The sequence below is a fragment of the Microtus pennsylvanicus genome, chromosome 12 (genome assembly GCF_037038515.1).
Source record: "Microtus pennsylvanicus isolate mMicPen1 chromosome 12, mMicPen1.hap1, whole genome shotgun sequence".
NCBI classification, from domain to species: domain Eukaryota; kingdom Metazoa; phylum Chordata; class Mammalia; order Rodentia; family Cricetidae; genus Microtus; species Microtus pennsylvanicus.
Window position 1 is genome coordinate 27,629,475 of NC_134590.1, and position 243,793 is coordinate 27,873,267.

Below are 243,793 nucleotides of genomic sequence, written 5' to 3' on the forward strand. Positions count from 1 at the left end.
AAGAGACACACGCCATGGCTGGTACCCCAAAGATGCTCAGTCGCGGCAGCCTAGAGTTCCTCAGCTGAAGAAAAGGACTTCTCTGAGATGGAGGGGGAAAGATGAACCAAGGTCAGGTTCCCACACTCCAGGACTGACAAATGGAACGTTTATATTTGATGTTGCAAATCCTCAAAATGCTTAGCAAAGACACTGCCATCCATTTTAAGAGCACTCTCAACAGTCAGGGGGCGCGGGGCGGGGGGGGGGTCTGCCTGTATCTCTAACAGGCAGACTGGTTAATATAAACTGGAAGGGAAGGGGCTGTGCCAGAGGCAGAGAAATAGCGACTGTCACGGGAAATAAACAAAGACAGAGGTAACCCGGGGCCTAAAGAGGCTTCTGAGAGGTGGAAGACAGAGCGAGCACGGAGTGCATGGGTGCACTGCTCATACGCACATGTGCATTGTATAAAGAGCACACAATCTGCCAAGGGGGGTGGGAAGGTTTCCATACACTTAAACGTAACTGATTTCAGCATATCCCTTCTATCAACTTCAAAAAGTTATTTCAAAAGTAAGAGCTTTGTTGCTTTTAGGAAAGTTTAATGAAAAATTGTAACATCTGTTTCTATCATCTACGTGAAGAGAGAAAGACACTCAAACCCGAGTTCTTGATCAAAGACATCAACAAATATAATGAATTTAAGCACCATATAGATGCCTTTCGGGTTCATTTTTCCCTCTTTCTGGGGCTTTCAGTAAGAGTTGTCATCATCATTTCACCCCTCAGCTTACTTCTGTAAGGGGGTTTGAGGTATCAAGTCTGAAGCACAGCGCTATGGCCTAGACGTCTGTGTTAGCTTTTCGGACACAGTGATAAGCTACCTGAGGCAGGCACCCTGAAGCTGGGGAGGGGGGTTATCAGAACTTTTATTCTGAGGTCACTTGGGTAAGGCAACCTGTGACAAAGCTGAATGTCATCCGGAGAGGACGTGGTGGGAGACAGGTGCTTGCCTCACTGTGTTCAAGAAGCAGAGAGAGAGAGACAGAGAGAGACAGAGAGAGAGAGAGGGAGAGAGAGAGAGAGAGAACAGAGAGAGAGAGAACAGAGAGAGACAGACACACACACACACACACAGAGAGAGACAGAGAGAGAGAGAGAGAGAGAACAGAGAGAGAGAGAACAGAGAGAGAGAACACAGAGAGAGAGAACACAGAGAGAGAGAACAGAGAGAGAGAGAGAGAGAGAGAGGTGGGAGACTTGGGCTTCAATATCCCCATCAAAGTCACCCCAATGATCTCACTTCCCTCTGATAGGCCCAACCTTTTAAAGGTTCCACTACCTTCCAATGGAGCCACAGACTGACTACCAGACCTCCAGCACATGGGGCTTAGCTCCAGGTAGACGTTCTGAATCCACAGTACAACCTTCCTCTCTAGCCAGTGGACGGTGATGAAATCGGTAACTGCAGCAAAAGTACCGGAGCATCGTTGGTGGGTGCTCCAGCTCAGACAGTGTGGATTTCCTGGGGAAAATCTTGGTTCAGATTAGTATTTATGCAACCGATACCCAGTTAGGGATTTTAGTTAGGCTACTTGGATAAAAAGGATTTATTTAAAAATCGCTCACTTCACCATGATTGAGTTACTAGCTAACACAATACAGTTCAATTAAACAGCGTCGTTATATTAGCTACTTTTCTCATTGCTGTGACAAAATATCCAGCAAAAGCCACCTAAGAAAGAGGGATTTGCTTTGGCTCATGGCTTATGGAGGATCCTGTTCATCATGACAGAAAGGCCCAGGGACAGATGCAAGTGGAAGCCCATCACACTGTGGCCACCGTCAGGAAGGAGAGAGAGAGAGAGAGAGAGAGAGAGAGAGAGAGAGAGAGAGAGAGAGAGAGAGGCAGAGAGACAGAGAGACAGAGACAGAGAGAATTGCTGGTGCTCGCTTCACTTTCTCTTTTTTTTTTTCCTTTTAATTCAGTCTATGACAGCAGCCCCTTCAGGGTGGGCTTTCTCTCTTTAGTTAAACTTCCCTTATAAGAACCACTGTAGATAAACCCCAAGTGTACCTCACAAACGCACTCGGTCTCGGTCTTTCTTAATAGGTCAAGTTGACAAATACTTATATACTTGCATGAAAATGACCTTATGTAACTGAATCTAATATATTAAAAATAAATAAAAACTTTATAGAAGGAAAGAAAAACTACCCAGCTTCAGCGAAGACTCCAAAATAACAAAGATTATTAGAAGTTTGTATACTCTCACATAGATGTTGGAGGCAGGCAATCTCCCATGCACCATGAACCCAGACTTTTTGTTTTATAATCCTTTCACTTGATGCCTGACTCTGGTTCATGCCTGTCTCCGGCTGCTGCACTGACTTGGATTAAACATCTGATGTTTATTCTCTTGTGGTTCTGGCTGGAACAAGGTGCCCAGAGTCAATTTCCGGTGAGGTCTCTTTTCCTGCCTTGCAGGCCATCATCTTACCATGGCCCGACATGGGGTTTGCTCTGTGCACATTACTGGTTTGCTCCTCTCCTTCAAAAGTTCCCTGGAAACTGAGCCTGGTGACACATGGCTTTAAACCCAGCACTCTCTTGGGAAGCAGAGGCAGGTAGAACTCCGGGAGTTTGAGGACAGACCCGTTTACATAGTGAATTCTATGCCAATAGAGCTACATAGTGAAATCCTACCTTTAAAAAGAAAATCACCGAACCTACTGGGTGATACTCCTACCCTCACAACCTCACTTAACCGTAAACACCTCACTGGCACCATCTCTCAAGACAGTCACAGTGGGAGTTAGGACTTCCCTATATGAATTTGGGGAGAGAATTCAGTATACAATATGTCTCAGAGCTACTCTGCCATCTGACACCCACAGTTCCAGCTTTAAACTGAAGACAAATCCGTTCTCCTCAGAGTCAACAAGAACTTCAACTACCACTCAGTTTCCACCCGCTTATAGTTACATTTTGTGGCAAAGCAGGCTGGGAGACAGGTTCCATGGCTACGCTTCCATAGGCCTGACTTGGGTTCCTATTCAGAAGTTGGGGGAGCGGAGATAGGACCAGCATCAGAGCGGCAATGTTCTGTTTTCCGGTGCACTCGGGTCCACATCTCAGTTGTGGTCCTTCTCCCACTCGCTTGCTTCCTTTGTTCGGTGTCGCTCTCCGTGCAGTGCGGCTCCACGCTGCACCCTGGGAGGAGCAGGATGCTTGCACTCAGAAGTTATTGTGTGGCATCAGTGGGAGACTCGGAGGCGTCATCTCAACCAGAGACCCCTTCCTTTTCGCTTCAGGAATGAAGGAGTTTAGGAGGCAGTATTGCAAGCCATCCGAAGATAATTAGAGGACAAAGCAAGGCCAAATAGAGAACGTGGAGATGGAGACACAGCACATTCTGCCTGCGCTGGGAGTGATAACCTTCTACCCTCGTCTAAAATCTCCCAGCGAGGCAGACCTTTTGCGGAGAAAGGATGTTTAGAACTGTCTGTTTCCGATGCAATTTCTCGAGAGCCACAACTGGGCCTGGCTTCCTGCTTCATCTCTTGAAAGTGGAATGTCTCATTCCATTAGTGTTTTTAATCTCATTCCTATAAATTGTGCAATTTCCTGATAGTCCTCCTATGATAATCTGGTCAGTTTCTGTCTGGGGGGAGGGGGGGGCTTTCCCTGTTGCTTAGGCTTCCTGCTAGGTTTCTATTCGTGTCTCCTTCTCCTCCGCTCTTTCATGGGAAACGCTGTGTTCCGGTACTAACCGACCAGCTATTTAAAATTGCATCTTGTCACCTTGGCCCCATTTCAATCAACAAGGATTCGTGGGATGCTTTCTCTGCTCGAATGCCTTTCTGAGTCTGGCAGAGTGTAGACACTAAGACTCCTGAGTCTGAAGGAGCCCACAGTGATAACCACTACCTTCTGAATGAACAAATGGAGGTCCAAAGAGCCCACAACTTGCCTCAAGGTCATGAGCTTGTTTACAAGAGCCTACTGACTTTCCCACTTCCCATCCTCGTGAGGGCTTATGCTTTATGGGAGAGATGAAAAAGGGTTTGTGAAACCATGGGGTGGGGGAGTCTCTGAGCCATGCATTGGTGTTCAGCACGTTTTATAATCTCTAATATCCCCCTAAGAACTTAATAACAGGATCCCACAGTCAAGATTTGCCTGAAAGAAAACCACAAAATGTATCTAGACAAAGTCTATAATGAGACATGCACTATCATATTGTATAAAATTTATTTATAATACCGAAGATTCACAACAGACGCCCAAGAAAAGAATAGTTAACCATATTGTGTTCTGTCTACAGTGGAAACAGTCTGACACAGCAGATTGAACAAGTGACATTATAAACAGGCACGGAAGTTAAAAATACCAGTTTGCTAATGATAACAATAAGCACAACACAAGGTATGTGCCAGGTACTGTTCACAGAACTGTACGTGCATTACCTCACCCGTTCCCTGTAACCACCCCAGGAGGCCGAGATTGTTAGGAGAACCTGAGCAGAGGGAAGGCAGCGGCTTGCCCTGTGCTCTAAGCACAGAGATTTGGAGACAGCTTCTTTGAAAGGGGCTGAGATAGGATTCTGTGTGCATGAACACACATGTGTGTTTGTGTGTGTGTATGCACGCATCCCTGTGCATTCAAGTGGAAGCCAGAGGTTGCTGTCAGTTATCTTTTTCAAGCCTTTCTCCCACCCAGATACTAAACAGGCTGGACCCTGCTTAGTTTCTGAGATGAGACAAAGCAAGGTTCAGTATATTCAGTGTGGTATAGCAGTAGACCTTCAGTCCTTTCTCCATTTTATATTTTAAGACAGGGGCTTTCACTGCATGTTCTCTGATTTAGCCAGACTAACTGACCTGCAAGATCTAGGGAATCTTCTGCTTCTTTCTTCCTAATGCTGAGATTAAAGGCATGTACTGCCTGCCTTATAATGGATACTAAAGAGCCAAGCGTGGGGCCGTGCGCTTGTCTGTCAAGCCCTTTACCAATTGAGCCATCTCCTCAGCTCCATCTCATTAAAAAAAACCCTGTTTAACTCAGTCTTTTCTTGACTTCTGTGTTGCAAACTGCAGCGTGCTGCCTTATATCAATACCTGTTCCCTTTCAATGCCACACACTTCTACCTGAGATGCTGTCAATTGAAGCATGGCTGCCCTTTCAGGAGAAATGTTCATAGTCTCAGATGAGCCACCATGGTAGCCAGAGGGGGAACATCGAAGAGATAAAAGCTGCAGCGACCCAATGCTTCTAGACTGCTCTCGATACAGCAACGCTGTCCCTACAATGGTGGTAGCTGTGACCTGTCAATGTCGTTCACCACCATCAACAAAATGGCGCCAATGTGAGACAACTGCATCCACATAAACTCTGAGGGGGCTTGGAAAGGAATTCCAGACACAAAAGAACAGAGTTTAGCGCAGCTTCTTGGTAGGGGCAATGTTTTTTTCTGATGGGCTCTGTTTGCTGGCGGCTTTAAGAGAGGTCTTCCTGACTCAGCACTGGTAGCAAAGGCTGCAAAGCTTCTTTAGGGGAGGGCTTCCTGGTTTACGATAGTTGCATGAACAGCTCTGGCTCTTTCAGGATGCTGAGCACTTAAATGGGGTCTGTGAGCAGCGTGTTACAAACTGCCATGACCTTGGAGCTGGGGTGGTATGCATGGCTCTCAGAGGCAGTGAACATGCCTCTGCCATGGTGCACTTGGTGGAGCCAACAGGCAGGGCCATGGAGTTGGTCCTAGCCACGCCCACTTAGCATTTTAAAAAAAGAACTCCTGAGCCGGGAGATGGTGGCGCACGCCTTTAATCCCAGCACTCGGGAGACAGAGGCAGGCGGATCTCTGTGAGTTCGAGACCAGCCTGGTCTACAGAGCTAGTTCCAGGACAGGTTCCAAAGCCACAGAGAAACCCTGTCTCGAAACCCCCCCCCCAAAAAAAGAGCTCCTGGTCAAAAAAAAATTACTAATACACAATAAAGACAGATTCAGATGAAAAAGGCCTCTAAATGGGTCACGGTGTTAGATAAATGTACATAGATAGACTTAGGAGAATAAAAATAATTATAAAAAGAAGGAAATGGTTTTTTTTTAAAAAAAGTAAAAGTCTTTAAAGAGACAGAGTACAGTCATAGATTAAAGAAGAAAATACACTAAGAGTCTGGATTATGTATATTATTGTGTTTTCTTTGAATTCTTTGACTATGAATGTGCTAAGTATAGAGACATTTCATTGTATGGGCTGCTAGGCTAAACCAACATATTTTAAAGGTATCTTGAATTCAAAATTTGGCTCTAAGAATATGTTGCTTTGGAAAAGAGGTTCTGCTTTTGTTTCCTCAGAGAATGAGAACCTGTGGATTCCTTTTATACTAGTGTGGTTTGATTGACCAAAACCCCCTGAAAGGTCTCCATAATCCTCCAAAATACTTTGCCCAACAAAAAGCAGGAATCAGTTTGGAGAGAACAACTCCAAAATTCCCAAATATTGTTTATAAATGTTGTTTTCACTTAAAGGGGGATGTGATATAGAGATGAATACTTTGCATTGGTATGAATCTTGGTCCATTGATATATATTTAAGGTTGATTTTGTTATATTATATATATATATATATATATATATATATATATATATTGCTCTTGTTTAAGGTATTGTGTTTATACAGCTCATTTAAAAATGTAATGTATAAGTAAAAATTACAGATTACTAAGTCATTTATAATAGTCAAATTTGTCATGTTAGCTAGGTTTTCTAGATATACAAAGGTATAGTTCAGTTAGATAGATAATTGTCAGCACTTCAAAGACCTACAGAATATTGCATTTAAAAGGTTTTAAGAACTTAGACTTCTCAACAGTGAGACATGTTTACTTCTGGCAGCACCAATTACTTCAGAGAGGGTGATGGGCATTGAAGAGGCTCCTTATAGAGATTGCTAACCATTTGGGCAAAAAACTTCTCTTGCCTGGACTGCTTGATGGTATGTTGTATAAACTAGACTTGCAGGACCCACAGAAAAATGATTGCTGAACTTCCCTAAAAGAGGTGAGTCGGACCTTTAGGGTTCCTGTTTCATGAGTCTGCCAGACATTCTGCAGGATACAGAAGAAAGTTACTGATAAGCTGCCAATATTGGCTAAACAGTCTTTCAAATTTCCTGATTCATGGAAAAGTCTGTCAGATACTATGGACCTGTAGGCTGAATATAATGCCCTAATGTTATAGCAGAATTTTGGGTGACTGTCCAGGCAGCAAGATGTCTCTGTCAATCATTGAAGGCAAATAGTTATAGTTAAAGTTTTCCATAGTTATGATAAAAGATAAACTAGATATAAAATTTAGATACATGAAGATAGACTAGATGATAGAGTATTTTCCTTAATTTGCCAAACATAAATGGACTAAATATTATAGCCATAATTCTTGCTTGATAACTATTTTTTATGTAATTTTACTATGTTAAAGTTAAAACTTTCCTTTTCATTTAGACAGAAAAGCAAAGATGATGTGGGATTCCCCTCTGTATGCTGTGAATATGTTTTATTACCATTGATTAGTAAAGAAGCTAGTTTGGCCAATGGCTTAGCAGAGTAAAACCAGGTGGGAAATCCTAACAGAGTAATAGAGAGAAAATAGGCAGAGTGAGAGAAACGCCATGTAGCTGACAAAGGAGGACACACCAGAACCTTAGGAACTTTACCAGTAGGCCACAGCCTCATGGCAAGACACAGATTGATATAAATGGGTTAATTCTAGATGTAAGAACTAGCTAGGAATATGCTAGAGTCATTGAACAAAGAGTGTTGTAATTAGTACAGTTTCTGTGTGATCATTTGGGTCTGAGCAGTCGGGAAACTAAAGAGCAATCTCGTACTACAAGATCCCATCAAATTCCTGCCTTGGCAGTTCACCCAGGAACCATCTCACTTTAACTTATTTTCCCTGCAGACTTGGCAATTGCGTGTCACGTGTAATGTTCATAAACTACTTTGTTGGCTTGTATTTTAGTCTCTAATGAGTTGTGGCAATGAGCTAAATGAACTATCTAAAGGCTAGACTTTGAAAACTAAGTATGAGGTCCAGGAACCCCACTAGACTGATGCCCTTAGAGTCCTCTTGGGGACTTGCAGACAGTAGCCAGGGCATCTAATGTTTGGTCTTTTTCACACTGCTATATGAAATTATGTATGCTATATGTGTTTCTCTTTATCATCCCTACAACCCTGTGAAAAGGATAAAAATTATTCCTAGTTTAAAGATGAAAAAGACAAGGCTTAAAGGAAATACCTCAGGAATGATTCTGGCCTGATGGGGAACAAAGTGATGAAAATCAGTTTTATTGATGTCTTCCCTTATCCTCAGAGTACTAGAATGAGTCACTCCTGTGACTGTACAGCTTCCCAGTGTTGAATGGTAGAAGGATGAGAGAAGAGGCACTGGTGTAATATAGACCCCAAATGTCTCTCAAAGATTCATATGCAGCTTGGTCCTCAGCCTGTACCACTATCAGGAGGTGGTGGAACTTAAAAGAAGTGAGCCTGAGAGATGGCTCAGTGGTTAAGAGTACTGGGTGCTCTTCCACAGAACCTAGGTTAGATTCCCAGCACTCACAAGGTGGCTAATAGCCATCTATGATGCCAGTTCCAGGGGATCTAAAGCCCTTTTCTGGCCTCTTTGGGCATCAGACATGCACATGTTGCATAGAGAAACATGCAAGCAAAATATCCATACACATAAAATAACTTTTCTTAAAGTAGGGCCTATTGGGGGGGGTTAGCATTTCCAGTGGTTCAAAGGCATTGCTGGAACCCCACACTCAACGTTTTTACCCCTCCTTAGTCCCAAGGACAGAGAGCCATTCCAGAGGGTGGGGGTTTCTCCCAGCTCTTTCAAGAAGACCTTTTCTCCTCACAGAATCGAGAAGTAGACATCTGGGATCTCACAGATGCCAGCTGGGAGGAAAAGCACGCACAACCTGAAGGGGGTAGGGCCAGAAGCCCACAGGGATGGGGTTCCACAAGCAAGGCCATGCTCTGGAGCATACCCCAGACCTATACATTGGTGATCCTTCATCTCTTCTTCCTAGAATATGGACTTGCCTTCATAGCTTTCCAGATGTTGCACTCCTAAAGACAAAATTACACATTTGTATATCCACACACTGAAAAGTATATGAAATAGTAGTCACACAAATATCAACAGTTGTGATCATTGCATGAAGGTTTTGGTCAGTTTTAAAAATTTCCCTTCTCCCATCTATTTTATTTATAAATAATGAGCTAGAATTCCTTTTTTAATTAAAAATAGGATTTTTTCATTTTGTAAACAATAAAAGGCTGTTGTGCACATCTACGACCTTCAAATACGATTGCTATCTGAAAGATGCTTAGAGGTTTCAGCATGACTCTGGTCAACATCACATCCTTGACCTCACAGGCAATTTGAGAAGAGATAGAAGAAACCAAGATGCATATCCAGTTTGGAGTGTGGAGGGCTGGTTACTAACCAAATACTTTCTGGAAAGTTCGAAAAACAGGTTCACATTCCCCTTGTCTCCATGCAGTATCATCTTGGACTTTTCTAAATACTGGATTGCAGCCACTTTGGGCAAAGGAAGCTATTATAGATGATTATTGTTACCTACAAACCTGGTTTGAGAAATTCGTGAAGCAAATATGGAGATTTAGTGACTCTATTTTTATGTTTTTAAGTGTGACTCAGTGATGCAGAACATGCTTAACATGGGTTTAATTCTCCTACTATAAAAACAACAGCAACAAACCACAAGTTAACAACAAAAACACAGGTGGGAACAGGCCAAGGGAAATCAGTAAAACGACGGCCATTTGGCCTTAGAAGGTGCCAGGAAGAGGACAGAAACAAAACATTCTTAAATGACTTAGAGGGATACAATTTAATATTTGCCTGGGAGAAATTAGATGGACTTCTGTGGTGATATTTTGTTTGCGCTATAACAAATAAATCTTGACTGAAGGTCAGAGTGTGGAGTGAGCCACAGAGGCCAGGCGGTGGTGGTGCACACCTTGAATCCCAGAACTTGGGAGATAGAGGCAGACAGATCTCTGTGTGCACAAGGCCAACCTGGGCTACACTCAGTTGATCCAGTCTCAAACAGAAACAGCCAGACAGTGGTGGCTCACACCTTTAATCCCAACAGTAGGGAGGTGGAAACAGAAAGGGTGAGCGGGGAGAAAAATATAAGGCGGGAGGAGACAGGAGTTCAAGACTTTGCATTCAGTCTGAGGATTCATAGAAACAGGATCTTGCCCCCTTGGTTTTGAGGATTTTTGTAGGGGTAAGAATTAGGGGCTGGCTGCTCTGCTTCTCTGATCTTTCAGCTTTCATGCCCTAATATCTGACTCTGATTCCGTAACGACAGGGTGGGCATGCTGGCAGAAGCAGAAGACTGGCTGGTCACAGGTCATGCTCAGGACACTGACGGTCCTAAGGAAGCCTTAAGGCTGGCCCCCAGTGACCACATCCTTCATTGATGCTCCACCTCCTCAGGATCCAACAGCCTTCCCAACAAGGAACAAACATCCAAACACATGGGCCTGCGGGGGACATTTCACATTCAAACCACAGCCGTGTCCTCCTTTGGGGCCTCTTTGCAATCAACATGCAACTGAGTTCAGATAGGACTGAGTTGTGTGATTGTCCTCATAAACACAAAGAAGTAGACTCAGTTCATTTTCCCAGCCTACGATTAGACAGACCCACATTCTCTTTTATTCCCAAAATAAAATAGCAACTGAAGATCAATACAGTTCTCCCTCTCTACCTGGACCTCCCATGACTGCGGACATTTTTAACAACTTCTCCATAGTACTTTTTTTTTCATCTGCAGTGTCTCAAGTTCTCCCCTGGACCAGGGCTGGAGCACAGAAAGGGCCACTCACTGGGGGAAATGTGGAGACACATGGCTTCCACCAGGTGTCGTATGAAGAAATACTTCCTTCCCTGAGCCACCCTATCCGGCAAAGTAGCCACTGCCCATGAGCAGTACATACATTTTAATTAATTCAAATTAGTTATGGAGGTCTCTGGAGAACCCAGAAATGCAACCCAAAGTAGACAGACTCCTACCTTGCTTCTTTCTGGCATGTTCTAGAACAGTGACAATCAGTGTCAATTAGGGCCATTGAAAAGGCTCAGTGGCTAAAGGGGCATGAGACCAAGCGTGACGGTCCATGTTGCATCCCAGGATCCACATGATGGAAGGAGAGAAACGGCTCCTGCAAGTTGTCCTCTGACCCCAGCCTCTCATGCCTGCATATATAAAGTGAGTAGATGAGCAAATAAATATAAATGCCATTAAAATTCATCAGTACTAATCTCTAGAACATGGGAATGGTTTTCTTGTCTTTAAAATTGTATATGTGTGTGTGTGTGTGTGTGTGTATGTGCGTGCGCGCGCATGCGCGTGCAGAAAGGTGTTCAGAAGGTTCCACACCCAGTGACTCCCAGTGGCACAGTGGTTATTTCTGCAGCAGGACAACACAGGCATGGAGTGGCGGAGAGATGAGGAGCAGAGAGCCCAGGGACTCTCACTTTTCCTATACTGCTTCTAGATGGTTAATCATTGTCTTGAGGATTCTCTCCCTAATTTCTCATGTTTTAATCATGTGAACGTGCAGTGCCCCTGGAGGCCGGAGTCATCAGCTCTCCGTGGGGCTGGAGTATTGGGCAGTTGCGAGCTGCTGACCCGTTGAGGTGCTGGGAACTGAACTGAACCATCTGAAAGAGCATATGCATTCTCAACAGCGGGGCCATTTCTCCAGCCTGAATGTTTTCATTTTTAAAGTGAGAAAGGAATACAAAGACAAATCTAAATAAGCAGTCACACAACCATGCTGATCCAAAATCCTGGCCAGTATCATTCTTTTCCTCTAAGACCCAAGACTGGGGGATCAGAAACACATGTTTGGGCAGAAGCCATCTAGCCTGCCTCACCTGCCCTGCGCTGGGCCCCACCACTGGAACTGGCCTGGCATCCAGCATCCACTGCCCACAGGGCTTGCCTCACGCTATTAGCAGCTGCCTTGCCATTCTAAAATTGCCACATGGCTGGCCTTGAACTTGCTCTGCCCTTATCCTCAAAGCTGCAGCCTGGAGATCTGAGGTCAATGCTTACTGTGGCAACCTTGTCAGCATGGCATTCAAGGACGGACTCTGTCTCATTGAGGAGTTAGATTCTCAGAGATGCTGAAATTGGTTTGCATAGCTGTGGGCAGGTATGTGCTGAAACGGTCTGTCTGCATCTCTAAAGCCACAGGGCCTTCCTGGGGACAGGGGACCAGCCAAGTGAAGCTGCTTAAAATAACTGACTGGCAAATCGGCTCTAAGGCCTCTGTGAGCACCGTTAACCAGGACGCTAGTTAAAAACTCCATGAGCACCAGTTAACCAGGGCGCTAGTTAAAACTTAATGCTGGGCTTTTCTCCTGTTTCCTAAGTGAATAAATTACCTTTATTTCGTTTGTTTAGCAAATCTGAATATGTCCATATGTCCATTTGCACAAAGTAGCTTCAACTCCACTCTGAAGCCCCCAAAACAGTAAAATATGAATTACAATTAGCATGCAATTTTAAAGCCAATTTTCAGTTACCATTCAAAGTAAGACTGTGTTGTCAATTTCATATATATATATATTTTATTTTCCTCCTCCTCGTTTCCCTTATTGCTGGCCCCCTTACTGCCCCCAAACAGTTCTTTCTATTTTTCTGTCATGGATATCCCATTTTCCTTCTCTTAGGGTTTCTCTTGCTGCAATGAGACACCACAACCAAAAAGCCATTGGGGAGGAAAGGGCTTATTCAGCTTACACTTTCACAATGCTGCTCATCAGCAAAGGGAATCAGGACAGGAGCTCAAGCAGGGCAGTAACCTGGAGGCAGGAGCTGACGCAGAGACCATGGAAGGGAGCTGCTTACTGGCTTGCTTCTCATGGCTTGCTCAGTCTACTTTCTTATAGAACCCAGGACCACCAGCCCAGGGATGGTACCCCTACCAGGGGCTGGGCCCTCCCCCACTGCTCACTGAGACGATACCTTACAGCTACATCTTATGGAGGCATTTCCTCAGCCGAGGCTCCTTCCTCTCTGATGACTCCAGCTTGTCTCAAGTTGGCACACAAAACCAGCCAGTACAGACTCTCTTGTTGACCGTCCTTTCAGACCTCTTCCTCCTCTCTCATGTTGCGTTTGTACATATTCACATCATATATCTCTCATATCATATATCATAGACATATATAAACATAGATTTTATATACAAGAGGAAACATTTGTCTCCTTGAGTCTGGCTTTTTTCGTCTAACATGGGCATCTCCATTCCATACATTTTCCTGTAAATGTCATATCGTCAGTCTTTACACTTGAATACAGTTCTGTCGTGCAAAGGTACCATACTTTCTTCAGCTATTTGCCTGTTTGAGACCCTTTAAGCCATCCTGGTTCCTGTGGATAGTGCAGAATGACCATGGATAAGTAAGCATCTCAGTGGCGTGTTGACTCAGGCTCCTTTGGACATACGTCTGAAGACTATATAGTGGTAGTTCAGAGTGGATGATGCGGTATTTCATTCTTTCAGGAACCCTCGTTCTGATTTCCCCTCTGGGAGCATCTATTTACTCCCCACCAGCGGGAAGGAGGACTCTTCTTTCCCCGCATCTTTGCTGGCAGTCACTGGCAGCTGTGTTCTTGCTGACAGCCATTCTGGCTGGGATGAGCTGGAATCTCCAAGCAGTTTAGTCTGCATTTCCTGCTGGCTGAAGATGCTAAACACCTTTTCAAACCTTTACAGACCATTTGTGTTTCTCCCTTTGAGAGCTGTCTCTTCAGTCCATTCACCCACCTGTTTGTTGGATGATGGTTCTGGTGTTGAATTTTTGGAGTTCTTTGCTGGTTGTAGATATTAACCCCATGGGCTGTATAATTGTCAAAGATGTCCTGCCATTCTGTAAGCCTTCCCTTTCCTCTGTTAATTGTGTTCTTTGTGCACAGTGCCTTGTTAGCTTCCTGCGTTCCCAGGCTGTCACTTCTGTCCTTTGGGGACTTACTTCAGACAGTCCTGCCTGGCCTGCAATCTGAGGTGTTTCCCCTGCTTTCCTGTAATGCTCCCAGAGTTTCAGGTTTTACATGAGGATTGTTGACGTATTTTGAATTGATTTTGTACAGGGTGAGGGATATAGATCTAGCTCCCCCCCCCCTTTTGCATTCGGTCCCTGGAGGAACGATGTCACCTTCCTCATTGAAGTTTCTCGTGCACTTCTGTGTGATGATTTAAGCATCTGTTGGTGTGAGTTCCTCTTCTGGTTTCATCTTGAGATCCTCTTATTGAGAATGGCTCCATTCCCAATATCACTCCAGGAGGAAAAGACATTGCTGGATCAGCGGTGACATCAAATCGTGCAAGATGTGGCTATTATGACAGCAGGTGGCCAGAGCAAGAAGATGGTGGATCACATCCCAGCTGCACACAGGAAGCAGAGAGCAAGCAGGATGTGGGGCCAGGCTGTAAACCCTCAAAACCCATCACCAGGGATGTACTTCCTCCAGTAAGTCTCCATATCCTAAGGGTCCCGTAACCTCCCCAAGCAGCACCACCAGCCGAGGACCACGTGTTTAAATACATGAGTCTATCGGGGGCGGTTCTCCTACAACCACAACACATAAAATGAAGCAATGAAGCTTGCTTTGTGGAAAAGAGCACAGAGAAGACACACTGTGAAATTATTAGGGCATTCTTAAGAATCATTTAAGGTATATGTGTAAACAGCCAATGAGTAAGGTAAAAGAAAGAGTCTGAGAAAGGGGAAACTGAAGAGAAACAAATCCTGGTGAGAGGCTAAGGAAGGAGTGGAGAAGAATGCGGGGGGGGGGGGGGTGACAAGAGCATGAGAGTAGAAAAAGCTAAGTATTGAATGGGGAGAAAGTTTGAGAAACTAGATAAATGTAAGAAGGAAAGGGTTTTAATATGATTATTTTCCTTTTGGCTTTCAGCTTAGAGGAGACTAAGGCGCAATTTCCTTTGAAAGTACCGAACCCAAACTGATCTGACACCAGTCGCTTCCACCGCACCTCCAAAATTCATCCCCAAAAGATTGAAGTTGTGTGCCTGAGGTGTACTGGAGGCAAGATGCTGGCGACACATCTGCCTTGGCCCCCAGTCAGTCCTCTAGGTTTGCTTCCAAGAAAAGTCGGTGACATTTCTGTTGCTAAGGCAATGGAGATTAGAAAGGTCTGAGGATGGTGAAACTGACCACTCAGGAAAGAACCCCCTCTGCCTCTGCCGTGATCATCAAAGCTATCAAGGAGCCACCTAGAGCCAGAAAGAAACCCAAAAACACGAAACACAGTGGGAATATTACATGTCATCGTCAATGTGAGCGTTGAAGCTCGGATGGGAAAGGTATCCTGATGGTATGGACCCAAGAAATACCATCAAGCCACACCACACAGCAAACTCACTCAAGATTTATTGGGAAGCAAAAGCCCAGGAAGATGGCTGCCTCTGCTAGGGTGAGAAGCAGCAGAGAACTGAGCAGAAGACAGGGTTTAAATCACTTTTCTTGGGAATGGAGTTTTCCAGGGTGACCTGGGATTGGAGGGGTAACGGGGCCTGATCTTGGGGCAAGCTAACAGATTGGTAGGATTTTTTTTCCTGTAGGATAGGGCTTGGCCAATCTCTTGCCTGGGAATGGGGGTTGGGAACTGTCTTTGCAGCCCCTGGAGTAGGTGTGAATAGCCAGCCCATAGTCAACACTGCCAGGCAGACACAACACTTAGAGAGAGAACTTCCTGGATACTGCAGTCTGTGGGCAGTAATGAAGATGACCGCCACCCTCATGACATCAACAGCAATGCCCTGGTGTGCCCAGCTAGTTGCTAAGCAACAAGAGAAAATAATTTAATAGAATATCATCTCACTCCCTAAGTATGATTTTATTTTAGAAATTAAGGTTCATTCAAAATGCTACTAAAAGTATAGCTAAGGGGAAAACAAACGGAGAAGAAAGTAGAGTAAGAAAAAATAAAGATTGCCCAAGGATGGCAAAAACTGTATAAAAAGGAATTAAATGAATATACAAAGGTGGATAAGAAACAAAACTATATGGGACTGGAGAGACAGCTAAACAGTAAGAGTATTGGCTGCTCTTGCAGAGAACTCAGATTCAATCCCCAGCACCCTCACGGTGACTCACAACTGTCTGTAACTCCAGCTGGACAGGATCCAACGCCCTCTTCTGGTCAATGGGCACCAGGAACCCTTGTGCACAGACACACAAGCAGGAAAAGCATCTATACACATAAAACAGAATGTAGGGAAGAATTACACAATTTCAGTATTTAATTGTGCATCTGTGGGTGCCAAGACGACTGCTCCCTTGTTAAACAGACCGCATCCGGGTTCTACAGCAGTGAACGCCAGGCACACAGTTCCAGTGATTGGCCCACCTACTGACCTTAGCTACCAAACCCCAGCATTATTCTCAGCCAACAAGGTCTGCTTCCACCACTAGCAGTGAAGCTACCTTACTCTACACCCACCTGCCTGAGCATGACCTCCTGCTGCGTGAGCTCCCTGACTTGTCTGTATCTGGCCCACCAGCTCTCCACACCTGCCTTCCAGAACTCTCTCCCATCTGAGCAGGTTAAATTCGAACCTTCCACTTTGAGGTTACTCCCTATTCTCGGGTCTGAGGGCACTCCAGTTTTTAACAATAGGTTCCCCTCTCAAGATGGCATCTGGTCCTGCCTCTGAAATCATACCAAGAGAACCAATAGGATTCCTCTCCTTCGCTGACAGCTCCAGAGGAGCTGGGGACTCATGAGGACTAGGGTTTATCCTCAGGGTGGGACTGTTCCTCTTTACACTGGGAGGACTGGCTCATGGGTTGGGGCTTCTGCCTCCCTTCCGCTCACCAGTGAACCTCAGGGCCGGAGCTGTGTTCCATCTCCTTCTTTGCAGCTGGATACAATCGTGGTCCCACAGTTCACAGATGTCCTGTCACGCACCACCCCTATGAATTCTCAAAGCCCTTCCTCTCTTTCCTTCCTTTGCTAGCATCTTTAATTTCTTGTTCAGCCTTTTCTCAGGGACACACAGAGGCAGAGGCTAGCTGGGCCTTCTTACTGGAAAGCCCCCCCTTGGGTATTTTCATACTGTTTTAATAATTGCATTCATCAGTTTTGTCCACTAAATTTATGACTAGAAAGGCTTCCAGATATGGAGAAAGTTCTCCAGGTTCTATGGCGGCAGCAGCCTCCTCCAAGCTTTAACTGCCTATCACAGACTCACCCGGGTCTCACATCCAGTTTCTCATGCGGGTATCATGAAAGCTCTCCTTTATCGAGTCTCAGCTGTCTTAATTGCCAGGCTTCCAATTGAGGCAAACCTTAAAAGAGGTCATAAATGAGCTAATCGAATTTGCCTTTAAAATTAGATACTTAGAATTAGTGAGCTGGTCCAGTGGGCACACCTGCCACCATGCCTAACAATCTGAGTTCGATGTCCAGAACCCACATGGTGGAAGGAAAGAACTATCTCCAATAAAGTGTCCTCTGATCACCATGCGTGTGCTCTGACATAAATGTGCCTGTGCGCGCACACACACACTTAAAATCTCTAATTCCTTCGACTAGTCTATTCCACCCTCATAAATGAGAGAAATGGATGGAAAAATTCATAAAGCATTGCATGCATTAGCATTAATTTCAGACAGAATTTAAACGTCAAGTAAGAGCAAATATGCTAAGTACTCACAGCATTTGCCCACTATGAAATTTCCATCTTGGAACATTTTTTTTTTCGAATTCGAAGGAGAGATGTACATACTTACATAAAGGATAGCCGGTGGTGCATTAAGATTAAAAACAGCAAAACCGACCCTGCTTGTCATAGCGCATTAGCTCTCTACCGCCGCGTAAGAATCTGCCAGCACTCACGCATTTTAACAGCGATCCTTCATTGCTTCATGGTTTTGCACGCAGTTCGAATTGGGCTCATCTTTGAGGTTTTTAATCTCTGCTCAGTGTGGTTGGCTGAGCTCACTGACATGTTTCTGGGCAGTGACAATGGGGATAGCCTTTTCCTCCCTGTCCTTGGCCATTTGCTGGGTTCCTCCCAGCAACCAGGACCCACAACTTCTCATCTTCAGCTCTTCCCAGCCCTGGCTGTCTCCGTTATCTCTGCTCCTATGGTTTCTATTTCATCCACCCTTAGAACTCTCAGCTGCCCTCTCCCCTCTCTGCTGCTGCCATTTTTGCCGTCCTGTTTTCGTGTTACCAGCTGAGCCTATGGAGGAGAGAGAGACCACTGATGAGAACCCTTTTATTCCTTTACTTTCGTTACACAAGGGGCGGTGCAGGAGGATGTGTCCTAGTAAGAGAAGGTGTGTAGTGAGGATCCTTGCACTGATCATGGCAGACTTTATGCAAATAAAATATTGCTTTTGTGGGTACGAACAACGATGTCACAGCTCCTCATGCAAATGAAGGACCGCCTTCGCACCAGTCCCAGGTCTTCTGTGGGAAGAAGGTGCTGCCCCCGGGTGGTGGGAAGGAACAATAACAGGTGCATGAAGGGTTCGTTGAGGTTTGTGGTGGCTAAAAGTCTGCAACAAATGGTTTGAAACAGTCATGGCTGAGCCAGTGTTTTCTGGAAGCACAGTTGTGCCTTCGCAGCTAGTAGGCCGTAGCTGCTGTGTAGTTTTCTCAAAGAAGCAGGGCGTCCTGGCTGGCTGGCTGACTGTCCTCGGCTCCAGGAAGCCAAAACACTAAGGCAAGGTCTACTGGCTGTTGATTAGGGACTCAAACTTCTCCAGTCCCCAGCACGTTAGTTTATTTAAAGGGAAGAAGAACCATTACAAGAAGTGCTTTTAAAGAATCATTACTAACGTCAACGGTGATTTTTACAGACCTGGACTGTGTTCTAACAGACACGAGTCTCTCTAGTTTGATTTGCATCCGCCAGGCAGCTACTCCAGACTTGTGCACGTGGCAGCTGTGTTCCAACAGGATGACCCCAGAAAGGGCAAATCTCCCCAAGGTCTCGGTTTAGGATCTCCATAATATCTTTCCCACCAATTTCTATTGTCAAAGCAAGTTGTAAGGCTGGCTTAGATGCAGGGAGTCAGGAAGTAGACCCCAAAATGTAGCTCCAAGTGGCAGACAAATCATGCTCGTTTTCTCGGATTTGTGTTTTTCCCTCAGACGCTGAACCCTACTTAGCCCGAGCAACCAATAGAACACGGGGAAAGAAACAGCACGTGATTCCTAAGACTACATCAAAAGGAACATTGCACCTTCCCCCTAGTTCTCTTGACTCAACTCCTTCTGGGGAGGTTGGACTCCCTGCAGAGATGACATTGGAATGACCTAATGAAGAAGAACCAAGACTTCCAGCAAATCTGCCCTGGGTGTGGGCCACCTGGATACTGGAGGCTCTTAATCTAGACAGTCCTTGAAGTGGCAGCAGCTCCCTCCTGCCTGGCTACAACTTCATGAGGTTCCCCAAGTTGGAACTGCTCAGTAAGGTCAGGCACCCATCCTGAGGCTCCCAACACTTGAGAGACAGGCAGTAAGTCATGCTTCTAGGTCACTTCATTTTAGAGCAATTTATTAGTCAATGCTTGATGAATGCAAGCTTTAATAATTGTGGCATAGAGAGCCATTGATAGAAGCACAGATAAACGCAGAGAATAAATGTGGGTTTTCTCGTTCTCTCTTTCTGTGTATGTCTGTCTGTCTGTTCTCTCTCTTTGTGTGTGTGCGTGTGTGTGTGTGTGTGTGTGTGTGTGTGTGTGTGTGTGTTATTGGGACCTAAAGGATTAAGTACAATCATTTCTTTTTGCTTTTTTAGAACCTTCTTACATAGTAATCTGAGGCTTCTCATGGAAAGCATTTTACTTTCATGTGTGTGCTTACACACACACACACACACACACACACACACACACACACTCACTCTGCTTCAATCTACCAAGCACTATAATCTCGACAATTGATATTACGGTGTCAGCATGCCCAGCATTGCTTCTGTAATTTTTTAAAAAACAAAACAATACTCTCCCAGTATTAAGGGACATTTGTGTAGTTCCTGCCGTACACAAGTGGTGTTGGGAGAGAGGCTGGCCCCTCTGAGAGTCGTTTGGGGGATGCCAGCGTGCCTGTCCTAGTCACGACAGCACAGTGTGACAGGGCACAGCTCAGTTGTGGTCCATCCAAGGTGAACCCTCAGGTAAAGAATAGCATGGATGCACAACTTAAATACATAAACACAACAAAACAAAAGAGGGAGATTTCAGCATTCATTCTCCAAAAGTGTCCCCACCCCCACCCCCAAAGACACAGGTTCTGAAGGACAATTGGGACAAGCAGCTGGAGCTGCTTTGGAACACTGAGAACCTGTTTGAACAAACAAACACAAAATGGGCCCCAGCTGCCTGGACCAGTTTAGAAAACATCTAAAAGGAAACTCCCCTCTGTTTTCCAATTGCTTTTCACTGCAATGTGGTTTTGAACTGATCTGATCAACTAAGGGGTACGATTGACCAGGACTTCTCAAATTCAGAGTTTAAAGGGTTTTGTGCACTAAAAATAGAGATAATTGTCATTATGGTGTCTTGGTTTTTGTTTTTGTTACATCTTGTTGCTGTCCAAAGTCTGATAGAACACCATGAATTTCTTCTTCTAAGACGTTCATGGCACCCCTCACATTGTTCCTTTCACTTGGGATGTTTATCGTTGCCGTTTTTATTGCTTTTAGGAAATGCCAATCATGTTGCCAGGGTTGGAAACAAAACCATTGAAGCTGTAGCCCCTGCCTAATGGAGCCCAGGGTGAGTTTCGTCACCGTGCCTGTCCAGGGATGGGCCAGATTTAGTCTCATGGCCTTGCACAGAGCCCAGAAAGAGATCAGTTCACTTCAAAGAAAAATGCCTTTAACTTAAAGGAAAAAAAGGACAAAAATGTGAAGGGACAATGGCATCACCAGCATCCCTAGACCTGCTCGAATTCTCTACAATGTGGAGTTTAATGGGAAAACTTAAATTTACTTGTTGCTTCTACTCTGATTTAAAGTTGAGTACAGACAAAACTGTTTTTTCTTAATGCAATAACTCAATTTATTTTATCTCCCCTCCCTCTGCTTTTAGACCAGTCTCTGCACCTGAATCCTATACAGGAGAGAATCAGGTGGGACCCTGTAAGTGCAGAAATAATGGAAAAGGCTGTTTGGCCGGAAGCTGTAATGTGTACTTGAACTTCCCAGGAGGAACCTCTGGGCTCTGCAAGCAATTTGGAAAGGAGAGGGAGGGATGGGAGCAGTGTGTTTGCTTCCTCTGTCAGCTTCAAGACTCCCTGAGATTCTTAGAAAGGACCCAACCCTTCCAGACCTGTTTTTCTTCAGTGGCAAGAATGAAATAGAATTTGGAGAACAAAATACCATGAAGCCATTAGAGTGATTACCAAGAAAAGAACAAAAGAGCCCAGACACCGAGACAGGACGCATGGCTCTACTTTTGACAGAGTTGTCTTATGGTGAAACTGTTGAATAAAATTCCTCGGGGAGTCTGCCCAAGTCTCCCTGAAAAATCTAAAATGTGGAAAACACTAATCTTTCTTTTTTACAGATATGGCAAACACTGACCTACATCTTTGTGATTCCAGTGTGAGATTTGTTTTACAAACATATTATACACAAGCAAATGCAAAGTTGGTTATGAAAGAAACACTTTAAGCAGAGCCTGGTCACAGAGACCTGCCGTCCCAGCTTTGGTTGACTGAGGCAGGGAAAACACCAGTCTAATAGTGAGTTCCAGCCTGTGGCTCAATTAAAAAAAAAGAAAGGGGGGGGGAGAAGGAGAGAAAGAGAGAGAGAGAAAGAGAGAGAGAGACAGAGAGAGAGAGAGAGAGAGAGAGAGAGAGAGATTGATTTTCAAACTACAATATTAATTCCTGAAACGTAAAGAGGGAGTTCTGTTAGGAACCAAATAAAGAACTGGCCTGGAACCTTAAGTGATACACTGACTTTCTGAGAAGCCAAACAGGCATCTGACTAAGGTTCCCATCAATGAGGGATAGGAAAAAAAGGAAGCAAGGTGAGACAGGGCTGCTGTCTTATCAGTTTGGTCAGTGACTCCTGACCTGACCAGTCAGGTTGCTGTTACTGTTCCCATCCAGGGGAACAACGCAGGAGGCTGGGGAAAGCCAAAAAAAGGGGTTCCATACAATTTGCATAGTTCTTTCCCAGTAGAAAGGAAGTCTCTTCCAAATATAGACAGGAAATTGTTTCCTGGTTCTGCGTCAACGCAAATAAATACAATCCCCGTGTGGATAAATTATCTAGCCGCCGTTGCAGCCTTGTCTAACACATGCTAACCAGGATTCAGGGGGCGAGGAAGAAAGGGTGTGGCTGGGGTGGTGAGTCACCAAATTCATATAAAATGGAAAACAGATGAACTCTCAGCTTAGCATTTCGTCCTGAGCAACTTTAGGTGAATATGTTGGTTATTAGAACTTGGAACACACACGCACCCTTAAATTGATGTTCTAAAGTTAAATGGTGTTTTGTTTTCCAAAGCGGGTCACCAAAATTTTTTACACCAGTACAATATTCTCTCTTCCCTGCTGTCTCCACGAGGAACGAATTACAAAATCTAACCTGGAAAGTGAGACATGCATGAGAATGGCATCCCTGGAGCTCACCATTACCCTTCCCTGGGCTGGGAAACAGAGACACAGAGCAAATGGGTACTTGGGGAATGGGGCGCTTGTGGATTCCAAGACCACAGTGGCTTGCCAGCTCTCTGGTCTGCCTGGGAAGTCTACATCTGTCTGCATCTGAATGAGAACATTAAGCTCTGTTCTCCACACGTTTAAGAAACTCAGGCTGGAAGATAGTTGAGCGGGTAAAGGATGCTTGTCCTTCAAGCCCTGGAGCTCACAGAGAGGCAGCAGAGAACCAACTGTGCAAAATAACCTAAAAGCCACCTCATACTGTGACGTGAGTGGCACCCCCACCTTTAACCACAGTAACAATAACAATAATAATAATTTTAAAATTAAGAAATAAACCCCAATTCCTTACGTGTCCTAAATTCAGACGAAACACCATCTTTCTTGTTCAGTGGCTCTTTTCTGCATTAAAATATCAGGACTTGTTTTTATGTGCCTGGACACAATAGACTCTCCTCATGCCTTCATGAATGTAACCTAGCTGTGCTGTACACATGAGTATGGGAAGGTAAACAGAGATCCAATATTAAGCAAATAGATGCAGATTATACACGGACCGGGAGATTACCCAACCAGAAAAGTGCCCGCCATGCAGGCATGCAGACCTGCATTCCATCACCAGGATCCCACAAAATCGCTGAGCATGGTGGCACACCCCTGTAATGCCAGTTCTGGGAAGGTGAACATGGGTAGATCTCAGGACTCCTTGGCCAGCCAGTCTAGAACAACACCTGAGTGTGACCTCTGGTCTGTATAACTGTGAACCACACACATGAGTACCTGTCTACACACGGAAAGAATACACACACCCAAATCACATTAAATATTATAGGGGAAATGAGAGAGGAGATGGGGTGGGGCACAAATGTCCCTGGGCTCAAGTGAAAGGCCACATAACTTACCCCGATGCCTGTGGAGAGCCTTGTGGCGTATTCTGAATTTCACTGTAGAATGTCTTTGGAGATGCAGGAGTGGTCCAGAGGCAGAAAGACCCCATCAGCAAACTCTGTACAGACCTCCAGCAAGGTGGGCGGCAGCACAGCCAGTTGCATGGTAGTGTTATGCCCAAATCTGCAAAGTCCCCCAAAAACCAACAAGGAGACCGAGTCCCGTATGTAAAAGCAAAGAGCCTTTATTCTATGCAAGTTTGCAAACTCAGTCTCTCCGCATGTCCTATGTATTGGAATGAACAGAGCCCTGAGCTCAGTTAGACTTGGGTTTTATAGTAGTAAAGGTGGGGGTGAGGGGTTTCTGAGGTTAAGGACCCCTGAATGGCTGACATTTGTCTTGGGGTGTCCTGGTGAGTGTGTGCTGGCAGGTGATCCTATCTACAGCAGTTGGAACATTAGGCATTTCCTTTGGATGGTCTGTTCTTGGGTGGTGCTCAGGTAATCTTAGTTTGTGGTTCTTCCTACAACCAGGTATTGCTTCAGGGTAAACTACTGAGACTCAGGCCTCCATTAAACTTATCGATGGCTGAGTCCTACACTGGCAGGAGATAATGGTTGGAAGTAAAGAACTTCCTTTGGGTGATCTGTCCATATTTAGCTTATCATGGCTGACTCCTACAGTAGGAATAAGGCAGAGCCTGGGGATACAATACTTCTTGGATATGAAAATAAAAGTGGGGGTCAGAGAATGAGGATGAGTAAGGGTGGCTTCCAGGACGGAACATGAAATGGACGGAAGAGCCATAGACTGTGATAGGAGTACAGGAAGAAGGTGGGGGGGGGGGGAGGCAAGAGTTGGCTTGAGTGTAGCTCAAAGTGGCTGTGAGACCTGAAAACCTAGCTGAAATTCACCAAAGAGCAGCAGACTCTGGGGCAGAGACTCAAAGGTGGAAGTCGTTGGTGTAGAGACAGTATGGAAACCACGGGAGGAGCCCTGAACTCCCCACGGCCTCCGCCATTTGTACTAACTGTGGGTGAATCAAGATAGACACAGCAGAGAAGGTGAAAGACATTAGGCTGTGGCCTTCAAAGAAGCCATTTTCTACTTCCTACCACAACTGGAACATTTCTTGAGAGGAAAACAGCCCAAGAAAAGGCTGGCTCAGCTCCAACCTCATCTCAGCTAGAAGACAGAAATGGTTTCCCTGTACTTTTACACTTCCCAGCTTAACCCTCTCCCCCAACATGTACCAAATATAAGATTCCTCCATGTTTATCTGGGCATGCTCTTTGCTGAGACCATCAAGAATACACCACTTCTCCTACGGTGAAGCTGTTTACTTTCCTGTGACTGTTAGGATTGGGGTTACATCTGGACATCTCTGCAGAGCTGGAGCATGTCACTAGCTGGAAAGCCCTCCCCTAATGGAAAGGACAGTTCAGAGCCATGGTGTTTGAGCAGACTCAGGCCTCATGCGGTCAACGCCAAGAGTGAGTAATGCTGGCGTTCGAAAGGGCACATTTGTAAGGCTAAATTAACATGTCCTGTTTCTCATCCATGGCTTCTCTCTGTTCCCACTTGAAAGCAGTCAGCTGCTTTGGTTACATGACCATGCAAGAAAGCTTTGTTTTGGTGGGTTTGTGTACGTGTGTGTGTGTGTGTGTGTGTGTGTGTGTGTGTGTGTGTGGTCAATCCCAGAGTGGACTCAACTCTTGGAACCAAATCAGTCAGAACTCATCAGGAAAATCACAAGAGTGGAATGAGAAAGAAAACCATTTACCTTACCTTTCTGGGAAAACCCCAAAGCTTCGAATGGTCTTCAAAATTATTATCATGTTCTCCTGGCAGTGAAAAGCTGAGAGGCAGATGAGGAACTTGAAAGCCTCCATGGCGATGTGAGTTCCTGCCCAATATGTTGGTTTTATTATTTTATCCCATAAGTAAGGTTGGGCACACCTGGCTCCTGCATCAAACTCTAAGTCACTAGGAAAGAAGAGCACAACGCCATCTGAACTGAATGCCAGCCTCTTTCCAACCAACCCCTGGCGCGAGTGAGAAGGAAATATGGAACACGCTTAGAAGTTTATTGGGGGGGTAGAGCTGGTAAAGGTCAGCGTGGGGGGGCTGAAGATGGCACATCCAGCTTTTAAGGACAGCCTAGCACATATGCACAGGGTGATGGCTACGACGGAGCTCACGCATGCGCGCAAGGGCTCACGCAGTTGCATCGGGCGTACGTCATGCAACGATGCCACACAGGGGTCAAGCAGGGTCTTTTAATATCCCCGGGGCCATAAGGCACTTCTGCCTGAGGGCGTGTCCCCACATGTGCATGGCCCTAGAACCCGGAAGTGTGCCCGTGCTGTGGCTGAATCAGCCATGCTGTGGCTGAATCATAACACCCCCTAAGTCACAGAAGTTCTAGTAAATCTGTCTTCAGTCTCCATGAGAACATAAGACTGAGCAGGCTCAGGCTTAAATTTAAGGCTGATGTGTCTTCAGGAGAAAATGCCAAAGGCTGCATCAACAGAATCCAAGGTGACAGGAGGAGCGATTGCCCTGACGTCTCATGTCTCATCTTTACGCAGACAATTTGGATCCTGTGGGAAGACCTTATTTGTCCCTTAATTAATTGACTTACTTTTCTTTCGCCAGCAGCCAGTTGGCCTGGATAAAGGCCATGGCACAGAAGGGCTCACAATTAGAAGTAAAGATGAGGACATATATAGAAAAATAAAGATTAGACCTTGGGCTGTGAACACATGTGCTATTTTTTCCTTCTCAGAATTGGAACTTAGTGTCAGTCATTCCATGAGCTACATACCAAAAGAAGCTGCTAACAGATAGGTTCCCGTAGTCAAAAGGACAAAGCAGCCATTAGCCGTGGCTTTCTTGGATATAAGCAGAAGTCACAGCAGTGTCCCCTGGGAGTAAGGAGAGTGCAGATGGTTCTTATGTGCCATATTGTTTACTGCTCTAGCGGGCAGTGGGACCTGGGAGAGTGGGGCCGTTAAATGAGGCAGACGAAAGTTTCATGCGCTAGCCAACTTTATTCAGAACAGCAGGCACTTATACTCGGGGTTAGGAGGAGTCACACGAGTAGAGTGTCCACTCACAAGAACAAGCCATGGGTTGCACACAAGCTGCATGTGGCAAAAACATGTTTTTCCATAAAAGCATATAAACAAATAACCATAACCAGCTGTAATGAACAATCCGAAGTGAACTCACTTTATCCGCAGCACCTGGGAGGAACACGAAAGCGCATTGCAAGATCAATTCTGTGTTTTGAAGAAACGGAGATCGCAAGACTCTTGTCTTGTTCCCTCGGAGTTTTCACACAAACACTCAGAATTCTCCTCTCAAAGCTCCATTCTTGGACTGAATCTGAGGTCACTTCAGCCTCGAGCCACCTTGAGTTGCTGATGAAGGGCTGGAGTCCCTCTTCTTTTCCCAAAGCATTCGCTGAAGCACTTTGACCCAGTAAAGCTATCAGCAGCTCACAGAAGAGCTCAAGACAGCTGATAGGAAAAGCCGGATTTGGAATAACACACTCCTAGACGGGCCGTATTTTAGTGTTTAACTGGGTGTGTTGGTTAAGGTTTTTTGGCTCTAGACTCAAGCTAGAGAGTCGTTTGGAAAGAGGAAACTTCAGAGAGAAAATGTCTCCACCAGAATGGCCTGTAAGAAAGTCTACGGTCCATGTTCTTGATTAACGATCCAGCGAGAAGACACAGCTATGGTACCACCTCTGGGAAGATGGTCCTAAATTGTGTTTTCAAAAAGCAATCTGAGAAAGCCATGGAGATCAAGCCAGTAAGCCTTGTTCCTCTACAGCTTCTGCTTCAGTTCCTGCCTTGAGTTGTGTGCCTTAGAGTCCCTCAATGGACTTTATACCTCCAGATGTGTGTAAGCCAAATAAACTCTGTCCTCTAACTGGGTCACTGTACAGGAGTGACTTCATTTCTAATGCTGAGCTCCTTATCCTGCACGACGGGAGTGGTCCTCTTAAGATTACGGTGAGAGCTGAATGAAATATTACATTCAGGTCAGGTAATTTACATAAGAACTGGCAGACAGTTGAGCACTCGGTAAATGCCAGCCAAGAGGCTGCTGCTCCTGGTCATACTGCCAAAGAGAGAGCAGGAGAAATCCTTGCTTAAACAATTGTACAGTTTTCGGATTAAAGGTTTTATCTAGTGTCAGCTGATAATTTGTTCATGCCATGGCCCTTCCATTAGCCGACATTCAGTTACGAGCAATACTGTGCACACAGAATCTTTGAAAGGTTTGGCAAGTTCTGTTGGGAAAAGTCAGACTCACCGATGTTTCTGCTGCAGATTTTATTGCATGCCTCTTTGCTGCCTTAAAAATAAGAAAATGAGCAGGGGTCTCAGCTGCTGTGGACATGCTCTGCCTGTTCAGGAACTCGGCCCAGCATGGTGACATCCTAGAACTTCCCAAGACCGTGGATTTATAAGGTTACCACCTTATAATGTATCAAGGGAAGACATGACTGCTCCAGGGTATGTTTGAGTGGGAGGTTTTTATTGCCTACATGAGAGAGAGAGCAGACAGAGGCATCTGGAAGAGCCCTGAGCAGAGAGAAAAGGTAGTAAATTGAACGTGGTCAGCAGACTGAATGGGGCCATGAAGGAGTTACGGAGCAAGAGAGGAAGAGAAAGAGAAAACCAAGAGAGAAGGGGCCATGAGAGGGAGACAGAAAGGGAGGACCAAGAGCACGCATGGCTGAAATAGCAGAGCTGTTTGGGGAGACAGACATGATGATAGAGAAGCAACTGGGAGCTTTACATCCTGATCCACAGGCAGCAGGCACAGAGAGTGAGAAACTGGGCTCGGACCCTCAAAGTCCACCCCAGCACCCCTGCTCCAACAAGGCCATACCTCCTAATCCTTCTAGACGGGGACTAGACATACAAATATATGACTCCGTGGGGACATTCTCATTCATATCATCACAATGGTATGGCCAGATCACATGATAAGGTCTATTTTTAGCCTTTTAAGGAACCTCCACACTGATTTCCACACCCCTAGCAGGGAAGAGTTGCTTCTCTTTCTCCACATCCTGCCAGCATTTCTTGCCATTTTAAAAACCTTAGCCATTTTGGCTGGGGCAAAATGAAATCTCAGATAGTTTTAATTTGCATTTCCTTGATGGCTAAGAATGCTGAGCATTAAAAAAAATTGTTTCTCATCCATTTGCATTTCATCTTTTGAGAACTCTCTAGTTCCATGTTCCAACCTTTAATTGGGTCCTTCCTGTCTTTCTTTTTTTTTTGTTGTTTTTGTTTTGTTTTGTTATTGTTGTTGTTTTTGGAGGCCTTGGCTATCCTGGAACTCGCTCTGTAGACCAGGCTGGCCTCGAACTCCTAGAGATAGATCTTCCTGCCTCTGCCTCCCAAGTGCTGGAATTAAAGGCTTATGCCACCACCACCCAGTTGTCTGTTTTCTTGATGGTTAGCTTTTTGGGGTTCTTTGTATATTCAAGGTACTAATCCTCTGTCAGATGTACATCTAGTAAAGATTCTTATCCAGCTGCAAACTCTAGGAGCTACAATAACAGCTGGCCTGGCAGGATATACCCACTGGTGCAATAGTGGCATTACAGGATGTTACAGAGATAATCAAACACTTCCTGATTTAAGTCCACTCCACAGGATGTAATCCAAACCTGTTTGTAGTAATAAGGGCGGCAGGGCTGCGTCCCCAGCACCCCGGCTGCCTGGCTAGCTTATGCCGGAAATAACAACACACAAACTGTATTCATTTAATCACTGCTTGGCCCATTTCTATCTAGCCTCTTCTAGGCTAATTCTCACATATTAATTTAGCCCATTTCTAATCATCTGTGTAGCACCCCTAGGTGTGCTTACCGGGAAGATTCTAGCCTATGTCCATCCTGAGTCAGAGCTTCATAGCTTGCGTCTGCCTGGGAGCTGGGAGCATGGCGTCTCTCTGAGGCATCTGCTCCCGAGAAGAGAGCTGTGGAGTCTGAGCTCACTTCCTCTTCCTCCCAGCATTCTGTTCTGTTTACTCCTCCCACCTATCTTCTAACCAATGAGGGCCAAGCAGTTTCTTTTTATTTAACCAATGACCTTACTCCATAAGTACTGTTATTGGGTCCAAGGACCTGTGGCTAGATAGGTCATGGGCTTTAGGGGAGAGCCTAGTGCTATTATTCTACCAAATGGACATAGTATTAAATCCAACTCCCAATGACTCATTACTACCCATAGAGTAGTTAAATTCTCCACCTTCCTCAGAGAAACTCCATGTGAACGACTACAGCAAAACAGTGTTTTCTGGATACGACAAGGAGTTTGCACATATAAATCCACAGAGGTTATGACAGCATACACAAGAATTTTGAAAGTTCAAGCCAGTCAAGCTTCAAGCATGGAGTAGGGAGCTGGGCACTAGGGGGGAGCTGGGCACTAGGGGGGAGCTGGGTACCAGTTTGCTTTTGTCTAAGGGTGTGACCTCTGGTAGGCCCCCACACCCAACAGTATTTCTGTGGCACAAATTAGACTCAATGGCTTTAAAATACCTGATACTACTAAAATGGCCAAGAATCTGAAACTAGCTAGGTCATGTGCCTAGGAGAAAACTGACTACTATTATTCTGCTAAAGGAAGACAGCAATACACCTTACTAGACCTGGATGGAGGTGGGTGGTCCTTGGACTTCCCACAGGGCAGAGAACCCTGATTGCTCTTTGGGCTGACGAGGGAGAGGGACTTGATTGGGGGAGGGGGAGGAAAATGGGAGGCAGTGGCGGGGAAGAGACAGAAATCTTTAATAAATAAATAAATAAGGAAGACAGCAATAAAAATGACTCCTGTGTCTGTGTATAGATCAGTGCTCAACTTAACCCTCACCAAAGAAGCATCGACTTACAGTAGACGGGAATTAACAGAGAGACCCACAACTGGGCATTGTATGGAGAGTGAGAGACTTGGGAGCACTCACTCCTAAATGGTGTGTCTTCATCAAACCCCTCCCCTCGGGCCTCAAGGATCTTTAAAGAAGAGGAGACAGAAAGCTTGTGAGAGCTGGAGGTGATGGAGAACTTCAAGGAAACCGTGTCCCCAAGAAACAGCAGGGTTGATGCACATATAAACTCACAGAGATGGTGGGAGTGTGCCCAGGGCGTGCGCAGCTCACGCTAGAAGGAAGTCCCAGCAATGAGAGGGAAGCCCACCCCTATACAAGAGGATAAGTTCAACTGATTCCTCTTGGCAAAGGGAAAATCTACTTTCTGTAATGGAGAGTCACTGAGTATATCAAGCACATTCTGGGGCAGGCCCCATGTCCAGGCCAACAGGAAACAAACTCTGTAGTTCTTCTGGTGAGGTTTGTGTTACATTTTGGCATTTTTTTTGTCTTCTTGGGGTTTTGTTTGTTTGTGTGTTTTATTTTCCATTGTTGTGTTTTTATGTTTTGTTTTGAAAGAGAGAGGGGAAGAAAGAGAGAGACAACATGAAGTTGGATGAATAGAGAGGTGGGAAGAACCTGGGAGTTGGGGGAAAGGAAACATGCTCAAAATCTATAGTATAAAAAAAAAACAAATTTTAAATTAAAAAGATAAAATAAATAAAAATTCCCTGACTCAAACAAAAAAGCCAATAGAGACAAACCACAAAAGAGAGAAACGTGTGCAAATTAAGCAATGATAAATTCTAGACTATATAAAGAACTCCTATAACTCAACACAAGCAAACCGATTCAAAACGAGTAGAGCACATGATTAAATACTCCTGCAGAGAAGATATATGAATGGCCAAGAAGCACATGAAATAATATGAATGTCACAAATTATGAGGGAAATGCAAATAGAACCACAGTGGACTAGCACCCCGTGTCCCTCAAACTAAAATCAAACAAACAAGCAATAATTAAACCCCACATTCACTGTTGATGGGAATGAAGAATAGTACTGCTATTTCAGAAAACGGAATAGTTGATCAAATGTTTAAAAACCCACTAACCCTCTACGTCGGCGGTTCTCAATCTGTGGGTTGTGAACCCTGTGGCAAACCTCTATCTCAAAAATATTTACATTATGACTACTCATGACCACAGCAAAATTACAGTTATGATGCAGCAATTCAATAATTTTATGATTGGGGGTCACCACAACATGAAAAACTGTTATCAAAAGGGTCGCAGCATCGGGAAGGTTGAGAACCACTGCTCTAGGTGGTTCCACATCTGGTCTAGCTGACAGTGTGAATTAACTATCACATGCTTGCCACTGAAAGCAAGAACTCGAGCTGATGTTTGTAAATCTACATCCGTAACAGCATTGCTCACGATTGGCAGGATGTGAAGGAACCCAGCCATCCAGTGGGAGGTGAACGAATAAGCAGAATGTGGGACGTCCTGTGGGATGCAAGTCAAGGGAAGGAAGTTCTGACACAGGCTACAGGAGTGAAACAGATCACCATGTTCATAAAGCAGTTACAAAGGGGGCATAGAGATGCTCCACTGGGATGAAGTGCTAGAGAGGTCGTAAAGAGACAGGGACAGAAAGTAGATGATGGTTGCCAGAGTTGGCAGGGGGGGGGGGGTAGTAGGAACTAGTTTTCAATAGGTCCAGAATTTCATGCATGATAAAGAGTCGTGGAGACAGTAGTGATGGTGCACAGCAATGTGTGTGTGCATTTAATAATGCCTAAGATGGGTGGGGTTGGGACTAATATGCATAATGTTGCATACTGTTAGTTAAACATTGGGTTCAGTTCCCAGCAGTGCAAAACAAAAGGGGCTAAGATATCAAATGTCATTTGATGCCCATTTATCATAATTTTAAAATGTAGGTTCATGCTTTATTTCCCTAAAAATATGAACTAATATTTTGAGGACAAAAATGACAAAAACCATTATGGAAGAAATGTGGGAAAGAAAGGTCCTAGCCACAGGTGGTATGCACATCTGTGGGCAGGAGTTCAAGGTCATCACCAAGTCCATCTTGCGTTAGGAGGTTGAGGGCATCCTGGACTCCATAAAAACCCTGCCTGAAAAAGAGAAAGAGGGAGATGAAGAGAGATGGGGGCTGGGGAAGCCCCAGAATTTGTTGAGAAATTTTCCACAAGACTGATAAAGCCATAAATTCTTGTACTTTGGTTAAGGCTCTTCTCTGCTCATATAAAAATACACAGGGAAAGAAGTCTTAGCTGGGGCTTGGTAACGCTCTCAATAGTTAGTAATATAGAGTTTGCTATGTCAAAAAGAGCTCACAAACTTGACAATGAGTCATGTGAGGTCACCTCCTCAAGTAAGTAGGATCGCCATTATATTGAAGAAAGCAAAACAAAGAGACACACACACCAGTGTTAGTCAGGGCAGGCGTGAAGGCACAAGCATGCGTGCTACAGAAACGTTTTAGGTTTTCAGTTCTTAACAGGGAGCTGGTGAGCCAGACGGTGGCAGAGAGGAGGATTTAAAAAACCCACACCCTGGCAGGTTAGCTCTCCACCAGAAATCATAGACATAGACCCAGCATGAGGCTGAGTCTAAATTTAAGGGCACAGCACGTGACAGGGGAAATGTCTGCCTAACATCTGGCCCTGGAACAGAAGGAAGGTGGCAATGGAGCCTGAAGAACCTTCTGTCCCTCCTTTCTGAATGCCTGGCCAGGAGACAAACGTGGGCACACACTTGTCATCTCAGCACCTGGGAGGCAGAGACAGGATTCCCAGTGCTTGCAGGCCAACCAGCCTTGCCTAATAGGCCAGTGAGAAGCCCTGCCTCACAAACACCACTCAAGGCTGACCTCTGCATACCTCTGCACGTGCACCCCGCATACAAACAAACACACATGTACATACACATACCTTCCCATTTATCCATCGCTGGTACTATGACGAACAAGGCAAATGATGCCAGAACAAAACCAGTTCTTTCCCATGGAGAAGCAGAGGGAGACACAAGCATGTCATTCCACATAAGACAGTGTAGAATCTATTGGAGAGGATCATTCATGTTCATACATACTGCACCCCATGTGCACCTGCGGGAGCACACACACACACACACACACATACTTCCATCAGGAGTGAGGGACAGAGACTGGCATGGGTAGGGAGACCATGTGATTTTACTAGCAGACTCAGGGAAGACTTAGCCTCAGTTTGCCTCCAGTTTCACCAAGCCCTATCCAGATCCACTCTGGTAGTTTACTGCTATGTGCCTGGTGGAACCCGGAACTGTGAATTCCTCCGTGAAATGATGGCAAACACAAACCAGACTTTGGATGGGGAACAGGCTCCGTAAGAAGAGAGATGACAAGGGCAGAGGAAATAAGAAGTGAGCACAAACGTAAGGGTCCCCCTGATCATCGTGTCGGGTATCCGATTTCATTGAGCTTCCTGGCAACCAGAGCAAAGGGAAAATATTTCCAGTGACATCATGCTCATTTTCAGAGAAGAAGGGATAAAGTCAGCCTTTTATAGAAGGCTTTCTTTCCCCGAACTTGGAGTAGACGTCGACTCTGTCGGTCTCAGTAGGGAACTGGGTGAAACAGTGCTGAACCACCTCAGCAGAAGTAGCCAGGAGTGTGATACGCTCATCATACAAACGCCCCTTTTAGAACACCTCTACTGAAGTACTCCTATAAGCACCAGAGATACAAAAATGATACGCTCTGTCTCAGCCATAGCCCAGCGGTCACTGTGCACAAGACAAAAATAGAGCAGGGCAGCCCAGCACCTCCCACTGACGCCAGTTCTCAGAGAAAGGCCAATGGAGTAGCTGTCACTCGGTCTTTGTCCTTCCCCAAATCTTTCTTTTTAGTTTGCCTATACAGAAAGACGGTAAAGGCTCCTTGTGATGGGCCTCAGTGCAGGTCAGTCCTGCTACTAAAAGGCACCGACCGTCTATAGCCCTTGAGTATTTGATGGCAATAGGAAATGCTTCCTTCACTTTCTGGAATAGCTCCATGGGGAAACACCAAAGTTTGTGTCTGCTGATGTAGTTGGTTTCCTTACTTCAGCTCCATAAATCACATTGAGTCTCTTGGCTTGTGTCTAGCCAGCTTTTCTTAACTGAAATTTATCCCATCTTCCCTTTGCCTCTGGGCTTTTACCTTTCTCTATTTCTGTATATCTTTTCTTCCCTTCTTACTCTATAGCTGTTTGTGTGCTGGGTGGCTGGTCCCCAGCAGCCTCCTCCCTCTCCTTCCCAGACTTCTCCTCCTATTTATTCTCTCTGCCTGCCAGCCCTGCCTATCTTTTCTCCTGCCTAGCTATTGGCCATTCAGCCCTTGATTCGGCCAATCAGGTGTTTCAGACAGGCAAAGTAGCACAGCTTCACAGAGTTAAACAAATGCAACACATCTTTGCATCATTAAACAATGGTCCATAGCATAAACGAATGTAATACATCTTAAAATAATATTCCACAAGGAGCTGACACCTTGATGCCAAGACTAGTCCACCTGACTGGAGAAATTACTAAATCTCCTCAGTCACTCTCTGTACAAGAGGGATCTACCCACACTGCTAGTCTGGTAACCACAGGCCAGGAAAATGTTGCTTGCCTTCTAGATTGTTCCCTAGATATATCTTGGTGGTCTAATTGCCTAGCCTCTCAAGAATTCCCCTGCTGAAAATCATCTCCCCTGGGCATTCTCAGTGTGTTACTGCCATCCTGTACCCCAGTTGTGTGTGGGCTTCCAAAAGCGCTTATACCCGCGGCGAGAGGGAGGAACATAGCAAGCAAATCAGAATTAATCCAAAAGTCCATCCTTCTGGTTTTTATGGATGCTGCCTGGCCAAGCTCTTCTGGCCTGGCTTATCCTTCAGCTTCCTGGGGCTCTGTGGACACAGTCACCTCCCTTGCCAAGAGTGGAGCAGCTGTCTGCGAGCCATGCCCAGGCATTATCTGCCCCTCCCTCTCCTGAAAACTGAGAGGAGCCCTCAGTGTGGCTTCCTCCACCTGGTCACCACACCTCTCTGTCCCTTTGACCCAGTGAGCCTTAGGAGCCAATCTCGCAGAACTGGTTCTCTGAGCTTGTAGCAAGGTCTTTCCAGAAGAGCCCAGAGCTCCCTCTAGCAGGAGTCTCACAGACTCTGCTTGGTCCTCCAGCACTGGGCCCTCAGGGTGTCCAATTAACCCATTGCAGAGAGGCTCCCATGTCACCTGATGTGGAATCCAGCTCCATCCTGGAGTGAGGCAGCCAAGAACATTTGAGCATTTGCTGCGAGTCCCAGCTAACACTGGGTCTTTGTTTTTGGTTTTTGAAGACAGGGTCTCATGTAGCCCAAGCAGATCTTGAACTCACAAGCCAGCTGCATGCAAACAACCTTGAACTCATTCTCCTGCCTCCACCTGGTTTTTTAATGTACCAGCATACCAAGCAGATGCAGTGCTGGGGTTGAAACCCAGGGTTTCGTGCTTGCTGGGCAAACTGGACCAGGCGAAGGAAGACGAAGCGACAGTGAAGCCATGAGTTCTCAAAACCTGTCCCTTGTGGCACACTTCCTCAAACAAGACTCCGGGGACTAAAGGTTCTATAATCACCCCCCAAATAGCGCTGCCAGCCGAGGACCAAGATTCAAATGCATGAGCCTAAAGGTCCATTTCTTATTCAAACCACCAGACAGACAGGGATGAGAGGGAAAGGGACGAGAAGAGGGAGAGAGGACTTGGATGACCAGTTCTCTGGTGATACCAAGCCTTGGGACCCATAATCTATGGCTCTACCTTGGTTATAGTCTGAGTAAGGATATGGACCCTTCCAGCTCCGGTATCAGTCCCATTCTGTCCATTGTGGGTGACTGCTGGCTACATCATCAAGGTTTCTGCCTTTGCCATCCTGGGGTTTAAAGCTGAGCTATTCCCAGCCATGAGTTTGTTGCGAGACATCCAGCCACACCCTCAGTCACAACACTCCAGGCTCACGAACATCTCCGAAGTTGTGATGAGCAATAATGTCTCCAGCAATGCCAGTCCCTTCTGAAGGACAAAGTCACACCACATGAAGGAACATATATCCCTAGATACACGGGCAGAGGTGATGGTAAGAGCTCCCAGGGGCAGGGAGGGAGAGATGTGGGAATTCCTCCAGTAGAGGAGCCCTCTCATAGCCAGGATGTCTTTTTTTACCCCACGCTCAGCAGAAAAGAGGCAATGGGTCCCCAGCTTGCAGGCTTATGGAGCACAGTGGTCCGCCAAAAGGCACAAGGCCTTTCCATTCTTGTCATTTGGACAAGGAGTCTGTACACATACAGGAAGTCGTGACTCTCTCGGCCATCGTTATCCTTGTAGCATTCAGCTGATTCCCCCAAGCCAAAGTGTTAATGGGACTCAGGCTAGACCTAAATTTAGGGTTCTATGGGCTACGTGAGAAAGGCACCTAGCTGGCACTGCCTATCACAAGGTGGCCAGTGGCCAAGAGGAACTTTTGTTCCAAACTCTACCACGGACTTGAGCTTGAGATGATAACATCATCTCCAATGTCACATGCCAGATTTTTAATGTGTATTTGAAATCCCTGATTTCTTCCACATATATATTAAAAAACATAACATAAAACACATATAAATATGTTGATTGTGAAATGGCTTTCATTTTTAATATTCCAAAAGCTCCAAAAACTGGAAGTGGCTTGGCTCTGTCTTGACTTTGATGCCTGTCTTTATCATATAAGACACAAAAGGGTACGGAGAACATGATCTCCAAGACCAGAAAGTCCTGAACCCCTAAACTGAATAAACCTCATGTTCTGGTTGGTGTTGAAAAGCATTGTGAAAATTTTTCAGGTAATTACCATTCAGGGTAATTCTTTAAATACTGTATATATAACAGCAGGACGTGTAAAGGTCTCCCAGATTCGGAGCAGGCTGGCTAATCCTTATCTGAGATCTTCAGGACCAGAAGTACTAAGTTTATGAAGGTGAGAGCCATGTCTAAACACAAAATGCATTTAAATTGCATGCATACTTTATATACATTGCCTGGAGGTAATTTTATGGCATGTTTTTCAGCATGCTTCTGTTTTGACTGTGACCTATCACACAAGGGCAGGTATGGAATTTCTCTGGCCACCGTGATGTAAACACGTCTACTGCTCCCTGCTTCTCATACCGTGATGAGCTGAAGTCTCTGAATCTGTGAGCCTAAATAAATAAGCCTTTCCTCCCTGACGGGTGTTTAATCTTACTGAGACATGTGTGACTAGACAGCCATTAAGAGGTGAATGATGAGCTGGAGATGAACCACACATGTCAATAGTTCAAACACACGGGAGACTGAGGCAGAGGAGGTCAGCCTGATTACATAGCAAGAATCTGTCTCAAAAACATCAAAGCCATAGTGCCACCAGGAACAAACAAACAGCAAAAAAGAGGTGAACAGGGCTGAGGAGAAGGCTTCATCAGTGAAGGGCTTCTATATAAGTATAAGGACCTGAATTCAACCCACAGAATCCATGTATAAAGTAGCCTGCATGGCCGTGTGCTTAGTGATGGGGAGGCAAAGTCTGATGGGCTCCTGTGGTACTCAGCATAGTAGTGCCTGCGTAGTGTTGGGGATGCAGGTTGATTTAGCCAGTCAGCCTAGCTAAACGGGGTATTTCCAAGCCAGCGAAAGACCCCGTCTCTAAAAACAAGGTGGTTATCACCTGAGAAACCACACCCAAGATTGAGCTTGGCTTCCCCACCGCCAGAAGTAAGTAAATAAACAATCTGAGCTATGTTCTTATAATGTAGTACTGGTTATAAAAAGAAAGAACAGTTGACACACAATTAGAATGAATCCCAAAATTATCATGTTAAGGGGTAAAACCCACATGGAATTTCCACTTACGTAAAATTGCAGAGGGTGTATAGTCACAGAATCTATAGTTACAGAAAGCAGATGGGTGGTTGCTAGGGAACCAAGGAGAGATGACAAGGACAGGAGGAACCGAAGCATTTTAACAGTAAATTTAGATCCTTGGGTGTTAGGTCAAGGGCAGGGCATCATCATTTGGCTCCTGTGAGAGTTTTCCTCCCTCTCTCTCTTCCAGGGCTGGATGCAGAGGTTGTGGGCATTGGTCCTCACCACTGCCTGGATAATGTTACTAAAGGCAAGCTCAAATAAAAAATAAATAAAACATTCATCAGCTTATTGGTGGGAGAAAGCCACCTGGCTGTGGTGTCTGCTCACTCTCTGAGGGGCACCATTTATCTGCTAAGTCCCCTCTTGGGACTAGGAGTCATTTGACCCAAATACACTGGGTATGTTTTCATGGCTTTAAAAAACAAATCCTCCTTCTAAGAGAGTAAAGGGGGTGGACCCCACTTTCTCAGAATAGAGAAAGTGCCTGAACAACTTGGATCCCTTCCAGCATATTCATGCCCCAAACAAACTGTGCAGTATCTCTGGGTTCACTGAGGAAATAAAATGCACACCCATAAACACACGCACCCAGAGCAGCGGGCGCTGCAGGTGCAGGCCCCAATTACAGCAGTCATGCTTCTAATACCTTTTTATTCTGCACGACTGTCACAGCCGGAGTGGAAGCAGGGCCCGGAAGGAGAGCCGACCAGAGTGGGGAGAACAAAGCCTGCCCAAAGGCCACTTGTGTGCGTCAAACCTGAAACCCCACTTCGTTTTCCAAACCTCTTGTGAGAACTGCCCAATGCATAGCTTTGTGGGAAATCAGTGAGGGCCCCCCCCCCCGGCCCAGGAAGCCAAACACCTTGCAAAACAGAGGCAGGTGTTTTTCCAACAGTGCAGTCTCGATAGCTGCTTGAAAAATTGACAACAGCTCCCCTTGCCCTGATGTGTTTTCCAGGGTGATGCTAACTGCTGGCTCTTTATTGCTAACATCACATCCAGGCTGGCAATAGAGCACCTGTGACCCTGTGCTGTAGGGAGGGATGTGTGTGGGCTGCTGGGCTCGCCAATGCTTCAGCTTCTGCGGGAGAACAATGAGGCCCTGGACTCAATCTGTGCTGCTTCTCTCGTTTTTTTCCCACTGTCTTCTCAGCAGGCTCTGTGACCCACGGGGTGCCCCTTACTTCTGTAACCAAGCTAGCTTGCCTCACAGCCACAAAGGTACGGCAGAAGAAAGGCTTCCATTGCCACCCATCCGGCTCTCCGGGTTGGGTTGTTTCTCTGCCCCTGCTGTGTTTCGGGTAATTTTCGTCCTTCTTGTCCATCTGCTTTTAGCCGTATAAATCTCGGAAGAAGTGCTTACAACAAGAAATGGTGACGTAAGGATGTCACAAGCACACATTCCTGCAATGTCATCACACCACTGCGCTGTGTCTTCTTCAAGATCTAGTCAATTGGCATGGTTTTGTCTATTGGATAGGCTCATATGCTTATGGCTTTAAATTTGCTATCTTTCTGGCTCAGCCTCCAGAGTCCTAGGATTATAGGTATGCACTACCCAACCTTGCTACTTTCTGTCCTCGGTGTATATATGGGGGGGGGGGGGAGGAGAGAGAGGTATTTGCACGTGTGAGTTCCCATGCAGAGGGAGCAAGAAGTCCTACTGCATTACCTCTGACTTCCCTTTTAAAAACACACTGCACATTCACCAAGCTCCAGCCATCCCTACAGCCCAGACATTAGTGGGTCCTGGGGATTTGACCATGTCCCTGTTCTTACGCAGCAGACTCCCTTACCCGCTGAGCCCAAAATCTTTTGCTTGTTCTTCTGACTTGACTTCTCCACAGGCTTTGCAGTCACAAGACAGGAAAGGCAGACAGGCTGACAATAGAAGAAATAGCCCTTTCAATGTGCTTACACCTCAAGGCAGTCGGTTCCTACTAGCGAGAATTAAGTTAGATTCCTCTGGAAGCCTGTGACCACATTTTCACCAAGTAATCATCTACAGCTTTGTCTCCTGTGTGTTTCTTTTAAAGAGACCTAATTTAATACATATTGCTGATCCTTTAACACTAAATTCATGCCCAGCTCAGGCCTGAATGAGGCTTTACCTAACACAAGCATTTTCTTCCATAACACGCATCCTTCTCAGGCTTAGGCCACTGGCCAGCTCTTTAAAGCTGTGCTTAAGGGAAATACAGCACTTGACAACAGTGAAGGGCACTTGTTTGCAGTATGAGAGCTGGAACAAAAACGCAAACAAGGCACCATTCAGCCTTAGCTGGGAACAGGCGCATCGGCCCCCGTTCACTGTGCAGTGTGTGTCTACAAACACACACAAAAGCACCAGCGGGTGTTGACTTGCGATTATAATAAAATTTTATCTAGCAGGAAAATTCCCAACGATGGAGTCCACAAATAATAATGATCGGTGGTACCTCCGTTGTATTCTTGCAACGCACCAGGAAGACATGATAGATGCTTAGATTTCCCTTGGAAAACAGGTGGTTGTATCTTTGTTAAAGATACTACCAGGGCGTTGCCGTTATCCGTGATGAAGCATCTCTTCTTCGGTGCCTGCTTCCGGGCCACATGGTGGAAGTTTCTGTCTCGCTTCCATTGCTAGTTCTGCTTGAATGGAGTCCATCTGGGCTACAGTCAGAAGGTCCCACAGTGGCCCAGACTGCATCAACAACCAGTCCTTAAACATTCTCATCTGCAAAAGAGAAAGTCCGTGTTTCAATACTTCCAAGATAGTCATTATGTCACAACTTAGCATCTCTGAAACGGAGTGTTTTGTTTGCTTTTATAATTGTTGGCGTGCTGCAATTTAATTGGCGGCGTTCTGTTTTCTTTCTGGGTGGCACAAGAATCAGGGTGTGCATTGTGCCCATTGGCCTCTGAGAAGTGACGAAACAGAGTAATGGTAATGCCTACCGCACGGTGTTGTAAGGACAGAGACGCTGCACTGCAACTTCACTGGGTTGTGAAAATGTAAATGACGTGTAGAAAGATGTGCGTAGTGCAAGCCCTGTGGCTAAGAAACTATCGTCATGACTATGATCTTGCTTCTGAGGCAGATCTCTTTTCTTCTCCTCAACCTGAGACACTCAGTGAAAGTTGTACCATGATCACTAAGACGCAAACGAAATGCTTCCAAATAATGACCCCCACAAATTGTCTCAATGGATCAGAGCATTGTTAGACGTTGGAAAGAGATTACCAAAGCAATGTAAAAACCTAAGTTTTTTTTTTTTTTGAGCTGTGGCAGTCCTGTCTCCATGCCTAGCATGTACGACCACAAGGTTGCGTGTGACTCCTTGACTGGGAGTCCCCTCTCTGTATTCTAAGATCCCGTCGGTGTGAGCTGTTCTCTTCTAGTGAGTGTGCTGTTCTGTGTGGGAGAGAAGACCCCCGCATCTTCACTCTGAACAGACTGGGGACGGAGACCTTGTATATGGTGGTTTCTTGGTGGAAAGAGCCAGAACTGCAAGAAATGTCAGTAGAGTATCCGTGTGCTTATGTCATCTTGGGAGGGCTAAACGCAGTGAGTGTTGGCCCTGGATAGTAAGATGTGGAGGTGACCTTCCTTTCTGTCTTCTTGTACAATTACTGTCCAAGTAGATAAGCCGAAGGGCAAAAAAAAACTCACATCTGTCAGGCTGCCTCTGTATGACCATTTTGTGTAACTCTTTTGGACACCCCTAAATGTGGTTGTTACTATTCCTACTTAAAGCCGTAGCAGTGGACACTTGAAGGTGGAAAGACTTAAAGCACCCCTCGATCTAATTTCTAACAGACAGGAAGATCTTACCAGGGCCAGAGATAGCATTCCATTTCCTGACCATCAAGGGGCTGCTATGATGTTTTCTGCTCTGTTTGGGCCATGTTCTCCTACCATAAGGGCATGTACAAACACTTACGTGCTTAACTTTCTGCGACATTTAAACCACAGTCTCCCCAAACCAAGCAAAGACAGAGCCCCTCACCTCCAACCCTCCTCCATTTAAAAAGTAAAAAAGGTATAGATTACAGCCACTGTGAGACCCGTCCGTGGCTTCCGCTCTGAGTAGCAGCCAATGTTCTCAGCGGTTATGGCTTTGGGCATGAAGAACAAAACAACAAAGGCAACCATCTCCCAGCACTAGAACACAGAGCTGTTGACCTGCCCAAGGTTACACAGGAATCAGCCACGAACCCAATTGGACTCAAGGCTTCTCAGCACCCCCCTTCCCATCACCGGTGGAATAAGCCCACACTGTTATTTTATGCACACGCAATAAATATTTACATCTTTCAATGTCTTCCCAGCTGCATGCAGGACAAGAAGTACTCTCATGTAGATGCACGTACATGTAAAACAGATGGGGAAAATATAAACTCAACCCAGAGCGAACCCAGCACAGGCAAAGCTTGGCGCTAGGACTTGTTCCTTTCAATCTTCTCAGTGATTTTTGATGTTTTGTACCAAGGAGGCTTTCCAAGTTGGGTAAATAGTGACCGAATCATGTTCTTAGTTCCTAGTCGACCATTACATAAAGTAAATAATACTTATCAGATGTGAGTTATTTCCCTTTGTAATAACGTTGAGCTATTAATATATCAGTACTTAGTAGACCTCTAATAGCAAGTTTAAGTTCATGTAAGATAGTTGACAAAAAGAATATCCATATAAATGGAAATTTATATTTTTCATAACAATGTATCCTTTTAAACTTTGTGGTGAATTGAGCTAAGTTAATGTAAACTTAAGAAAGAGGGACTTTGCAGACTCACAAAATCAGGGACATCAAGAGAGGTAGTTCTGGTTCCCATGATGCTGCTGTCTCCCCCACACCTGGTCACTGCTCTGCTCTGCTCTGTAATGTCCCGGAGGCTTTCTTCCCCATTCTTACCTCCCGTGACTGGAAACACCGTAATTGCTGGCTCTCAAAAAAGCAGAGGAGCCCTCCCCACCGCCCTGGACACCCTGGGGGAAGGGAGTTGACTGTCTTAGTGAAATGAGCAGCCCTCCAGGCTGATCTTCATGACTGGGCTGTGGACCTCCGCAACTGAGTCCCTGGGCCCAACTCCTTATACCTGGAAGGTGGCAGGCTGAGAGGCCAAGGCTGCCTTGTGACTGAAGTCACAGGAGGATCAGATGACGGAGAAGGAACAGTCAACAGAGACAATGTTAGAGGAGGGATGGAACACTGAGCTAGCAAACAAATCAGTGTGGATTTACCTCAGTCGGCTCCACTGAGGGTGTAGTAAGAGTGACTGTAATACAGATCCAGCTGGGCTGGAGAGGCGGCTCAGCAGTTAAGAGCACTACCTGTTCTTCCAAAGGTCTTGAGTTCAATCCCCAGCCACAACCATCTATAATGAGATCTGGTACCCTCTTGAGGAAGAGACTTGGTCAGTTGTCCTCATCAACTTAGACCATGACACCCAAAATGGACAAGTTCAACAGAAGCGCCACATGCAGGCTGCCCGTGCATGCTTCAGCATGGCCAGGGCATAAATGTCATTCGTTTTGAGTTGTTGAGAAGTGTGTTCAAGGCTGATGCTTGTCTAATTCCTACTTTCTTCTGGTTGCCACAGCAGATGTGGGTTACAGGCCCCGGGACTTGATTTGCAGTGGTGCCACGGAGTTAGTAATAACAATAACAAAGCATATTGTTCAGTTTCTGACAGAGTTCTGGTGCTTCCCAAATACTATGCTATGAATTCTCTCCAGTCCCTTGCGAAGTCGCTAGCATATATGTCAGTGCAGAACCTTTCTGATCATGGAGAAACTGCACCGTGAGGAGATTATGCAATTTCCCCAAAGTCCCCAAACTACCTTGTGGCCAAGCCTGTAAACTCCTCTCCCCTCCTAACTGTGGGGATCTGCTCCCACAGGGGCCCCATTTGGCTCCAATGGGGGAAGATGGATGAGGGCTCTTATGTGAAGTCCTCCTCTGATTGGTTTTTAATGACCTTCATTTCAGAGTGAGGAAAAGAACTGAGCTTTCCTTGGCTAAATACTATTTCAGGAAAAGCCGCAAATCCGTCTCCTGAGTCCTGTTTACAGAAAGAAACAACCTACTTCGGCCGGACTGACAAACACCAATGACCTCCACGCAGCTTCCCTGGTGCAGCCCACAGAACGATGACCTGTATTTTGGGCATTGGAGTGCCTGCTCAAGAAAACTATGGCCAGTGTAAAACCTGAGCCGAGGAGGGGCGCTCCTACCTCCCCTCCAGGCAAGATCGCGATTGATCAATAAGGACCCCAAGACCCAGGATCTTTGGTTTCTTCCTCAGTACAGGCACACACTCATAACAGCTCCTTCTTAGCTCTGCCATCTCTGGTATTCTTTGGCAGACTTTATTTAAACATTTTAAATATGTAGTGACTATGGGTTTCATGGTGTCAAGGATCAAGGCCTTCAAACAACAATAGTGACCCTGAGGAAAGAACTGATTAGCCTGGCATCCAGATTTAAATAAAGAGGACGCGTATTTTCTAAATCATATATGTCTAGTTTAAAAATCAAACTGTTGGGCTGGGGGCTCTACCCCAAGCCCCTCCCCTGGAGTTGCCTCAGTCCAGACTCTACCCGCCCCCAGAAAGCCCGTCAGGCTCCACCCCTGAGGCATTAAAAGCTGTTGCTACCACTTGGAGTCCTGGCTTCCAGCTGCTCTTCCCTGCTAGAGATCTTTACTTTCCTTCTGATTTGAGTTATTAAAGGCTGTGTCAAAGTTGTTTACCAGCTCTGCTTCACGAGCACGTGATCCTTGAGGATCAGAGGATAAGGTTTTCACCTGTTGGCCCACCTGACTGTTGGGTATATAAGTGCTATTGAATAAAGGGCTTCTTACCAGTGACTAGAGGTCCGTGTCTCTGTCTGCGTGTGTGTTTGTGTGTTTCAACCTCCAGCCCCTTGCCCGAAGCTAGGGAACTGTATGGTAGCGCATAGAGCACAGACAGGTGTTGTGCACTGCAAAAAGCTCCCACCTTGTTCCTCAACTTCCCCTTGGGGCCACCTAGGAATTGTGCTCAGAATAAACTTGGATTTATTAATTCGGTTTAATTGGCTTATTACATCAGTGGCAGCTGATTCCCGTTAACCAGGAAATTAAACTTAACACAAACCAAGGTGTACCTATGATGCATAAGAACGGCTACATGCAAATCAAAGTTTAGCCTACTGTTTTATAGATGGCATCTGCTGAGAAGAGGTACAGGCTAACCATGCCACTGTCCCTTTTCCAAACACTGAGCAAAGCCTGAGATGGGTGTCTTTTTCCCATGCTCCGGCTCTGAGCCTCTCCCTTCCCTCAGTTCAATGCTATTGCTTCACCCACGAGACAAATGGCTTGGCTGTTGGTTTAGAGCACTTTGGGCAAGGCAGTGGCTTGTGGTGCAGACAAGCCGTTTGCAAACCATTTGGAAGACAGACTGCATCTGCCATAACTCACCTTCTCTCAAGATATTGGAGCAAAGCCAAGTTTTGACATTGCCTGGGACATTTGAGAAAGACAAGCTCCGGAGGAGGCAGAGAAAACCACAGGGAGCTCTCCGTGTGGAAGTTCTGTCCTTTTAGAGTGAGTCCAGATTCAGTCTGCTTCTTGGTTATGAGGACACCACACCCATGATTCCAAGGACAGTTCCTTGCTGTTTCCAGTTCCTGGGGGCAGGAAGTGATGGCTGGGGACAGAAAGAAGAGGGCTTAGGGCCCTGATGTCATTTCAAGTAGCTTCTTCATTGGTTAGGTAAGCAATACCTCCCTTGTTCTTGGCATGAAGGGAGAGGCTGGAGGCTGATGTTACCCCCAACCTTCCACCCTAAAGGCTGCTTATTTCGTTTTTAGTGAATCTCACGTTCACTGCCCCTTGGAAGCTTGAAGAAATGCTGACGAAACACATTGTCAGGCTGGAGGTTTGTAAGGGGATACCAAGGGTTTTCTCTTGTGGTTGCATCTTAAAGACAGTTTACTCAGGGAGGGGGATGTCACTATTTAAGTCCTGGGTCCACTTGACCCAAAGCTGAGGGCTCCCACTGAACATGGCTTCCCAGTTGTAGAAGAAGAAGAGGAGGAGGAGGAGGGGGCATTGCTAAGAAGGAACATATGGAGGCCTGACCCAGTCACTTCGAGGCCGTTCTAAAGGAACCACCATGGCTGTGGAGGCTCATATCCTAAAGTCTGCTGTGAACAGACATGGCTCCCTACTTCAGAGTTCTGACTCAAAACTAACCAAACAGCCACGTGAAGAAGAAGATGGCTTCACACCTGCATGTTCATTTAACAATGCTTTGGTCCCACCCCACACCCTCCTGTTTTCTTTTCCTCTCATTCAGAGTTATATTTTGGATTATTTTCCTCTTCTAGAGGAGAGGATCCATTCAAAACAATGGCTTACTTTTAGACTCAGAGGTCAGTGGGAATTCTGGAAATAATTCGAGAGTCTAAGTACCAAACATAGTCACTTAATTCTGTTAGAATTGGGCTGCCAACATGTGATTGGGCCTTGATCATAATGATGAGTAGCCACTTATTTGGGAAATATGACAAGTGCATTCTGGGGGACTCAGAACCCTCAAGTGTATGGCAAGATGATTAAGAGTATGGGAAAACTCCTTAGTAACCAAAAACCCACACTGGTCCTCCATACCTTTGAGACAAGTCTACCCTACTCACTAATCTTTTGTTGTTGTTGCTCTTGTTTCTCTGAAACACCATAGTCTGTGAAACAAAGACCAGGGCAGCTTAAAATGTCTAGCCCTGTTGGAAGCCATGTCCCTGAAGCTGAAGGGGACAGGAGTTCCCATAGGCTGTGCTGGCCTCAGATCTCATCCCCAGCCACTCTCTCTCAAAGACACCTGAGGAGCGAAGGCTCAACTCCTTCCCATGCTTTCAGCTTTCATTCCACTACACTGCAGCCCGTGGAGAGGATGGGCACGTGGGAAGGTCTTCATCGGATGTCAAAAGTAAACATCATACTTAAGTCTTTGCTTTCTGCCATCATAAACCTCCTTCTGAGGCCCCTGAGAAATCGGGCGCTGTTTTTGGACAGAAGACAGACCCCCACCCGCTTTCTTGCCTGCTTATGGCAAGAAGAATGTTAAGAATTGATGTTTAACTGAATGGGGATTCTGTCTTGGCCAGCTCCGGACTTAGCCAGCTGTCCACATGGCTTCAGGTGTCCTTCCTTCTCCTGTCCCTGCTGAGGCCACACAATCTTTTTGAAGCACAGTTATGCTCAACACCTCCTGTTCAGTAGTTCCTAGCTCGGCATGTTCACCAAAAATTTAGCAAATTGATGACTGATAAAATAAATTCTAGCCTCACTTTTCAGTTAACTGGTTCGTGGGTGTCCTGGACCTTGTTGAATTTATTTCCCATACTGTGTGGCAGCCCCTTTAGATCATACATCTCAGTGTGCGTGTAGGAGCTGCTTAGCCATCAACACTGTGAGAACATGGCACCACCCTCACGGGAAAACTTAGAGCCATCTTCCTCCATGGTCTCCCAATTCTATTAATAAAAATAACTAACATGCTTTATATCTTTTTAGAAATATATTTCTGGATGTGTATTTAAAGGAAATCACATGACATATACCATTTAGGATAGTCTTCTTTCATATCGCATACACAGTGTTTTAAAAGTATATCTGTGGTGTAAAATATGTCCATTCATTCATTGTTATCGGTGAATAATATTCCACCGTATGGATACATTTTATATATGTTGATAAGCTTCCAGTTGGTGAAAGAAAGCATCCAGACTTCTCTGCTGCTAGGAAGCAACGGAATAAAAACGTTACTGCTAAGGTCATGGGCCAGAGTCCATCTCAAGATGGATGCCAAGCTTGGCAGTGTCCCTCACATTGTGCTGACTTTAAATGCATGAATGATGCAAGAGAGAAGGCTCTGGATTCTTCTTTCAGAGCTTCAGAGAACTGCTTTGGCCAGGCAACATGGGGTTGGCGACCCTCTGCAAAGCTGTGAGAGACCATTTCATGAATCTTTGAGGGTTATACAGTGAAAGCCCTAAGATGTTGGAAATGCCAGAACTGTGAGACATCAGCCACGGAGAGTTTCATACAGGCAGTGGAGCCAGACTAAGAGAGAGAGATATATGTTGCAGGCAGTTAGGCTGGAGGGGTAGAGCATCTATGCCCTTTGACAGAGGACATGAAGCTACAGGATTTGGAATTTGCCCTGACGGGTTCCTGTCTTGTTTTGATTCGGTATTTCCTCACCACAAACCCATCCACATGTGTCATTGTACGGGGATAGCATACAATTTGCATTTTGATTTTTTTTTTTTTTTGGATTTTTCGAGGCAGGGTTTCTCCGTAGCTTTTGGTTCCTGTCCTGGAACTACCTCTTGTAGACCAGACTGGCCTCGAACTCACAGAGATCCACCTGCCTCTGCCTCCCGAGTGCTGGGATTAAAGGTGTGCGCCACCACCGCCTGGCTAGCATTTTGATTTTTTACAGGGACTTACAGTCTAGATATTACCTTAACCATCAGGACACTTGGACTCGTAAACAGTGTTGAGTCTGTGAAAGGCTATGGGGACTTTCTGAAGTTGGACTAAGTTGGACATTGAGGGGTTTTTTTATATTTGTGTGTGCGTTGTGTGATTGTGTGTGTGTGTGTGTGTGTGTGTGCATGAGTGTGTGTCACTGTGTGCATGTGTATAGGAACTTATTATTTTCTTCATCAGGAATTAAACTTAGGTCATCCATTTTGGTAGCAACCTTTACCAAACGAGTCATCTCGCTGTCTTGTTGGCCTTTTTTTTTCTGACATAAGATATTTATTTTGCAAAAAGAAAAGTAAGTGATAATGAGTTTCTGTATGCTATTTAAATGCTATAGGGCTCAGTCCTGTGACCTTGTTATACAGTATGGCAGCTAACATTTTTTGCCTTTAGTTATTGTCCAAAAATACAAACTAGTGAGCAAGAAGTGGATCTGACAGGAAATTCGGCCTCTTCAGTGAGAAATCAGAACAATGCATATTAAGTTAAATATTTTAAGGAAGCATTTAAAAAGTTCAAATGTATTTCCCTAACATAATAATTTCTTTAGGGTCATGCTTAGGTAATATGCTATTTAAAAATACCATTAACATTGGTCACAGATGTTAAGCTGTCAAAAGTTACTGAAGTTAATTTTGACCTTTAATAAAAATAAAAATTTAAAAATGGGTTAGAAAAATAAAGAAAATTTTTTAGCTAGAGTTGGGGTGTGGCTCAGTGCTTGCCGTGCAAACACAGAGAACTGAGTTCAATCCCCCCAGAAATACACCTCTCTCTCTCTCTCTCTCTCTCTCTCTCTCTCTCTCTCTCTCTCTCTCTCTCTCTCTGACACATGCTCTCGCTCTCTCTCACTCTCTCTCTCCCTGACACATGCTCTCTCTCTCTCTCTCTCTCTCTCTCTCTCTCTCTCTCTCTCTCTCTCTCACACACACACACACACACACACACACACACACACACACACAGAAAGAATGCCAAACTTGTAAACATTATAACAAAATTAAGTAGGCAACATTAAAGAAAGATTATATCTATACTGAAATGTAGCATTTGATGTTCAGAGATGTTTGGTATTGACTAGAAATCACAGAAAAGTTCCACAGGGAAGAAAGTTAAGACAGAATTTAAACCAACCTGAAAAACAAGGCTTGGTGATGGTACCTGAAGCTTCCTGGGTACTTTTTATTTTCTTGGTGGTGTCCTCAGGAGCACATTTTTAAAATAAAGACAAATTTATTTTATGTGCGTGTGTCTCCTTTGTGTCCTAGCTAAGAAACCATTGCCTATTTCATTATCATAAAGATTTCCTCTTATATTTTTCTCCCAAGAGTTCCACATCTTTTTCTCTTACATGTAGACCAATGATTCCACTTTGGATGGATTTTTACATACAGATTGCCTAAAATCTTTAAAAGTACATACCTTAAAGATATATATATATGTATATATACACATATATAAAAAATTAAACTAAATTTATTCCTTACTCTGAGAAAAAAGGGGGAATGGATGCTACAATGTTTAGCAGTTTCATTAATTTGAGTCAGTTTTTCCTATAAATATTTAAAATATAGGATGTTGGAACTGTAAAGATGGTTCAGCAGTTACGGGTGTGTGCTGCTTTTGCAGATGGCCTTTGTTCAGTTTCCAGCACTCCCATCAGGCGGCTCACAACCACCTGTAAATCCAGCTCTGGGAATCTGGTGCCCCCTTCTGGCCTCCAAGGGTACCTGCACTCACATATACATATCCAGACACAGACAAACATCTATCGACAATTAAAAAATAAAAGTCTTTTATTTTATTTTTATTTATTTACTTATTTTTTTTTTTTTTTGGTTTTTTGAGACAGGGTTTCTCTGTAGCTTTGGTGCCTGTCCCGGAACTAGCTCTTGTAGATCAGGCTGGCCTTGAACTCACAGAGATCCGCCTGCCTCCGCCTCCCGAGTGCTGGGATTAAAGGCGTGTGCCACCACCGCCCGGCAAAAGTCTTTTAAAAATATATAAAAGGTTGTCTATATATACTTTCTGGTTTTAGTCATATTTACTTTATATCAATTCAGAAAATGCTGAAATATTTAACCTAACTGATTATGTACTAGTTTGTGCCTCGTGTACACTTACAGTCTTCCAGAGAGTGGGTGATCTGCAAGGTCAAATGCCACAAGAGGTCAAGGTAGGGACACATTGGGGAAAAACTACACCTTGCGGTTTGGAGCAAGAGTGTTCTGCCACGTGCAGACAGCCAGGGATGCTGAGGAGTTGCCAGTACCCAGACTATTGTGGAAATGAGAGGAATCGGAGAGTGACTCTGGGGCACAAATGGGTCACAGAACCACGCCACACAAGGAGACCTGAGCGTGTGTGAGGAGAGCAGGAGCAAGCATGAAGCAGCTCAAGGAAGAGCAGCAGGCCTGGTTCTCGGGAGCGAGCAGAACAACGGCAGTGGGAACTTAGCTTACACAGAACTCAGGCATCGGAAATCCCATTCCTCTGAGGAGTGGCAACCTCCACAAGGACCGCGCAGCACCAAGTCACAAGTCCTTGATAACTGTGACTCCCTAGTAGCTGTAACAAAAACCAAACACCCAAGTAGCTTCAATTGAGAGTTGGCAAAAATCATATTTCATCCTATGATAGCCTTCTTCCTACTCTGAAGCCCCATAATCTTGACCAAAAATATGAGAAACACGTGTGTTTTTCTAGGGATTGTTCTCATCCCCTCTTCATCCATGCTGTTTCATACTATGTGGAGTCAAAGCTCTATTGCGTGGAGCCAAGCATTGTGCCATCTGGGGCAGAAAGAGTTCGCGCACACCCCTTCTAGCCACATAAAGGCATCTAAGTGACCCATCTAGGACCCTGAAGCCTGAATGATGTGATCAGTCCCCTATTTTGCAACATTCTCAGCCTCCAGCCATCTCTGCGTAATGAAAGGGCACTCTGTCTCCATCTATCTTGTGCAATTCTGCACAACACCAAGTTAAAAACTCCCTTCCCAAAGAATAATATTTTGCTTATGAGAGAAATGAAATTATGAAAGAAAATGCTAGCATCTCCCAGTTACCCGGGGCAGATGCTAAAGCCCTGTGACACGGAGGACAGTGAACAGTTTCTGACGTGTGGGTCAGCCTCCCCCCACACCCTTGCCCCTCCAGCATTTTCTCAGTAAACACACGTAGCTGCACTGCATTCTGTGGGTGTTTTGCTTTTCTCCGAAGTATTTTTCTGTTTATGCTTTTCATCCTCTCAGCTCTCATGAATTTCCCCCTTGTTTTCTTTACTGTATCCTGTTGTAATAAGAGGATTTGGTTCCTTAAACCTATTTGAAAAACTTCCTTCCTGGCATTGAGAGTTCATCTTCAAATGCCAGAATAGGAGATAATGGTCCTTTGCAGGCTGGGAGGAGGACCCTGCTGGCTGGGGGTAGGGACGCTGAGGAACAACGGGAACTGTGGTCTCCCTGTGTGGGGCAGCTCACATATACTTCATGAGTGCTGAGTGGTCCAGTGAATGACAACAGTGACTATAGTGTTCACTCCTCCACACCCGGGCATTAACATGCAAGGTTAGCGGTTTCAAAACTGTCAGCATTTTCTCGTCCACGCACTCCTTCTGACCAGTTAGTGGCTTTTCTAGAGGGCTTAATTGCTCAAGCAGAATTGGATTGCGAGCAAACGCCAACTTTCTTGATCAAAATCCACTTCTCTTGGTTTACTGCACACCCGCATCTTTCCAAGTCAGGTTTGGTTCAATTGCTTCTTTGTCTCGAGACACTAAGTATGTAATAAATGATGTTTATAAACATCTCTAGGGGAACAGGAGAACCATGCATCTTAGTGTAACTTGCCTGTAAAACAGATTATGAGAAAGTATTATTAACCTCCAGAGGCCTGTTAAAATAAAACCTTAATTTCCAATGTAGTCTGCATGCCAATAAAAATTAGAATTTTTATCCTTAAGAAGACTTATAGTGGGCTAGGGAGATAGCTCAACTGGTAAAATGCTTGCCACATAAGCGTGAGGACCTGATTTCAGATCCCCAGAACCCACATAAAAAAGCCAGGTGCAGGGCTTTAGAGCACTTGTTGCTCTTGCAGAGGATCAGAGTTCAATTCCCAGCACCTATGTGGTGGCTCACAACCATCCATAATTTTAGTCTTGGAGAATCTGGCATGTTCTTCTGACCTCCATGGGTACCAAACATCTATGGTACGCACACACACATGCAGGTCAAACACCTGTACACACACAGTAAATCTGTCAAAAGACATAAAGCTGGAGGTGCTGTGGCTCATGCCTGCGTTTATAAAGCTGGGAAGGCAGAGACAGGAGGATTCCTGGGGTTGTTGGCCATTTAGTCCAGCCAAATGGGGAGCTAAGAAGCCGTGTCTCAAAAAATTAGAGTGAGGTAGGTATCCAGCATTGGTGTCTGGCCTACATACACACACACACACACACACACACACACACACACACACACACACACGGAGACTATGGGATACGGGGGTTTCTTACTCCGACATCCTCACTCAAGAATCAGGACTCAGGAGACTGGGACCTGGAGCCCAAATGCCAAGACCCAAAGACCGCATTCCTTAGATCAGTGTCAGACTGGAGGCTAAGCCAGCAACCCAGTGTTCATTCCAGGCAGTATCTCTGCCTTTTGAGGTAGTACCCATAAACAGAAATGTAATGAGAACTCAGAATGCCATCAGAATGCTTCCAAAGTGGAATCTGTATGCCTTCCTTTGCCCCTGCCCCTTCCAGTCTCTTTAACCCTCTGTGGGCTTGAAGGGATTGGAGAACTGACTAGACAAGTCAGTGGGTAAAGTGGGATGCGAGTCCTTAGGTAAAGGGACCACAGATTGTCTACACGGGGAGCGCATTCATCCACCCCTGCTCTGTCACGTGTACATTGGCTGACCTGTTATCTGAAAGGCAGCAAGTAGGACCAGATCCCTGCAAACTCTAGAGAATCTCGCAGTGCAGTGTTGGGAGCAAACAGATAAAGAAACAAACTGCATTCTGGGTGATGTCCAACTTTTCTGCAGCCAGAGAAGGCAGAGGGAAGGGCTTGAGGGGGTCACACAGGTTCGGCGAGCTGAGTCATTCTCCGTACCTCGAGCAGAACTTGTGGGATTTTCACACACACATCCAAGTCATCTGGGGACCTTTTTAAAATGGGGATCCCAATGCAGGAAGTGAGAGGGGAGGCTGGAGGACCACCTGGCCCCTCTGTGATGTCAAAGTGCTCTGTGGGACACTGCTGACCAACAAGGAACTGCAGAGAAACAGAAATGGGACTGGTGACCAGCCATGTTTGGAAAGCCATGTTGTGGGGACATCTTGGAAGCAACAGGAATAATGAATGAACTTGCTATCTGGGGGTTGCTGTGGGGAGTCTGTATGCTTCGGAAACTTGTTAAACCTAAGAATTGCTGGGGTTGCCAGGAAATGGCGACAAGGCACATTTTACAGAGGCTTGAAAAGGCAAAACCATAAGGCCATATTTCTTATGGGGTCCAATGAGGGGCAAGCATTTATCCTAACGTATTTCCTGCCTACCTACCTTCCACCTACATCCAATCAAACACAGCTGGTGTGGTGTGGTCTAACTTGTTTGGAGGAGTAAAAACCGAAACAACAGCCTCCGGCATTTAACTTTGGTTGGCACAAGCTCCCAAAGCACTCCGGGGGTGGGGGTGGGGGAATGTTTTCTCAGCCTTAAACAACCTGGCTGCCCTGCACTGCAAGCTACCATCAATTTGCCCTTCTGCTAACTTCACTTGGAATCTAAGGCAGGGAACAACTTCATCTTTCTCTGCTTTGAATTCTCAAACTGAGTGTTCCTATTGCCTTGTACTGGGTCTGGCCCACAATTTTTCTGAGAACTTAGGTCTTGGTTGTGTTTGCTCTAGGGCAGAGGTTCTTAGACATTAGCCTGTGCCTGAGTCACCTGGACACAGATGGCCAGATTCCACCCCAGGTGAGTACTGGGAGGGGGAGGGATGCTCATGGATTTGCTTTTCTACTCTGCTCACAAACGATGTGTCTGCTGGTCTGGGACCCTCACTTTGATAATCACTGGTCTAGAAGAAAAAGTCAGTGACCGCTTACCAAGTCCTAACAAAAGGACAACGTAGTTTACCAGCTAAGAGCAGAGGCTCTAAGTGACTGCTTCCTCTCTCCAGGCCCCACAGCACACAGCCTCCAGCTGCAGATGCAGTCACTGAACCTTTCCCCCAGATCCAATGGGAGTTTCGCTTGTGTCAGTGTGGATGGGGGACTCAGTGACAGCAGGTCAGGACCATCGTTGCCCAAGAATTCAACTCGGCTGCTGACGGCACTAAATAAAACAGCTTCTAAAAGCGAATGAAGTCTCTGCATGTTTATTTGCAAATAGACTGAGCAAATACGAACTTAACTTTTTGTATGTGTGTACGTGTGTGTGTGTGTACCCATGCAGAAGATCAGAAGCAATCATTGCCTGTCTTATTCTATCATTCTCTGCCTTATTTTCTTGAAACAGGGTCTTTCTGAACCCAAAGCTCACAGCTTAGCTGGAATGGCTGACTGGTATTCAAGTTCCTGGGCCCTGCCCATCTCTCTTGGCCCCTCCCCTTAGTGCTAGGGTTACAAGCTTGCATGGTCTTGCGCACCTTTTACATGAGTGCTGGGAATTCAAATTCAGGTCTTCATCCTAACACAGAAAGTAGTCTTTCCCATTGAACTATGCACCCACCCCTAACGAAGAAACAGCCCACCTCCATTTTCAGCTTCAAAACCATCTTGTAGTAAAGACAAACTCAGTTCATTGCTGTTTATGATTAAACCTCTGTTTCCAAAGATTGTGCTATGCCCCACCTGTAACCTTAACTACAAATGGTTCTGTACTGACTATTCTAGAAATATCAATCATGTCTTTGGTTCAAAAAGTTAATAACTATCTTGCACCCCCTATCTTGTTATGACTACCTTGTTACAACCACCTTGCAATCAGGCCTTTGTTTCAGGAGGTTGTTATGACTAACTTGTTGTACTTACACACTGGTCCTGTAACCCTGCCTGTTTTGTCCACCAAATACCCCCATTTGGAAGCCCCCACCCCTGAGGTATCTTGTCCTCCTCACACCCAATGCTTACCTTTCAAACCCTGCCTCAGGGGGAGGCAGCCCACGTCCATAAATAAAGCTTGCTTAAATTAATTTGGCCAGGATAATTTTGGTCAGTGGTCTTTCTCCTCCCATCTTTGGAATTGGCACTAGTCCTTAATCTATTTTTTTAACATTTATTTATTTTTAATTCTGTGAGTGTTTTGCCAGCTTGTATGTAAGTGCACCATGTGCATGCCTAGTGTTGGACGAAACCAGAAAAGGATGCTACATCTCCTGGAACTAGCGTTACAGGCAATTGTAAGCCGCCATGTCACCCACCAGAGGAACCCAGGTCCTCTGGAAGAGCAGAAAGTGTTCTTAACTGTTGAGCCATCTCTCCAGCACTCTCTTTTTCCCCCTTTAAAGGCAAAGTCTCACTGTGCAGCCCTGGTTGTCCTAGAGCTCACCAGGTAGATCAGAGAGCAAGTGACTCTGTGTTTATGCCAGTATAGTTTTTGTATTGATTATTGCATAACTTGAGATCTGGGATGGTGATACCTTCAGCAGACTTTTTTTTTAAAGAAAAAATTGTTTTGATGATGCATAATATTTAGTTTTGTTCTGTCATTTGTATTTCTACATGAAATTCAAGAATAATGTTTAATTTCTGTGAAGCATTGTATTGGGATTTTTAAGGCAAACACATTGAGTCATAGAATGCCGCTTGAGGCACAGCCATTTTCGGAACACGAAGCCTGTTATTCCACGAGCATGGGAGGTCTTTCCACATTCTGCTATAGAGACAGCCACTCCCTCTGCCTCCCAAGTGCTGGGATTAAGGGTGTGTGCTACCACATCTCCCTTGATCTTTTTAGGACAGTAAGAATACCATAGCTCCTATTGCATTCTGTGACCATGATTTTAAGTGTCCTTTTTTAATTCATGAGAGCACCAGCTGACTCTGGTTTTGTTACAGTCTTTGTATAGCTATATGAGCTAGCCCAGGCAATAACAGAAGTTAGAAAGAACATAGATAAATTAGAGCCTTCATGCATAGTTGGTGGGCTTATAAAAAGGCTCCACTACTTTGAAAACTAGCCTGGTCTTCATCAAAAGTTAAATAGAGAATTGCCATATGACTCAACTATTCCACTCCTAGATTTATGCTCAACAGAATCGAAAAATACGTTCTTTCAAAATTTATATGGATATCTGTGGGATCATTGTTCATAGTATACAAAATGCGGGGTAAGGGAGGCCCATCCGTTGGTAAGAAGCTAAACAATGTGCCATGTGTCTTTATAGAGATGCAGGATGCTATGTGCATCTGGGGCTAGCAAAGTCGGGCAGGCTTCCCTTTGCATAAAAGGGTACATTGGGCACTCAATGGCTCGCACGTGTAAACAGGCTAATTCAATGGTTGCTTCTGTCTTTGTTTTCTGAGGAGAAGACCACCTGCAATAACAGAGCCTTGTTAGCGCGAAGAATGAAGAACGAGGTTCTGAGCTGTTATTATTTCAGAAAGTGCTTTGTGTGTTTCTTACTAATGAGCAACCCAGGGAGACAGCTGAGAAATACGTTCTTAAGACTTGACTTCTTTCCTCTTCAGATGGGCCATTTTCCAAAGCTCAAATCCTGCATCAAAATGCCGTTACTCTTGATGAATATTCCTTTGTAGATACAAAGGAATAAAAATTAATTATAAGACTACCCCAGAAGGGAAGGTTGTTTTAAAATGAGTTAAACACAATGATTCACTTGACGGACAGAGTAATCCAGGAAAATGTATTTAAATGATATTTAAATGAATGTCTTTCAAGAAGAAAATTAAGCGGGCCAATTGCTTCTGAGAAGGAGCAGGAGCTTTTGATTAGAAAAACAACAAATGTTATTTTGAAAATGTTCAAAACACCAACAAACAATGAGAAGTAAATATTAACATTTCTGATCTTTTTATCTGATAATATGTAGTAATATGAGCAGCGGAGCTGCGTCCCCATCACCTCGGCCACCTGGCTAGATTATGCCCCGAAATAACAACACACAAACTGTATTCTTTTAAAGACTGCTTGGCCCATTAACTCTAGCCCTTACAGGCTAATTCCCACATCCTGATCAACCCATCTCTAATAGTCTGAGTAGCATCAGTCTTACCGGGAAGATTCTAGCCTATGTCCATGCTGGGTCGGAGTTCATTGCATCTGCCTCAGAGAGCAGAGCTCTCGCATCTGCCCAGGAGAGGGGAGCATGGCGTCTCTGCTCCAGAGAGCAGAACTGTCGAGTCTGAGCTCACTTCCTCTTCCTCCCAGCATTCTGTTCTGTTTACTCCACCCACCTATGTTCTAAGCTATGAGGCCAGGCAGTTTGTTTATTACTTAACCAATGAAATCAACAGATTGATATATGACACTCCCACATCAATAATATTGTTAACGTATAGAATCTATACAATGGATGGTATTCTCCTGGGAGAATAGGAGGCTTGCTTACTGAAGAGTGTCTCCTAGTAAAGGAAATCCATTTAGCTTCTGTCGTTGGCTCTTCGTCAGCAAATCAGTTTTCTTTTCAGACAATCGAAACTAATTCTAGGGGCTGGAGAGATGGCTCAGAGGTTAACTCTCGTTGCTTTTGCAGGGGCACCGGGTCCAGTTCTCAACATCCATGTGGTTCACAATCATCCATAACCCCCGTTCAAAGTAATCCAGTGCCCTCTTCTGACCTCCATAGGAACCAGGCACACATGTGGTACACATACATGCAAGCAAAGCACCCACACACATAAAATAAACAAGTCTAAAACAAATTAAAAATAATTCTATTAGCCCCCTAACTTTTGAGAAGACTTCAATCTTTATAGGTTTGTTTGTATAACATCCCTGAGTCACAGCTCAGCAGCTTACGTGAGAATAATCCTTTCGCCTTTACCCCAACAAAACAGGCGAGTTATTTACAGTGCACTCCCGGAGGAGGTGGGTGAGCATGTCTCTTTATAGTCTTTTTTTCTCCCATCAACAAACTTGCCTAAAAATATCTGCTGCCTTCCTATGAACTCCTGCACAGAGTGTAGTACCCTGCCAGGAGAAAGGGTTGATCCTTTGCTGGGTTTTTATGAACTCACATCCAAGTGTTTCCCCAGCTGTGTTTACAGCGCTGGCTTTCTAAGCCTCTTGAGAAGTAATCAGTTTTGATCATCCTAAACCCCAAAGTAAATTTTCTTTTCTGGGGACTCCTCTGGTTGCCAACACAGGTTATCCTGGCCTAGTGAACTCTCTTTGAGTACAGTGACATCTAAAAGAGAAAGCTGGGATTTCACTCTAAGAGAGAGGCCTGAAATACAACACACAAGCCTCCCTACAGGGATGAGAGTTCTGAATTTCTCTACTCTTAAAAAAATTATTACAGCCTGTCTTGTTTCATGGTTATTTCACCGTGAAAGTATCTTCAAAACAGTGTAAGCCTCCTTACAGCCAAGATTTTCAAATGCTATTTTTATTAAACCTTTTTTTATATTATAACTTTTATTATAACTATATAAGTTTTATCACTTTCTACAATAACTGATGCAACCAAGAATATATTATACTCTCAGTCGTGTTTGCTTTTTGATTCATAATAAATGCAAATTGTATGTAAATTTTTGGTGATTGTAACTTATGGACTATTTCTCGTTGTATAATTTTTATAGGTAGTTATATTTACTATTCCTTGGTGCAAATTCTAACTACACAACAAGCCACACCTGGAGCCAAGTGCTTGCTAAGAAATGAGGCTTTGCCGGTTTACTACATAAGCTTGGAACAGTCAGCAAATCCAAGTGTGCCTCAGTTTCCTTGTGGAAATAATAAAGAACTAACAGAATCAGTCAAAGTACTCCCACCATGGTCAACATATTGGTAAGTTTTCCAAAAAATGCTAATTGCTGTTACCATCAGGGATACAGTCACAACCACTGTGCCCTTGGCCAAGGAGCCCTGTCCTCCATTCTCTGGGAAGATGCTCTCCTCTTTGCAGAACTGTCTCTGAGGGGAAATAAGGGATATCTGCAAAGGTGACTAGCTAAATTTAAAGTACCACAGTGCTCATCTGTGACACATGCAAGTTCCAAGAAAATGAGACAACAGCCCATCAGGCTGTTTTGTCGAGACATGCTCAACTCCCAGTGGCCAAGCCCTGTCGTCCCCGGAAGAGGATACTGAAGAGTTGGAAGAAGATGCTGTGTCTCTGGTTGACATCATTGGAATCATGAGCTTCACCGTATGGAGCGCACAGGGACCGTTCATGACCGTGTCAGAAATATGTTTTCCTGGGTTTCTAAAAAAGAAGTAGAAGACAAGCCTCATTGTACACAGAAAACTAGAAAAGTATAGATTGAATTCAAATCACCGAGCTCTTATAATAATAACACACTGCTGCTTTATAACTAACTTTAGTGGTTGAAAACAACCACTAAATATTATTTGCCACAATTGTGGGTTGGCTAAGGCACCCTTCTGTGAGTTTTGGCTGTGGTTACTCAAGAGGCTGCCTAGAGGAAACCTAGTATGGCTTTCCTCATGCCTGAGAGTCTGTTCTGGCCGGTAACTAGAGCCTCAGTTCTCTTGGTGAGGTCTCTCCTGCACCCCTCAATGGGGCTGGTATTTTTATAGCGTGGTTGCCGAAGGGTAAATTCCATAATGGCAAGAATACAAAAGCCTCTAGCAGTCCCACAGTGTTCCAAAGATCACTCAGGGAGCTTGCCAGATCGGGAGCACATCCGGCTTTGCTTGGAGGGAGGTGGCATCCTTGGTCAGTCAATCATAGCTGTGTAGCAAAGCATCTCAGGATTATATTAAATTTCCCTCGTCTATTTATTATGCCTTCAACTGTGACATTTTTCCGCGACATCTGTAAATAGCTTTCTGGTTTCTTTCCGCAGTTATTTAGTTTGAAGTGTCAGTGATTTGAAGAAACAGTGTCTGTCTTTCTCAGTCTGAGAGGTCAGAAGTTGACAGATGAAGGGAGGAACAGCTCTGAAAGTCGACTGGGAAAGAAGGAGGTAGAATGTAGCAAGAGCAAGACCACACCCTTGGAGTCTCCACTGAGGGTTCCCAGTGCTGCACAATGAGATGTGGGGGGCAGGGCATGAACAAATGTGAGCGGCCCTCGAAACTAGAAAGCGCTTTGTGGGCCTCAAGGAGGCAGGAGCACGAGCCTCACACCACATGGACTCACTAGAGGCAGCTCAAGTCCGTGCCCCTGGCCTCTGTTTGACTTCGGAAAATTTCACAATATAGACAGCTCTAAATGTCTAAGGCCCATGACCCAGCAAGCAACTGTTACATCTCCCTGTGTTTCTAGGGTGTAATTCTTTCCCTCTGGATTCTTGGATGAGGATGGAGAGCTTACCTGACTCCAAGGAAATCTAGCTAACGTCACTTGGCTTGCTTTGCCTAGAAAGATAGATAGGAGGATCACTTCAGAGAAGGAAGTGTGGACAAGAAGGGGTGGATGCAGAAACCCCACAGGGAGATTCACTTCTCTGTGTGTGTTGAAGCCTCTTCAATGCTGTTTCCGAGATAACCCCGGGGTCAAGGGAAAGAAAATGTTAAAGGCTGGAAATCCCACAATCAGAAGACAAGCAGGACAGCATATGCCTATAACCCCAGCCTGCCTCTGTACACAGTGATCTGAGGCCAGGCTGGCCTACAAGGGACCTATTCTCAATAAACAAACAAACAAAATATTTTTTTAAAAATCTCCGATTAAGAACTGGTTATATTTAGAAATATATCTGCATATCCATATCTAATATGCAGGCGATCATTAGTGAAAAAAGAGGCCATGTATTTGAAGGAGAGTAGGAAGGGATTTATGGGAGGATTTATGAAGGAAGAAAGGGGAAAGGAGAGATGTTATAATCTCAAAAATAAAAATAAATTTAAAAATTAATAACAACAAAAATAAGAAATTCTTTCCTGAGGAATGTATAGGAACAGCAAGTTTTCCTGTATGTCAAGAAGTCTCAAGTGGACCAAGTGATCGCAGGTATTTTCCTAAATGTATGTGCCTGATAAACCAGGTAACCCGATAAACATGGGTGCACTCACACGTCTGAGCCTCTCGTTTGCTTTTCATTGAACACTTGCTTTTGGGTCAGCATTTTCTTTCTCCGTCATACATGCCAACTCCCAAACTACCCTCATTATGATCTCTCTAGTTTCTTTCCTATTTTCTCATGGCTCTATAATTATGTGTATGCACACAGACACACAGACACACAAGGTGCTTTTTGATCATCATTTATTTTATAAAAATCAGCCATGTGATACATCACCCTTGTATTCTGCTGGACTTGTTAACAGTGCTTTCCGAAGTCCTTCCTGCTGGCCAGCACAGCCTAATCCAGTCTTCTGGGTGACTTCGTTGTCCCATCTCTGGGATGGGCCATAACTGATGTAGCCATTCCCCTATTCCTAGAAATACCTTTTACACAACAATATGCACAGAAACAAACATGAAAACAGATAATGAAAAACACAATATGTTCTGGTGATTTTATTTCCCATTGGAGAGTTTCTGGGAAGGGACTGCTGGCTGGAAGAGCATTTTTTTTTGCTTGTTTGTTTTCTTTCTTAGTTTGGTTTTATCTTTGTATTTTGTTGTTTTGTGTGTTGGTGGTTGACTGGATAGTGAACCTAGAGCCCTGTGTAAGCCACCACTGGGTTGTGTCTCTAGCCCCTCTTTTATTTCTGAGCCTTGAATTCTCCATCCAGTCCAGATAGTCTTCTTCTCTGAAAATTAAAATAGGAATTTTAAAAATGCCCTCAAAATTGTGACAAACATGATTCCCTGCTAACGACACGGAGACGCAATGGGAAGATGAGCGCAGTGGGGGTCAGAAGACACTGTGCAAGCTACAGAGTTTCTTATTTGTATGTGATTTTACCAGTGATGACGAAATGGACTCTCTCTTTCTCTTTTTTTTTGGGGGGGGCATTTTGGATAAATGATCTAAAACTTTTGGAGGAAAATCTAAACTCCAAGAGACAGGCATATCATTTTGTAAAAATGCCTAGAGACAGGGCAGGTGACTTTCTCAGTGGTCACCGGAACCTGGGCAGTCAGGTTACCCACCCTGGCTTCCGACTACACTGCACATTCAGTGACATGGTTCAGATGTGTGGGTGAATAATAAAGGAAGTAAAGCCGAGCTCTTGCAAGGAAACCCATGGTGCCATGCAGGAGCCGGAACCTTCCTAATCTACCTTCTTTCTTAGTCAAAACCTCCAGGAGGGAAGATAAACACAACGGACCACAAATTATAACGTCTTAAGACGAAGGAAGCATAAAAGTACCATGGGGCAGACAGACTGTAGTGCTGTTTGCTTGAAACACACTGAGAGTGTATTTTAGGTACCCAACACACACAACCCGACAGCCACCAGGGCTGGATTGGCTCACTTGTGTTGGAAACACTGCGACATTGTGATGCTCCTCACTATAGAGGCTTCGTCAATCATTAGCAGCCTTGTGCCTCAGAGCATCATCTCATTTATAATTTAATCCTGGAAAGTCTCCTGACAGAAAAGAAATGGGGACTTGAGAGCAGATGGATGCTCCACCCGACTCAGGACCAAGCTTCTTTTCATGGCCTTCTCTAGCTTTTAAGGCTACTTTTAAGGTACTCTGAGTTCCGCACTTTCTTTGCCAGCTTCCTTGGATTTCACGTTTGTTTATTTTGTCTTAAAATAGAGAAATATGACCTGTCACAGAAAGATATGACAGCCCTTTGTCCCAACTTTCACTAGCCTTTCCTGTTTCTCTTTTACTGGCACTGGCTTTGGATAGCAGTCTGACGGCTCTCCTAGCCTTCCGAGCCCCTATCCCATGTCACCCTTCCGAATCAAGCCCCTGCCCCTATCCCATGTCACCCTTCCTAATCAAGCCCCTGCATATTTAATCTCTTTAGGCACCTGTTATTCATAGGACTAATGTTAGAGCCAACATTTCCAGTTCAGGACCCGCTGGTTGATTCCGAGAGTGTCAAATCACAGGTGGCAGTGTGCTTTTGCTACCTTTGGCTCCGAGACCCTCACCATAGAATGTAGCTTCAGCTTTGGGTGTGCACCAATGGGTCCTCTTCTTACCATCATACTGTAGATTCCTAAGACTTCTTACGGAGCAACTATGTTGCTTTTCTATGGAATCTCGTGTGATCGTTTCCAAGGGAAGACAGTCCAGGTGCAGCCCAACCCTATGGGCTCATAGCTACTCTGCCTACAGCACAGTCCTGCTAACTGGCATCAATTTGTATCCAAATGCACAGCAACGACTGTACCCACCCCACTCCTGGGGCACACTGCTGCTATCACCTAGCTCAGCACTTTCTCGGGCGTTATTCTGTATCCTGAATGTCACTTTGGATATTATCCCTTTTGTGAACTGTTTTCAGTGACCCGGCTTGCCTACGGCACTTGTTTCTTGTCTATAGATGTGCACAAACTTTTTCTGATGATTTTCCCATTCCGCAGAGGATGTCAGCGATGCTGACAGAAGAGGAGATGTCAGTCATCTGAGATTTGAGGATAGGTGGCTATTGGTTCTACAAAGTGGATAATTTGCACAGGAGGTGCAGGGGCAAGTAGAAATCATGATAACCAGTTGGGAGAGTGTGACTTCAGGGTGACTGGCAGCTTGGGACTGACATGTTGGTGACCCCAGACATGTGGGACCCTAGAAAAGACATCCTTTTCCAGGTAGGCAACAGTACACTAGGCCCTCGGGGCAGAGACAAGGATGAGGCATCCTTTTGCACAACTGCTGTCTACTCTGTTCCCAATCCCGCACCCAAACAGCACCAAGGTTATACTTCTAGTCCATCTCCTTGAACAACTAAGAGAAAGTGAGTGAGAAGGAGACCTGGTTATCTTAGGGGGACTCAGTTACTAGAAAAACCAGTCTGACCAGCCTGGGCTGATGGCGGATACTGATACTGTTAAAGCCTCAAATTAAGACACCATGAACAGGGAACGTTGAGATCTGGGGCCTCTAAGCTCCCAGACTGGTTAATAACATAGTCCCAGCTCTTAACCTTCCATGCAACTCACAGGATGAGCTACGCAGATTTGAATACAGCACACACTCCAACATTCCTGTATCCCACGAGGAAGGAGGTCCTGCTCTCACCTGTCATTTGGCTCCTGGATGACAGCTGAAGTCAACATTTCCAACCGAGGATTAATTGGACTACGTGGGAATGGGAGGCTTCCAAGCAGTTTCACAATGGCACCCCGGACTCTTATAATGGACAAAGGACAGCAGCGGGAAAGTGCTCATTCCTCAGCTGAACTCTGGAGGGAGGCTCAGTCTTCATATGGAGAGCAGGTGGCTGCACCAAGGGCCAGAGTCACCAGAACTGGACATGGACAGGTCCTCCCTCCACATCACCCAATTCCATACCTGACACTCCAAGGCACTGTGGCTTGTGGTTTACCAGGAAGCCCAGTCTTGTTGGCTCCTGCTGCCTCTTCCAGCTGCCTCACTGTGGATTAGTGACAAGGTGCCCACAGGGAATTCAGCTCCAAGAAGGCCCTAGGAGGTCAGATGCTTGGCCCAAATTCCCTGAGCAAATTAAAAGGGAGTGTCTTCACACTCAGGATTCGAGAGAAGTCAAGTGAGTTTCCCTGTTTTGGAGACCCTGTTTCTTGGGATCTGACCAAGCCTCCTCTCCAGTGATGGTGAGTGGTTGTCGTGGTGACTTTCTCTCTTAGTCTGACTTGGAAGGTGCAGGGAACAGCTGCTGGGCTGCATTCCCTGCTCTAGAGGACCTGCCCTTTGTGGGAAGAAGTGAAAGTTCACTTGGAAGGAAAAAGCTTCTCCACCTAGGAATTTGGCTCCTCTGGGACTTTACAAACCCCACCTGATGGTTAGGACGAGTCCTCTAGCTCTTACCCGTTCTACTATATTCCCCCAGCAGAACATTTGTGTGTGTGTCCTTACGTCATTTGGTGGCACTAACAATTATGAATTTTAAGCTTGGGAAAAAGCTTAAAGAATTTGGTCTCATAAGTCTAGAAAGAGTCATTCCCTTGGGAGCACCAAGCCAGCAAGTCCACAGAGGGCTGAAGTAAGGTGAACGACAATTTGGTCTTTTTCACTGAAGACTGAGCATACACAAACACATTCAGGAGACTTGCGAGTTATACAACACTTTAAAAGCTGATGTTTGAAGTAGGATCTTTTTTTAAAAAAGGCCTACTAAGCTGCCAACACTAGCTTAAAGGAACTGAAGTTCATCTCAGTGTCTACAGATGTTACTATCATTGGCAGAACCCAGATTTTCCCCAAATTCTTGCGTGGGTGCCAACCAGCCCTGACTGTGGCCATAAGGCAGAGGCTATAATTAAAACACAACTGATCTTTCTATGTGCTCAGAGCACCCACTTCTCACATCAGGCGGTTTAGGTCATCTGGTAACACACGCGATCTGAGCCAAGGTAAGATTGCTGGGGTCTGAGGTTGCGACAGGTACGATATTGACTGCACTCTGAGGCTAGCTCGGCTATAATGGTATAGAACTTGGAGCCTTTAAATTAGCACAAGATCGCCTCTTTCTCTTGGGTAACTAACCACATTTATAGTATTCTTCTTCAGGACAATTTCTACCTTGCATTTTGTTTTAACTCTGATTCCCCTTTGATTGTAAAGACCTAACAGTTGGGAACCCTTCTCTTACACACTAACCACCATATTGAAAGCTGTTGTCTGTTGTCATGGAAATTAAATGCGATAAGTAACTCCCCACAGTTTATGGGGAAAGGAAAAATTGACACGAGATTCAGCTTAGCAATGTGCACTCCTTTCGTCTCTTTCCTGGTCTCTTTCAGTCTTTCAAGTGTAATGTACTGAAGGTTCCCGATGCCCCTTTCAGGACGTGGGTCAAGCCCTGGACTTATCAGAAAGGTCTCATTACATACCTTGTCAGCTTTGGGGGGGACACTCTAAGCACTACAAGCATAACGTACTGAAGTAGAACTTGCAGAGAGCACACACGAGTATCTGCTTTGAGAAGTCAAAGACAGGTTCCATGGAAAGAGAACCGCCCCAGGGTTCCCCACAATGATACTCCGGGTAGCCTGCAGTGGAGCCGTGACTCTGCCTGCAACCAGCTGGACGTGTTGGACAAGTTACTTTCCGCTCACGCTTGGTTTGATCAACTACAGTTAGTATGTGGAATTCTTCCAGGGCTCCGCACAATGATATAGGTGCATTATGTCAGTGCAGACAGAGGCAAGTGAACAGTCAGGATGGCAAGCACTGACAAGAGCCTAAATAAAAGAGAGATGTGTTGTTATGGAAACCACAATCAGGTTTGGGCATGTATTAGGGACACCTCATTGAACAATGGCCCTCTTGTCCACGAGTGTTCAGAAAAATAAGAAAAAAATAAGTCATTATGGAAACTAATGTGCCACTTTTGAAATAATAAAGATGAAATCAGAGGATACATCTAGACCTGGGAAGGCAATACTAGAAGGCACCCAGCTGGGCAGACTTGGGTATGGCAGATTCACAAACAGGAAAAACTTGGGGTATAGGGCAACCCAGGAGAACAAGGGATCCCTCCAAGATCAAGGGAGAACAGAAGAGAGCCTACCTACCGCTCTTTCCAGGGGACCAGGTCAAGTCTCTCAGGGGGCAAAGTGAGAAAAAGACGGAATATAGTGGATTGGCGTGTGCTTTAGGAAATTCTCCCCTGTGGTAGAAGGCCACGAGGGAGCATGTTCTTCTGGAACATGGGGTAGGGCGGCTGTTGTTCTGGGCATAGAAAGAACTAAGATATGGTACAGGCTTGACGGACAGGCTGATAAGGACATCCAAGGGGTAAGCCTGAGAATGGGTGATTCTAATGGGAGGATGGGGGCCAAGTGCCACTGTCATTATAGGCCAGTCAAGGATACCAAATGGGTCCTCAGCAAAGAAAGTCAAAGCTGGAGGGAGAAATCTTTTGCTACTTTTGACACATGGAGTCGGGCCAGTTGAAGAATAAAGAAGCGTAGTGGTCCATGCCTATAATCCCAGCAGGTGGGTGGCTGAACCTGAAGGAATGGGAGTTCCAGACCAATACAGACTCAATATGTCTCACTCAAAGTAAGAACAACAACAAAGGGTGAAGTAACCAAGAAAGAAACAGCCGTGACCAACTTCCAAACAGCAAGCACCACTAAAAGTTGCTCGAAGAGAGGTTAATGCAAGGAAGGGATCTTGTAAACATGGAGATATAGTTATTATAAGCTTTATGCCTGTGACAGTGACAGAGAAAGCAATATCATGGTTGTTGTCTTCCTTTTGCTAAATAAGAGTGTACTAGCCACAGTTTGCATAGTGAACCTTTATAAAATATGTGTCCTCATGATTAATCGATATTTCTCTGAGACCTTCCATCTCCCTGCAAAACCAAGTGAACTGCAAGAAGAGTATTTCCTGTGATGTGGACGGGGTACCTCGTGCAAAACAGACAGCACATGGCTGAGCGGGAGTGAGATGGGATGTCATCCGAGGGCCTCAATTTCTACTGCTGTTCCCCAGAATTGCCCTGTGAAGATCTGCTTACCCACATCATGCTAAGCACTGGGACTTAGCTAACAAAAGAGTTGGAGCTGAGCTAGCTTTAAAAATCTTCCGAGGCCAATGTGACGTAATGTATATATAGCAATTTCGTCTCATAACACAGAATACCTTTAGATGATTTTATTAAAATCAGATGAAATCTGTTCCCTATTGTGGCATTCTGCCATCTCAGAAAACCCCACAAAAGTGCTGGAGGGGGGAATAAGGGTGCAAACAGGGACAGAATAATTCCTCTAAATCAGAAGGAATGCTTTAGCCCTAGGTTCATTGCCATGAGGAAGCCTTGAGGACGCCAACCTTCATTGTGGGGATCAAGAAGTAAAGTGTTTGGAGAACAGACCCCCCCCCCCCGTATACATTGCTGTCAAGACAGATAAGAGTTCAACTGAATCACAAAGCCCCCGTGAGCTGGCCAAAGAACAAGCATAGGCCCAGCCTCAAGTTCTGTGAGCTTCCTAATGCTTCCCACCTGCCTTTGCGGAAAATAAACCTTCCAGGATCTGGTCACAGCAGAAGAGGTCAGCTCCCAGAGAGAAGGAAGCCATAAAGTAGTAGCCCAACACTTGAGCCCACGGCCATTCTTGAAGAGCCGCCTTCTACCCGCCAGCCAGCCTTCCTTCCTGATCTGGCCTCATCGCATCCATCCGGTGGGTCCTCAGTGACCATCTCTTTGTACCCCTGTCCTTCCACACATGTTCTCACCACACATGGCCCGTGTCCTGCTTCCAGCCCCGTGAGCTGTCCTTGCCACCATCTCTCCTTCCAGGTCCAATTCGTGTGCCTTTTGACATGAAGCTTTTCCCAATAGAGGCAGCAACACCAGCCAGCTCTTCCTCTTGTTTGCTAGAAATGATTTGTTCTTGAGGCAAGAGGGTTAACATCAACTGCCAGTGTACCTGGAGGTAGGGTTGATATATTCCAAGCCATTGTTATAGTTTCTTCCCTTAGGGATTTGTAAACAAAGCCTGCCCCTCCTCCTGAGGTCCCAACGGCAAAATGAGTCCACCAAACTTGTGAGTTCATCAAACTTGACTCTGTTACACTAGAAGGTGTGCAGCATGAATGAGGACTTCCCAATGGACCGACAGATGGGGGTCTCTCTCCCTAGACCTTCCCAGCCTATGGACTTCTAGTTCCTCCCTGATGTCACATGCAATTCTGGCAGAACTGCATACAACTGGCTAGGAGGAGCGGCTGGGTTTTCCCACGTCCCTCCTCCAATGAGGGAACGCCACAGTCAAGAAGCCCATCTGAGCCTCAGCGAACTCTTGAACATGGTGGCAGTTTGTTGTTATGGAATGTTAACTAGGCAAAGATGCGCCACATTTGTTTATCCTGCAGACTATTGCTTTAACTGTGTAGAGGTGCGTTGCTTTTGTTTATGCTGCAGACTATTGCTTTAACTGTGTAGAGGTGTGTTGCTTTTGTTTATGCTGCGGACTATTGCTTTAACTGTGTAGAGGTGCGTTACTTTTGTTTATGCTGCATTTGTTTGATTTCGTAGATAAGTTGCATCTGTTTCACCTCACTTGTCTACGGCACCGGACTAGTCAAATAAAAAGCTGAACAGCCAGTAGCTAGACAAAAGAAAAGATAGGTGGGGATCTCGGGTAGAGAGAATAAACAGAAGAATTCTAGGCTCAAAAAAAAGAAAAGAAAGAAAGATAATAGAAAAGGAGGAATGAGAGGAGGAGGAGGAGGGAGAACAAGGCAGCTAGACTCGAGAAGCAGTGAAAGTCAGATACACAGAAGAAAGAAAGGTAATAAGCCCCGAGGCAAAAGGTATATAACCAGGTTAATTTAAGTTAAAAGATCTAGCCAGAAAAAAGCTAAGCTAGACCAAGCATTCAAAACTAATAAGAAGTCTCTGCATCATGATTTGGGAGCTAGTTGGTGGTCCTTAAGAAAAATCCTGGTACAGTCTGACAGCCTATATGATCCAGGACAGCCTTCGAGTTCCAGCGCACTTTAGCCTTTCAGCAAAGCCAGTGAGAAGGGCTGGGAAGGGGGAGAAGCAGTGTGTGTCTATTTGGTGACTCTAAACCACTCACCTTGGCAGCAGTGCAATGTGCAGCTTACTTGGACATTAGCTCATTTCATTCAACTCTGCGTGGATCTTATTAGGTTTTCAAAGAGATTGTTGCTGGACATGACCATGGAAGATACCATGGGGAATCGTTTGTCATTCTCAAGGGGCCCTTCAAGCTCTCCTTCATTCTTGGGTTTGACTTGATAGGTCTCCAAAAGATCAAGAGCACCCCCAGCAGTATGGTTTCCTGGTGCCTTTCATAAATGTATATATCCATCTCTATATACACACATAAGAATATCCATCTTACACTTGTATGCTTTGTGTCTCCGCGAGGTTGTTAAGTTGCAGCTGAAGCTCTTAGTCCACGCTCTTGCTTCTCCAGTCTCTTCCTTCAGAATAATGCATAGGGAAGAAGCTGAGGTCAGCCTGGCGTGGTGGCGCATGGCTGGAAATCCCAGCACTTTCGAAGTGAAGGCAGGAGGGTGTCAGCCAGGGCTACGTGAGGTCCTGTCTCAGAATGTGTGGGTGTGGGCAGGCCTGGGGATATACCTCAGTTGTATAATGCTTGTTCCACATTCAGGAAGCTCTGGGTTCAAACCCCAGCACTACATAAAGCCAAGTGTAGAGGGTCACACCCACAGCCCCAGCACTCAGGAGATGGAGGCAGAAGGGTCCAAGGTCAATGCCTCCTCATGTATATATGGAATTTGAGATCAGCCTGGGCTGGAGACCCTGTCTAGAGGAAGACGGGGAGGGAGAGGGAAAGAGAGATAACTGAGCTGACGTTTAGGACCTCACCCAGTGAACATACAATGAAGAATCTTTCTAATTCCTTTTCATGGCGTAGAAAAGGCCCTGGTTACAAAGGGCTCTGATTTTGTCCCTTGCTGCATGAACTAAGTTCCCTGATTCTCTGATCTCTGGCTCCCGGACCTGTTCTGTGTAAACAGCACTGGGAGCTAATTTGAGTGTTTGGGATGGTAGGTAGCTCTGGCAAGTGCTCACTCATTCAGTGTTTGCTTCGGTGGTATCTGTTCCCCTTTTTCTCTGGTCCCTTAGACCCTAAGGCTTGGCTCAAACACTACAGCAGCCTGGATGGGACAATGGCATTTCTACTGAGTTTGCTTTCAGCCTTTAAAGGATGTGCTACATGCAGCCACGGAGAAAAAGCCCCTCATTTGGCTTGGCTGACCGTATGAAAGAGCCAGGAGTTTCTCTTCTTAAGCCAGCACCTGGGCCTTAGCGCCACCCCCAGTTTAATTTTTCTTCTTTTTTTTTCTTTCTTTTCTTTCTTTCTTTTGTCTTTTTGTTTTTTGAGACTGAGTCTCTATGTGTACCCTCAGCTGTCCTGAAAAAAAAAATCACTCTGTAGAGCAGGCTGGTCTTGAACTCACAGAGATCCACCTGCCTCTTGAATGCTGGAATTAAAGGCGTGCGCCACCACTGCCCAGTTTATTCACTTTTCCTATGTCCCCTCTCTCCTTTCTTCTTTCTTTCACCAGGCCATATATTTGTGGGGTGGGGGTGGGGGGGCTGTGTGTCTGTGACTACAGCAAGAAAAATTCCCACAGTCTAGAGGCCTTCAGCGAAGTTCTAGGTGTGTAAGTTTTATTGCACATTTTATGCAAATATATTTCACCTCGACCCAGGGGCCCAGTGCCAAGAACTCTAACTGCCTCACCAACTCGGAGCCAGTCCCCTTGGGCAAGGTGAGGCCTGACTGACAGCACACAGAGGGCGGGACTCAGCGAGGGGCGTGGCCTTCCGTCTGATTCCACCCAGCTAGTCCTGTCTCCTCACGTCCCCGGGGACACCCTGTCTCCAGGAAAGAGAAGTCTTTGTCTTGGGTGGGATGATACTCCTCCCTCCGCCCCCACTCCCCCCTCCCCGTTCCTCTAGGGGAAAAAATCTGCAGGTGAAAGGTTCGGCTGTCTTCCTCTATTCCCCGTTTCTATTGTTTTGCTTTAACTTGTACAGGGGAGCCACACTCCACTTAGCTTCTATTGGATAAAGTCGTAAAGGGTTGCTTTGTGGGGTTTTTTTTTTGTTTTTGTTTTTGTTTGTTTTTTTAAAGCTTTCCACCCTGCTGAAAAGTTACTTGGGTCCCAGGTGGGAGAGGCCTGTCTGGGGTGAACCAGTCTTTTCAAGTTGCCTCCTGATCTAGATTTTGTCTTCCTTCTCCTCCCCTTTGCTTTCCAGGGTACTAAGTGACGGAGGAACTACCAATGCGGACACTGGGGGGGGGGGGGGGGATGGGGTGTGCGCTTTCTTTTTCTTCCTCCAACCTTGTCCCCCACCCCCACCCCACCCCCCAGCCCAGCCCAGCCCAGCCCCGCTAAGCAGTGTGGTATTAGAACAGGGGAAGCCCACGGTTATGATCAGAAGTGGGAAGGATTTTTCAGCGGGTGTTTTATTGACGGGACAAAAGTGTGCCTGGACCAGCCCAGGAGAGAGAACTCCCCAGTGTTCCCAGGTAGCACATTCCGGAGAGTGAATACCTAGGGGAGGGAGGCTGGCCGCGAGCCACAGGCACACACAGCAATTCAGCAGGCTGATGGGGGTTGTTCACCGCGCTGGGCACAGATGCCACAGGCCTTAACCGGCAGGCAGGATTCCTCATAGTTGCCACTCAGGTGCCAGCTGAGTCGTACCATTAGCTTCTCTTTCCTGCTGGAAAGGCTGAAGCAGCCATGACTTGTCCAGGGTCACACACCAAGCTTGGGACCAAAATAAACCTGACTCCTCCTCCGCGGCTCTCCCAGCGGACAACATCCCCTTAGTAAGGCACTATCATTTTAACCTGAATCATTTAAAGCGCTCCTAATTGCAGGCCTACGGTGGTGAACTATAACCACCATGTGACAAGCAGACTGAGGAGGGAATGACTGAAGTTTTACCAACGCCTAGAACATGCGATGACAGTGCTGGGGGCGGTGAGGGGGGACGGAAAAGGACAGCGACGGGCATCAGGTTTAGATTTTTTTTTAAGAAGCACACTTGTAATGTCACCTTCAGTTTGTTATGATAGTGCAACAGGAAAACACTAGGCACTCAAAAGGATGCGATTCAGAAAGGCATTTGGGGGACAAATCCCAGATACGGCAAATCTTCACAACCTTTCCCCCTTTTTGCACCCACAAAAACAAAAACTTCCCTTTTAATTCTGATGTTGGCAGCTGTGTGGGCTTGGGAGGGCCCTGGAAACAATCAGGCGTACGAGGTCTGCCTGGGAAACGATCCGGCATATGCCTTCAGATTTGTACACGGGGCTGGGCACGTGCTATGCGCTCAGAAAGGAAAGTAAATTCCATCCAGCAAATTGCTCTAACTGATTCATTTGTCCTCCGAGAGACGCCACCTACCTGCTCCCAGGTATTCAGGTAATTGACGGGTGGGGGCGGGGCCTCCTGGGATGTTTTAGTCCCTCAGGTCTTCGCCAGACTTCCGTGATGTCACACATTTCCTGCTCTGAGCCAACCAATGACCTCCTCCTTCCTCCAGCCACCTGTACACCGAAGTTGAGACTGGTCACAGCTCAGGCGGCCCTAGAAGCTTTTACCACAAGGGATGAAAACTGGCTGGCTGCTGCAGCTTTGAAAGCCCCAAACACCTCTGAACAGGTGAGAAGGAACTCCATTCTCCTCTCTTGGCCCTTAGACCGCTGACCCTTACGGGGTCTGAACAAGGAATTTGAATGAAAAACCCTCCCTGAACGGGCTCAGTCAGAGTAACACTCTCAAGAGTAGAGGATGTCTGTGTGTACCTACCTCTGGCTTGTAGCATTGTCCTGGACAGATAATTTAGTCATTTTTATTTTCTGATTATTGATCTAGCCTCTGCTTGTCGGTGAAGTTATCTGATTCTTTTTGAAACCCCAGAGAAAAGAGAAGTGAGGCCGTTTTTGAAACTTAGTACAAATGTGAAGACCAGTTCAGCCTGTTTTGGGGGGGGGGGGCTGGGGACACAAAATTCAGACTGTATTTTTCCCCCTTGTATTCCAAACCCATGCTTCTGTAATACTTTTCTAGTTGTGTGTGTGTGTGTGTGTCGCTTACAAGTCCTGAAGCCAGTAAATTCTAGTTCCCTATTTATAAGCACGTTTTTATTTTCTTAAGTTTAAAAAAAAAGCCTTCAGTTTCCTTTGCTTGTGGAAAACAGCCGTCTGGATTAGAACTGTTTACCTTCAGGCCAGATAGGCTGCCTACTGACCTTTGGTTAAAGTAAAGATTACTCCTCCAAGGCCACAAGAATGTTAACGCCAGGTCTGGGTTTTAAGTTGTTGAAACTCTTTTGTTGTTAGCATCTTGCTTTTAATAGAGTATGGAGAGGTGGTTGCTCTGCTAGGACATAACTTTTAAAGTGGTTTTACCTCAAAGATCCATTTTTGACTTTTAATTCAGATCACCTAACTGACTCGGGACAGCCCCAGGGGCCCCTCTCCACCAGATACTGTTATTAACTAGAGCAGAGGGACCACTTCCTGATCCCGCTTGTTACAGAATTAGCCAGGAAACTCCAGGAGAAGACTGAGTGGGACCTTCATTTTGTAGTCCTCTGTTAGTTGCTTTCCTGGGAGTTAAGTTAGCAGATGTGTTTGTAAGGGAATAATCTGAGGAAATATGCTCTCTAGAAATTAAGAGAGTATGTCTATTCTCCAAGAGTAGAAACTGAAACAAGTAGCTTCTTACTGCTAAGCATCGGCTTGTTCTCGCTGCCAGCTTCCCTCTGGCTGGTGGGGAGCTCACGTTTTCTTCTCTCTCTGACCTTTGTGTCTGTGGTTGTCCTCTAAGCTCACGTGTTTGCAAAGTGACTGCTGCTTACGCCTTAAAGGTTCTCAGTGGATTCAGGTTTGTGAGCCGCGTGAGGACAGATTGCCCTCCTGGATTTTCTAGGTATAAATTCATCTTTGATGTCTCAAACCTCTACACGTTTTCACCCCTGCTGGTTCACCTGGTTGATCGGTTATTTTTACAATTATGGACTTAAGATTAATCAAATCATTTCATGATGGTTTGACTGTTTAGAAAAATAATGCTGTATATATTATTGCCCCTAATACAAGGGGGAAAAAAAAGACATGAACCAGAGTCAGAACGTCCAGTATGGGGGCAGCTTGTCGGATAATTTACATGTGTGTTCCCCAAGAAGTCCCCGTGACAACTCCATTGGTCCAGGTGTTTACAAGGTGTGATGGGAAATTGTACATCCTTGAACAACTTACTGAATTTCTCTGGACCTCCGTGTCTTCCTCAGGAGGATGAGAGATAAGCACCATGTGCTAGAATATGGTTCTGAGCAGAGGCAGAACTTGGAGTAAGCCACGCCTGATTCTGAGCCACGGGCTAATCTAAGCCACGTCTGCCTCCGCTGGAGGAATTCCCCAGGAGCTTACAGGACTTGTGTGAGCCTCCGTAGCTCTCCTGTGGCTGCAATTGTTGGGAATCCTGCTCTTATTACTGTAATTAATTGTCAGTAATTAACCCCATCTTAACAGTTTGGAGAAACACAACAGTCCGGAGGGAAGAGAGTGAATGAGCTGTCATTCACAGGGCCAAACAGTGTGTATCCACCATCCCCCTTGGCAAAGCCAATTCTGGGGTGGTCACTATTTCTTCCTTTCCCCAGTTCAAGGCTCTCTGAGACATCCACAAAGTGCAAGTTCCTTGTAGGCTCTTGGGAGAGATCTCATTGTCATTTGCTGGAATCTGACTCGGCAAGGAACTTGGTCTGCTCCATCACCACCACCCTAAGGGGTGACCTGGGGTACTTGGTCCCCTCTAATCTTGTAGATAAGCGTCCTCCACCTGGAACCCCATAAGCACTTGGCCAGGCCAGTGTGAGAGGGGACAGATAATTTGCAACGTGTACCATTCTGGGCAGGGGAGACTCAGGAGTTCTTTGAATAGGATCACCTCCTTAAGTAGAATATGCTGTGCCCTTCTATGACCTTGAATCATTGTGTCAGAGTATATGTGTGCCCAACTCCCCTGGGAGCTTCTGGCCTTACCCTCTTCCTAAAGCATAGCATACATTTCTGCCATTCAAGAGCAAGGGTCCAGTGAGCCGAGGACTATGGAGTCTAACCTTGAACCTACTACAACTTGCTGAAGGGGACTTTAAGAAAGAACCTCACGCTCTTTGCCCATCACTTTCTTTGCCCCCTGCATCCAACTCTAGAAGTTCGAGAGGCTCTTAGCCTAAACTCACGGGTCAGAGTAATGGAGGGCAGGGGTGGGCATCATACCCTCATGGGGGTATGATGATCTTATTTAGGGGAAGTGGTGCTGCCATTCTACAACAGGAAGCTGGTCTTTGGCATCAGACTGTCTGGGCCCAAAGCCCAGTTCTACCGTGGGCTTTTTTATTTAAATGCCCTGGGAAGGTTTTATTGAGCCTGTTGGGAATGGCCCTGGCACCAAGTTAACTAGTACCCTGTGATTTTCTTGAAAAGAAGGCATGGTAGTAGGGACTAGACAGACCCGGTTGTCAACACAACACTAGCCTACGGGAGGCACCTAATATCTTTGCCTCAGTCTGATCACCTGGAAAATAGGGTCTGTAGCTACCCAGGATGCCTGTGGTGAACAGTAGCAGTGGTCATGTGTGAAGTCCCTGACCCATGCTAGGTGCTCAGTTAAAGTGCTGTAGAATTCCAGGACGCATGTGTTGCATGAACTACTGTCGGAAGTCTTAGCTCATGCTTCCGTCTGAACATAATAATGGAAACAGCCACCGACTGGACAGAACATTTTCCTGGAAAAACCCCTATATAGGCTTAGAAGAAAGTCTGTTAAACCAACACCATGCTGTTGTCTTGGCCTTCTGGGGTAGAGTAGCTGCCAGGGTGATTCCTGGTCTTTTACAGACCAGCAGGTGTAGAAATCTGGTGGACAAGATAAGAGCCAAGCATCTTCCTGCAGCGTGGACCCACGGCTGCAGCCCTCAGCATTTTCTCTCCTGCAATTAGAATCCTGCACACCTAAGGTGGAGTCAAGAAGATCTGCTTGGCTTGGAGCTACGGAGGCTCTCAGCAGGCTCCTCCCGACCTTGGTATCTCTGGACTTCCTGGTAGCGTGGAACTATTCTTGATATTTATATGCCAGCATGCCAGACTCACTTTTATGTGGGTGGTAAGTTGACTGTCCTCTGACAGTATCTCCAAACAATCAGGAGCTTTCCAAAACTCTTTGAAGGAGTCATTCTTCCTGGGTGAATTAGATTCCAGCCAGGTACCGTCTCCAAAGAATAAGGATTGATATAAAAACCATAAAAGTTGCTATATACAGAGCCTTACAGGGGGCTGAGATCAGGGTCATAGAATGTTGGCTGTCTCCTCTAACTTCCCACCTCTGTCATTCCCTCCTTACTCTGTGTCCTATGGCACAAGAATATTGTTCACCACAGTGGTCTATGGCTTACCAGCACAGACACATACTTCAAGGGGGAGAAAGCAGTTCTATGAACTGGTGTTTCCAAAACCGCAACAGGTATCCTAGTGGGATGCTGAGTGTATTCTCACTGAAAGTGATCACTGTTTGGTATATTTAACATCTGGAACTCTTGATGGTTGGGTTGATGGATGGGTGGAAAGCAAATAGATGTGTGGATGGATAATGGATAAATAGATTTATTGATGGATGATGAATAGATAGAGTGTGTGGATGGGTAGACAGACAGATAGATGATTGATGATGGATGGATAGGTGGCCAAAGTTTGTGTTTCTTCAGCTGAGACATATTCACATGTAGCATGAAAATACACAGTGGACAATCGTTTTAAAGATTGCATGAGAGAAACACATGTCTAGTACCAGCATCTCCCCTAACCTGTAGAAAATTGCTTATTGAAAGTAATAACAGCAGGTTAAAATTTTATGTCAAACAGAAAGGAGCAAAGGCGTTCCCACTTCAGAAAGGGTGGGTGAGATGACTTCCAAACTGGAGATATGCAGGTTTTAGAATAGTTTTTTTTCTTATCCCTCTTTGCTTCTTCTACTACCCCTCTCAAAGAATCAATCCCTCCTCCCTTCCCAGGGAACCTTGTTCCCTGTCACTGTTTGTGGGTTGACTAGTACTCTTCAAAGTTCCATCCCAAGCAACCAGGAAGGTTTTCTTGTCATTTTTTTTTTGACATCAAGGATTTTAGTTTGGAACATGTCCACTTAAATACCACCATTGTTTCCTAGTGACTCGGATTTGCTTCTTGTGTTTGGTGCGTTTGTCACAGGGACATGAGACTTAGCCAGCAGCGGAGTGGAAGCTCTCTAGGAATCCCTTTAATAGCTTCCTGGCACACAGCATGGCAACAGCATCTGCATGATGGGAGGTTTAAATATGCCATTGCTATCTGTTGAGATGATTTGTATAACTTGCTGGTGACTAAAGTCTGTTAGTCACGTGGCCTCTTCTGAATAGAGCGCTGCCTGCTTAGGCTCATGCGTCCTCCCATTAACACATGAGTCACCGTGTGTTTTCAAGCTCCTCGTTAAGTAGTGTGGTCATACTTGTATGACATCTTCCACGGGGTGCACGCACTCAGCCATTCCGTCTGTGGCCCCTGGAGGCCCGTGTAAAGTGGTTTCACAGTCACCTCTAAAGACATCTGCATTTTAACTTATTAGTGAGCTAAAGAAATCATTAGATTTTTTACACTGGGGAAGGATTGTTATCCCTAAGTATACAGGAATCTCAGTGGTCACCGTCTCAAAATGTTTGCCCTGTCACTCGGTCATGTGGAGAAGGGTTGGAGTGGGTCACTGGGAATATTTACCCCGTTCCTGTGGGATCCACCTTTAGGAGCGCACATTCTCCTGGGTTAGTGTCGTAGGCCTGGCATAGCTGACAACCGTAAGCTCAGAGGCTTCACACAACTCTCTCTATTCTTTCAATTCTGGAGTGTGTAGAAGTTTGAAATCAAGGCATCAGCAGGGCCACAGTCTGTCTGTGAAGGATCTAGGTGAGAGAGAACCTTCCTCTGCCTCTTCCAGCTTCTGTGGGACCAGAGGTCACTTGGCATGTGGCTAAGTCCTCACGCTGCCTCCTCTTCAGAGTCTTGTCTTATAAGGACTAGATTTATAGATTACTCAGGTAATCAATATGATCTCATCTAAAGGTCCAACACTTCATGACATCTTCAAAGGCAATAATTTCCCAAATATGTCAGCTTCCAAGTTCTGGGGATAAACACGGACATGCCTTCGTAGTGGGTAGGAGTATCATTTTAGCCACTGCACTCACTCGGCAGCTGATGTTCATATTCTCCACCATCTCCATCTATTTCTGGAGAGATCTTTGTATAGAGCAGTGGTTTCCAACCTTCCTAATGCTATGACCCTTTAATACAGTTCCTCATGTTGTGGTGACCCCCCCCCAACCATAAAATTATTTCATTGCTACTTCACAACTAGAATTCTGCCACTGTTATGAATCATAACGTAAATATCTGATATGCGACCCCCTGAAAGAGTTGTTCTACCACCGAAGGGGTCGTGACCAACAGGTTGAGAACCCCTGATGTAGACACACTGGTGAAGTTTAGGCAAGGAGGAGTTAGTGTTGGCAGCATTTGCTACTGCCCTCCTTTATTCCTACGTTCAAGGCAGGGTGGGGAGGGGTTTGTGTTCCAATGCATTCTTTCATCAACACTGCGACATAGCTACAGAAAGAACGCAGTAGAAGCCAGCATAGATTGCAACAGAAGACGGGTCAGGTCATACTCCGGGAGATTATCATCCCACTGAATCTTGATCCCCCTACCCAGGATAAGCAGATCAATGTCTGCTTCTAAGTACTATTGCTTGACGGGACCTTAACAAGTTAGAAACTGTCCTAGAAGATGCTACGCACGAAGACAGTTGGAAGGACTAGAAACAAGACAAGGGAGGGCCATTGTTGTCTTAAATTTGGGGGACAAGTGTCATGTTTTGAAGGAGTGCTGTAACATATGCTGAACGCGGAAAGACCGAGCAAGAGCCAACGGCCAAAGTAACAAGAAAGAACTTGGATCTTTGGAAACTACCCAGGTCTCTATCACTGGAAGTATTTGGAAAAGTAACTGGCACATCACCCATGGGTATGTTGAAGCACTTCCTCACTAAGATCCTTGCCCAACCCAAAATCTTGTCATTTCTCGTCCGTGTTCACACCAGCATTCAACACCTGGGAGGCTGAGGGAGGGTCCTGGGTGTCAGGATAGCCTGGGTCACTCTGTAAGTGTGAAGCCAGCTGGACTACATATAATGAGACCTTGACTCAAAAAAGAAAATCTGTGACTTCTAAAAACATTTAAAAAATGTTTTAAAACCACAGAGTCACCAAGCCCTGTGTACATTCTTGTCCTTGATGGATGTGTTTGGCCAGGCTCTCCCCTCTCGGAATTTCCTCTCATTTGTCAAAATCCTATTCACTTTGGGTTATGGGTTTTACTCATTAATTTTTTTTTAAAGACAGGGCCTCATGTCACTCAGATGGCTTTGACCTCCCTGTATAGCTGAGGGTAACCTTGAACTTCTCTCCCCATTTCCTGAGGACTGAGATTAAGGCATGTACCACCGATGCCCAGTGTGTGGTGCTGAAGATGGGACCCAAGGACTTGTGTATGTTCCATAAGCACTCTGTCATCTGAGCTACAGCCCTTAGCCCCCAGTCACCTTTTGTTAGCCTTCCTAGCAACCGTTCATTTCCTGGGCCTCCCTCTGTGGTTCTCTTGTTCCTTCTGCAATGCTTCAGTGCAACTTCTTTTCTGCCATTTATCTACCACTATCTAACCCCTATTCTCCTAACTAAACTTGAAATCCGTGAAGATGGCATTGGAGTTTCTCTGGGAGTCCCCTCAGACTTCAAGACAAATCCCAATCATGGGCTGGAGGCAGTCAGCATACATCTGTAGAATGGAAATAGTTGGAAAATGTTTAGAATTCAAATATATTTCCTCATGTACTTCTTTATATTTTTGGTTGTGAGCTTAGCCTTTAATGGCTGAGCCATCTCTCCAGCCCACCATGCACTTCCTAAAACTTGGATAACTGGTTTTTCTGTTTGTTTGTTTGTTTGTTTGTTTTAAGGCCCCTTCCTGACATGGTCAACTTTGAGGAGTCGGTCACCAGCTTGCAGGCTGTTTCTTTCCCATTCTTCCCTAATGTCAGCTCTTTCCAGGAGTCAGGGATGTTTCTCAGCAATAGAGCCCTTGCTCATATGAACGCCTCTGCTTTAATTGGCTGTTCTTTGCAGGAGTTGGTGTTTCTAGACTAGGAGTGGGAGGGCACCTTTTCTGAGACAGAGCACTTACAGACAGACCCAAACATGGCAGGTGCACCGTGACATCCAGGGCAAGAGTGATGAGGTCTCCCGTCAAGGGAGATAAAGCTCGTTTCTGGAAGGCTGTGAAAAGCCATCCCCCTGGCCTCATTTGTAATTGGCTAACCACGGGGGACTCCCTTCACTCAACCACTTCCCTCGTCTTTCCCACTCTCTGAAGATCTGTGTTCCCCGTTATTGACTCCAGATGTGTTCGGCCGTCTCTTATTTGGGTCTGTAATTTCCTGGCAGATTCTGACCTTGGTGGAGACCCTCTATAGCTTCCTTCTGTTCTTCCTCGTATTTGAAACAGTGTGCAGGTGAATGCCATTTGCAGATTTCTTTAACGAGCCTCTTGCTCCCTCTTTGAGACCTTGAGGAATTCATGCAGAGGCAGAGCTAACCACAATCCTTGCAGCATAGCAGGCTGCCAGTACCTGCCTCAGTCTCCTAAGGTGAAGTGCATGTCCCTTCCCAGATTCCTCCTCCAACCCTAGTTCATCATTTGAAGATTTTTTTTTATCCCATATGTGACTCTGTATTTAGGTCACTGAGGCATCAGATTTGTCCTGCTTATATATAAGTCTGTAAGTCAAGGAAAAATGTATCTTAGTACATAATTACTAATTAATAAGATCACACATTATCAGAACCTTTGGTGCTCACTGAATGTATTGGAAATTCAAGGCATAAGTAAGATTGATAAAGAGAGAGAGGGCTTATCTCGACTTTGGGAATTGCTTTGCCCAAATAATCCACTTTAAGAGGGTCAGCCAGGACCAGGGCACTATTGAGACAAATGCGCCTGCTGGGCAAATTCCTTTAGAAAGGGAGCAGGTGGCCAGGGCCACTGTGGGAAGCAGTTATTGGCACTGGTCCACTGGGCTTCTCCATGGCTAAGCTTCTGCTTCAGAATGAGTGTCCTGGCTTTGGCGGGGGTGTGGACCCTGCAGCCAGTTTGGAATACTAAGTCCCCGTGTTGCCTGACAGTGATCCACCCAAAGGTTTATAGTATCGCCAACGAAACCTCTACACCTCAGGTGTCTTACAGTTTTTGTTTTTTGTTTTTTCCTCCTGTTGTGTTGTGATGGTGAACACTGAACCTAGGGTCCCCCACATCCCAGGAAAGCACATCATCAGAGTCCAGAGCCTACACCTCCAGAGCAGGCTCAGCTTCTAGTCCATGTGTGTTGGAGTTCATGGGAGATGTGCACGCATGTGTGGCTGTACACATATGTGGAGGACAAAGGACACCCTTTGTGTGCAGGGTGCACATATGTGTCTCTGGAGGACACAGGGGAACCTTGGGTGTATGTGTGGGTGTCTGTATGCATATGTGGAGGACAAAGGACACCCTTTGTGTGCAGGGTGCACATATGTGTCTATGGAGGACACAGGGGAACCTTGGGTGTGGGTGTCTGTATGCATATGTGGAGGACAAAGGACACCCTTTGTGTGCAGGGTGCACATATGTGTCTATGGAGGACACAGGGGAACCTTGGGTGTGGGTGTCTGTATGCATATGTGGAGGACAAAGGACACCCTTTGTGTGCAGGGTGCACATATGTATCTATGGAGGACACAGGGGAACCTTGGGTGTGGGTGTCTGTATGCATATGTGGAGGACAAATGACACCCTTTGTGTGCAGGGTGCACATATGTGTCTATGGAGGACACAGGGGAACCTTGGGTGTGGGTGTCTGTATGCATATGTGGAGGACAAAGGACACCCTTTGGTGTGCAGGGTGCACATATGTGTCTATGGAGGACACACGGGAACCTTGGGGTATGTGTGGGTGTCTGTCTGCATATGTGGAGGACAGAGGACACCCTTTGGTGTGCAGGGTGCACATATGTGTCTCTGGAGGACACAGAGGAACCTTGGGGTATGTGTGGGTGTCTGTCTGCATATGTGGAGGACAGAGGACACCCTTTGGTGTGCAGGGTGCACATATGTATCTCTGGAGGACACAGGAACCTTGGGGGTGTGTGTAGGTGTCTGTATGCATATGTGGAGGACAGAGGACAACCTTGGGAATGTCATTCCTTAGGCACCATCTGGTGTGGGAAGTGCTTCTGTATATGTTGTGTTTGTGTTGCTTTTATTGGTTAATGAATAAAGAAGCTGGCTTGGCCTGTGATAGGGGCTGAGCCAAGCACTGGCATTCATCTCTCACTGCTTCCTGACTGTGGGTGCAGTGTGGCCAGTGCCGCACACTTTGGCCTTCCCCGCCATGATGGTCTAGATCCCTTCAAACTGTGGATGGGATGTGTGTGTGTGTGTGTGTGTGTGTGTGTGTGTGTGTGTGTGTGTGTGTCTTTCCTTGATTTGCCTTTCTTAGGCACTTTGTCACAACAAAGACTAATATGAAGACTATTAAAGTCACATTACTGAACGTCTTTTGGTTTTGCTTTTTTATTTTGGCTCCTTACATTTTGCACTCCAAGGCCTTACATGCTTCACCTATAATCAAGGCCTTATCACTAATTTTCTTAGAAGTCTGAGTAGGGAAAGTGGGGTGTCACCACTGTGGCTTAGACCCAGCCCTGGGATTTTGAGTCTTCATATTTTCCTTGCATCAGTACTGGTAGCCAGCCAGGTGCAATGAGGAAACGATGGCCTTGGCCAATGCCTCAGAGGTGCGCCACTAAGCTGTAAGCTCTACATGAGTTACGGCTCCACCTCACTTTGTGCTTGGTAGAGACTCCAGGTGTGCGACTTGCTGAAGGGTTCACAAGAGGGGCACCTTGTTTCAGCAAAGGGAAAGGCAGTGCAGAGCTGGCCGAGAGGAGAGGACAAGGCATCTGGGTCCTGCAGAAGCTTTGCTGCCTGAGTTCATGAGGCCCCAGCCAAGCAATGAGCCCTTCTTGTCATCGAGGACATTGCCCAGATGTGGCAAACAGCAGGAGGCTCTGCCCTCCTGGAAGGGTGTTCATGCCATGATGTGGGGGAAGGACAGTGGGAGGGATCTTACTATTTAGTGCTCTTTGGAAAATTGAAAGGAAGGCAACAGCCTCTGCTGGATAAAGGGTCAGAACTAATTTAAAGACAGCTTGGGAAGCTATGCTAATTTAGGAATTAATATCGCAGTTCCTTCCTTTCCTCTCAAGCTGTGGCATGGCTCAGCACAGCACCAGCAGGATAAGTGTGTTTTGTAGGGCTAGATTCGACGGGCTTTCTCAACACACTATGATAGTGAGGAGCTTTCTGTAGGCGAGGCTTCCAGCCATTGCCTCTTCCCCAACTTTGGAACAACGGTGGCGATCTAGGACGACAAGGAGGCCTCCCAGGACGCTTTCCTTTCCAAGTACTCTTGTTTTGGGTGGAGGAGGTGGCTGGAGCAGAAGGGTTCTACTTCTTCCTGTCGCTCGCTCTTCCATGGGCTTCTCTCTGCTCATCACTTCAACCTTTTCACATGCTGGGGAATTTCAGTGGATATTAACATTTGTGATTTGGGCGGGAAAAATATCACTGATTGTGTGTTTAATTGGTTTCTACTTTTGCTTTCTTGCATTGTGTGTGGTTCATATCGTTAAAAATGAAATTAATGAAACAGGAGTCCAAAATGTCCCAAATTCCATCTGTTCTAGGAACCAGCAGAATACTGTGGGCTCTAATACCAGACTATCTAGCCACTGAAAGACTTCTTCTGTTTATATAAAGACACTAAGTAGCTTTCCATCTTCTCAGTCATGTTCACAGACCTTGTTTATGCTTCTAAAAGCTTCATGCATCTCCTTAAAGCCCCAGATCTTATCTCTCAATCCATCTGTCTACCTGTGAGTGCTGTCCCTCTGCAGACTGGAAGCTTCCAGAACTCCCTTCCTGCCCACAGACATCGAGTTCCTTCTATAAAAAGGTGCATTATATTCATTTAATAATCATATACCCTCCTGTGTGCCCTAAATCTTTCCTAAATTACTCACGTTATCTAATACAGTGTAAGGGTGTTGTTCTGCTGAAGTTTTAAGGGATAATAACAGGGAAAGGTTACATATTTAGTATAGATGCCTTCCCCGACCCCAGCCTGTGGTTGATTGAAGCCAGAATTTAGAACCCTCACACAAGGAGGGCTCTCTCCCTCTCTCCCACTATCCGTCTCTTCTTTTCTCTATCTTTCTCCCCCTTCTCTTTCTTTCTTTTCTCCCCTCCATAGCCAGTGATTCCCCCCAGTGCTCAGGGCAGCATCTCCTGGGCGTCCACCCACCAGCATGGAGGAAGCATCCTAGACTGGCTGAGAATCAACAGCCTAGAATACTCAGCAGTCCAGATACTCAATAGCCCAGATACTCAACAGCCCAGCTACTTGCTTCCCTCCCTCCTGGGGTTTTGGAACTTACCCTTTCTAGTGTAGGAGACACACTAACAGATTGGAGTGCTTGCTGAGAAGAGTTGGTCAGCCTCATAGAGACTAGAAACTGGATGGATCCAGTTCAGTCCAGAGACGGTCATATCTTCAAATACTAAAGCACTAAGAATCTGTTCATACTCTGTTAAGTTCTCCAGGGCAATTCTATGTACCCCAGAGGGGGCAGAACTATTGGGAGACAAATTCTCACTCAGTATATAAACATTTCCCCTGACATAAAGGTCTACCCGAGAGTGGGATTATCTGTTTTATAGAAGGACCACTCTCAAAAGTTCCTTTCAATGCAGTATCCGTGCGTCACTTTTGAGAGGACACTGATGCAAGACATAGCTGCCATTCCGACAATGGAGGGACCATCTTAATTCTCTCACTGATTTCCTTATTTGTTTAGTTTTATAGTGCTGGGCCTTGTGCCTGATGAGCAAGAACTCCACACCTGAGCTCTCTGTACCCGCTGGGATTCCTTTGAAGATATGGAATCTCCTCCTGTTAGAAATTGGGACTCGGGAAACAATTTCAGAGGCGATTTAGGGTGAAATTGGTTCTTTCAGTAGCATACAAACATTCAGTGAAGCCTAGTGACGCATTTATCCATTCGCTTTCTGTGAGCTTTCAGGGTGCCGGAGCCCACCAGGGCCGTCTTGCTCTAGTGGCCTCCCGTTCTAGTTTCATCTCTGCTGCTCTGATAAAAATACCCCGACAGAAAGCTAAGTGGAGGAGGAAGACGTTTGTTGTAAGCTGACAATTCCAAGTTATGGTCCATTATTCAAGAGAAGTCACCATGGCAGGAACTTGAGAGAAACAGTCACATCACATCCACCTTCAAGACCAGAGAAAAATGAATGCATGCTTGCTGGCTGGCTTGCTTACACTCTGCTCGGTTTTTTTCACCCTTATACAGTCCAGGACTCCCTTGCCTAGGGAGTGGTGTCACCCGCGGTCGCCTGGGTTTTTCCATATCTATTATGAAAATCCCCCACAGACAAGTTCCAAGGATGACCCAAAGTAGACGATCAGTCCCTCGTTGAGACTCTTTTTTTCCCCGGTAGATCCCAGATGTCTGAAAGTCGTGAATTCTTCTGTCCTGCTCTAAATGAAAAAAGAAGGGGGGAGACCAACGGGGAAAAGAAAGTGTGGGAGACCAAGAAAGTATGACTTCTGCTTTGTGTTTTCTTTCTCACTCTGAAGCGTAGGAAAGCCACATCCCACATCTCCCTGCCATCTCCCCACCCCGGCCAGGACCAGAAGGACTGACCTACCATACTGAGCTTATTTAAACAAATACTCTCTACCATCCTGGGCCCTGAACCTTACTTTTTAGAAGAGAAAAGCATGTATCTGTTAGGATAATGCTTCTTGATCCTGTTTTCTCACTTCGGCAGCCAGGCGCACACACATCTAAAAGCAGGATATAGTATATGCTCATAAAATAGAATAAGAAAAGAACTTCCAGGTAAATTGAAGGAATCTTATTTTCCAAAGTCCACCTGGTCCGTTGCTGTAGAGCACAAACGGCTTGTTCAGCCAACCCTCTCCCAGGCCCGTTTTTATTTATGTGGACTTTATTTAGTCTAACGTAAATTCACAAAAATATATGTAAGTGGTGTTTACATTAACATTACATTAAGAAATTGGTTTACTATCTGGCCAGGAGCCAGTGGATTCATTACTCTGAGGGGGGAGGAGATGGGGGTGGGGGTGGGAGAAAGGGGAGAGAGGTTGGAGGTAAGAGAGGGGAGGGAGGAAGCAGGGGAGGTGAAGATCAGGGAGGCATTGGAGTTTGAGCTGAGGCCTGAGAGGCTCGCTAACCTTCTTGAGCTAATTCTGTCCCCGGGGCACTCCAGGTCTCCTTAGAGGCGAGGACTCTGTCTCCTCCGAACTTTGGCAGCTCTACCTATCATGAGACGTAAAGAGATTTGAATTCTTCTGATTTCCTAGGTCTTTTATATTGAAGTGCTACAGTATTGGAGTCCTGGCTGTTTTACTGTGGAGAAAGATGCCCTGGAACAAAGGGCTGGGAAGTTAGGGCAAGGGTAGACACTGGCAGCCCTGCCTGCCTAGTTTCCTCTCGGATGCGGCTGAGTGGCCAGCTACTTACGTGCCATACTCCAGTTTCCTGGTCTGTTTAATTAAAAGATGTCATGAGGTGTTGTGAGGATGAAAATGACGCAATCTAATAATGTCCTCAGCGCAGTGCCTAGCACGTGGGGAATTCTCAGTAAATAGTTAAGAAGCAAAGTTATAAAAACATCCATCCGGATAGAGATGGTGGTGCATGGCTTTAATCCCAGCACGCAGGAGGCAGAGGCAGGCAGTCTCTGAGTTTGAAAGCACCCTGGTCTCATATATAGTGAGACTCTGTCACACAGACACACACACACACACACACACACACACACACAAACCATTTCCTCTTAACACAGAATCTTAGGAATCTAGTTGTGAATGGGGTTTTCTCTAGTCTACTGACCTACAGGGTCTTCTTGTTTGTTTTTTGACGCAGGATTCTTAGCGCAGAATGCATATAAAGAATGTGATGTGCCAGCCCAATCCAGGCAAGGGAGGGCAAAGGTCACGCATTCATCAACTTCACGTTATGATAATGAAAGGCCTCAGTCAGCATCCTTCCTTTGCTCCTGCTGTGCAGACACGTGAGCGAGTCAACATAGAGAACTGGGCACAAGGGGACTCGTGGGAGGGAAGGAAGTCTAAAGAGAGCGAGCAGTGGGGATGTTCTGTGGACTGTGTTTAAAGTACATTATACACTTGCTTAAAACTTCCTTATGTGTAATATTTTATAATAAAAAATGTTAAAGGCTCATCGCAATGGCCATATGATCTGCCCTATGCCCTGCCTCTCAAGGCTCCACACCCTCACCTCCCAGCAGCAGCACAATGGAGGCCAAGCCTGTACCATATGAACTTTTGGGAGGCATTTGCCTGGACCATAGCAAATGAGCCAGGATCTCTTCTGGTCTTCTCCCACCTTCAGTCCCTGGAAGATCCTGAGTGAGGCACATGACTCCTCCCAGAACACACTTTCCAAACCCTGCATCAGGTCTACACCACCATGTCTGTGAAGGAGGACGGTGCACCAATGAGAAACTGCTTTTTCAATGGTACCCGAGCTGGAGCCTGATCTCCGGTTAGACTGTCTCGTACAGCAGAACGAGAAAGGATAGAACCCAGAGCAAGCGGGAGTGTATGACAGAACTCTAGGAGAATCTCCAAAGATTAGAGCCTCAGTTTACCCTTTGGAACCCCTCTCCCTTCAGTAATAACCTCTCTCCCTTCAAAACCGTTCAGGTAACCCATTTCCATTCTCAGATTTCTTTTTAATTGTTTCTGGTGTCCCTGCAAGCATTTCCTATGAACTTCCAGTGTCTTCACTTAGCACCTTGGGAAGACACAGCAGCCATACATGCCTCCTTGTGCTCTGACAGGAACTCGCCCCCTCCTGAATCGGCTCCCTTTTGCCTTCTGTGGGCTCAGAGAGAGAGAAGTAAACTGCTGGGCTTCCCAAGGGCTCTGGCAATACAGGCATTTCACTTCAGCCCCTTGTCCTGACTGTTCGACTGTTCGTTCAGGCATCCGAGATGAGTTCGGAAATGTAAACACCAAAGCTGACTTGGAGAAAGTTGGAAGGCATGTATTTTCTTTCCGAGATAAGGCTGTGTTTGGACAAACAAGATCAATGTTTGGAAAAGAAGAACAACGCCGAGTAGTGCGTGACCGCCATGCTCCTTCCACAGCCTCCTCCCGCCAACCCCCTGTCTAGATCACGTGTCTTCATGGCCCCGTGGGAAGCTGCAAGTCTGTGCTTGTTTCTGAAGGGTTGTGTTGGAGGTGAGCGGAAGCCAGATGCTCCCTTGGCATAAACCGTGGCAGAGTCCTGGCCGGCAATGGTTACCTGGTCTCTGCCATGTTCTGTGAATGCCCACCTCCTTCTCTCTGGACTGGGGACTCCCCAAAATTGCCTTCTTCATGTGTGTTTTGAGGTCTCCCCCTCAACTCACAGCCTGGTCTAGAGTTGGTAATTGAAAGTATTTATTGATTGTCTAAGAAACATCCAAATAGTAAAACCAAATATCAAAACCAAACCATTCTTTGAGGACCCTTTCTGTGTTGAAAGAAAAGACATTCTGCCATGGTGTTCTGCTGGGGAAATACTTTAAAGTAGAATTGGAGCAAAGGCTTCTGCTATGACAAAGCAGGAAGACTTCCTGGTAAGACTGAAGCTTCAGTTTCTAGGCCACCAGAGCTAAAGACAAAGTCCGAACCACCCGAGAACCCACTAGTGGTTAATTCGTACTCCACGTATGCCCAGTAAAAATCCAAGATCTTTACTGACCTTCTGTAATCCCCACAGCAGCCCTATAAGATAGGCTATTGTTAACCCTTTCCTAGCTGAAGCCATCCACACACAGGCCTGGTAGGTTGAACCCAGAGGCCACTTCACTAGTGACAACTCCCAACTGAGGATGGTAATGAAGCCAGAAAACAATCCAGGTCATAACCATCGTGAAAATGCAGAAGGCACGATAGTTTAGCTGACTCATTGAAGGCTCTGGTGTTCTGCTCTGTCTGAACTTTGAAGAAAGATGGCAAAGAGTCTTCAGTCTTTGTTCTTTAATTAATATTTATTGCTCTGGTCTGACAAAGAATCTGATAAGAGGTCTATTTGATTTTATTAGCAAATTATATTTCTTCTTGTGATTTACACATTTCACCAGCAGACAGGACCCAAGTGTTATTAATCTCTCAACATGAGGGTCTTGTAGGTCTGCATTATCCCTGCAAAATGAAATGGAGGTCCGATGAGGCAAAGAGAATTGTCCAAGCGTTTAGAGTAGATCTCGGGCCTGGCCTTCTGAGTTCCCGCTTAGCACTGTCCCCTGCTCACAAAATCCCTGGTCCTCTCAGGCTGTACTGTGAACATGAACTGCCTTCTTCTCTTGTAGGTTTCTCTCTTGGGTGGCTCTTAGACTCTCTTGACCTGCTCCTGAGAAAACACTACGTTCCTGGTCCTTGCTCAGCCATGAACCAACCAGACCTAGCTGATGACCCCGATCCCAGCCCTGAACCTCTGTGCGCCGTGTGTGGCCAGCACCACTCTGCCGAGGAAAACCACTTCTACACCTACACAGAAGACGTTGATGATGACCTCATCTGCCACATCTGCCTGCAAGCATTGCTGGACCCTCTGGACACGCCGTGTGGACACACCTACTGCACCCTGTGTCTCACCAACTTCCTGGTGGAGAAAGACTTTTGCCCTGTGGATCGCAAGCCCGTGGTTCTGCAGCACTGCAAGAAGTCCAGCATCCTGGTCAACAAGCTTCTTAACAAGCTGCTGGTCACCTGCCCATTCCCAGAGCATTGCACCGAGGTGCTGCAGCGTTGCGATCTCCAGCATCATTTCCAGACAAGGTAGGGACCCTTCCTTCTCCTTTCTCCTTAGTGCCCGGCACTCCCAATGCCCTGGCACCCCTAGCACGCTACAGAATGCCCATTTTCTCTCTTTGTGTCTTGCCAATAAGACCCAGTCGAGGTGTTGATGGCTGTGAACCACTGTGGGCAAATATCACTAAGTCGGATTGTGTTGTGTGCGTGCCCTTATTTATTTATGGTGTTGAAAAATGGTGGTGTGAATGTTAGGGTTTGGATATCGGTTATTACCACTGGATCATGTTTTCAGATACTTGGTTCTTGGGTAGATGGTGCTATCTGGGGGCATGGCAGAAGCTTCATGAGATGGAACTTAACTGGAAGAAATAGCTTATCAAGCAAAGGCATACCTTTGAGGGTATACCTCTCTCTTTTTCCTGGCTGCCTCTCTCACCAGGATGGACAGAAACTTCTGAAACTGAGCCCAAATAAATACATCTGTAAGCAAGTCATTTCTTTAATTCATGTAGGATCTACATTTATTCATTTACTTATTTTAAATTTTATTGGCTTATGTTAATCATATATAGCATTGGATTTTACAATGACAAGTTATTTCAAATAAGTAAATGACGTCCTTAAATGAGAAATTCAGAATGCTATTCCCCTTCATTCTAGTTTTCTTTCTATTGTTGTGATAAACACCATGACCAAAAGCAACTCTGGGAGAAAAGTTTATTTGATTGACACATCCCAATCACTGCCGAGCAATCACTAAAGGAAGCCGAGGCAGGAATTCAAGGCAAGAACTGAAGCAGAGGCCATTGAGGAACACTGTTTACTGGCATATTCCCTGGCTTGCTCAGTTTTCTTTCTTAGACATTTAGGAACAAGGTGACACTACCCACAGTGGGCTGGGCCCTCCTGCATCAGTCAATAATCCAGAAAATGCCCCCCAGACTTGCTTACTGGCCAACTTATGGAGGCATTTTTCCCGACTGAGGTTCTTTCCCCAGATGACTGTAGCTTGTGTCAAGCTGACATAAAGTTGACCAGAACACCCTCTGAGTGACTGTTTCTATTTCTTCTCTTTTGGCCGAGGTACACACAAGGATGGCAGAAATGAGATGTGCTTCTTGCTGGTGACTGGCAACCCCTGTTCCCCACCTCCTTCTCAGTTTGTCCCTTTTCACTGTTGCGTGTCTGGACATTCCTGTGTGGGTGGCCTCATTGGTGGCTCGGGGCTTGTTCCCCACAAGGAACTCTTCTCAGCACACTTAAGGTGTTTAATCAAGGGTGAACAATAATACCACAATTATTCTGTAAGAGGAAATTTGCAGGCTTGTATTTATCTTGGTTCCTGTCATAGTCAGGGCAAGAGGCAGGTGCATGTAATTTTTTCAAAGGGCACACACCTTAGGTCATGAGACATAAGTAGATTCTCTAACATGAACGTTTTTATCGTACAAGGGCCTGAGCCCTTGCATTCTTAGCACATGCTTGCCATGCTAATTATACCAGTGGACTCGAGATGCCCACGCAGGTGTTTCTAATGTAGGTTTGTAGTAAACTATAGTTTCAGACATGGAGACCAACCTCTATAGCTTCCAAAAAGAAGGTGTGGCCAAAGGAGACAGTGGGGAGCCTGTTGGTGACCTTTGCTGATAATTTTGGCCAGGTGTCAGAGGCATTGTGGAGAGGAACATAAACCCAAGTGTAGTGATGAGGCCAGCAGGCCTGCTTTTCGTCCCGCCTGGCTACCTCATGGCCAGCTTAGCCCTGGAAATAATAACACAGAAACTGTATCCATTTAAACACTGCCTGACCCATTAGTTCTAACCTCTTATTGGCTAGCTCTTACATATTGATTCAACCCATTTCTATAATCTGTATCACCACTTGACTGTGGCTTACCGGGATGAATCTAACCGGCGTCCGTCTCAGGAAGGGGAATCACGGCGGCTGCCACACTGCCTTCTACCCAGCATTCTGTTCTGTCTGCTCCACCTACCTAATTTTCTGCCCTATCAAAAAGCCAAGGTAGTTTCTTTATTTAACCAATGAAATCAACACAAAACAGAAGACCTTCCTACATAACCCAAAGTCAAAGGTAAGGCAGGTTCTGTTCCAACTGTGCCAAGACCAGAGGACACAGTGGGTAGGATATACAGGAGACCTAAAGAGAAAGGGTCCTGGTGGAAATTTCTCTGCACATGTACCAACATCCTATTACTGCCATATTGCCATCTTTTCTTCTCCTTGGGATGTATTAGTTCCCTGTTGCTGCCCTGACAGTGATGACAAGCTTTCTGACTTTGTTATCTCAGAGTTCTTTTGAGGGTTAGAAATCACACGGCCAACACCATGGGGCTTCTGGGATGAATTCCTTTGGGCTATAGGGGAGGCTACCACACCTTGCCCTTTTCAGCTTCTAGATGCTTCCTTCCTGAGGATTGGCCAAGCAGTGAGGAGGGATAGCATCACTGGAGCAGGCTGTGGCAACCTGGGGGGCTACAGGGACAAGAATCCATACTTAGCTGCCCCAACAGAACTTTCATTCATCTCCTGCCAATGCTACCCCATGACCAGAACACCTCAAGGAAGCTGAGGGAAAGTGTTGGCAATCACACAATTGGTAATAATTTGCACTTGGGAAAGAACTGTGAGGGAGGAACCCCAGACTGACAGAAATCCAGTCACCTCTTCAGGATGAGGCTCTCTGGGGAGGAAACCCCCACCTCAAGGAAGTATGGGCGTCAACACCTGCCCTTGCACCTCCTCCCCCACATCAGTGCTGCCTAAGTAGGTTGACACCAGCCTTTCCGAAAATACACATTAGTCATCAGAAGCTTAATATATACACGGATGCCCTTCATTATCAGCCCTAGCGTTTGCTGGCAAAGACTAAGAATTTGGAGCTAACCTTAGACTTGCCTTTTGACCCTTCAAAGGCCTTCACCATTACTGGTCAGTAGACCACCTTTTCCTCCCCTTAGAAGGGACAGTAAGAGGACCCGGGAGCTATTTCTTCAGGTGGCTATTGAACTGGGAAGACTCAGGCAACCAGGAGATCAGGGTCTCCTTGCATAGGGCCTCGAGGGTTGTGGCTGACAGTGGGGAACATTGTCCTGTGGATGTTTGCTGGGGAGAGACATTTTGCTCTTTTGATCTCATTATTTTGAGATAAGGCTTCAGGAGGAATAAACTGGCCTGGACCTTTATATGTAGCTGAGGATGACTTTGAATTCTTGATCCTCCTGCCTCCATCTTCTGATGGAGGGATTGCAGGCATACAACTCCACCTGCTACAATTTAGTTTTGATTCTGTTTTTTTTTTTAAGACAGGGTTTCTCTGTATACCCCTGGCAGTCCAGGAACTCACTCTGTAGCCCAGGCTGACCTCAAACTCAGAGGTCCTCCTGTTTTCCTCCCGAGTGCTGGGATAAAAGGCGTGCATCACCACTGCCTGGCTACAATTTAGCATTTTTGACCATTCTGTGCTGTTACTTTATTCAATAGATATACATATAAATATTTTTTTAACTTGACAAAAATGACTGAGCTGGGGACGTAACTCAGTTGGTAGAGCACTTAACTACCATGCACAAAGCCTTGGGTTTGATCCCCAGCACCATGTAAACCAAGGGTAGTGGAGTACACCTGTTATCCCAGAAACTGAGGGGCAGAGACAGGAGGATTAGGAGTTCAAGGTTGTCCTTAACAATATAGGGAATTCAAGGCTAGCATGGGCTACCTGATACCCTGTCTCCAAGAACACACTTATGGTGTACACTTCATGCCTTAAATATTGATGCATTGTGGCATGGGCTAATGAAGGTATTTAACATGCAGTTCTCATACCAAAGTTTTGGTGCTGCAAACTCTTAAATCGACCTTGTACAAGATCTGTTGCAAACTGATGTATCAGAGAGTAGAGCTCATGGACTTAGTCCTTCTGTTTCACTGAATTTCACATCTTTAACACATGATAGCCATGCATCTTGGATACAGCTGCATTGTATCTGTTAACAGATGTTGTGATCTCTGGGATCCTGGCCATGTACATATAGTGACCTTCAGAGCCTGAGCCTGGAGGAAGCTTTGGTAAAACATGCAGGATGAACTGTGGCTCCAAGCTAGTGGCCCATCACTGACGCTTGCCTCAGATTAGAGTACCCGGGGAGTGTTGGGAGCCAGGGACCCAGTGTGTGGGATCTGATGGGTGTTGTTGACTTCTGCCCTCTTGTATGCTTTTAGATTATGTCACATGTATGTACTCAGAGAGTCTGGTAGGGGGACCAGGCTGGTTGAGTTGGATGGCAGCCTTCCCAATCAAAGTATAATGCTAAGAGGTGTCATGGGACTGTCTCCCTCCTCATCGCCTGTCATTGTGAGTGTGAGTAGACACCAGCTCGTACCCCTGACTTCTGAGCAAGTCAACACCTCATCTTCACTGTGCGACAACCTCTTCTGCATGAATGACATTTATAAAGGGCCATAATGACCTAAGTCCTAGTGAAAGAGGCCAATTTCTGCTTCTGAGGAAATAACCTCAGAAGGGTGAAGGAGAGAAATGGAAAATACCAACACTGAGTTGCTTCCTAGGCAAGTTCTCTGCCTTCTGTGTCTCTTATTCTCTTGATATTTTGGTTGTGAGCCTTAGCCTATAGTAGATGAATCGTCTCTCCAAACTGGTTTCTCTTACTCTTTAAAAGTGGTAGGTTAGAACTGGCTTTCTCAAAGGACCTAGTGGCAAGGAAAAAAGAGATCATTGTTCAGTGTTTTGAAAGAAGCTGGAATGAAAACGTGATTGAATTGGCTCCAGCCCCACCTGACTGCAGGTTCTCAGGGAGGAGTATCTTGATTAAGTCTGGCCAGTGTCCTAGGAGTACCTTCTTCAAGGCTCTGCCCTGGGCCCTCTGTTGACCTTGACTTCTGTCAGAGGTCCTTTTCTGTTGCTTTCAGTACAATCCAGGCTTCGCTGGTTGTTAACAGTCTAGGCAGGGATTTCACTGTAGGGAGAAGGAACCCTGGGTATCACTAGGAACCTGTGAACATACTAGTTGTCCTTGCTTTTTTTAACTGGTCACTTCAGCTCGGTTGGACATATACACGGGCACACATTCTTACAGTGACTTAACTTGATTTGATTTGATTGGGTTCTATTCTAACGAGGCAGGATCTTGCCTCGTAACTCTGGCTGTCCTGGAACTTGCTTATCTAGGCAGGCTGGCCTTGAACTCACAGAGATCTACCTGCCTCTGCTTCTCTGGGTCTAGGATTAAAGTTCTACACCACCATGCCAGGTCTTATGGTGACTTTCTAATCCTGAATCTAATTTGGCCCTCACCTCACCTCTGTTTAGCAAAGAGAAAAGCAATAAGAAACTGAGAAACGGTGGTGGATAGCTGAGGTGGCCTTCCTGGGATAAAGAGGACAGCCAGCAAAACCCCAGGGCAAGGCTTAGGGTTAGGGCTGTTTACCATCAAGGAAGCAGAGGAACAATGCATGGTTATTCCAGGTTGAGGGCTTTTAGACCCAAGGGAATTATACTAATTAGGATTACATCTGGTAAGCAAGAGAACATTAAGTGGTATAGGATTAAGAGCCTGGAAGTTTTCTTTTTCTCATGGAACACAAAGTCTCAGGTAGCAAGACTAGGACTGAGATGTCGTCACGCTGATGCCATCAGGAACCCAGACTTCCTTCTGTTTTTCAGTTTAGTGTCCACCCTCAAGCCTGTCACTCCGTGCTCTCCAAATGGCCACTCACCACGGTATCACGCCGAAGTTTCAGGCAGGAAGGGAGCCGAGAGTGTTTCCTTTAAAGAACATTCTGGAATGTCTCTGCCAGTGAGTTTTGTTCATACCTTATTGACTTGAGTTGTGATCCGAGACCAGCCATCCGCTGGAGGGGTGAGGAGCATGACGGCCATGACGGATCTCTGGTGGGCAGGCAGGCAGCAGTGGCTGGGATAGTGGCCTCCTTAACGTGCAACAGGACGAACGCCTGCGTTTTTATGCTGCAGTCTCGTTCATTTAATCATTCATTTTATCATCCTGAAAATGCAAGGAGACAAATGCATGGGTGCTGTTCATCGTTCCTAGCACACAACATTAAGTGTCAGTAGCACGCTGCCTGTCCGTTCACAACTCTGTGAAGTCCATGGCAGATACAGCATGCTGTTCATTTGAGGGTCTATACTCAGGGTCTGTGCCTCTCAGAAGAACTTGTTCCCAGAACTTGCTAAAACCACATTCAGGAAAAGATGACAGCATATTATTTTCCTCAATATAGGAAGGAAAAAAAAAAACCCACCAGCTAGGCTCAGTCACTATTGCTAAGAGTCATTAGTAACTACTCAGTGATGTACGATAATTTTGCTTTGGCTTCATAACAACAATCCGAGTTAAATGCTGTTATTGCTGATGTTTTCTTACAGAGGAGGAAACGGAAATTCAGAGAGGGTAAGCCACATACCTGGGATACCCAGCGTGAGGCAGAGCTAGGATGCAAATTTCAGGCTTGTTTCCTCAGCACTCATACCAAACCCAGCTTCCTCTTTACTGCTGTTCACTAGCTCTGACTCACTCCTGCATACCAGCCTTCACTGCCAGGGAATTCAAGTTTGGGCCTCAACAAAATTAGCAATGACTGTGTCAGGCTTTATCAGGATTGCACGTGTCTGATCTCGGCTATGCAAGTTCAGTGTGCACTAAATGCTCCCGGCCCTACCTTGTCTCCGTGCCCAGCTCTGATGTCAAACTCTCGGTCACTATGCAGCTGATTGCAGTTCCTGTCCCTCTCTAGACACTCCTGAACTCCTCTTCCTCACAGGTGTGCAGCCTGTGAATTCTAAATGGAACTGTCCGTTTGAGCCATCTCTCTGAAGACTTAGAGTTGGTGAGACGAGCTAACTCTTTTTGAATATGGAGTCTTGGGAGCATCTTGACTATCCAGAGCTCAGGCACCTGATTCTTATTCAACTTTAAGCTGAAAGAAGTCATGGAATCAAATCCTATGAGAAACCATGGATATTAACTTTATTTCCGTAACGGAGGCTCAGACACCGCAACTAAATGCCAGCGCTTAGTTCGGGGAGGAAGGAGGGTGACTCTCTCCCCCGCAGCCCAAGACCCTGCTTACACAGCACTCCTGTCTATTAGGGGCTCATTAGTATTTTCAAAGAAAAAGCCTGGTCTCCTGGCGACCAGCACGGCATCCCTGTGGTCCCCTGTGTCAGGAGAGTGAAGGGTAAAGTGTCGCAAATTCGTGTTCTGAATGTGCATCCATGCTCAGGAGGGCGGCTCTGCTTTCAGCACCTCCTTGAGGTGGCATCAGGAAGCCGAGAGGCTCCAGAGATGCTAATTTCTGAGTGTCTCTCCGCAGCAGGCTGCAGGATGGCTTTTGATTATTCGCTCATTCACACGTGGAGTTGAATGTGCCATGCCCCTGCCCTCTCCTAACGCGGCTTCACTCGCAGCCTGGCTGCTCCTCGCCAGTGATGTAAATGTACCAGCTGCTTCCCAGGAGCCAGTCCGAATCCTGCAGGAGGGGCCCATCCCTCTCCCAGGCATCAGCCTGCTGCCTTCAGCCTAAGCCCTCTTGCCAACCATGGTGGGTCTCTCCGATCTCCCATCACCTTATTGGAGATGCCCAGAGCTAATCCTCTTACTGGTTCATGATTTATAGTGTGCCTTAATCTCCAGACTCCAAGGCAGATGCACTATCATCTTCTGACTGTGGGGACATGAACAGACTTGTTTAAAGGGGCTGCGCTGGGCTGACTGAGGTGGTCAGGAGGAAGGCGGCAGGCTGCTCAGAAAATGAAGGCGCTTCTGCTGCTGGTCCTGCCCTGGCTGAGCCCTGCTAACTACATTGACAATGTGGGCAACCTGCACTTCCTGTACTCGGAACTGTGAGTCCCCTCTCGGTGCCTGCATCTGTGTGTGTGTGTGTGTGTGTGTGTGTGTGTGTGTGTGTGTGTGTGTGTTGGGTGGATTGGAGGTGGCTTCTGAGTCACTTTCCCAGCTGGTCTATTCTGTTTCCGGCAGTAATTCTGCGTATACAGCCTGTGTTTGAATACAGTGCCCTGTGGCAGTTAAGGCAGCATGCTTAGTGCTCTGTGACTTAACAGAAAACACCATCTTAATGGGTGTGCTGCTTCCCCAGCAAGGCAGCCCCCATTCCTGTGCTAAAACTCTGTGTGTGTGTGTGTGTGTGTGTGTGTGTGTGTGTGTGTGTGTGTGAGAGTGCACGCGCGCGCTCAGTCTTTTCTTGATAGATGAGATTTCTTTCCCTTTCCATAAATAGAACTGAGAGCAATTAAGATCAGAGCTTGCATGCAGGAATGTGCACTCGCATAGGGGACTTCTGGGGACTACTAGTCCTTTTATTGAGATCGTCACAGCCAATGCCTGGAGACAGGTGGGGTGTCAGTAAGGAGGAACGATAACCTATGCATTAAAAGTGTAAATTTTTATTTTGATTTTTGATCATTTTTAAGCATGGAAATAAATGCCATTGATGCCCATACTCCCATACATAATCTCAAGATTAATAGTTTAGCTCCAGGATATCCAAGGCTGTGTAACTATGTAGCAAGACCCTGCCTCAAAAAATATATACATACATATATACATACATACACACATATAAAGATATATACACACACATATATATGTGCACACATGTTTAAAATTGTCTTGAGTAAATGTAGTTGTCATAAGATTTCACCCTAAATATTTTGCAGTATACTTCTAAAACATAGCTGTATTTCTCTACATGCCTAGTGCCTATTTCATAGGGGGAAATGACCCTCTAACTTTAAGTATGTTCCTGGCTCCTTTGTTGGAAGGATTGCAGGCTAGAGCGGGTGGTTTCTGCCCATCACAGAAAATGTGTTGCTCAGCCCCCAGTATTTACAAACTCCTCCTTACTAACCAGGCAAGAAGCTACAGCAGGAATGTTTTTTCTTTCAGGGATGGGATCTTTCTGTGCCCTAGGCTAACCCAGAACTTTCATTCTCCTGCCTCAGTGTCCTGAGCACTGGTGTGACAGGTGTGTTCTTCTGGGACCAGGACAGAGAACAAGAAATCTAAGTTGGGTTTCATAGAGTTCTGGTTGGAAAAGCTGACCTGGTCTGACTTCAGTCATGACTCCATTCACGGATGTGTGGAAACAACCCGTGTTGCTTTTGTTCTTCGTCGGATTAACCAGTTTGTCAGACAGTAGCTATGTAGTAAATGTTGACAACTAGAACAAGACACTTGAAGGCAAGGCATTCATTCTATAAGAGGCTGTATGTCGGGAGGGTCTGGGCTACTTAACTGACATGTAACGCTAGTGCACCTGAGACCAGAAAACTCAGAGAAAAGTGTTTGATTTAACTTCAACTATGGGAGCCCCAGGGGAGACTATGACATTGCAAAAGCCTTTCTTGAAAAATATACAGTGGTAGCGCTCATTGGAGTTGTGCGAAGTCTCCTTGCCCTCTCCCAGTGGTGCCTGAGGTTGGGGTCTCTGGAATGCAGGGCCACAGCATCCTTTCTGCCTACCCCACCCACCTGTATCCCTGCCAGCCACTGTGTTAGTTTTCTACGACAGCAGTAACAAATGTCCACCAACTGGGTATTTTGATGCCTATTCTTTCAATGTTTTGGAGTCCAGATACTTGAAATCAGAGGATAAGGCATGTCCACTTTGACATAGTGGGGAAACCCTTTACATACTCCTTCCTCAGTCCACTGGCTCTAAGCATCCTTTTGCTATGACCTTGTGACTCCAGTTTCTCTCTGTCTACATATGACCTTCTCTTCTGTGTCCTTTCCAATTCTGTTTATGTCTCTTTCCCTCCTCCTCATATCATTTTCCTACAGTGCTGGGTACCAAACCTAGGACCTTGAACATGCTAGGAAGCCACAGAATGACATCCCAGCACCTCCTCCTCTCGTAAGGGTATTGTCACCATGTTTAGGCCCAGTTGGATAGTCCAGCATGATCTTATCTTGAGACCTTTAGCCTAATTTAATTTCAGTCCTAAGGCATGTTATCCAAATGAGATCACCTTCACACACAATGCTGAGTGGAGTTACTTTGGGGGCCTACCCTTTGGCCTCCTTTAGAAGTTGTAGAAGAGCCTCTCCAGTTACTTTCATTCCTGTAGCCTTGATGAAGGAAGGATTTTCATTTTAGTTCAACAGTTTTCCTCCTGTAAGTATAGGGCTCAGAGGCACAGTCTCTTTTGGATGATCCGAGTGGACACATGCAGGTCACTCTGAAGCGCTTCAGAAAGCGAGATGCTAACGAGTGTCTAGAACAGCATTTCTAAACTCATTGGTCAGAACTTCTTAGTAGTCTCCAGTTACAGAGGAGGTGAAACTTGTCCACTTCTGGTTACCAAAGAACTTTGGGGAGGGAGCTAGACCTTGAAGTATAGGTAGGAATTAGGCACAGTGAGGGGTGGAGAGAGCTTTCCCAAATACCAAATAGCACTGGTTATTACGCAAACTTTAACAATTTCATTCTGAACCGTGTGTGAGACTTCTCAGCTAGTTTAATGCCCTGAGCAGAGGTGGCAGGAGGTGAGTGTATGTCCTTAAGGTGAAGAACTCCATCTCCTGTCTACCATGGCCCCCAGGACCTCAGAGAGAGAACCATGGGGATTTGCCGGTTTCCCTCCCCTCTCATCTGGACTCTGTTACATGGATAAAGCTTGCTCAGCGTCCCCAGCACTTCCAGATGCAGAGTGTCCCTTGAGTTCCCTACCCACTAGCACCAAGTTCTGCCCACTGGGGACCTATCTGAGACACTGGAGCTAATTAGTAAACGATTCAAAATTCAGTCCAGGACTGTCCCAACTCCCATGCTTCCAGGAACCTGGTTGGAAATGTTTAAAATAGAAGTCACTTAAGTAAAAAAGCAAAAGTCCTCGGTGAGTTCCACGGCCAACCAACCATAGAATGTGTGTTAAGTAGAATTGTGCCTGGAGGCAGAAGTCAAACTGAAAGGTTGCTTCTCATTGTGGTCCATTTGTGACTGAGGGAAACTGTGCTAACAAATTAATTCTGATCTTGCTCACAGATAATCCCAGCTAAGTTCCAGAACACAGCTCTGTATTTGAAGAACTGAGGTGTAGTCGCTACCTGCTTAGTGGCCTACTGTGGTATTTGTGACGTTTCTTCCATTTAAACTCAGTATTTAGTTCAGCAAAAAATTCCAGGGAAAAACATTGGTGTTTGGAGTCTAGCGTGCATCTCATTGCCTGCAGCAAACCTTCAAGAACATGTACTAAGAACTGAAAGACTTTGTGCTTTCTCCACCTTCAAAGTTCCTTTGGGGAATGCGACTTGCTGCCACTTTTTGGTGGCTCTTGTGACCTGCTCATGCCAAAGGGGCAGGCTGAGCGGGCTTCAAGCAAGTGTGCGGGACAGGCTGAGACTTTGCTTTTTAGAGCCCACCTTCTGTCTACTGTAAGGTGTTCTCAACAGGGCTGTTCAGCATGGTCACTAGAAGAACCCATGTTCATGAAATTAATGCTATGGCTTAGCTCTGTGACTTCTCAGGAAGCCAGGACGTACCACCTCTCTCGAACTTAGACAAAGAGTTTTGAATTGTGAGTGGAGTCATGCATAGTAGCCATTCCTGGAGAGAGAAATCACACTCTAGTCCCTGGTCCCTGTGAGATAGTTGTCTGCACGGATGTGGTCTGTTTCCATCAGAGCTGTGTACTAGAGAAGTTAGGATAAGAGATTCTAAATTTGCAACTTGAATTATTTAGGGCTACGGAGGGCCAAGGCCTTCTGAAGAAACTGCCAAGAACAGCAGGAGGGGTGGAAGTCTTGTGTGTATCTTTCTTGCATACTGGGTCCAGACCACAAGCCAAGGGCACGGGGACACAGATCACCCACCAAGTATCTTAGGACCCAGAAGACTAAACACCCAGCACCTCCCTAGAAGAACTTTCTCTGAGCAGTCTGCCAAGCACACCACTGACAAATCACACTGACTGTCTGCACCAGAGGTATTGCGCGCTGGGGCAGTCAGTCAAATACAGTTGGGCATCTGGGGCTTGGAAGTGAGAGGTCAGCTTGCCTTCCTTTTGTCTGTCACTCTAGGTGGTCTATACTTGCTCTTCCTTTTCTGTGTCAAGGTCCTAGGACAGTAACCACAGTGTTTCTTTTTCCTCCCTCATTGACCTCAGCTGTTGGCTAGAAAGTGGGGAGGGGGGAATCGTCTGTGGGTCTTCGTGTGACTAGAGAGCTGCATCGGTGTGGATCACTGCTCTTGGATTCTTCCAGAAGGAAGAGAAGGGACGAGGGACAAGAGCGATGACTTTCAGTACCCTTTCTCCCTCATTCTCACCGTGTTAACGACCCCACCCCCCACGTCTGAGGTCCACACGAACTGACTCAGCTCTATGGACTTGCCAGCAAATGTTGTCCAAACTGACTCTCAAAGAATTTGTTTGTTTTTCAATAATCTTGAAAGAAAATAAGAATGTCTCCAGATTTTTCTTGCTGTATGTTTTGAGCAGCTGAGGTCAAGCTTTGATGGGATAAAATGACCTGAGGTGGAGAAGTCCTGTCCCAGCAAAGGTGAAGATCAATTTCAAGGACTTCTTTGGGCTCATGAATATCTTCAAAGGCTTTCAGTTGGGGGGGGTGGGGGGGAGAACCATGGCCTCCCACTGTACCCTGTACCCAGCCTTCAGTACAAGTTTCCACATTTTCCCTTAAATTTTAGGCTTGTTTGTTTGGAACGAAATGGAAGCTGTGGTTCCTGACCCATTTTATGCTAGGCTCACCGAATGCTTCTTTGTAGTGGAATGATGATTCTTTGATGTTCACAGAGCATGGCAACCTTGTTCCATGGCTTTAAGTTATTTATTTATTTTTTTCTTTTGCTCCTTGATAATCCACAAGTTCTCTTTTGGCAGCCGCGGAACAATTCTGTTTCCTAACTCTTCGCTGGTTTCAAATGCTCTTCCTTGAAAAACCTCTACTCCATGCAAACCCAGGAGTTTCAAGACGCTGCTCAAGGGCTGGCCAGTCGTGTCTATCTTTCTAGTTGCATGACTATGTCAGGTGAAGTTAGGATTTCTTTAATAGCCCTATTGGTTCAGGTTTGTTTCATTTTCTTTCATCTTCATTCTAACTCGCTACAGTGGGAAATTTTAAACAACGAAAGGGGAGAAGGGAATAAAGAACGTCGGGTCTCTTACATCCGTCGTTGGCAGTTATCAGCCCATGGTCGTGTTTCTTTCATCTTTATGCCCTTGAATTATTTGGAGTCAAATCGTAGACATGATTATCATTTTTATCTGTCAACATCTTGGCAGTTCATCTCTAAAAAGTGGTTTTGTTTAGTTTGACTTTTTCCTTTTTTGTTGCTGATTTTATTTTTTTAAGGAAGTATATCATTTACATAACCCAGGCTAGCCTTGGATTTGTGGTCCTCCTGCCTCAACTACCTGAGTTCTTGGATTGTGGCCATGTGCCACCACTCCCAAGAAAAGGGTAAATTCTTAAGAAATGTGACCACAACATTAACATCACAACAAGACAAATAACTAATTCTTTAAGAGCGAATAACCATCAGCTCCAACTGTCTCTATAACCATCAGCTCCAACTGTCTCTATAACCATCAGCTCCAACTGTCTCTCTCTATAACCATCAGCTCCAACTGTCTCTATAACCATCAGCTCCAACTGTCTCTCTCTATAACCATCAGCTCCAACTGTCTCTATAACCATCAGCTCCAACTGTCTCTCTCTATAACCATCAGCTCCAACTGTCTCTCTCTATAACCATCAGCTCCAACTGTCTCTACCATTTCGTTGTTTTCCTTCTGACGGGTTGGTTGCAGCTTGTTGCCATAGTTGTCTTCCTCCTCTTCCTCACTCATGCTGCCTCGACAGAACGTGTTGATAAAGTGAATTTGGAGGAATATAGCTTTGTCAAAGTACAAGTGCTAGACTAATGTAGATTGTAATTTATTACCCAAGTAGAAGAAATCTTGAGACCCAAAGCATTGCATGCTAAAGTCCCTGTGAATTTATTTACCATTTTATCTGAATCCAGTTTTTTGGTGACAAGACATTTGGAGGGACCTTAAGGAGCACAAAAAGAGAAATACCTTTTCCCCAGAATAATATTTACCAAGTTTTAAATCATTGACTTACATCAATAAAGATATATTCATATGCCTGTCATATATAGTTATTTCTATACAGAATTAAATATAGCTCCATGGACATATGCATACATATCCATATATACTATTATAGATATATATTTATATAACTAGTAATATATATCATCTGTGCATAGTTTATATGTATTGTCATACCATAGGTATCTATAAATTTTGCACATGTCTACTACATTAATATATACATGGAACGTGGACAAAATCATTTTAAAAGACAAAGAAGTTGCCTTTAGAGTTTTAGTGCCTCCCCCTCCCTCCACCCCCAGTTCTGCACACTTTGGCGACTGATGTTTGAGAAATAAGCTTTTTGGACTCCTTGGCATAAGAACACAACATTCTCAAAGCTAACAGAGGACAGTTTCTCCCTCACAATCTGGGGTGGGTCTTGGAAGGAACGGGCAGGAAATGGCCCGATTTTGCAGGCCAAATAAAACTTCAGGCCAGAGCAGCAGGCATCCTTTTTTCTTAGTCATCGTCCCCTTTTGTAGAAAGGACAGGGGCTGTCTTTCTCAGTGGCCTCTCTCCCCTGGAGCTCTCCATGGCCCACACTGCTCTGTGTCCTCCAGAGTGGCCCAGCAGGGCCAGGCATGCTGAGACTGAGCTGTGTTTAACAAAGAAGGCCATCAGACTGCTAAGGCTGGCTAGAGTTCTTTCAGGAATGCACGTGTCCCCGGAACCCTGGGTCATGCTCAAGCCTTTAGTGACTTTCCTCCTGCCTCTGGGTTTCTTGTTCTCTTGCATCCCTCCAGCAAAGCGGGCTTGGTGCTCCCTTCAAGCCCATTTCTCTTGTTCCAGCCTTACACACTCTTGCACACTCTTCTGAGATCCTGGACACCCTTCTCGAGCCTCTCCCTTCTCTAAGTTATTCTACCCAAAACAATGAGAAAGGAAGAAACCGGGACTTCGTGACAGGGAGGGACCCTCTTGTCACCCCTGCACTATAAGTGGTACTCACAAGAAGAGGACCTGGTGAGAGGCTACCAGGCCTTCTCTGGAGTCAGCCTGGCTGACTCCCTTACAAAGGGCAATAGAAGGGCAAGTTACTCGGTCCTGCTGAGCTTTCCTCATAAACAACAAAAAAGAAGGTAACAACACCTACCTCACAGGTGGTTGTGAGCGCTGAATAAAATATGAAATATTTAATACAATGCCTGATATGGAGGAAGCCCATATGTTGTGGATTTTGCTAGTCTTGCAAGAATATATAACCCTGAAACCATTTTATTATCTCTGAAACGACTGCATATAAAGAAATGTGGCCCTGCTTTTCTTGGTGATTTGTAACATAACAGAATATTTCCCAATAGATGGAGTCTGATTTAATTCGGAACACAGCTCTGTCCCCAGGGAGCATGGGTAAACAGATCAGAGAAGAGGGATTGGTGACATGGCCCCTCTTTCTCTGCTTCACTGCAGCTGAGACAGGGTTACTGCCATCCCGAGTGAAGTCTCAGCAGACAAGGGCCACACTTGCCTAGCTACTGACTCAGCAATGGGTCTTGGACCACACCTGCTCCCTTCCTCCTTAGGAGTCACTCCTCAGCTATTCAGTTCCCTTCTTGTTACTACGACACCACAGCACCTACTTCCTCTTTCCTGTCCATCTTCCCCTCCCTCAGGAGATGAGGACACAGCTCGGCACATTCCTAGGCTGGTGGAGCCTGGTGACACCTGTGGTCCAGCAGTGTAACTGTTTAGAGCCTCAGGAGATCTTGAAGGTGATCTAACAACTTGTTTTATAAATGGAGAAACTGAGGCATCACAGTTCACCCTATGGGACCCTAAATAAGTCATGACATTTTGCTACAATCAATATATTCGCTATTTTTAGTATGACATGCCCTCAGGAGCAATAAAACCAGTTGTTGGCATTTTTGGCTAACAACATTGGGTGACAAAATACCATAGCTGTGACACACATGACCTTGCATATTACCCATGAGGAACTGAGTATCCTCTGATGGAGTCAGACCTCTTGGGCATGCTCAGAAAATGACATCATGGGATTTCCCTGTTCAATTTTGTACAACTGTGACCTGGGGACATTTGATGGTAATAAAGCTATGGATTTGAATGAAGCATTCTAAGATCTTTATGGGATTCTAAGGATTTCATATACAAAGGTCCGCGAACTACAAGCTATAATTTATCCTTAAAAATGTGGCCCTCTTTGGTAATAAAGCCATTGCTGAGGGACCCATGTACCTCCATGCCCCTGTAAACACCCCTGATGAAATTCAGTAGGTCTCACAGATGCACACACACAGACACATGCAGACACACACACACACACACACACACACACACACACAGGCACACATATACACAGGAACACACAAAGAGACATACAGATGCACAGACAGACAACGACACAGAGAGAGAGAGAGATGAAAGAAGTGGGCTACTTTGGAAGAGGAAGGAGATTAGCAAGACGGGGGGGGGGGGCACCAAGAGAGGTAACAAATGAGGGTCGCGTTATGATGTGTATGAAAATGTCCTAGTGAAACCCACTTTTTAAATATAATTACCACAAGCTAATAAAAAGCATTTTGAAAAAGCAAAGAAGGAACTGTGGTCTCCAAAGTCACTTAGACATGAGTTAAAACACTGAACACTTAATAGCTATGTGATCTGCAGCAGATTATTGAGCCTCGATCGGTTCCCTCTTAAAGACGGTGGGGTCAAGACTCCAACACAGTGTACATGAAGCACTCGGGCACCTGCAGCCGGTGAGCGTGCTGCAAGCATTAGTGGCCTTGGTTGACCTTTGCAGCAAAAGCAGAAAACTCTCTTTTCAGCACCAAACCACAGAGATGGAGTGAGGTCTAAGAAGCATCTGCAGACAGCCCAGCAGGGACTAGAGTGGTTGATCTACTTTTTCCCTGCCCCTTCCATTGTCTCCAGGACAATAGCATTGCTGACACGTGTCTTCAAGTTACCCCGGGCCTGTAAGTCACACCAGTTTCAGGCCAGGTGGAAAGATGACGATGGATTCTGAAGGAGGGATTTCTAGATTACTTTTTTCTGGGTGGAATGTTCAGGTAGTTTCTCTGGCCTATTAAAGTGATGCTGAAGATGGAGCTTTTAAAGCTGAAGTAGTCAAGAGAGCAACGTCAATATGCTCTCCCAGTGGGGGCAGGGGCAGGGGCATGGCTCCATGCTGCCATTTGCCACGGCCTACGGAGTTTTCCTCCCATTAAGGAATGTACACTCGGGTCAAGCCAGATCCTTGACTTTACAGCAAGAGGAGATTTCACAATTAGGCATTAATGAAGCCAAGCTGAAGTTTGCTAAATAATTTTTTAGCATGGGTTTAAGCAGCAGGGGGTTACTAGGCTCTCAGGGAGAAACTAAGATATACAGATGTGTGGGTACGTGCTTCTCATGAGGGTCACACTGCATTGCTTTTACGATAGTCATAGAGGTGGTATTTTGGGTTCTGGAGTTATTATCTTCAAAGGGTCACTGTGAAATTTAAACAAAATCACAAAAGGGCTTCAGGATATATGGTACAGGTTTATCGTGTGAGCGTGTGTGCACATGTGTGTCTCCTGACCACAGGGACACCACGGACTAGGGTATATGGGACAGGTTTATTGTGTGTGTGAGCGTGTGTGCACGTGTGTGTCTTCTGACCACAGGAACACCACGGACTAGGGTATATGGGACAGGTTTATTGTGTGTGTGAGCGTGTGCACGTGTGTGTCTCCTGACCACAGGGACACCACGGACTAGGGTATATGGGACAGGTTTATTGTGTGTGTGAGCGTGTGTGCACGTGTGTGTCTCCTGACCACAGGGACACCACGGACTAGGGTATATGGGACAGGTTTATTGTGTGTGTGAGCGTGTGTGCACATGTGTGTCTCCTGACCACAGGGACACCACGGACTAGGGTATATGGGACAGGTTTATTGTGTGTGTGAGCGTGTGTGCACATGTGTGTCTCCTGACCACAGGGACACTATGGACTAGGGGACCTTTGCTAATGAGCAGTCTTCTGATGCTGGCTGTTTTCACTCTCCTGGCCTTTTGCTGTTTGGGGGCCCACCACCCAGCTTCCAAATAAATCACACATGGAGGCTTAATTTTTACTTATGAATGTCCGATCTTAGTTTGGCTTATTTCTTGACTTTTTTTTTTCAAATTAACCCATTTTTCTTTTGCCTCTAGATTTTTATCTTTCCCTATTTCTGTATACCTTTATTTCTTACTCTGTGGTTTGCTGTGCAGCTGGCCCTTGACATCTTCCTCCTGCTCCTCCTCTCGCTCCTTGATCTTTTTCTCCCAGATTCCTCCTCCTATTTATAGTCTCTGCCTGCCAGCTCTGCCTATCCTTTCTCCTCCTTTGATATTGGTCATTCAGCTCTTTATTAGAACAATCAGGAGTTTTAGGCAGTCACAGGAACACAGCTTCACAGAGTTAAACAAATATAGCAAAAAAAGAATACAGGACATCTTTGCATCATTAAACAAGTGTCCAAAGCATAAACAAATGCAACACATCTTAAATTAATATTTCAAAACAGTCTTATTTTTGAGATTCCCTGAAAACTTGAAGAAGGAAAACAACATGCTCAAGGCGTACGCCTGGTTTTATTTCCACTTTAATATTACTATCTGAAAATATCTCTATAAAAAATTATTATTGTCTCTATGTGCTAGAATTCTTGATTCTCAGCTAGCAAAGGATTTCAACCGGACTATAAAGTAAGAGGCTCCTTCCCCATCCCAGGTTCCCCCATGATTTCCCACATCTTTATCTTGCCTTAGTCCCAACGACATTGGTTAAAGTGGCCAGGCACAAATAATTTGGTTTTATGAGTTAAATTGATGATAAATTAAAGGCGTTCTGCCTCTATTGAACGTGTTTTGGAATAGTCCTTCACTCTTAGAAGATGTCAGCACAGTTTTTGTGGCAAGAGCATCTGGTGGGACCAAGTGTGAGGACCTGAAGTTCAAGCCCTAGTGCCCAGGTGAGAAGGCAGGCATCCTGGCATTTATTTTTATAATCTGGTTCTGGGGAGGTAGAGGGCAGGAGAATCCCCGGGACTTTTGAAGGCAGCTGGTTTTACCTAATTGATTAGTGTCAGGTCCTAGTGAGAAACCCTGTCTCAAAAAACAAGACATATGGCTCCTGGGGAATGACACTTGAAGTCTCCATACACGTGTGCGTTTGCACACGCGTGCACACACACAGATACACACACACAAGTAAGTCAATAAATGAATGAAATAAAATTTTCTGGTCACCACCAGCAGGGTGTAGAAGTCTGTCTTCCCTGTGCCACAAACCTTGATAGTAGATTTGCAGTGACTTTGGGGAATTCTAGAATGATCACTCATAAACTAAAGTCAGGCAGACCAAGGTCTGCCATGTTTTAGGCATATGTCCTTGAACAATGACCACAAGTTCTATGAGTTGTCATGGCTGGTGTACTGATGAGGTTGTGAGGATTGAGGCCATGATGTGCTGCCCCACTGCCTGCACACGGGCATCTCCATTGATGCTGTTTGTGCTCCCTCCTTTACAAATTTACAAGCCAACTTCCTTCTTTCACTCCCTGAGAGCTATTTTCTTTTAGAGAGGGAAAGCCGTCAGTGTTGTCTTTCTTTCTGAGTTGAGGGTCTTCTTCCCTGAGAGTCCCCGTTGGTCTCCCGGGGTTCTAGTGATCAAGAAATCAGAATTCCTCTAGACATCACAAAAGGATTCTGAACTCTGCGAGAGATGCTGACTCCCCATGAAAAGCCCCTGGACATTCACCATCTGCTGGGGAGCCTTGAGAAATGGTGTCTGGGGCTTAAAATAGGACTGGAGAAGTGAAGAGAGCTAGGGAGAACAGCGTGTTCTCTTCCATCACAAGATAACTGACTTTGTTGTTTGTTTAAGTCTCGCAGTTGCTAACTGTCATGTAAAGAAAGTTCAAGGGTGACTGTCCACTTTCCAGGTGGCTTGTTGACAATCTCTGTCACACTTCTTTCTTCCCAGAGAGGCTGTCAGACCAGGGCTGGGGGCCAATAGGACCCCTACTTCATTTTCCTTCATACTTTGTAGCATTTGTAGGCATTTTCTTTCCTTCCATCCTTCCTTTCTTCCTTCCTTCCTTCCTTCCTTCCTTCCTTCCTTCCTTCCTTCCTTCCTTCCTTCCTTCCTTTGGGTTTTTAAGACAGGGTTTCTCTGCATAATAGACCTGGCTGTCTTGGAACTCACTTTGTTGTCCAGACTGGCCTGAAACTCACTGAGATCCACCTGCCTCTGCCTCCTGAGTGCTGGGACTAAAGGCGTGCACCACCATCCACCATGCCCGACATGATCACTTTCTTTAACATTTGCTAGTCATTCAACAAAGGCAAGGAATGTCAATTGATATCAGTTTAAAAAATGGACTTTTCCTTAGTGAGTGGATGCCAATGAATGTTGTAGAGAATAAGTCCAGCAAGATGCTTCCTATTGCTTTTCTTGTGAGTTCTGACCCTCTCTTTGGTGGTGTTTTCTAAGCATGGTTTCCCAACTTAGGTACCCTCCTTGTAGATGAATGAAGAGGTTCCACTTGGTAAAAAAGAAAACACTCACTCCTAGGAAGAGTACAATTTAACCAAAAGTATTATTAAGTACTTGTGAAATGTCAAGCATGCCCTGGGCTCCAGGGATTATGCAGCAGTAAAGAACAAGCACACAGCCTCAGGAGAAAGAAACAGGACAAGGAGAGGGGCCTTCCTTAAGAAAGCCTTGAAGAAAAGGAAGTATTTGAGCGCCTGCCAGAAGGAAGAATGGGAGGGGTCAGAAACAGCTAATGTCAAGATGAATGGACGCACAGGCCTTTTGGCCAATTAGATTCCTAAGTCCACATCTGTGAAGTATGTAGGCGTGATGATTCCTGCGTCCCACCTTTCCATGGTAACAAGTTAGAGCTGACACTGGTGGGTCCCAAATGTTAGCTCCTGCTACTTCCGCTTGTTTTCACCTTTGTAGATTATTCTAGAAGGGAGGAGGATCTTTTTCTGCTGGTTAAACATCACTCCAGATCATGTACTCTAAACATAGATTTTAATAGAGGCATGGATACTAAAGGCCGCCTCCCACCTCATCCCTGATTGGTGGGAATTCATAGCTAGTTTGCTAGTCCCGTACCTCCACCCCAATGCTCGTTCATTATCTGTTTCTTTTGAATCACACCGTGTCCATATGTAGCCAGGTTTGTTCCTTTCTCCCTCTTCCTGTCTCATGTCTTTGGGGACATTCCCCCACCTGATTGCCATCCATAAATTTTGACACTCCAGGTCAGCCTTTTGGTTCAGATCAGCATGACGGCAGGTTGTGGAGTCCACTCTGAGAAACCTTAGAACAACTAGGCTCAATACCATGTTTCATCAGTTTTTCCGCCAGCTTTGAATCTGTGGGCTCATAATGGCAGTAAAATCCTTCCTGAGATGCTGCAGAGCTAGCCCAGTTTCCTCCCCACCCCGTACAATCCTAACAATGCCAGGCATAGTGTTGTGATCACTGTGTCCAAGACAGTCTCCTAGGTGTTTGGGGATGTGAGCCCACTGAAGTGCAGCGTCTTTTGTTAGTTCGCCCTTCCTTGAGAATTTTCCTTCCCTAGTATTCATCGCTCAGTTTTTAAACTGACCATCACATACATCAGTCTCTGCGTTTTTTTTTCCTATCTACTCTTTCATTTTGTTTGCTTTCTGTATCAATATCACATGTTGTTGGGCTTTCTCCAATTTTCGGACGTCCCCCTGGGTACAAGGTAATTTTTCAGAAATAATTATTCATTTTTATTGCACCGTTGTTCAGTAAGCGTATTAGTCAAATTCCTTCATTCCCTGAGGCCCTGTGTCATCTGGTCCAGCTGATTTATATGTCCTCATATTTGCCAAATATTCCTTTACCTAGATTTTAGTCCAAACTTATCTACATAAGTTCATAAATCTCCTGACTCCCCTTGCAAATACTTTTAAAGAGTGTATCTTTTGGGAGGGGGGTAATTTTTTTTTAAGTATTTGTCCCTTCTACTTGTAAATCGTTCTTTCAAGCTGCCTGGCCTATTACGTTTATGACTCAGAGAGCGTTTACTATGTCTCGAGCTGTTCCTAAAGCAGTGTTTTGTCTCAACCCCTGTGTTTCCTCTGCAGAACTTCATTGCTATAGGCTATTGTCCTGGCTTCTTGCTCTTCTCGCCTCTAGTTTGCCAAACCATTCGTTGATCTTGAGGGCTTCTGACACATGTCTGGAGAGGTGCCTGCTCTTTGCACTTGATTATAAACACTTCAAAACTGCAATGAAATGAGGAACATGAACTATACATTTCTTTTGCAAAGAAAGAGCAATGGAATGTGCTGATCAGATCGGCTTCAGAGAAGCTACTAAGTCTCTCGAAGCAGAACTTTCCACCATGCACATAGTTTGGCTATGATTTTTACCCTTGCTCGGAGAAATAATTTTATCCAAAGCAGCCTTGCCAAGTCAGTATGATTTTGAGAGCACTTTTCTGAGCTTGACCCAGTTGTTAATGGTACACTAACTTGTTAGATGCCTCCACCTGCCCACTAGGGAATCCTGAAGTCCCAGACTATGGTCTTGCCATTTATCTTTAGAACTCAATGCTCTTACTCCAGACAAATGTTTGACCCTACCACATGAGAACACTCCAGTCTGTACCAGCGACCCCTCCCATGGACAGCTTTGTAACTCCAGTGCCTAACAGGCTGCTTTCCCAAGGTGGTGTGGCCCTCGGCTTTGCCGTGCTCAGATGAGAGCTTGCTGTCGTTTGTCGTCAGCAAGAGCAGCATTTGGTGTATCATTTTATTTTATTCAAATAGCTTTGATTTGGTATTAACACTCTGAATAAAGGAAAGTACTAGATGTCTGCCAAAGTAACTTGTGCAATAGATGTCCCCTGCAGGGACAGTGGCAACTGAATAGTAATCACAGTCACTCATGAAAAAGAGTAGCCGTGCTCTGCTGGGCATCCTAGCCGATTGCAAGAAGCCATGGGCCCTGTCTGGAAGCGCCAGTAAAGGTCCATAATAGGCAATGGCTTCAACTGGGAAGGCTTGGATGCCAACAGTTCTGGTATAGAGACTGTGGTGTGTGTGTGTGTGTGTGTGTGTGTGTGTGTGTGTGTGTGTGTGTGTGTGTGATGGATGAGAACAGGGATGAAACTCCAGCTAGAACGGAATTACTTTCTGCACATGGAAGATTACTCTTAGGATTGTGTTCATGTAACTAAAGAAGAAATTCCAGAGTTTTAAAGTCTTAATTTTCAAAGTCTTAAAAACCGTATGCGTAAACCAATCACTTAAAAGGAAGACTTTTAGGGAAGATTTGAGCCATTCATCAGCCCATGGGTAATTTAATAAGCAATACCTCTACTATTAACTTGATTCTTTTTATTGAAAGAGGAAAGAACAACTTCCATTCAGGCTCATTGAAGACTGTACAGGACTAGGTCTTCTGGGAAGGGATGCACGGACTTTTGCCTAGTTCAGATCACATGACCTCGGGCATCTGGTCATGTGGGCTTCACTTGGCAGGAACCTGTGTGGGGTTGGTTGGTACCCAGTGGAACCTGTGATCGCTGTGTTTGCTGTAAAGTATGCTTCCTTTGATGCAGCATGTGACTGCACGCTGATCAGATTGTAATGGGGAGGGGACACCTCTACCTTACTAAAAGAAAAAACAAAAAGCAAATCTTAAAACTTCCTATGCCCTTGGACTTCACTCTACTTTCAATGGGATCAGGTCGATTTAGTCTCCTTTCTGGACCTGCTTCAACTGGTCAGCTCTCCTGGACTTGGCCTTGTAAGACTATTCTTGGGCGTTTATCAGCTGTTTGGCTCACTCCTGATAGCTTCTGGAAGTTATAGAACCATTGCCCCTGTTTGATGGTCTTCAGTTACCTTTTCTCCTCCTCCCCCACCCCCATCCCAACTCCAAAGGGCTCTTGTTCCAAAGGGTTCTTGTTGAGCCTTTCCTGGCCATGGAAAGATGAGACTGGACATGAATGGCCACTGCATTTTGAATCTTTGTGGGGTGTCCCCAGTGAGTTGGACACCTGTGCATCTGAAGTCTCTTTCAGTCATAGCTTTTGGGTCACAGAGGCATCAAGGGAGACCTGGGCTGCATGGGGGAAAGGTCTTAACCAGATCACATACCATGTCACTAGTCTGGAGCCTCTGACAGAACAGCCTGACTGACTTGTAGAGCTAACCCAGATTAATTGGACCCTAATTCGTTCAGAAGAGTCAGGGGGTTGTGGTTGTTGACCCCACTTGGGTTGTTTTTGCCTCCTCCCTACCTCCTTCTAGAGTCTGTGGAGCCTGAAAGGGGCGGGAATGAGTGAGGAAACCTATAACAAAAGACTGGGCCAGGGCAGTTGTTAAGAGCCTGAAAACCTGGCCTTGAGACTTACCAAAGAGGTCCCACTGAGCAGAGGGCTCTTTTGGCCAGTCTACAAGATAAAGGCACTGCCCATGCCCAGAAGCTGCCCCTATGCCTAGTTTGGAATTCTATGCTTGGAAGTAATTTTTAGTGATCTATTTAAAATATGATGTAAGAATTCAGCAAGTGGAAGATTGGCTTGTTAAACAAATTTCTTTATATATGTTGGCTCTTCTCTTTCATATTTAAAATGCAAATGATTAAGAAAAGCCCCCACTGTCAGGAGGTAAACTGCCCAGCTTTAGGACACTGGGTCCTGGTCTGGGTTGCCCAGGTCTAGTTTACCCCAGTCCCAGCCTCCCTACACCACCTGCTAGGAAGGAGAAGCTGGTGGGGCAGACCTGGTATTTACAAAGGCGGAGTGATAGTCACTGGAAGTTATTTTCTCTGCTGCCAATCACGCACATTCCCTTCCTTGGCTGGATTACAGGGTATGGTAGGTTGACTCTGGTGGAATTTGGAATGGAGACCAGAAACAGCCCAGGGGAAACATGCCCGGTGCTGCCCACCTGAGTGGACACCAGGGGCACCAAGGGCACAGTGATTCATACACAATTAGGCTAGCATGGAAGTAGATGATGCTAAAGGAACAAAAGCAGTGAGCCTGCTCTTTGCAAGGCTTTCTCTTTGCTTAGGATAAGAGGACTAATAACACCAGCGTTTTCCAAGTTGAGGGGAGCACAGTAGCGCCTTTCTCCCTTGCCCTCAGATGGCAGAACCCAGCCAGTTAAGAACCAATGAACCTGAGGCAATCTCATATTTAGACATCAAGGGTGCTGTCTGCCATTTCAAATCATAGGAATGCTAGTAATTGGTTCATAATTCATTCGAGTTCTTATTCCATGTCTTGGTCAGTGTTCTGTTGCTGTGAAGAGACACCATGATCCTAGAAAATCTTTTTTTTTAAGTGAATGTTTTCATTTATTTTACATACCAACCATAGTTTCCCCGCCGTCCTCTCTTCCTGCTCCCTCCCCCACCTCCTGTCTATCTCTCCCCATCCACTCCTCTTCCATTCAAAAAGACATAGGCTTACCATGGGAATCAACAAAGCATGGCATATCAAGTTGAGGCAGGACCAATTCCTCCCCCTGCATCAAAGCTGAGCAAGACATCCCAGCCTGGGGAAAAGGTTCCAAAAAGCCATCTCATGCACCAGGGACAAGTCCAGGTCCCACTGCTAACAGACCAAGCTACACAACTGTTGCCCACATGCAGAGTACCTAGGTTGGTCCTATGCAGGTCCCCACTAGCTCAGGTCAGCTCTCTCTGTCGGTTCCCCATTGTGATTTTGGCACCCCCCCCCCCTGCTCATTCAGTCCCTCCTCACTCTCTTCAACTAGACTCCTGGAACTCAGCCCTCCCCCCCCCCGCCTGGCACAGCAATTTTTATAAGGAAAGTATTTAATTGGTCTGGCTGACAGTTTCAGAGGTTTAGTCCATTGTCATCATGGTGGGAAGCATGGCAGTGTACAGGCAGACAGGGTGCAGGAGAAGGAACTGAGAGTTCTACGTCCAGATCACAAGCAACAGGAGAGAGCCTCTGGGCCTGATCTGGGCTACTACAAACCTTCTCAAAGCCCAGCCCCAGTGACACCCTTCCTCCAACAAAGCCATGCCTCTCGATCTTTTCAAGCAATGCTATTCCCTGGTGACCAGGTATTCAAATCTGAGCGGGGACAGGGGAACAGGAGGTGCATTCTCCTTCAAACTAGTGCACTCCATAAAAACTAACAGAGGGTCTGTCTTAAAAAAAAAAAAACAACCTACCTTTAGCATCTGTTTTAAAGACAAATCAACCTTGGCATGAGCCTCAGTTTACCTTCTCCACTCATCACACTGGAGTCAAGGTGAGAGGAACGTCTTCACCTACTTGCATGTCTTGTGTTCAGTAAAGTCATGAACTAAAAGGTGAATTGCCTGAGTGGTTAGAAAATGATGACTATTAACTGCATGTTAATAAATAAACATATCATTTCATATCTTCTCCATACTAAGATCCTGTAGCTGGAATGGAAACTCCACATGGATGCTGGTGTCTGTCTCATCGTGTAATGAATGTAGTCCATCCCAGCTTCCCTGTTGTTGTTCAGCCAAGGCAATGAATGCCTCATTAGGTGCAGAATGAAGAGGATTAGGGCCGACTGATGACAGAGACCCGAAGGAATGGTTCTTCGTGGGCAGGCACATCCTCTCTCATGTGGCTCTGGAGAGGCACTGAGAACACTCGCTTAAGGAAGCCAGTCGCTAAAGCGTTTGTAAATCTCTTTATAAAACATATGCGTGGGACCGAGAGTCTCAGACTAGGAATAGAACAGCCTTGAGATCTGATCCAGAGCTGGTACATCTGGATTGCCAAACACATTTTTATAATTTGCCTCTATACAGAACATTGTGTTCTAGGATAAAGGTCGGGGAGCACGATGCAAGCTTTGTTGTAGGAATTGCGTGCGGCTTGGGTACTGCTCTATTCAGTACCTTTAGATTCTCTGCTGTTCTTTGGGGGATATGCGCTATGGCCTTTGTATCAGAGTCCTCTTTGGAATGAGATGTGGCATCTGTGTGGATGGTAAGTGGCTTCGGTCACAGGGAGATGTTCTGGGATTGTCCTTTCCTGTGGGATTTTCAGTGGATGCCTGTTTGACTTGTGCTTGACCACGGGCAGCCAATTCTTCATGACCGTGTGAGGAAAACCATGACACTCTGTTCTATGGCACAACTGCTCAAGCCAACAGTGGCAAGGTGTCAGCAGAGCACAGAAAATGCTTGTTAAAGACAAGGATGAAGGCAAAGTAACCCACGAGGCTTGCAGGCTCTAAAAACCTCAGGCGCGTCAACCCTCATCAAGTACAACGCTCTAGTGTTGGCGCTCTCCTGTCTGTAGAATGAAGCGATGGTGCCCTTGGCAACAGTTATCAGGTGCTGTGACACCGAAGGCTGAACCCAGGTAGTCCCCGCCCTACGGTACATGAGACTTGTCCCATGAGCTGAGGCAGCCAAAAAGTGATTGCTAGACTACTAGGGAAGAGGGTCAGAGAGAGACTGCAAAGTGACAGAGAGGATTGGATGGGAAGGACTGGGGTTGTAGGTAACTCTGGCCTTGGGGAGCTGATTCAAGGATCCAAAACCAACCATCTAAAGAAATTCAACTCCTGTACCTGGAGTTTACATCCCCTCACATCTCATTCCAACCAATAGCAAAACTGTAATAGTTCTCACAAGTGATACTAACACTCATCTCTGGGAACACAGCAGGGTATTACAAAGTATTCATTAGTATAACACAAGGATAAAATATAAAGTAATTTTCGAGTTCAAGACAGTAAGCCTATTTGGCTAGCTCAGTGCCTGCTGTATCCCTGTAAATAAAAAGACTGAAATAGTTTGCTCAGTATTTATCACTGTGGCAACCCTAGCATGTAGGTTTAGTCTTAGAAATATAGCATTTCAGGAGGAAGACTGCGATTACAGTAGAATTTGCAAAAATAGCAAGAGGAGTCAGCAAAAAGCAACCCAAAATTTGTGTACAAAAAAAAAAGGCAAACAAAACCCTCTAAATCTTACATTCCAGTGCATGAAAAGAAGTTTACTCTTCATCTTTTTCTCTTTCTTCTAGCTGTGAGGATTTCTAGCTATTTCAAGAAAATGACAAGCATCCTCCACCAGCCTCATAACAACAGGGAAACAATCTCATTTTCTCAGGTTCCTGATTCCGGTCCCCCTCCCCCCCGCACCACCACCACCGCAGGAATTGGTTCTTTCCATGGCAATCCTTTCAAAGGCCTTTCTCAGACATTCCCTCAACAGTGTTGAGTTAGACAGGTGCTGTGCGGGGACAAGTAAGGACACCGAGGCCGCCAAACATCCAGCCTCATAAAGAAATAAGGCTGGTGAGAGGGAGAGAGAACGGGGCTATAGAAGCTTTGGCTTTGCTGTTTCTGAGCCCCTAGCAGATATGGAGCTGTTTCTGCTAACCCTGTCACACCATGGAGTGGAAATTTGTGCCTGCGACTCCCCCCCACTTCCTATGTGTTATCAGCTTATGATACTCACCGTTGAAGACAAAGCCCTGTGTAGAAACGTGGTCCCCTTGGGAGGAGGCCCTAAATTCTTCCAGGTCATAACAACAAGGCTGCCCTGGTTATGGCAGCATTTATTGGCAGAGGGTGATGTTTCTGACTTCTGGCCTTTCTGCTCTGGGAGGCTCACGCATCTGCAGTCTCGTTCTGAAAGACCTCTATGGCATCTTTGGGAAGGAGGCTGGGACTGTCTTTAGTAATGGCGCTTTGGTACATCTGCCCGCCTATCCACATCTTCCCACCCTCACTGGTGACCTTTCCGCCTGATCTGTCTCCCGGATGCCAAGACATGCGCAGGGTTCTAAACCCAGTGTCCGTGGAACTTGTTAAAAGCACAAATACTAGGGAGATGGCTCAGTGGACAAAGCACTGCAGCACAATTATGAGTACCAGAGTTCGAATCCCAAGGACCTGTGTAGAAGCTAGACAGGCATGGCAGCCTCGGTACCCAGTGCTTGGGAGGTAGAGACAGGATTGCCAGGGTAAGTTGGCTAGTTATGACTCGTCTAATTTGTGTGCTCTGGGTTCACTTGTGAGAGGGTCCTGCCTCAATAAATCAGTAGAAATTGATCAAGCCCCTCATGTCAACTTTGGGTCTCCATATGCACACACAGGAATGTACATACACACTCACAAATAGCCCCACAGATTCCAGACTCCTCCTCTCACAGAGAAGTCAGTCCCAGTACTATTGACATTTTGGTCCCAGTTCTCTTCTGTACCTGTTCATTGTGGATGACAAATAGCACCGCTGGCCCCTATCCATTACCTGTCCAAGTTGTGACACTGTCCTTTCGGGGGGGTGACCATTGCCTTGGTTGAGAACCACTGCCTTTGGGATTCTAACTCCTAAGAGGGAAGTAGGGCCTAGGCTTCTATTTTAGCAAGCATTCCAGCAAATCCGATTCCTCTCCTCACTTCCTACAAGGCTTTTTCTTCCCTTTCAACAGCATTTGCACTCTAGCCCTGTTTCCATGGCCACCGAGAGGGCCAACGGCCATCCTGAGAGGTCCCCAGCCCAGGCCCCCTGTGCTGGCTAAAAGGCCATTAGCCTGCCAGTAAACATCACCACACTGTCTGTTCAAGAGTCTTGAACAGTCTCTTGTAGTTAGAAAGCGCAGGTGCTTAATGGCATGGGCTTAATCAAGGGTTCCTTTTGGAGGTAATGTTCCAGGTGACATTGTGTGGCCTCAGGAAAACAGCAGGTCCTAGCTCCCCTGCTGGGACTTTTGGCTCCGAAGTGAGGAGGAGGAAGTATCTGGCAGAGGGATAACCAGGCCGCCAGTTCTGTTCACCAGCACCCTGAGGTCCCTCGGAACTCAGACACCAGGAAAGTGGGATGTGACGTGCACACACGTGTGAGTCAAACGCTTTCGGGAATTCTGTTGTTTAGTCTGTCTCCTGTGGTTGGAACTTCCTCTCCAAGTGTTCCTACTGGGAACATTCTTTTCCAGCTGGCATGAGTAGAATTTCCTACGGGCTTCGCAAAGTGTGGGACCTGGAAGGACCGCTCCATCAGGGAAAAGCTTCCTCTGCTTCTCTTCGTGGAATGTGACTATTTTGTTTAAAAGTAGCTCGGCTGCAAGTCTTCCACTCTGGAGGTGTCCTTTGGCCCTTATAGCTTTTGGAGCTAGAGATCTCAGTGTCAACAGGTGCTTTGCTGACAGAGACTGGATATATCGATGCTCGCTGTGTCTTCAGCCCACCCCTTCATTTAGCACACAAGCCATTGAATTACAGTTATGTTAAGAAGTAGTGCCATCTTTATTTGACTCTCACTGGATTAGTAAATAGGCCCCTTAGGATGGCAGCTTCTGACTTATACTGACCCCTTCCCATCAAAAAGAGAAACTGAGGCAGTCACATTGTGTCTTGTCCCCTAAAAGCCCCTGGAGAGAAATAGAACAGTAGGGTATTGTGCTAAGGACCAAGAGCAACAACACCCTAAGATCTCAGGGCCCTAAGATTTCTCAGAACTCTGAGTGATAATTGTGGCCTAACGTCAAGAAAAATGAAGTGCAGAAGTCGGGGCTTAGTCCAGACGTACGGCCAATGTGGGGTTTCTCAGTCACACGCTGGATCCTGTTCAGTTTACAGGACTGTATGTGTTCACAGCCCTCCCCTTCCCTTCTCCCTGTGCTGAGATGTTTACAGGGTACAGAAGCATCAGGGCAGTCAGAACCTAACAGCTAGTTGTCAGCTAAAATAATTTATACTGAAAACTAAATATTGTCCTAACCACTGTCTTAGTGTGCCTCCTCCGGGGAGCTGCGGTGACAAGGACGAGCGTGGCTGAACCAGGCTGGGTCGCAGGACCTTGACACTATTAGGAACAGTAAAGATTGTCTAAAAACAATTTTTACACTTTAAGACCCGTGCTCCTGAAGAATTAGGTGGTTTACTTAAGGGAAACGGGATAGGCAGAACAGGGGCAGGTAGCATATCTTCTCAATATGTTTAATTTTATTCTTTATTTTGGGGGATTTTGAGAGAGACTCATGGAGTCCAGGATGGCCTTGAACTTGCTATGTAGCTGAGGGTGTCTTTAAACCCCTGACCTTCTAACTCTATCTGCCAAGTGTTAAGATGAGAGGCACATGCCACTGTGTCATGCTTTTCTGTAGAATTTTTTAAATAGCAACAATATTTGTGAATATAAAGGCATGTGTGACACTTTGTGTCCTTACAGTCCTTACTACTATGCATTGTGATATCATTTTATGCTGTTTGTAACCATGACTTTAACTTCTTAGTATTGATTTTTAAAACACAAGAGTGTAGAGAATCTTATAAAGAACCCCAGTGGATACATTTTCCAATTCTAATAACTATTATCACTTTATAATTTTTGTTGCACCTCTCAACCTGCCTTTCGGCTAGAGCATTTTAAAACATATTCCAGATTCTATATAACTTTACTCCAAAACACTTTAACAAAAGATGGACCTTAATCCCAGCACATGGGAGGCAGAAGCGGGCAAGTCTCTGAGTTCCAGGCTAGCCTACAAAGCAAGTTCCAGAACAACCAAAGCTATACAGAGAAACTCCGTTGTGCAAATAAAGCAGGAAAATATGTGCCTGGTTTTAGCCGGGTGCAGTAGTACTCGTCTTTCAGGGCACATAATTGATTGGGCTATTCCCTGGATACAGCAGCATTTGTTTAGATACGTGACTGTATAATTGATGGGGCTATTCTTTAGATATGGCAGCATTCAGTTAGAGGCATGGCTGCAACTTTTAGGTTTACACTATCCTTGGTATTTTTGATAATGGACCTCTCTACAAATATCCATTTTTTAAAGTAGAATTGCTGATTCAAATAGAAAATTTTAAAATTTTTATCAAATAAACATGCTAAGTTTCTTCCCAAACTCCGTGCCACTATTGTGAGTTTTATAAGAAGTGTCTCAGTGGAGCCTGCACTAGTGATAAATGGATATGACCATTGCCAACTCCATACGTGAACGGTATCATTAATTCCAGTGTCACACTGCTTTGGTTACAAGTGAGCTTTGGTCTCATTTTCCGTGTCCTTTTTGTCAGTGTTTGTCATTCTTATTGGCTCTTTTGGGGTGACTTCATATACTCTTTATAATATGTCAACGATATCAATTCTTTAATTATACATTACAATTATGTTCTTTTAATAAATCACTAATGATTCTGTAATTTTTAAAAGTTCTTTTAGATTTATTTATTTTATGTCTCTGTTTTGCATACATGTATCTGTGTGTGTTGTGTGCCTCCCTAGTGTCCAAGGGGGATCAGAAGAAGGTGTCAGAAACCCTGGAACTGGAGTTAGATATGGCTGTAAGGCACCATGTGTGTGCTAGGAACCAAAGCCAGGTCCTCTGCAAGCACAAGAAGCGCTGCTAACGGCCAAGCCATTTCTCCAGCCCTTCCTTCTGTATACTTAGCCCCTTATTTAAAGACAATCTCCAGGAATATTTTTACCCAGATATCTACAACAACAACAACTGTTAGTTGCTAGTTTGTTTGTGGGTGAAGACAAACGTTTTTACATAATTGTAGCCAGCGTAGGCCCTGTTTGGATGGTAACAGTCTGTTCTGTGAAACACGGCAAGCTTTACTCCTCGCCTTCCTTTGAAGCATGCATATGAAAGTCTGAAAAGTATATGCTGTCTGTGTCCACGGGTCTCAGGCCAACTACACTCTCTTTATCCCTGCATGGATGAGAAGAAGCCAGTCTGAGACTTGTCCTTTGGATGATGTGTGTTTCTTTCCTTAGCTGGACATCACACCCTTGTGTCTGAGCCGCAGCTCCTGAGCCCCTCTGCAGGGGAAGTTCTCTCTGGTGAGGTTGTGCCATAGGAGCTGGCTTCTCTCATGCTACCATCCCTCTACATGTGATGCTACTGGTTAGTGTCCTGTTTGCTTTGTCCCCAGTCTCCCTGCGTCTGCCCTTGCCAACAGGGACAAGCCCTTCCCAGGATGCAGCGCTGTTGGCACTTCCTTCGCTCTTGATTTTTGGTCTCATCTCCTGGACATCATGACTCTTGTCTGTGTGTGTATCTGTGTCCGGGGGACTTAGTCAGTACTTAAATTTTTACCATCAAGGTGATACCATGTTCCACACACTCATCCCTGTCTTCATTCAGGTTAGATCAGCTTTGATCAATTATCTGCTCTTACCAGTTGTAGTCCAGGCTACTCCTGCTTTCTAAGTATTTTGGAAGGACCAAAAATGATTCCTCAATTCTGTGTTCTGTTGCCATTTTCTGAACTTCTTTCCAACCCTTTATACCCCTCTGCCTTTCCAAGCTCTAATGATATTATTTCATTCCCTTCTTCCACGGGGCTAACTTATTAACCGTGACCATGTGCGTTTGTTGTTTGTTTGTTTCTGTTTGGCTTGTTTCGCTTAACATAATTTCTTGGTTCTATCCATGTTGCTACCAATGACAAACTCCCTTTTTATGGCTGATGTTCTACTTATATGTTCTACTCATGTAAATATACTACATCCTCTTAATCCATTCCTCAGGAAGAATCTGTAGTTACCAGTTAATGAGCCCCACCGCAAGCTGGAAGAGCACATGTAAGTCGGCATATCTCTAGCACAGACGAGCATAATTAAAGAATAGCTGACTTAGCAAACGCAACATAATTATAACTTTACAACCTGCGAATTAGCAAGTTCTCTGAACATATAGATATATATAAAGCCTTCCACCAAAAATTCTTATATTTGGAATTATAGGCTGTCTTGATGGGATTCACAGATCTGGAAAGTTAGTGCTGACCATACAGAGCTCAGTGTTTTAATCCTCAGTGATGGGTTTGACAGCTGTAAACACAGATTGGGTTGAGCCGTTCGTTGGTTGAGTGGTTTCATTGGTTTGGTCTTAATTGCTGGTATTGTTTTGTTTTCATTTTTCTTATTTTTAAGTTAGGATATCACCACGTGACTTTGGTTGGCTTGGAACTATGTAGCGCAAGCTGGCCTTGAACTCACAGAGATCTACCTGGCTCTGACTACCCAGTACTAGGATCAAAGCCATATCTTCTCGAGATTGGTTCTAGCACACACACACACACACACACACAGAGAGAGAGAGAGAGAGAGAGAGAGAGAGAGAAGAGAGAGAGAGAGAGAGAGAGAGAGAGAGAGAGAGATATGTATACACACAGAGACATACACATACACAAATATACCCAGACACATATATGCACAAACAGACACACACAGACATATTGCTATATATACACAGAGATATACGCATACACACACAAATATACTCAGATACACACATATATACACAAACAGACACACAGAGAGAGGCATAGATAGATATATGCACAGAGAGATATACATATGCACACACACAAATATACTCAGGCACACATATATACACAGACACACACAGAGACATATAGATATATACACACAGAGACATAACACATGAACACACACACAAATATACTCAATATACTTAGACACACATATATACACACACAGATGGACGGGAACATACACACACATACATACAGAGGATAAGAAAGCCTGAGCATGCCCAGGACACTTCTATGAAATGGCATAGAGTTTCCACACCTCCTATACACATCTTCCCCCATACTACTATAAAAAACCATTTCTAGATTGCTGGTCTTATCTAATGCAATGTAAATACTGTGGGAATGACTACGGAGCAGGGAGAAAAAGCCTCCACAATTCAGTCCAGATACAGCTACTTCCTGAGTAGTTTCTGAATCTGCTTAGCTCAACCACAGATAAAGAAGGTCCACTATACTTTTGCCTTGGGGCTTAGAATAAAAACCCCTTGGAAGATGGTCTTTGACCTGGGTTTTGAAGCTGGAAAGGCAGTAAAAATTTTGTTGCGCGATAAACAGGGGAAAGGCATTTCCCACAGTCCCTGTGCATCGAGGTAGTAGTTTGGATGCCTGGAGCAGGACAGGCATCCTGTGGAGCAAGAGGACTGTGCTTCTCACCACAGCAGCTTCAACATGGGGCTAATCCATGCTATCTTTACCAGCTTCTTGACCAAACAGTTCTTGCTGGACTTTAACATCTCTTCCCAGAGCCGTCGCCCTGATGTTCTACTGCACAGCTGTTGGCTTCTTTATTTCACACCAGGGGTTGATGGCTTAATTGGTTGGTAATTCAGATGCAAGAGTCCGGGATTATAGAAATAGTTCCTAAGTAAATGTTATGCTCGCTGATGGAGTAACTATGATTCATTTTATATCACCACTTACAAGTTCCCTAAACACAATTCCTGACATAAACATGAGAATTAATACTCAGAGTCATGTCCAGCGAGCAGTGCATCATTCCATGACTGAGATTCTGGTTTGTTCATCATACCAGTGAGTAGAAGAAATTTTGATGTGCGTTATTCAGATTTTTTTTCTTTCTTAAAAATACTTCAAAACATAGCATTCCCATAGCCTGGGGATACAGCTCACTTGGTAGAGGGCTTGTGTAGCATGTAGCTCCCTGGCTTCGGCACTAGCACTCCATAATCCAAGTGTGGAGGCACACATTTGTAATCGCAGTACTTGAAAGGCAGAGAGATCAGAAATTCAAAGGTGTCCTTGGTTACATCACAAGCTTGCATTCAGCCTGGGCTATATCGGAGTTTGTCTCTCTTTCCCCACTCTGAAAATAGCATGTTACAACTTATGCTGGGTTTCTATCCTCATGACCCCGTTGAGTGTGCATGCATTCTAGGTGGGCGGCACTCACTGCGGCTGATTGCTGAGGTTGGTTGTTCCCCTTCGAGGTCATACGGATGCTTGGGATCTGGGGGCCATTGCTGCTTCCTTGCATCATGAGACAGGATGGCACCACAGTGAGGGGCTGGGAAAGGATCAAAGTTCAAAGTCTGGCAAAGGCAGATTGCCTTCCTGCCATCAAAAGCCCAGAAACGTTGCCCCGTCTAACAGGAATCAACTGTTATCATGCCCCTTGAGGTGCCTTCCAGTCAGCTTGCCTTTTGCAAAATGGAATGCCAATTGCCGAGTGATTATTTTGATTAAACACGAATTAGATGGGTACTGGCAATTTGCAGCATGCAATTTGGAAATTGCTTCGTCTATCAAATGACAGGGCACGCAGACTGGCGCTGCTCAGGTGGTATTTCCAGAATGTGGATGTGAGCTCACAAAGACTGCATTCTCAGATCTTGTGGTACCACTGCCTCCCCCACACTACAGCATCTCTCAGCCCTCTCCCCAACAGCATCTCAGGCAGCTCGGCCGCACAGCCTGCCACGATTCCATCCAAGAACCTTCCATGGCCCAGTCCGCGGGTAGGACAAGCAGTTTTGAGCCCCTAAAGTAGCAGTTTGGGGCTCTGACTGTCTGTCAGCCTGGCTGATAGTTCTCACCACATGGTGGACGATGGCCGGTGAACTTTGTGGACAAGACAAAAACCTTTGTGGGATCTTCTGAAGTCACAATAGAGCTGATATTGCAGCCAGAACGCCAGCATCTTTGATCTGTGTGGGCAGATAAGCTGAGATAGGCTGAAACATAAAAGGACAAAAGGAAAAATTCACAAAGTGGTGTGTCTTAGACTCGGGTCCTCTAGTTTGTCAGCTTTTTAAGTCTGGATAATGACAAGACTTTTATGGAGCTGGGAAAATCTGCTGGAAGAGGGATCATAGGGTACGCTGGGTGGCTTTGGGAGGTCTGAGGCCAAGAAAGCAGAGTGAGATTGTGTGAGTTATGTGAAGGGCTGGGGCTTCAAAGAAAAGATGGATAAACTGTTTTCTCAGTATACAAAAGCCTCCTGGAAGCTTCCAGTCATGCAGAAGCCCCATGTGTATGCCCTGTGACTCCTTCCTTGTGAGTCTGCCTTCAGATCCTGTGCTCATTAGAAACCAGCCTCCTTTGGCAGGGGTGGAACTGATTTGCAAATAAAGGACCCCTTCCTCTTGGCCTGTATTTGGAGAAAAACCCTGGCTGGATGACAGTCCCCACGGCATCTCTGCTTGGCCCATGTGTGCAGAACCCAATGGCTCACCTGTGTACTTGGACTCGATCTTAATGACTCCTTAGAAGTGCTGTTAGCTTTCTAAGAGTTGACTTAGTCCTGGAAGTAACATCGACTCGTAGAGTGTAGGTTTAAAGTGATAGAGAACTGTTTCTTATCTGTCATTTGCTAATGGTGTTAGAAATGAACCTCCCAGGAAAAATCCTTCCAGCTACGTGACCTTGATCTCTAAAATGGAGACCAGCACCAGCCTGGTCTTCAGATTTGGAAATGATTATAGACTTGGGAGATACCATGTACTGCTTCCCTAGGAGCCAGTGCCACTTCAGAGCGTGGCTCTGTAATTATGTCCAGGACAGAAAGTCTCCACTCTCTATCAACAGTTCTTCAAGTGCCAATAAGATGATGACTATATTAGTTACGTCTGTGCTGTTGTGCCCAAAATACCTATGAGAACACTTGGAAAGAAGAACATTTCATTTTGCTCCACCGCAGTTCAGCCCTTGGCTGTTTGGCCCCACGCACTTGAGCAGAATGTCGTGTCCCTGGATGTGCATGATAGAAGGTTCTGGTGGACAGGAACCAAAGAGCGAGGGAGGGACTAGAAACAAGTAAAAACTTCAAAGGTATGCCAATGTCTCACTTCTTTCAACAAAGTCCCATACCCTCAAGTGTCTGCCACCTCCCAAAATAATGCCTTAACATATCAGCCTATGGGGACCTTTCGTATTCAAACCCTAACAATGGCCACAGAGATGGCAAGGTCTATTGAATGTTATTTTAGAACATACACAGACACACACACACATACACACTTTAAGCCACAGGACTATTTATTAAACTGTATCTTTTTCAGGAGGCTAGTCACAAAAGATCAGTGGTGAGTCACAACCTCTTGGTTTTCTGATGGAACAAAGACCCTTATCCAAAATGTCAGTTTTATGTAATCCAATTGATGGTCAATTTAAGAGTAAGGCCGACCAGCCAGATTGTAATTAAGTCCACGGAAAAGAAGGCTGTCTTCTGGATGTCAGTTCTCAACGCTGTAATTAGCCAAATCCTCTCCTGTAATTATCTAGATCCTCTATCACTGACAGGCGAGCAGGAGGATGGGGAGGATTTGAGTGGAGTCCTCATTGAGTACTTTAAGATGATCAGCAAAGTCAAAAGGGTTGCTGATTGCTTTACGTGTCTGGGAGCTCCTGGATGCTGCTTTTTCCGTAAGGACCTAGGTCAGTCTTAAAGCCGCAATCTGATCTACTGCCGTACCGTCTGACTTTATAGAAGGTGTGTGCATTTGGAACACATGCAGCTTAGCACAGCCACATTCAGAATAACCAATGTGACATGCCGTGTCTGCCATAATCCTTCCCTTAATCTTTGTCAAAAGTCTGATTCTTTAGTTGGAAATCTCCACAGTTAATCTTCTGCCTCTATGTTATAATGAACAATTCACAATATATGAAATGACTAACACCTTCATAAAAACTTACAGTATCTAAAGGATGCTAGCACCAAGTTTCCTCACAGGAAGCCATGCTTCTCTCTGGCTGTACTAAGCCATTCAGCTTCACTGTAGTGCTGCAAAGAGACACCATGACCACAGCAGCTCTTATAAAGAAAACATTTAATTGGGGTGGCTCACAGTTTCAGAGGTTCCGTCCATTGCCTTGTGGTGGGGAGTATGGTGGTATGCAGGTAAATAGGGTGCTGGAGTAGTAGCTGAGAGTCTTACCCCCTTCTGGCAACAGAAAGTCGACTGTGATACTAAGCAAAGCTTAAGCAAAAAAAGACCTCAACCCCACCCCCAGAGTGCCACAGTTCTTCCAACAAGGCCATATCTCCTTCCGCAATGCCAACCTCCAAATACTGCCACTCCCTATGAGATTATGGGGGCCAGTTTTATTCAAATTACCACATTCTGCTCCCTGGCCCCCACAAGCTTGCCACAATATCATAATGCAAAATGCATTTACTACAACTCCAAAAGTCCCTATAGTATACCATAATCTCAACGATGTTTTAAAGTTCAAAGTCTCTTCTGAGATTCATGCAATCTCTTAACTGTAATCACCTGTAAAAAAAAAAAAATCAAAATCGAAAAGCAGATCTTACCGGGCACAAGCGAGAACGGATCACGAAACACACAACAAAACCCACTTAAGAGTTTATTAAGAGAGAGAGAGAGAGACATGTGCTCAGGCCAGAGGAAGTTGGTGTAGGGAGAGATAGAGAGAGAGAGATAGAGGGGTGAAGCGTAGTTACCTCTTCAGGAGAGGGCTGGAAAGAGAGTGTGGAGCAGGCTTGTTCAGCTTTTAAAGGCTGCCTAGTTGAAGTGCTATAGCATGTGTAGATCACTAGATCACATGACCATGCTGCATGTACATCACTTAGGGCTTGAGGGCCCCGGGTGGCTATGTAAATTGCCTGAGCACTTGATGGTGCATGCCCCTGGAACCCGGAAGCGCCAGTGTTTGGGGCAGCTAGACATTTTGCCAAAGCACTGGGTGATGGGAACCATAGCAAGATCATGGGGCTAGAGGGATAGCTCAGCAGTTAAGAGCACTGATTATTCTTCCAGAGGTCCTGAGTTCAATTTCCAGCAACCACATGGTGGCTTACACCACCTGTAATAAAATCTGGTGCCAACATCTGGTCTGGAGAGACACATTGAGGCAGAGCATTGTAAACATAATATTTTTTTTTAAAAAAAGCAGATCCCATACTATTCAAAATGAAGGATAGGGAGGATAGTGAGGAAATACTGGACCAAGGCAAGACTGGGCAAACTCCTAACTGCATCTCCATGTCTGATGTCAAAAACAGTCTTCAGATCTCTAACTCCTTCCAGCTTTATTGACTACAACAAATCTTAATCTCTCTCTCTATCTCTCCTTCTCCCTCTCTCTCCCTCTCCTTCTCTCGCTGGTTTCATTTTTTGTTGGCAGTTTTCCTTAGCAGGTATTCCATGATTCTAGCATCTTGAACATCTTGAGTTCTCCAAGGCTTCACACAATGGCCTCTGTAGGCCTCCATTCAGGGACACCCCTGAAACATGCCTGGCCTCAGTAGCCTTTTTTAGTCTTTGGGGAAATTCCATAGCCCCTTTCTTCCATCCTTAACTCCAGAACCATGTCGCCAAAGCTGCCAAGTTTTTGCTGCTTACTAGAACTGGAGCATAACCCCCTTGTTCAATTAAATCTTCACCACCTTTCTGCCCTTCACTGGGTAAACTTGGCTGTAGTGAAACTGGATCCCTAAACCAGGCTGGCCTCAAACTCGGAGATCCGCCAGTTTCTGCCTTCCCAATGCTGGGATTAAAGGTGTCCCCCACCACACCTAGCTCTAAGCTTTACTTTCCTTCCTTTCATCAGTTGGAAATTCAGCTGGGTGGTGACCCTGAGGTCACCATTCCCTTTATTCCATTTCTTAATCCCTTTATTACCTGAACACACAATTTAGCACCATTCCACTTCCTGGTGCTTTTTTTCTCCTCAAAATTTACATTTTGTGATTTACCCTGCTCAGTTTGCTCCTTTTCATTATAAATCTTCATTAGAGTTACCACTAATAACCATACAACAGAGGCTGTTTTGAGTTTTCTTCTGCCAATAGAATTAACAAAACAGTCTTCAATCTAGCCTCGGCAGACTCTTCAGACAAAGGCAAAAAGGCAGCTATTTTCTTCACCATGATATCACAAGAATAATCTCTCAGTAACATACTAAAATGTTCTATCGAAACTCTTGAGTGAGCCCCCCAATAGTTCAAATAACCCTTAGCAACTCTGTCTTCCGTGTTCCTATTGGCATACCCATTAAGCAGTGCTTAAAGCACTGCTTTCATAACCCAAAGTACCAAAGTCCAAATTCCTCCAAACAAAAATATATGGTCCAGCCTATCACAGCAATACCCCTCTTCCAGTACCAACTTCTGATTTAGTTAGGATTTCTATTGCTGTGAAGAGACACCATAACCACAGCAACTCTTTGGGTTTTTTTGGTTTTATTTTTTTTATTTTTGGTTTTTTGGGTTTCTCTGTAGCTTTGGGGCTGTCTTGGAACTAGCTCTTACAAGATCCACCTGATCCACAGAGATCCACCTGCTTCTGCCTCCCTAGTGCTGGGATTAAAAGGGTGCTACACCACTGCCCGGCTACACAGCAACTCCTATAAAGAAAACATTTCATTGGAGTTGCTCACAATTTCAGAGGTGCAGTCCATTATCGCGGAAGGGAGCATGGAGGCGAGCAAGCAGACATAGTATTGGAGTAGTAACTGAGAGCCCTACTTCTTGCAAACAACAGAAGTCGACTGTGACACTAACCAAAACGTAAGTAAAAAAGACCTCAGAGCCTGCCCCCACAGTGACACACTTCCTCCAATAAGGACACACCTACTTCCACAATGCCACACCTCCTAATAGTGCCACTCCCATTGGAATTATAAGGGCCAATCACATTCAAACTACCACATTATGCTAATGTTATGCAGCTCCACTGTGGCTATGCACCTTAGGGTTTTATTGCTATGAGGAAACACGGTCACCATGGCAATTCTTATGCAGCTTCATAGCCTGGTCTCCGTTTCATTCTAGCAAATGGGTAAAAGCTTTGCTTGAACAACTTGTAAGCCCGATCAATCTAGAGACTATTTCCTCCGTCAGGAATTGTTGGACAGATTTAAAATATTTGACTCCATTGATTTCAGTGACAGATTCTGGTGACAGATTTTGGCCATAAACAAGGCTAGTAAGTAATTGGGTGGTTGGCAGAAGGCCACTTGTGTGTTTTTCTATGTCCTTTGCTGTCTCCTCTCCTGGGCTTGTGGAATCCTTCAAAAGTTTTTTTTTAAAAAAGAAAGGAAGACATCAAGTAGATTAAAGCATAAAAGACAACCACAATAAAAATAGGAGCCAGTTGGGGGAGCCTAGGCAGTTTGGATACTCACCTTAGGAGACCTGGATAGAGGTGGGCGGTCCTTGGGCTTCCCACAGGTCAGGGAACCCTGATTGCTCTTCGAGCAGATGAGGGAGGGTGACTTGATCGGGGGGAGGGGGAGGGAAATGGGAGGCGGTTGCGGGGAGGAGGCAGAAATCCTTAATAAATAAATAAATTTAAAAAAAATAAATTAAAAATGGGAGCCAGGGCCAGGTCTAGCATTCAACCAGGGTAACAGTTAAAGCTGGGCACTGGGTGTCTTCTCAACACAGCATGACCACTGCACATATGAACAGTTCACAGCATTTGAGATAGCATGCATGAGACCTGCGCAGGCTCAGGCCAGACAAAAATCACAGAATGGAGAGAAGGGGGAGGCACCAAGTCCTGCCCCCAGCTAAGGCAGCTGATGGCTGTGGGGGAAAGGAGAGTATGCTTTCTTTAAAAGTGTGCCCCTCGGTTGGCGGATCCCCTCCAGTGAAGGCCGCATAGCCAAGAGTATGGGCAGTGTCTGCTGCACTTGATGGGCTTAAAGAAACATAAAGGACACGAAGTTGGGTAGATAGGGGTTGAATGTGGGAGAAATGGGGGAGGAGGTAAAGAGGACCAAAAATGTAAATGTGTGAAATTCAAGACTAGCAAATAAACATGGAGGGAGGAGCTAAGCCCTGGAATAGTAATAAAGTACCAGTAGTAAAGGCAAAGATTTTAACACACAAAACTTCTGGTCCTCAAAAATTATCTTTGAGAACTTGTGCTGGACATGTAAGGGATTTATGGCATTTACTCCTTCAAGGATTTCAGCTGTGTGTGCACTGGGAAATAAATGAAGACATTAAGATAATGAAAAAGTAGAAGCTATTTTGAATTATAAGTTATTTCAATTTTACGTGCAGTTTTTGAACAGGATTAGGGCAAATAGTTTTTACATAGGTAATTACAATTAAGATTCTAACTACCGCCAATTGCTGCAATATTCCCAAGACACACTTCACCATATGCTCACAGAGAGTTGAGAGCCCACTGCCTCCCATGCTGGCTGTCACTCCCTCACAGATGTCAGGCTTCCCTCTCGGGCTGCAGATTCCATGGATTCCAAAAGCTTAGTCATTCAAGATAATCAAAAACCCTTTAATGTGATTCAAGTCCAGAAATACCATTATATTTGTTAAGATGACTTTTTCAACTTAGCCCTTGAGATACAGAGTTCAAGTTCAAGAAATAGGGGCTGGAAATGACTCGGGGGTTAAGAGTACTTGTTGCTCTTGCTGTGGACCCCAGTTTGGTTCCCAGCACCCATATTAGGTGACTTACAAGCACTTTTAACTCCAGTTCCAAGGGATCAGCTGCCTCTGGTGTCGGAGAGCATCTGCACTCAACTTGCACACACACGCACACACACACTAAAAATAACGAAAGTAAATCTCTTCTTAAATGTTGCACGAATAGTTGATCAGAATGGCCACCCCTTTGGCGGGCTGTTTGCCTGGTTATGTTTTAACTATATCGTCTAAGTGAATAAACCTTTAAGAAGTAACTGTTATGTTAGACAAAATAGCGCAGCCTGATTCAGCAGAAAGGCGGGGAAAGTAGACACACTCCTTCGTCAAATTGAAATGATTCCATAGCCAAGTGGGGGGGAAAACTTATTTTCTTTCCTGTATGGATCAGCGCACGCAGGTTCCCCTAGACTTCAACCTTATTCTGGGGTGAATAAGGGAACTGAGTATCCTCCCCAGCCACCATCAAAGAAAAATCCCATGCTGGAATTCCAGGGCACTTGCCACACCTACCTGGCACTTGCCTGCCCTCTGGCAATCATAGACACTTTATGCTTGCGTGACACGTGTTTAAGCTACTGAGCCATGTTCCCAGCCCCTGTCAGTTACTTTTGAGGTTACATCAAAAAACTGATTCTATTTTGTTCTAATAAAACTGAGGAGGTCTTTGGTGACTGTATACTATAACCACGGTTTTATATATAAACTGAAAGACGCAAAAGCCCTGTGAGGCATGGACACGGTGCCAGGGAGCTGCTGTCTCTGAAATGGTAGGAGAATACATCACGGCATGCTGTTCTTCCGTACAGTGGGTGCATCATAGTACTCCACATGAGGCAAAGGCAAGCTCAAGTGTTAGCATTTCCATTGCAGTTAGAATGTTCTGGAGTTAAAAACAAATGTATCCTATTCATGGTTGGTTGAGTGCACAGCTACGTTGGCCTTGTTGGCATGCCTGTTTTCTTTCTGTGTGAAGTTGCCAGCTACAACCAGGGCTGTATGAGGAGGGCCCAACCTTCTGACTGACAGTTAGTTGACTATAGTTGCCACCTAAATGTCTATGAAACGATTGGATGAATGAGCGAGGGTGCAGACTCCATAGTCCCCTATTTGTGGTAAGAGAATAGTACAGTGAAATGCTTTGGGAATCGTTGTCACCTAGCTTTCATTACACTGTCTTGTAGTCTGTTACTGCACCAGCTTTGTATATTAAACTCACTCTCTCTCTCTCTCTCTCTCTCTCTCTCTCTCTCTCTCTCTCTCTTTCACACACACACTCACACACACATGTGCACGCATGTGCCTTTGTGTTTGTGATAATACAGGCTTTGGTTCTCTCTGTGGTTTCAGGCATCCTCTGAAAGTCTTGAGTGTTACCCACAATCCTATACTATACCATGAAGCTTCCAAGTGAGATTAGAGGCGAGCTTTGACTTAAACAGTATTTGTTTGAGCGGTAGCCACAGGGGGAAGAGGCCAGTTTGGGCACAATCATGCAGCCAAAATGGGTGACATGAGGAGAGACAGTTGCTAATGCATCGGACAGCAAGTGGCCTGGTCTAGTGTAGCAACTGTGCCCAGTGAATGCGCTCAAGCAGAGCCATAGCTAGGAAATGACTCTGACAAGAGAGAACGGGGGCTCAACACAGAGTTCGCAGTCCCGCGACTGGGAGACGCATCTACACTCTGCTCCACATTTGCGAAACGTAATTTTGAGGTCACGAAATGTGATTTGCAAAAAGCTGATTGTTGCCCAAAAGAAGAGGAAGTTCGTTGAGCAAACATAGAAACTGGTTGGAAAAATGGGATTCTTTTTTATGATTCGTGCAAGAAAGATGTTAACACCAAAGAGCCAAGTGGTTTCCTGTGACACACTGACAAACAGGGAGGAAGAACACAATTTCTCAATACCCATGTGTCGAGTCGTGTGCTTTGGAGAGTCTGTGATGTCCAGCCTGGAAAGGGCTTAGACGGAGGAGCATTGTAGCATTGTCATAGTTACCCAAGAAATGCCACATGATGGATGTGGAGGAGTAGAAGGACAGTTTTGAAATGTCATCTGGAAATAATTCCCACTTGAGTGCCACGCCACCTTCTCCCATGTTCCTCTCCACATGGAGCTGTGACCCTCTGCACAGCCCCTGGGGTTGAATGAACTTCACAAAAAACACCAAGACCAAAAAAAAGACACTTGCCGGCATCTGGGTGCCCAGGCAATGTGGAAAGTCAGTCAGAAAACCACAGTGGTCAGGCTGCCTTGATTCCTGTTACCCCAAAAGCCATTTCCCACCAACTCCAAAGTAAAAAGCAGCTGCTCTATAGCCCAGTTTTCTGAAATGTGCTATTCATGCATCTCTGTGTGTGCATGCATGTGTGTGTGTGCACATGCGTGCATTAATGCATGCAACAGTGTGCAAAGTTAACCCAGGCGCCTGTGCATGCTATGTGCTCGCTTTCCACTGAGTCGCATCTCCAGCCCTCTGTGTGTTTTTTTTATTACTTTTTCTTTGAGACAGAGTTTCACTCTGTTGATCAAGCCGGTGTGAACTCACTCTAGATAAGTAGAACCTGTGATCCTCCTGAGTAGCTGCTATCATAGACCAACACCACCAGGCTGAGCTCATTGCCAAGTGATTTCAAGTAAGAATAATTCTCAATGGCATCAAAAATGGCGGGGACCAAAAGTTGGGCCTAAAGCTGGCCTCCTCCACCACCCCGTCATGTACACTGGAATCCCTACACAGTTGACAAAAGTTCCTGTTGTCTGTAGCTTGAGAATCACCAGCTCCCCTCCCCCAAAATGTCCAGGAAGAGAAGTTGATGACCTCACAGGGGCCAGAGAGCCGTAGGATGGATAAACTACCCTGACGTCTCTATGAAGAATTGACCTGGCATGTGGACTGTGCCCAAACCCTCCACCATCGCTCATCAGCTTCTGTCAATCGCACATCTGGTTTGGGCTTTGGAATTCTTCCGAGGCACCCAGGGAGCAGCGCTCGTATTTATCAGACACTCCTGGCTATCAGCTAGGCTTTGTCTAACCTAAACAGTGAGGCGATTCTTCAAGGATCTGGGATCTGGGAGGCCCTGGGATTGCATACAATTGAACCTGCAGGGTTGCTAAGAAGGAGCAGCTGCTGGGAGGAGGGGCATCCTTGACAACACTCGAGCGAGGATACCCCCGGAGGCATCTGAAACTATGAAATCCCCACCCCATTCCCCCATCCCCCAAGAAGCTTTCATTAACTAATTGGGCCAAAACATAGAAAATGGGGTGAGATGCACTAGTGTCCTATTGGGAACCCACACCTCTGATGTCACACTGTCTGCCACCAATGAGGTGACCAGTTTATCAGGTATGCCTGGGACTGAGCAGTTTTAATATGGGAATTCTGCATCTCAGAGCCAGGTTAGTCCCAGGCAAACAGGGACTGCTGGTCACTAGAGGTTAACCATGACCATGGGAGAGTTAAGCTATGCATTGTTTCCAAATCTGCATAACCTGCTAGGTTATAATGGGAACTAAATAGGTTGAGCAGAAAGTGTGCTCAGAACTGGTAAGCCACCTCCAGAACAGTGACATTGTTGACATTGTCATAAGACAGATATGAAGAGGATTTAAACTAACATCAGAATCCCAAAGCTGTGTCTGACTTTCAGCTCTTGCTGCCAAGTTGAACTTCATTGTCTATACCTGTAAAGTGGGGGTAACATCACCTGGTCAGGACAATGTTGAATAAGCTAAGCCCCAATTCTATGCCTGCTAATAAAGAAACACACAATCTAATGACTGTCATAACCACTGGCATGAACAGGAACAAACGGGGAACGCCAGCAGTGTGGGCTTCTTTACTCTCTTAGTAAAGCCCGATTTTAACAGCAAACGCTAAAGTCCAGAACTCACGAGCTCCCTCTACAGGCAGAATAAATAATCCTCCCAAAAGTGCCAAGAAGCCCAGAAAGGATGCTTTTAAACTTCTGCTTCTAGGAGGCAGAAGCCAAAACTATTCCCAGAGATAATTGGGTTATTTCTGGGGATGAAGAATGACAGTGAAGCGGGAAGCCCAAGGGCATTCTGGGACCTAGGATGTGCACTCTGCTGGCAAAAGGCCCAGATGACAGGGCAGAGACAAGGACACGGGCAGTGTGATGTTTGTGGCTCACATCTCTCAGCTCCAGGCCTGAAGGCACAGGCTTGATGAGAACAGGCCACGCTTGGCAGGTCACACTGCCTGAGTTCTTCGCGAGAGCCATGCAGTAGCTGCAGAGGATGATACAGTCGTGAAGAATCGCCTGCTTCTAATTTTCCTTGTATTTCCTCTGCTTCTGCTTCCCGTATCCCAAGCACCTCTCAATTACCAGTCAACAGCCATGAAGGCATCTTACAACCCTAATGGGCACAGCTCAAAGAGAATTCCGCCATCCCCTCCAGTTCCTAGCTGTGTGTGCCTGGGAGGGTTATTAGGGTCTCCGTACTTTCATTTCTCACTGGCAAGCTGGGTATAGCGATATTTTGCTCTTAGGGTTGGTGTGAGGATTGGATGGGTCAGTGCACATGGAAGTGTTCCACAACATGCCTGGTCCACAGTACATAGCAAGTGAACTGTCTGCATGCACGGCTCTAACTGATGATCCTGCATTGTGAATTGAGATTTGAAGGATCAAAACACAGAACCAGATTCCTATAGATGCTAACTCTGTAAATTAATAGGAAAAAAATAGAAGCAGAGGAGCGCCATTAATCTGAAGGGAAAAGAGACGCATTTCCTCTCTAGGATTTCTCCCCATCTCACCCCACCCTCAGATAGAAGCTGACCCTGTTCAGAGTCTGGCCAGTTGTATCTCAGGCGTGCACAGCATCTTGGGTAAACTGAGTCATGCGTGCCTACTGGCATTGGACCTATCCATTGCCTGTGCAAAATCTATCCTGAGGTCTGAATGCCTCCCCTGACATCACCCATCTACCCCAGAGCCTCAGGCAGCTGGAACCCAACCTCCCATCTCACTTGGTTTCTCTGCTTGTTTGGAATTTTTCCTCTCTGGTGTTGATTAACAAGTGGAGACCTCGGGACATTTCCCCTGGAGGTTTGCAGGCAGAAGAGAGGAAGTAATGAGGATGGGGGTAGCAATGTGTGGCCAACGGGGAGATAGGAAGTCTGTTGTCTCTTTAGGATGAGATCCACCTTAGTTCAAATTCACACTCTGGCTCTATCCTGACTACCAGAGGGTGCACTTGCTCCCTGGGTGACCTCTTTGACTTATTAACTTATGCCGCCTTCACCCAAGACTACACAGAAACACTCATGTTTATTACTGGTATCTTTTCTGGTACTTTGTTACTGGCTACTTACTTCTAGGTAAATGACCCTGTGGTTCCACCCCAGGGAGTATGGGTTTTAACCTAGAAGGGAAATCAAAAGAATGTTAAGACTAATTTTACCTAACGTCCTTAGGTCAAAGAGGAATTGTTTGAGAAGGTACAGGTATAGGAAATAAAATATAGCCAATAACTATCCAATCAGAGCTCAGAAAGTTTCTAGGTAGGAACCTTGTGTTCGGGATCAGGAAGTCTGGGTGCTAGAGCAGTTCCCTTAATAGAAACTACGCCACAGCTATTGAGTCTCTTCCAAGCAGCATGATGAGAACGAACTGGCAGGGCTGGGTCCAACTCCAGGGTGGGCTCGGGAGTCTCAGTGGGAGCGCTTTGGAGATCACGCACGATCCATTTATTTTTATCTCAAACACAATGGAGATTTCTAGTGCTTTACATTAAAGACACAAAATATTGTCATTTATTTAAAATATATAGCCTGTCTTCTCCATACGCCCAAAAGAGGATTAAGGCAGCTTGCAAGTATTAAAACCATGTCTCCGCCAGCACAATCAGAAGCATAAATAGAAAACATCTAATAAGAGGAGGGAAGAAAAAATAGCTACTCTCAGGCCTAAGCTGTGTTAGCCCAGCCTGTGGCACTATGATGCGCTGTCTGCCTGCATTTTGTGCACTGTGCCGAGGGCTTGGTGTGCTCAAGATGAGCGTGAGTGTGCTCTCTTGCAAGCTATACTCTCTGGGAGAGAAGGAATGGTCTTTTAAAGGGGAAGCACTAAAGACAGCGGCTCGACCGTGTAAGCCTAGCATGTAGGATGCTGAGGGTTACAAGTTCCAGAGGAACCTGCCCTACATGGTGAGGATCTAGCTCAAAAAACAAAAAGAAAGAAAGAAAAGAAAGTGAGGGAGGGGGGAGGAAAAGAGGGAGAGATAGAGAGAGAGAGAGAAGAAAGAGAAAGAATCATAGAATAGATCAAGGACGAGAAAGAAGTGGAGGGAGGGAAGGAAGGGGGGAGGAAATTTTGCATGCTCACTCTAATACATGAAGTGGCTGGCTGGCTGGTGTTGGCAGCGGCAACCCTGTTTAGGCTGATGGTCCTGAAGAGGAGACTTGGAGCTGGGCACTGTCGGCTTCATTTCTCCTGCCTCCTCCCTCTTCAGTCACACATCAGACTTCTCTGTGCTACTGTCCCAGCCCCAAGAGGATGAGAGCCTTGCCAGAGCCCAGGAGTGGGGCCGGTAGTCATGTGTCCCAGGTTTTACCTACTTGTCTGGATCTCACTTTCACCCTTCTTTCCCCTTCAGCATGTAACAGGACACGTGTATGGTGTATGGAATCCACCCTTCCTAACTAACACTCACCATGCGCTTGTCCTTGGGGCCTTTGAATGTAGTGTCTCCATCTTGGCTGTTAGCTGATATCACTCATTTCTCTGGACTCCCCTCTTCTGATAGTTAACATGTCTTCATGTATGTCTGTGTGAGGGTGTCGGATCCCCTGGAACTGTAATCACAGACGGTTGAAAGCTGCCATGTGGGTGCTGGGTCCTCTGGAAGAAGAGCCGGTACTCTTAACCGCTGAGCCATTCTCCAACCCCAACTCGCCTCTTCTGAAAAGCCTTCCCTGATGCCCCTAAGCAGAGTGCGCTCTTTCTCTGTGCTCTCCCAAAGCTAGTCTCTACCTGCATCTCTCCAATAACAAGGCATGACGGTTTTCCTGTTTCCACGTCAGCCCCTAGTTACACGTTGTACAATATTTTTCTCTGCATCCAGTGTCTAACCACGCACATTGAGGTATATTTACACTAGTTACTGCTCGTCACCTTGCTACTGAATTCCAGGCAGTGCTGGGCACTGCACACGAATATTTAAACCTCACAGTAAATAAATATCATTTGACTTACGGGAAATGAGTCAGGGGGATTGACTGGGGAACTTGTTTAGATTTGCAGAGTGGTAAGGTTGCGGAGATGATTCCCACCTAGGTGTTTTTAACCTGAAAATCTAGTTTTTTCCACCTCCTCATGTTTCTTGCATGGCCCTCGGTGAATTCATTGAATAAGAAGAAGTATTTTAGTACTATTCTATAAAGCCTTCACTGTACCAGCATCAAAAGAAGGTATGTAATCAGAAGCCTTCATTGGTGTTAAGTACAGGCATGATTTAAAATGCATTCTAAGCTGAGTGTGAGACATGGGTGTATAGCCCCAGATCGCAAGGGCAGGAGGATTATAAAGTCAAGCCTTGCTTGTCAAAGCTGGGTTACACTGTAGCGAGACCCTTCCACCCCCACCCCCAAACAAAACAAAGCAATAAAACTGTCAAAGTTGTATAGTGAAGTTGCGAGGGAAATAAAGGCCGGTTGAAAATCTATTCCTCCTTTTCTCCTTTCCTCGACATTTTGATTTTAAAATATGTGGGACTGAAGAGGGACGTGATGAGCTTGCTGAGGGAGAGGGGTCCCAGACCCATATCACAGCCAACCATGGGTAACTAAATATTGCCAGGACCATGTGGGCACATCCTGCAGTTCCCAACCTGGGGTTTCTGTAGTGCAATGCGGAAAGGATGACTGTTACTCGGTTGGGTTCAACAGAGGTTTACTTACAGCCCTGTGGTTGTCCAGAGCAAACCAGTTAGCGGAAGTCCAACTGGTGTCTCTGCCACCAGCCATGAAAGGCATGGGAATCCGTGAGCTGGCTCTTTCCAGGTCCCAAGAGAAGAAAGGAAGGCATCTCCATCCTATAGAGAACGCGGCATCTCCATCCTAGAGAGGGACGCTGCATCTCCATCTGAGAGGGGGATACTGCATCTCCATCCTAGAGAGGGACATTGCATCTCCATCCTGGAGAGAGATGCTGCGTCTCCATCCTGGAGAGAGATGCTGTGTCTCCATCCTAAAGAAGGGCACTATCTCTATCCAAGAGAGGGATGCTGCATGGCTACTGGTTCATCTTATTGGATTCATTGTAATTCTCAACTAGTTAATTCCATATTACTGTGAAATACTCTCATTTCTGTGTGTTCTTTTTGCTGTTGTTTTTATGAGACAGTCTTCCTATGTAGCCCGGGTCGACTTTGACTCAAGGCCTCCTGCACCATCCTACGTGCTGGAATTGCAAGCATGTGCTACCACACCTGGTCATATCAGAGGTGTGCCACCACACCTGGTCATATCAGAGGTGTGCCACCACACCTGGTCATAATGTGCTATCACATATGTGCATCCGTCCTTACCATAGTTGTCTAGTATAGAAACTATCACTGCATCTGGAACTTAAATTCCTTAGTTAATTATTTGGATATTGTATTTAGGTCTTAAAGTATTGTTCCATGTCCTGGCCAGACAGCTCAGCAGGTAAAGGCACTTGCCACCAAGCCTGATGACCTGAGCTTGGCTCCCAGGACCCGCATAGGGACGGAGAGAGACAATTTCTACAAGTTGTCCTCGGCCCTCCACACACCTGTGCTGGAATGTCCTCTCCCACAGGTGAAGAATTGTAATAAATTTTTAAAGTATTTACCTTAACCGAATAACTATTCAGGTAAATGTTTCTGTGTAAAGGTCACCGTCTCAACAGTCATTATATAAAACTATTTTTCATGATGTTAGGGATTTAGAATCCTAATATGAAGGTGGTGAGGTCCAGCCCCTGTGCTGGGACTGCATGGTGCCATGGGAAGCACAGGGCATCATGTGGCAAGGATAGGAGAGACTGTTGTCTTTCTGCTAAGGCCAGCAGCATCCCGTCACAGGGATCCCATCCTGATGGCCTTGTTTAATCCTAATCGCTTCCCAGAGATCCCCAATCTCCAAACACCATGCTTAGATTAACATTCCATAATCCTAACGGCACAGGAAAATTAAATTTCAACATACAAACCCTTGGGGGATATATCCAAACCATATTAGAACCATAGCAGATGTTCGTGTTGAGAATAATTGGGGAAGAGCAAGGATGGAGCATAGAACAGGAGGTTAGGGCAGTAAGCCACTGATAAGGTGGGGCACGGTGGCTGCGGCGATGAGCACCTGCTGGTTTCTGGATGATTTGTTGTTGTTGTTGTCGTTGTTGTTGTTGTTGTTAGATTGTACCTGGGATGCCAAAGGAAAAAGAGGAATGGAGGCTGAGGCTGAGGTTTTTGGCCTGAACAGATGTGATGGATATAGGAGCTCTTTAACACAATGGGAAAGATGTAAGAACCGGCTTGGCAGGGGGATCAGGATGTGTGGATGTTGTGTTGAGGATGTGTATTAGATGTCAAAGTGAGGATGTGGAGCGTCTGATAGCTGAGTCCAGAGCTCAGGGAAGCTCTGGGCTGGAGGCCAGGCTGTGTGAGGGAAGAACATGAGGAACTCACAGTCTGGTTCAGACGCCATCAAAGGCGTCAGAGCCAACTGTTGGCAGGAAACTCACTTCTCGCTGGAGTCTCCGCCGTTGGCTCCCTTGGCATGGGAGAAAGAACAGGTATATCTCATAGGACTAGATGTCGCCTTTCTGGTTAAGTTCCGGTTTCAAGCAAACTATCAGTTCTTTTGAAAGAAAAGGAACAGTTGAGAATTCACTCTCAACCTCCAACTTGGTCAGAAAAGTGGCCTGGGACAGGTGAGTGAAAGGGAAGCCCTCTTGAGCCCCCATCTTGCCGCTGTGTTCACGTGCACCTCACACTTCATACAAGTAGCAGAAAGCAGAACGCCAGAGTCAATTTGCTTCTTCTTTGTTTTTGGTTTTTCAAGAGACAGGGTTTCTCTGTGTAGCCCTGGCTGTCCTGTAGACCAGATTGGCCTCTAATTCAGAGATTCACTGTCTCTGCCTCCCGAGTGCTGGGATTAAAGGTGTGCACCCCACCACTCCGGCTTCATATTGCTTCCTAGAGAACTGAGAAGAGAGAAACGGGCCCAATTCTCCCACACTGGCAGGTTTTCTTATTACCGGTGGTTGGAATGTGCTTTTCTTTGAGGTAGATGTGTGCTACATGTGTGTTTGTGTTTTGTTTGGACCGCACAGTGTTTTAAAACACATATGTAAAAAAAAATTCACATTAAAATGTGGGTTTTAGTGTCCAGATTGCTTGCTCCTGACAACACTGGGCTAGCCTTCTCATGAGCTAGCTTTCTCAGCTAAAAGCCCGTACTAGAATCAACACCGCTTGCCATGGTTCCTGCCTGGCTTACCTGACTCATTTCCCTGTTCCCTTGCTTCACTAACCTGTGAGTTCAGTCCCCGGGTTACAGTGAGAGGAGACTGGACAATTAATGGATTCTGAGTGAGGAGTTGAGTCCGGTTTGTATCAGAAGCCACTGAGAGAAGGAGGGAGATCGCCTCAGGGAGGGTTGTGTTGTTCCGATAATGTTGTGAGGGTAGGGGCTTACTTTCTTGTGGGCAGCTTGCAAGCTATCCTAAGTGGGCCAGTTCACAGACAGCAGGAAGCCCCTCCCTGCAAATGAGCTAGGACCACCCCCACCCGGCAGGCTGCGCTCTGTGGAGGTCCCCCTTAGGACCTTTGTGGACCATGTCTGGGCTCCATCCGGATCCTAGTTCCAGCTCCCATTAGCGGCTCATACCACAGACTCGAGACTATTTGTAGAAAGAGGGTTCATTTCCTCTTCACACATTCAACCCCTCAACCCCAAATTCCAGGGCACCTGGTGCTGGTGCCCTCAGAAGCAGACTGATCTGTCACTGGCTGCTGGTTTCAACGGAGGAGCTCAGGACCCAGACTTCATCAGTACCAAGAAAGATGATTCCAGGATGCTTGTTTTGGCAGACAGCATATCCAGAGTTTGTGGCTTGAGTTGAAGTAATGGTGTTCTGTGTTCTTATGCTCATCCTTCAAGCCCACGGCCATCAGCACCTGAGAGTACTTAGGGCTCAGGTAACTGAAGGGAGCATAAATCCTGCTGGCTTTGAACGCAGCCAGGGTGCAGCCTATCTTCCTGTCCTGGCTACCATCAATCAGCTCTTCCCCTTCTCCTTCACTCGACTGTGCCCGTAAATCAAGAGCCCCCAGTATCAGTCACCACAGAAGCTATAATTAGTAAGTACAGCCACTACTTTCGTCTATCCCTCGGCCGCAGATTCAGGCTAAGCCGAGAAGACGGAGAAAGCCGACATGACAGAAGGGTGAGTTGTGACCCTGGTTTTTATCCAGAGCTCATGAGTCTGAATGTCTCCATGTAGGTTCTGCACACTCCCCAGCTATTGTAACTACAGCTGAGAATCGAGTGCCAAGGAGGAGTCTCGTCATCCATTGAACGCTGTTTCCTCTTCTGGATTCAAAAAAAAAAATATGTCCTTAGAGCCCCAGAAATCTGAGACAGCAGTGGTGTCTTAATGGTCGTGGTCTTGGAATTTCTCCTCTCCAGTTCTCTCAAGGCACAGGGATGAGATTCAGCTTTCTCAATGGGACAGGTTATGTCCCTCGAAGAAAGCCATAGCTTGTGCCAGTCCACACAGCCGTGTTCTAGGGAAATACTTTCCCTGCTCTGGCTGAGCGCATGGTCAAGGGCACTGCTTGGTCAAGCACCGCAAAGAGATGCTGTCTCCAAATCTTCCATCCTGTGCACTGCTGACCAAATGCTGCTGGCCTCCAGAGAAGCGTTCTGCTCTCAGATTACAGCTTTGGCGCTCTCCAACGTGTGCTGGCTAGGATTTTTTCCATCACACAGTATTTCTTCCAATTTTTAAATTCCCCATATCAACCACTTCACTCTTCTGAAGCAGAATAATTTCAAGCCAAAGTAACTAATGAGGATGAAAAAAAAAAGCACCTCACCAATTCAAAAGGGATGCTAAGGCTTCCCAGGAGGAGTTCTGGGGTCAGCTCAAAAGTATAAGCTCCAGCTTGTACCGGCCTGTCTGTCTTCTAGCAAATGAGGGTGTGAAGTTGTGTAATCACAGGCCCCTTCGACTGAGAGTAACACCGCATGTCATCACATTTAAAATGCCACTGGTTATTAAAAGCATTGTATTGTATTTACTAACAAGAAAAGGGAATCTTAAAATGTGTCTCCAGTTAAATTACCCAAACACCCCTATGCATGACTAGGTTACTCACAGCAGGCTCCATTGGCTGTAAAATGCACTTATGTTAACCCAGCTACTCCCTCTGGCCTGGGCTGCATTGCTTGGTGTGAGACGGGCGATCCTTTTCCATGACAAATGCAGTACGGCTTTTCTTCTCTTTGGGAGTGTCTTTCTACCGAAAGAAAACATTCGCTTAAACATTTCCTTTATTTCTAAAGTGTGTGTGCGCGCGCGCATCGGGGTATGTGCACACGAGTACAGAAGGAGTACTCATGGAGGCAGAGGAGTCAGATCCCTCCAGACCTTGAGTTACAAGAGGTTGTACGAGCCACTTGACATGGGTGTTGGGAGCTGAATGAGGACCCTCTGCAAGAACAGGATGGGCTCTTAACCACCAAACCATCTTTCCAGCCCTGGGATGGAGCCTTTTGGGGCTAGAAAGAGGGTTTAGCAGTTAAAAACACTGGCAGCAACTGGACAGTGGTGGTGCTTGGCGTTAAACCCAGCACTTGGGAGGCAGAGGCAGGCAGATCTCTTTGAGTTTGAGGCCAGCCTGGTCTACAGAGCTAGTTCCAGAACAGCTGGGGCTGTTACACAGAGAAACCCTGTCTCAAGACACACATAAACACACACACACACACACACACATAAACACACACACACACACACACACACTGGCTGCTCTTCCAGAGGACTTGGGTTCGGTTCCCAGCACCAACATGGTGGTTCACAACCATCTGTAACTCCAGTTACAGGGATTTGATGCCTTCTCTGGCCTCTGCCAGCACCAGGCATCCACATAATTCATGTCATACATGTAAGCAAAACACTCATACACATGAAATAAATCAAAATAAACCATTTGCTTTTTCCCTTGAAAGAAAATAACAACATTGTAGACATTCTTCTAGGGATGGATGTCTGCTTCATTAAAACAAAACTGGCAAATCCTCCGCTTTTTTTTTTATATTCAGTAACTTTTCATTCCGATGCTGAAGTATAATGGCCTCTTCATAAATATATTTAATCGTATTCTTTCCCTAACTCCTCCCAGATTGTCCCCACTTCGGTCCCAATACAACTTTGCGTTCTCTCTCTTTCCCTCAAAAAAAGAAAGAAAAAGGAAAAGAAAATTAAAACAAAAAAAAAACCCAATAAGAGAAAAAAATAACAAAATTAAAAGCACACAAAATCATAGGGTTTGTTTGTGATGGGTAACTACTCTGGGACATGGGGACTGTTTGGAAGAATAATTGATATACCTAGTGGCACTCGGTTGGAGAAAACTAATTTCCCCCTTTCCAGCAGGTATAATTGAGGTACCTTCTGGGTTAATAGTGGGACTCTGCTCCCACTTCCCTTCTTGGTGCTGGGATTTATCTGGTTTGAACCTGTGCAGGTCATGTGTGTGTTGTCTGTCTCTCTGAGAGCGCATGCATTTGAGTCCTGTTGTGTCTGGAAGACACTGTTTCCTTGGAGCATCCACCACCTCTGGCTCTTAACACTCTTCCCACCTGCTCGTCTGCATAGATCCCTCCTCCCTGAGAGGGGAGATTTGACGAAGACATCTCATCTAGGACTGAGTGTTCCAAAGTTTCTCACTGCACATCGTCCACTTGGGGGTCTCTGTGTTAATCCCACCTACTGCAGGAAAATGCTCCTCTGCTGGGAACTGAGGAGTGGGAAGGATGGGTATAGCAGTATGTCCGTGGTGGATTCTGTTGTAAGACGTTTGCGTGGCAACCACACTCAGTGGAGTAAAGAAAAGCGTGGACCCAGCACAGTGGGAGGGACGCGACAATGGTGGCAGCCATGCCCAGGCAGTGGTTCCTACACCACAGCTGCTGCCTGGCAGCGGATACTGCTCGGAATCCTCGGTACATCCTGATCGCAGACATGGGAAAGTAAGGAGTGAAGCCTGCTAACTGCAGATGCGCAGTGGCATCTGTGTCCTTTCAAGGACACAAAGCATCATTCAAGTAAGGTTGCAAATGTTATAAGAGAAAAATAAGCAAATAAACAGAAAATAAAAGACTTGAATCGTATACTGCAGTGGTTCTCAGTCTTCCTAATGTCGCAGCCCTTTAACTCAGCTCCTCACGTTGTCCTCCAACCAATGGAGTTATTGTCATTGCTACTTCATAATTGTAATTTTGCTACATGAATCTCAATGTAAATTATGAGTCATAATGTAAATATCTGTGTTTTCTGAGGGTCTCAGAAGACCCCTGTGAGAGTCATTCAACCCCCAAAGGGGTTGCGAGCCATAAGCTGAGAACCGCAGATATGGGGTTTGTGTAATAAACCGGGAAGAATAATAGAATCAGCACACCCATGGCCGCTTGAAGGAGCTCATTAGTGCGATTTCTGTTAGGACAGCAGCTGTGTCGTCTGGCTGCCCTCTCCAGCAGTTCGTCGGTGAACGGACCTGACTAGCCTACTGGCAATGAAATGTGTTCACGAAGAATAAGGCTCTAAACTGGCTCACACATTGGTCTTCTGAGCCCTGGCATTCCTCCCTTCCCCTATTGTACCAATGCGTGGTCTACTTTCAAAGTTTGGTTCTTGGTGAGATGAAATAATGAATAAGATGGATAGAAACAAGAAAACAGTCAGAAGGAGTTTCTGTTGTTAATGATAAAAATCAAAGATATTTTTATTTCCTGATGTGTGGCATGTGACATTTTCCAGTGTGTGAGAACCCCTGGTGTTGGTCCCTCTGAAGAGCAGGGGAGGCATTAACAGACCTAGGAATGGGACAGGAATGGAAGCCACCACGCCCACCCCTAGAGAATAGCAGTTTTGAATAAGCCTTGTGGCTTTACGGCAAGGGCGGTTCTGTTTCTCTGGTCAGCTAAATACGGGCTCTGGGAGTGACCTCGTATATTTATGTCCTACACCGTGGGATCAAAACCGAAAGAAAGGAGTAGGAATGTGACGAAGGGCGTTCCTAGTCAAAATAGACGCCAGTAAGAAGCCATTGCCAAGTCCAAACGTTAGAGCTCTCCATCCCCGCACCACAGTCAGGTCGATTCGATGTCCTACTGCTCAGTCGCCAGTGTGGAGACAGTGCTAGGAGAACGCAACAGGCAATTTTAATTACTATCTCAAGTCATCAAGTTCATACTGAATTCGTATGTGTGAAAGGGGAAGGCTGGGCTATCCACGGGCAGATTGTGTATTTGGAGTCCTAACCAAACTGCCCCATTTGCGTTTGCTCCAGCTGCAAAGGTGCCTCCCACTATGGCCTGACCAAGGACCGGAAAAGGCGCTCACAAGATGGCTGCACCGACGGCTCTGCCAGTCTCACAGTAGTGCCCCTCTCCTCAGAGGTTTCGGCCGCTGCCACCATCTCCTTAATGACCGACGAGCCTGGCCTAGACAACCCTGCCTACGTGTCCCCAGTGGAGGAGGGGGAGGCGGTAGCCAACCTCTCGGACTCTGGCCGGAGCAACCGAACCAGGGGTGAGTCAGACGGGTGGGTGTCCGGGAACAGGCTCTTGGTTTTCCCTGGGATTGCCCTCTGTAGAATACTCGTGGTGGAAAGTTCTGGAAATGTTTTTTTTTAAGGGGAAATGGTTCTGGTAGTTTTGGCAGCCACTCCATGTCCAGTTCTCCAAAGTGAGAGGAACTGTGAGTGCTCAGATTTTTATGGCCGTGTAATCTGACTTGGTGAAGGCAGTTGATGGCTTACGGTTCCTCCCTGGGAGAAAAGATTTTACACCAGTGAGATACGCTTTCTTATTACAAGAGAATCTAGAAGTATGGGTAAATAAACTCTTATCACTAAGAGGCAATCACTGTTTTAATAACGTATTATCCCATTTCATCTCTTTAATATATAAGAGATTTCTTTCTTTCTTTCTTTCTTTCTTTTTTTTTACCGTAGTCACTTTTCTGTTTGTATTGAGGCAGAGTCTCACTCCGTGCTGACTTTGACCTCCTGGGCTTCCTGTCTGACCTCCTGAGTGCTGGGATTCCAGGCCCAGAGCAGCGCACTTGGCTAAGGGATGATGGCCGTAAACCTGTGACTCCCTTTTCCGTTACATCTCTCCTTAGCACGGCCCTTTGAGCGCTCCACCATGAGAAGCCGCTCTTTTAAAAAGATCAACAGAGCTCTGAGTGTTCTTCGAAGGACCAAGAGCGGAAGTACCGTTGACAACCACACCGACCAGGGCAGGGAGAACTCTGAGAACGCCACTGTCCCTGAAGGTAAAGGAATCCCCATCCCTCCCCCAGGCTAGCCACAGGCTGGGTTTCCAGAGTCACTTCAGGGATGCTAACAGCCTGACCACCAGCCAGCCTCTGTGACCCCTCTCTTCCCAAGCCTTGGTTTTTAACCTTGATCAGCCTCTCCATCTGTGTAAGGGCTGAAACCCTCATCTTCTTTGTCATCTTTCTACGAAGATGAGGGAAAATGCATCTGCTCCCTGGACTTCAGGTGCCAGCTTAACGCATATGAAGATAATTACCATAGTTAGAGAGGGAAATTTTCTTTTAAATCATTCTCACCGCACGGCAGGACACACAGTCTGCGGCTGAAATGGAAAAGGCCGTGGATACCGCGAGTTCTGTACAAACCAATAAGCAACAAGTTGGCTCCTTTGTTTTGATTTATGGCCTTAATTTTCTTTATTCTCTTATTTATTGTGTGCGGGTGGAGGTGGCTGCGCAGGCCCACGTACACATGTGCTCATGTGTCACAGTGCATGCGGAGGTCAGAAGACTGAGGCTGGAACTCAGGTCAGCAAGGGCCTTGAGCCACTGACCACTCTTGTGGGTCCTTGAAAAGCACCTTTACCTACAGAGTGGTACAGACTGATAGACAAGCGTTCTTACCACGCCTGCACATGAGACACTCCAGATGTGCTATATGCCTTTTCTCATTGAGAAGTCATCACAAGGAGCCTGTAACCAGGCACATCTCCAGGTCACTGGTGGATTCCAGGAAGGTTCACTGTCCTCAGCCCTGTTTATAACCAAGTATACTGAGGCACACAGAGAGTTTACTCAGCTTGTTCCAAACGCCCTTGTTGACCTGTGAAGCCATACTTAGTTCATGAATCTTAGTTCATGTATGACTTACGTTTTCCCCAGAGTAAGTAGAGCTGAGGAGATATTGATTTCCACCTTTCTTTTCATTTCATATTGAAGCTTTTAGGTTAAATTAACATTTTTTGAGACAAGGTCTGTCTCAGAAAATAATTTTTTTGAAGTCTTGGTTAGTCTAGAACTTCCTGTGACGATCAGGCTGATCCCAAACTCACAGCAAGCCTCCTGACACTACTGGGCTTGCAGACATACACCGCATCTGCTTCTTATTAACTGCACAGTAAATAACAGCATTAAAAATCAAGAGCAGTAACAGTCAGAGCTCTGAGTCATACAGAATGCTGAGATAAGGGGCTGGAGAGATGGCTCAGAGGTTAAGAGCACTGACTGCTCTTCCAGAGGCCCTGAGTTCAATTCCTGGCAACCACATGGTGGCTCACAACCTTCTACAGTGAGGTCTGATGCCCTCTTCTGGAGTGCAGGCATACATGCAGACAGAACACTGTATTCATATAAATAGATAGATAAATAAATAAATCTTAAAAGAAAAGAATACTGAGATAAGGATTGTCATTCCTAGTTTACAGGATAAGGAAAATGATCCAGAGAGGTTAGGTAAGAAGCCCAAAGTCACACAGCTAAACAACCAACACAACACACACACACACACACACATCAGGATAATCGGGATTTTAACTTCAAGTTCTGGCTCTTTTGAAACCTTCCAAAACACTTTTTGGAGTTGAAAGTTAAAGCCCCAGGCACTTTATTTACTCCGCCCTTGGAAAATTCATAAGCAGTGTCTATGACTCCTATGCTGTCCTCTCCTCACACGCCCTCCATGCCTCCCCACGTGTCCTCCATGTTCTCCCAACCTGCCCGCCCTCCGTGCTCTCCCCACGTGCCCTCTGTGCCTCCCCATGCGCCCCCCATGCTCTCCCCGCATGCCCCCGTGCTCTCCCCACGCGCCCCCGTGCTCTCCCCACGTGCCCCCGTGCTCTCCCCACGTGCCCCCGTGCTCTCCCCACGTGCCCCCCATGCTCTCCCCACGCGCCCCCGTGCTCTCCCCACGCGCCCCCGTGCTCTCCCCACGCGCCCCCCCCATGCTCTCCCCACACGCCCCGTGCTCTCCCCACGCGCCCCCATGCTCTCCCCACGCGCCCCCGTGTTCTCCCCACGCGTCCCCGTGCTCTCCCCACACGCCCCGTGCTCTCCCCACGCGCCCCCATGCTCTCCCCACGCGCCCCCGTGCTCTCCCCACGCGCCCCCGTGCTCTCCCCACGCGCCCTCGTGTTCTCCCCACGCGTCCCCGTGCTCTCCCCACGCGCCCCCCCATGCTCTCCCCACGCTCCCTCTGTGCTCTCCCCACGCGCCCCAGTGCTCCCCCCATGCTCTCCCCATCAGCCCCGTGCTCCCCCCATGCGCCCCCCCCCCCCCCCCGTGCTCTCCTCGCGCGCCCTCCGTGCTCTACCCTCATATGCCTGTGTGGCTTCTCATGCCTCTCAGCTGCTGACCAACCTGGACACTCCATCTCCTTCCTATTGCCAACCTAATTCTTCACCTGGAAACAGGGATAAGACGCCACCTTCACAGGGTCAGTAGGAAGACTGAAAATATGCGTTCCCATTTCTTAGTTCAGTGCACAGAAAAGACTGTTTTTAAATCCTTTAATCTTCAGACAAAAACAGAACTTTGATCAAATTCTTTTGTCTATACTAGGACATTTTTGACAGTTTAAAAAATCCTTTTAACCCTGCAAGGTCATGAGGATCTCATTGGCCTGGCTCTAAGGAAACAACACTTAAGAGGGTGGTGTCGGGCATGTCCTTTCTACATGGAATCAGATATCTCCAGTTGTTTAAGAGAACAATGTTTGTGGGAGAATCGGGAGCTTTGATGGTTATTTCCAAAACTTCCTTTGTTTACAATGATTTTTCAAAAACTTTCCATTCCGTTGATACCAGACATGTTCTGACAGAAGCTTAAAGCCCACTTAATACGTCAGAGCAATGTAAACACGCACCAAACCCAGTAACTCACGTACTGTTAGCGCTCGGGGCGGACAGGCTGAGACTGCTACTCACAGTCTCGCAGAAGACATTCACTGCCATTAAATTAAATCTGGAGTTCAGAACCCACATTCACAGTACCCGGACTTCCTCTAGCCACTGCATTACCTCGTTGATTATGCTGTATAATAACTGTAAGTAACTTCTTTCCCTGTTTAATTTTCACAAAGAGTTGAGTTCATTTAAGGAAATGAACTATGGTTCTAGGCTTTGAAAATACTCCCGAAAGGTAGCTTTATACAGAACCAGGCTCATAGTCTCTCTGTCCAGGTGACAAGCTAAAGGGTGAAGACAGCCATCAGCAGGCACTGGACACTGACTCTCCCTGCCTTCTGCATGCTAACTGAGCTTCAAGCTACACAAAGGAGCCATTTCCCAGCCAGGTTAGGTGTGACGTATTCTCAGCAGTCCGTGTCCCCTCTAGACACTTACATTCCAACAGAAGTGAAAAACAGTGCCAGTCAGTGCTTCTGGGTTCTTGGTCCAGAGGGCCTGGGCCTGTGAACCTTGACCTGCTGTAAACACCTGGTTCCTGAGAAACTAATGAGGCCATGAGTGTTCCTGACATATCACCTTGTTTCACAGCTTCCTCTCTGTGCATTCCAGCATGTGTGCGCGCACACGCGTGCGCACACACACACACACACACACACGTGAATAAAGGACTGCCTATCACTGTGGGGCTGCATAGGGACCCAGACAACTACTCCATATCTGGCACAGCCAGGGAGGATCAAGAAATGTGTCCTGGGGAAAGCTGACTCTTGGATTAAATCCTGAAGTTAGGAAACACCAGCTCACATAGTCTTTGATTTCTCTCTAGCACTGAGTTCAGTGATCCCGCCAGATGAGGGACAAACCTCCCGGAGGTGGCCATAAGACTATGATGTTGGCCTCTTCGTGACTATGAACTAGGTCTTCTGACTGTCTGCTATTGACAATAGTGCCTGCCAGAGGGCTGAAGACTCCTTAGGCCTGAAAAGCATAGTCTCTGAGATCTTCCAATCACAGAAAAGCAGATTCTGGTTCTGTTCCTGGATAAGAGAGTCATAGAATTGCACTTCATTCCCTGACGACATCTGTCCATTTGTTCACTCCTATTCTAGCAGTAAGCATCAGCCGGAGGCGCCCGTGGACAGAGAGGTCTATGCAGAGAACCATGGAGCAGCCAGAAATCACTGCCTCTGCTGAGTGATCAAAGTAGTTCAAACATTAATTGAAGCAGTCAACCAGATATTATTGACATCGGGATGGCCAAGTTAAGACAGCCACATGCAGCCCGATAGCGAAGCTGGTTGCTAGATTCTCAGTCTGGATGCTGATGCAGGAGATTGGCATAGTTAGCAATCATGGAAGGCTGAATGCCATGAGGAGTTGTCAGCCTTAACGGGATCATGCATTTAGAGACAGCAAGGACCAGAGGGATCAGGGTAAAGTTTAATTGGAAGGGATTATTTCATACTTGCCTTGAAGGAAAAATTGGGTTTCGGCCCAGGATAAAAAACATTCCGGCAGAGAAATGTATGCTGGCACCGAGGCAGGAACGTGGGAAAGGCGCACGAGGAACGGCGAACAATTTAGTTTGGCAAGAAGGTCTGAAACAAACCCTGTTTCTGTCCATTCCAGCCTTCCCAAGGTTGTACCACCTGATTCCAGATGGAGAGATTACAAGCATCAAAATCAATAGAGTGGATCCCAGCGAGAGCCTCTCCATTAGGCTGGTGGGGGGCAGCGAAACCCCGCTGGTTCACATCATTATTCAGCACATCTACCGTGACGGAGTGATTGCCAGAGACGGACGGCTGCTGCCAGGAGACGTCATTCTCAAGGTGCCTGTCAGGCATGGTCGTGTAACTATAAGCTACAAGACCATGAGCTGTAGGCTGCCAAAGGCACATAGTCTAAACCCTTGGAAGTGAATAATGGTTGGATGGATAGGTGGAAGGATAGACAGATGGGCGGAAAGATGGGTGGATAAGTGGACAGGTGGATGAAGAGGTGGAATCCTTCAGAGCCGGTAATGGCTGGGTAGCTAGGTCGGTAGACAGATAATTGGATGGGTGGGTGGGTAAGCAGGTAGATGGATGGGTGGGTAGGAGGGTGGGTAAGTGGATAGGAAGAGGACAAGGGGAGTGGATATAATGATACAAAGACTCTCGCTTTCCAGAGTTGTGTTGAGATAAACCTGATATGTAACTGTTCTCTTTGCTACTGTATCATTTTCTGTCTTCTCTCTTCCCCATCTGCTATGTTTTCATCTACCCCCTTTTCTTTCTCCACTTACTGTTTCCTTCCTTTCTCTTCTTGCTCCTTCTGTGGCCTTTCCTTTAAAAGAAGCATTAGTATAAAATAAGACTGGAGCATATGTTTTTTTTCTTAAATTGGAAAGCAGATTAACAGCAACTGTTGTATTTGATCTAATTGTGTTCAGATACCCTCTTACGGAAAATCTGTAGCTCAATAATCATCTCTAATCTGGTCTCATGACCCAGAGGCATTCCCCAGGTCTCAGGAGTGGAATGACCTGGCATGGGCACACTGTCTCCAAGGCACAGTTGAAAGGGAGACTTTGCAGAAGAATTTCTTGGACAGAAAGGAAGGGGGGAGAGAAGTGTTGTTTATTAGACAGATGCCAAATGTGAGCCAAAGGGGACTAGCACGGCCTCCCTTCTCATCTACTTCTTATCTGATACTCAGATAATAGCCCCAGCCCACCCTTTGCAGGCAGCAGAGGGACAACTCCTGTCCCAGCATGAACTGTTTGTTTGGCAAACTAATTGGGATAAGAGGAGAAATAATTGAAAACGGTTACCACAGAAATGTTGACATTCCCATTGGTCTCTGGGGTTTTACGCCAGGCGGGGCCCGTCACTCAAGTGGGCCACAAATGCTGGGACCCCAGTTACAGAAGGGCTTGCTCTCTGTTCCAACGGAGACTACTGTGCCTGGGAGGGCTGCAGAAGAATAATCCATTCTTTGGCCCTTAGTTGGAAGCAACTAGAAGATAAAAGAAATGCCAGGGACCTTTACCAGGGGACCATGACTTCCCTTGGCCTGGGTTAATGGGATATCAGGCTCTGCCACCTTCAGGGTAGTGCTCCCTTGTGTTTGGACAAGGGGGTACCTCAACTTAACCGAGGGAGCCTCATCTTTCTCTAAACTGTAGCAGGAGGCCATGGTTGACCTCAAATAAGGCCCCTTCAAAGCCCATTCCAAAGTGCCTCTAACAATTGGCTTCAAGAACAAGCAATGTTAGCAAACTCCCAAAATCTAAGCAGAGTGCAGGACTCCTGGGAACTGTTTTCTTCCAGAACGGTGACAAACACTGGGGCTGTAGCCTCCTGGCTGGGCCTGTGGGGTCAGGGTAATTAGAGCCAGAAAATCAGATGCAGCAGCCGCCCTGTGGATTGGATCATCAGGCCCCAGTGAGAGGCCCAGCTTCAGGATATTTAAGGAGTGCTATAGAGTGATCACCCTTTCAGTAAATAGCCTAAGAAAGTCCTTGTGCATTTGTTTGTCTGAAATTATTGAAGCCCCTGAGCCCCTTTATAATTAGAGCATTAGCAGAAGACCTTGTAGACATCCCCCTAGTTTTTGACATTCCTACACACACTGCCACACTCACATCTGCAGAGAAATACTTGGGCCCTCTCATTGATACTGTATCATACAACACACATACACACACACAGGCATAATCACAGATACCACATCATACAACACATACATCCAGGCATAATCGCAAATACTGTATCATACATACCCAGGCATAATCACAGATACTGTATCATACAACACACACACCTAGGCATAATCACAGATACCACACCATACAACACACTCACACACACCCAGGTATAATCACAGATATCGCATCATACAACACACACACCTAGACATAATTACAGATACCATACCATACAACACACTCGCACACACTCAGACCCACTCACAGATACTGAGTCAACAACACACACGTAGGCCTACTAACTCAGATACTGTAACAAGCACACAGCCACACACGTTCAGATAGACTCACTCAGATAATACAATGTGAAATCACACTTGGCATGCACTCAGGCACATTAACACTGATATCATAACATACAAAGACATTAACACTTTGTCAGGCACACTCACCCAGATGTTCTGACATGCACACACACTCACATACGCCAGGCAGCACTCACAGATACTACAATATGAAACATATAAACACACTCACACATTGAAGCACATATTCTCTCTCTCTCTCTCTCTCTCTCTCTCTCTCTCTCTCTCTCTCTCTCTCCCCCCCCTCTCTCACACACACACACATACACAAAATATGGAACAATTGAAGGTGAAAGTACAGATAACTCAGTAAGAAAAATTATGTTGAAGGTTTTTAGAAAGAAAACATTGACTCATTTAGGTCTAAATAGTGTTGGATATCATTATCTGGTGTTGTGGTGCAGATCAGTGGTCAGGCCTGTGATCTGCATGCACCTCACTTTAAGAATGTAACTGTTTGGGGGTGGAGAGATGGCTCAGAGGTTAAGAGCATTGCCTGCTCTTCCAAAGGTCCTGAGTTCAATTCCCAGAAACCACATGGTGGCTCACAACCATCTGTAATGGACCTCTTCTGGCCTGCAGGCATACACACAGACAGAATATTGTATACATAATAAATAAATAAATAAATAAATAAATAAATAAATAAATAAATAAATATTTTTTTTTAAATAACGAATGTAATTGTTTGAGCCAGCCAGTGGTGGTGCCGCATTTAATCTCAGCTCTTGGGAGGCAGAGGCAGTCAGATCTCTATGAGTTCAAGGCCAGCCTGGTCTACACAGGGAGCTCCAGGACAGCCAGAGCTGTTATGCAGAGAAATCTTGTCTAGAAAATTAAAGCAAAACAAGCAAAAAGTCATTTGAGTGTCTTTCCTTTCAAAATTCTTTTCTTCTGTATCAACTAAGAAAACTAAAATTTGCAGGCAACAGAAATAAATGCCAAGATTTTGCAACCAGACATACGGGCCTATGCAAGGACAGTGGTGAAGGAAGGCAGTGCTGAGCCCTAGAGGCGGAAAGTTACTGTGGGAAATCAGGCTATTAGAACACAGGATTAAAGGAGACAGTCAAATGGGCTGGGGGACAATAGCCTGGTTCCTTTGTGGACTTGGTCTTGTATTAATTTGATTCTTGTGATGTTGAGGATCATACTCATGCTGGCCTGGTCCTTTTCAGAAGGCTTATGGTAGGTCCACTCACTGTCACCTGGCTCCACCCCCAGGTCAATGGAATGGACATCAGCAATGTCCCTCATAACTACGCCCTGCGGCTCCTGCGGCAGCCCTGCCAGGTGCTGCGGCTCACGGTGCTGCGCGAGCAGAAGTTCCGTAGCAGAAGCAATGGACAGGCACTGGAGTCCTCTGGACCTCGGGACGACAGCTTCCACGTAATTCTCAACAAAAGCAGCCCTGAGGAGCAGCTTGGCATTAAGCTGGTGCGTAGGGTGGACGAGCCTGGCGTATTTATCTTCAACGTGCTAAATGGCGGTGTTGCCGACCGACACGGCCAGCTAGAGGAGAATGACCGTGTGCTGGCCATCAACGGACATGACCTTCGGTTCGGCAGTCCGGAAAGCGCAGCTCATCTGATTCAGGTGGGTCAGAAGTCACCCTAAGATCCCAGTCAGAAACTCCCACGAGAGCAGAACACTCGGCACCTCACCATGTGAACCATGCGAGCCTCTCTCTCAGGAAGTCAGGGAAGGGCTGGCGGTTTCAGTGCTTCTGCCCCAGTGAGAACTTAGCTGACGCGAGAGGTGTACCTTGGGTCATGACCTTGACTGATAGTCTTACAACTGTGTGTGCTCGCTCTCCTTCTCTCCCTACCTCTGTCCTCAAGTTCTACTTTGCCAGTCTAGAAGAGCATAGTAGCATATTACATTCTAAAAGTACCTAGAACAATGCTTAGCAAGGTTAAACACTCAGTGAATAGTGTTTAATATATGTAAATATTTAACTATAATAGATTAGTCAAATTGCAAACAGATAAATATATGTAATACTGTTTGCTCATTAATTCTGTCTCTAAGGGATTTTTTTTGGTCAAGCCATTTGCCACAGAACCAGATCTACACTTGTTTTACATGCTCATTGACCTTATGATGTAACCTCTACTTTGTATCCCTCTGACTTTGCTCAGTTATCATAGGTTGAGCAGCCTCTGTGTACCAAGCAATGCCCAGTGCAGTGGTAACAAGGTAGCCATGGTTGATTGCATCCCAGAGCTTGAACATTTCTTGTCCCTGATTTTGTACAACCAAAAAAGGCAGTGCTAGACTAGAAAAAGACCAGATGAAACAGCTACATGAGAGAGACGGCTCTTTCTTTTCTTCAGGGAAATGCTATCTCAGCTTAATTTTTTTTTTTTTCAATTTTAAAATCTAGACCCTAAGGGATGGTCAATACTTTTTTGTCTTACATTTGTTAGCGCCCTCTGCAGGTCACCCAGTGCAACTCCCATTCTGGCGCTCCTTGCCAACTGCACTTTCACAATAGGCAAAAGAAAAACTGTTGCGCTCTTTGGAAAAATCTTGATTACACATGGCATTTTACTCTTGAAGATTAATAACAGAAGAACATGTTTTTCCTGAGAAAGTAAATGTATGAAGTAAAACCTTGCCTAATAGTGGGAATTCCTTTTTAAAAAAAAATCCCTTTGCTTAGTACACAAAGCCAATTTGCTTTATAAGCAGAAAGGAAACTTATTTTTCAGAAAGCCTAGGGAAAAGTTAGTTGGAAAAGAAATGTAAAAAAGAAATAGATGCTGTTTTAAAAAAAAGCTGAGCAATAGCTTGCTGTCTCTGAAAAGTACATTTTATTTATGTGATATTTGTAACACACCAGGCTGCAGGGGTTAAACTAAGTCCCCTTCCAAGACTGAGACTCAAATTTCCACCTGGCCCTGGCCGTTGGCGATGTTGCCCATGTGTGTCTCCCCCATGAATCACATTTGCCTCACAAAGGAATTCCCAGACAACATGTCCTCTTGGTCATGTTCACTCCCATCAAACTTAAACCACACTCTTTTTTTTTCTTCCTACGTTACTTCAGGGGAGAGTTATTGCAGAGACCACAACTGGTTTAAATTGGACCAACTTTACGTATGTTGAGCCCCTAACCTCAGTGTTCTCAGCTGCACCTGGATAGACAAGGTCCCAGTGCTAAGACACATGGAGAGTCAAGGCTGGTTAAGAAGGAAAGCCTTAAAGAGAAAGACACCTCCTACATGGAGCAATGGACTTCTTAGCAGCTTAGCAAGGACCACGTGGGTTTCCACCATTGTTAATCTCTCAAGCTCTTTGAGCATCCTCACAAGAAGAACTAGATGAAAAACAAACTTTTTGGAGCTATCTGATGTCGTACTTGAGATAACACAACAAGGAGATGCCAGATCAAAGAGGGAGAAAAAAAAAGATGTCTCAACATCTGTATCCCAGAGGATCAGCATTTTCCACCCCATTATCGCCACAGGAACCGGAAATTCTGAGCGAAATGCTTACTTTGAGGAAGTCCCATCCACATGCAGCTCTAGATTAGTAAGTTATGTTTATTCAGGAGTTCAAATATGTACGGTCAAGAAAGAGGGCAATCGTGACTTTCAGATTGAGTAACCCTCCATGCTCTTCTCTCTCTCTCTCTCTCTCTCTCTCTCTCTCTCTCTCTCTCTCTCTCTCTCTCTCTCTCTTTCTCTCTCTCTCTTTCTTTCTTGGTAACCCCAGAAACTGAAAAGAATCAAATCAGTTTACAGAGGTTGGGAAAGAGGGGGCATTCAGTATTACTGCCTTATGTGTGATTTTTTTTTTGTTCCTTGGAAGAAATAATATTTAAACATACAGTTATTTCATCAAAGGGCTGAAAGCCAGCCTGTTCAAACTTTTAAAAAGAATGTGATAGGGCTTCAGACAGAGCCAAAAAGTAAACAGTGCCCGGCTCGTGTTACCTACATTTACTCTAAATGCAGGCTTCAGATCACGAGTTGTGCTTCGTACCTGGAAAGAAAAAGGCAGAATTTTGTGAGAATTTAAACATTCAGGTCCCTGGGAGCCAATAAGAACCGCCGCCAGTGAAAGAAGACCTGCTAGGACTCTGTGTGTGTACGGATCAGCTTAGCTCATATGGAATCCAACCCCTGCTTACATAAATTGTCTTACCAGGGTCCTGGAGTCAATTTACTGCACATAGACTAAACTTAAATCTCCTTAAGCTCAATTCCCAAGGCCTGGAAGATTGCTAACTAGGGCTCTAAATTCCCTATTTTCTTGAGAAAGTGGAACATGGAAAGCTGTGAAGCGCTTCAAGGTGACCTTCACGACAAGGAGTTGTGTTGAATCTTCAATGCCGCTGCACCCACCAGTGTTACTGGTCCTGGAGACCCCACTGCCCTTTCTCCAGTGCGGTACCCCCCCCCCGCGTGCTTATTCCTTTATAGTGAAAGAGAAATCATCCTGGAAGTAGCAGCCTCCAGCTCCCTGAAGAGAAGTGGGGCTGAGGCAGAAGAGTGGCTTTGTCTGTTGATTCAACCATCAGCAGATTCAGGGACTCGGGAACCAAATTCTTGTTTTGACTTTGTCATTGCCATCTATATGGCCCTGCGTAAGTCACCAACTGTATTTGCCTCACCGCTCACTTTCTTCTCCCTAAAAGCGTCTGCCTTAAGGGGGAGATGGTCAAGAAAACCCCTTATGAGTGAGCTGATTCTGTAGGTCTCATTCCAGCTCTCTCCTGACCCTGTCAAGGCACTGCCCTTTCTAATTCGCATCTCCTGGGGACCTAGACCGTGCCAGGGGCTGCCTGCTCCACAGAGCACAACTGTGATCTCCATCAATCAATTCGGCGCTCCCCCATCTCATGTGTTTGTACATAATGACACCGTGCAGCACACCAGAAGAGGAACAAGAAACACAGCAGATAAAGCCATGTGAGCTATTGCTCACTTGGGTCACACCTTCAATGCCAGCACTCATGCAGAGGCCATGGACCTCTATGCACTTGAGGGCTGCAACGGTGAAACTCTGACTCAAAAAAAAACCATTATTCAAACATATAATAGATATATACATATGTAATATATTTACACATTATATATAATGTATTTGGAGATATATATCCATATATGTATATAGATATGTATATCCATGTATGTGTATACACACACACGCAGTGCCAATACCTTATTCAATTTGACTTTTCCTTACAAATAGGGAAAGAAGAAGCTCACACCACCATGGACAAGTTCTCTATCAACTGCCTATAGTTAGCACTGGCTCTCTTTGTCACCGTTTCTCATTTCTGATGAGCCCATCTCCTGCATATATGTGGGCGCAAAGGCAGGAATCGCTCTTGCTTTCCTCCTTTCTGTGCCTCTGCCTTGTCTCCCCTTCCGTGTATCCCAGTCCCACCAGTGGAAACAAAGGCTCTAGTGCCCGGGACCGTTCCTCAAGCCTGACTCCAGCTGCTCGAGGGTTAGTGCCAAGACCAACACATTAGCCTACCCCATATCTCCAGGGCTGTGAAGGAAAGCGCACCAAATCATCTCCCTGAGAACAATTCACGAGGTGGCTGGTGAGAGCCATAGAGCCAGTCTTGCGGAGGATTTATTTGCAAGTAAATTGATACCAGTGTTATTTATTGGAGTGTTGGTCCTGCCAAGGCTTCATTCTTGAGCCAGCCTTTGAGAGCCCAGTGAGAAATGTGTGCTCACAAATGGGAAGGAAATGGCTTGTGCAGGTTGCTCCTTGGCAGTTCGGGTTTTGCCCATCTGGATGAGCCATGTATAACTCTGCAACATCCACATTTCCTAAGGTGTTAGTCAGAGCATGTGCTGCTCACTGTTCGAGACGGACAGGACACAATTCCAGCCCACAGCAAAAGCCCTGCCAAGCGCCTTCTCAACACTGGAGCTTCCCCAAAGATAAGAGAGCAAACTCGAGGTCTGTGATTGAGGTTTTGACCTGAATGTTCATTGCTACTTATCTCCCCATGATTGCTTCAGAGAGTTCTTGACGATAACCTTTGAGTGAGGCTTGTAGTCCAGAAGAAGAGACACAGTTATTGCAACACTCTCAGGAATTGAACACAGTTGGTGATGCCATAATCCTGTGTTCTCAGCTTTTTTCATGATATGCTTCCTGGGCTCTCTCTCTCTCTCTCTCTCTCTCTCTCTCTCTCTCTCTCTCTCTCTGTGTGTGTGTGTGTGTGTGTGTGTGTGTGTGTGTGTGTGTGTGTGTGTGTGTGGTGTACATTTTGTTCTGATGTACGCTTCAGATGTGGTGAGGGACCCCGGGGAATCCATGATAGGCTAGCAAAGGAAGGGCACATAAGCTCTGACTGGGATGGTTAGGGCTGTGCATAAAGGAAACAGGCTAAATTCAAGCTTCCTCTGTAGAGCCATTTGGCAGCATTTTCTACCATGGATATGGAAGGAACCTAGCTCACCATCCATTGTGATATTTATAATACTCTTACTACACCCCAACAATTGTATTAAAAGTTAGTCTAATTTATAACCACTTACCTGATGACCCCCAAGTTTCAAGAGAGCCTTTGGATAGAGATAACGGTGTAAGGAAGGTCTGATCTGGTCAGTGCTGGCCAACTGTGAGGACCTAACTGCACTGGCAGAGTTCATGGTACTTAAAACCCTCGTTCCTGATTGGAATGGGGAGAGGGAGTTATGTGCTCTGGAAAGGAAGGCTAGAGAAGTCTCTGTGGACTGCTGTGGAAACAAAGCCCCCTAAACAGAGCACCCTCCTAATATGAGCAGAAATGCGTTTCTTACAATTCCCGACTGCCAAGATATGGGCAGGTTCAGTATCTGGATGCCCCCTTCCATTTAAATCTCTGTGTGTGATGTATGCATGTACGTGTGCATGCATGCATTCATGTGTGTGAGTGTGGGTATGGACATGCCACAGGAGGTATGTGCTGATCAGAGGAAACCAGAGTGCTGGCCCTTACCTTCCATTTTGCTGGAATGTTTCTCATTTGCCGCTCCATGTGCCAGCCAGCTTCTCCTGTCTCTGCCTTGCATCTCATCACAAGAGCACCAGGATTACAGACCTTTGCTGACTTTCCCCATCTCACATGGGCTCCGGGGATCTGAACTCAGGTCCTCGTGTTTGTGCAGCAGGTCCTCTATCCACTGAACCACCCCTAAATGACTTTCTTCTATGTGGTACCTTGTTGTATCCTCACGTGCTGGAAGGAACTCACGGGGACTGAGGTCAAAGGCTCACCCGGTAGTACCATCACCTCGGGGATTTGTGTTTCCACTTATGAGGGGTACACAATTCAAACCACAGCCAGCGAAAAGCGAGCATCTTCATTCCCAGTGTCTGAGCTAATGGAGACAAGCAGGGACTGCCTGGCCCTTCTTTTGTGACCTGCCCTCTCCATGGCCCCACACGCATGCTCACGTAGGACGAAGACAGGCACATCAGTCTCCGTGCTGAGTAGGCAATAGCGAGAAGGAATGATGAGACAAACTGTCAGACCTCACGTTTTTCCATCTTCCTGCTTCCCAAACTTTGTTTCGCCCCTGTACCTTCCTAACCGAATAGAACCATGCCTCTTCCATCGCCACTTTTCACTAAAGTGATGGAAGGATTTGTCACTTCAGTTTCGGTAATCAATCCTGTTCCTATGAGTTCCTCAGGCCTAGGGTGCCTTGGTGTCTGGCCTGCAGATCTGAAACCTCAGGGATTGGTATGCCTGGGGTCTGACATCCGTAATCAGGGATAAAAGAACCCAACCTGTGGGAGAAAGCTAATTAGTAACTTGCTATGTGGAATGAACCTTTCCAGTAAGCAATGCATTTGCTATTCTGAATCTTCTGCTCAAGTACCAGTGTGCGTAAGGATCATACTTAGTGACAGTCACATAAAAAGCGTGAAGGGGTAGTGGCTTTAATTCGGCTGTGATCCCTGTATTCCGAAGGTTCAATGCCCGACTCTCTAAGGCTGACACAGTATTCCATGTCTGCAGTGTTGGGGTTGCCGCCTCTCACCCTGCTTCTCTTTACCGCCGACCAGTGAGCTAGAACTGATGCGGGCTGCATCCATCACATCTTGCACCTTGTTCTATTCAGAAAGGCTTTCGGTCACGTTTCTGCTGCTGACCTCGTCTCTAAGAGTACATTAGTGAGATACAATGGTGTCTCTTCAAAGCCTTGCATGGGTCAGACCTTTCTTAGGTTTTTGCCTTGAAGTGATGTTTAGTCCCTGGTTTCAAGTTAAAGAGAATAGTTTATGCTTGTGCCAAAGTAGAAGCTGGGTACTGACATGAAGAATCTAGAGTAGGGGCTGGAGAGATGGCTTGGTGATTAAATGTGCATGCTGTTCTTGGAGAGGACCTGAGTTCAGTTCCTAGCAACTCACACCCTGTGACCTGTAACCACCTGTACACAGGTTCAAGGAAATACCCTTTTCTGGCCTCAGAGAACACCCGCACTTACATGTAGATACTCACAGACACAAATGCACATCTACATATAACTAAAAATAAATGTTTTAAAATATATATCCTTCCAGCTTTGACCACTGTAGAGGGGTTGGGGTGGCCCTCAATGGCGGAGCACTTATCTAGTATGCTCAGAGGCCCTGGGCTCAGTCTCTAGCATTGCACAAGAAAAGAAATGCTCGACACTTTGTTCTTCCATTAAAGTAAAAATGAACATGGTACCCTTGTAAGGACCTACAGTCAGGTCTGTGACGTGGCTAATTTCATGTCCTCTTGTCCAGGCCAGTGAAAGACGTGTTCACCTCATCGTGTCCCGCCGGGTTCGACAGCCTAGTCCAGACATCTTTCAAGAAGCTGGCCAGATCAACAATGGCCGGTGGTCCCCAGATCCCGGGGAGAGGAACACGGCTTCTAAGGTGAGGCCCAGGCAGGTGTGTCTGCAGCTCCTGCAAAGGGCTATTTCTTGGGGAAGCTGTATACTTTAATGTCTCTAAGGGCTATCTCTGGACTTTGTCATTTAAGAAGTTCTACTCATGAAACTAAAAAGCCAAAGTCCTGTCTCCATACTTGGGAGGTAACAGGTGTCTCCCATCCCAACAGGAGTGGGAAGGTGCTGGGGGTGTGTGAAGTCCCAGCTTGCAACCCTTCCAGAGGGACCTGATTCCCAGCCTAAGCCAAATGCACGGCCCATTTTTAACCAAGGCTCCTTCTATGTAAGGACTGCTTTCCATCCACTTTGAAAGGCAACAAGGGCTTTGCTTGGTTTCTGGTTTTTGAGTTTCCCAACCTGCCTGGAAACGATGACAATTTCCCTGCTATTTTTAATATTTCTGTATTTATACAAGGGACTAGGGAGATACTTATAATACTTGAAGCCCTTGGGACATTAGGGAGAGCAGCACTTGGACAAGCCAGGAGTATAGGCCTAGTCTTATGGCATTCAAATCCAGAAATTAAAAGTTATTATTCATTAATTGTGTGGGTCTAGGTGGATATGTATGTAGACATACATGTGCTTTGGCACATATGTAGAGGTCAGAGGATAACACGGCAATTTGTTCTCTCCTGCCACCATATTGGTCGCGGGGCTTAAACTAACGTCATCAGGTTTGGTAGAAATCTCCTTTACCTTCTGAGCCGTCTCTGTGGACCCAGCAGAATGTATCTGTGAGTATAATCCTTCCTTCTACCTTCCTCTTTGCAGCCTCCCTTCAAGCGAGATGATTCAGCCCAGTTTGTGCTTGTGTGTGACCTCTATTCGATGCGTTAGACTTCATTTAGATGGTTGTCTAAGCAACGCAAACACTGTCCAGTCCAGATTAAGAATCCTATGACCTTGGTTAGCATCCTGTCATGAGGATGCTCAGTTTGTAGCATCCAAGTGAAAGTTCCTGATAGCTGATGCCATTTTGTTACTTGTTACTAAAAACAAACAGGGCTGGAGAGATGGCTCAGTAGTTGAGAACACTTGCTGTTCTTGCAGGGGACACCCCCACCCCCACCCCATCAGTTGTTCCCAGCACCTACAAGACAGCTCACAACTATTTAGAACCCTAGATTCAGGGGATCCAATGCTCTCTTGTCTCTGAGGGCAATGCTCACACATGATGCAAAATACCCACATACAGAGAAAAAGAAATCAATGTTTAAAAAAAAAAACAAACACCCTTATATGTAGCCTATTTCTGAAACAGAGAGGATGGGATGAATGAATGCCTTCTCCTTCCACATCAGGGTCATAAGTTGAGTTTTTTGAGCAATGTTTGCAGAAAATAATCTCTGCTTTATAGTCAGGGAGCCTGAGATCACAGTTATGCTAGATCTCCAGCCGTTCACATCTCCACAAGTCCTTAATTCCCATGTTTAGGGGAAGCAATCTAGACAGACCAAGCACACCCTGCTAGCAAATTTTATGGATAAACTCCCTGGTACCTTCTTCTAAATAAACACAGTTAGTATTTTAAGGTTATTCTGAGAGCATTCACTAATATCAAGCTATATATGAGATTTTTAAAAATCTTACATTATGCTTGTATCTACTTAAGGAATTCAGTTGGATTAAATAGAATGTGTTATATTTTCATCCATTAAACTACTAACAGGCCTGTACCACAATGAGGTTTTATAATATTGCCTACTGTGAGTCACAGAACAGCCAGGACAGTCTAATTGGATCTTTACTATGGCCCTGTGTCATGTGTCTGAATTCCTGGAAACACTGGGAAGCCAGTTCTTTCCAATCATACTTCTACTGCCTTCTGAAATGTCTCAACCACCCAGAAAGTAATGGGCATGGCCGTTTAATGATTTATATTTCAAGCCGGCTTAGAAAAACAACATGGCGTTTAAAAATAGGAGAAGTTTAAATGCTTCCAAGAAATACCACAGAAAGAAAGCCAGGACTCGTGGGAACAGAAAAACTATCCAGTTGAAGAGTTACGCCTTAATGGGCACCATCTTTAGTCCTGGGGTGACCTGTGTGGAAGAAGAAGGGGAACACGACTAGAGAAGTGTCCCAGAGACACGGTACCCATATCCCCGAGGTGGTTTTATATCAAGCTATTGGCCGCATGGGTAGGTCCTAATGCTTTATAGACGTCTAAAATGTTTGATGTTTTAAACCCTAGGTGAACATCCTAAAATATAAATATTCCATACAGCTTCTTAGTTGCTCATATTTTTTAATCAGCTTGAACTATGTTTCACAAGTCAGGTTTCATTAGGGAACAATACAAGTTGGGAGTGAGGAGAGAAGACAGATGGGGTTACGTCTGCTTTCCTCCTCCTGCTCCAAGTTGGGCAACTCAGTGTGAAGAATTTACTGAGAAGTCTGGATTTCCCCATCACTACCATCACACACCTCTCCCTCCCTTGGGGGAGGGGGGAGGCAGAAAGCCATCACAGACACGGCCATGTGCCGTCCTGGTGTTCAGCCCCTCGGTCCAGCTGACTGTCTAGCTCAACGCTGCCAAGACTGCTTGGAAAGCACCAAAAATGGGAAAGATGGATAAAAACAGGGCAAATTTCTGCATGTGTGCATGGTTTGTGGGCATGCATGAGTGTGCATGTGTGTATTTGCAAATATGTAGGTGCATGGGCCCGTGTGCGTGTGTGCATGCAGAGGCCACAGCATGGCGCTGGGTATCTTCCTTGGCTGTTCTCTACCATATGTCCTGAGGTTGGGGCTCTCAGTGAAGCAGAGTTTGGCTGTGTCCTTCCATCTTGCTCTGTGGACCCCTGAACTCTGGATTACACACGAGCCACATTTGATATGCCTGGCTTTTAAATGAGCACTGCAGATCTGATCAGTGATCCTCAGGCTTGTACAGCCAAGTCGTCACCCCCCCCCCCCCGGTCCATTTGTTTTAAGACAGAAAAGCTTACTAGGCTACCAAGATGGCTCAAAGGGCATTTGCTGTCAAGCCTGACAGATTGTGTTTGATTCCTGAGACCCATAAAGTGGAGCTAGAGAACCAACTTCTGGAAGTCATTCTCTGACCTCCACATGCATGCTGCCGCGTGTGCCCCCCAAACCTACACACACACAATAAGTAAATGTATAAATTTTAAATATGAAAAAAAATGTACCGATATTCATGAATAATGAAGCTGACCTACCACTGTCAAAAACAGATGACTCGCTTGAGAGATTTGGGATAGAGTTTACTTTGTAAGCTCCAGATTTCTGCCGCGGTCACCAGGCTGTTCCCTTTCTATGTTTACGTTCTGTTTTGAAATGTAAATTTCTCTGAGCAAACATTTGGAATCTGTGATGCTCTCTCTTAACTCTGTTCCGTGATGGTTCTCTTTGCGTGTTCTCTATGACACCAGGCACCACCACCTTATTGATGCACTGACAAGTGTGTGTCTGTGGAAATGCCTTGTGAGTGCATGTGCCATGTTCTTTGTGTCTGTGCCTTCAGCCCCTCCATCCTGCAGCCACTTGTCATGAGAAGGTTGTAAGTGTCCGAAAAGACCCCAGCGAATCTCTCGGCATGACCGTTGGAGGGGGAGCATCACACGGGGAATGGGACTTGCCTATCTATGTCATCAGTGTTGAGCCCGGAGGAATCATAAGCAGAGATGGAAGAATAAAAACAGGTACAAAATGAAGAGGATGGAGGTGCTGGGTGGTAGAGCCTGGGGAGGAGTTAGTAGCTTGCTGGGTTCGCTAACTGCTCTCTCACAGTCAAGGGGATTATGTGAGAGAGAACTGGCCATATGGCTGTGCCTCTTTGACTAGGATGAGCATGATGTAGTCCAGGCCCACTCCTCTTCGTGCATGTGCGTGGGTGTGGGGCATCTTTGCTGGGAAAGCTAGACTTCCTAGACTTTCTGGGCTGGACAGGCAATGGACTATACCATGAGCCAAGTTCCTTCTAAGGCATGATTTCGTTCCATACATTCTAACTGGTTCTTTGCCTTTAGTGAAACTGATTCGTGAATTGTGCCATTTTGTGGGCTAAATGGGATACACTAGTTGATAGATGCTGGTTCTGTAGCATAACTAAATACCATTGGAGAGACCTGCTCACTGGTAAGAAGGGAGCCTCTGTTAGCTGCTCCTGTTCTGAGCTTCTCTACATGAAGGAAGGTATCCAGTTTACCTCTGCAGGGATGTGTTCTTAATAACACTGTTCAAGCACATGGAGAGGTTGCCTAGGTAGAAGAATTGTGCTTTTGAAGAGCTCATATTTAAGACCAAAAAAAAAAAGTTTCTCAAGTACAGTCACACTGCCTGATGAGCTGGGGTGGGGTGGGGTGGGGTGGGGAGTGACCTGGTACAGGGTTTAGTCAGACGATCAAAGGATGCTTCTTTTTGGGTCATCAAGCATCCCAGACCATCATCATTTGTCATTTTACTCCTGTCTTTAATTATTCTGTATGAAAAAAAGATGATGTATAAAAGGTACCCCCCAAAAAAGTAAACAGGAAATAAATAGCAAGATGGGAAGATAGCTTTCAATATATCTCTTGCTGTTCAGCAATCACCTGAGTGGAGAATTATGAGGCCCGACGAGAAGTGACTTAATGAGAGAACATGTAGCAGGTGACATACGGGGCATGTGACATATAGGGGCAGTTTGGCACAAAGCAGGAACTTAGCTACTGCTAGCTCTGCACAACACAGAGAAGCAGGGACTAGAAACGGTACCCGCTTTTCATCTCTGCAAAAGCTCAGGTCCAGGCCTATTCTTTGTCTGCTGTGGGCTCCTGGGCCAGACACTAACACCTGTTCAGTCCCTGTTTGTTGGTAGCATCCCGCACGTCAGGCTCCTGCGAAGGCCCTGGATTCTGTGTCAACTGCTCTCACTGTGTGCTCAAGAAAAGAGGAAATTTAGAATAAAACTATAGGCTGTCTTTGGCTAAGAAGCCACAAAGCTAGCTCACGTAGGGTGGCAGATGAACATTGATAGGTAGTAGAAACTCCCAGCAAGACATTCCCGCATGCTCTGTTGACCATTTGCTAGGGTGAGAGTCAGCCTCAGATCTCTCTGAGCTCGAGTGACACACACCTTCCCACACCCGGCCCACATGCCCCGTCAGACTCTGCCCTTTCACATCCTCACTGAGGATGCTTCTGCTTCTCTGGCCTCAGGTGACATTTTATTGAATGTGAATGGGATTGAGCTCACAGAGGTCAGCCGGACAGAGGCCGTTGCCATACTGAAGAGCACCTCCTCCTCAGTGGTACTCAAAGTCTTGGAAGTCAAGGAACAGGAGCCCCAGGAAGACTGCAGCCCAGAAGCCCTGGACTCCAACCACAACGTGACCCCACCTGGTGACTGGTCCCCATCCTGGGTCATGTGGCTGGAATTACCACAGTGAGTGCCAAATGTTATACCCCTATGGATGCTATTTCTCAAACCACTCTCTCACTGTCTTGGGCTGATTCATGGGCACGAACATCTTGCTAATAAGACCCAGTTTTGTCTGTGGGGTTGTTTGAACCAATTCTGTCTGCAGTTGGCCAATGAAAATCCATATAGAAATCTTAGGGTGGGTGTAAAAGTCTAGATGTTTTCTTTGAGGAGTTTGCAGAGTTACCGGGTGGCTCGTGTAACAAGGAGTTCAGCTGACTGACAGACACTTAGTCTGTGTCCATACTCAAAAGCTGAGCCCTGCTCAGGTCAAGTTTCATCCTTGCACAGAGATGACCGGAGCTGCACACTGGCTGTGGCCTCACTCAGGCTGCAAGAGACTGAGCACTATGGCTTCATAGTCAAGGATCTAGTACTTAGGGATTTTCCTCAGAGCATCTTTCTCCTGTGATTCTCCTGGAAAGTTCTTTAGGAAGCAACAGGACTGCCATTTTATGGAGGTACAACTGTATCCTTGCAACGAACCATAAAATTACCTGAGCCAATGACTTCAGAGGATTTGGAGAGAGCCCCACAAAATGGCTAGGCACATGAACTGTGACTATTCAAAGGATAGATTAAATTTGATGTTTGCTTCCCTGGACGAGAGCAAAAATCCACTGATCCTTAGATTGTTGCCTCTAAATGTGCAGCTTGAGTTAAAAATGGTGTCACTGATACTAGATATGCTGGAATAGGATGAAGTAGCAAAAGCAGGCAGTGTATTTGGTTTTGAAACATTTTCTGTAAGGCAGAGATAGCTTGTATTGATTTAGCAGCCTCAAACACAAATTGTAACAGTTTTCTTTGGAGTCTCCACAAGTTGATACATTACTTTTTAAATCAGTAGGTCTTTCAAAGTCCTTAGAAAGTAGAACACTGAGCATTGAGACCATTCAGATACTTTACAACTGAACCTAAGTAGGAGACTGTTATATTGAGTGAATTATATATGTATATAGAGCGTATGGGGCCTTGGCAACTGTTCACTCTGCTGTTGTAGCATAAAGGCAGCCTAGACCACCAGACCATTCATGAATGAAAGCCTGTGGGCTTGGCTGTAGTTCGATGCCCCTGGCCTAGATATCAATGTACTCACTCAAACACAATGGTGGCCTGTGAGCTCTTATGTCTCAAAGTTTTATAAAACTTAAAAAGAAATGCAAGAATTGATTTTGGGCATCACAATACTGCGTCATCAATGTCCACTGCCGGTGCAGACAGGTCAAACTGCACATTTGTGAAGCCACGTGGCAGGTTGGGTGGCTGTCACACTATTGTGTCACTTTTGTTCCCTGGGGTGGCGCCTGGATAATCAGGGTCGAGCTATGTGAAAACAATGCTAGCTCATTCCCTTCCCTCCATATGAGCCCTGACCTTTCGCTTAATACGAGAGAACTGTCCTGCTGTTTCAGCTCTTCAGGGCCTCATGATACCTGCTGTCATTTTTCCTGAGAGTTTCATCTGTTTCCTTATTTTCTTGTTTTCATGAGCTCTCCCTCTCCCCAGTGTTCAGTCACATGGCTGTTCCTTTGGGACCACGTTCATTCTGTTTTCATCCCTACGTTCTATAAACTACCCTTTTCTCAGAGTATCATCTTTGGTTTTCTCCTTCCGTCCTCCCTCTATCCTCCACTCTTTTTGAAACAGAGCCTTGGTATGCAGCCCAGGCTGGCCTCAAACTTACAGTGCCCATCTCTGCCTTCCAAGTATTGGAAATGTTGCCATGCCTGGCACCATCTTAGAAATCTCTTCCTCTGCATTGAGCTCTTGCTCATTGCATAGAGCAATTGCTGCATAGGTGTTTTAAATCATAGTGCTACAATTAACTATCCATTTCATATTCTACAGAATTCTATATTCTACATTCATTTGTGTAACATTTTTCTAATGAGTGGCTTTATTTATTTATTTATTTATTTATTTATTTATTTTCTGCCACCTCTCCCCACCTGCTTTCTTGGGTAGCATTAACTCAGTTGGTTCAAAAATCTTCGGATGAGATAATTTTCTGGGAGCAGCTGTCTGCTGAAGGCAGACAGGATCAGAGCCATATTCTAGGTACTAGATCTGTTTGGTACACGGTTTGTGTATTCTCCTAAACCAACTGAGGTCAGTCTGGCTACCCACAACACCCTGCCATCCTCAGGCTCCTCCTTCCCACACGGGTATCTGCTTGAGTTCTCATTGTTTTGCACACGCCTGGCTTCTCCATCAAGCTGAACCTGGGGAAACCCGCCTGCCCACTTCCGATGTGGTTAGAACAGGCCTTCCACGTGGTTTTGTGGTTCTTCTCCTGCAATCACGTCCTCTCAGCCAAATTTCCTCATTGATGCCCTTTGCCAGCTCTGCTTCATACGTGGTAACTCTTAATTCTGCTTCAGATGGACTGCTCTTCCGCTTCCAGGTTTCCTAGTCGATTTGGTAGTGAACTTTAATGCACAAAGGGAACTTTATTCTGCAAGATTGAAATCTGATACGATATACAAACTTAGTATAACTACACTGGCATTTTTCAGGCCTCAGTCCCTGTCTTGCTCCTGTCCTAGGCACTACGGTACTTTGAGGTTTATGAACTCCAGTGGTATGGCTTCAGTTTGCATGGGGTACAGGGTGGGGATCCACTCACACCTATAATCTTGAGTGCTCAGAGCCTCAAGAAACCTAGCTTTTCTCCCTACCAACACAACAGCCTTGCCTTACGTCTCTAGTCATTTGAGTAAGTGATGTGGAGTAAGCGATTCCCAACCACACCTCGGCAAAATTCTTTTTTTCTTGAATTGTTATAATAAGATTACAAATAACCTTTTAAAATACATGCACAGAAACATTACAAATACATTTTACCTTTTACTCAAAAAAGCTTGAGGACAAATATTTGTCCTAATATGCAATCTTGCCAGTTACCTAAGGTCCTCCCCCAGGGAAGAGGCCTGTGTCAGAGATGCAGAACAACACGGAATAGGCACGTGAGTGAAGGGGAATTCTCACTTACTTAGCTGTTGGGGAGGCTAGAGCAGCCTTCACCGTGGGTTTGTTGGTTCTTCACTTACTTCATTCACAGGCTGGCATGGCCTGTGTGGAACTCGTGGGTGTCAGACTTGGGCAATGGCAAAGAGCGAGGGTGATAAAGACGCAGATAGCAGCGTGTTATTAGTAGTGCACTTGTGGAGAGCCCTGCTCCAGACACTCTGGCAGCTATACAAACTATCAGCTGTCATTCAACAGGAGAACACCGATGACATTTTACTTTGTTGGCTCTCAGGGCCCACATTCACATCTGGAAGTCTTTCAAAGCATGCTCTCATCTGGACCAGCATGATAGAAATATGCATTAACGCACTTGCTAAGAATTTAACCCTTTCCTCTCCTGAAGTCCCTAACATATTTTAACCAGGACGGTCAATAATGAATTGTAAGGAAACAGGCATCAATATTTTTCCTAGCTAAGAACTTCTGAGACTTTCGTCATGAGATAGGTCCACTGTGCTGGTCCATCTAAGCCAGGCAGTCTAACAGTAGCCATGGAGCAATTGATGCTTATGAGCCCTGAACAAGATCCAGGGCCAGGGCCCCTTCTGAGAGCTTCACTTGGTCTCTGCACACTTCAGTGCACGTGAGAATCACAGGCTCTTGACTCAGGAAACTAAGGCTCAGAGCAGTCAGATGACGGGCTCACGCTGCATGGCAGAGCCACAAGCTGAGTCCGTTCTTGACTTAGTCTGTGATTTTAATCACGATGGTTAAGTTGGAAGCATCCCTGAGAATGCTAAGCCTATATTTAGCTTTAGTAATTTGTCTTGTTTTTTGTTTTCTATCATAAAACAGTTCTGGAGAAGCTTCAATGCTGCTTGCCACTTTAGGGAGGCTATGATTTTTAGTAATTTCCCTTACCACTTTTACTGTATAAGTGTGAAGTTCCATTAGTCAAAGGTAAAATGGCCACATCATTTCACGAATAAAATTATTTTTAAAAATTTATTAAACACCTACCTATATTTAATATACAAAATGATGCATTTTAATGTTAACCATAATGGTGGACCTTTCAAAAGAAATAAAAACTGTCTCATATTTCTGAAGTTCTGGAACAGACTACTAAAATAATGAGTCCCTTATGTGCTAGGAAAAGCCGCTCATAGACTTCAGAATCGAGAGGACAAGACGATATCACAATAAAGGAATCTATTATTACGAAAGTAAAAACTAAAGCTATCATAAACACTCAGCGGACCGTTTACTAAGAGCCCCATTTGAGCAGATGTTTTTTTTTTGTTTGTTTTTTTAATCCCACTGGTTGAATAGGCTCCTTGCCTAGGTAGCTAAGTGCCCCTGAAGAGACACTTCATTCATGGCACGAGCATAGAGCAGCAGGGTAGTGCAGGCAGGAACAACAGTCAACACAGGGGCCCTGATGCAGGCGCAAAATGACCAGACCCAGAAGTTAGCCACATAAAGCAGCTCTACATTTTACCAAGAGGTGAAATTCATGGTAATGTTTACAAGTAAGTTAGGGCAAAAAGTTAAAATATCTAGATAGGGCTAAAAATTTTATAAAAAAGGATGGAAACTGGTTACACGGTCAATTTTCTGTACACAAAGTTTCATCTATTTTTTCTCTCTCAAACTCAGCTATCATTGTTTTTCTTCTATAAAAATATTAATTTACGGACTTAGTGTACTTGGTGTATTTATGATTCCAATTTAAAAACAATGATGAAAACTGTTTTTAAAAAAGTCATAGGTCAAATTAAGATCAAAGTATTCAAAATTGTTAATTCTCTTTGGCTAAGATAATGCAATAATCCAAAGTATGGTTAACAAATTCATGATCCATGAATTTAACACCATGGCGGGAAAAACTTTACAATTCAACCCAGCTTGATCGATGGATTTATTTTACATTGTGAGGCTAAGCTTTCGTTTTGGCTTTTTAAGAGACAATGCCATCTTTGTCTTAGTATCCCTCTGACTTAAAACCACACAAAGCAGTGTTTCAAATGCTTTATTGATTAAATTGGTATAGAAGGAAGGTTTACAGAAAATTTAAAGTAAGATTTATGTGTATAAGTGTTGTCTTAGGCTTTTCTATTGCTGTGAAGAGACATCATGACCACAGCAATTCTTCTAAAGAAAGTATGTAATTGGGGTGTCTAACTTACAGCTGCAGAGAGTCCATTGTTATCATGACAGGGAACATGGTTGTGTGCAGGCAGATGTGGTACTGGAGCTGAGAGGGGTACATTTTGCAGGCAACAGAAAGTCACACACAGGGAAGCTTGAACAAAATAAACCTCAAAGCCCCTCCTCACAGTGCCACATCTCCAACAAAGCCACACCTTCTAATAGTGCCACTCCCTTTGAGCCATTTTCTTTCATACCACCACAAGCGTTTTGTCTGCCATGTAGATATGTGTACCACATGCATGCCTGGTGTCTACAGAGGTCAGAAGAGTGTTGTTTGTATCCCCTGGAACAGTAGTTACAGACAATTGTGAGCCATCATGTGGGTGCTAGGAACTGAACTTGTGTCCTCTGGAGGAGCAGCTAGTGATCCTAACTGCAGAGCCATCACTCCAGCTCCAAGCCTTTGTGTCTTGAAGACTTCTCATGCTCAATTCATTCAATGGAGTTAAGTTCTCTGTGAGCCTAACCATAACCTCACCGGGAAAAATGACCAAAGCCCTTGCCATTCCTTATGCCAAATCTTTCTCAGTTAAGCCTAAATTGAGAGAATGAGCTCAGAGTAGGAAAAAAGCTCACATTTACATCCAAAGGCTAATGCCACTTAATCTCAAAGGTCACTGATCAAAACCAGCTGCCAGGTTTCCCAGTGGGGAATGAAGTAATGCAAAGAAAAAAAAAAGGTCTTCAGTTCCAATTATCTAGCCTGATGCTGAAAGATTTTAACATAGTGAGCTTTTGCTGCTACACAAAGGCAAATACTCAACACAGTTTCATGGAAAGTAAAAGGCTAGCATATGGGTAACTTCTAGCTCCAGGAGGACAAGGATTTTGCATATTCAGTGATATTCCCCAATGCCAAGTGCATGGTATAGATTCAAACATCTAAAAGCGGACCCAAAGCTGATGCCTTCTGCACTATGAAGAGTCTAAGAAAACAAACACACTTGTAATTTAATATTAGGTTGAAAACTTTAATAATTTTAGATAGTTGTATTTATAGATGATCAACATAAAATATTTGGACATTCAAATAAGGCCCACAGAATACTCATTGAAAAAAACAAAGCACAATGGTCCAAAGAATGCAATGCATTAGTTTTAGAGATTTCTCTATATACCTATTTATGTTTTAAGGAGTTATGACCAGAAGATGTGATCATACTTTTGGAATCACCTAATTACTATTTTTTTTTACCAAAAACAACAACAGAAAAAAACCAACAAAAAACAAAAACAAACAAAAAAACAAAACCGGGCACATACCTACCAACAGTGATTCTCAACCTATAGGTCACAACCCCACAACAAACCTCTATCTCCAAAAACATTGGCACTACAATTAACAATAGTAGCAAAATCACGATTATGAAGTAGCAATGAAAATGATTTTATGGCTGAGGGTCACCACATGAGGAACTGTATTAAAGGAGTCACAACATTAGGAAGATTGAGACCCACTGCCCACCAAGGTGGGAATGTGTGATGCTTTTCCTAAGTCATCAAATGAACAGGAACTTAACAGTGTGATATCTAGAAGACCACTGCTCTTACAGGATGCATATGCTACTGACAGAAGACTTACTGTGAAATAAGTACTTAACAGTAAAAATGTTTTCACTAAGTAAAATTCATTTATAGTTTGTTATTTCAATGAAAGAAAATGTTGTACATGATGCTAATGCATACAAAACAAAAATGGGCTTGTTTTATTTCAAATGAAAGCAACAGCATGAAAAAGGTACTATTAGTCAGGGTTCTCTAGGTGAACAGAAGTGATATACAGATATATAGATTTAGTGGAATGGCTACTCCAACAAAAGCTGTCTACCAATGGAAGGTCCAAGAAGACAGCAGTTGCTCAGTCCTGAGGTTGGGTATCTCAGCTGGTCTTCAGTATAGGCTAGAATCCCAAATACTTGGGCTCTAGTGTCAGTGAAGGAATGGACGTGCCAGCAAGAGAGAGCGAGAGCAAGCTTCCCTCCTCCATGTCCTTTATACAGGCTGCAGCAGAAGGCGCGGCCCAAAATAAAGGTAGATCTTTCCACCTCAAAAAATGGATTAAAAGTGAGTCTTTCCACGCAGGGCAGTGGTGGTGCACACCTTTTTTCCAAACACTTGGAAGGCAGAAACAGGAGGATCTCTGTGAGCATAAGGCCAGTCTGGTCTACAGAGGAAGTTCCAGCCAAAGATATTATACAGAGAAACCCTCTCTCCAAAAAAAGAAACAAAAATGGATCTTCCCACTTCAAATGATTTAATTAAAGAAAAAAAAATTCCTGACAGATATACCCAGCTACTTGAGTTTATTCCAGATACAGTCAAGTTGCAACCAAAAATAGCCATCACGGTTGTTAAATGATGAGGTAGGCCAGAAACCAGTATAATGACCAAACTTCATTGCTTAATATTTCACAAGATCATTTTTATTGATTATCAAAAAGCAAATGAGTATTTTAAGGTACAGTCTATAAACAAAACATCTTCATTTCTACCAACATAAAAATGCTATCTTCCAGTCAAAGCAGTTCCTAGACCATACACATCTGGTAGACACACCTCTCTAACACAGCAGTTTGTACTTGGCTCTAACAGCCACAACTATCCTAGTTGAGATTCTACTGATTCTTAGGCCAGCTGTAGTCTTCCCTGCTCCAGCTCACTTTGTAATTTCCACTTCAGTTTATGCCTTGTTGATTTTACTCCTACCACAACTGTTCAACCCTTTCTGCCTCACTTTATGCTCATTTTGTCTACAGTCTTCTTTGTTTATGTGGGAATTAACCAGTACTTTCCAAGGGTCAAGAGAAGGTCTAAACTTAATGAGGTTCATTAGCATTAAGTTAAAATTATTTTCATTGTGATTATTTCATTGCAAATAACTAATTCAAAGAAAGTTTGCCTTAGGAATTATGTAAACCCACATGTATATAAAATTATATTCCCTTAGTATGCTCCACTTTGGCTTATCACTGGAAGTATCGAGGCATACTTATGGCTCATATAAATCCATGCATTATGGTGTCCTTGGCCAATACATAACTATCTTCCTCAGCAAAGACACAATGACAAAGTATTTCTGTTGAAAGGGTGTTCAGCTATGGAAAAGAGATCAAATACAAAAGCTGGCTAAGAGCATGAAAAATTACTGTCATTTCTGAGGGAGACATATACAGGTACTATTTCACTTATTAAAAATGTTCAAAGAATGAATGAGAGATGAAGTTACAACTAATAAACTCAACTGTATACACTAATTCTATCCTATTTCAGGTACTTATATAACTGTAAAGATGTGACCCTAAGGAGGAACACAGCAGGAAGTCTGGGCTTCTGCATTGTAGGAGGTTATGAAGAATACAATGGGAACAAACCTTTTTTTATCAAATCCATTGTGGAAGGAACACCAGCATACAACGATGGAAGGATCAGGTAATAATTATTTAGCAAAAATAATATTCAAGTGTTTTGTTTTCTACATGTAAAAATTTGGCCCCACTGGAAAGAAAGCACACTATTTACTAAATTTACTATTAGTATTCACTATGCATTCGTGAAGAGTAAGAAATTAAAACATGACTATGCCAGTTAGATTCAAGAAATTCAAAATTGTGCTGGGCAGTGGGCGCACGCCTTTAATCCCAGCACTTGGGAAGCAGAGGCAGGCAGATTTCTGAGAATTCGAGGCCAGCCTGGTCTACAAAGCGAGTTCAGGTCAACCAGGGCTGTTACACAGAGAAACCCTATCTCAAAAAATTCAAAGTAAAAATTTACAACTGGCCTTGGTCCCATATTGCAATTCCCTGTACTACTATATCCTCTAAGGCAAGCTGAATGGAGCCTGGAGAATTTAAGTGAAGAAGGGAAAGATCTAATTAGAATTAAAATGGACAAATACCGGCAAACAAACACTAGGACCACCCGAGTCCACGATAAGTTACTTCAACCATAAAGTATTTTGACCACGATCCTGTTTCTCTTTTAGATGTGGTGACATTCTTCTCGCTGTCAACGGTAGGAGTACGTCAGGAATGATACACGCTTGCTTGGCAAGGACACTCAAAGAACTTAAAGGAAGAATTACTCTCACTATTGCTTCTTGGCCTGGTACTTTTTTATAAAATCAATGATGGATCTTAGAAAACAGAAAAAAGATCACAGATAGGCTTCGTAAAACTGTATTTATCTTGTCAATTTTTATATTTAAAGAATATATTATAAAAAAATGCTGGGAAAAGTATGATATTATGAAAACAAGTTACACCTCGGAGAACGTTTTCAAAAATAAAAACTGATGTTTTTATTTAGTACGGAGGATCTCATCACTACAAACCTCAAGTTTATATTTTTCTATTCAATAAAAATCTAAAATGGTTTCTATGACACAATTCAAATCAATTAAAAATATGATATATGTGGAGTTCAAAAGGAGAGCACATTACCGGCAGAGAATTTGAAATGAGAAATAAATCTTTTCTAAATGAGAGCTGTCCTCCTCCCTGAGCTCTAAGTTATTCTTCCACACACCAAGTCCTAGCCACCACCACTGCTGTTCTGCATTCCCTCCTGGGCTAAGTCCATATTTTAAGCTTGGATTTTTGGTTTTACTAAGAAATAACTGACTTAACACTACTGTCATTGAGCTTATTTTTAGTCTTAACACGGTAATGGTATAAAAAAACACCCTACATGCTACTCCACCAATGAACCCTGGAAAACACGCTGACAGCAGCCAAACCACCTTGACGCTGGCTCAAACAGATGGCCATGAAATGGTCCAGTGCTGTGCTAGTCACAACCGTCCACATGTGCCTGTTGGAAAGTACACAAGTTACATCACACGGGCCACCCAAATGCCTCCTACCATCTATGACTTTAGCTATAAAATGGCCCATTTAGTTACCATGGACCCAAATTTAGAAGACCGAAAACCTGCTTTCAAAAACTGATATGAAGAATGCACCCAAGTTCTTGAGACGCAGGAGTAGTAAGATGAAGAGCGGTCTTTGCAGCACCTCTTCTGCAACAGTATGCCAGTAACTAGAAAGCTAGTCAAGGTGAGTCCTTGACCTACATACTGTCTACACACAGCCAACCTTAGCTCTAAATCCCCTGCTGACTCATTCACATGACTTCCTTGGATATAAAGTCATTTCTGTCTTTTATTCTTTAAATATTACAAGACAAAGATTTTTAACTTAACACAAAAATGCACATTTTTATTTTGGAAAAGAAAAAATTAACGTTTCATTCTAACAGAACAAGATTAAAGGTATATTTCTTAAACATTATCCAGAAAAATAAGGAGATTTATAGCATCTATTTCTGGGACTGACAAACACAAAAGGTGGAGCCTATTCAGCAGGGGCAGCTTCAGCACTCTCCTGTTCAGGGACGGGCTCACTCCCAGCCTCTTTTCCTTCTTTGCTTCTTTTAGATTTTTTGTGCTTGTGTCTCCTGTGGCTGTCCCCTTCTTCACTTTCATGGCGACGTCTACTGTTACTACAAGAAAAGGAATTGTGTTTAACAAGGCTTAAGTAACAAAGTCAATCTGGTCTAAACAAGCCTGGATTTAGGTTAAACCTATTTGTTTTCTGATGTACATATTTTGGAGAGTCATATGAGATTTTACACCAATTGTTATGGAGTTATCTTCACCCCCACACTATCCCAGACTCCTAGCCCATTACTTTGTTCTGAAAGTCTTTATGAATTAGAAACTGAAGAAACAGGAAATACTATTTTGTAAGATGAAATGTTCAGATACAATGAACATTGAAATCAATTCTAATATTGTTTAATACTGCAGGCCCCAATTTTTTCCCGTAAACAAAACATTAATATTAATTATAAAGAAAGACTGACTCATATGCCCAAATTCCTCTCTATCAAAGAAATAATATAAAACAAAGGGAAAACCACCAAGATATCTTATTTTAATTTTGTCTGAGTGATAAAGAAATGCAACCTTGTTAGATTTAAAAATCGCTGCTGACGCCCAGAAAGAAGAACTATAACAGACTGCTATTGGTCTGTTTGCTAGGAACGGTCTCATCTATCACTGGGCTATTGAAAATATTTTCATTTCTTAAAGAGACACCCGTGCCGTGCCCTTCCCCACCCCCAGACCAAAGTGGGTCACTACTGAAGAACAAACCTGCGAGAGGACTTGTGTCTGGTTTCCTCTTTCTCTCTGTGACGTCGCTCTCTGTGTCGTTCTTCTTTTTCCCGACTAGCTCTGTGGCGCTCATAGCCTCTTTCTGCATACTCCCTGTATCTGTACCGCTCCTCATCACTGCAATGGAGTGGAAACAATGTCAGGACTCCTAACTGAGTTGACTGCAAAGGAAGAGCTTCCGAAGCCTAACAGAGGCCTGAACGCTAACTTCTCATGTTGGAAAACAAATATTTCCTAGACTGAGCAGCAAATCAGAAACACATCTCACTTAAAACAACACACTAGAAAAATGCCCATTTGAGCCAGTCGGCAGTGGCACACACCTTAAATCCCAGCACTTGGGAAGGCAGAGACAGGTGGATCTCTGTGAGTTCCAGGCCAGCTGGTCTACAGAGCTATTTTTCCAGGACAGCTAGGGCTATTAGAAAAAGAAACCCTGTCTCGAAAAAAAGGAAAAAAGAAAAAAAATGACCATTTGTTCTATCTGCTCTGTGCTATCACAGTTTTAATGGCAGGTTTCATATTAGAATGTTTTTTTCTGGGGAAAAAAAGAATGAGACCTGCAGTTGATTTAAATTTTAATCAGAAGGTTTTTCTTTTTACTCCCATTTTATAATTAAATGTATTTATGTATCTGAGCTATCTACAGAAAATCTAATTTGCAAAACACAGGCCATGTGGTAAAGATTCTAAGAATGTATGGTTCACAATGGCTTCCACAGGAGAAGGCAGAAAGATCAAATTTTTTCAAGTGTTTGATTTTTACAACAAATAGCGTAGCTTTCATCCTGTGCAGAATAACACACATGAAGATTTTAAAACATTTTTATAAAAACCTGTCTTAATGTACATGTATGGGCACACCCCGTATGTGTTTCCCCAAGAAGCATGTCATTGATAGGCAGTGCAGAGTGCCAGGGTATCCATGAGCGCCCAGCACATTCTGCCTTTGCCACTTCTAATGCTCGTTCCTGACACCTCAGTTTTCTTATTTATAACTGACAATCTTTTTCAAAGTTTCTATAAAACAGACAATAATATTTATCAAGAGTAGGCAATTAATAAATGGAGTTTGGGGGCCTAAGAAGATGGCTCAGCAGATAAAGGCACTTGCTGCTAAGCCTGACAGCTTAAGTTTGATCCCCAGGTTCCATACTTTAGAATAATTGAAATGACTCCAAGTTGTCCTCTGACCTGAGCGTGTGTGTGTGCACACACAGCATAATAAATGAAATTCTTCAATGACTTTAGGACCTAATTTTTCAGGAGGAGACCTTCCTACCAAGGGTACTGGGCCTCTGATAATCTCTCTCCAAGGCAAACCAAAGCAGCACAGACAAATGAACATTACAATTAATTCCATCAACAAATGAGGTTTCTCTGAACGACTCAATGCGGCTACATAAGAGTAATGAAGGCCAATTATTTCACAGTTTTGTCATGTGTAGCTCTCCTTTGCCCTAAAGCCAATTCTTGCTGGCTTTGGGGCCTTTAGGTTCCATAGGCAGTCATATGACGGGAGCCTAAGAGAACAGACTGCCGGCGAGTTTCAGGGTGAAAACAGCACCTCCTCCACCCTTTCTGATAGGTGCTGCAGTGCAAAGGTTCCTCCAGGCCTGGAACTCAGTAGAGCACATGTCAAGCAGCCTACAGCACCCAGCCTTCTTTCTGGTCTACAATTAAACTGCCTTAAAAACAGATGTGAAAACTGGTCTCTCATTTTCAAAACAATGACCCTGTAATTTGTAATGCAACACATACTATAAACATTTTGTTTTAGAGCACTTTTGTCAGTCTTTAGAAACAAATAGCTTTTACTTCCCATGTATATTCCCTGGGTTTTTCCTAGGACGATTCAGAACACAGAATTCCTCTACCTTTTGCCTTTCTGACCTTAAGCTTTTATTCCTATTTAAGCAGAACTAGATGAAAACATGGTTTAATCAACGTTTTCCAGTTTAGCAATTCAGTAGACCCTGAATATGTGTGTGTGATGCAAGAATAGTCTTCCTACGCATTTCTGCACTAAGCTCCTTAACTATGGCACGCATATTTTATAGATGTGCTATGTAGCAGAAACCAGTCAGCTTCCTGAAAACTACTGCCCTTGAACTTAAGCAGAATCATGCACTTAACTGCTATGGTTAATAGTGTATGTTCCACTTATATGTACATACCTTGCCACTCTTTACCTATTTGACCAATAAAATTGTATTAAATATGCACTATGTGTAAGTCATGAGGAAACTGACTTTTCCCATTCTTTGTCATATACTCTTACACTAAGAAAACCAGTCCTAATCAGCTTAACAGCAGTATTAAGTTTAATCTGTAAAAACAATGTATGAATATTTATGTATCTTCAGGATATAGCACCGTTTCTGGCTTAGAACAAGGCTCAAAATGCCAATCACATGAATCAAAGAATGAATTTTTAAAAATCAACTGCATAGAAAGGAAAAGGAAGAAAGTTAACAGATGTTTTTTCAAAAAAAGTAATTTTAAGAGAATAAACAATTTTAAATGACACCACAGCCACATCTGCAGCAGCTAGCATGGCTCTTCCATCTCCACATCTGCAGCAGCTAGCAAGGCTCCACTGTTACCTCAATCTCCGTGCTGCTTATGGTAATGGGAAGCCTCAAGAAAGAAATGAGTATGATTTCAAGGGGCTTTTCTACCCACACCTTGAGCATTCTTTCCCCAATGAACTGGAATTCACTTCTTCACAACAAATCAAAGTGCAAAGTATAAATGGAGTGTGTCCAACACCCTCACATGCAACACACCTGTTGAAAACGCTAGGGGTGGGACTGTGATCCCGCTCTCGCTCCCTCTCTCGGGTGCGCTCTCTTTCTCTGTCCCGGTCTCTGTCTCTCTCTCGGTCTCTGTCTCTCTCTCGGTCTCGATCTCGGTCTTTCTCTCTTCGTGCATAATAGTCCCACTGCTTGGTGGTGTCCACAAGGCTAGGCCATGAGGGAGCGGAACTGGTAAGATGGGGGAAAGCAACTAAAGGAAAAAACACATTAAGATCGAAGGTTATGGCACTTAGTCTGACACTATTCACTGGGCAAGAAATTCCCCAATATCAAAGCTGAAACCAAAAGACACTAGAACATCGTTGAACTATTAAGGAGAAAATGAAATAAAGAATTATGTTTTAAAAACAAAGACATTTATAAACAAACAACAAAAAATAAAGCAAAGCAAAACCTATTACCCAAGACAATGAAGGAAAATTATTTTAAAAAGGAGACCTAAAATGAAAATAGTTGAGCAAATAAACTATATATTCCTTTTAAGAATAAAATGATGAACCTCAATAAGTTACACGAGAAAAACTAAAACATATTATCATCTCTGCATTAAGAATAGAGTTCATGCATCATTTAAATATTATTAAATAACCATCACAAAAATGGGAATAAACAACAGCAAAAAACAAAACAAGTAAATCATAGTTGATTCTGGAAATCATGGAATGGGATGGAAGCAGCAATACATCAAGCATCTCCATAATCATAATTTAAAACAACACTAATTTCATCAGTTACAAGACAGAGTTTGTTGATTTTTTACTTTTAAAAATCTATATTCTGGGGGCTGGAGAAATGGTTTAGTGGTTAAGAGCATTGGCTGGTCTTCCAGAGGACCTGCGTTCAGTTCTCAGCACCCATATGGTATCTCCTAACTATCACTCCAGTTCCAGGATGCCCCCTTCTGATATCCATGGGTGCACTGCCACGTAGATATACACATGCCACGTAGATATACATATAAGCATCCATACACTTAAGTCTTTTGTAAAAGTCTGAACACATGACATAAAAACACATGGGAAAGGATTGCAGGGGTGGGGTGGGAGTGGGGGAAGGGGGATGGTTTCCTGAAGTTGAAGGGATAAGAGCACTGGCTCTTCCAGAGGACCCAAGTTTGATTCCCAGCAACTGCATGGCAACTCCCAACCATCTACACTCCAGTGCCTGGGAATCTGATTCCTCTTCTGGTTTACACAGGCACCAAGGATGCTCATGGTACAGACAAACTTGCAGGCAAAACACCCATATTCACAAAATAAAGTTTACACATTTTTTAAGAAGAGAAATTGTGCCTATTGAAGTTTTAGGTCGTAAGGAGCATGTTCTCCAGGAGGATTGTGGGTCATACGTCTTCTACTTTTCACTCATCTCTGTCCTCGTCATCAGGCTAATCATTTGGTTCATTACACAATTTACACAAGGCTTAATTAAGAGTCATGAATTTGTCTAACTTATGGATGGGAACCTCTAAATCTGCGAGCCAAAATAAAAAAAAAAAGATAAGAAACACTTGTCTCTTAGTATTCCTGTAATATTAAGACTTTTGAACTAAGTCTCACTTCATAAGGAGTCTTCAAATCACATCTAGAAAAGTTATGTTGTTCAGGGGTATAAGAATGAATTATAAATTCTAAAGTAAAAAAATAGAGGTAAAAGAGAACCGCAAAGAAGTCTTATTTGTTGTCTTTACTGTAAAGCTTCATCATGTGGCTAAGGGAAACCTCTTCCTCTCCTTTACTAAGTTTTACAGTTGGCTTTCTAATTAAAGGCTTGTCTCTGGGAGGAGAGCTGAGCAAGGTAAAAAGTATAGAGGAGGCGCTTGCTTCCTTACAACAGAAATATATAAAAATGTTCTACAGGCTAGGTCAGTAATCTCAAAAAGGACTTTCAGATATGGTCTAGTGCTTAATTTGTACTGAAGCAAACACATAGGGGACAGAGTGACAAAAAACACCCAATGCCATTTTAAAAAAAAGGTAAAACCAAAGGAACTCAATGAGCAGTGCTTATCAAATGCTTACATATTAGCAATATCATGCTAAATCTGACTTCCAGCTTCGTTTACACAAGGAAAAGATTTAGGTTTAATTCATCTAAGGTTACCCAAAATAAGCCGAACCCAAGGCAAACCATAGAGCCTATGCTTCAACAATTCTTACTGCTTCAGTGGTAGAGAAAAGGGAGGGCACTTGTAACCTGCTGGAGATGGTGGTGATTATAAAAATGAGAGCTAACACTGGGACACTTGGTAAAGAACAGGGCAAGGAGCTTCAAGGTAATCCCACAGCCTTAGGGGAATGCTTTACTTTTGTTAGTTTAAGTTCTGAAGACCTCTGAAGGGCTTATGACTATAGAGAGGGCAAAGCAAGATCCCAAACAGTGTGACTAGAAGAACACAGTCATGCACTACCCTTGGGGGTCTGAGAAACAAGAGTAGATAATAAAATTTGGACCTAACACACCCTGTAAGAGCTTGTTAAAGGTCCAGAAGCATAGTCTCAGGACATAAATTCTAGCACAGAAATTTCTTCTACCTTAAATGGAGGAAAGAGAATAGGCATCATAATGTCTACCTCTGGATTACTTCCATAGGAGAGACCGATAACAACATGCTACTCTGAAACACTGGTCAGGATGACGCCAAGGTACAGGCAACCAAGAAGCCACATAGCTAAGAAAAAGCTCTCCGTTGCCTTGCATTTACCCACAGGCCAGAAATCAAATCCACAAAAGTTCAGGTATATCTCTTGTTCTCTAGTAATAGAAAGAATGAAAACTGATTACTGGAGACTATTAGTTTGGAGATCTACCACTAGCTCCTTTATTAACTAATGACTTTATTTCATTATCCTTTCAGTAGTAGGGATTGAACCCAGGTCCTTGTTGACTGAGGCTGCTCGTTCATTCCCAGCCACCCATACCCGAAATAATCACACAGAAATTATATTATTTGCAATACTGTTTGGCCAATAGTTTAAGTGTATTTCTAGCTAGCTGTTAAATTAACCTATTTTTATTATTTCGTATTTTAAACCACAAGGCTCATGGTTTACCAGCAAGGTTCCAGCAGGTGGCTCACGTCTTTCTCCTCTGGCGGCTACAAGGCATCTCTCTGACTCTGCCTACCCTCGCTGTATATCTTTTCCAGACTGGCTATACTCTTGTTAAGCCACTGGCCGAAAGCAGTCTCTTTATTAACCAATGGCAATAAAACATATTCATAGCATACAGAGGGGAATCCACATCAGGTCCTCATCCATGCTGGCCAAGCATTCATCATGGAAGTCAGTCTGTTAGCTAGTGGGTGAACCCTAATTAAAGGGTCACTTACAGGAGCATGGATGGGGATTATTTATAGGCCAGAGGCAAGTAAGTGGACAATTCACCAATGGCTATAAATGCCACAGAAGAAAATGCCTCTCCCTCTCTGAGCCACCATTACTGGCTACATACATATCCTGAGGTCATTACAGGCACCACAGTTGCTGAGTTCATGTAAGAGTGTAATGGCTGTCATATATGGAAGACAGACACTGCTTTACAACATTCCACCCTATCTTCTCCGATGTTGTCTGAAGCTTGCAGGACTGATGGACATCGGGCAGTTTGGGGTCTCTCATTTATTGTCTTTGTTACAGGTGCCACATAAGCCAGACTCTTCTACGCCTCTGTTTCTTTTGTGCTACACAAGCGATACAAGATAAAGAGTATGATTTTCTCTTCCTATCTGCCTTTGGGAGGGTGCTTCACCTAAGAACTGTGTACGGCTTTGTTTTTCCCACCCATCTACATGCTCAACAGCTTCTACTTGTTCCCCAGTCCAAGAAGGCAGGATAACTATCCTTTCTTGCCACCCTGGAAGTCCATAATTTCCTCACAATAAATAGGCAGAAGGAGGCATTTTCAAATGTAAATCTAGCAACTTTAAAACTGCATAAAATTAACAGAAGTCTCATAGCCTTGTGGCAAACACTCATACTCCATAACACTACACAGCGGTACATTTGGTTTTACTGAGCTTCAAACAATGCTGCTTTTTTTTTTTTAAATAAATTGAAAGTTTGTGTCAATCTTACATGATAGAGCAACCCATGTACCAAGCAACAGTGAAATTTTAACTCTCTTCAATTCTACGAAAACTGGGCAAGGTAAGAAAGTAAAAATCAATTTGAAGACAACAAAAACAGGGTTGTGATGCTAAAGATTGATCTCAACAAAGTTTAATGCAAGGTACAGACAGAAGCTGCAGCAAGCTGTCTACAAGGCCAAGAGAGCCAATGAATGCTGGCTGCACTAACCAAAAAAACTTTCAGTATAGAGCAGTCTTCTCTAGAAGATACCATTTAGAGCTTTTACAGCCAAAGACAAATCAAAGACTAACTGCAAAGGCTATAGTAGCCTGTAACTTTACGTTGACTTCAATGTCCATTTCCCATCCACCAAGTTCTAGAGCTCTCCAGTGCTCTGAGAATGCAGTAAGGCCCGGGTGGCAGCACACTGTCCACAACCTAGCTAATTATTTTAAGTCCACTACCAAGACCGACTACTCAGAAAGAAAAACAAAAACAAAAACCAACCTCCTTGAAAAATACTTCTGCTCAATGAAAATGCATCCAGTCACTCAAGAGCACAGATGGAAATGTGGGGTGCAATTCATGTTGTTTTCATATCTGCAACCTGTGCTCAAGAGTAATCTGACATATATACAGACTTAACTCCTTCAACTAATACTTCTTACTCTGTAAACATGTTTCCATTTCTTTACCAATATGTACTTTACTGATTCCCAGTGGATCTGAGTGGTGAGTAACTTACCATTGCCGTATGGAAACGCCCGTGCAGAACGGCTGTCATAACCAGAGGAATGGCCACTGTGGAGGAAAGAAGTATCTTTATATCTGATGCAATTAAGTACTCAATCTTAATAGTTCAATAAAACGAAGACAGCAAAACAACAAAATTTAACCTTTAAACAATCTGCTACAGAGTCTTGATATTTCTTAATATGACAACATAGACTTTTTCACCTCAAAACATCAAGGACCCAGAAGTTACTTGGTACTACTTAGCATAACTTATACAATCAATTTCAGCTTTCTCAGTAAGACAGAGGGAAAGTTTGAGGTTAACAGAATGTTTGAGGTTTAAAACTTAATCTTAAAAAAATTAGTTTTAATGCCTATAAGTTGGTTATAAACCAATCGATAGTATTTTAAATGGACATTTTGATTGAGAAATTTTGATGTGTTCAACAAGAACGTAACCAAATCCTGGGGCTGGAGAGATGGCTCAGCTGTTAAGAGCACTGGCTGCTATTCCAAGGACCCACATGGCAGCTCACAACAGTGTGTAACTCCAGTTCCAGAGGATCTGACACCCTCACACCAATGTACATAAAATAAAATTAAATTATTTAAAAAAGAAAAGAAAATCCTCACCTTTCACAATTTGCTTTCTGGAGTGGCACTTTGAAACCACTGGGATGCTTTGATGCCACTCATGAGACCAACTGTTCTGCTTTTACATAATTTGACTATTAGTTTTTAGAGTATCTTCACTTTGAGTCAAGTACTAGAATAGCCCCTGTTTCCTAGTGAGTTCCGCCTGCCAGAACATGTGCTGTTCTAATCTTCAGAACTGAGTCTAGTGACTGTAAGCTAGCAACACTGATTGTTTAAACACATCCTACCACCAAGTCTTCAATATAGGAGACTAAGAAGATTAAATATAAGACGGGAGAAAATAAAGCCACTGCCTTAGAGGATGGATCTGGTCCTTCTGTGTGAGGTGGAGATGCAGCCGCGCAGCAGGAAGAAAACAGCATTTCATTCTTACTAAGGTTCATTTCCCTTCCCAGCAGATACAAACTCAGTATTAAAGATTTCTAACAAACTTACTAAGGTGCATTTCCCTTTCCAGCAGATACAAACTCAGTATTAAAGATTTCTAACAAACTATTTTTATTTCTTGAAGACTTTCTTTGCCCTGTTTTGGTAACAGGCTATAGTTACATAAAAGTACTTAATACAGATTAAACTTATGAATTAACAGGCAGGTGCTATGTCTATAAAAATTAACAGTAGAAAGTATTAGAAAAGACACATGTGTAAGGTTCTGTTGTAAGGCTGTCAATGATCATCCGCACTGCTTTACCTTTCTATTGTTGGTATAAGAGATGGAGGTGGAGCGCCTGGTGGAGGAGGGAAACCTGAAACATTCAACCAGGAGATAAGATAATTAACAGGATGCATATGCAATGTCAAGAGTGAAACACAGTTGCTGAGTATCACTAAGATTTTCTGGGGACACAAACGTGCTTCTCTACATGATTATGAACAGGAAAAAATAGAGCTGAAACTTATAAAGAGTTTTTTAGCGCAATAACATTGTTAATTAACAGTCTGATCTAACACACAGAGCACAAATTGTCAGGACACCTGGTCTTATTTTCAGCACCACACACAGCCCATTTTGTGCATATAAGAAAGTTAGTCTCAATGCCTTACCTTTTCCACATAAAAAAACAGTAGTAGTTTTGCCATCAGATTATGTTTTGAAGAAACACAAATAAAATAGCACTGACGTCATTTAAAAATAGTCTGAGTTTCAGATTTATAGAAATTTCTTTAAAGTGGATAATTTATAAGCAAAGCCTAACCAGTAAATATATGTGTTCATAGCAAAAACATCTGCCATGAAATATTTTAAATAACACAACCCCCAATGAACTACTTTACAAAGCAAGGCACATAGTGGAATTTTCGAATTGGTCCTGAGGCAAATCATTTGCAACTTTGTATTGTGAGGTCAGCACTCTCAGCCACTCGCACAGCTAAATGAAATCCCATAGAGTAGCACAGCTAAAGGGTCCTCAGCAGCAGTCTCCTCTAGACTTCTACAGCCAGATTGTAACAGTGTCATAGCCAAAGACTTGCAGTTCCACAACTTCTGATACCTATTTCCCCCCAGGTTAACAACCTCCAATATTGGGACATGCATCAAATTCAACAGTTACAATCCTTTGCCCTGTGGTTCACGTACTGACGGAGATCAGTCCACTGCTACACCCCCATTGTCTTCTACTTCCTGGCTACTTTCCACTAAGGTTCCTTTCCAGTGTCCTCTGGGACAGAAATTCCAGTGCTCGTTCTTCTCAAAACTTCATTTACTCAGTCTTTAGCCCTGCTTCCAACTATTTCAAGTTCATTATGCTTGTCAGTCTGTCCAGTTTTAGCATCTGTAACTCTTCTACCACCATCAAGCAGGCCCAGGGTTAGCAGCTACCACAGTAGTCCTCAAGTCCATGTCTCACATGACACAGGTTCACAGTCATACTGTATTTCACACTAAAAAGACAAAACAATCCCTTAAGACTTGCCCTGGCCAGCCCTGTCTCAGCCAGTGACTGTACTCCTAGCTGAGCACGCACACTAAGCTGCGCATTCTCAACTTCCCTTCTACTCCCCCAGGTCGTTTGGAATCAGACCGCTCTTCTCAGCATCAGCACTAGCCATTTTCTTCACAGCCCTTGGTTTTTAACACTGAACTCAGTAAATATGCTTTCTACTGGCGTCACCATTACACAATAAAAAACCATTGACAAATATATAAAGACAGCACTGGCTACAGAAACACTCCTACTGACTACACTACTGCAATGCCCAACTGAATACCTCTAAGAACAAGTACTTGACTAGTTATTAAGCCATACAAGTGCTTTGTAGTTCAAAAATATTTTCTCATGACAATGAATTATGACAATGGGTAAACAATTAGAAGTCGTGATAAAGTCAAGATAAATTATTTTTCTTTTCTCTGAGTCACTTTTACACACCAAAATCATTGGTCTAAAAAGCATTTCAAAGAGTGATTTTATTTTATATCTTCTATTGTTTTCCTCATAAATTGATAAGGTGAGAATATCTATTTCTACAGAAATGGGTAAGACAGGCCTAAGAAAACTAAACGTCTTAAAACTGGAATGAAGCACAGGCAGAGCTGAAAATAGGACCTTGAAATCCCAGTGGCCTAGTGCACATTCTAACCGCATCAACACCGTCCCTCCTGTAACGATAAGCTTGAAATTTCATGTTCATTAACAATGATGGAGAAAACATGAAAAAAGTTTTACCTGGAGGTGGTACAGTTATTGGAATACCTAAAAAACAAGTGATGAAATTTAATATAGTAACTGGATTTCAGAACCTGGTATGTTTTTATGCCATCACCAAAACAACTTTGAAATAAAACCCCTGTCTCGGCACCCTGGCTTAGCACTCAAGAGAAGCGCTCTGTTTTCTTGCAGACCAACGATTCAAGTACAGCATCCAACTTCCCTGATGAAAAACCAGTCTACCAACTTCATAACAAGATTGCCCCACTAGCTGGAATCACAAATGAAGTTAAATGGCACATCACTTAAAAAGCACACATGTGACACAAAATATCAAACTCCGTAATGTGGAAAAACTCACTAAATTTGGTCATCAGAAACCAATTTTGTTAGTTTAACACTTAATGTAAATACTGCATGTAGGTAAAGATTACGGTGAGGCCAGTGTGGGCCACTCAAGTGTGAAGATTGCTTTGCTGCGGTTGCCAGGAGTCAATAGTCAATACTCTTTGATTTGAAGAAGCGGAAAAGAAGGCATAAGAAACTTACATATGAACACATGCATACACCCACACCCACATGAACAAAAACACATAATTGCCTTCTATAGGTGTTAGCAAAGCAATACTGGAGTGTCACTCAATTCTTTGTAACACATAGCCTCTAAGAAATAAACTATACATGAACATTCTAAATTTATACTGGTGAAATGTCCCTGTTAAGTACTAAGTAACTAAAAGTAAATCCTAATTTTAAATTTAAGAAATACATGAAAGCCAATGTATAACATGAAAACTGGAACTACCTTTAGTTAAAAAAAAAATGGCCTGCCAGGCAGTGGTGGCGCACGCCTTTAATCCCAGCACTTGGGAGGTAGAGGCAGGCGGATCTCTGTGAGTTCGAGACCAGCCTGGTCTACAAGAGCTAGTGCCAGGACAGGCTCCAAAGCCACAGAGAAACCCTGTCTCGAAAAACCAAAAAAAAAAAAAAAAAAAAAAAAAAAAGGCCTCACAAGTAAGAAAAAAATTCAGCTTTTTTATTAAAAGTTTTATATTATCAATAAATTCAATTATTCAAACAGTTTACTAAATCTTATCTTTAAAACTGTACCAAAATTAGCTCAAAGGAGGGGAACAAATCCACTTGCTAACTGCAGACTTTCAGGTGTTCGTGACCATGGAAAGCTGCAGCAGGCTGACTGTGAAATGTTCTGACCGACATGTTTTACTGGAAGAAGGCTGTCATGAATAAGAACTTAAGACAGCATTTGGCCTTAAAACACAGACCCAAGTACCTGATTTAATCCCACGAAATAAAAGGCTATAAAACCAGCAAGAGTGAAAAAGTACATAGGTCAGCCATGGCATTCCCAACCTACCAAACTAACACAGGCAATCCCATTTTCAGCTTTCCCAAGGTTTTGGTCTGATGCCTCTCATATCCACTGATGTCTAGCAGATAGCTCTAACCAAGAATCCCAACTGCAAAGCTAAATGAGGGAAGGCAGGCAGGCAGGCAGGCACAGTATGTTTTTATATATACTACCGACTGTTTCACATTTAATAATGTTTTTAATGTGTAAGACTACTACTAGATCAGTTCCCACTCTGTGATACTTTCATTCTAGTAATGCGATCTAAGTGCGTTTATGAATAACAAGCGCTACTCGGCTACACTTACTACAATGAGAATTTGTGCAAAAATGGCACAATTACTAGTCGGGGCCTTCAAAACTTAGTCCTCAAAAGTATGTAAACTGAAAACAAATACCGAAGGCATATGACCAAGTTAATTCCTCTAAGAGCAATAAAATTACTCTGTTGGTTAGTTTTGTGTCAATTTGATACAAGCTGGTGTCATTTGGGAAAAGGGACTATCAACTCAGAAAATGTCTCCATAAGACTATTCCATAGGCAAGTCTGTCCAACATTTTCTTAAAGAATGATTGATGTGGGAGGACACAGCTTACTGTGGGTGGGCCCAACCCGCCCACCCTGACACCCTGAGTTGTATAAGAAAGCAAGCTGAGCAAACCAGGAGGAAGAAGCCAGTAAGCAGCAAAAACTTTGCTTCAGTTCCTGCCTCCTTGTTCCTGCCTTGAGTTCCTTTGAAGATAGACTATGATGTGGAAGAGTAAGTCAAATAAAAATAAAACCCTTCCTCCCAAAGCTGTTTTTGCTCATAGTGTTTTATCACAGCATTAGATATCCTAACTAAAACAATTATTATCTGCCTTTAACTTTAATCTTACTATATAGTAGTATCAAAATCAACTAAGAATAGAGTAAAAGAAAAAACATCAGATACAGTTGTCTTTCCAGTTGGTGACCGTACAACAGAAAACTTCACGCTAGAAAAGGCTCTTCCAGTGAGACTTACTTCCTAAGATTCTGCTTCAGTGTAAACACTTGGTCACGGAAAGGACTATGAAGCCGATGAAACACACAACCAATTCCTTGACACTTCCCAGAAACATTTTCAAACAACTAAGGAAGTTTAGCAAGTGATATAACGGAAAACCATTTTCACTTAAAAATCTCCAATATTTAACACTTATTAAAGAAACAAAACAAAACAAGAATGTAAGGAATGGAAAATTCATTCCCCAAATCCACTTTTTCCTTCCTTGGACAACTCCAATAGACTCAAACATACAAATCAAGTGCTTTGCTTCTTTTGTATATGTATGTATAATTGCATGTACGTATGTATGTATGTATGTTTTTGTTTTGCTCTGAGACAAGGTCTCATTATGTAGCCTTGGCTAGTCTAAAACTCTCTAGATAAACATTCTGGCCTTGAACTCATAGACATCTACCTGCATCTGCCTTCCGAACTCTGTGGTTAAAGGCCTGTACCACACTTCTGGCCTTATTTTATTTATCTACAAAAATGATTATTTGTCTGGAAAGCCTTCCCTAGTGATAATATAAGCTTCAGCAAAGTAATTATCCATTCACATTCACGCACTTCCCTGCATCAGAACCACCTGGAGTTTGTGAGCACAGACTGCTGGGACATTCTAGAGATTCTCATTCAAAATGTCTAACATAATATAAAAACATATCTGTATTGCCAAGAAATCCTCAGGAGATGAAGTTGTTAGCCTGGGATCACACTGAGAACACTGGATTATAACCCACACTTCTAACCTTATCTTTAAGAGACTCAGTAATACAGTTGAAAAGTAAAACCAACTTTAAATTTTTATAAAGCAAAGGCATTATTTTCCTAAGACTAAAACACATCAACAATATATACTACTGTTAGACACTCAGAGGGAGTGGGAGGATGAACAGACACAAACAGACAGACAGACAAAACGTTTACCTTTTTCTGTATGTCATGATTATTCCTAAATGTAAAGGGGGTGGCGCACGCCTTTAATTCCAGCAGACACAAGAGGATCTTTGTGAGTTCGAGGCCAGCCTGGTCTACAAAACTAGTTCCAGGACAGCCAGGGCTACATACAGAAACTTTTTTCTCAAGGGGGAAAAAAAAGTGGGGGAGGCTAAAATCCCACCTGGGGACTGAGGCAAAGAAACAGAAAGGCTGTACTCCTGAAAATATTTAAAAAACAACAAAAAGTTACCTGTACCAGGAATTTCTGTAAATATTCAAGACACATAAAAAACAAAGCAAAACAAAACACCAAAAATTATCTTTAAATAAACTTATTTTCATCAGTGATTTGTAGAACCACACTAGGGAGCTTCTGACATGGTTCTATAATTCCTTCGTCCTGGTACAAATGCCTTTGCATACTTCTGGTATTTGAATCATCTTTTTTTTTTTTTTATTTATTAAGGATTTCTAGCAGGACATCACAGCTATTGTATGGCATATGCAAGACAAAACCAGCAAAAATAGTAAGACCACTTCCAAGAATGGGCTACAAAAGACAGTGATTTCTACTTTGCTGGCAGTCTTCCAATGGCTACCTCAGATGTTGGGAAAAACCACAGCCAGTGAGGACCTCAAGTCCTTTCAGCCCACAATCTAGAAAAAGAAGAAAAGGATGGAAACAGAGGACTTCCTGTGGCTACTCTTTGGGTTTAGCTCCCTGCACTCACCATATGCAGAAACACTGTAATTCCCCTTCCAGGGGATCTGACACACTCTATTCTGATCTCAACAGGTAACCAAGTATGCATGTCACATACACATAAAATGAAAATAAATAAATCTTTTAAAACAAGAAAGCTGACTTTTATCAAGTGAGTTTAGAGACTAACCTTCCTTAGTTAAATCCTTAGAAATGACTGTGAAGACTGAGAGAAAGGTTCAGGTAGAAAACTTTTCCTACTCCTAGATTCCTAACCCAGACAGTAACAATATGATTTTTAAGCTACTACATTCTAGATAATTTGTAACGTAGTATTAGAAACACAATAGTACCTACCTATCTTTTCTCTAATAAGTTCAAAACAAAGGGGAAAAGGGGCAGAATTATGTGAATTCTGTTTTTCACTAAATTCCAAACCTTATTAGTGCTATAATGTAAGTCTAGAAAAGCCTGGCATAAGCTATTTTTAATGTAAGCCAAAGTCGGAAATGTGTATTTTTAAAAATAGCACTTAACAGAAAAGCTTTACAAACTAAGCACATGAGCACAGACACATACACAGAACACTGCAGAATACTATAAAGTGCTGTTTTGCAAGTTGCAAAAGAAGAAAGTCATTGTAAAGGTATGATTTACAATCTATGATCACAAAATTTAAATCAACTGAGTTCCAGCATATTTCTTTTCTAAAACACTATCAAAAGCATAAGATTTTATATTTTTTAGTATCACTCAATCTAATTTATAAAATTTAATTCCTACAGAAAATAAAATTTCATCTCCAATTAAAACATATTTGATAGAAATGCCAATGTTTTAGAGAAAACTTACAGTTGATTTTATCAGATCTAACATACTAAAATTACTGGACGAACGGAGGAAACAGGCAGATATGAAAGCACACTTCAGCTCTACAAACTGCAATGATAATGGCACACTGAGGACTTAGCTTACTCAGTGCAGTTCCTTGCCAAAAACCCTGGGTTTGATCCCAGAACTCCACAAACTGGACATGGTTACAAATGACTGTAAACCTAGCACCATGAAGGTGGAGACAAGAACAGAAGTTTAAGGTTTGCTACACAGACCCTATCATTAAAAAAAAAAAAATTAAATGTGGGGCTCATACCTGTAATCTTAACACTTGGGTATGCAGAGGCAGGAGGACTGCTATTAAGTCTGAGGTCAACATGGGCTTTTCTTTTTAACGGCATGGTAGACGGCACAAGTGCTTGCTATGGAAGCAACATACCTGAGACTACAGTCATGTAAAAGTGCAGGATAAGGGAGTGCACCTGTAATCCAAATCTGCGGGGAAGCACAGCAGACAGGCAGACCAAGACTACCTGGCCAGCCAGCCTAGCTGAGCAGTCAAGCTCCAGGAGCAGTAAGAGCTGAGAAATCCTGCCTCACCTAATAAGGCAGAGAGCAGTAGAGAAAGACACGTGAAGTGGACCTCTCGCCTCCACAGGAGCACACCATGTGAAGGCTGGTGACACCCACCCCTACACAACAGACAGCATTATGGTTTCAGTATCCATACAAAAAGGGACATGAAAAACTCATCTTAAGCTTTCAATAGCTATAAAATTAACATATAAAACAGAATGTAACAGCAAAGCAAATTAACATTCAAAAGTCTAAATTATAAGCTTTCCCTAAAATTAGTTCAATATCATCAAATTCTTTTTTAGAAACAAAATAAGCCAAACACCAATGGACAAACATGATCATTCCTCTATAAGCAACCTAGAAAAATAAAATGCAGAGACAAGAAGAACAGAGACCAACACCTGGGAATTGATGTAGTGAGTCTTGACTAGGCAGAAACACGGTGGGGATGGATGACGAAAAGGTTTAGGGATGTGATGTAACAAAATAAATAACAGTCACAAATGGTTAAAATAATGAATACAAACATTTGACAACAATCATTGACATAAAAAATAAGCTGGCCTAGAACACCAATCCTACTAATTTTACAGTATTTTACTCTAATTTTCAATTATTTCAAAACTAATGCATCCAGCTAAACATAAGATAATGCAAGCCCAGTAACTGAATGGATTAAAGAATATCTAATTCTGCTCTTTACAGGTCCCCTGACCTCTGAACTCAGAAGTATCTATGCCCATCACCCTAAAGGGGAGGAAAAATTCTAAGATGCTATATTCAATAGTGCACATGCACAGTCCTGTGACAGAGCCTTCTTAGCAGGTACAGATCCACTGCAACTTGCTTAGTAAAGAGAACAGACAGAAACCTGTATGGCATTGTGCAGTTCTATTATTTTCAAGTTAATCACTTAAATTTTAAAACCTCACTAGTATCCATTTCAGGTGTCATTCTAAAACAAATGAGTTTACAGATGGACTGTACTCAAAGCAGTACCTTAGAAAGGAAGCATTCAATGTACTAGATAAACTGGTTTAGTGGTTCAATTATTACTTTGAAAAGCACAGACCCCTACTAAAGTTTTCCTGAAGCATATTATAAAATTTTTTGATTCATTAGACAGTGAAAAGATTGTAAATTACAGAAATTATGACTAATTACTATTTGTTGTCAAATTACCACTACTACTGTGGTTATATTAAGTATTTTAGCATTTCCAGAAGTCTCTCCATCTATGTCTGAAGTAGCCTCTTCTTCATTTTCTGTCCCTCTGTGTTCCTGAGGAGATTTGGTTCACACATGTCTGCAGATGGATGTTTGAGGGAAAGAGAAGACAATATATCTCCTATCGACTAGCTGACAGTGTCTTGGGAAAGAGCTGTTTCTGTTAACTTACATTTAAAATTTTTTTTAAGATGTTATTTATGTATGTGGCTGTTTCGTATAAATAAATGTGACACATGCATGCCCAGTACTCTTGGATGTCTGAAGAGAGCATCAGATCCTTTGGAGCTGGAGTCACGGATGGATGTGTACTACCATGAGGGTGCTGGGAACTGAACCCAGGTCTTTTGCAAAAGCAGTAAGCATTTAGAGGCTGAACCATCTCTCCATACCTATCAGGCCATAATTTTAAGAACTATTTAAGAACACTCATTACGTGAGTATTCTTATAAACCTCGAGAGTTGACCACAAATTTCAACTTCCAAACCAGGGGATATCTATGAATTTACTTAGGCTATGATAAAAGGTGTAAAGTAGGTCAAATGGTAGTGGTGCACGCCTTTTAATACCAGCACTTGGAAAGCAGATGCTGGCAGATCTCTGTGAGTTCAAGGCCAGATTGGTCTTATAAGTTAGGTCTATTCCAAGCAAATCTAAACATGTAGTATCATTTTCTTTCTGTTTCTTTAAAGATCATTTATCTATTTATTTACTTACTTATTATGTATACTGTGTTCTGTCTGCATGTTTGCCTGCACACCAGAAGAGGGCATCAGATTTCATTATAGATGGTTGTTAGCCACCATGTGGTTGCTGGAAATTGAATTCAAAACCTCTGGAAGAGCGGTCAATGCTTTTAACCTCTGAACCATCTCTCCATCCCCATCATTTTATTTTCTTAATAAGAAAAAGCTATTAACATCCAAAAGTATGGACATTACTATATGTATAATATTTAGAGAGAATTAGTTTTATGAAAAGTTACTATTAAAATAAATTTAAAGAAAGTCTCAAAAGGATTTTCCTCCTTTATGTTTCCAAAAATAATTTTTTTTTTTAAAAAAAGGGTGTTTAAGAAAAACAAAGTACCTTTCAAGAGGCAGTACCTGAAGAGACTCTAGCCGACCCAGCTTTCTTTTACAAGGCACATGAGATTCTACAGTGGCTTCAATCCCACGGCACCTGTACATCCTGCTCTCACTTAGCTGGTGAGTGCCTACAAATCCACACAGTTCAGCTGTGCAAAACTGAGTGAATGCACTACCTCGCAATCTGAAAGCCACATGTGGTGCATGGAAACATAAACATGTGACTGGCTAGTTCTATCAGCCAACATACTCAGGGAATGCCAGTGTATACACAAGACTCGCACTGTGGGAGACACAGACTTATATATGTGGGAACAGCACACACAAGAGTAAAAATAGGACCAATTCAAATGGAATGGACTGATAACTCCAGGTAGCAAACATGCCGTGGTCGCATACTACTTAAGTAAGGAGGGAAAGCAGGAAACTGAGCATTAACTTTATAATTCGACTAATCTACAGGAAAATGGTACTATATAGTACAATGTCACAGATAACCTGAACATTATTCAAAGACTTGTTACCTTCATAAAAATTACATATTTTGGGGCTGGAGAGATGGCTCAGAGGTTAAGAACTGACCGTTCTTCCAGAGGTCCTGAGTTCAATTCCCAGCAACCACATAGTGGCTCACAGCCAGCTAGAATGAGATCTGGTGCCCTCTTCTGTCATGTAGGCATGCATGCAGGTAAAACACTGCAACAAAATAAATATCTTTTAAAAATTATCTATTTTGCTTTCATTTGATTTATTTTGTATGTAGGAGGGGTGGTAGAAGTAGGGAGTCAACTAGATGTCAAGAAGTCAATACTCTCCTTTTACATGTGGATCCTAGAATCAAATTCAGATCATCAGGCTTGGTAACAAGTGCCTAACCCAGTGAGCCATTGTTTCAGCCTAATACTATTGTTAATATAAATAAGCGTAAAATGGCAAAGAAATTAGTGTAATTTTACCATCTGCTAAAATGAAAAACTTCCATTGCCTATCACCAATATCCTACAGTCTCCTAGTATTCTGTAACCCAAAGTCCTCTTCACTACTTCATACCTTCCCTTCTGCTGTCTTGGTCAATGTGTTTTAAACTTACATATAAAAATGTTAGCCATATGAAGATACTGCACTATTAGTAAGTAACATTGTTTTAAATTTTTCTCAGTCACATGCAAAAACATACATGCATCTGAAAAACATTATGCTAAGTGAATCAAAACAAATACAAGGAGTCTAAGACTGAATGGATGAACTCACATGTGAAATCTAACACAAACTCAGAAAAATGCAGAGCAGAACAGAAATTAACAGAAGCTGGGATGAGTTAGAAATGGGAAATGTTGTTTGCTAGGGTACAGAGTTTCAGTCTTATACATTTACTGTACAGCAAAGACCACAGTTAGTTACAACTATTTATTTCAAAATAGCTTAAAGAAAAGATTCTGAGGCTAGAGAGGTGGATCAGCTGTTAAGAGGACCTGAAGTCAGTTCTCAGAACCCATATTAGGCAGTTCACAGCAACATGTACAGCTGCAGAGGGATCTGTACCTCTGGCCTCTACGGACACGTGAACATATGTACACGTACTCACACATGACACACGTGAACATATATATATAAATAAATTCAAAATTTTTAAAGGATAGATTTTAAATAGTTTTACCATAAAATATGGTGACTACGTAAAATGAAGGCATGTTAATAAGCTTAAAATTATTCCATAATGAAAATACATAAATCAAAACACATTGTGGAGCTGGGGATATAGTTTAAGTACTGACTGTTCTTCCACAGGACCTGGGTTCAATCCCCAGCACCCACATGGCAACTCACAACTGTCTGTAATTCCAGTTCCTGGGGATCCAACACCCTCACATGGAAATACTTGCAAGCAAAATACCAACACACATTAAAATAAATGAATTAAAAAAAAAACCACTGAGCATCATAAACAAATACAGTATTTGTTGATTACAACAAAGAAGACCCTAAGAGAGACATACACGGATCTAATCTATATGGGAAGTAGAAAAAGACAAGATCTCCTGCATAAATTGGGAGTGTGGGGATCATGGAAGAGGTTAGAAGGGAAGAGGAAGGGAAGGGAGCAGAAAAATACATATAACTCAATAAAAACAATAAAATATTTGATTAAAATAAAAATTTTAAAGAGTTTTAAATTTTCAAAAAGAAACTTCAATACTAGTAAAGAATTTTAGTATTAATAACGAACTTTAGTACTAGTAAAGTTGAGCATATTCAAAGCTTCATTATTTTGCATCTTATCCCCTTTTCTTATCTTCTCGAGAATACGGGTTTCATTTAAGAAGCACATTATCATTATGAATCACCTAAGTCCCTTTCATCTGGTTAATTCTCCACAAAGACTCAAGAGTCACAGGCGGAGTCTAAGATGACTGTGCTCCGTCTGTCTAGAAACACTACCCTGGGGAGGAACATCTGTCCTACTGCATTGGCCTCTAGTCCAAAAGAACACATTTGTCTCAAACCATTTCTCGTGATATTTCCTCATCTTATTTCAAAGTTGAAGTGAGAGTAAAGGACTGTAAGGTGTTAAGAACACAGGGCAGACGGGGAGCTGACATCTGCAGGTAGGGATAAGCACCGGGGAAGAAGCAGGCTGGTTCTGGACTGAGCACAACAGACACCTTACAGCAGGCGGCTCAGTCACGGTACAAGAGTAAGTAGAAGCCACATGTACTGAGTAAAAAGAGAAGGCAAATCCTAAGGCATGCTTCCTTGTAATCCAAGGGACCTGAAAACAGTTTCCACTTACTATTGGCATTCTCCTAGGGAAGACTGTAAATTAAATGTCAATCAAGCTGCTGGTGTCCCAAAAAGCTGGTTAAGGCAAGAAGCACTGAAAACTTACTGAAGGAAGGTAAGAAGTCCACTGGGTGAGTTTTGGAGACTTTTTCTTGTATTACTAGTGCTCTGAGTTTCTAACTCTCAAAGTAGTTAAAAACATAACATTGAATTTCTGTGTTGTGTTAAGAAATAAACATTAAACACCCAAGACTCAGTGGTTATCTCCTAAATGGAACCCATCACACAGATTCTGATCACTAGACTAATTCCAATCTCACAATGTATCATTTTTTGGACCTATTTAATTCTAAGAGAAAGTGTAAAACCTTTTTCAATACAAATCAACACAATAATAGCATCTTCAGTTTGTGGCTATTTTTATAGTCAAGGTCAATACTATAAAAATCCTATAAAAATCTGTTTATCCTTTTCTACTTTAAAGTATTATCTCTGCTAAGCTAAAATAACAAGATATAATAAATAATAAATACAAGAATAAATAACAAGATTCAGTATGAATCTACTAAAGATAAAATGTTACTTTTAATGTAGAATAATCAATCAAAGTAGTGTTTCCGGATACAGATTTCCACTTCCCAGATCAAAGTAAAGGAACACTAGGTACTAGTGAAAGGCCTCTCCCTGCTTCCTACCTGGAGGTGGGATCAGAGGAGGAGCAGTGCTGACAGTTGGAGGAGGTGGAAGAAATGGAGGCGGTGGAAGGTGAGTAGGAGGAGCCCCTGGCGGGAAAAATGGAGGTGGTTTGCTGAAATTGTTGTCCACTTCAGTAGCAGATCTGTCAGAAAGGACCTAAAAGTAAAGCATAATTCATCAGCACGCTAAATAAATGTTGAGCAGAGTTTGGTCAGTTCACTCCATTCATTCTAAAAAGGGAAATAAAAGGCACATGGTGGGGGGGGGGTAATATTTCTAAGCCATGTGTGTTATATGTACATACTTGAGTACAAGCTCATACACCTACTTTTTAAAATGTTCATACTCAAAGCCTAGGATTAAAAATTAGACTACCAAAAATGTTTTTTTTTCAGTAAAAATTAACAAAGCATCAGGTTATAAACAAACACTTCATAAACACAATACAGCAAATACCACACTTTAATCTCAGGCAAAGTTTAAGTGCTGGAGTTAGTTACAGTCAGTATAAATTATGCCCTAAGAAATTCATATGCAAGTAGGCAGGCATATGAGGACCTAATATCTCCACATGGAAAGTGTTAAACATTTATTAACAGGTGGAAAATAAGCAGCTATGAATGTAAATAACTTTTCATGTGAGCATCTGTTAAGAGCAAAAGTTCCCACTGAAAAAGAATGCAGTGTTGACTGTGCGAATAGCTAAGAACAAGAAAATCCAAACTTACTAAAGCAATGCAGGAAGGTGACCTCCACAAATTGGAATGTCTAACAGTCACATGACAGATTCTGATATGCAATGAGCTTAATAGCAAAACAAGCTAATGCAATATATATTTACACTCCTGAATTCTTACTAAAACATACCATTTAAATATGTTAATTTTTATTAATTTTTTTCTACATTTAAGTACAATAATTTTCTGAGTATTCTACTCATAATCTAGTAAAATTGGAAACCATCTCAAGAAATCTTAACATTTTAATGGTAAGAAGAACTATCTTCTATGTTTACAAAAATTACCTTTAAAATGCTAAAAAAAGCGTATTTAATATACTTTGTTGACAATAAACAGCTAGGTGGTAGAGCTCTAGATTCTTTCCCCTTCATTTTCTTTTCAATGAGATTATATAGTATTGTTCATAACAAGGAAAGGAAAATTTCACTCACAGGAACTGAGAGGTTATAAATTCTAAATGGAAAGCTTTTCCAGTAAGTACAAATAACGCTGAAGGTTTTGCATATGAAATCCCTTCATAACAATGAAAGCAACTAACACTGACTAGCACTTCAGGGGTCTACATACATACATTGCATCGATGAAACTAGACTACAGAACAGCTGATTTTAAATACAAAACCTGTATATTGCTGTTTTCGTTTGCCCGCCGTCTTCCTTCTACTCGGCTGATGGTTATTGTTTGACCAATGACATCAATTGCACCGGGCAATCTCCTGAAACACAAGAGTTGAAGCAATTTAGTTTCGTCTAGTTAGATGAATGAAGAATAACAGAAATATTAACAAATAAACAGCCTTTATGATGTACTTTTAAAGTAAAAATTTATTGAAAGAATTTCTCTGAAGTAGATTGTTCTCACTACTTTGCAATTTGATATTTAAAAGAATATCATTTTACTAAAGTAGTTTGCAAACAAATTTATCTTTGTGGAATAGAATCAGATAGTAAATGCTAGACCAGCTGAAATAAAATGTGTGAAGCACTGCAGTTCCACAAGTAATTCTATTCCTCAAACCCTTGGAGTTCTCCAGAAGGGCTAGAAAAGAGATCATGGTCATTTTCACACACAAACACACCACATACACCATTCTCCATAGTGCTACAGTCCAGGCTTTGAGACCTTAAAAGAAAAAAATGAAACCATGTTTTCCCTTCTAGTTACTCTCCTTTAGGCTAACACTCTAAGCACTCAGAAGCCTGGCTTACCTGTCATTGCTATGTACGATCCTTCTCAAATTTGAGAGGTAAAGATAAATTATCTACCAGAAATCATGTTACACACCTAAAATAGACACTCAGTAGGCTAATTTTTCTTTTTTAATAAAAGCTATTACGTAGTTGAGGAAGGGCTTTTAGAGCGTATATGCTGAACAAGAAAGAGGAAATCACTTGCAGAACAGGCTATGAAAAGTGGATGAAAGAAGTGTTTTAGCCGGGCGGTGGTGGCGCACGCCTTTAATCCCAGCACTCGGGAGGCAGAGGCAGGCGGATCTCTGTGAGTTCGAGGCCAGCCTGGTCTACAAGAGCTAGTTCCAGGACAGGAACCAAAAGCTACGGAGAAACCCTGTCTCGAAAAATAAATAAATAATAAAAAAAAAAGAAGAAGTGTTTTGCTTTTCAGTACTAACAATTCACACTCTAAACTTCACAGAAGAAAAAATCCTTAAAAGAAATCTATCAAAGGTGAAAGAAACAAATACAAAACAAAATTAGGGTATATTTGTTGTATATGGTAACAACAAAGTGCAGAGTACAACTAATTGACATAATAATTGGATGGTAAAACTAATTTTCATATCTGAAACCTTCTAACCTCATGAACTACATGTGCTTCTTTCCAACAAGGTAAGTAATTCACCTTTGAAAACATGAGGGCTTTCCTGGAAATAATGCATTAGCAAATTTGTTTCCAGTAACTATTATTTTACAGCCCTGAGAATAAGGAGTGCCCATCATTGAAGTACACAAGGATATCAGGGATGTCATCCACATATAAGTCAGGATCCTTCACTGTCTTCTACACCAGCCTTGGCCCTCTAGTAAAAAGCTCAGATACAAATCAATGTCAATAATGACCACGTTGTGCTGACTTACTCCTGCACTTTTAAGACAACAAAACAACATTCAAGCCTTTCTAACTGTATGTGAATCACTGACTTCCTAGCATCCCATAAAAGCAATGAGCAAGAGTAGTGCACAAATCGTAGAGACATTCTGTTTAAACATTTATTTTCATTTTTATTCAGTTCTGCGCAGGTACCCACGCAGGCCAGAATAAAAGTGTTAGATTCCAGGGAGTTGGAGTTCTGTAGTTACAGGCAGCTCACAGCCACAGAATGTGAGGTGCTGGGAATCAAACACCAATCCTTTGCAAGAGCAGCAAGTTCTTATAACCACTAAGCCCCTGAGATTCATAGAACTTAATATCCTCCGCTATAATTGGGGAAATAGCCAGACTTTTACATATAGGAGAAAAATCCAAACACAAGGAAAGCAAAAAGTCCTCGAATTTGTACCTTAAAATAATACAAAACTATGCAGATCACCGCTTCCTATTAAAGCATGTGCCCTCTGCCCTTGGACTCCTACATACTGTAAGATGTGGTGCTTATTTCCTCACCGTTTACAACCACCAAAATTTCAATATCAAAATCTACTTCCTTTCTTACTATTTCCCACCACAGAATTGGTCCCTCTCCCAGTTCTGAAGAGTATTTCCATCAAAAGTACTCTGCCACATTTGTTCGGACTGCGAGTTTCCTGACTCAATAAAGGCGTCCACTGGAAAGCAAGCCTCAATACAAGATTAACTTTGTTGTGGGATGACTGCTAACAAACTGTCTCTTAGCACTGATCACCAGAATTTTCAGTTTTAAGAACTCCAGAAATATCAGGAAGGAAGCAAGCAGCTCTTCAACTTTCCCTAAATGAAGAGCATAATTAGTTTTCTCAGCTTTAAGTGGGATAATCACAAGAAATTCAAGATAGTAAATACCATGTTTATAAAAGCAAAACAGCGGAGAAGTCGGTTTTCAGAACACAGCCCCAACGGAGGTACAAAACACTGCAGTTGCCTCCATTCCCTAAGACCTCCTTGCTCAGGTTTTTGTAAAAAACAAAACAACAACAACAACAACAAAAAAACCCACACACACCAACTAATTCACTTTTATTATAATGAATTTGACATTTTGTTCACAAGTGGGTTATGACATATTCATAGATGTAGCAAAGTAAACATAAGTAACATGTAACACAATGGAATAATTAAAAATTCCATTAGTTCTGAGCCACATTATGGGTGAATACACTGAGTCACATTAGTCCCTGACTGTATCCCCATTAACTTTCCCACTCCACCATCTTGAGGATTAAACCCAGGGCCTCAAGTTATGCTAGTTCTCTACCAACTCTCCATGAAAACCCTCAGCAGTGCTGCACGACAGCAAGAGCTGCCGGAACGCAGATGTCAGCATAGTGCGTCTAGGCTCACCGGGCTCCAAACCTGCTCAGCTATGCCGAGTCAGCTACTGCTAGTACCACAACTCTTCATATTAGACTCAACCGTATGGTAAAAAGCAGAGACAGAAACTAACCACTCTGGATATCTGAGTTTATCTACAGCTTCAGTAGACTCTTGTTCATAAGAGTTTCCATCTTGCAGATATCCTACAACTACGAAATCATCTCTGAAATCAAATTAAAATGTCTTATTTTGATGATTCTGATGTCCCAGAAAGAATAAAGGGCAGCTAATAAAGATAAAACTGGAATTTCTCAATGGCAATTAGAGGTCAAACTAAGATACAGACAGAAGCAATTTGCAATCTCTGTCATCATTTTATGTCTAAGCTAACCACTTAACAGGAAGGGCAAAGGAATCCTAGCGCACAGCTATCTAGTGTGTATGATAAAAAGCATTAGTCTGCAAATGGCTTGTTGGTAATTCTAGAACTTGTATTAATTGAGTACTTTAATTATATTTATAACTTACAACTTATGACACAACAACCATTATTTGAATTTTTATATGAGAATACAGAGCAAACTTATACCCAATGAATTATTTTTGGAAGAAAGTATGATAGTTTGCAGTAATTTTTAAATTTTATTGGTAATAAAACACACAAGAAATGTGTTTGCCTAAAAAATCTAGTACATATTACATTTAAAAAACCAGAGTTTTGTAAAATGATGCTAACTATAAAAGAAAAATACAATATTAAAAGCAAACATAATTTCCTTATAAAAAAAAGTATGACAAAACCCAACAAATACCACTTAGAGCCCCCAAACTGACTGGCACTCAGAAATGAATTACAACCATATGCTTTAAAAAGTACCAAAACCAGACAAAATGTGCTTATCTGTATGACAAAAGCAAAAGTATATTTCACAGATCCACTCTTAAATGCTGTGTAAAGCACAACAGTGTGAGGCTTAATAATATCAGGCGAGCCCAACAATGGTAAAGTTTCATCTAAGGAAGAGCAAACGTTCTTAACTAGCACATCTCTCTTTCTAAGGATCCAAACCCAAGGTGATAATACGTGTGAGTAAAATGCAGATGACACCACTGTGTGAAGTCAAGTTTACAAATGAGTCATCTCTACAAAGAAAATCCAGAACACCATCTAGCTTTATATTTATAGTCTGAGGGTTTTTTTCATAAGAGTTCCTAATAAAAACTAAGCAGCAGACACATTTCAAAGATTTGTTCTCTCAGAAAAAAATAGCATCTGAGCTTTTCTTATATTAAAACAATAGATTTATTTATTTTATATGTACAGATGCTTTTCCTGCATGCTTATCTGTTCACTATGTGTGTGGTGCCTATAAAGGCAGAAGATGGGGTATGATGCCCTGAAACCAGAGTTAGACAGTTGTGAGCCTCCAATGGAAGCTGTGAACTGAACCCACATCCTGTCCAAGACCAACAAGTGAGCTTAACCACTGAACCATCTCTCCAACCCCAATGTTTGAATTTCCATATGACCGAATAAAAGACAAATGTAGCCAGTTGTCTCAATCAAGTCATATATCTAAACATATAGCTGTAACCTCTCTTGAGCTGCTGTAGGAAAGAATGAACCGACAAACAAGACAACTTAAATTCACGAATGGGAATGAGGATATTTTAGACGGCGTGAAGAGCACAAACAATGGAAGAATGTAGAGAAAGTATTGTGTAGGATGTCTAATGTAAAATATCTACCATACAGCTTGCAAATGAAGACACACAATACCCTTCTGAAAGCCAGAAATTATAAATTAAATGAACATTACATAAAAGACTCACTTAGTCTATAAATGTTATCAATGCCAGCTCTCGGTACAGCTCCATCTATCATTCTAGCGCAAAACTCCACTGTAAGCTTGCATTTGATTCCAATCTTTCAGCCAACCCAGAATCAAGCCTCTAAGTCAATCTGGGAGGTAATTTTGCTGGCCAGGATAAATATAAATTCAATTACTATGCACGACATCAAATTATTATATAATATCACTAATACAAGTATTAAAATTCTGAATTACATTTCATTGCTAACAATATGAAAAACATTCTATTTGACTCCACATATCAGAACTAACTTTACTTAAAATAATTTCAAATTTCTCTTAATTCCACATGTAAAACTTTACTTTCATTTAAGTATAATTAAAATTTGTCACTGAAGACTATTGAAATAAGTTATTTTATCACTCTTCTTTTAATCTACTATGTATTTTGATGGGCATGGGCTTTATTTATTTAATGTGTAAGAGTGTTTGTGTTCACACATGTCTGTGCACTACATGCACGCCTGGTGCCCATAGAGGTCAGAAGAAGGCATCAATTGCCTAGAACTGAAGTGACAGTGATTGTGAACCACCACAGTGTGTGATGGAAACTAAGCCTGCAAGAGCAGTAAGTGCTTTTCATCTCAAAGCCACCTCTTCAGCACCCCACCCTGTTTTTATTCTTAACCCACCAAAAATCACACACATAAAATTGTTCTGAAAATTTTTACCTTATTGGTTATACCTATACCAATAATTAGGGTATTTTTATAAAAAGTCAAAATACTGTCTTTGACATGAATGCCTACTTTTTTATTTGACATGAATACTTATTCTTTTCTAATGGCAAACCTCAAACTGACTAGAAATTTTTACAATTCACTAAGAATAATAAAGCTTCTACAGGGGGAAAAAAAACTATGAAAATCAAACTTTCTTTTGATAGTGTTGCCCCCCCCCCTGCTTTTTGCAAAATGCTACAAACAAAAGCATCTGCCATAATTTACATATCTAAAAGCTTTTAAACAAAAGTGATTAAAATCAAACCACCACAAGATCATTAGTACATGACTTACACATAGGAAGCATAAAATTCATATAGGAAGCATAAAATTCTTCAACAACACAAAACAAAGCCAAATAACAAAATTAGTCCTTGTTTGGTTGTAATCATTTAAATCTCAAAGGGCATCTTAAAATTATCCTGGTCAATACATCTGAGTCATACACTAAAATAGTCATCTCTCGTACTATCATAGGCAATGCATTCTATGGACAGCAGTGCTCAGCTCACTGTATCCTTCAGGAATGAAGTTATTCCCATTTCACAGACTTAGAGAAATTGTAGTGTGTGTCTATGGCTGTACACATTGTAAATACAAAATTTAGAACATGAATCAAAATTCTATGGATGGTGGGATCATGAGTCAACCTGTTAACAAGGGCAGTTGGTAGACCACCTTACAGGAAGAGTAGGCTTTTACACTGTAGCTGGATAGAAATAGAAAGATTCTGTGGAGTCAAATTTTGCAAGTCCCAAAGCGAGTTCAGAAAGTTGCACTTCATGTATAAGCAGTGAAAAATAGCTGAGAATATCATAAAAAGATGTAAAAGAGCAAAGATTAACATGCAACAAGGGGGAAAGAAAAATAAATTCAGAACACCCATTAGTGTGGTTCAATGTAACAATTACATAATATAAAAGGCCAAAAGGATGAGGAAGACACATGCTGGCTCTCAGTAAATGCCTCAATTGCAATCTGAAAAAGCATCACTGGGGAAAAATATGGTATAGTCTCAAAACTAGTTACCTTATTATATACTAAGAGACAAAATAATACCAATGATCTAAAGATGAGGAAGTAGCCAATGTTTAAATCAGCCTTACCTTAGATCAGGTGACTCGGCCCTCCCATATCGATCCTGCCACTTCCCAACGCTTGAACTGGCTTTTCTGGAGGCAGTACTTGTCTGAGACTGAGAAGAGGTGCTGTTTCTGGTGAGATAAATTTTCTGTGTTTTTTCTTACATACTGTTGTCTCTAGCCCCCCTCGTTCTGTTTATCTTTTTCCTGGCATGCTTTTTCTCAGGTGCTCTGATATGTTCCTACAGTACCATTCTTTTACGTCATAAAGTGCTTGCTGTAGAACCAACACCTGGAGGCATTTTAATCTAGATGTTATTTAATTTAGATGTTATCTGATCAACTCTAGAACACTGTTAGAAAAACTTTTCAACATAGTATGGTGTCAAGATGGAGAAACGAAAAAAGAATCAAGGCTATGCCCAAATAATTATCAAGAAACAAATTCCTGTGCCTTTATGAATGAATAACAATCTCTGCCATTTCATAAACTCTCAATCAAAACTCATAATGTTTCCTCTTTGCTCTTCAATAACACATAGCTGTCAGTACAACCAGGTAATAGTAGGGCTCTAATTTGTTTCTTAAAAACTTTGATAAACTAAAATTTCATTTCAAAGATTAACTCTTTCCATTTAAATTTCCAGCTGTTTAATCCCCAGTGACATGCTCCACACGAAGTTTAGCTAGGCACAATGACACTCGGAAGGCTGAGACAGGAAGATCACCACAGAAAAGACCATCACAAAAGTAAGGACAGCTATTTCTATTCTTGCCAATCCTGTGAAAGATCAACGTTCTTTCAAAGCTACTAAAAATACACGTTTCTAAGTCTACTTCTGGAAACAAGTACCCAGGAAAAATGAACTACAAACGAATTGAAGTGAACCTGGAGCAACAACTCCACAGACACCACTGGAGAGCCCTCCCCGACCATGGCTCTTTGTTCCATATCCTACATGTATGAAAAGAAAGGAAAAGAAATGCTAAGAGTGAGCAGGTTAAAAGAACCAATAAGACTATAGCATGTGAATAGATGTTTTCACCACTCATCCTCAGTCTAAAACAGAACAGAAAGAACTGCTAACGAATCCTGAATTCTATTCTAATTGTGTGTGTTTTAATGGCTAAGCAGAAATTCCAAATCTATTAGGACTGTATTTGATTATGAATCAAATGAGTAATATACTGAAGCTGTTGGGAGCCAGATTATCACCACGAGAAAAAGAGACATAATATGGACTAGTGCGGAGAAAGGATGCACTCTGTGGTGTCAAACTGGATGTCAAAGAAACATGATTTCATGACTAAAACTTTATTTAAAAATATGCAAGTGACACTTTCATATTAAAATTGCTATCTTTCCTCCTAGCTGTTAAGTGCTAAAAAGGCCCTGTAAAGAAATGACACCCCAGTAAAATGAGCACAGCTACCAGCCTAATCTTGCTTTTAAACTAGTATTTCCTCCTAAGGGGGGATGTCTTGAGAAGAGATCAGAAGTAGAAGATGAGCTTGAAATACTCTGCTAACACCAAAAAGTAGAGCTCATAATACATACATACACACATACACACACACATAGTCAAAAGCAATTTTGAAGAGACTCCGCCAACCAAATTTGACACATCAAAACAATTTAATATATATATATATATATATATATATATATATATATATCACACATAAAATTCACACACCATAAATACAAATAAATCAAACTTATAAGCACCCCCCCATGTTCTTTTATACCTAAAAATTAATGTATTTAGTGAGGCAATGTTGGTAATGCCTGTACTAGAGAGGGTGAGGTGGAAGGACTGTGAGTTTAGAGCTAGCCTAAGCTACATAATAAAATCTTGTTTCAAAAAATTGAAAAGCAGGAGCTGGAGATACCTGAACGGTTAAGAGTACTTATTGCTCCTTTCAGATAACCCAAGTTTGGTTCTTAGCACCCACATATGGTGGCTCACTAACACCTTTAACTCCACTCCAGGGGATCCAGCATCCTCTTCTTGCCTCCTCAGGAGCTAGATATACATGTGGCACACACAGACAAAACACTCATAAAAGCAAATAAAAATGAATAGATGGCTTAGTGGTTAAGAGCACTGAGAGCTCTTCTAGAGGACCTAGGTTTGAGTCTTCGCACCCACAAGGTAGCCCACAACCTTGTCTGTTTCAAATGATCCAACCCACTTCTGTGGGTACCATGCACACATGTGGTGCACAGACTTACACGCATGCAAAACACCCATACCCATTAAAAAGATAATTTAAACAAAATTTTAGAAATCAATCACTGTTTTATAGACATTATAGAGCAACTCAGTTATTTAAAAAAATCAGCAGATGCTAAAGTTCTTAGGAAGTTAGAACACTTATAATCAGTTTCTCCGCAAAATTATTATTATTATTTAAATGATGCTAGGAATCAGACAGAGGGCCTTGTACATGTTACGCCAGACTTTGGGACTTGCACACGCTAAGGGCAAAACATTTTTCTAAAACTGAGCAACATCCCCAATGCAAAAATTAATTCTTAAATGCAAAAGGGGAAACAGGAACTTGATGCAAAACCAGAAAGGTATAGCCACAAGTAACTCACCAGATTTACCATCATTAATAAAAAAACAAGTGGGGCAAACTGGGATTCTTTATCTGGAGAATGGTGTACTGAAGAGGAGAACACAGTGTCACTTACACAAGTCTCAAGCATAGGCCCATCTAATGAGGAGGAATTGGCAAAGCCAGATTGAGGAATCAACTCTAAAACAACTGGATTGCACTCATCTAGAATACAACAGAAGGCTGAGAAGCTGCTCTAGATGATAAACACCTAAACAGAGAGCTCAAATGAATGACCCTGGATTGAGTCCAAGGTCAAGAAGAAAAGGAATTCCATAAAGGGCAACACCGAGATAACTAACAAATAACTAGCAATAACTAGTAAAATCGATGATCTGGGTATTAGATAAAGGATTGATTTAGCATTACATTTTCCTGACTTTGATAACTGGCCTATTTATACTTATGGACTAAAATGCCCATCCACGTTCCTAAGAAATACAAGGTGAAGTGTTTAAAGGTTAAGAAAACAATGCATCCAATGGTTACTATCCCAATTAGTACCCAAATGATTGAGAGAGAAAAGTATTTTTAACAAGAAAAACAACATGTTAGGACCTAGTGAACTGTGTAGGTGAAGTTCTCCCTGATTTACTTGCAACCTGTAAGTTTAAATAATCGTCAAAACAAAACAGTGCAAAATGAAAACAACAAAGGAAGGAATAGCAAAGGTCTGTTTTCCAATCTCCTTGATTGTTTACAACAATATATTGCATTTAGAAAATCTTATCAAGATGTACATTCATATCACTTTCCTGTAGATATGTACTTCAAAAGAACATAATACGAAAATTTAAAAATATTAAACAAGCATTCAGATATAGTAAACGTAGAACTTTCCTTAAGTATGCAAACTTGCTGGGCAGTACAGAAGTTACAAACTCACCTTTTCTACTAATACCAAATTTAAGAAGCTCTTTGCTAACATCTACCTACACATTAATAAGACAATCTAAAAGAGATCTAGTGCTTAGGCCAGTATCACAGATCACTACTTGCTGTGGGACAATGGTCTTGTACTTTGTCAAGATTTGCCACTTGTATTTTAATAAAACGCTGATCGGCCAATAGCCAGGCAGGAAGTATAGGTGGGGTGACCAGGCAGGAAAGAGGCAGGGCCATGAGAAAAGGGGAATTCTGGGAAGAGGAAAAAGTCAGTCTGCAGTCATAACCCAGACACAGAAGAAGCAAGATGAGAATGCCTTGCTGATAAAAGGTACCAAGCCACATGGCTAACACAGACAAGAATTATGGGCTAATTTAGGATGCAAAAATTAATTAATAAGAAGCCTAAGCTAATAGGTCAACCAGTTTATGATTAATAAACCTCTGTGTGTTTCTTTGTGACTGAACTGTGGGACCGGGTAGGACAGAATCCTCTGTCAACAACTACTCTTAAATATGTTTTATGTCTCAGAGCTGACAATAGCTATCTTTCCCCTAAACTCAAAAAAATTTATTTCCAAAGATTTTATCCAATTTCCATACATATAAAATGACCCCCCACACACACATACATTATTTTTAGGAAAATAATTTACAATGATTATAAAAGTCTGTTTTGATTATCTGAAGATAAATTCAGAAAACAAATGTTCCTACTGAGGAATGAGCACTGTCCTTCATATTCAAAACTGATGATAAAAGCATACTAAGTATGTTTCTATCAGTTGCAAGGGCAATTACTCATACTTTCTTAAGTAGTGATGGGTCTGCTAATTTTCCCATCCTTCCTTCATACATTTTTTATGTCCCTTACCATCTTTTTCAATCCATCTCTCTTTATGTATATCTTCCAATGTCTTCATCTCTACTTAGATCCACAGTCATTACTATTATAACCCTTGGTTGGGCTCCTGTATCCCTTTATTACCTGGCATAATCTCTGCTCCTGTGAAATACAACTTTAACTGCTCTTCTTGAACACATCTAAAGCATACTTGACTTGGCACATTTTAGACCACAGCATTAACCTAACAAACAGGAAACATAGAGCTTCTTTCTTTATGCCATCAACTTTTCATTTTACTAACTCATTTGCATCAACATATCAAACATTGCATTTTGAAGAAAGCCTTCGTACTCTGTTTCCTCCAACTACCGCCAAGTGAGCCTAGTCTTTTTTCCCACAAAAGTTTACTCACTTACTCCAAAAAAAAGACTACTTTAGGTTTCTCTTTTCAACCATTAACACCCCACTCCTTAGCAATCTGAAGAGAATGTCCCACTGTTCTCATTATCCACCTGCCTGCCTATCTTTATTTTTATTTGTTTATTTATTTATTGCTGCAATCTCCTACAAGGGTCCCCGTTTCTACTTTTACTCACCTACATGATACTCTTAGCAAAGAAACTAAAGTGAGACTTAAAAATCATTTGTACCCTACATTCTCTCCAGTTATAGAGTTGTTACTGCCCATGTATGGCATACTCTGGTCCCTTGGCCTAACTAAGAACACTGCCCCACAAATGTCCTCTTCCTTACTTCTTGATCATTAATATTTAGTTGACTAACTCTCAAATATATAAATGCTGCAATTTCTTTTGCCTTGAAAACTCTGGCCTCACACTTCTCCCTTTCCCTGGTTCTGGCCCCACAGACAAGAAAAAATAGTCTTTAAAACTGTTCGTATTTTACTTTTCAATTCCTCTTATTTCTCTGTTTTGTTTTTGAGACAGTATCTTTCTATATAGTTCTGGTTGTTCTAGAGCTCACTTATATAGACCAGGCTGGCCTTGAACTCAGAGAAATCCACCTGCCTCTGCCTCCCAAATACTGGGATTAAAGGAAGATCTCTCGTGTCTGTAGAAGTCATTTAAAAGTTTTTTCAATTCACCTTGTACATGATCTTGGTCAGGACCACCAATGACTATCACACCTGAAAATCTAATAGAAATCTGGTCTTCATCTTCTTGACCAAATTTATCATTAATGTTTGACAGTTGATGACTCCATACACTAACTTCCATCTTAGGCCTCTTTATTGGTTCCTTTTTATTATTGATTTCCATTCATTTCTTTTAGTATCTCAAGGCTCTGGGCTCTTATCGCTTCCTGATCAATACTTTTTTGATGGTCTAATTAAATTTCACAGCTTAGATTTAGATACCATTTCAACAGTCTCAAGTTTCTTTCTCCAGTCAATACTCTTTTCCTCATTCCATAGTAACATTTAATTTTAAATTTCGTACTGAGGTGGCACCTCAACTTCTATTCCTGCAACTGGATGACTTCTCTCTCCAAAAGCAATTCCTCTTGTAATCCATCCCATCTCTTAAATGACAACCCCATCATGCAAGACAAAAATTAACTCAGAATAACTTTTCTCTATAGTCTACAACTGATCAACCAGACATACCATTGCAGGTTTTTGGGGTCGACACAGTAGCTTAGTATTCCGACTACTCATCATTATCTTGGTCCAGGACACCATTATCTCTTGCCTAGATATTGGTTGCGATCTCTTACACCTTATCCCCTTTTATATCACTGTTCACACTGTAAGCTGCTCTTACTAAAGCAGCTAAATTGAGACTTGAAAACCTCAATCAGATTGGCCTGTTAAAAATCTGACTGTGGCTCTCCATTCATTTCAAATAGAGGAAAACACAAAGTTCTTATATCATCACAAGATGTGATACAATTCAACATGCTCCCCACAAAGGAGGGGAAGCAAAAGGAGACAAAGACCCCATGACTCTGAAAGAGTTCACTGTGACAGTAAAGTATTTAGAGAATGTTTTCATGTGACAAACACTGTTCCACAACACCAACAGAACTTAATCATTTGACACACGCAGCTAGACTGCAATGGAAATACCATTACTACATTTTATCAGTTAGGAAATCCAGGCCTAACAAAATTAGAGAGTCCGCCCAAGGACGCTCAACTAGTAAACTGTTGAGTCAGAATTTAAACCCCAGAAATCTAAGGCAAGATCCCAATCTCTTAAGAAAACTCAAAAGCAGAGCACACAGAAACTCAACAAAACATAGCTGACTTTTTATAAAAATACCAAATCCAAAATACTACCTATTAAAGGATCAATTCTTGTTAGCTTCTATAATTAATTACTGAATCAAATGTTTATGAAATTTCATTTAGTTCAAATTATGACATTTGAGATATTTCTAGAACAATCCATGAAAATCTTGGCTTACTTTTAAATGCTTCATTTTGCATTAAAGCTTCAAGAATCTTTACTTTAGCTGGTCATTGTAGCACATGCTGTTAATACCAGCATCTGGGAGGCAGAGACAGGCAGACCTCTGTGATTCTGATTCCAGTCTGATCTACACAGCAAATTCAGGGCCAGCCAGGGTTACATAATAAGACTCTGCCTTAAACAAACAAAATCAAAACAAATAAAAGACCATTTCAGTTTGAGACGAGCCTTAAGCTTCTCTATGGTCTTTTCCCCGACAGTGCACTATAAATTCTAATTTCTCAGAATAGTAATAAACTGCAGAACAGATAAAAGGAGATAATAAGAACAAAAATTTAAACAAGCAAAAATAAAAAGGTAAATAGGCAGAGAATCTGTAATGGCTGAGTTGATTTATTTCAGGGCCAGAGCTGATATCACAATCTAATCCAAAACTAAACTGCTGGCATCCTCAACTTTCACTGGTCTTCATTAATTCTTTGTTATTTTCCTTATAGTGGAGCCAAAAAGACTCATTTCGCATGTCACATTTGAATAAAAAGGACATTTTTTCTGCATAATTACTACTTCTATCTAGTATTTTATAAACACAAAATTGGGGGTTATATGAAAGCAAAGAATGCCAAGAGACTTTTATGAATGAAATTTCTATGATTTCTTTTACAAAAATCCCTTTAAGTCCATAGATCTTACCTAGGAAGTCCAATAAATCCTTATTTAATAATAATATACACAGTAGAGTATGAGCAGCCACCACTTCTGCATGAAAGATTAATGTAACTATACCATGTTTTATTTCTTGCAGACTCAGGTGTTTTGTTTTTTAAGATGGAATAGCACCCTGAAAAATTTTATAATAATTCAAACTAAAAGTAGAGTGTTCCAGTTTGTACTGGAAGAAAACTGGGAGACATCATATTTAACAACACAAACCCAACACCAAGATCCTAATGCTGAGACCATAAGTGTCTACTAACCTGCTTGGTGGCAGGCCCGTCTTGAACAATGATGGCGGAGAAGTAAACTCAGCTTTTGTAGATGGAAGCGCTGCTTCTTTCTCTGAATTTCCAGTTCTCCCTTGCTGTACCTTCAAAAAGAAAAATGGGCTTACTATTTTGCTTAATTTAACAGACACTCAAGCACGAGACACTTTTAAGTCTATAACATCTGCCCTGAGGATGTTAAACATGAAGAATGAACCACGCCTAGATATTTATACTAAAAGGGACCTATCTATCAGCATTAGGTGAAATGCATCGAAGATGGATTTAAGGATCAAAATGTTCCTATCACAAAAACATACAGTTTGTCACTGAGAAACCCCAATAAACTGTAAGTCATGGAGATTCACAAATTGCTCATAAACAAAAGTAAATGAGTCCAGGATATACTTGGTTATAACTCCATGTTTCTAAGTTCAAAGAAAGGCTCAAACTTTCCCCTTCTGTACCTAGGGCACAAGAATCTTTGAAGGAAAGAGAGGGGCATAAAGATCTTTAAAAATTAGAGGAACAGGAAGTTTGCTGTGAGACCATGTCTCCTAGAAATGCCTGCCTAGACAATGACCACATCAATGGGCTTGCTAACACAGAAGGGCTGTAAAGCTGAGAGTGGAGAAGTGATCTTCTCTAAAGAAGAGCCCCTAATTGGTTATCTAATACCAAATGATCAGCCCTGAAATCATATACAAACAAGTAACAATATGGACTAAGTGAATTATATTTAGGAATATATGTATGTATGTAATATATTTTTAAAGTATTGCTTAAAAAAAAAAACAGAGCCCATGAATTTGAGAGCAAGAGGGATATGTGGAAGGGTTGAAGAAAGGAATGAAAAGGGGGAACTAATGTAAGTCAAAATATTAAAAATTATTACTAAATAAATTTTTAATAAAATAAAGCTAAATATTAACTTAAAAAGTCAGATCTCTATTAAGTAGTGGTCAGTTTTACCCAATTGGTACAGACCTATAATTAGGCCTTGACACCAAGTTCATTTGAAAATGAACTCTACGGCTGACTAAAAGCAAACTCATTTAAACGTACAGACCCTAATGGGATATCAGGACTATCACTAATGCAAGAAAGACAATAAGGATTGAAATGGATTTAATACACACCTGGGAAAAACAATGCCAGAATGTGGTGACAGGGGAAGGAACTCAATTACCAAACATCCAGTAACTATTTATCATTCTGTACCCAAAGCTCAGACTACTGGAAGAAAAACTCTAAACCTCAGAGAAAACAAAAACTATGATCCCAATACAGCAATGCTATGGAAAAAAACAGGGTCTAAGGAAAGTGAGGTGGTTCAGAGCACAAGGTGCTGATTTCCTAGGACCCACATGAAAGGAAGAACCAATTCCTGAAAGCTGTTCTCTGCCCGCACAAATGTACCACGGCATGCGTGTGGACACACAGCCAAACAAGCCACGCACACGCACACACGCACACGCACACACACACACACACACACACACACACACACACACACTCACTCACACACTTTAAAGAAATAAAATACTGTAAAAGATGCAAAAGAGACACATTATTCTGCCTAAAGGACTGGTTAAGGTCCCAATGTCTCCATAAATACCAGCAATTTGTATTCAATTTCTTGGCATGTCAAACTGACACCTCACAATTATTGTGGCATAAACTATCAACTTCCCCTAATCTGACCCTCTCCATATTTTCCTCATATTAATAAAATGGGATCACTACAGGTACTCTCTAACTCATGTTAACATACAAGATGTCAGCTTTACCATTTTAATGTCACCAAAACCCATCAGCTGACAGGACAGCTCCCTAGCCAAGTCCATCAGTGCACATCAGCTACTGTGATAAATACACTCTCCACATCTGCTCTGACCTCTGCATAGAGACAAAGCAATCTTACCACATATGTACACCAAACTCATGTCTCTCCTCTGCTCAAGATTCTCCAATTGCTTCCCAGTGCAACCAGAATAAAACAAATGTTTTAACACGGCCTGGGCAGTACGGGCACTGCATCCCTCTGAACTTGCTTTCCTATTCTTCCTCCACTCATTTTACCACTCCTAGTCATGACAGCCTTTGTCTTGTCCTTTTAGATATGTAAGCTCCTCACCTCTTGTCAGGGTTTCTGAATTAACTACTGTGTTTGGAATAGCCTTTCTCCTTACTGTCTCATGAATTCCTCTAATTCAAGCAGAGCAGTATTTACAAGCACCACCTATGTCATTGCTCTGTACTTTCAATTATGGGTCAAAAACAGACTAAAATAACTCAAGTGGAAAATTCCCCAAACTGGCAGCTGATATGTTAAGCCACACAGAGCCTGTACCTTCCCAAGTCCATCTCACCTGGGTCATGAATCATCCCTTTGTCAATGCATCCACATCCATACATCAGCATGCTATTAATCAATCGGTCAGCCACTTAGGATACTAGATAGAACTGTGATGGTAGCAAGGTGTTGATGTTTGGCTAACCCTTACTTAACTTGAAAACTGTTCCTGCAGGTTCTGGTGGTGCTGGTAGAATATGCTAAAGTGGCAGAGGCAGGAGGATCTGAGTTTGAGGCCAGGGATTACACATTTGCTGGGCAATAGTGGTGCATGCTTTTAAACTCAGCACTCCGGAGACAGGGTCAGGCAGATCTCTGTGAGTTAGAGGTTAGCCTGATCTAGAAGAGCTAGTACCAGGACAGGCACCAAAAAGAACTACACAGAGAAACCTGTCTCAAAAAACAAAAACAAAACAACAACAAATGATCCTAAAGCATAAAATAGTGATGCCAACAAAGAGATTCAAGTACTTCCTCTCAACAGAAAAGTCATTATATTCCAAGGTTGCTGTATAATAATTATTTTGGGCATACCAGAATAATTTCTATTAGTGTATTGCTCTGTATTGTTATTATTAATCACTTACTTGACTAATTTGGAAGTCAAATTTCATATGTATATGCATGTGGAAAAGCAGAAAGAGTATATAGGGTATAGTACTACCCGGTTTCAGGCATGTACAAGGGATCTTAGTGTGTATTCATTCCAGTAACCATATGTAACCAAACTATCCCTGTAGTAGGAGTAGCCTTCCTTCCCCACTCCCAGTCTCTCTCCTGTGATTTTCTATTTTCCTCCTAAAATTTCTTATTAGCATCATTATCTGAATATGTTGCTGTATGATAGATACTATCTGCCTATCATCACTGTAACAAGACCTTTTGAAGACACTGACTACATATAAATTCTGTATCCAAAGTGTCTGGAAAACAGGATGTGGATGAGCCAAAAACATTTTATTAAATTTATTTAATTGGTTTTGAGACTCTGCTCTAATTTCAGTTCTTCAGACTTTCAAATAACATAGAATGTACCATATTTAATTGTTGGCATCATTATTCACTGAATAACAAGCTTTCCCATTACAGAAGGTAAGAGTCCATTGTCTATTATGTTCACTTTCTTTCCCCAACCAGCCTAAAACAGTTTGATAAAACTGGATGGTAGGATTTAAACTACATGCATATGTGCATCTCTACAACAGGAAGAGTAAAGACAGAAGACAGAGAGTAAGCACATTAAAAACTACTTATGTTCCTAATTATGACACTTAATTTCTTCAAAACACACTTATTAAACAATCCTGAAAACCTTCACTACCCTAGCAAGCTTCCTTCTCCCCTTGCATTCTAACTGTCCACTGTGTCTTCAGATATACTCAGGATGACAAACTCAAAATCTATCCTACCAGAACATAAAATTATTGCTTCACATAACCTAGCATTTTAAGAAATAAGTGCACGATATACACTTGAATTATTGAAACCAAGTTCACAACAGATCTTACACATCTTAACCACAATTTATAAACTTGAGAAGCTAAGGGTTGGCAAGATGTAAAAAAAGCTCCTGTTGCCAAGCCTTATGAGCCAAGTTCACTTCTCTGGTCCCACATGATGGAAAGAGAGAAGCATTTTGTCCTTTGATCTCCCACACGTGTGCGAGTATATTTACTCTCTCTCTCTCACACACACACATACACACAAATACAAGATTGTTTTAAGTAGCTAAATATTCATTCAAATTATTATGCTGTCACTATAACAAAAATCCTGAAGTTTTTTGGAAAATAGCATTATTTATATATTATAAGCAATACTTAATAACACAAATTAGTAAATATTTAAAATTCTAATTAACAAAAAAATACAAATTATCAATCTCCAAATAATACTAGGGTGAAAAAGGAGCAGCTGAAAACTGTAAACAATCACATCTCAACCCACAACAACTGAAAGTTGTAAATGTTACAAAGCCTGGTACTTTAGAAGCAGATGAGAAAGTTAACTGAGTAGACTAAACTGAATTCTCAGTGAAGAGAAAGCAAAATACATTGAAATCATGGCAGAGGCAGAGGAACTGACACTCAAGCTCCTGGACATCTGGAGGAGCTGCAAATTCCTCTTGTCACACTGAAGAGTTTTTAAAAATCAGATTCCCACAAAAAGAAAAAACAACAACAATAATATAGAAAAACATCGTAAAGATAACAGCACATAAACAAATCTGCAATCCTATGGAAAAGCCTACAGTTGCTAAGTTTTTATCACAATGACGTGATGTGGGAGTGTCTTCTATCTATCAAATGAAATTTGTGTTGCTTTCATTGGTTAGTTAATAAAGAAACTGCTTGGCCTGATAGGTCAGAACATAGGTGGGTGGAGTAGACAAAACAGAATGCTGGGAAGAAGGGAAGTGAGGCAGACACTAAAGCTCTCCTCTCCAAGATGGACGCAGGTTAAGATCCTTCCCAGTAAGTCACCACCTCGTGGTGCTACACAGATTATTAGAAATGGGTAATCAAGATGTGAGAATTAGCCAGTAAGAGGCTAGAGCTAATGGGCCAAGCAGTGTTTAAAAGAATACAGTTTCCATCTAATTATTTTGGGTAAAGCTAGCCAGTGGCCGGGAGTGCTCCCGGGCAGCGGGAAGGGGCCTGCTGCTACATCTACATTGACGGAGCTTCCAAAAGACTGTAGGGTCAACTTTTACTGAAGGACTAAAAAGAATAAAACAATCAAATAACATCTGAGAAAAGTCTAAGTCAGAAGCTGAAAACAACAAAGCTAAAAAATTAACAGAATGGAAAAAGAGACTATGTAGAAAAAGAAAACAGCAGAAAAAAACATTAAAAATAAGTCTACTATTCAAATCCTCTGAAAGATGGGGTTAAAGAAAAGACTGAAAAACAAAGTAAAATGAAAACCTTCTTGGAATTTAAAAACTTAACAGCAAAAACAAAAATCTAAGTAGAAAAATAACTATCAAAAAGAAACTTCCTAAAAAGATGAGATGGAAAATTAGGGCAAAACCCGAGAATACAGGATTGCTGCAGTGATATAGGATTCACCTCGGTATGCTACTAATATGTTTTATTGCCACTGGCTTAACAGTAAATCCAGGCAAAAAATCTGAACAGAGATGTAAAAAGAGAGTAAGCAAAGTCAAAAAGACAACATGTAGTTGCCAAAGGAGAAAAACGCTCACCAGAACCTGTTGGAACCTTGCCAGTGGGCCACGACCTCATGGTGATGCACAGATGAATAGAGATGGGTTGATTTAAGATGTAAGAGTTAGCTAGGAATATGCATAAGCTAATAGGCCAACCAGTGTTTTAACTAATATATAGTTTCTATGTGATCATTTTGGGTCTGGGCAGGCAGGAAACAAACAAGCAGCCTCCGCCTACAGTGAAGTGCATCAGTAAAAGATAAAAAGAAAAGCAGAAAAAAAATAATACAAAAAAAGGTTTTCAGATATGAAACCCAGGTGTTTGAAAACTAAAAGGAAGCAGGCCAAGTTCCCATATATACATAAGTTCACGTTGTATGACATGGTTAGAAAACTATTTTTAAGAAAATGTTACAAACTACACATGGTGACAAACATCAGTACTCTGGGCATTTTGAAGCCTGAAGCAAGAAGATGGCCAGTGTGAGGTTAGCTTGAGCTATTCAGAGAAACCCTATCTCAACAGAAAATAAAACCAATCATAAAATGAAAGAAAAGTAAGAGAAAAGGAGAGATTGTGGTTGATTTTTTTTTCCTAATGGTCACTTTCTCCTACTCCTTGTCCCAGATTATATAATTACCAGATTTTTGCACTTAACTAAGTGGTTTTTATACCTAAAGATTCATCTTTTAGTTGTCACAGGGAAAAAAATAAAGCAAAACAACAAAGCCAGGCAGATATAGTCACACATGCCTGTAATCCTATAGCACTTTGGGGCAGAACACAAGGTTTATATACTTAAAGCCAGAGTGTTCTACCTAGCAAGAAATTCTAGGACATCCTACATTACACACCTAGACTCATTTTCAACACAAAATAAAACAAGAGAACCAATAAAAACTATTCACATCAAGATATATAAAAGGTTATTACTTCCCAAACAGAAAATGTTGATAACCACTGATGATAAAGGTATCTAGAGGTTGCTTTCTGCCACAGTTGTTGGCAAAACTTCTGTAACATAAAAGGGAATGATGCCTTCAAAAGGCTGCTGGGATGTTCCTCACTTGACTTTGACTTCCTTTGTGGTAGACAGGAAGAGAACTTAAACTGTGACTCTCCAGCAGTCTATCCCTTGGCCCAGACACCACTGAGGGCAACCATGCTTGTTTCACACCTATACTACTTAATACATCAACCCCCATCTGACATTTTACCTCATTTCTTTCCTAAATACTGATCTACACAATATCTACTGCTCTTGAGCTTTCTAATGGCTGCCGACTACTCACCAGAATGTGCACAATGGCTTAAATAAAGGTCTTTTTACATGGCTTTATTTCCACCATTTCCTACAGACCACAATATGACCAAAGAGAGAGGGGTGTCTGACTAATTAAAATCACTGAAACTAATCATCCCTAAATCAGGATTTCTAATAGGTTTACTAGCATTTAAGCACTTGATCAAGACAAGAAAACCACTGGACAATAACCATAAAACTCATTCAGAATGACTCAATCAATCAGAAACAGAAAAAAAAAATGACTTCCTCTCAATCAAAAGGAACTAAAAATTCGACAGCCTATATGTAAAATATATCTACAACTTTCAAGAGAAGACAGCCCTAGTAGTTTCTTATTAAGCTCACTGTTTACAAATCTGAGATTAAAAAAAAAACTATGTACAAATTGATGGTTTATAATGATAGTTCTCATTCCTCTTATGGGGGGGGGGGAATCAATGAAATGAACCAGCTCATTAATTTGCTCTAATTATCTACCAAAAATATTCAGTGACAGAGCAGACATCTAAAAAGTTGATGACCATTTAAAATAAATATTACCAAGCACTTTCAAAATATTAACAACAGAACAAGAACCAAATTCTTACCTGTTAGGATGCAAATTAAAGTCTCTATACAGAACTGTGTCCAGACAGCGGCTATATCTGCAGATACAGCACATGCATTGCATAAGGCAGCATTTTGGTGTCCCTGAAAAGGGCCCAGCGTTCTATATCCAGACCACAAAAGGTCCCTGAGGTATACAACCCAAACGAATCCCAGTGCCATCAGACATAGGAATTAAAGCTAAGAGGAGGAGACTACCCAGCCAAATCTCAGGAAGAGCAGCAATGGAATGTAGATTCTTTGGACCCATTGGAGGAACCAGAAGTCAGATCTGATGTCACACGATCCTATCAGCCGTGTCACTCACGTGAACCTATGCCTTCTAAGTATTTTAAAACTCAGAAGCTCTGTTTGAATTTTAAGAGGATCTCAGAGAACATCTGAAATTCTTGAAAACAACTTAACTATGAGCTATTAATCATCAATGACTTCCATGTCAGAGAATAAACAGCATCCCTTCTTTAAGAACTAGGAAAACTAAAATTTCCAATTTTGCTAAGGATAAGAGTATGATGCACAATAAGCACTGAACCTGCAGCCATGACCTTCATATTCTACAAATATGTACTATCCTTAGGTCACAACATACAGTAAACAAGTTTTGCTTGGCGTTGTTAGTATAAAAGGCTATAAATTCACATGCTTGCAAAAGTAGAGTAAACAACAATCAACACATGTGTAAGTCACCAGGAAGCTGAAGGTTTGGAAAAAAGGTAGCCATTTCCACTTTAATTTTCTCCCTTGAACAGTGGTATGGAGCAGACTGGAGAACAAAAATGAGAGCAACCAAGGATAATTTACTAAAATTCACCTTAAAAAGATTGAATCTGTCATCTTGGATCTCTGCACCTGGTGTAACTTCCATAGTACAGTCTTCGGCCTAAGTTAAATAACATATTCCCCATTAAGATACCACACAATCTTTAATTGATAGGCCACATAAAGACAAACTAGCAGTGGCTAGTCTGCGATTTGAACTAAGAACATATAATAATCATTAACATGGAACTGAAAGGGAAGCAAGGGGAAATAAACAAACATGGTCAAGACAAAAAAATTAAACTGTCATACAGCATTTAATCACCTTTTTAGGGGGAAAGCGACTCAAATATTTGGGGAGTCATATTGGGACAGTAAAAGAGGCAGGGTAACTCTGGAAGATTTACTATTACCGTAATCTTATTGGTTGTTGAAGTAACTGGTATAACTTCAAGTCCCATTCGGATCCTCTTTTGTTTTTCACAGTAAGCTTTCCAAGTATCTTCATTAAAGCCGTAATTAAAATAATCAGAAAGATCAGCACCTAAAGATAAAATATACTTTTAGGGCACAAAACTATAGTATGATACAAAATTGTAAATTTAAAACTATGGCAGCATCAAAACTATAGTGTGGTACAAAAATGTAAATTTAAAGATACGAAAAATAGAAGGTAACAAACTTTGAAGAGGAAGGGTATTAGTGGGAACTGGAAGGAGTCAAAGAGGATGAAGTAGTAGACATGCTTGAAAGACTAATGTGAAAATGGTCACAATGAAATCCATCATTATTAATAATATATGTTAAGAGAATTATTCATATAACATACATGCATATTTTTATGAACTAGTCTTAGCATCCTTTGAACTTTTACTAGCTCTCAAAATTACCACAATGAAGCAAAGACTGAAAAACATTTTGATCAAAACGATTTCCTTTAGAAATGGCATTATAATAAATAATGTATGAGTACACATTTATGTTAATTCCAGTGACTAATGAGATTTAATAATTTAAGTACTTAGTATTCATTATTTGCTTAGGACAATAAAAAGACACTGTAAAAGGCAGTATTTTCTATTATTGTTCAAAAATATTTTTTGATCATTTTACAACTAATTAATTAATTAATTAATTAAACCCCAAATAATCTTACCAGGTTTCCGCCATGGTTTATCTTCAAAAGAATCCAAATCTACTTCCAAGAGTGGCACTCCATTAATGCTGCCAGGTGCATCAAGGTCTACCCCTTTGACTTTGGTTCCTAGTTTACAGAAATGAAAAATGGCAAAGAAGCTACATTATCAAAAAGCTAGAAAGCAAAGAAACAAAAATGTCCCTTTACCATCCATCCTGACCACTGATAAAACTGCATAAAGTCAAACTTTGTGATGAAACTTAGGATGAACAAGATGACAAGGTTAGGGACTGAGACATTACGGCCTAGCAGGGCAGCACATGCCGAACATCTCTGCACCTGGGAAATGAAGACAGGAGGACTAGGAATTCAAGGCAAACTGTGGGTACACAGATAGGTTAAGGATAGCCTGGGCTACATGAGATTCTGTCTCAGGAAACAAAAACAAAAGACTACTACATCAATGGAGTTGCTATGGGCCATGTGTTAAAATGCTGTTTATATAATTTGTGAGCAAAGAAAAGTTTCTCTTAAAGGGTTCTAAAACAAGCAAAGTAGCACAGCCACAACAGGCCGAATGCCTGCTGTCTGAGTTGTCTTTCAGAGTCTGCTTATATGTGTCAGATGGCAGTCAAACATTACTCATGAAAAGAACTGAGACATTCTATTCAGAATCTATTTGAGATAGTATGCCGTATCTTCACACTGATGCAGCTGCAAAGACAAAGTTTACCTGTATTTCCATACACTCTTCCCCCTGCCTTGATATTAAGATTTACTGGCGCTGTTCCGTAACTCCTAAAAGTAGAATAAAAAATAATCTCAAAAACATACAATAACAAAATAGGAAGATATCAATGTGTTATAAACCCACATAGTGAGTGAATGAATTGGCACTCACAAATAAAGTTTATTTAGTTAATACAGGATAAAGAATTTTTTTAGATTATTTTATGTGTATGACTATTTTGCCTACATGTATGTACATCACAAGAGTGCTTGATGCCCAAAGAAGTCAGAAGAGAGCACTGGATCCCCTGAACTGAAGTTATGGATTGTTCTCAGTGCTGGGAATTGAACCCACATCCTCTGCAACAAATGCTAAGCCATCTCTCCAGTCCCAAGAACTAATTTTTTAAATAAGGCCTGCCATTTTTACCATCTCAAATATTTTTTTAAATGTCATCTTTCCATCCCAAAAGCCTCCCAGCTACTCTCAATGTCACTGTAGCAAAAATCATAAGAAACCCCGTTGCTGTTACCTCCCAGTTCCTCAACATCTTGAAATCCTGCAGCCCTGAAAGCTCCTTCCTTGACACATTGCCAAATCCCACGACCCCACTTTAGGCTTTCTCAAATTTTATATCACCAATCAAACCTCTTTACAATACACACGGAGTATTTCATTCATAAAAATGAATTCACTTAGAAGAAAGGTGACTGTAAGGAGCGAGAGGTGAACAGTGTTAACGGGAGGTTAGTAATTAAAGAGGAGGAGGAACAACCTCCAGGACAGCTGCAGTGCTCCACATCTTTGTCTGGGCTGTGACTACAGGAATACAGATATTTATGTGACAAATAACTGGTTAAACCAAACTAGGTCACACACAACTAGTTGCATAAATTTGGGCAAGTCACCTTAGCTGCTATGAACTTTATATAATTTTCTTTAAACATGAGTTTACTGCTGGGCACAGTGGTGCACACCTTTAGTACCAGCACTTAGGGGGTAAAGGTATCCACTTAGGTGGATCTCTGTGAGTTTGAGCATGGTCTACAAATAGAGTTCCAAGACAGCCAGAATTACACAGGGAGTCCCTTGTCTCAAAACAACAACAACAACAAAAGAATACCATTTTCTAATGAGTAGAAAAATAAAACTCAAGAATTAGTGCTAACTGAAATGGTTTTCAACACTGTTGGGGGCTAAAGAAAAAGGGATTCTGGGGGCCAGGGAAGAATGATTTGTATTGAACAGAAAGACATTAGTAAGCTTTCAGATCATATTCAAGACTTTCAAAGATTTATGTTTCATATCACATTCATGCTACTTAATTTGGCTCGTTTTGCTTAGAATTTAAGCTAACCAGACCTATGATGAATCCTACTTTTATTCTGCCCAATAACTTTGTCGGCTGTGGTGTGTGAAGGAGTACTTGCCTAGCATGTACAAAAAAGGTTGAGTTCAAGATCTACCACAGCCAAATAAAATAGGTATTGTTTATATGTTTTATCTTTGATGAAGTCCAAAAAAACTTAAGATTTTAGAAATATGAAGAAAGTATCTTAACACAGCAAAGTAGCATGACATAAAACACACGGCCGACATCGTATGGGATTATTCCACTAAAGTCAGAAATCAAACATACTTGTGCTTACGCATTATAGGGCTTAAAGTTTTGCTTCAGAAAAGGGATAGAAAGTGGAAGGAGGAAGCCAAACTATCTCCATTAGCAAATAATGTGATTATACTTGTGGACAACCTTCCATGATATACCAGAAAATTCAGTAGCCAGAAAGTACTATATATATATATGTGAAGATGTCAGGGAACAAAATGAATATTAATTTTTTTAAAATAAGTATCACCCCTAAAGAAATCAGGAAATCAATCCAAATCAAATAACAAATAAAGGAAAAAGAAAAACTAAGACATGAAAGACCTTTTCAATAAAAATTTCATCGTGAAACGGCAATATTTCCGACAGCAATCTATAGATTTGATTTAATACAATCCCTTCAAAATAAGTGACATTCTTCACCAAAGAAGAAAAACTCTAAAATTCATAGGGAAGCATGAAGGATCTCACTGCAATCCCAAACAAGAACAATGCCAAAGACATCACCATACCTGACGGAAATACTACAGTGCCAAGAATACCACCATCACCAATGGCAATACTACACGGCCAGGAAAATTACCATACCCGACAGTAATACTACAGGGTCGTAACAAAAACAGGCATTAAATCAATGGAACAGAGGACTCAGGAATAATCTCACACAACTATAGTCACCTGAGCTTCAACAAAGACGTCAACACTACAACAAATGATGTTAGAGAAACTGAATGTATACCTATAGAAGAGTAAACTAAATCTTTATACCTCACCTTGAATAAAAGTCAATCAATCTGGTCAAAGACCTTACTATAAAACTTAAAATTCTCAAACAGCTATGCTATGGAAAACAAGTGGCACTAAGAGGCCACCAAGTTCTCAATTAGAATTACATGAAATTCAAACTCTTTCAAATACAGCTCAGTGGAGACAGTCTACAACACATCTGCCAGAGAATTAATGTACAGAATATATAAAGAACTCAAAGCAAGCAAATACCAAAAACCCATACAACCTAACCCATACACAAAACAATGAAACAGTGAACAATCAACAGTCCTTACAGCCAACAAACATCCTGGCCATCAGGGACAGCACTGAGATTCCACTTTATCCCATTCAAAATGATGAATGATCATCTTAAAAACAAACAAACTCCCAAAGATAAGGAAAAAGTAAGTTTCAGTAGCCCTACAGTTAAAAGTAAGTTTCAGTAGCCCTACAGCTAATTAAAAAAAAAACAACCAACCCCAAAACACTTAATTCTACCATGATAACAAAACCACAATCCATTTTAATGTGTTTTCTTCCAATCCCTTAAGATCCCTTCGTGTTCACTGAGTTGGCAATAATCCATTAACTTGTTCCAGCTCATGGAACATAAATCTTGCTACCAACACACTGGTCTAAAAGGCCAAGAAAAATACATTAGTTTGTATTCGATATAAAAATTAAAGACCTAAGCCGGGCGGTGGTGGCGCACGCCTTTAATCCCAGCACTCGGGAGGCAGAGGCAGGTGGATCTCTGTGAGTTCGAGACCAGCCTGGTCTACAAGAGCTAGTTCCAGGACAGGCTCCAAAGCCACAGAGAAACCCTGTCTCGAAAAACCAAAAAAAAAAAAAAAAAAAAAAAAATTAAAGACCTAAACTAAGGTTTTGTATAATAAAATGAAAGAATGACAAAAATGCAAATGACAATTTAGGTGTTCCATTTTTAACAAAGAACTAATTCTAGCCAATTCTCTAGCAAAAATGTTTTAAATGCAGCAATCAGACATGGCTGTTTCCACAGACAGAATTAACAGTAGGCAGAAAGTAATTAACCACCTGTAAACTGTAACAAGTTCTTTTGTATCAGGGTAAGACGGAAAACATAGTATCAATAGAATCAACCACAGAGGAACTAAGCATGGTATCTTCACAAGGCAGCATTCATTCAAGTATAACTTAGGGCTGCCAAGGTGGTTCAGAGAGTAAAGGCACTTGTAGCCAAGCCCCAACAACCTGAGTGGGAAACACAGAAGTGACTTACAGGGAGTCCTCAGCCCTACACATGCAAACCATGGCACAAATGACCCCCTGCCAAATCAGGTAAAAATAACTTACCCATACTGTGGTGCTCCAGTTTTAATGTCTCCTATAGTGACATGAACATCATCCTCATCATCGTCACTGTCACTGTCACTGTCATCTTCTGTCTCAGTCACTTTCTAGACCAACAAAACAATTACAAAATCCATTCAATAACCCAACTCAGCATTTAATAGTAACGAATAAAAAATTATTATTCTGTATTTTTTGAAATTGTTTTAGAGTAAAAATTACAAGCTTATAAAATTGTTATCCCAACTCTGATGGTCTACAATAATTGACCTTATGAAAGATAAATAGGCCAGGCGGTGGTGGCATACACCTTTAACTCCAGCACTTGGGAGGCAGAGGCAGGCAGATCTCTTTGAGTTCGAGGCCAGCCTGGTCTACAGAGCAAGTTCCAGGGCAGGCTTCAAAGCTACAGAGAAACCCTATCTCAAAACTCCCTCCACTCCCTCCCCCACAAAAAGATAAATAGAACTTTTATTGCTCTCTTTCAGAGAATACAAGCTTCATATTTTCAATGCTGTTAACTATTTGGTAATTTTTAATACTGACATTGAATCTCATAAATGTTTTACTCATAATAATTTCTCAAGCACTTATTTTTAAATAATTCTATCTTATAGAAACTACATTTCCTTAGAGTCATTTTGTAAGGTCATCAACTACAACAGGAAGAGACTATATGCAAATGATTGTATGCAGCATTATGTATCTTTTCAAATAAAATGGATCTGCTTACCGCGGTGTTAGTATGGATCTAAAAGGTTGTTATATTTTAGTTACAAAGTAGTAGACAATCATATCACCTAGGCAAATGCTTTCCTGGTTATAAGTTTAAGTTTGAAAAAAAAAAACCTACAAGTTTCCTTCTGCATTCAGAATTAAAATGTACAACCCTCAGAGGGCAGCAAGTACCATGTCAATAGCCACAGAGGCAGGAGTATAGCCTAGAGAACATTCCTAAGAAACTGTAAGTCCAGATTGCAAACTCATCATCTGCTTTGCAAGTCAGGTTTACTCAATCTGTGATCAACACCTCTTTAGTGATTTGAAAACAATGAACAGTAAGCCTTTCCTCCTGCTGTGTCCCCTGAAGTGTCCTCCCTGTAGTTTTTCTCCTCACTAACTCTACATATTCTTTTGATATCAGATGGAGTAGTTGACAGAAGATGGGGTCAAGTCAATCAGGATGCTGAAGGTTATGCTAAATGTTGGTTTTATCTGTAAATAAACTAAAGTTCTTTCAAAGATTTTAAACATCAGAGTAACTGGATTTCAAAGCCTGATATGTATGTTACCGGTTTTGACACGCCATTTTCAGCAGCTTCCTCTTCAATTCCAGCTGGAGGATTAGCACTGCAACAAAAGGAAGGAGCGGACAGGTTGGATGCTGCTGCTTCAAGCACAGCTCACACTACAGTTTCTCTGAGAAGATTTGCTAAAGCTATTATCTCCAACTGGACGATGAACACAAGACCTGTAAATCTGTCTGGTTTTCCTGTTAGTATGCATAGAACAAGTATTCAGATGGAAGCAAGAGTGGGGCTTTCTTGATTTTTGGAGAGACTCCTTGAACTTACCACGTAGACCACCAAGCTGGCCTCAAACACAAGAGATCAGCTTACCTCTGCCTCCTAAATGCTGGGATTAAGGTCCCCACCACTACTCTCTGCCCAACAATTTCTTAATGACATACAATTTGATGGTTGGACACAGTTTAAGTTAACACTGCGCATTTATCACTTTATTAAATATCTGCTGTGTGCAAGGACTATAAAATAGTCAAAGACTACACAATACAGTTTCACTTCTCCCTATGCCCATGAAATCCTATATGATAAGATCATAATTCCTTCAGTGCTCAGTTAGCACACACGCTTCCTCCTGCTCTGCTGTTCCACACCTTATCAAATACGTCTTTCATTCTATTGAAAACAAAATTTCAAGAGTAAAAATATTATCTTCATGGAAGACTACCCTCTAGTTTGCAGTAATAAGGAACTCTAGGGCCAATTTTGATGAATTCTAAAACTAATCACTTTTAGAAGGAGAATTTGACCTGTCGTTTTACAACAAAAATTGTGTCATTTAACAAGAAGACATTCACATTGCCATGAGACTCAACTAACTAAAAATAATACTTCCAGAACTGTTTCTTAACAGTAGGCTTTAACCATTTTACAAAGTAAAATGCTTAGATTTTGACAAATTCAATGCTTTTTTCATTGTCATGCCTATCTCCCCTAAGCTTCACTCCTCTAATACTCCTTAGAGACAATTTAGAACAACATGCCTAAATTAGGCAAATTAGGAAAGAAACTGAAAACATCAGCATTTCCTGTCCTAACACAGGACAAGATAAATATTCTACTACAATTCTTAATCTAATGATTTGCATAAATAAACTCTAGAGAGCCAGAAACAAGTTTTGTTCACTTGTTTGCACGCGCATGGGGAACCGGACCCTCAGCGTGCTTTTCATTTCACAGGGCGGTACACTGTGCTCAGCTAAGACCTGGCCACTTGCAGGACAGCGCTGGAATCAGTGTAATGCAATGCTCAAGGACAGGAGCCTCAGCAATGAACCAGGCACAAGGAAAATGGGCAAATTCAACAGTAGGGACCTAGGCAGGTTAGTGCAAGGATGTACCGAGCTGCCTCCCAGCTTTACCTAAACCCCTTCCTCCGTTAGACATAATCCTTTAGAACTTTCAACTCCTTATCACAATTAAAACATAATTCTAAATAATGCTAAAATTATAATATTTTTCTGAAAAAGTAAAAATTTAAAGACAAATGCCCTTCCATAGGATGAGACACACAAAGCTCTTCAAATGAAATTAACAACACATATAGGCAATAGTACTCGAAGAAGGCAGAACTGAATAAACTCCAATGAACTTTCACGCTGTGTCCCAGAGAATTCAAGAAAGTTCAACGAGAAAGTGAAGTTCGAAGAAGGAGAGGTGGCTCAGTGTTTCCCAGGGCCTAGGTTTGAGTCCCAACACCCACATGGCAGCTCACAACCATCTGAACGGCAGCCCCAGGGGAACCAACATCTTTTATCTTCCACCAGACATAAACATGGTACATGGACATACATGCATGGAAAACACCAATACACACAAAATTAAAAAACAAACAAACACCGATCAAAGTGAACTTAGAATTGTAGTTAAATAATAAAACCGATATAAAGATTAGCCCATAAAAATGTGTATTTGATTATACTTCTACCCTGTAATCAGCTTCTTGACACTTAATGAATATGCAAAAAAAAATTTTTTGGAGGGGGGTTCGAGACAGGGGTTTGCTGTGTAGCTCTGGCTGTCCTGCAACTTTTAGGTTGGCCTCTAACTCACAGAGATCCACCTGCACTGCCACCCGAGTGCTGGGATTAAAGGTCTAAGCCACTACCACCAGGCCATTTAATTATTTTTAAAAACTATACATCCCTACCAATGTTTTAAGAAAGCAAATTTAATACAAAACTCCAAACATATATGATTTAGTGTCAGATAACACAGCAAAGCGTGGAGGAAAAGGGCTTATATGGAAGAACACTGCTTATCCTGGCTCTGCTGGCGCCATTTCTACTTTCGCTCCTTGTTTCCGTGCAGCTGCCTTGTGGGCTTTAGCTCTTTTTATTTTTTGGATGCAAAAGAATAGATTTCTGACAATGTTCATTTTGGAGACTTCGTTAAGACATAACTCACATCCGCTCATTTAAAGACTACACTTACAGGGGTGTATTTTGTTCAGTGTAACCTTTATGTTATCAAATCCTAGAATGTGTTACACAGACTCCTAAAAGAAATCTGTTTCACCAGTCACCCCATTTTCTCCTATCCCACAATGCCGATCTTTCTGTCTCTATGGATTTGCTTGCTCTGGATACTTTATATACTGAATCATACATGTCCTTTGAAGCTGCTTCTTTCCTATAACACATTCTTAATGTGTTCACCCATGTTGTAGCAAGTCAGCACTTTATTTCCTTCCACCATGAAATATCCTCATAAGAGTACTTTGCATAGAATCTCTAATTTGTATGTTGGTGGAAAGGTGTGTTACTTCCATTTTCCTGACTAGCTATGATAATGCTAAGAACACTGATGTTCAAGTTCTCACGTTCACGCATGTTTTCACTTCTCTAAGTTAAAGTGAGCAGAACTGCTGAATTGTGATAACGGTTTAGCCCTGTGGAGGCTAGAGGGCACACCACTGTACAGTAGCGTCAGCAATATTTAACTGGTCTGGTTTCTCCACACCCTTACTGTCCCTGTTCTACCTTTTGGATTATCCTGCTAGGTAGGAAGTATTATTCCCTCCACTTCGAAAATAAAAATATTCTTTGTGTGTGTGACCCATGTGTGTATGAGTTTGAGATTGCACCTGTGCATGCCATGTGGCGGCCCAAAATCATCAATTTGTTTCTCTTCTGTTTTGAGAGTCTCTCATTGAACCTGGTGCTCACCAGTATAGAGAGGATGGACAGTGAGGATTGGAGATTCTGTTATATAAATCTCTCCTAGGGCAGACTCATTTGTGTTCACAAGCTTATGACGCATGCATTTCACCAACTGAGACACTTCTCCAGCCCTTGATTGCTCTGTTTAAAACACTCCTTCCCAGCCTGGAGAGATGGCTCAGCCCTTAAGAGAACTGGCTGTTCTTCCCAGAGGACCTAGGTTCAATTCCCAGCACCCACGCATGGCAGCTCATAACTGTCTCTAACTCCAGTTCCAGGGTACCTGACACACTCATGCAGGCAAAACACCAAATGCACATTAATTAAAGACAGAAAAAAAAATCCTCCCCTCATTATTCCAGACAGTTCTCTGATCAAAAAGTAAAGCCAATTTAGACATGTACTTATATGCATGAGTTATACTGAATTTTTGTGTGAATGTTTGGTTCCCTAGACACACTCCATAAAATACAAAGTTTTATATAACAAAAGAAATCAACTTATATTTTAAAAACCATCTATTCTGTCCATGGTATAGAAGAAAGCATGATTCCCTTCCAAAATTAGTTCCATTATGAATTTAAAAAAAATAAAAAGAACTAAAATTACAGCCAAGCCACGCATAGTGACTTAAATCCTAACACTCAGGAGGCAATTAGGCATACTACATCTATGGGTTCAAGGCCAGCCTTGTCTGCAAACAGCTTTGTCTACAAAGGGATTTCTGGGCCACACAGTAAGGGCCATCTCATAAAAAAGAAATTACACCAAAAGCAAAAGATAAAACAAGTAATAAATTATCAAAGCAATAATTTTCAGCTACTATTTTTTTCTCAGTAATTCAGCAGCATTCAGTCAGGAGTGGTGGCGCACGCTTTTAATACCAGCACTCAAGAGGCAGAGGCAGACAGATCTCCAAGGTCAAGGCCAGCCTGGTCTACAAATCAAGTTCCAAAGTCAGGGCTACACAGACTACACAGATAAACCTTGTCTGGGGGCGGAAAAACCAAAACAATCAAATACCCAAAGACCAACTATATTATATACTCCACTACTAAGTTCAGTAGTTACTCAATGGTGGAAAGGTGACAAATGCCTAACTCCAAAAACTGTCTTATAAGCTACTAGACACCAACACAGAATTAATTGGTCCTGAAATAGAAAGAGTCCTCCAAACTTTGGTCAAAATGTAATTAAGCCAAAAACGATAACAAAACAGTTGACAACTTGCTAGAATCACAGTCTACATAAAACATCAACAGGAAAGTTCACCAACCTGGCATTTTCTTCTTCTGGCCTTTCAACTTCATTTTCATCTACCAAATAAAATAATAAAATAAAGTAAATGAAGAAATCAGGCTAAAAGCAACAAGTATTATAAAAATCTGAAGGGAACAAGCACTAACCTAGATCCTTTGTCAAATCACTGTGCACATGCACGTCCCAGGGGCCTACAAGCATAGCCAAAGTTAGATCACTTTATAGACAACATACACCCATTATGGAAGAAAAAAAAAAGCAAGACTTCACTGTTATATAAGCTTAATTAAAGAGGTAATGAGGATTTACACATTTGGTAGGAGAAACCCCATACATGTCACATGTCAAGGGTAATACTGATGCTGACTCTTTGCATTAAAGAAACAGCCAATTTCCCAAGTTTATCAAAGTTACATCACTAAAAGGTTGCCTAGATTCCAACGTGCACCTTTATTATAATATTCTAGCACAGTCAAGAACTTATGGTCTAGGCAAGAACAAAATACTTTCAAATCTGGTCTAACAAACAAGGGGGATTACGACTTAAAGCCAGACACAGAACATGTCCCCGACAAAAGCAAAGTACATGATGCATTCAAGTTAGGCACACAGAAATGCATGACTGAAAACAAGCCTACGGGAAGAGTCATGGGGTACAACTATGACGTGGACTATAGAACAATCTCTTTTTTTAAAAAAAAAAAAGTGAAAAGCTTCACCTTAATACAGGAGACAATTCAGGGTTCTCTTTATGGACCATAGTGTATTCCATCTGCCTCTCTTAATTAATATTTTTAAAGCACGACTTTCAGACAAGGAGGTACCCTTGCAGGTGCATTCCATACAAACTGACCATCAAGAAACAAGACGTTAGTTTTATATCATTAACTTTATTTAGTTATAATTACAGAATGACTGCTTCTGAAAGAAAGGGACGAGAAAGGGCACCCAACAACCACCGAGCAAGAGAAACCCCGAAGCAGCTCAGGATCGACAGAAAGGGCATGAATAGAGAGAGCGCAGAAGCAAGGAGGCCGGGACGGTGGGGAGGAGGGCGAAGCGGGGCTGCCCGGCCTCCTTGGCCCGCGTCCACCGCGCGGTGAGAGGCTGCGGGTCCGGGCGAGGGCCGGGAGGAGCAGGCCGCGCTCGGCCTAACTCAGGCCGGCCAGGGCTAGGACGAGAGGCCCCGGACGCCCGGACCTGCGACGCCGGGAGGAAGGCCAGAGAGAACCCGGGAGACAGACAGGAAGTTCCGTACCGCCATACAGCCACTCTTCCTCCTCATCCCCTCCGGTCCCGCTGCTCAACTCCACCAGGCGCTCCACCTCGCCGGCCGACATGGCCGCCCCACGCACAAGTTAAAGGAGGCGATCAACAGCCCCTTTCAACCCCTTCCCCAGCCTCGCCGTCCCGGGGCGCGAGAAGGGGAGCGAACCCTCCGGCAAGCGAACGAAGAGAGCGCGAGCCCCAAATCCAAGGCCGGCCTCGGTGGAGGCAGCCACCACCACGAAGAGCCAGGCGCAGGGCCGCCCGCGCACGCGCAGCAGCACCCAAGCCGCGCGGCGTCTCTAGGTGGCTTCTCTTCCGCAGCAGCCGGCACCTGAGCCCCATTGCGCGTGCGCATCGCGCTTGGCTCCTCCCCGCCCCCATCCATAGTATTCCGGCTTTGCTTTTCAGAGTGGCATTTGCTCTGGCTTCTGGTGTTCTTTGAAGTTCCCTTCCCACCATCCCACTCCCCCTTCCAATCCTCAGTTTTCCATTGTTCTTTTCTGTCCTTAATGCTTTCTTCCTCCACCATGTGTTTATTTTAAAATCCTGAAAGCCACCATCCCTTACGTGTTTACTTGATACACAGCTCATACTAGTCTGCGGGTTTCTCATTTAATCTTTCTTCGGAATTTTAACAAGCTACAAAAGAAAATTCAAAGTATATAAAGAATGAGTTCTCATTGTTTAAAAAGCATTAGAACTGGGCATAGTGG

General features: G+C 43.5%; 2 protein-coding genes across 25 annotated transcripts; one reads left to right on the plus strand and one right to left on the minus strand.

Moving 5' to 3' along the window:
- The first annotated feature begins 74,273 nt into the window (after positions 1 to 74,273).
- On the plus strand, positions 74,274 to 182,770 carry Lnx1 (ligand of numb-protein X 1). 2 transcript variants are annotated; one of them, XM_075943009.1, is made up of 11 exons: positions 74,274 to 74,381; positions 91,388 to 91,856; positions 150,831 to 151,072; positions 151,667 to 151,819; positions 156,355 to 156,557; positions 160,006 to 160,377; positions 167,521 to 167,655; positions 171,163 to 171,340; positions 172,839 to 173,064; positions 181,558 to 181,716; positions 182,270 to 182,594. In XM_075943009.1, exons 2-11 carry the CDS (start codon positions 91,465 to 91,467, stop codon positions 182,403 to 182,405), a joined length of 2,196 nt encoding a protein of 731 aa, XP_075799124.1. In that variant the 5' UTR covers positions 74,274 to 74,381; positions 91,388 to 91,464; the 3' UTR covers positions 182,406 to 182,594. The 2 variants fall into 2 exon arrangements, with proteins under 2 accessions (XP_075799124.1, XP_075799125.1); XM_075943010.1 differs by lacking the exons at positions 74,274 to 74,381; positions 91,388 to 91,856 and adding an exon at positions 99,120 to 99,732 and having other exon boundaries at positions 182,270 to 182,770.
- Positions 180,689 to 243,394, minus strand: Fip1l1 (factor interacting with PAPOLA and CPSF1). Of its 23 annotated transcripts, XM_075943012.1 has the most exons (19): positions 243,070 to 243,394; positions 241,958 to 242,002; positions 241,828 to 241,867; positions 237,379 to 237,436; positions 236,090 to 236,193; positions 232,378 to 232,442; positions 231,663 to 231,770; positions 230,920 to 231,050; positions 230,559 to 230,627; positions 222,301 to 222,410; positions 214,556 to 214,663; positions 208,007 to 208,100; positions 206,645 to 206,801; positions 195,413 to 195,439; positions 193,435 to 193,489; positions 192,097 to 192,152; positions 187,252 to 187,471; positions 184,442 to 184,579; positions 180,689 to 183,786 (listed from the first exon to the last, which is right to left on the minus strand). In XM_075943012.1, the coding sequence occupies exons 1-19, from the start codon at positions 243,149 to 243,151 to the stop codon at positions 183,639 to 183,641; spliced, it is 1,815 nt and encodes a 604-aa protein (XP_075799127.1). In that variant the 5' UTR covers positions 243,152 to 243,394; the 3' UTR covers positions 180,689 to 183,638. The 23 variants fall into 23 exon arrangements, with proteins under 23 accessions (XP_075799127.1, XP_075799133.1, XP_075799130.1 ...); XM_075943018.1 differs by lacking the exon at positions 214,556 to 214,663 and having other exon boundaries at positions 243,070 to 243,372; XM_075943015.1 differs by lacking the exon at positions 230,559 to 230,627 and having other exon boundaries at positions 243,070 to 243,363.
- Between the last annotated feature and the right edge of the window lie 399 nt (positions 243,395 to 243,793).

What these genes read in the sequence shown, in the direction of transcription:
- Lnx1 (XM_075943009.1), top strand. Translation starts at nt 91,465, where the DNA reads ATGAACCAACCAGACCTAGCTGATGACCCCGATCCCAGCCCTGAACCT. An exon ending in GCGCAGCTCATCTGATTCAG is followed by an intron (nt 160,378 to 167,520) that starts GTGGGTCAGAAG and finishes CCTCTTGTCCAG; the next exon opens with GCCAGTGAAAGACGTGTTCA. An exon ending in TACAACGATGGAAGGATCAG is followed by an intron (nt 181,717 to 182,269) that starts GTAATAATTATT and finishes TTTCTCTTTTAG; the next exon opens with ATGTGGTGACATTCTTCTCG.
- Fip1l1 (XM_075943012.1), bottom strand. Translation starts at nt 243,151, where the DNA reads ATGTCGGCCGGCGAGGTGGAGCGCCTGGTGGAGTTGAGCAGCGGGACC. An exon ending in TCCTCTGATCCCACCTCCAG is followed by an intron (nt 195,440 to 206,644) that starts GTAGGAAGCAGG and finishes CTTGTTTTTTAG; the next exon opens with GTATTCCAATAACTGTACCA. An exon ending in AGACACAAGTCCTCTCGCAG is followed by an intron (nt 183,787 to 184,441) that starts GTTTGTTCTTCA and finishes CTTTTCTTGTAG; the next exon opens with TAACAGTAGACGTCGCCATG.